This window comes from Elephas maximus, chromosome 12 (assembly GCF_024166365.1).
Source record: "Elephas maximus indicus isolate mEleMax1 chromosome 12, mEleMax1 primary haplotype, whole genome shotgun sequence".
NCBI classification, from domain to species: Eukaryota; Metazoa; Chordata; class Mammalia; order Proboscidea; family Elephantidae; genus Elephas; species Elephas maximus.
The window spans coordinates 47,474,668-47,742,963 of NC_064830.1; the positions used below are offsets into that span (position 1 = coordinate 47,474,668).

At 44.3% G+C, this 268,296-nt stretch overlaps 1 protein-coding gene across 1 annotated transcript; it reads left to right on the forward strand.

The window, feature by feature from the left end:
- Nucleotides 1-1,907: 1,907 nt before the first annotated feature.
- On the forward strand, nucleotides 1,908-150,860 carry PLB1 (phospholipase B1). Its single transcript, XM_049904022.1, has 55 exons — nucleotides 1,908-1,917; nucleotides 3,483-3,559; nucleotides 12,281-12,504; nucleotides 12,895-12,946; nucleotides 15,183-15,357; nucleotides 19,331-19,343; nucleotides 23,496-23,580; nucleotides 24,452-24,514; nucleotides 26,256-26,360; nucleotides 27,210-27,314; nucleotides 28,420-28,476; nucleotides 45,805-45,876; nucleotides 46,825-46,899; nucleotides 48,987-49,050; nucleotides 56,132-56,190; nucleotides 57,959-58,032; nucleotides 59,827-59,870; nucleotides 63,304-63,412; nucleotides 66,467-66,518; nucleotides 70,632-70,712; nucleotides 73,830-73,895; nucleotides 74,203-74,303; nucleotides 76,592-76,673; nucleotides 80,540-80,644; nucleotides 80,762-80,857; nucleotides 81,046-81,117; nucleotides 82,129-82,164; nucleotides 83,087-83,147; nucleotides 84,045-84,103; nucleotides 85,050-85,123; nucleotides 94,793-94,836; nucleotides 95,468-95,576; nucleotides 96,951-97,002; nucleotides 97,388-97,468; nucleotides 97,964-98,029; nucleotides 98,887-98,987; nucleotides 100,130-100,211; nucleotides 101,058-101,162; nucleotides 105,878-105,973; nucleotides 106,514-106,585; nucleotides 113,339-113,404; nucleotides 117,614-117,674; nucleotides 118,203-118,261; nucleotides 119,914-119,981; nucleotides 120,206-120,249; nucleotides 120,489-120,588; nucleotides 125,893-125,944; nucleotides 127,017-127,097; nucleotides 136,969-137,034; nucleotides 137,536-137,630; nucleotides 139,054-139,135; nucleotides 140,439-140,543; nucleotides 141,024-141,119; nucleotides 148,172-148,246; nucleotides 149,806-150,860. The coding sequence occupies exons 1-55, from the start codon at nucleotides 1,908-1,910 to the stop codon at nucleotides 150,007-150,009; spliced, it is 4,410 nt and encodes a 1,469-aa protein (XP_049759979.1). The 3' UTR covers nucleotides 150,010-150,860.
- Nucleotides 150,861-268,296: the final 117,436 nt, after the last annotated feature.

Consider the following 268,296-nt stretch of genomic DNA (forward strand, 5'->3'; position numbering starts at 1 on the left):
AGGACTCACTATTTAGGGGATACTGAGCTTCTGTTAAGGGTGATGTAAAAATTTGGAAACAGGTAATAGCAACCATTGAACAACATAATCAATATAACTCATGTTACTGAATTGTACACGTGAGGAATGTTAAAAGGCAAATGATTTGTTACATATATATTTGTCATATACACACAAAGTGAAGCTCTCCCCCATGTCAGGCTCCCATTGGCATTGCCTAATACTGATTGGGGGCTCTTACAAGGCACACTCTTACTAGGAATACATGCTCTGGGCAGAGAACTGGGTGGGCAAAATTCAGAAGAAGCAAGGGACCTGGATCTCTGGTTAAACATCAGTATCACAAATGTATCATGCAGCCATTAAAATCAACACCAGTGTGAAAAATGGTCACAATACAGCATTTTGGAAGCACACAGGATACGAAATTGTTTCCACATTGACTACAATGAGATGAAAAGTAGGTCTAAATGTGGACATGAGAATGTGAATGAGTGAAATCACTTTTGACTGTAGGAGTAGTAGCATTGTAGGTGATGTTATCTTTCCCTTATTCAGAATGCTGTTAACTTTTTTTTTTTAACTTTACCACAGTATCTGTGGAATTGAAAAATTAAGTGTTTTATTCAAAAACATGTCAACTTGCACACTTAAATGTATTTTATCATATGTAAATTAGACTCTTAAAAAGTAAAAAAAAAGCTAAATGTTTTCAAATACTGGTCAGAGGTAAGCTGAGATGAGGATGGAGCATCTTTGGGTCTCCCCATCTGCCTTTTCTTCCCTTTTACCCAGCAATCAGCAAAACCCTGTAACTTCAGTTATCTAGTGCTGCTATAACAGAAATACTGCAAGTGAATGGCTTTAACAAACAGAAGTTTATTGTCTCACAGTTTAGGAGGTTAGAAGTCCAAATTCAGGGCACCAGCTCAAGGGGAAGGCTTTCTTTCTCTGTCAGTTCTGTCAGTCCTTGTTAATCTTCCCCTGGTCTAGGAGCTTCTCAGCACAGAAGCCCTGGGTCCAAAAGATGTGTTCCACTCCCTGTACTCCTTTCGTGATGGTACCTATCTCTCTGCTAGCTATTTGCTCCTTTTATCTCTGTTAGAATAAAAGGTGATGCAGGCCACACCCCAGGGAACCTCCCTTTATATCAGATCAGGACTATGACCTGAGTAAGGGTGTTCACCCCAGCCTGATCCTCTTTAATATAACCTAATCTTGCCTCATTAACCACTGGCAGAGAATAGGATTTACAATGAATAGCAAAATTTCACCAGATCACAAAATGGAAGACAGTCACACAATACTGGGAATCATGGCCTAGTCAAGCTGACACATATTTTTTTTTGGGGGGGGGGGGTGGCATAATTAAACTCATGACACCGCTCATCACAGTGAGTGTTAGGAACCCCAGGAATTGCTCTTCTCTTAAACTCACATCATCTTCAGTCTGTCCTTGAATGTCCTTTGCCTTCCCTTCTTTGTCCTGGATCCCCAAACAATCATAGCTATTCATCCAACATTATCTTCCACTTTGCTAAGGACGGGGTAAAGGAATCTGTGATAATGCACCAATGCGTCATATGAGGTTATTGCTAACCCCTCCCAGATAATACTTTGCTCTTCAGCCTGGAGATTTCGCCCTAATTGGTTGCATTAATGAAAGCACAGTGTCCCAAATAATGGAGGAGGTAGTTGGTGGAATTGAATCTGGGCTTTCTTAGCACAAGGCAAATTCTTGAGCCGGGCATGTACGTGGGGGCTGGGAAGAAGAGGCCTAGCTGAGGAAAGACTGTAAATTGGGAAGTGGGTTAATTCTGGTCAAATAAACTGAGCAATTTTTGTGTTTTTTTAGTGACCACCCAGGCTGTCACTACTCCTGGAAGGAACACGTTGGAAGAGCAGCTATGGCCAGAGGTGAGGGCTTTGCACTGGTGAGGGGAGTTAAGGAGATTTTCCCTTCCTGGTGGCCCAGTGATTAAGAGTTCAGCTGCCAACCTAAAGGTCGGCAGTTCAAATCCACCAGGTGTTCCTTGGAAACTCTATGGGGCAGTTCTACTCTGTCCTATAGGGTTGCTATGAATCGAAATCAACTTGAGGGCAACAGGTAGTGGGCAATCCAAGTCTTAATGCAATTGGTAAGCCCTTCCCTGAGGCCTTAAAGGAATGGGCTGAATGAGTTTCTTCCACTAGCAATAGTTGGGCCACCTGACAGAGCAGAAAAAGCATAACCATACCTCCTGGAATTTGGAACTCATCTCCCTACAGACTGAGTGGGAGGTTCCCAGAAGTGTCCAGAAAGGGGTATAAATGGGTCTGTTATCTCTGTGAACCTTGAAGCAGATGTTGTGAGTTATCTGAAGGCATCTGGGTGAGGTCTTCTCAGAATATCCACAAGAGTTGAGAGTAAATGCTGTATCTCTTACTGTAATCAGTAATTCAAGAGAAACTAACCAGTGTCTTCTGACGAGAGCCAGCTGTGTCCAAGTACTACAATTCACTTGCACATTTATGATCCCCTTCCTAAAGGCATTCATGTTATCCACAGAAGCGAAAGTTACTCTGGGACCTTGGTACAGGCATCTGAGGAGGTCCAAGTGACCTTGAGGACCCAAGCACTGGTCACAGGTTCCTTCTCTGCTCTCAAAAAGACTCCTGAAGCCCCTCTGGGCTGGGGACACTCAGATCTGGTGGAGACACAAGATTCCTTCAGTTTTAAGTTTATCCACTTTACAGTGGCAAATAAACATAATGCCTCATTTGGTTGCTTTTGTGTAAATAATCAAATTAAAAAAGGGAGACTACATAATACAAATAAGTATAAAAAAACCAAACCAAACCTGTTGCAGCCAAGTCAATTTTGACTCATCGCGACCCTATAGGTCAGAGTAGAACTGCCCTATAGAGTTTCCAAGGAGCGCCTGGCAGATTTGAACTGCCAACTCTTTGGTTAGCAGCCGTAGCACTTAACCACTACGCCACCAGGGTTTCCACACAAGTAAGTATAATGGCATAGAATTGGTTTTTATTCTCCATCATTCTCCCTACCTCTCCATCCCACTGTTCCGAGATGTCATTAAGTGCCACCTACCAAGTCATTGTCAGTAGACTTATGTCCCCTTTTTCCATGGGGTTTGGAAAGCATGACTATGGACCATTGTTGCTTCTGGATTTTGAGGCTAGAGCAAGTACATGGTCATTTCTATACCAAGTTTTCAGGACCCGCAATATTTCCATATAAGGTAATCGATGTTTCTGATGTTTGGTGTCCATTGCAGCCCCTGAGTGATTTTCCATTTCCATGTAAGGCAGAGGAGCCAGGACCCAAAGTGCCTTCTGAGTCAGGTATGTGACCACTGACCACAAGTGACTGCTTTCTGATGTGGCCAGCACATCTTGCACTCTTTCCGAACCCTTGAGGAGTTCAAGTCCTCCATCTTTCCCATCCTAAGCCCCTCACACCACCTCTGTTTGCCCCTCAGTTATTTTCATGCAGGGCAGTAGCCCAACACACTGCTCAAAGGTAGAAACCAACAAGGCCCAGCAGTGGCTTGCGTGGGTGAGGGTGACTTTCAGGAACTCTCCTCCCTGTGGGTGGTCAGTGTCACAGAACCTTAGTCACTACATGGCATCCCCATTCCTGTAATGGAGCACAGTAGCTTCTCGAGGCTTTTTTTTTTTTCTCTCTATAATGGCTGAGTTTGTCTAATAACTGGATGCTGTGAATATCATTCTTGAGCTGGTCTTCTTCCCAGCTTTATCATATTAAATGGTTGTATTCTAGACTGTGTTTAATGGCTTTATTTATGATTTCATTACACTGACTTAATCAGTTAAACATGCTATTCTTGTTGTTGTGTGCCACTGAGTCAATTCAAACCCATAGTGACCCCACAGGACAGAATAGAACTGCCTCATCCGCTGTAATCTTTATGGTAGTAGATTGTGGGTCTTTTCTTCTGCGGAGCCACTGGTGGATTCACACCGACTTTTTGGTTAGCAGCCAAGTGCTTAACCATTGTGCCCCCAGGGCTCCTTATGCTATTCTTACTCTACTATCATATAAGGACTTTAGGTAGAAAAATAAATAGATGCATTTCTTAGGAAATGAGCTCTTTAAAAAGTTTTCTTCAAACTATCCCATAACATGAAAACGGATATGTCAGTGGTTTTTAGGGACATTAATTTCTAAAACATTAGTGACTCAGGTGGGTAAAAAAAACGTGGGTGGTACAAAAGGTTAATGCTCTCAGCTGCTAACCAAAAGGTTGGTGGTTTGAGTCAACCCAGAGGCACCTCAGAAGAAAGGCCTGATGATCTACTTCCAAAAAATCAGCCATTGAAATTCTGATGTAGCACAGTTTTATTCTGACATGCCCAGGGTCCCCACGAGTTGAAATCGGCTTCATAGCAACTGGTAAGGTAAAGGAAGGCAGGTGGGTAACAGAGGCTCTCAAGGGTATCCTTCGTATATGCCTTGCAGCTGATGTTTACGTGTGTTCACAGACTTTGAATGTTATTTTCTGACAATTTCAAGCTAAAGTTCTCCTTTTTTGCATCCAGGTGGTTTTCATTTTAATTTTTGCCTTCTTACTTATTTACGGCCCAGAAATGCAGAGCCATGGGTTAGAGGGAAGTGAGAGGCAGACAGAGGTCCAGGTGAGAGGGAAATGGGGCATGAGTTACCCTTCATGGGATACCTGTGGGGGAGCCTGAGTCAAGTTGAGAGTATGGCATCCAGAGAGGACTGAATCTCTTTTCAGTGGGATCCCCAGGCCTCCCAGTGACTGCCTGGCCTTCTGCCTTCCAGTCCCACATTTGTCAGAGTCAACCTCAGTGACTCAAGGGCTAGGGGTCGGGTGTGGGTCTGCCCCTCCCATGGCCTACATTTTGGAGACTGTAGATCTGACCTTCCTACACGGGTTCTTGTCTTTGTAGTTCACTCTCTGAGGCCTTCTGACATTAAAGTTGTGGCAGCCATTGGGAATCTGGAAACTGTGAGTATTTAAAGGGACTGGGGGTTAGGAGGTGGGGGTTGGCACTGGTGACCCTCTGCATGAGCTCCCGGTAACCAGGTGGAATGCCTTATTTTGGGAGAGAAGAACATTATGTGAGTTGGAGAAATCCTAAAAATGCAAGGGGTACTGAATCTTTCTTTGAAAATCATTTTTTACATCAAGGTGAGAAAACTTATTTTTCTTGGGGAGGTCACTACCCATTGATAAATGAACGCTGACACAAGATTTTTAAAAGTAATCATCTTAAAAATTTCTATTTCTGTGATAAAGAAAAAAAACGTTTCCCTGGTGGCATGATGGTTAAATGCTACGGCCGCTAACCAAAGGGTTGGCAGTTCAAATCCACCAGGCACTCCTTGGAAACTCTACGGGCAGTTCTATTCTGTCCTATAGGGTCACTATGAGTCAGAATTGACTCGATGGCAACAGGGTTGTTCGGGTTACTTGCTTTAATATGATGCCAAATCAATCTTTGTTAATAAATTTTAAGTGGCATATTTTATGTGATTGGTAAGGGAGAAAGATAAGAGGTAAAAAGGGAAAGATGGGAATGGAGGAAAAAGGAATGAGCAGAGAGAGGTATCTGGGGAGAAGAGAGCTAGAAGCAAAGAATGTCAGTGTGTTTCCCCAATCAGTCATTGCTTCCCACAATCCCACCTGCCCTGGTCTTAGTAAAGCTGTCACAGCCCTGCTGCCCCTCAGGGCCTAGCGACCCCAGCCTCAGGGAACACATCTTTGTCATGTCTCTGCTCTACCCAAAGCTGTACTTGTACCTCCACACTTGAACCTGGGACATTCCCCTGCCTCCCCTGGTGTCTTCTTCCCAACTCTGATGACCGCTTTTCTTTCCCAGCACCCCTCCCCTGTCCCCAGTGCAGCCTGTATCCCTGTGCCGCCCCCCCCACCCCCCAGACCCTGCCTGCTTACCTGAAAACTCCAACCCACTATTCCACGCACAGCGCCAGCAGACCTAATGCCCCCAGAGCACCTGGGCCCATTTCCCTTTTCTCCTCTTCACACATAACCAAGTCCCATCCCTCTGGAACGAGCCTGGGACACTGCCCAGCTGGTGTCCGCTCTCCCATGTTTATGAACGCCACCTCTGCTTGAATGCTGGGTGAAGATGCCCATGCCGAGATCTTTTATTTCTTGTAGGCCTAAACACAAATCTACTTTGTGTTAGTCGTCTGGTGCTGCTATAACAGAAATACCACAAGTGGATGGCTTTAACGAAGAGAAATTTATTCTCGCACAGTCTAGTAGGTTACAAGTCCAAATTCAGAGCGTCAGCTCCAGGGGAAGGTTTTCTCTCTCTGTCGGCTCTGGAGGAAGGTCCTTGTCCTCAATCTTCCCATGTCAAAGAGCTTCTCAGGCACAGGGACCCCATGTCCAAAGGATGCGCTCTGCTTCTGGTCCTGCTTTCTTGGTGGTATGAGGTCCCCAATTCTGTGCTTGCTTGCCTTTTCTTTTATCTCTTGAGAGATAAAAGGTAGTACAGGCCACACACTAGGGAAACGATCCCACCCTAATCTCTTAACAGAAAATTACAATCACAAAATGGAGGACAACCACACAATACTGGGAATCATGGCCTAACCAAGTTGATACACACATTTTTTGGGGGGACATAATTCAATCCATGACGTACTTGTTGACCACAGTCGTGAAAGCTGTGGGCAGGGGTGGTAGGTATAGTGGGAAGAAGGGTGTGAAGGTGCCGCTGTGTGGAGCACGAGGCTTAATATTAGAAAACTGACCACGGACCCCATGGAAACCTGGCAGGTCAAACTTCCCCTTCACCATCCTTGTTTCATTCTACTTGTGCTGGTGGATTTAAAATTGCAGGCATTGCTGTCTGTATGCATCAGTGGGGTGTTTGAAGTTTTGCTACTGGAGAAGATGTGAAAGGAGAGATGGAAATAAATGAGAAAAGCAGGCTACAGATAGGAGGCTGGCTTTGCTAAGCCTGTGTCTCTGCATACTGGTGCTTATTCCAGACCTGGAATTCCGAACACCTTCCTGCAGGACTCACGTACTCTTCCACCTGGGGCAGGGACACTCATTGCAGGGAAATCCTCACCCAAAAAAAAAAAAAAAAGTCAGGTTTTATTATTCCAGTGCAGTGACTTCCACCCTCTACTCCCATCTCGGGAAGTCTCTGTCATCACGAATTATTCAGGCTTGGCAGCACCTGTCACTCAGTCACCCTTTCTCCTTTTGGGAGCCAGAGGCAGACGCCGCTCAGTACAGCTTCAGTCCCAGATGGTCCCCACCACCAGAATCATTACCATCACCCCAAGGGTGTCACTGCCTCTAGGATCCAACCTGAAAGCACAGCTTCTCAGATGCCTCCCTCTTCTGTTTGGCTGGAGAGATGGCCATCGTAAAGTTAGCCTGGTTTGTTTAAAAAAAAAAAAAAATCAGGCCAGGGAAAAATAATGGAAGGCATTGAATTAAAAAAAAAAAAAAAAAAAGGTTCTTAATGCTGATGCTTCTGCTGTGGGTTCCTGGAGCTTTCTGTAACCAAGTCATACTCACTTATTCATGACTGTAACTAGCATTTATTTAATTGCTATGGGCCATATTTTCTTCTCAGAACTTTAAAGGTCAGATTTGTAGAAGTCATTTTCAAAATAACACTCGTGATACATGTTCAATAAAAGAAAACACTTTTAAAAACCCAGATGTATGTAGAATAAAAAACAGAAGTCCCCATTCACAGGCCCTACCTCTCTGCCTCAGCACGTGCTCACACTGGTGCTGATGCTCAGCACTTGCGCTTTCTTGCACTCTCTCGTTTATAGGGTTTATACTTAAAAAAAAAAAAATCCTACATAGGATCATATTGCAATATACTGTCTGTGACTTATTTTTTTCACTTAATAAAGAGTCATAGACATTTTACAACCCACTCTACCAACATCCTTGAGGGCAAGGCCCGTGTCTTATTTAGCTTTGTGTCTCCAGTGCCTGAGTACTTGCCACAGGTGTACATTCAGCAAATGAGCAGTGAGAAAAAATGGATGGCAGCAGGCCAAATTGAGAAGTAGGAGCTTGCAGTGTTGTCCAAGCTTTCCATTTCTTCACAGGTCACTCAACTCTTCCCAGTTCCACCATGGTTCCTCTTGTTTGCTCCTTCTCTCCCTCCCCGCCTCTCTTTACCATTTTCCATCAAGCTTGTTCTGAGAAATGTATCTTCTATCAATCATTGTAGGAAGTAAATTGGTAGTGCCAAGTCGTGCCATGAGCAGGAATCAACTCCACAACAGTGGTTTTTTTTTTTTTTTTTGGATTGTTTAAATGCTGGGTAGTTAAGTGTAAACCATGGTGACTCCATGGGCATCAGAGTATAACTGTGCTCCACAGGGTTTTCAATGGTTGATTTTTCAGAAGTAGATCATCAGGCCTTTCTTCTGAGGTGCCTCTGGGTGGACTTCAACCTCCAAACTTTTGGTTAGCAGCTGAATGTGTTAACCGTTTACACTACCCAGGGTCACGAGTTAAGGATAGATGAGCTTTTTAGCATGAAGCCAAAGCAGTTTGGGTGTAGGCCATATGGGTGAAGCTGTCTACCTGTCACCATCATACCGTAAGACACTACCTTCTAGGAATTTCAAGAGAGATGATTTACATCAGAAACTGAAGATAATACTATAACAACAACCAATATTTACTGAGCACTTTCTATATACTAGGCATTATCCTAAGCATCCCCATGGGCTTGCAAAGGACAGAAGCCCCAGGTGGGGTTACCATTGTCTTACCACCTCCAGCCCCCAATTGACCAATTTCCCACCAGAGACTCCTGTGTTGTTCAGCATGTTACCAAGGGGCGGGGAGGGGGGATCAGAGACTTGCTTGGTTCATCCAAAACATATTAATTGGACAAATATATATTGAGGACTTATGATGTGTCAGGCTCTATTCTAGGCCTAAGGAATAGAGTGGAAAGCAAAACAGACAAAAACCCCTGCCCTCGTGGTGCTTACATTCTATTCAGGGGAGATAGACAAGAAACAAAATAAATTTTAAGTTGTGGGTAGACAATAAATAAAATAAATTTTAGACTGTGAAAGGTCACAATAAAACAATCTCTTTTGTTTCTATGTAGAATGTTAAAATTTTATGATTCATTTGATCTAAGCTCTCCTGCCTCTGTTTTCTGTTCTGAGGAAAACATGCATACCTTCAATTGCTCTAAAGTCTGACAATTATGCTGCTGAGGAAAGCCTAACATTCTTCCCTCGCTATACAACTACCATGGGGTGGATGTGGTCTTTCTCTGAGTCCACAGGTTCCCCTTTCATTGTGGGAGGGGTATTCTGATAGGCAGCTTAGGGTCTCATAAGGAAAGATTCCACCACCTTCCTTGGCTGGGCTATTAACATCTCATGTCTTTTCCAGCCTCCAGACTTGGGGATGGTTGACCTGAAGAAGCAAAAATGGTAACTGTTCTGGAATCCCAGAATAATAGAGCAGAAAGGAGACTTAGAGTCTCTCTGATCTAGTCACCTTGCTTTACTGAGGAAAACCGAGGGCCAGAGAAGCTAGATGCTGTGCTCAAGGCTACCATAGGAGCAGGTGGCAAACTGGGACCAGACCCAGCCTCCCAGGCCAATAATCCCAGTACCAGTGAACCATCATGGCCCCTCTGAGTAAATAAGGAGGAGATGTGGGAGGGGCAAAATACTGGAATTCTTGCTTCCCACCACCTGGTCTCCTTACTCTACTCTTGGAGAACAGGGCAGGGTTTGGGTCAGGGTCAGTCAGTCATTCTACACCGGCGTCAACAGCACCTTCCAGTGTTGGGGTCAGCAGTGGGAAGGAGGAGGAGGGTCCAGAGGGTGCTGTTACCTCCTTTCTGGTGACTCCAACATCATTCAAGCTGTGTCTCTGATTCCAGGAAGGAGAACCCCAGAACCAAAGCCAGGCTGACCCAAAGCTTATTAGGAAATAGAGCATAGCAGTCAGGGGAAAGAGTTGTTGGTAGGGAACAAATACAGCCTAACACTTGTGTGGTTGCTACTACTTATAGGACTGAAGATATGCCACAGCAGGTGTGCATGCTAGCAACAGGTGAGTCCTGTGTTTCCACATCTGGATTCCGGATTGTCCCGCCCTTCCCACCTAGCAGTATTTTGGTTAATGAGGATGCACCATATTGGCCGCTTCATTACTAGAGCCTGAGGGGAAAGGGGAAGGCAGTCCTAGAGGCCAGGTCAGATAAGGGGGCCAGGGCACGAAAGTCACAAAATCTCAATGGAAGGCATGAGAACTGTGTCCAAGGGTCTCTGGGCAAAGAGAAGTGAGTAGGCATTGGGTTGACCTTAGGGAACATGGGAGAGGGGTTAGGTGCTGGTGTGAGGGCTGGACTGGGGTGCTGACACAACCCTGAGGCTTTTTCCCACATGCCTGGACTTGTAGCACTGTAGCTGAAAAACTGTCAATGGTTCACTCCTCAGGGAGAGGACCCGGGCCTAATTTTCAGTCTATTTCATTTTGTAATAACTCCTTGGCTTATAAGTACATCAAGTGGGTTCAGGAAAGTGAAACTGAGAAAATAAAAATCGATTACAATCTCACTATCCAGTGACAATCATTAACATGCTGACCTTTTTATATATGAATGTGCTCATGAAGATATTATGTGTAACCTGGTGTTTTTCATTCATATCAGAGGTCCCTCATGACTCTCTGCATTAAGTCATCTCGAAGCCCCTAAATCCCTTAGCTCCAACTGAGTTAGCCTAGTGGGACATTACAGTCTCCTATCCTTGGGGCTCATAAATCAGGAACAAGGAAAACCACGGCTCACTCCATAATTAGAGTGAGAAGATGCAGACCGCAACACAAATGCTCAGAGGAGCTGACCCCCCAGGGGAGTGTAATCAGCAAGGGAGGGAGGAAGCCAGTGTTGTCCATTCAACCGGTGAATTTACATAGAGGGCCAGGGGTTCATTAGACACCCCAGGGAGAGGAGGAGGGATGAAGATGCTGGCCCTGCCCTCAGGTTCTCATCGCAGTTCAGCAGGAGAGGTTGAAGCCTGGTGTTCTGTCCCTTTGTGATCTGATTGACAGGTGAGGGGTTTTTGATGGTCAAACTGGTAGGAAGGTCCCCATGCAGAAAGTCAAGGACTCTGAAAGAATAAGCCCTACATTGTCATTGTGGTCTTCACTCCCGTGTCTAGTGCCTAGGCCTGGCCCTGTTCAGCTTTAAATGGTAGTGAGCGAGAAATGAAAGTGTGGCGTATTGGGGGTGTCTGGGAAGCCACAGATGCAACTGCTGCTTTGTCTGATTTTAATTTCTCGTCATCCATCCTGTAAGAAAGTCCTCTCCTTCCCTCCCTCCCTCTCTCTCCCACTATCTCTCTCTCCCTCTACCTCTCTCTCACTCACACAGGCACGCATGCACGCACACAGCATCCCTACGGTCTTGAACTGGGCTCAAAGCTCTCAGTTTTCTCCCCATGTGTGGGAATTGGCTACTTCTGCAAACCTTGTCAGCAGATAGAAAGCAAAATTCATTAGTTTAAGGATGAAGAAACCCAGTCACAAATGAGTGAGATGGCTGCTTAAGATCACAAAGCCAAGTGATGAAGTCTCCTGCCTCCAGCCCAGTTCTCTTGCCCCAGCCCCATCTGATGCTTGGGATGCCCCCAACAGCCTGGGTTCCACATTGAAGGGAGCCCCTCTAAAGCTGCCTTCTGCTCCCAGAGAGCCCCCAGGCCCTGCTGGATGGGAGCAAAGAGAAAAGGGGACTGTGATGGGGGTGGAGGTATCTTCCTCCCCTTCCTCTCTCCCTGCTCTGCCCTCTTCTCTCTTGGGAGCAAGACATAAGCTCTCCTGACAGCATTATTTTTAGCTCTCTTCTGGCTGTCAGCACTGGGATATGTTCTCTGTGTGTTCCCTGGAGCTTTCCCGCCCCACTGTCACTCTTGGGAGGAGGGAGGGGGCCGGGAGTCAGCCTGTGCCCTGGCCCTGCATCGCTTTCTCTAATGAGGCAGTAGCTCATGGCAGTTAAAAGCTTTGGTGCCCTGAAGCACTGGCTTAAGGCACAGTAAAGCCAGTTGTCTAAGTTGCTTACCTTCTCTAAGCCTCAGTTTCCCCTAACTAAATTGGAGCTAATTTGCCCTGGGTTTGTGGAGAAGATAGAACACAGAATACTTGTAAAGTGCTTAGCACCATGCTGGGCCTGGCACTTGACAGGTGTCAATTTTCACTCCATTCACTTCCAGGGGCCTGCAATGAGGCTGACCTCATAGCTCAAGGCAGGGTGTGAAGGCTATGCCTTGGGACGGGAGCAGCAACCCCACTCCCTCACCCTTGAAGGGTCAGTCCTTAAAGATGGCCTCCGGGGCTCAAGGCCAGGACCTCAAACCAGCCCTCTCTCTCTAGTCCTCTCAGATATCATCAGACACTTCAATTCCTCTGTTCTGAGGTCCATGTGCTTTCCTGGGAAGAGTCTTGTGCCCCTCGATGACGATAAGTAAGTTCCCTGTCTCCTCCCTCCAGGTTTGCGTATTTCTGCTGGTCTCTGGCACATAGGCCAGAGGATCTGGGCTGGACTGGCAAAGTCAAAGAGGCTTAAAAATAGAGGTCTTTATCAAGCCAAGCTAAAATGTCTCTCTCTTGCTGATTTCAGTCTGGCTCATGGGCCTAATTTTAACCATCAGGTCAATGTCTGCCCTTCAGAAACCAAAACTGGTCCCATATGGCCTCAGATCACACACCGGCAGCTGGGTAGGGGCAAAAGGCAATCTTCCAGCCTGAAGCCGTGGCTGTGCCCACATCCCAGAAGTGCCAGGCTTCAGGGTTAAGTAATCCTGCAGAATAATATTTAACTGTTTTTTCTCTCTGCATCCCTCCCTCTGCCCAGAGACCTGTGGATTCAGGCCAGAGAACTGGTGAGAAGCATGAAAGAGAACTTGGTAAGAATCCATGGGACTTCCAGCATGGTTGGGGCTACCCACACTTGCTGTGAGGCAGGTGGACAAAATATACCAAGCAATGAGGGCCTGGTACCATCTTACCCTGTGCTCAGCTACTGGGGTGGCCCGAGCTCTTCAAAAATGTCCTTTCCAGGTGACTCTCTAGAGGTTATTCAACATAGGACTAGTTCTTTCCTTCGGAATAGTTTTCTGTGAGGTCCTGCCAAAAGTAGCTGAGGGACAAATGACCTCTACTGAGGTAGCTGAGAACTTGGATTCTAGAGAAGGGCCAGTTTGAGTTTGAACCCTGAATTCTCCACCTATTGAGTTTGAACCCTGAATTCTCCACCTAATAGCTGTATGATATTGAGTAGGGGACTTAACCTCTCTAAATTTCAGTTTTCTCATTTATGAAATGGATATAATAAAAGAACCTGAATCACAGTCCTTAAAAACCCAAACCAAACCCGTTGCCATGGAGTCACTTCTGACTCATGGTGACCCTATAGGACAGAGTAGAACTGCCCCCATAGGGTTTCCAAGGCTGTAAATCTTTATGGAAGCAGACTGCCACATCTTTCTCCTGTGGAGCAGCTAGTAGGTTTGAACCACTGACCTTTCGGTGAGCAGCCAAGCACTTAACAACTGTGCCACTAGGGTAGTAGTTGTATACTCTTTAACATGGCACCTGGCACAAAGTCAGTGCTTGATAAATGACTGTAGCTGTCATTATAGTGGGGATTATCATTGTTCTTAACTACCATATTCATCGTAGGTCTTAGATGGAGGCCTCTAGTATGTTTATATGGCCTGGGACCACCTCTCCTAACAGTTTAGATACTCTTTACCTAATAACTCATATAAATTTGTAATAAGCATCCTCAGATATTTTGTGCTGTCCTTAGGGGCAAGTATCAAATCAAGGCAAACCTTGCTACCAAGCCAGCTCTAACTAAGCATTGAGCCTGGATGGCTAGAACCAAGGGAAACTTCTATCTCAACCAGCCATGCATGCATTAAAGAGTTCAGGCATTACCAAGGAACTCATTCCAGGTCATATAGGGGCAGTAACAAATGCAAGAAATAGGCCATAAAGAGTTTGTTTCACCCTAGCAGGAGGATTCCAGAACTTCTAGCCAAGTCATAAAACCATGTGATTATTCTCAAAGCCAGTTTGGAGATCCCTAATCCACACCCTTAATTTCACAGATGAGGAGACTGAAGTTCCAAGCATTCACGTGACCTGTCCAAGGCCACACAACTAATTCATAGTCCAATGTTCCTCAACTCTATGCCTCTTAAAGCACAAATAAAACATTTATTTCACAAGTATTAACATTCATAGTAGAAAAACCAGAAAACAGATAAGCACAAAGAATATTAATGTGACCAGATCAACTGCAGAAACTCAAAAGGTTAGATAGGAAGCTTAGGGGGCAGGGAGCTCAGGTGAACGGGGAAATTCGGAAAAGGAGGGAGAATGGTTGCACAACTTGAAGAATTTAATCAATGTCACCAAATTGTATGCATAGAAACTATTAAATTGGTCTATATTCTTCCGTGTGTATTTTCAACAGCAACAAAATTAAAGTAAATTATCAAAAAAAGATTATTAAAATCATCCTTAAACCTAATACCCAGAAATAATTACTGTCAACATCTTGGTGTGTACTCCCTCGGTGGGTTTTTTTCTTAGCACATATATCTGTATGTGTTTTATAAAAAAGGGATGCTGCTGTATATAGATACTTTTTATAACCTGCTTTTCTTACTCAGTGTATTAACATTCCCATGACAATAATTACCGTTCCGAGCATTGTTTTAATAGCTACGTAGCAGTTCCTATTACGAGTATTCCACAGTTTACACAGCCAGTTTTCTATTTTAGAAATTTATGTTTCCAGTTTTCACTCTTATGAACAATGCTCTAATGAATCTAATTGTAGCTAAATGTTTGCACGTATCTTTAATTGTTTCCTTAAGATACATTTTGGGAAATGAAATTGTTGGATCAAAGGGCATGCCCCTCAAAAAAAAAAAAGTTTTTTGATATATTTTGCCAAATTGCCTTCTAGAGCAGTTGTACCAGATTCCTACCATATACTTCATCTTTTGGAAAAAAAAAAAAACTCATAAATATGATTTTATGGAGGTGGGTGTATGAACTTGAAAGACATGCAGGAAGGACATCTTTGGGTGCAAAGTCTTACCTCTGTTTCTCTCTGACGCTGCTCAGGAACTCAGTTTTCAGAATGACTGGAAGCTCATCAATGTGTTCTTCAGCAACGCAAGCCAGTGCCACCTGTGTTCCTCCAACCAACAGGTAAACCACAGGCTAGGCAGCCCAGGACTTGTAAATGCTGGGGCGGGGAGCCAAGGGAACGTGAACTTAACCTGCCTGATCTCCACCTGTAGGAACCCAAGGAACCATATATAGGAATAGGTGTTCTTAATGTACTATCCTGCAGATCATGATCAGGTAGCTAAGCTGAGCCAAGGTCATCCTGCAGCTGAGAAAAATCAGCTTCCCAGCTAGTGAAAAATTATTTTGCTGGTTTTAATTTTGGTTTCATATGAGTACTGAGTTTAGGAGAAAGCAGGATGTGTACTCTGTCATCACCCCTTGATGCCACGAGCTCCAGCTGTTGTTTAATTTGGGAAAGCTGCTGCCTATTATCCAGGTAGAGTGTTTCTTCTAGGTGAGTGAAACACATGGCTTCACTTATTCTTTATGTAGGTGACTTTCTATAACTTAAGTCCTTACTTAAAAACCTCCAGGTTCAAAAAGTATAAGAGGTGGCTCAGAAGCCAAGGCCATGGTGGCATAAATGTTCCTCGGGACCCTCCAGCCTGGCTGCCACCAAGCTTCCCTGCCACCTAAGACAGTCCAATTGCCTGCCCGCTGTCCTCCCAGCCCTTCTTGCAGACCTCTGCTAGGCCATGACACAGGCATGGGTAAAATTAATGAGGTGCTGCCTCTCTCCCACAATATATACTCTTGCCCTCCTCATAATGCCCCATGACCCCATTGACTCCTGGCCCTCCATCAAAATTCCCCTTTTTAAAACAATCTTGGACCCTGGGGTATGCTAATGGAAACCAGCTTTCCCCAACCAGCTCTTGGTAGTTCCATGTTCCTACAGATCTCCTGGGCTTGTAGCATATAGATAACGGAGTTTAATGTTCTAGTTCACCTCTTTTGGTTGACTGTTTTCTCCAATGCCAAGAGAAATTTACATGCCCTACTTATTTTCTGCCCCCACTCTCTTTTTTGTCATTATGCATACCAGCATTTATTCATGAATTTATACATTCATGCATTCAAGTATTCAAACAAGCATTTAGGCATTGCTGTATTCCTCTATATATCCACTGGACCATGCACCCATGCACCAATCCATCCATACATTATGATATTCATGCATAACCAGAGGCATAGAGAGGGTAACGAGTGCCAGGGGCAATCTCTAAATTGCGCTTCCCCCCCGTGCCCCTCCGTGCCCCAGTTTCAAGATGAATAGATGTTGATAGCAGCAATGTGCCAGCAGAAGCGCCTTCTCCCCTCTTGACCAGCTGCCTTGGTTAGGTGCCTTTCATATTTGAGGCACCTTGGAATGTCATTCCTTGCCTCATCTGGTGCCCCTTTGAACTTGTGCCTGGGGGCAGGTGCCCCTCTGCCCTCCCCCCCCCGCTACACCTCTGTGTCTACCATGCTTGAGGAAGGGCATGGAGCCACACCAGGTTAACAGAAACCACTTGGTGGCACCTCCTCCCCGTCAAGTGGCACCCAGGGTACTAGCCATACCTACCATATCTTAGATACACCTCTGTTATATCAGCTAATTTTCTCTTCTTGCATGCAGACATATGCCGTTGTATTTATGATGAATTTGTTCATGCTATGAGTATGAGTTTGTTCATACTTTTCACGTGTGAATGCATTCATAGATGCTTCTACTCATTAATGATTTCTTCTGTACATTTTATCTTGCACTCAAGTATTCTTACGTGAATTCTTGCATTCTTCATGTATTTGTGTCCTCAAGTATTCTAAAATATATGAAGTTCCTGTGTGCGTGTATTCACATATTCAGTGTTTACTTTTTTTATTGTTTTTGTTTATAATTTTTATTGTGCTTTAAGTAAACGTTTACAAATCAAGTCAGTCTCTTACACAAAAACCCATATACACTTTGCTACACACTCCCAGTTACTCTCTCCCTCCACTCTCTCTTTTTTGTGTCCCTTTCGCCAGCTTCTAACCTCCTCCACCCTCTCATCTCCCCTCCAGGCAGGAGATGCCAACATAGTCTCAAGTGTCCACCTAATCCAAGAAGCTCACTCCTCACCAGCATCCCTCTCCAACCCATTATCCAGTCCAATCCATGTCTGAAGAGTTGGCTTCAGGAATGGTTCCTGTCCTGGGCCAACAGAAGGTCTGGGGGCCATGACCACCGGGTCCTTCTAGTCTCAGTAAGACCATTAAGTCTGGTCTTATGAGAATTTGGGGTCTGCATCCCACTGCTCTCCTGCTCCCTCAGGGGTTCTCTGTTGTGTTCCCTGTCAGGGCAGTCATCAGTTGTAGCCGGGCACCGTCTAGTTCTTCTGATCTCAGGATGATGTAGTCTCTGGTTCATGTGGCCCTTTCTATCTCTTGGGCTCGTAATTACCTTGTGCCCTTGGTGTTCTTCATTCTTCTTTGATCTAGGTGCGTTGAGACCAATTGATGCATCTTAGATGGCTGCTTGCTAGCGTTTAAGACCCCAGACGCCACTCTTCAAAGTGGGATGTAGAATGTTTTCTTAATAGATTTTATTATGCCAATTGACTTAGAAGTCCTCTGAAACCATGTTCCCCAGACCCCTGCCCCTGCTACGCTGGCCTTTGAAGCATTCAGTTTATTCAGAAAACTTCTTTGCTTTTGGTTTAGTCCAATTGTGCTGACCTCCCCTGTATTGTGTGCTGTCTTTCCCTTCACCTAAAGTAGTTTTTATCTACTATCTAATTAGCAAAAGCCCCTCTCCTACCCTCCCTCCCTTCCCCCTCTCGTAACCACAAAAAAATGTTTTCTTCTCAGTTTAAACTATTTCTCAAGTTCTTATAATAGTGGTCTTATACAATATTTGTCCTTTTGCAACTGACTGATTTCACTCAGCATAATGCCTTCCAGGTTCCTCCATGTTATGAAATGTTTCACAGATTCTTCACTGTTCTTTATTGATGCGTAGTATTCCATTGTGTGAATACACCAAACTTTATTTATCCATTCATCCCTTGATGGGCACCTTGGTTGCTTCCATCTTTTTGCTATTGTAAACAGAGCTGCAATAAACATGAGTGTGCATATATCTGTTTGTGTAAAGGCTCTTATTTCTCTAGGATATATTCCAAGGAGTGGGATTGCTGGATTGTATGGTAGTTCTATTTCTAGCTTTTTAAGGAAGTACCAAATCAATTTCCAAAGTGGTTGTACCATTTTATATTCCCACCAGCAGTGTATAAGTGTTCCAATCTCTCCACAGCCTCTCCAACATTTATTATTTTGTGTTTTTTGGATTAATGCCAGCCTTGTTGGAGTGAGATGAAGTCTCATTGTAGTTTTGATCTGCATTTCTCTAATGGCTAATGATCGTGAACATTTCCTCATGTATCTGTTAGCTACCTGAATGTCTTCTTTAGTGAAGTGTCTATTCATATCTTTTGTCTGTTTTTTAATAGGGTTATTTGTCTTCTTGAAGTGGAGTTTTTGCAGTATCATGTAGACTTTAGAGATCAGGGGCTGATCAGAAATGTCATAGTTAAAAACTTTTTCCCAGTCTGTAGGTGGTCTTTTTACTCTTTTGGTGAAGTCTTTGGATGAGCATAGGTGTTTCATTTTTAGGAGCTTCCAGTTACCTAGTTTTTCTTCTGCATTCTTAATGGTGTTTTGTACACTGTTTACGCCATGTATTAGGGCTCCTAACACTGTCCCTATTTTTTCTTTCATGATCTTTAGCGCTCTAGATTTTATATTTAGGTCTTTGATCCATTTTGAGTTAGTTTTTGTGCATGGAGTGAGGTATGGGTCTTGTTTCATTTTTTTGCAGATGGATATCCAGTTACACCAGCACCATTTGTTTAAAAGACTGTCTTTTCCCCATTTAACTGTTTTGAGGTCTTTGTCAAGGATCAGCTGCTCATATGTGGATGCATTTATGTCTGGATTCTCAATTCTGTTCCATTGGTCTATGTACCTGTTGTTGTACAAGTTCGGTATTTACTTTCATTAAATTTTAGTTACACAAGCAATACACAAATCTTTTCTCCTTTTATAAAATGAAAATATTACACTCAAAGCTAGAACACCCTTTGGCCACCACCCTCAATCCTGTTTCTCCCCCTCAGTTTCTAAAGATAGGTAATTCTATGAATTTCCATGTATCTTTAGATCTGTGAGCCTCACTATTTTATGTGTGTGTAAAAGAGAAAAAAAAATTAACATAAATAGTATTACACTGTATGTATCATTGAGCAGGTTTTTTTCACTCACCGATTTTTTTTTTTTTTTATATCTAGTCACACAACGGACTAGTGTAAATTTACTGCATTTTATTTTGCCATTTCCCTTTTGATGGCCATTTGGATATTTCTACTTTTTCACCATTATAAGCAATGCTACAGTAAACAATCTTGTTCACTTGAACATGTACAAATGTTTTTCAAACTGTGGATTCAAATTAGTGAGTAAAAAAATAAGTTTGAAGGATCACAACCAAAATTGTAACAAATAGAAACAGAATAAACTATAAAATATTAGAGTTCACTACATGTAGTAAGGTAAATGTTGATTCCTGAAACTTTTGACTTATTTCTACATGGACACCTGTACTGGCTTGCAATGTGAAACTTAGACTCTGGATCATGTTCAAAATCACTTAAAGAAAAGTGCCTAGAGTCGATTCTTAGACATAGAACTGCTGGTCGTCAGATGTGTGCAGTTTTAGTTTTAATAAGACACCAAATAAGAGAATAATTTTGAAAATCAGTTGCTGTTGAGTTGATTCTGACTCATAGTGAGGGTTTTCCATGGCTAGTTTTTTGTAGATCACCAGGCCTTTCTTTTGAGGGACCTCTGGGTAGACTCAAACCTTCAACCTTTTGGTTAGCAGCGGAACATGGTAACCATTTGCACCACCCAGGGACTCCTTAGGGACTGCCTAATTGCCCTCCAGAGTAGCTGAACCATTCACATTTCCATCAGTGTCTGAGAGCTCCTGTTCCCTATAGTCTTTCTAATTCTTGTTTTTTGTCAACATGTGGAATTCCCTCGAGATGAAGGCATGTTGATACACCGGGACTGAGTTTACTCACACAAAGCACCTCATAGTTTTAATTGGCTAAACATATGACAAGAGTAATCCTGCTTCACTCTAGCTTCTAAATGGCAGGAAACCAGTGACTTGACCACCATAAATTCAGTTCGTTGTAGCAATGCTCACTAGCATCTGCTCAAATCCACTTGTCGTTGCTTTTTTTTTTCTTCCATCTTGATTTTTCCTTTTGCACAAAGACCACCAAATCTTTGAGCCAAGAATAAATCTCGCCTCCATTTTTATTTCCTTTGAAGGGCCTTGTGGTGCCTAGGTCTGCCTCACTTGGCTCCCCTGGCCTAGGCCTGCCTGCTCTTCCCTTCACCTCCCTGAGCTTCTGTAGCTCAGACCCACCACTCACCCCCTAGTCTTCCGGGCTTGCCTCTGGCCATAGCACAGCTCCATCTTCAGACTAACCCTGTGGCATAGCTCAACATCCCCTTTTGGAATAGTCCTTACACAGCCTTTTTTACATTCCTCAAAACACACCCTAGGCACAATCTCTCCCTCAGTGGTTGTCAAAATGTGCTGTACAGAGTCCCGGGGCCACTGGAGGTGTCTCTGAGGACAAAAGTCAAGTCAGAGAAGGTGGCCCCCAGGCTGCTCCCTGACTTCACAGAGCAGCTTTGTTTGCCTTTGTCATGTGTTGAGGGTTTCCCAAAATAGTTCACATGGGGGATAAAGTGTTTTAGTGTTAAAAAGGAATGTTAAAATACTGTCCTGCCCTATATTAGGACTTGGAATTCGCCTCCCTATAGTGTTGCTATGAGTCGAAATTGACTTGACAGCAATGGTTTGTTTTTTGGTGTTTTGCAGGGGGAGGCCTTGGAAACTGTTGTGGTGTAGTGGTTAAGAGCTACGGCTGCTAATCAAAAGACCAGCAGTTCAAATCCACCAGGCACCCCTTGGAAACTCTATGGGGCAATTCTGGTCTATCCTACAGGGTTGCTATGAGTCAGAATCGACTCAACGGCAATAGGTTGGTTTTTTTAGGGAAGCCTTAATTTTTTTAAGGAGCCCTGGTGGAATAGTGGTTAAGCACTTGGCTGCTACCTGAAAGAGCAGAGGTTCAAACCCTTCAGCCACTCCACAGGAGAAAGATATGGCAGCCTGCTTACAACATAAAGATACCAAACCAAACTTGTCATCAAGTTGACTCAGACACATAGCGACCTTATAGGATAGAGCAGAACTGCCCCATAGGGTTTTCTAGGTTGAAATCTTAACAGAAGCTGACTGCCACATCTTTCTCCCACGGAGCAGCTGGTGGGTTCCAACCGCTCACCTTTTAGTTTACAGCTGTGTGCTAAACAACTATGCCACCAGGGCTCTTTCCATAACGATTATAGCCTTGGAAACCCTATGCGACAGTTTTGCTTTGTCCTCTAGGGTTGCTATGAGTTGAAACTGACTCAATGGCAGTTTTTTTTTTTTTAGGGAGAAAACATTGGAAAGAGCCTTGGTGGCGCAATGGTTTAAGTACTTGGCTGCTAACCAAAAGGTTGGCGGTTGGGACCCACCAGTGGCTCCATGAGAGAGAAAAGACCTGGCGATCTGTTCCTGTAAAGATTACAGCCTAGGAAACCCTAAGGGGCAGTTCTACTCTATCCTATAGGGTCTCTATAAGTCAGAATCGACTTGAGGGCACACAACAACAACAACAGGGGGGTCTTGGAGTCCCTGAGTGGTGCAAACAATTAAGTGCTCAGCCACTAACTGAAAGGTTGGTGGTTCAAACCCACCCAGAGGCACCTCAGAAGAAAGGCCGGTGATCTACTTCTGAAAGGTCATAGCCATTGAAAACCCTACGGCGCAATTCTACTCTGTACACATGGGGTTGCCATGTGTCAGAACTGACTCGATGGCTACTAACAGCAACAAGAAATTGGGCTCCTTTAGAGGGAAATAGATAAGGGCTCTTTTTGGATTTCTTAAGACCAAAACCATAAGGAAGTAGATCAGGACCTATTGGCTGGGCAGTGACGACTATGCTCCAGGCCTTCCCTGGTGGGTCGTTATTCCAAGCACAGGTACTTCATGAGCAAGTGGTAGCTTGGGTCACAGCAGTGACATGTGGTACTTTTAGAATCTGGACTCTTTTTTGCTGGTCTGTACTTACAGTCTAGTTTTGTTAATGAGTAATATCAGAAATCAGAAGAAGAGAAAGCAAAATGAAGGAAAAAGACCTCAAAGCTGCTGATACCGCAAGAAAACATACACATTTACTCACTGCAGCTGTGTTAGGAACAGATGTGAGCATCTGGGAGGACACACTGGCGGTGTGGCTCAGGAAACCTGAAAAGGTTCCCACCTTCTGACTAAGCACCCTAACTCTTTGGAACAAATCCCAAGGAAACAAACGTGTTTGATACTAGAGCATTCTTTGAGATCTAGGGACCAAAAAATCTACGTAGAAAGGTACAAGTTCATTTGGAAAAATAAACTTTTTCCTGACATTGGGGTCAAGACGGACTATATGATGTGCAACCTTATAGAGGAGAGACATTACATGTGAGTGTAATGTCTTCCACTGAGGAACAAGGACAGTTGGTGCCCCAAGTGACAACCATTCAGGCCTGAAAGGGCTGGGTGGCCCCATTCAGTCAGCAGCTGGGAACAAGCACCTCCGCCGAGAAGGATCTGAAGCAGGGTTCCCACTGGGGGGCCGGGCAGGAGTCCCCTGCTACACCACTGGTTGCGTCGAGTCAGCTCTGACTCACAGTGACCCCATGTGTGTCGGAGTAGAGCTGTGCTCCACAGGTTCTCAGTGACTGGTGTTCAAGAATAGATCACCTGGTCTTTCTTCGGGGGCACCTCCGGTGGACATAAGCCTCCAACCTTTTGGTTAGCAGCCAAGCACATTAACCGTCTGCACTGGGGTTAGCCCTGCTGCCTTAAGGAAGCAGAATGCCCTGAATGCCGGACAGATGGGCAACAAGGATGTTTCTAGACAGAGTTCTCAAGGGTCTTCAGAAAGGAAAGTGTGATGCTTAATGCCTTGCTCAGAGACAGACTCGCTTGGACAGGAGAAAACTAGTACAAGCTTTATCATGGTTCTCGAAACTGAGCTGCCTCCCAAAGGAAGTCTCCCTGAAACACGAACATTCCATTTCTCAAAGGAATGTTGCATTGTTTTCTCCAGCACTGTGGGTCCAGGAGATTGGCAGCTGTCTCCAGAGTCACTGCCTGTGTCCCCTCAGGAAACAGAACAGCACCTGGGCCTTCCTTGTCTCCTATCTGAGCCAAGTCACCTCAGGGGACAGTCAGTGTGCAGGTAGCTTAACAGTTAGTCTGGTTGTCAACTTTATTTTTATTTGGTTATTTTTACACTGAAAAGACAAGCCAGGGCTGAAATTGGAGGTGCTCTCGTTTGTTTATTTATTTTTATTACCTGCAGGGAAGGAACAGGTGTGTGTGTGTGTGTGTGTGTGTGTATGTTGGATGTGTAGAGGAAAAAAAAAAAAAACACCATTGCTGTCAAGTCAATTGACTTATAGTGACTCTATAGGACAGAGAACTGTCCCATAGGGTTTCCAAGGAGCACCTGGTAGATTCGAGCTGCTGACCTTTTGGTTAGTAGCCGAGCTCTTAATTGCTAGGGGACATACCCAGGTGGCAGAAGCCTACTCGGTCTCTTCCTCTGGGAATCCTTTTCTTACTCAGGGCAAATGTGGCAGGGATGGGGTCTGAGAAAATAGCACCAAGTGGAAGTCTGAGGCCTCAAATCCTGGAGTCTTAAAACCAGGATTAATTGAGTTCTCCCTTTGGATCTGATTTTCCTCAGATAAAAGTGATCCCAGCAGCCTTTATGAACAAGTCCAGTCTTCCGCCCCTCAACATGAGTGTCACGATTGTATCAGGGGTGTTTTACCTTGCCCTGACCTTCAGTGTGCCCTTTCCTAATATGGGACACCTACCTAGATGGGGTTGGTTTTTCTCCAGGTGGATGATGGCTTGGGAACCCAGAGACTGGAGGAAATCCAGGAAGTACTGGGAGTGTTACACTTATTGGTGGGAAACCAGGGTCTAAATTTGTCCTTGCCACTGCCATCTCAGCCAGGGAAGGGGCTCAGGCCCACTGGAGTCTGGGCTTCCTCAGCCTTGTGGGCATGGTTCTCCCTGTCCCACCCTCACTGGGCACATTTCTTTCTCACAGAACAGCCACGTGAAGTATAGCATGGACAAGCTGACCCGAACCCTGGACTACCTGCATCAGGAGGTGAGGCTTACAGCTTCCACAGCTCCATAGCACAGAAGACCTGGGGCCTTTGCAGCTGGGAGACAGCTGCCTGTCCAAGGATGGGAGGGCGAGTTCTGGGTTTTATTCCCAAATGGCCTCCCATGGGAAGGAGGAAATGAACTCCTTTAAGGGAGATCATTCTCTAGGGAAAGGGAAAGCTCTGGAGAAGCTGTCTTTTCACCCTTTTAAATTAAAACATGGATCAGGCATAGAGTTGTCTACTCTTGCAAGGATATTTCTGAGACCCCTGAGGAGAAAGAAATAAAGCACAGTTCCTTACGGAAGAGTTGATGGACCTACTCTTTCTTGAGGCCACTGTCTGACTGAATCTGGGGTGATGACAGACTGGAGGGGCCCTGACAGCCATCAAGGTTTCCCTCCTGGAGTGACCATGATGAATACTGAAGGTTCTGGGGATCCTAGGGGGAACTCTATGGCTCTCACTTTCCCATCTCCTCCCCCTGGGTGGCAGCTCTTCTGTTGGAGAGGGTCTACAGATCTTGCCACTGTGGGCTTGCTCCCTGTTGGCACCATGGTGGGGAGGCACTCTGCTTCCGTGAGGGATGGTGAGTAATACCTTTCTGGAATGGCATTGCTGGAAGCTTTGGACAGAGTCCAACTGAACACCTCCCAAAAGAGTGTGCCTATTTAACAAAGGAGAGGCCTAACATGTTCGACCAGAGCCCAGGGTTCCAGAGAGGCTTCTGAGCAGTAATGGTGACTTGATGAATGCTCATTTTCTTCTCTGTTGTGTACTCCTAGGTCCCCAAAGTATTTGTGAACCTGGTGGATCTCTCTGAGGCTATGGGCTTCTCTCACTGGCATCAGGACACTCAGCTCAGGTAAAAACGGAATGGAAGGCAACCAACATCTGTTGAGTGGCTACCATGTGCAGGCACTGAGTAGGGCACTTGTGTGCATTAATCCTATGAGGGAATTTACACAAGTGGAGAGTGACAGTGGTAAGTAATGTGTACGGACCACACAGCTAGTCAGTGGCAGTCAGGGGAAATCCCCTGCCGAGTATGCTTTGGGGACTGAGTTTGAAGGATGAAATCTTTGGTCTGGCTGATGTGTTGCCAGATGACCTACCCCTGCCAGAATGATTTGAGAATTAAACAATGGGTTTGACAAATCATCTCTAAACCAAGAATCGTTGCTTCTGGAAATTGGAAAGAAAACAATTTAGCCTAAATGTATTTCATCTTCACAGAGCATGATTTCCATACATTTCTAAAAATTTTCATCAAATTTAAGTTATTTGGACCCAAACCCTACAATTTTTGGTTTTGCACCCAGAAAAGAAGTTCACAGGTAAAAGTCAGGGTAGAGACAACTAGAGATGGTGGCAACAGGAAAAAGGAGAGAAAGACAGTACTAAGCGGGAGAGGAGGCATTTGAGAAGGAAGAAAGGCAAAAGGAATACAGAGTCGGGGAGGGGAGGATAGGACGCAGGTTTCACATGTGAGGAGCAAAGGAGGGGAGGGTATACCAGGAGATGGAGCCCATCTCCACATCCCACCCCTACAGAAGGGGTAGGTGGGGAACAAGAGGTTCACAATGTACCTTCTCACCCTATATTCTCCCCAACATTTGCTTCCTTCCTTCTCATGCCACTTCTAAGACTTCCAAATTCTTCCCCACTCCCTAAGCAACTTCCAGTTTCCGTCACCCCTTCTTCCCCCAAGGGGCAGGCTGATGGCACCTAGCACTGCACCAGTTCTCTCTTTCTTCTCGTTCCACCTGCAGCCCCCCAGCAGAGCCCTGCAGATGCTCCATGGAGACTTCAAAGCTGTCCAGGGTTGTGATGCAGTGGTCCTATCAGGTGAGCCCGCCCTGGGAGACTGGGTTGCTGGCTCACAGGGGATGAGGTGGCCATGGAGAAGAACAGAATTAGGGCACAGCTCAACCAATGCTAAGTTTGCTAACATGGGACTGCGTCAACTGGATTTGGGACTGAGAGTCAGGAACCAAAGAGAGCTTCCTAATGACTATTGAATATTCCTCCTATGGGACAGGGCAGAGGGGGAAGGGTGGAGGAGCTTCAGGTAAAATATAGTGAAGAACTTTGCAAATTCCTTCTGAAAGGCTCTTGGTAATTTACCACGTGTACTACTGCATGTGGCCAGGGAGCTGGTTTTGCTCAGGCTGTGCCTGTACCCCAGGCCATAGCTCCAGTGGGAGAGTCAGGGCTCCTGAAGATATGCTTTCTAGTTTACAGAAGAGACCCCAAGAGAGTGTGGTGGCTCATGAAAACCATCGTCGCAAACAGCTCAAAGCGCAGTTTCTACTGCCATGTTTAACATGATGGTTTTGTTTAAAAAAGTTATGTTTGGAGTTGTGAGGTGCTTCTCACTCCGGAAATGACCACTTTTTTTTTTAACATGGTTAACAGCACACCCCTCTAAAGAACTTAGCCCTTGAGGAGATGGTGGGGTGTCTAGCCAGATGCTGGGCAGGCTTATATTTCCTGAGCTTCCAGATAATATATTTCAGGTCTACCTGTGCTATTGCCTGACTGCTGGGGCTTCAGAGGAGAACAAAACCCCAGCTTGGTTCCTCAGAGAGCTGGGAAGCATGAGATAAAGAGGGAGTTTTGGAATTGTTCCAGGGTGGGGCAGGCTCTACCTTGCTCATGCTTCTGACTGTTTGCCTCTCTGCTCCCTTCCTTCAGAAAACCTGGGAGGAGCTCCTGGCCTCCAGCAAGTACAGTGAGCAGGAGTCATTCACGGTTGTTTTCCAGCCTCTCTTCTCTGAGACAGCCCTGTTGCCCCTCTTGGTGAGTGAGAGCTATAGTTGAGGCACAGGGGCGCAGACTGGAGAGGGGGCCTGGGCCACAGTTCTACCCTGACTCCCCTCTCCGACCCATCACCTCTGCAGAAGACCCAACCCAATCAGCTTCACTGAACCCAGGATATGTTGTCTCAGGGACAAATGCTGCGATGTTCTTATACTTTCTTGTGTCATTCCCCACAAGGTTGGATAGCCCCGAGAGGCAGGTTCTTAAAGGCAGGGCAGCCCAGAGCTCAAATGCATGGGCTCTTCAGATTCATGTCTTCTAATCCTCGCCTTGGAATGGGTCAGCTGTATGACCTTGGGCAAGTTGTTTGAACTCTCTGTGCCTCAGTTCCTCATTTGTAAAATCAGGATTGTTATGAGTACCCCTACCTCTAGAGTTGTTGTAAGGGTCACACGAAGTAATAAATACACAGAACCGGGGCTGGCCTGGCACTTAGGAAGCACTTAGTACCTCTTAGCTATGTTGTAATCACTCAGGGCAGAATTTCCAGGAGCACCAGTCATGCTCCCCCCCTCTGCACTCTCTTCTGCACCCATCCCTACAAGGGACAACAGGTTCAAGTGGTCCCCTGGGTAGATGGGCAAATGCCCCTTGCTCCAGTGCAGCCACCTAGACCATGTAGCACTCTGGGTGGGCTCACACATGAAGCCTTGGAGCCTCAAGGAGCCTGGCTCTTGACTGCTAGAGTCATCATTCGTGCTCCAGGACTAAGATGTTTAAAGTAATGCTTTAAGAGGAGGAGGAGATTATCACCTTCCCATCCCCTCCATTCATCTCCCACTCAGACCACACCTGAACCACTTCCTTGTCACTGGCTCCTTCTGTTCAGTTCAGTTGTGTAGAAGCCCATGAACACTGAGCAATCAAAGGCTTGACCTGCTTCTGTAAGCCCCTATCTCTGAGCCCTGACCCTAGACAGCAATCCTATAAATGCTTACCATTGCTGATGGTGTACTGAGGGGAGAGTATGGAAGGTTCAGGAACCCCTATCTCTACACCAGGGAAAAGCATGTGTTGGAGGCAGGCCTATTGCATCCCTTTTGGGGGCACAGAGGGGTTCTTTTCTTACTTGGGTCTCTTTCAGGGGGAGCCACCACTCCAGGATCTCATCGGACTTGCCTTGAATCTCTGGAACAGCATGGTGAGTGGGCCCGAGGCCATGAGTCAGGACATGGGCCTCCAGGAGGGGCAGGGTCTCTACTGCCACTCCCACTATTCACACTGCTCTGAGGAGAGGAGCTGTAAGACGCCCACAGGGTCCTAGGACAATGTGTCTGGGCCACTAGGGAAACTTCTCACACCCTGGGGACAGCCAGTTCTGACCACTGGGGGGTTTGACCTCCTTGTCCCAGAGGCTGGGCCACAGACATCTGGGGAGGGGACTTTTGGTGGGGCCTCAGGTCTGCTCTTCCCAGGGGTGGGGCAGTTTCCTCACAGTCTGTGTGGAAATCTTTACTTGGGTGTGGAGCTGGCTCACATCCCAACTCCTATCCAGCTTTCTATCATTTTACAGTTGTATTGCATCTGCAGTTTTAAGGGCCTAGGGTGGTACCTGGGACAAGCAGGGTCTTTAGAGTCACGAAGACCTGGGCTCAAATCCTGGCTTCACTCTTCATAAGCTATGTGAGTTCAGGGCCTCAACTCCCTTTCGGCAAAACCCAGATCATAAGTCCTGACACAACACTTGTCAAGTGTGTACCATGTTCCTGGCCCACAGTAAATACTCAATGTGAGTTGGCCAGTTTTACCAGAACTATGACAGACTTCCCCAGGCTCCAAAGGTCCCCTAGGGCCATCTGGAATGAGTCAGCAACCAGAATGCAATGTCAAGGGTTCTCTGTTATTGCTTTAGCTTTTCCCAGGCCACCAGACAGAGATCTGATTTTCCCATTTACTTTTTCTCCATCCAAGTTGCCCTCTTGTTAGAATTCCAATGACAGCATCTTGTTTTTTCTTCTTCTTTGCATTAGAAAGATTTCTCTCCATGTCCCCAGTGGATGTGTCTGCTGGGTACAATAAGCCCCTATACTTCAGCTGTATTAGCCATTGCAAGACAGAGAGCAGGGAGTGGAAGGGCAGGGAGCAGCCCCCAGCCAGCCCACACCAATGGAAGCACACTGTCCTTTGGATCAGGCATTTGATTTCTTTGAACAGGGACCCTGGTTAGTAGACCTAGCCCTTAGGTGGGGTATTCCCTCAGAACACCACTTTGCTTCTTATCTTTTATGAGGGGCAAAGGAAGTAAAACAGGACCCCCAGTGGGGGTTGCCCTCCCCCCACCCCCTCTCTGAGGGAGAAAAATCCATTATTTCAGTTCACCCAAACCTCTCTCCCCCTTTCTCCCAACTAATTAAAGGGCATGTACTGAGCACCCTGCCCTATGCTGGGTGCCAAGGAGGGTACATGAGAAAACCAAACATGGCCACTGTCCTCAATGAGCTTAAGAAGTAGCTGGGCAGGGTGGGGAACCCAGATGAAAAAAAGAGTCAACAGGAACTCAGTCAGTAGTGTTGTACTGGGCTGTGCCAAAAGTGATATGGACAATGTGGTCAGGGCAACCCTGTGAAGGCAGGACTTGAATTAGCTTTGTCGGATGTATCAGAAGGGATAAGGAAGGTATTCCCAGGCAAGAGGGCCTTTGTGAGAAAATGGTGGCATGGAAAAAAAAAAAAACCGAATACACCAGATGCATTAGCAAGAGACGGTAAGAACTTGGTCTGATAAGCGCTGAAATGTGGAGATAATGAGGCCCAGAGAATGAATGAAGTGCCTGGGACATCGGAAAGAGAGAAGCTGATGACAGCAGATCCAGGGTGAGAGGGCTGGATTTCCTCCTCTTTCTCCTTTTATCTTGTTATTTATTGTCATTGGTGGCAGTGGCAGCAGTGATGATAATCACCATTTATTGGGCCTTCTGGGTGCTGTCCCCTGTGCACACAGATAGGCACGTAGCATGCACAGTGCCTTACAACCTAGTTGAGGGACAGATGAGAAGGCACACAGAAAGAAATACAGGTCTCACGCTAACAGCCAAAGGACTGGGCCACAGTAAGTGTCACAGGGGTTCAGAGGAGGAGGAGGCTTTCAAAGGTGGAATTTTACCCTTACTCTTTCCAGTCCTGCCCAATCAGCAACAAGGTCCACAGCTTCCCAATAAGAGTTCCTTAAGGCCCGTGCGTCCCAGGTCAGTGAGGAGGGAGGGAATGAGATATGTATGGGTTTCCCCAAGCATGCCTGTTCCCTACCTTCCCCATGGGTGAAATACCAAGCCATTCCACAGCTTGCACAGCAAGAACAGCTTTTAGAACCAGGGCTTCGCATCATTCATTCTGGTTTGAAGCAGTCGAAGCCCTGTTTAGAATACACTTGCAACTCCAGAAAAAAAAAAGAAAAAATCTTTTTTTTTTTGGTAGGAATAAATCCATAAGAAATTAAGAATTTCACAAAAAAGACCAGACTTACTGGTCTGACAGAGACTGGAGGAACTCCTGAGACTATGGCCCCCAGACACCCTTCTAACTCAGAACTGAAACCATTGTCCGAAGTTCACCTACCACTCAAAGATTAGATAGGCCTATAAAACAAACAATAACACAGGGGAGGAACGTGCTTCTTAGATCCATAAAGTATATGAGACCAAATAGGCAATACCTGCCCAAAAGCAAAGACAAGAAGGCAGGAAGGGAAAGGAAAACTGGATGAATGGAAACAGGGGAACCAGTGTGGAAAGAGGGAGAGTGCTGACACATTGTAGAGATTACAACCAATGTCACAAAACAATTTGTGTATAAATTTTTGAATGAGAAACTAATTGGCTCTGTAAACTTTCACCTAAACACATACACACACACAAAAACCAAAGAAGAGTTTAGCTGAACTAGTAAAGAATATCTGCCTTGACGATCGTGCTCTTTTAAGAACAATCTATATGGGATCAAACTGATAACAGCAACTTGATAGATTAGATAGGGAGGCGGAGCCAAGATAGCAAACTAGTCAGACTCACTAAGACATCCTTCTGTAACAAAGACCCAAAAAAACCAAGTAGAACGGATACAGACATCAATCCTGGAACCCTGAACCTTAAATAAAGGGATAAAGTATTAGACTAGAAGCCACTGAAAAGAAAAAACTGATCAGAAACAGCAAGCAACTAGAGATACAGAGTGGAGGTTCCCTGCCAACTGGCATGACACAGCATGGCCACCTTGGGATAAACCAAAAACCCCACATGAAGAGCACAGAAAGGTGCCTTCGTGGAATTCCCTATAGGAGATAGAGAATTGGAAGGACATACCCGGAGCAAAGTAAGACCCAATTTGCTGGCTGCAGCTCAAGGAAGTGCCCAGACACTCTCATATGGTAACCAGAGGAGCATGCTCCTACAACCACCACCCTTCTGGTGAATAGCAGCACGAACCACCCCAACCTGGCTACCCCAACTGCCAGGGATCACAGTAGGAACACCCCTATTCCTCTCCCCCATCTAGCCCCATCCACACCCTCCCTTCTCCCCCTACTCCATTTCTCCCCTCTGCCTTGCTGTGCTGTGGCCCTGAACAGAACTGACCTCTCGTCACCTTCTTCCCCACTGGCTCTGCCTCACTGTGCAATGGCCCAAAGTGGAACTGGCCCTGCACCATTTCCCTCCCCGCCAGCACTGCCCCACCACACTCTTGGTCCTGAGCTAAACTGGCCATGCATCATCTCCCTCCCTGCCATCTCTGTCCCACCACACCAAGGCCCAAAGTGGAACTGACCCCGTGCCACCTCCCTCCCCACTGGCTCTGCCTGCTGCACCACAGATGAAGGACCCAACCCACCCCCCCACCCCCCACCCCCCCACCCCCCCACCGCTGGACCTGCCCCGTTGCATCATAGCTGAGCAACGAGCCCTGCCTGTCCAGACAAGGTGATTAAAACTATCATGTCCATAGACAAGCAAGCAACAAAGCACGCCAGCATGCCTGCCCAGACATATCAAAACAAAAAAGCAAGACTAAACAAACTTAGTCAATAAACAAAGAAAATAATACTTGAATGTCCCAGAAACAGCAGACAATACTGAAGGATATAAAAAAGCAGGACAAGATGGCTCCAGCAAGTGACTAAAATAATCAGATGACCTTCCAGTAGAAGGAAAGGCAGTGGAACTACCTGGTACAGGATTCAAAAGACTAATAATTAGGGCTCGATAAGAGATTAGGAAAGACATCAAGAAAAACTAAGAAAAAATAGACAAAATAATGGAAAACACAGACAAAATCAACCAGAACATAGCCAAAATAAAGACAAATACAGGCAAAGCAATAGAAGAATTCAGGAAAATAACACGAGAACAAAACATCAAAATAAATAATTAGAAATTATACAAAAACAGAAACTAGAAATCCAAAAGATAAACAACAAAATTTTAGAAATGGACAACTCAGTAGAAGGTTTTAGGAGCAAATTTGAAAAAAGGAAGACAGAATCAGCAAAATTAAAGAGAAATCCATTGATGCTACTTTGAGAAATAATCAGAGAAAAGACTGAAGAAAATCTAAGAATTATGTGGGAAACAATCAAGAGCAAAAATTTGCTAGTCATCAGAGTTCCAGAACAGGGGTAGAAAATGGAAAACACAGAGAGGATTGTTGATTTCCCAGCAGAAAACTTCCCTAATATTTTGAAAGACAAGAAGCTGACTATTTAAGCTCAACAAACCCTGTATAGAATAGACTCCAAAAGAAAGTCATCAAGATATGTAATCATACTGGCCAAAACCAGAGAAAAAGAAAGAATCCTGAGAACAGCTCAAGAAAAATGAGAAGTCACTTACAAAGGGGAAAAAATAAGACTAAACTCTGATTACTTGGCAGAAACTATGCAGGCAAGAAGGCAAGGGGATGGCATATATAAAAACCTCAAAGAAAGAAAGTGCCAACCAAGAATAATCTATCCTGGAAAACTCTCTCTCAAATATGATGGTAAAATTAGGACATTTCCAGATAAACAAAAATTAAGGGGATTTGTAAAAACCAAACCAAACTTACAAGATATATTAAAGGGAGTCCTTCAGTTAGAGGACCAAAAGCATCAGACAACAACCTGAATGAATCCAGGACACAGGACAGCATCAGCCAGATAAGAACCTAGGTAATGAACTGTCAGTGTTAAAATAAAACTAAAAGATTTAAAACAAGGTACCAGAGATGTCAATCTGTAAATGACAACAACATCAAAATAATAAAAGGTGGAATAAGCAATGTAGGTATAGAACTTTCAAATGGAGAGGAAGTCAAGGCAATATCAAGTAATAAAAGACTGGTTCAAACTTACGAAGATAAGGGTAAATTTCAAGTTAACTGCAAAGAAAGTTAATATACCTACTCATCAAAATAATAATAATAATAAAAAGACTCAATAAACACAAAATCTATAATACTGAAAGAAATGAAAAGAAATTCACGAACAAAAGAAACTCAGCATAGGAAATAAGAGAAACAAAGAAAATGTCAGCACCACAGAAAAAAAGCACAACAAAATGACAGCAATGAACTCGCAGCTATCAATAATCGCACTGAATGTAAATAGCTTAAATATACCTGTAAGGAGACAGAGAGTGACATAATGGATAAAAAAGCTTGACCCATCAATAAGCTGTCTACAAGAGACACACCTTAGACATAAAGACACAAATTTGTTTAAAATAAAAAAATATCAAGCAAACAGCAATCAAAAAAGAGCAGGAGTGGCAATACTAGCCTCAGATAAAATAGAATTTAAGGCAAAATCAACCATAAAAGACAAGGAAGGACATTATGTAAGAATTTAAGGGACAAAACACCAAGAAAACATGACCTTAATAAGCATCTACACAACCAAGAACAGGGCTCCAAAATACATAAAACAAACTCTAACAGCACTAAAAAGAGAAAATAACAGTTCCACAGTAATAGTACGAGACTTCAACACATCACTCTTGGTAAAGGACAGAACACCTAGAAAGAAACTCAACAAAGGTACAGAAGACCTAAGGCCACAATCAACCAACTTGACATCGTAGGCATACATAGAACACTCTATGCAACAACAGCAAAGCACACAGTCTTTTATAATGCACACGGACCATTCTCCAGAATAGGCCACATAGCAACCCTCAACAGAATCAAAAACACTGAGATAATAGAAACTATCTCCTATGATCGCAATGCATAAAAGCGAAAATTCATAGCAGGAAGAGCAGGGGGAAAAATAATAAACATGGAAACTGAATAACACTTTGCTTAAAAACCACCAGGAAATAGAAGGAATCAAAGATGGAATAAAAAAAAAAAATTCCTAGAACCAAATGAGAATGAAGACACATCGTACCAAAACCTTTGGAACACAGCAAAGGCAGTGCTCAATTTATAGGTCAATTTATAGCAAAAGATGCACACATTAAAAAAAAGAAGAAAGGGCCAAAATCAAAACATTAGCCCCATAACTCAAACGAATAGAAAAAGAACAGCAAAAGAAGCCCCCAGGCACCAGAAGAAAGGAAATAATAATAATAAAATAAATGAAATGGCACCCAGAAAAACAATAGAAAGAATCAAAAAGACGAATAGTTGGTTCTTGGAAAAGATCAACAAAATCAACAAACCACTGGCCAAACTGACAAAAGAAAAACAGAAGAGAAAGCAAATAACCCAAAGAAGAAATGAGAAGGGGGGCATAACAACAGATCCACCCGAGTAAAAAAGGTTCATAACAGAGTGCTATGAAAAACTATGCTCCAACAAGTTCGAAAACCTAGAGGAAATGAACGAATTTCTAGAAACACACTACAAACTGAGATAGAAAATTTGAACAGTCCCATAACAAGGGAAGAGACTGAAAAAGTAATAATAAAAAAAAAAAAATTAAAAACTTCCAACAAAAATAAGTCCTGGCACAGATGGCTTCACTGGAGATTTCTACCAAACATTCAGAGAAGAGCTCACTTGAGTACTACTCAAACTATTTCAGAGCATAGAAAAGGGATACTCTCGAAATCATCCCATGAAGCCAGCATAACCCTGATAACAAAACCAGGCAAAGACACCACAAAAGAAAGAAAGAAAATTCAGACCAATATCTCTCATGAACATAGATGTAAAAATTCCCAACAAAATTCTAGCCAATAGAACCCAGCATCATATCAAAAAAACAATACACCACAACCAAGTAGGATTCATACTAGGTATGCAAGGGTGGTTAGACATTAGTAAAGCAATCAATGTAATCCACCACATAAAGAGAAGAAAAGAATCACACGATCATTTCAATTGATGCAGAAAAGGCATTTGATAAAGTCCAACACCCATTCCTGATAAAAACTCTCAATAAAATAGGAATAGAAGAGAAATACCTCAACATAATGAAGGGCATCTATACAAAACCAACAGCCAGCATCATTCTGAGTGGAGAGAGGCTGAAAACACTCCCCTTGTGAACAGGAACAAGACAAGAATGCCCTTTATCATCACTCCTATTTAACATTGTGCTGGAAGTCCTAGCCTGAGCAATAAGGCAAGATTCAGAAATAAAAGGCATCCAGATTGGTAAGGAAGAAGTAAAACTACCCCTATTTTCAGATGATGCGATACTGTACATAGAGAATCCTAAAGATTCCACAAGAAAACTATTGGATCTAATAGAAAGACAAGATCAACATACAAAAATCAGCTGGATTCCTATACACCAAAAAAGAGAACTACAAAAAGAAAATCAGGAGAACATACCATATTTATAATAGCCCCTAAAAAATAAAGTACTTAGGAATAAATCTAACCATGAACATAAAAGACCTATGTAAAAAAATCTACAAATCACTGTTGCAAGAAACCAAAAGAGCCCTACATAAATGGAAAAATATACCATTCTCAGGGATAGGAAGGCTCAGCATTGTGAAAACATCAATCCTACCTAAAGCGATCTACAGATATAATGCAGCCCCTATACAAATACCAACAACATTTTTTAATGAGATGGAAAAACTAATCACCAACTTTATATGGAAAGGAAAGAGGCCTCAGACAAGCAAAGCATTAGTGAAGAAGAACAAAGTAGGAGGAGGCCTCACACTACCTGATCTTAAAAACCCTACCTGATCTTAGAGCCTACTATACACTTAGGTAGTCAAAACATCCTGGTACTGGTACAACAACAGACACATTGACCAATGGAATAGAATTGACAGTCCAGATGTAAATCCATCCACATATGGTCAACTGATCTTTGACAAAGGCATAAAGTCCATTAAATGGGGGAAAGGACGGTCTTTTCAACAAATGCTGCGGGCAAAACTGGATATGTTCCCTGTAAAAAAAAAGAAATAGGATCCATACCTCACACTGTACACAAAAACTAATTCAAAATTGATCAGAGTCCTAAATATAAAATAAAAAACTATACAGATCATGGAAGAAAAAAATAGGGTCAACACTACCAAAACCTGTTGCCATCGAGTCAATTCTGACTCATAGCGACCCTATAGGACATAGTAGAACTGCCCCATAGAGTTTCCAAGGAGCGCCTGGTAGATATGAACTGCTGACCTTTTGGTTAGCAGCGTAGCTCTTAACCACTACACCATCAGGATTTCCAGATCAACACTAGGGGACCTAATATATGGGCACAAATAGGATACAAATCATAACTAACAACACACAAACACTAGAAGATAAACTAAATAACTGGGGTCTTCTAAAAATGAAACACTCATGCTCTTCAAAAGACTTCACCAAAAGAGCAAAAAGAGAACCTACAGACTGGGAAAAAAATTTTGACTACGACACATCTGACAAAGGTATACTCTCTAAAATGTATGAAATATGCCAACACCTCAACAACAAAAAGACAAATAATCCAATTTAAAAATGGGCCAAGGATATGAAGAGACACTTCACCAAAGAAGACATTCAGACAGCTAACAGACATTTGAGGAAATGCTCGCGACCATTAGCCATTAGAGAAATGCAAATCGAAACTATGGTGAGATACCTTCTGACCCCAACATTACCGGCACTAAAAAAGAAGGAAAAAAACAGAAAATAACAAATGTTGGAGAGGTTGCAGGGAGATTGGAACTCTTATGCACTGCTAGTGGGAACATAAATCGTGCAACCACTTTGGAAAACAACATGGCGCTTCCTTAAAAAACTAGAGATAGATATACCATATGATCCAGCAATCCCACTCCTAGAAATATATCCTTGAGAAATAAACGATGTCACACAAATAGACATTTGCATATCCATGTTCATTGCATCATTATTCACAATAGTAATAAAAATGGAAATAGCCTAAACGGCCATCAACAAATGAAAGGATAAGCAAATTATAGTACATACACACAGTGGAACATATGAAACGATAAAGAACAATAATGGATTTGCAAAACGTCTTATGACATGGATGAATTTGGAGGGCATTATGCTGAGTGAAATAAATCAATCACAAAAGAACAAATACTGTATGAGACCACTATTATAAAACTTATGAAAAGGTTTACACACAGAGAGAAACAATCTTTGATGGTTATGAGGGAGGGGAGGAGTGGGGAGTGAAAATCACTAACTAGATAGTAGTTAAGTGGTAACTTTGGTGAAGGGAAAGACAGTACACAATATAGGGGAAGTTAGCACAGTTTGACCAAGGCAAAGTCGTAGAAGCTTCATAGACACATCCAAACTCCCTGAGGGACCAAGTTACTGGGGCTGAGGTCTGGGGACCATGGTCTTGGGGGACATCTAGGTCAACTAGCATGACATAGTTCATTAAAAAAAAAAAGTCCTATATTCGACTTTGGTGAGTAGTGTCTGGGGTCCCATCACTTCCAGAGCAAAGGAGAATGAAGAAAACCAAAGACACAAAGCAAATATTAGTGCAAAGGGCTAATGGACCACATGAACCACAGCCTCCACCAGCCTGAGCCCAGAAGAACCAGGTGTTGCCTGGCTACTACCACCAACCACTTTGAAAGGGATCACAATAGAGAGTCCTGGACAGAGCGGGAGAAAAATGTAGAATAAAATTCAAATTAAAAAAAAAAAAGACCAGACTTACTGGTCTGACAGACACTGAAGGAACACTGAGAATATGGCCCTCAGACAACATTTTAACTCAGAACTGAAGTCACTCCCAAATTTTACCCTTCAGCCAAAGATTAGATGGGGTGGGCCTATAAAACAAACAATAACAGAGAAGAGGAACGTGTATAGTTCAATCATGTGTAGGAGACTAAATGGGCAATACCTGCCCAAAAGCAAAGATGAGAAGGCAGGAAGGGAGAGGAACACTGGATGAATGAAACCAGGAACCTGGGGTGGAGAAGGGGAGTGTTGACACATAGCAGGGTTTGCAGCCAATGTCACAAAATAATTTGTGTGTTAATTGTTGAATGAGAAACTAATTTGCTCTGTAAACTTTCACATAAAGCACAATTAAAAAAAAATTAGGGGATTTATGTTAGTGAGGGAGGAACAATTCGGAAAAGGAGAGTGAGAATAGTTGCACAACTGGAAGAATGTAGTCGATCGATGTCACTTAATTGCATGTATAGAAACTGTTGAATTGGTGATGTGTTCTGTTGTGTATATTCTCAACAACAACAAAAATAAATATTTTTTTAGAAAAATTTTTAAAGAAATTAAGTATTTAACAGGCTAGTGCACTGGGCAAGGAAACAGAAACTCTGGGTTCTGGCTCCAATACTGCTTTTGGTTGACTTTTGAGGCAAGTAACTTATCTTTCTGGGCCTCCATGTTCTCTACCTCCCAAAATGGTATAATGTTCCTCAGCCAGCCTCTGAGGGCCTTTACACCCTTGGACCCTCTCATAGACACAGGGAAGGTAGGAGAATCTCTGCCTCCATCTCCTTGGTTCTCTCTGGTGTGTTGGTTGGCTATAACCACAAGCACAGAGAACAAAAGCAGGTATGCTGCTAACCAAAAGATTGGAGGTTCAAGTTCATCCATAGAAGTCTTGGAAGAAAGTCTTGGCAATTTGTTTCAAAAAATTGACCATCGAAAACCATATAAAGGACAGGTCCATTCTGATACACATGGGGTTACAGCGAGTTGGAATAGATGGCAACTGGTAAAATGCCTATCTATGTCCACATTCATAGATACACAGAGGTTCAAATAAGGGCTACCCACGATGGGGAGCAGGGAGAGGCAGCGGAATTGCTGTGATCACGGGGGCCCAGACTCCACCCACTTCCCTCCCCCAGCCAGGGCCAGGACCCAGGAGGGCTCTCTGCTGTGCAGCTCAGAGAGTCATGTGTGACTGGGTACAGGCCACGTCAGTGTCTGTCCTCCCTGATCAAGCCTCCAGATGTGGGCGAACTCTGGGGCTAGTGAAGAAAAAGCTTCATGCACCTGCAGTGGTTGTGAGCAGCACTGTTCCTGGAATACTTCTGGAGTTGTCCCAGCTGAATGAGCTCTCTATGCTGAAGCCTGAGTTCAAAATTGAGGAGTTCTTTGTCTGGAATGTGATCTACTCACTAGCCCCTTTTGGCTACCACCTCAAAAATTTTGGATAATTCTTGGACAGCGGTAGTTTTGAAGGGTTGCAGTTTTGGGGAACTTTGCTCCCAGATCCTTTCAGCAATCAATGACCCCCCACCTTATGCCAAGCCCTCTGCAAGGTGCTGGAGCCACAAGGTAGGGTAAGTAAGACTGTGTCTGCTCAGGAATTGCTTCTAGCCAAGTGGGAAGCCTCCTCTGGAGGGAATTTTTAAGAACATTCTCTACTCCTCCCACATTCCCATTAATTTTGTGATGAGAGAGGCTGTGCAGAGAAGATGCAAGTAATTAAAGGATTGAAGAGTGAAAGCATAAAGACCAAAACCAGTTGCCTCTAGAGTAAAGAGCACATATATTTGTGTGTAGCACAGGGTGGCAGGACAAAGAGGGCCACACAAGAAATTATTTCAAGTACCATGTTGTTCTCAATTCTCACTGAGGATACAGGAGGACAGAGGGTCAGAGCAGGAACAAAGGGGATTAAGTGGAAGCAGGAAGGATGTGTTGTTGTTAGCTGCTGTTGAGTCAGTCCCAACACATGGTGATCCCATGCACAATGGAATGATTCACTGTCTGGTCCTACACCATCCCTATGATAAGTTTTAGATCATACCATTGTGATCCATAGGATTTTCACTAGCTGAGTTGGGGGAGTAGATTGGCAGGCCTTTCTTCCTAGTCCATCTTAGTCTAGAAACTCTGCTGAAACCTGTTCAGCATCATAGCAATTTGCAAGACTCCACTGACATGGGAGGTGGCTGTGCATGAGGTGCATTGGCTGGGAATGGAACCTGGGTCTCCTGCATGGAAGGTGGGAATTCTACACCTGAAGAGACATTTAGGATAAGGCTCCAAAAGGAAATGGATTTGTTGGGAAAATCTATGAAATTTCTTTCCCTAAGGTCCTTTAAAAATAGGCTCTGTTACTGCAGTGTGATGGATTGATTTTGTGTGGCCTTTCTCACCATGGTCTTGTGACTCCCACCCAGGTGATTGGGTGAGATTGTGCAGGTAGAGTAATTGTGGCCCACCAAAGGGATTGGTAAGTTTTTACCATCCTCCTTGGATGGAGGTGAGCCATCCCAGAGGCAAGAAAGAAGAGGATCCCACCACTACCAAGGAAGAAGAGCTAGCACGTCCTTTGGACCCAGGATTCCTACTCTGAGAAGCTCCTGGAACTGGAAGACTGAGAGAGAGAACTGTAACATTGAAGACAGAAAGAAGTGGTGGCAGGAGGACAGACCAGCAGGAGGCACCACAATGGACATCTTGGCCCATGGAACAAGAAAGCTAAGTGCTGGGGTGCCTCTGGGGACTTGTTGGCAGGGGGTAAAAGCGCTTTGTAACACTTGCCCCTGAGCAGAGAAGAGGACGAGAGGCCAGGGAGAGGTGTGCCTATGGCACGGCTAGGAAGAGGCTGTCCTGATGGAAGAACTATATCCTGAGTGTTCCTAAGCCTTAGCTATAAACTGTTACTTCTCTAAAAAACCCTATAATCATGAGTATTGTTTGTGAGTTCTGTGTGGCCCTTGCAATGAATTATCAACCCAGCAGAGGAGTAGAGAGTGCCTCAGGAGGTACAGTTGGTGTAAGAATTGGTAAAGATTATAGAGAAAGGAGGCATGTCTGACCTCCACCTCATAGGAATCAGCCTTGAGCTGTTGATCTTGATTCTCCCTCCCCCTTGGGAAGTTAAAGGAGGTCAGATGCTGCCCGCATGCTGTTTTTATAGTTGGTGCCAGAAGTGGGATTCTTTGCAATGGCTCCAGACTCCTGAAAGCATGGGACTTTGTAAGAGAAAGAACAAAGGGGCTTGGGAAGTGAAACTTTTGATTCTTAGATGCTCACCTTGGTTGTTGTTACCTGTAATGGCTGAAAAGCCACAGCTGAAGAGGCCTGGGGCAAAGGCCAGGTCAGATAAGCAGCATGATTCAGAGGGGGCCTACTGGTTCCAACCACCCAGAGGCCCAAGGCCATATGTATATGAATGGGAAGATAGTTAAGGGGTGGAGAAGAGAAAATGCAACTGGAATGTTTTTTAAAAAGTTATGTGTTTAGGATTATGTGTTTATTTGAATGTACTACGGATATTGAATCTTTCTCCTCCCAGTGTTGTAAAACAGACCTAAATTTATGATAGAAATGAATATTGGGTATTACAGATTACAGATAGCATGTAACTTTGCCTTCAGCCAATACTTGATTGGATATGCTAAAAAGGGAACTAGGATTTGCCTGGGAGAAACATAGACTTTTTGGTTCAGGCCAGTAGCACTATGTATAGAGTGGGAACTTAGGTTGAAAACCCAAGCCCAGATTTTGCATTTGAAAAGGCATGCTGAACCACCTAGAACTGCTGAGAGAATAGAAGATTTGCATTTGAAGCAAGGACCTGTGGGGTCGGGGGCGGGGGGGGCTGTTTTGCTTTTTTTAAGTTCAAGCAAGCAAGTGTGCCTTTGGATGCATCAAGTCAGGAAAAGTCAGTGCCCATCAGAAGGAACTCCCTTCCAGGACTGGAAGTTAGAGGGAGCTGGCAAGTAGACACTTTAGTATGCTCTCTTGTAACCACCCGTGTCCACTCAATGAGTGGAAGTTGGGGAAGTGCAGCAATGAAGAGACAGGCTAAGTTTGGACATGTTCCATTGGCACCCATTGGCCTAGCCCAGGAGGTCTAGGGAGAGAGATGGAGGGAGGGCTGGCTGGTCGGAAGTAAAGGAAGTTGTGTGGACTCCTTAAGTTTATGAGTGGAACCTATTGACCTAGCCCAAAACGAGGCTAGGGATGAGAGAGGGTGAAGCGGCTGTCTGAAGTGTCGGGGGCGGGGGGGGGTGTGTGTGAACTCTTGAGCTTTAAGGCTGCTACCCATTGTGACCTAGTTGGATGGCCAGGGATGAACTAGCCAGAAACCAATCAAATAGAGAGAAATATATTTGACATCATGAGCTGGTGTAGATTGCTGCAATTTGATGGCTTACTCTGGACTGGACTTTGCTTATGGATGCAGATGTTCAAGGTTCCAATCAGAATAGAAGATTCTTCAAGACCAAGGAACATGCTTGTCTCCTCAGAGTACTTATTTGATAGGGATGGGCATTTTAAACATTGGCTATCTAAAATGGAAGGAGATAAAGGCATGAAGTGGCTGTCTTACTTGCTTTTGTTGGTGTGCTTACACTCAAAATGAGGGAGACAAGGGAGGATCTCCGTTGAATAGATTCCTTTTTTCCTAATAGAAAGGTGTGTGTCAGGGTTGTATCCTTTCACCAAACTTACTCAATCTGTATGCCGAGCAAATAACCCCAGAAGCTGGACTATATGAACAAGAACAGGACATCAGGATTGGAGGAAGACTCATTAACAGCCTGAGATATGCAGATGACACTCTGCTGAAAGTGAAGAGGACTTGAAGTACTTACTGATGAAGATTGAAGACTATAGCCTTCAGTATGGATTACACCTTAACATAAAGAAAACAAAAATCTTTACAACTGAACCAATAAGCAACATCATGATAAATGGAGAAAAGATTGAAGTTGTCAAGGATTTCATTTTGCTTGGATCAATGACCATGGAAGCAGCAGGCAAGAAACCAAATGACACATTGCATTAGGCAAATCTGCTACAAAAGATCTCTTTAAAGTGTTAAAAAGCAAATGTGTCACTTTAAAGACTAAGGTGCACCTGACCCAAGCCATGGTGTTTTTAGTCACTTCATATGCATGCGAAAGCTGGACAGTGAGTAAAGAAGAGTGAAGAAGAATCGATGCCTTTGATTTGTGGTGTGGGCAAAGAATATTTAATATACCACGGATTGACAGAAGAATGAACAAATCCATCTTGAAAGAAGTACAGCCAGAATGGTCCTTGGAAGCAAGGATGGGGAGACTCCATTTCACATACTTTGGAGATATTATCAGGAGGGAGTAGTCCCTGGAGAAGGACAAGATGCTTGGTAAAGTAGAGGGTCAGAGAAAAAGAGGAAGACCTTCAAGGAGATGAGGGTCTTCCTGACACAGTGGCTGAAACAATGGGCTCAAGTATAACAACGATTGTGGGTATATCACAGGACCGGACATCATTTCATTGTGTTATAGATAGGGGCGCTATGAGTCAGAACAAACTCGAGGGCACCTAACAGCAACAACATGTTATTGAGGCAGGACTCAAGCTACAAGATTAGATTTTATCTTGAATAAATCTCTTTTGAGATATAAAAGAGAGACTCAGCAGAGCAGAGAGGATAGGGACCAAGAAAGAAGAGCCAGGAAAAGAGCACGTCTTTTGGATTCAGGATCCCTGTGTTGAGAAACTCCAAGACTCAAGGGAAGATTGATGACAAGGACCTTCCCCTAGAGCCGACAGAGAGAGAAAGGCTTCCTCTGGAGCCAGCACCCTGAATTCCGACTTCTAGCCTCCTAGGCTGGGAGAGAATAAATCTCTGTTTGTTAAAGCCATCCACTTGTGGTATTTCTGTTATAGCAGCACTAGATAACTAAGACAGATTGCCACTCATTTTCCAAAAGGTTAAGCTAATTACACCCTCTTATCTGACTTCCATTTGGGTTAAGAGCTAATCTTGAAAAGGCTAAAGTTCTTTCCTTGGCTTCTTGTTTACTGGGGCACAGATACTGGGATAAGATATTGCTGAAGAACCTTGAAATCCTCACAGAGGATGGCAGAGTCAGTGACTGAGCTGGACAGCATGCCCTATCCTGTAGCTTCCTGCTTCTGTGTCCCCGTCAGTGTCCTTGGAAGGGGAGGTGAGGGACAAAGGTGGCATCTGAGCACAGCCCCTGTGGGCAGCCGGGCTGACAGCAGACCATGAGGGTCCCAAACAGTAGATAATAGCACATGAAAAAGAAAATATATAATATCTGAAAGCCACTGTCTTTTTAGAAATATTTATGTATTTATAATGAACATTTAAAAATAACAAAAGGATCCCTCCCACATCTAATTCTTCAACCCCTTTATATTCCGATCTTCCAGTTAATGCTTTTTACCTCATCTTATAATCTGCTAGTTTCCCCTGCTGGCATATCAAACTTTTTTTCTATGTTGTTAATAGCCTTCATGGTTATCATTTAAGTAGCTGCCTATATCAGAGCTGATACCACCATCCTCATTCCTGAATTGCTACCATTCTAGTTGCTGGGGAGTGTGTGGGCTGTGCTGGGTTCCATGTCACTGTACCTCTGTGTCCTAAGTAAAGACAGGTCCTGGGGACCTGACCCAGGACCCATACATAACTTGCCTCACTCATAGCTTGTATAAGCAGTTCTCAGGTAATAAGGTTTCCATTGTCTACTATCACAGATATGTGTCCACAAGAGGAAGGGAGCCCTGGGGAAACAGCTGCATGCCTTACATGACTTCTAATACCTGCTCTCTTCTCTCAGGGAATCACAAATACTGAACTGGCCAGAAGATGGGCAACAGGGAGAGGGAAGAGGAGCTAAGATGGATAGTTAGCCTGAATGCTCAGAAAACTGCATGACCCACTGAGAGACACTTTGTTTGGACATTGGTGTCCTAGTCCCAGCTCTGCGCTAGCTAACTGGGCCCCACCTTGACCCCACTAATGCTCAATTTCCTCTCCTGTAATATTATGATGGGTGGACTAGGAAGTCCCTTCACAGTGATTGCTTTCATATGGTGGTTACCCAATATTAGCCTCATCAGAATAACCTGGCAGCCTTGCTAAGCACAGATTGCTTGGCACCACCTCCGGAGTTTCTAGAGATTCCATACACCTGGAGTAGGGCCTGGAACCTTGCATTTCTAATTAGTTCCCAGGTGCTGATGCTCCTGGTCCAGGATTTAAACTGATAACCAGTGGTCTAATGAGTCTAGCTCAATTGTACCCTAGAGTGCTGCTACCTGTACAAGACTTTTCTGTTCTAAGGATGTCTCATCACCTTCTCTTCTAGATGGAGCCAGCAGGACAGAAGGATGAGCCATTCAGTGCAAAAGAGAGGAGGCCAATGAAATGTCCCACTCAGGTGGGCAGGGACTGGGCAGGGAGGCTGTCTCAAACTGAATTGGGATGGGGAGAGATGGGGTTACCAAGTGGGGCTTTCTACCTGGCTGGGACATCAGGCCCATCAGTCTTGGGCCTGTTCTTCCAGACCCGGGCACAGCTTTGCTCACTTTGTTTATACTTCTGGGCCATGAGAGCAGTTTTAGTAGAACTGAGGCCCCTCCACATCTGGGGGCGGGGTGGTGGTGGTATAGAAACAAAGCCACAGCTCTCCAGGACCCAAATGCTGCTCTTCCCATCTTCTCTATGTCCCAAGCCCCTGACCCAGATGCCTTTCCCAGACCATCCTCTGTCTCTGTGTGGAGAAGGAGGCAGGGTGTCTGAGGATCTAAGTAGCCTTAAAGGTAGGCCATTTTGCTGAGTCTTAAATAACTGTAACATGTAGTATATATATATAATCGATGTTTCTCAATAAACAGATGAGAAAATCAAACAAAAACCCATTGCCATCGTGTTGATTCCCACTCATAGTGACCCTATAGGACAGAGTAGAACTGCCCTAACTAGACATAAATGAATACAATTCCTTTCATCATTTAGTGCTAGTTAAATTCTTAGCTTTCTTGTTGAATTGGTGAGTTTTTTGCTACTAGACAACAAGAACTATATAATCTATCCTGTTTCTTTGTTTTGACTGCCAAGAATCTTAAAATTAAGCGCTCTGCTCATTGAAATATGTACACTTAGCCAAGTCATGAACCTCCAGGATAGACACCAAGAGATAAGTATTGCAAAGGGGAAATTTCAAAGCATTAATGAGCTCCTTCAGGGAACAAATCGGCAGCACAGAGAAGAGCCAGAGAATGGTTTGGTCATCATATAAAGTATGATGAGATTTTTCCAAACTGGCCAGTGGTATTGCTCTATAATAAAGCCTGATAATTAAGGGATATATTATCTTCTTCTGCAGGAGAATCCCTATCTGTTTACCTACAGAAACAGCAACTACCTGCCTAGCTCATCAAAAACCCAAAAGATGCCTGAGGTATGGAAAGACTTTTCTGTAATTAAAAAACATGCAAATAAACATCTTGCAGAGTCTTTGGAACCTTTGCACATGGTTTCTTATGTCCTGGAACCCCACTGTCTCTGGGGGTGCTGTGGGCTGCAGAGGTAATGGAAGCTATGATGAATATCTGAAATCCAGGCTGGGCAAGGACGGAGAATCACAAGTGTGCCTGTTCCTTGGCACCTAGAAGCAGGTTTACCCTAAAGGTCTTATCTTTAGAACAGCTTACAACAGCATCCTGTGGCTTCATAGGCGATATTAGGGTAGCTCAGCACTGCCTGTTCCCTATCTGTTGTGATGTCAGACACCAGACCTTTCTCAAATCTCTGTCAGGTCCTTTTAAACTCATTATAGGCATTAATCTGAAGAGAAGTTTAAGAAAAGGAAGAGCAACGTGGTGAAGTCTGAAACCAGATGGTATGGAGACAAAAAGGCCTCAGCAGTTTGTCCACACCCATAGGAGCACCTCACAGTTACTCACATCTTGCTTGTTGTTTATCTCGTGAGCCTCTTTCTGATACGTCCTGTCCATATCAGATAGGGTACCCCGCACTCCTCTGAGGAACCGAGGACTGCCTGAAGGTGGATGTCTTTGTTTTCAGAGAACTGGGCAACCATGTGGGTCAAGACAAATTCAGTCCTAGTGAAGGCCCTGCCTCCCTGTGGTGTAAAAGAGGGTGAGATTTACTCCAAGTGGTGGATACAAAGTTGATAGCCTGAGCCTCCACCATGAAGCCAAAGAGCTACAGTGTGAAAGACTCCTTGCCCCACACTTTCTAACAATATCATAGCAATGAGAATACATCTGAGAGGCAGTATGGCGCAGTGAGTTAAGAGAACTGGCAAAATTCCTAGCCTTTCTGTGCCTTGGTTTTTTTCCTCTGGGAAATGGTGATAGTAATAAACCTACCTCATAGAATTGTTATTAAATTAGAATAAGTTAATAAGTATTAAGCACTGAGAATAATATCTGACATACCATGAGCTATATGTAAGTGTGGCTATTATTGTCATCCTTCAGGATGTATTTATTGAATATCGACGGCAATGGGGAAAAAAAATCACTAGAATATAAGTTCAGTGAAAGCAAGGACTCAGAGTAGTTACCTAATAACTATTGGATGGATGGATGATTACCAGGCATAGGAGATAAAAACATAGATAAAATATATTCCTTGTCCTAAGGAACTCAGTCTGGTAGAGAAATATAAACGTTAATCAGCAATTACAACATAATGTAATAAGTACTATAATTAAAGTTTTAATGGGGTATTCTGGGAAAGCAGGGGAAAATAGACTAACTTAGACCAGAGACAGTTGAAGAAGGCTTCCCAAAGAGTACTCATGACCTCAGCCTTGAAGGATGACTAAGTTTGAGCCAGGTGGACGGAAGTGTGAGAAAACTGAAAGTAGAGCTAACCGCTTGAGCAAAGGCATGGAGGTGTGGGACAGCACAGTGAGTTTGGCCAGGGCTGGTAGCTTAAAATGTCCAGAGGCCTTCTGGGGCACTCCAGGGAGAATGCACTGATGTTAACACGGAGTAGTAATTTATTTGTTCAACCAACAAATAGTTATTAACCATCTGCTGTGTGCCAGGCACTGTGCTAGGCTTTGGGAATACAACAATGAACGAAACAGACAAAACTCCCTGCCCTCACTGAGAACACGGACAGGGGAGTGACATATTTATGATGATTAAAGAAACCCATTCTGGATGGATTCAGAGGGCCAGGGAAGAAGTACACAGGACTTAAGACGATGATCCTGGTGAATACTGCAGCATTCCAGGCGAGAAATAACAAAAGACTAAACTTAGGCTGAGGTTGAGGGACTGGAGAGGAGGAGATGGGCTTGGGGAGCCTTTGGAAAGGACTTTGTGGAAAATTGGATGTGAGTGTTGAAGGAGAGGGAGAAATCGAAAGAGATAAGTGAGTTTTTATGTTACCTTAGGTGATATTTTCCAAAATAGAGGCCCTACTTCTCACTCAGTTTCCTAGACTGCAAGCTCCATTTCATGCTGCCACCTGGAAATTCATCTTATTTCTGTGTGTATCCCATTGCAGGTGAGAGAAGGAACGGAAGTCAACTGTCCTGACAAGGATCCGTCTGACTCGATTCCCACCTCAGGTACACAGCTCGAGTCCAGTGACTTTTAAACTCATTTGAGACCTGAAATCATTAAAGTAAGATCCATTTTAGTATGAGAAGGACTTTCCACACACTCTGAAATACTCTTGAGAGGTTTTATAAAGACAACAGGAATTGCTTTGTGTGTATACTTGTAAATTCAAGCCTGCGTTTGAGTTATTCTTTAACTAAAATTTGATAGCAGCATCATTATCAGAAAGCATTTATTGAGCACTAACCACATGCCAGGCCATGTTCTACAAAAAGTCCAATTTAGTTGAGTGAGATGATGTTCTTGTCCCTGCATTTAAGCCTTGGGAAGGATAATTTGCTCTCCAATAAGCAAAACCACCTTTCGTCAGAAAGCAAAAGTAGCCATTCCACAACCCCTGACAGCCTCATTTGCAGAATGCACTCGAACACCACACAGAAAAGGAAAGCAACCATACTATAGCATGCCGTCTTCACTGTTTCTCAGGGTTTCTAAAATGACTAATATGGGCACTGAAAGGGACTCGTGGCTTATTCTAGGCAGAGGTCAGCAACTTTCCCAAGAGGAGCTGCTGAAGGGCTAAGCCTTTCTGAGCCAGCAAGGTCACACAGGGGCATGCGACCTGGGGAAGTCACAGGAAGGCCACATGGTGACCTACATGACTCAAACACCAGTTCAGGAGCATTTTTTTTGCAATAGCCCTACAGGTTCCCATGCTTAGTCCTGGAGGGTGACTCATTTGTCTGTTTAATTATTAGCTAACCGTTCAGTTTCCACTATGTGCCTTCCAGGAGTTTATAATCTAGTTGATCTATTGCTGCTCATAGAGAATTAAGTTTGGCGACATCACAGTGAGTAGAAGAAATCTTGCAGGAATGGGATCTTTCCAGCCAGATTGTCTGAGAAAAATATTTCCTTTTTCTTTGCTGCATATTAGTAGAGCAAGTAAATGCCCTGGCTTGGCTTTCCCTTCCCATCTTCGCTCTACATACTCAAATTAAGTCAAATGACTGGGAGGTAAGTTAAAAATCTTCTCACTAAAACTTTGGTATATAACTGACTCTTGTTCTACCTTGTAGAATAATGGAATAGGTGATATAGATCTTACACTACACACATATCTATAACCAAAAAAAAAAAAATCTGTTGTTGACCCGATACTGACTCATAGCGACCCTATAGGACCCTTGGAAACCCCATAGGGTTTCCAAGGAGCAGCTGGTATACATTCGAACTGCCAACCTTTTGGTTAGCAGCCATAGCTCTTATCCACTGTGCTGCCAGGGCTATACATATCTATACTTCTATAGATATATACGTACAGATATACTGCATATATTTATATATATATATGGTATATATAACCAGATGATACACACACACACACACATATACATATGTAAAGTCTTTAGACTTTTTTTCATGCTTGTTGACAACTCGTTTTATTGGTTAGTTTACTGGCAGAACCTTAGCAGCAGAAATAAATTATCAGCTTCATATCTAGGTCCTCCTACAGCAAAACCCCTTACTCAGAGTTATATACAAAACATCTGAGTATGTTTTAATAGCTGTACTCTTTGCAGTGAAATAATATCCATCATCTTTTTAACCTTATCACTCTGAAAAGATGATCTGCAAAGCATTTTGCAATCTTTGTGGATTACGTTCCTATGCAGTGATAACCAACCAGGCCATTACAGCATATCTCAACATCTTAAAAGCCAGATAAAATGTGAAATTCTTTCTTATACCCTGATGCTGAAGGTTATTTTGTTTATTGGCACTTCAAGATATAACAGCAAGAAATCTGAAGACCTTGAGATCTGAGATATTCTAGTGATAGGAGCTGTTTGAATACACAGATGAACAGGTTTAGGCCTCTAATCAAGTGGGCATGGGATCAAAACATTCACTCTTGCCAATGGGGTGGGCACAGTCCTCAGAGAAAAATGATGCGCCTGCACTTGGGAGTCCTGCTTCACCTGAAAAGTCTCACTTAGAAAAATGGCCACAAACAGCTGGACAATAATGAAAAACAGTTATTTTCCCAAAACCTTTATACTCCCTCTGTCTAGTTTTTCTGACAGACTAATCCACAGATAACATAGGTCCAGCCAAAAATGATGTTTCAAAGTAAAACATCATCTGCCATAAGCAGGCCATGGCCCTGGCAACCTGGTTCCATCCCCCTCATTCCACTCCAGAGCCCGCAGACAGTGAACCTCTTCACTGACCTGTGGAGCCTTTGGGATGAGATCTAGACAGTACATAGTTGGAAGCAATTTTTATGACCATGTGACATTTCATAGCCAAAGAATAAAGTTTCTAAGCTTCTTCTACAATCAGTGCGCACGTGCATTTTGCTGAGTGCTACATACTGTGGGCTTTATAATTCGTAAATACTTGTATTATTTTATATTACTCGATGGCCCTCTCCTTAACATGGTCGGAACGGCTAAGAAAAATATATTGGACCTAGTAACTGACGTAAAGTTTTCACAGTGAGAAAAGGAGTAGTTTTTGTACTTAAAGGAGTGGCAATAAGGAGCCAGAGGGGCCGTGGCCCCACTGGTTTTTATACCTCTCCTGAAGCCAAGCTGTCAATTTCATGCAAAAAGGCAAAATTCATGGTATTTGAAAATAGAGATCCACAAGGCTAACTATATGCTGCGGTCACCAATAGTATAAAACAGAACCGTGACTTCATTTATTGTAGTCCATTGACTCCTTTCTAAGCCCCTGATATCATTTCTTTGACCCATTTGGTGAAAATTAGTTATTCAAAAGCTGATATGAAAAATGCACAGGTTACAGAACTAGGTGGTCATCATGCGTGAGGGGTTTCACTTTGCTCTGAGACAGCAATGTCACTTCCAGCCCAGGCCCTGGAGCTGTTTCTATGGTCATTGCCTGTTCAAGGGTCTGTGACCTGACCTAGCCTTTGATCAGAGAAGAATGATGCCCCACAGGAAATAACAGCCGGGTGGTCTCTAGGAGGAAACCCGGGTTGGCAGTGTGGTTAAGAGCTACGGCTGCTAACCAAAAGGTCAGCAGTTTGAATCCACCAGGCGCTCCTTGGAAACTGTATAGGACAGCTGTACTCTGTCCTGTAGGGTCTCTATAGGGTTGCTATGAGTCGGAATTGAAATGGCAACCAGTTTTTTTTTTTTTTTGGTTTCTAGGAGCGACAAGCCTACTAAATAAATTCAAACTCACCCTCAAGACACATGGATAAATGTGTTTCCCTGCCCTGAGGGCGCCATCATTTAAAACTGTGAGAGCTGGAAAGTTCCTGTCACAGAGCCACCTATTTAACTTTTAATTCAATTTAGCGCATTTATTGAGCTATGTACAAGGCACATGTTTCTTCAGAAAAACTCATACCAAAGCATTCCAGAGGCAGAAACAAGGTTCTAACCTGTGTTAGCAGTACATGATGGTTGTGGAAGTCTTAATACAGGTTCCTAAAGTCAGAGGACAAATGGGTTCGGTAACCCTAGCTGGCAATTGAGAGAAAGTTGTTTTTTCAGATTACAGGCCCACGTGGTTTAAGTTGTTGGGTCACATGAAAAGAAAATAGCAGCGTGCCAAGTCTTCCGCCTGGGTGTAACTTTTCATGTGGTGGGCAGTTTCCCCATCCTACACTCTGCTGTACAGTCTCCTTGCTATTCGTAATATTTTACCGTAGTTTGGATGGCCTTCTGATAAAAGGCCTCCTCTGTAGAAATCTTGATGAGTTAATGATGTGTTTATCAACCTTCTTTCAAGGTGGTGGACAGTTTGTACCAGATAATGTTCAGCTAATCAGCCCACACAAATTTAATCTTATCACGAAATTTTTTCTTTTCCTTCAAGGAGAGCAATTGCTAAAGTGCTTTGCTCTGTTTCCAGGCTGTGTCTTTTGTCATGTATGATAACATTAACAAACCTCAACTCAAGGTCTACAGGATATTAAACCAATGAGTTGTGTCACAGTCTATCTTGACAATAAAATCCCAGATAAGTCAAATCTTTCCCCCCTCCATTTAGTTCATTCAGTTTATTACCTTTTGCAGGAACCACCCCCCCCCCCGCAAAAATCAACCAATCAGTCTATCTGCACGTACATACATACACATACATACATATACACATAGACATTGACATATGTATGTGTGTGTGTGTTTCCTTTCATCTGATACAAATTTAGGGGACAGGGATGGCCAGTTTCAGCTGCCTCTTTAACAAACTGCAGCGCTCTTTTGAGGTAAAGCTATCCATCCATCCACATTTTACCAGTCCCGAAAATTTCCCCTAACCTTTGCATACTACCTAGTGCTCACAGAAGTCATTGTGTTATGTATTATGGCAATGATAGCAGAGTGGTGGACTGTCACCACCAGCCGCTATGATAAACCACGCCAGAGTTGAGGGGAGTGAATCCTGGTTTTCATTCTGTTGCCTTTTTTGCCCATAGCCCAGTTTCTTGGAGAAGAGGCCATTTTAAAGTTTTCAGGCTCAGGCCTGGGGACATGTGCTAATGTGTGCAGCTGTCTTTGTGATTTGATATTATTCTCCTGACAACATCCTGTAGCTGTGGAAAGCTGGGGCAGGGCCAAGCAGGCTGTAATCACGTGTAAGGAAGTGTGTGTGGGGGTGGGGGTGGATGCAGGTGGAGTTTGGAAAGGAGGGAGGACTCTGAAGAAAGAGCCCCAGTGGCTGTCAAATCTAAGAGGCAAAGGTGCAAATCTGCCTCCAAGCATTGCAATGGCAGCTGCAACTGCAGAAACTGACCACTGCCAACAGCTTCAAAAATAAAGAAGTGTCTCTATCGGTGGTTCTCAAAATATGGTACCCAGACCAGCAGCATCAGCATCACCTGGGAGCCTGTTAGAAATACCCCACACCTGCTCCTCTGGGGGTGGGGCCAGCAATCTGTTTTAACAAGCCCTCCAGATACTCAAGTTTGAGGCCCACTAATCTATACATTTTACACACACACGACTATGTACATATCCCTTTACATCCTGTGAGGCAGCACAAGGGGCATTTGTTTTCCATTGACAGCACAGCCACAGTGGGAGGGAGTGGCAGTTCCACATTTGCAGGCAGCATGGAAGTCAGGTAGACAAGATGTCTCCGAGGAAGGGGCCAAGACCTGGAGATCCCTTCGAACATCATTTTCACTGAGTGTTAATAAAGCTTACTGAGTAGATATAATTATTCAACTATGATTTGGATTTTGGTGGGTGACGTGGGTTATATGCATTCCAGTTGTGTTGAGAGCATCTTGTTCTGTGTTTTACTGCATATTTTATTGAGTCTCTTGGCAAAGAAGGGCTGCCAAGAAAGCCTTCTTGCAGACAAGTTTTAGTTCATCCATCTTAAGCAACGGCCTACTGAAATGATGAGCTCCTTCCCCTGGGGGCTGGGCCATTCCCTGGTACAAGCTCTATATTAGGCTTCTTCAAAGTCACAGACGTTATTATGACAATTTCGCACAGCATTGCACCACCAGAGACCACGGAAGGGGCATCTGAGAGGGAAGATTGCACCATGGGAAAGTCAGGGTGGCTATGGGAGTGAGGTATTGCGAGTACAAGGGAGCCTGTGATTTGAGTGGAACATGCTACTTATGATAAAGGAATTGTAGATGTGGTCCCCAAAACGTGCTGGGATCTGTAAGGTGAAGGGGTATAGTAGAGATGTATTTATTCAAGTATTTGCATAAATATCAATATTCATGTTAATCTCCTAACTTTTCAGCTGGATATAAAAGGCCTGAGGCCCTAACCTACCTTTCTAATATTTTTTGTTAGTCTCCTTATATATGTGCCACTTAAACCAAGCTGTATGACTATCTCTTCTATATAGACTTTACTATATACCCCAGCTTGCCCTTATGTTTTTTTTCCCATCATTTCCTGCTCAGCAGTAACCCTATTTCGCTTTCCTTCATCCTCATCTCCTGAGACCTAGTTCAAATGCTACCTTCTCCTTGAAGCCTGCTCTGAACCACTTCTGCCCATTCCCCAGGGGGAGGGCATCTCCCCAGCTCCAGAACTTCATGTCACTTTCCACTTCTCAGAGTATGTATCATTCTATACTTCGTATTTTAACTATTATCTGTTGCCATTCAGTCGATTCCGACTCATAGAGACCCTATAGGACCGACTAGAACTATCCCATAGAGTTTCCAAGGAGCGGCTGGTGGATTTGAACTGCTGACCTTTGGTTGGCAGCCATAGCTCTTAACCACTGTGCCAGCAGGGCTCCATTTTAACTACGCATGTTTCTTATTTTCCCATTAGCCTGTGAGTTTCTTGAGTGCGTTCTTCATTTCTGATCACTGTGTATTTCCCAGAATCCCCAGCCCACTGTTTGGTGTTCAGTGTTTGTCATATGGGTAAATAGCCTTCATCCACATCATAGTAGACACCTAAAAGCAAGGATACAAAATAGAGTCAGCAAATGGATGCAGAGAGCCCAGGGTGAGAAGGGAAAGGGGAGAGTGCTTACACATTGCAGGGATTACCCAATTTCACACAACAACCCATGTACAAATTTTTGAATGAAAAACTAATTGGCACTGTAAACTTCCACCTAAAACATGATTAAAAAAAAAAATCAGTGGTACAAAACCGTTCCCCTTTTTACTTTAAAACAACTGTGCTGATTGATATAATGTTCTATCCCAAACATCATCGGATCCTGGGATAGATTAAGTATTGGCTCCTTACTCACAAATCACAGTGGCAAGGGCTAGTTCATGCCCTGAGAGTGACTGCTGCTCTGATGCCTGTCAGGTCTCACCCTGTACCAGCACACACAGCCACTCTTAAAGCTGGGCCCACCTTTCAGCCCTGGCCCTACGTCAATGACAACCTCCAGTTGCCTGAGGGTGGAGACCAGCAACCAGGTGCCATGACTGGCATTGCTGAGCCTGATTGGTAAAGGTGGACTTTTAACCTCTTTTGTCCACGCTGAATTGCTATTAAAAACTGACTTCCCCTCAGTTTGTCTGGAAGGTCTTCATTTGTTTTCAGAGGAGATGGGCCAAGTGCTTTCCTGGAATCCCAATCTTCCATTCACTCCTGCTTGTATTCTCAGTTCATAGGTTGAGGCCGGCTGACATCAAGGTAATTGGAGCCATGGGTGACTCTCTTACGGTAAGTTACCCTGCATGTAGAAGGGGAGCTGGGAGGGGAGAAGCTTTTGATTGATACGAGAACCTGGAGAGAAAAATCTCACTCCCTGCTTGTAAACATTTCTATCCCTCTTTCTGATCTCCATCTCCCTCAATCCACTTGCCCGTGCTGGAATCCAGTAGCATTTCTTGCCCACCTCCATTCTAACTTCCTCATTCCTCTTCTAATACGGGGATGAAGGGGAGAGTAGGCCACGCCTGCTAGAAGTGGAGGGACCCCAGAGGGAGCGCCCCAAATTACACAGCCTGTCAGCAGTGGAGGCAGGATTAGACTAGGTCTCATAACCACAGTATAGGGTCCTTCAGAGTTCTGGTGTTTAGTTTGTCCATGTAGGAATCAAATGAAAGGTACCAAGGAGAGGAGCAAAGATGATGATATAGGGACAAGTGCTAATGCGGTGGCGAGGGGACACAGTGAGCAAAAGGGGTCAGTGGAAGAGCTGGAGGTACTGAAGAGATACAAGTCCACCTCTGCAGCCCCCTACATGGATACCCAAGGCTCCACAAGGAGCCTGGATGTCGGGTTCTAGAGGTCCCCAGTCACACGCATCCCTTAGCAACTCATTACTGACTAGTCCAGCTGTTGTTCTCTGGGTGAGTAGAACGCAGGGTCTACAGCTAAATCCCCTAGCCACCTGACACCTGTGGCCTGTTCACATTTATATTACCTCACTCAATATCCTCACAACAAATTCCTGCAAAGTATGACTTTGCCTAGATTTATGGGCCACACACCTTATAAGTCCTGGACGCAGGACCAGAACTCGGAGATCCTGACGCTAAGTCCAGAATTCTATCCCTACAAGGTAGCCCCCTCCTCCATGACCCCTCAGTGTCTCCTGACCCCAAAGGCCCTATTGCTCACAACCTTCAGGGGAGGAAGGACAAGCAGCCTGGTTGCTAGGACCTTCCATACGGCTTCTCCCAACCAGTTATTGCTGGGTGTAGCTGATACCACCTCCCGCCAGCTTCATGGTCTCCTTAAAGATGCTCTTGGGATGAGGACCGTCAAGGATCATCATGGCTGCTTAGGCCTGCCTGGGGAGGCAGCACTCTGAGTGTGACACACCTGGCAAGTGGCAAAGAAACTGGGCACAGAGAGTAGGGATCACTTCCTGGGTGCCCTCTCCCTGTAGCCAGTCTTCACCTGCAGTCCGCCTGCGAGGCCAGTGTTCAGCATGACCTTTGGAACAGCCCTGCTATTTATTGGTCATAAACCTGTAAAGTGGTCAATACACTGCAGTTTAAAAAGACACTATTTCTGAGCTGAGTGGAGGGTACATGGGATTTCATTCCATTACTATTTTTTAATGTGTACATATGTGAGGTGTGTTTATGTGAAAGGATTATGATGTGCTTTCTTTTATGAAATGTCTCACAACTTTAAAAAATGAGGAAACCAGGACCCTGAAATGTGTCCGTTTGAAAATACACACCATGGTATAACTGTCAGAGCACTTTTGCTAGCCTGGTTTCCCTTGATCTTGGTCCGGGCATGGTGTCTTAGAATGCGACAGAGCTGTGAACAGCGCCAGCATCCCTGGTGACAGCTCTCACTCGCCTCTGAAGAGGCAGGAGGCATGGAAGACTTGGTGTGGTCTGGACTCCAGATTCTGCAGAACGCCCATGTGTCCCTGGCCAGGACCAGAGCCCAGCCTTCTGGCAGGCGGGCAGAGGAAGGGCCACCGGGAAAAGCCAAGGAAACTTACTCCCTTGTCGCTTCCTCTCAGGCAGGTAATGGAGCCGGGTCCAAGCCTTGGAACCTCTTGGATGTCCTTACTGAGTACCGAGGCCTGTCCTGGAGGTGGGTGAGGGCATGGCAAGGCCCTGAAGAACCTTCCTTCACTGCAGGGGAGAGGAAGCCCTCTGAGCATTTTAGAAAACTATTCCTCTAGTAGCGGAATGAGCCAATGCCTAGTTAGTGCTTTTCTACAACAAACTCCTAGGTTTAACTTGAAGCAGGTGTGTATTAGCTTCCCCAGGCCACTATAGTCCCCAAAACAGGAACTGAGGCTGAGCAGGAGTTTGGGGGAGAAACCACAGAAGTGTTAGAGTTGGAAAAGCATGTCTAGCTTCCCTCCCTCCCTCTGTGACGTGGAATCCCAGAAAGAGGCAGTGGCCTGGGTGATGGACAGATTACGGCATGTGGAACCAGAGCTGAGCTGTGTCTGAGCCCCAGCTGCCCAGCTTTATGTGACCTTGGGCAAGGTCTCTCTGAGCTTGTCTCCTCAGATGCAGGGATAATAGTCCTCCCTGACATCACTGTAATTGCCATGGAGTCAATTCTGACTCATGGCGACCCCTTGTGTATCAGAGTAGAACAGTGCTCCACAGGGTTTTCAATGGCTGATTTTTCAGAAGCAGATCACCAGGCTTTTCTTCTGAGGCACCTCTGGGTAGACTCAAACCTCCAGCCTTTCAGTTAGCAGATAAGCACACTAACCATTTGTACTACCCCTGGATTCCATTGTGAGGACTAGAGAGAATTTAAGTACGCAGCACAGGGCCTGACACAAAGTAGGTATGAAGAGTAGCTGGCCTCATTATTTAAGAGCCTTCACTTCACAGATGAGGAAACAAGTCCCAGAGAGGGGAAATAACCTGTCCAAGGTCACACAGCCAGATGATAAAAGAGCAAGAAGTAGAACAGGGGGTTCGTCACTCCTAATTCCGTACTTGCCCTCATCATGACTTGCTTCGTGCAGGCTTGTTTTCTATGGCTGTGGTCAAACTCAGGCTGTCACAGCTGCGTGAGCAGGACTTGCATTACCTCTGTGCTCTGAAAGCCTGGCTCGTGCCGGTCATGGCCAGACAGGCGTGGTGTTTCCTCGGCCAGGAATTTGGCATCTCCATCTGGCACCAGCTTGAACCTGGGTACTGAAGCTCTGGCATCCTCTCCACGTTGCTGCATGGAGCTAAACCCCAAATATTGTGAAAGCCTTTTAAATGTTCCCAGACGTGCTTGGCACAGATGGAGGGGAGATGGAAAACTCGGAATCCTATCAACTCTGGAATGCTGCATATTTTCACGCCTAGAAACCCATGGAGTTTGATCTCCTTTGCATTTTAGAAGTACTGTTTTTTGTCCTGGAAGATGGCTTGCTATCTAGAAGACCCTTTAAAAACGGGCTTCGCCAAGGCAAGCGGAAGAGAAAGACCAGAGCAAACCTTGAACTGTGTTTGCCATAATAACGATGATGACGCAGAGCTGCAGTGGATGGTCAGGCTAGGGCAGGGCCCTGTATCCAAAGAGGGCCCACCTTCTCTCTGGAAGACAGGTGAACGGACCCCCTTGGTTTCCCTGCCCCAATGCCAGAGCTCGAAGTTTTTTTTTTAATTCTTTTTTTTTTTTATTTTACATCAGCCGTTACAGTTTAAATCAGGATTTCAGATTTGTGGGGGGAGGAGTTACTGTATTCTGGCTTGTTTTTCCATTTTTCTACTGGAATAATGAGGAAAAGGCAAGTTTCAAGCCTACAGGGTTTGGGGTTTTTGTTTGTTTTTTCAGAAAAAGAAATGTCTTTCTTCTTGGCAGTGTCTGAAGTGTTTCGGCCTCTCTGGCATTTTAACCTTCACCGTTTTTCTTTCCAAAAAACAGTGTCGGCGGAGATCAGAACATAAGCGCAGTCACTACCTTGGCAAGTGAGTCCTTGCTCCCTGGATGGTTTAGGGGCAGACTGAGGGAGCTTAACCTTCGCATTTCAGCCGCTCCCCTTGGAGGCAGACGCGGATTTGGAATGGGACCACGGACGGCAGGGACCGCCAGGCTCAGTAGGGGGCGCTGCTTCCCGAGGCTGTCGCCCTTGCTCTGCTTCTTGAGAGAGATTAAAGCCTTGGAGAGTTTTTTTTGTTTTTGTTTTTGTTTTAAGAAGAATTATATTTGTCTAAGGAAGGAAGAGAGTAAGAAAGAGGGAGAGGAAGAGAGAGCTCAGATCAAATTTTAATACAAATCATTAAGAAATGGTTTGAGAAAGAAGGAAAGGAAAGCTTTTCTGCTTTGCCTATGGTCCTGAGCAGAGCAGCTCTCTGGTACCGGAGGCACTGACCTAGGGTGGGCTGAGCTGAGTATCACATTGTACAAAGATGTTAAATTCTTGTGTGTCGCTTTATGAAGCCCTGCTATTGCAGCAGTAAGAGATGAGGTGACCTTGTTCACGCTGTGCAAGCACAGCCATGTCTGGGGTTGAACATTTTCCTTAAATTACTTCACCCACAACCTGTTTGGAATGATTTTTTAAAAGCCTGGCTACGTTCTCTGAAGAGTCTTGTTCTATTCATCTTTCTCTTCTCCTAAATGCTTGTTCTTAAAGTACACATGCAATAAATGTTTAAATTTAATTATGTTCCCTTAAAATCTTCTGGGTAATAATTTTGCCTCAGAGGAATTTAATTGGTTCTGTTCTCAGTTACTTGTCTTGTTAGGTCCCTTTGTAATACGTCTTTAGAAGCAAAGAAATTATTTAAATAAGTCACCAAGGTGTGATGGTCCAAAAATCAAACCCGTTGCCACTGAGTCAATTTCAACTCATGGCAATCCCATGTGTTACAGACCAGAACTGCTCCATAAGGTTTTCTTGGCTGTAATCTTTATGGCAGCAGATTGCCAGGCCTTTCTTCTGTGGTACCATGGGGTGAGTTTGAACTGCCAACCTTTAGGTTAGTAGCTGAGTGACAGGGCCGGCTGAATCTTCACACAAGCAGAGTTGATCAGACTTGACAGTTGTAACCGCATTTGCTCTGTTTTTGCTATTTGAAAATTCTGTTGAATTGAAGCAGGTACAGTTCTGTGCCACACGTACTCCCTGTCTTCTTTATTTCTAGGTCTACACACAAGAGCTATAAATAAGCTCCTCTATTGCTAGGAGATGGCTTGGGATGCTTGTAAATGTGATTCACTGGGATGTGAGGCAGCCCAGCGTATACAACAGTTTGCTGCGCTAATTCCCCTGCTTTTATCAAGGACAAGATGATTGGAAATCATTTGGCACAAGCTCTTTCACCAAAGAGATCTGCAGAGGACTGAAATAATATCACTCCTCGGGGACAGTGTTGTTCCTCAGGTGGACTTCCCTGGCACATTAGCCTAGCAATGAAGATAGCCCATGTGGGATTCTCCTTGCTAAAGAGATGTGAAGACAGCTCTGGCTGTAGAGGTTGGATAAACTAAGGGACAGTAACTATATGGAGATGTGTTAGAAAAACCACAAGGCCAAGGAGCTGGAACAGAGCCTCAGCTCCACCCCCTACTTAATTTAACCCAGCAAATACTCCAGTGCTGGGTGCTGGGGAAATAGAGGAGTGAGGCAAAGACTCTGCCCTGATGACTTCTCCAGAGTCTCTTTGGGGATATGTCTCTCCAAAGACAGACACATGAACCAATAATCACAGCCATGTACAATGTTTAGGGAAAAATAAAAAGGCTGCTGTGTCTTCTGAAAAGGGGCTTGATGAGCTAGAATTCACCAGGTAAGGAAAGGGGATGGGGCATTCCTGGCACAGATAACTGCACGCACCAGCAAGTTGTTGCCCTGTGTGATGTGTAGTCCTGTTCTATGACATGCCTGGTGAGTAGCTAGCTAGCTGGATTCCTCTAGTAGTGGGGAGCCTACTATTCCTAGGGCCACCCACTCCATTATCAGATAGCTTGGTGATTTCAGTTCTTCCTTTTATTAAGTAGAAATCAGAGGAATTTCCATCCAGTAGTACAATGTCCCCCAAAGCCACAAGGAATATGTTCAATCCATCTGTGTTGTGTGGTCCTGCAGCAGTGCCTGGTTCTAGAGAACAAACAGATGGATGTCATGGGGCCCTGAAGCTCTGGTCAAAGCCTGATGCCTGGCCAGTTCCTCTCCCATATCCCAGCAGACAGTGGGATAGGGGGATGTGCCCTGTGTCGGAAGTGAGCTAGGGTTCTACTCTGGGATGCCATTCTTAGCAGCTGTGTGACTTTGAACAATCCTCCTAGCCTGTCTGGACTTTGGTTTATTCCTAATTCAGTCTATAAATTTTTACTGAGCATTATGTGAAGATCTCAGCCTAGTTTGGGAGATAGAAAAGTAAACATTCAAATGTAAATTGAAAGGTCAACAAAATTGACAAACCAGTAGCTAGACTAACTAAGAAAAAAAAAAGAGAGAGAGAGAAAGAAGACTCAGATTACTAAAATCAGGAGTGAGAGAGAGGGTGCATTTCTACCTACCAGAAGAAGTGAATCTATAAAGATAGAAAGTAGATTTCTGGTTGCCAGGGGCTGGGAGGGTTGAGAGAAAATGAGGAGTGACTACTAACAAAAACATGTCTTTTTTTGGCTGGGGGGGGGTGGTGATGAAAGTGTACAACTTTGAATATATTAATAATCACTGAACTGTACGCTTTAAAGTGGTGAATTTTATGGTACGTGAATTATATCTCAATAAAGTTATTATACATTTAGAAAAAAAGAAAAATTTGTGAGAGAAGTACCTCACTCAGTCTCACATTTATTCAACAATAATTTAGTAAGCACCTTGTGCTTCACTATTAACCTAAGGTTGGTGATTTGAACCCACCCAGCCATGCCATGAAAGAAAGGCCTGGCGATCTGCTCCATAGAGATTACAGCCAAGAAAACCAAATGGTGTAGTTCTTCTTTGTTACATGGGGTCACCGTGAGTCGGAATAGACTCAGTGGCAATGGATTTCGTGTGCTGCTGAGAGTGGTGCAAATGGTTAAGCACTCAGCTACTAACTGAAAAATTGGCGGTTCAAACCCACCCAGATATACTTTGGAAGACACGCCTGGTAATCTACTTCCAAAAGGTCACAGCCATGGAAACCCTACAGAGTTCAGTTCTACTCTGAAGCACATGGGGTTGCCATGATTCAGAATCAACTCAAACGCAACTGGTCGTGTGCGGCTGACGTGGTTAAGCATCTACCTGCTCAACATCTTTTTTCAGTGTTGAGTGACACTTCTGAGGTGAGGGCTGTGGACTGGGGGCTCCGCTTTGTCCCCAGCACCCACTGGAGCATATCAAAGGAACTTGAAGGTTGCTTTGGGGGAGTTTCCAAGCATGTCTCTTTCTGGCATTTGCAGACATCCTCCGGGAGTTCAACCCTTCCCTGACGGGCTTCTCTGTTGGCACTGGGAAAGAAAGCAGTGCAGGAGCCTTCCTCAACCAGGCTGTGGCAGGAGACCGAGCTGAGTGAGTAGGGGAGCCTTGGGGGTAGACAGCACAGGGCCTCTGGGGCCTGGAGGGGCTTGGCCTAGGTGGGGTGCATGGCTGCAGGACTAGTAGGGCTTGGTCTAGGGGAGGGGTCTGAGGGTCCAAGGTGGTCAGGGCTCTCCAGGGACATCCCTTGCTGTCAGACACAGAAACCTGCTACCCCCCAGCCCTTCCCCCAGGGAACTAGTCACAACTGACTCAGACACCAGCATAAGGTGTGACTTTGTAGATCACAGCTGACTCTGAGTCCCAGTTGTCACCACCATGATTGTTAGTCCTCCCGTCTTTGAGTCATGTTCTCCCTCCCTTTCTCAGACATGCTTTTTTGGGCAGCCTTTTCAGGCTCCAGGTTTTGCCTCCTTCCTTTGCCATGGGAAGAGCACCAGACCTGGAAGGGGTAGCCCCAGTTTTGCATCCTGCCCTTTCCACCCCCTATGCGCTCTAAGCCTCAGCCTGGAAAACGGGGCTAGCTGAGAAGCTCAGCTGTCATATTGGATGTGAACATTCTGGTGAGCTATAGAGGGGATGCACATGCTGGGTCAGCAATATGCATATGTTGGGGTCACAGCAATAATCCAGCTGGGCTGCAGAACTTCCCCCTCCACCTGCGGAAAGCTTTTAGTAAGCTCAGGGACAAGTATGCCTTGTTACATGGGCCCTGAACCACTGGTACCTGAGAGTAGGCTGGTCAGCTCCATTTCTCTCCAAGATCCCAAAGCCTTGAGTGCTGCTTTGGGTCTGCAGCACAGTCAGAGAACATGTGAATTCCATACCCAGTCTAGGAAGAATAAATGAAAAGACCCTTTCTGTCCCTTGATTCTATTTTTCTTTTAGAATAATTACAAACCTCATTTTACTGCCAGAAAATATGGGACACCTCCACCAGCTGGCCAGATGTAAAGCCACGTACATTTCCTAGGGATTCCTAGTGTGGCCCCTAGATTCCCTGACGTGATTCTCCTAGCTCTCAAGGCCGTCCTAAGGCTACAAGCCACCTGAACAGATTCCTCATTTACCCACGACAGGGAAGATGACACAGATTACCCAAAGAAGAAATCATACAGAATCTAATCATGGGGTTTAAAATGAATTCTGTGGGTTGCTTTTTTTTTTCTTTATTTCTCCTTATGGCAGGGGTGGGATTGGAAGTTTACCAGTTTATGGCTTGAAATTTTTGACTTACTTTAATATGACCGTAATTTTGTTTTCTCCAAGCATATATCAGCCGATGGTATAAGAGGGAGGTAGTTCTAAGCATGATTAGTTCAGGAAGGCATCCAAGAACAGAATCTTAGAGTGTACACACAAAAGCAACCAAAGCTGAGTGCAATTCATATGTCCCTGCTTTCCCTGAGGCCTTGGAGCCCTTCCATCCAAATAATCCATTTGTCTAAGCACACCCCTGGGTGGCAGGGGAGAGTTGGGATTATTATTCCCATGTTCCAGATTTGGATTTCGACATGTTGTCAGGAAGGATCAGTCGGAGAAGGACATCATGCTTGGTAAAGTAGAGGGTCGACAAAAAAGAGTAAGACCCTCCATGAGATGGATTGACACAGTGGCTGCAACAATGGGCTCAAGCATAACAACAATTGTGAGCATGGCCCAGGACCCGGCAGTGTTTCACTCTGTGGTACATAGGGTTGCTGTGAGTTGGAACTGACTCAATGACACCTAACAACAACAACAACGTTCCAGATGAAGAAACTGTAGCACAAAGAAGCTAAATGTCCTGAACAAACACACAGATTTGACCACATGGTTTATTCTTGTGCACTGCAGGTTTTATTTCAGGTCAGATGGTGACTCTTATACATGCACAGTAGTGTATGATTTATACAGGACCTTTGTGTTTTCATCCCATGTGTTTCGTGCAATAACTCCAAGATGGACAGAGCAGAGGGTCGCATTCTCATTTCTTATTAATGATGAAGTTAAGATTTACAGGGGTTGCATAATCATCACAAAACTCTAGTTCGTAGAAAGAGCAGCTGCCCTGATAATTCCAGATTTACAGATGAGGAAACTGAGGCTCAAAGATATTCGGTGACTTACCCAAATTCCACACCCAGGTTACCTGATTCCTAGTCTGACCATGACCAGGCCAGCTGGACTAACAGTTAAAAGGGGAAAGGATGACAACAAATGCCTCCTGCTAGGCACTGTGCCAGGGACTTGATGATGATGATGGTGCTGGTGGTGGTGATAGAACTAATTCAATGGATGCTTACACGGGCCAGGTACTGTTCTAAATTCTTTATGCGGTACCTCATTTAATCCTTCCAACAACTCTATGATGAAACTATGTTTACCATCCCCATTTTACAAAGGAGAAAAGAGGTTTGCAAGCTGAAGTCCTTTGCCAAGGTCTCAGAGCTGTCCAGTGGTGGGATCAGGACTCAAACCCATGCTGTCTGCAACCAGTAGTGACTCTTGCCGGGTGTGCCGGGCTGTTTTACCCATCTCATGTAGTCTTCCGATGACCCTCTAAGATGGCGGGGAGGGGGGAGGAATACCTCCATTTTTGCAGTCTTTTTAAACTAAGAATTTAAGCCACTTTCCTAGTTAACAAGAGGCAACTAAGCACCAAATCCAGGTGTGTCTGACTCAACCAGGCCACCTTGAGGATGAGGGGGCTGAAGTCATGGCACCAATGGAAATGGCCACATTCCAAGCCATGCATGATATGAAACATGAAGTACTTACACGCAGACCTTCTGTTTGCCCTGAACAAGCCTGACTCCAAAGAGAAAGTATACAATCACATACGCCAGCCAGAAAGTAATGACACAGTCAGCCCCTCATGTGTGCAGAGCTCTGCCCTTTCCAAAGCACCTTCATGTGCCCCACCCTGGGGGAGCCAAGGGGAGGAAGCTCTTTGGGGCATGGCCTTCAGTCCAATTTCCCTGCCAGAGGCCTACCTGGACCCTCCTGCTACATACTTGATTCCTCCTCTGTCTGCTAGGCTCCCTTTCGTGCCCCAGCCCCATAATCCCCACTCCTCACGTGACCTCTTCCTGTGTGTGTCTGCAGGCATTTATCCACCCAGGCCAGGAAGCTGGTGGACCTGATGAAGAATGACTCGGTAAGTGTGGGAGGTGCCGCCTAGGACCACGCAGGGTGAGACTCCCTGGAGAAGGGGAGCAGGCAGGAGAGATCTGTAGAGGCAGGGAGTCAGCTATAGGGGAGGGGGATACTGGGAGCCAGGCCAGACTTCTAGCAGACATATCTGAAGTCTGAAACTCCGCTCCTCTGAAAAAGGGATTCTCATTCATTTGTTCAGTCAGTCAGCGATCTACATTGAACATTTATCATTCCTCAGGCATTGGGCAGGGTGGTGGAGATATACAGAAAATATTACAGTCCCTGCCCTCAAGGAGTTCATAGCCGGAGGCCAACATGAAGAATGCAAGTTATAAAACTGTTGCCATGTGCTATAAAGAGGGCTATGTGTAAGGTAGGTTGATAGCACAGAGGAAGGGACAGGCCTATCTGCTTGTGAAGGCCAGGGAGTTTTGAGCTGGGTTCTGAAAAATGAATATGAGGTTCTACCTCAAATGATTCATTTTGAATCGGACAATCATATAGTCTACTATACTGGGAATGACAACTTGAAGCGCAATGGTGTTGCATTCATCGTCAAAAAGAACGCTTCAAGATCTATCCTGAAGTACAGCACTGTCAGTGATAGGATAATATCCATACAGCTACAAGGAAGACCAGTTAGTACAACTATTATTCATATTTACACACCAACCAGTAGGGCCAAAGATGAAGAAACAGAAGATTATTATCAGCCGCTGCAGTCTGAAATCAATTGAACATGCAATCAAGATGCATTGATAATTACTGGCGATTGGAATGCGAAAGTTGGAAACAAAGAAGAAGGATCAATAGTTGGAAAATATGGCCTTGGTGATAGAAACAATGCTGGAGATCGAATGATAGAATTTTGCAAGACCAACAACTTGTTCATTGCAAATACCTTCTTTCACCAACATAAACGGTGACTTTTTTTTTTTTTTTTTTAATATACACATGGACCTTGCCATTGGGAACACGCAGAAATCAAATTGACTACATCTGTGGAAAGAGACGATGGAAAAGCTCAATATCATCAGTCAGAACAAGGCCAGGGGCCGACTGTGGAACAGACCATCAATTGCTCGTATGCAAATTCAAGCTGAAACAGAAGAAAATCAGAGCAAGTCCACGAGAGCCAAAATATGGCCTTGAGTATATCCCACCTGAATTTAGAGACCATATGAAGAATAGATTTGACTCATCGAACACTCGTGACTGAAGACTGGACGAGTTGTGGAAGGACATCATCCATGAAGAAAGCAAGAGGTCACTGAAAAGACAGGAAAGAAAGAAAAGACCCAGATGGATGTCAGAGGAGACTCTGAAACTTGCTCTTGAGCATCAAGCAGCTCAAGCAAAAGGAAGAATCGATGAAGTAAAAGAACTGAACAGAAGATTTCAAAGGGCGGCTTGAGAAGACAAAGTAAAGTACTATAATGACATGTGCAAAGAGCTGGAGATGGAAAACCAAAAGGGAAGAACACGCTCAGCGTTTCTCAAGCTGAAAGAACTGAAGAAAAAATTCAAGCTTCAAGTTGCAATAGTGAAGGATTCCATGGGGAAAATATTAAATGATGCAGGAAGCATCAAAAGAAGATGGAAGGAATACACAGAGTCATTACATCAAAAAGAGTTAGTCGATATTCAACCATTTCAAGACGTGGCATATGATCAGGAACTGATGGTACTGAAGGAAGAAGTCCAAGCTGCTCTGAAGGCAGTGGCGAAAAACAAGGCTCCAGGAATTGATGGAATATCAATTGAGATGTTTCAACAAACAGATGCAGCGCTGGAGGTGCTCACTCATCTATCCAAGAAATATGGAAGACAGCTTCCTGGCCAGCTGACTGGAAGAGATCCACATTTATGGCTATTCCCAAGAAAGGTGATCCAACCGAATGTGGAAATTATAGGACAATATCATTACTATCATACGCAAGCAAAATTTTGCTGAAGATCATTCAAAAAGGGCTGCAGCAGTATATCAACAGGGAACTGCCAGAAATTCAGGTCGGTTTCAGGAGAGGACGTGGAACCAGGGATATCATTGCTGATGTCAGATGGATCCTGGCTGAAAGCAGAGAATACCAGAAGGATGTTTGCTGTGTTTTATTGACTATGCAAAGGCATTCAACTGTGTGGATCATAAATTATGGATAACATTTCGAAGACTGAGAATTCCAGAACACTTAATTGTGCTCATGAAGAACCTTTACATAGATCAAGAGGCAGTTGTTTGGACAGAACAAGGGGATACTGATTGGTTTAAAGTCAGGAAAGGTGTGTGCCAGGGTTGTATTCTTTTACCATACCAATTCAATCTGTACGTTGAGGAAATAATCCAAGAAGCTGGGCTATATGATGAAGAACGGGGCATCAGGATTAGAGGAAAACTCATTAACAACCTGCGTTATGCAGATGACACAACCTTGCTTACTGAAAGTGAAGGGGACTTGAAGCACTTACTGATGAAGATCAAAGACCACAGCCTTCAGTGTGGATTGTACCTCAACATAAAGAAAACAAAAATCCTGACAACTGGACCAATAAGCAACATCACGATAAACAGAGAAAAGATTGAAGCTGTCAAGGATTTCATTTTACTTGGATCCACAATCAACAGCCATGGAAGCAGCAGTCAAGAAATCAAAAGACGCATTGCATTGGGTAAATCTGCTGCAAAGGACCTCTTTAAAGTGTTGAAGAGCAAAGATGTCACCTTGAAGACTAAGGTGCGCCTGACCCAAGCCATGGTATTTTCAATCGCATCATATACATGTGAAAGCTGGACGATGAATAAGGATGGCAGAAGAAGAATTGATGCCTTTGGCGAAGGATGTTGAATATACCATGGATTGCCAAAAGAACAAACAAATCTGTCTTAGAAGAAGTGCGACCAGAATGCTCCTTAGAGGCAAGGATGGCGAGACTGCGTCTTACATACTTTGGACATGTTGTCAGGAGGGATCAGTCCCTGGAGAAGGACATCATGCTTGGCAGAGTACAGGGTCAGCGGAAAAGAGGAAGACCCTCAACGAGGTGGATTGACACAGTGGCTGCAACAATGAGCTCAAGCATAACGATTGTAAGGATGGCGCAGGACCCGGCAGTGTTTCGTTCTGTTGTGCATAGGGTCGCTATGAGTAGGAACCGACTCGACAGCACCTAACAACAACAACACCTCAAATGAAAGCAGTTTTCTCAATTCAGACATTTCTTGGAGCTGCAAAGTGGATAAAATAACTAAAGGGGTGTGTAGAGGGCAAGAGATGGGATTACTTATCTTTCACGTAGTTGAATGGACTCTTTCTACCCTTAATGTCAGAGATTTCTGGATTTTTTTTTCTTTCATCTTTCTCCTGCTATCCTTTTTGGGAGTGTAGGTCAAAGAAGACCAAGCCATGCAGTGTAAGAGGCTATGAGGGCCACAGCTGCCCTTGGGCCACAGTATAGTTCATGGGTATGGCTACTCCCCCTTCCACCCAGCCTGGTGCCTTCAAGTACTTCTATAAGTCCCTCTTGGAGTAGGCAGATAAAAAGGCAAAATCCTTTCAGAGCACACGGTTGGAGCTTCTGCCTTCCTCTTCCCAGCCTCTCAGGCTTGATTTGCTCATGAGCAGTTTGAGGTAACTGAGTTAGGAGAGCATCCTCTTAAGGGATGATTGTTCCTTCTCCCATATGGCAAAATTAGTATAGAAGATTTCTAGAGGATCGCAGAATAAATGGCCTCCTTTCCCATAGCCAGAACCAGCCTTCCCTATCCCGCCCCCTTTTCCTTCCTATGCTGGAGGCGAGAGGGGTGAAGCTTGGTGGGCATCAGTACCCACTTCCAAGAGGACATTTGAGAACTGACCTACATACTACCTATGTGTGGGTAAAGCCACATGGAAGTCCAGTGATTCCACTGGGGGAAAAAAGTTGAACAATTTAAATGAACAATTTAGCACCGACCAAATCCCTATGGCCCTGGGACCCCAAAACTAGAGAGAGAAAATATGAATGTCTACTAAATCCTCCAGTGGGAACCAATCTCTCCTAGTGCTCAGCACTTTGTATTTTCATTTACTTGACTCTGGGACAAGGTGCTTACTTGTTTGTTTTCTATTTATTTCAGAGGATAAATTTTCAGGAAGATTGGAAGATAATAACCCTGTTTATAGGCTGCAATGACCTCTGTGGTTTCTGCGATGACCCGGTGAGTCTGCAAGGCCCTTAACTCAAGACTCACTCCCAGGAAAGGATCTCCAACAGCCCCAGGAGCAGGGCAGCTGGGCTGGGCCTAGGGTTCATGGTTTGGCCTGAACCCAGCCTGGGATGAATCCTGAGACTGAGAGGGCTTTCACCTCCAGGGAGAGAGTCAATAGGGTAAGCAGGACTGGTTCTGAGACTGAACCTGATTAGGTTTCCTAACAAGGGAGTTTGATATCATTCTAGAAACCAAGATAACAGTCCAATGATCTAGAAAAATATTGTGTAGCTTCAAACAAACAAATAAGCCTGTTGCCCTTATAGGACAGAGTACAACTGCCCCACAGGGTTTCCAAGGAGTGGCTGGTAGATTCAAGCTGCCGATCTTTTGGTTAGCAGCCAAATACTTAACCACTGCACCACCAATGATAAGTCAGCTCCACTCTCCAGCATTCAACAGCCTCTACATCTCCACCTTTGTGCTGTCTCTTACTTGTAGGCACAAGCATCAGGCAAGGTTCTAAACCAGGTCATGCTGGGCTGATGGGAAGCCCATGATGGAGGCTGCTGCTGTGGCTGTGGCTCTTCTTCCTGGAGCCCCAGAATCTCTGAGCTGGAAGACACCCCACAAGCCATTCTAACCAGTCTCCCACCACGGAAGGGATTCCTTACGTAGAATCCACCTGCTTAATATCCCCAGTGATGGGCAAATCTTTAGTTTGCCCTTTTAGTGTTTCTTTGTGTTGAGCCCAAATCTGCCTCCCAAATTCCACCTCTTCAACCTGTGCTGGGCAAGCCCGTACCCTCTTTTACACTCAATTCAATTGACTTAAAAAAAAAATTTTATTATTTTTAATAAAACAAACAATAGATGTATTATAATTTTAAGTTAAAATATATTTCATGTAATATATATAAGAAACGTATCAAAGAATAGAGAAAAAAATCTTTGTAATAGCCATTGTTAACATTTTGATAAACATCTGTTTAACATTTTCTGTGGCTACAGAAAAATTGTTTTAGTTTCTAAAAATAGTATCATTCTGAAAATATTGTTTGGTAACCTGCATTTTCTTCAATTAGTAATACATTGAGAAGATATCCCCATGATCAATATATATTTTTCTATAAAATAATTTTTAAAGACTGTATCATAGTCCCTAACATAACCAAAAACCAAACCCCATAATATAGATGGGCCATAATTTACTTAGCTATTATTGGGTATTTAGCTCACAGTACTTCAAATTTTGCCTATTTTAAATAACACTATGATTAACATACATCTTTGGGCACATCCATAATTGTTTCTTTAGAATATATTCTAAGAAGTAAGATTTTTAGGCAAAAAGATATGCCCATTTACCCTGACATTTTATCATGAAAATTTCTAAGCATGTGGAGAAATGGAAACAATTATATAGTAAATACCTATATACCTACTACCTAGATCCTACAATTGTTAACATTTTGCTAACACATATCTATCTATTCATCCATCTTATGTTTTTGTGAGTATGCACATTTTTAATGCTTTGGATATATTTTTTCAAAGTGTTCCCCAAAAGTTTGTACCCGTATGCCTATTTCCCCACACCCCAACTGACAATGTATGCTTTCTTTTTAGCAGTTGCCAATCTTGGCTGCTAACCAAAAAGGTCATAGCTCAAAGCCACCAGCCACACCTTGGAAATCCCATGGGGCAGTTCTACTCTGTCCTATAGGGTCGCTATGAGTCAGAATTGACTCGATGGCAATGGGTTTGGTTTTGGTTTTGGATTTAATCTGTTAGATGAAAAACTGCATCTCATTTTTAAAATTCACGTTTATTTGATTACTAGATAGGAATAAACTTTGATCTCCCTCTGCTCAATACTCATTGAATTTCTTCTTTTGTTAAATTCTCTGTCATGGCTATTGGCCAGTTTCCTTTGAAATAGTCATCTTTTTCCTACTGCTTTTTTAAAACCTCTATCTTAAGCATACAAACCCTTTATCAAATATGTTGCCTATTTTGTTGTTTGCTTTTTAAGTTTGTTTTTAGATAAACAGAACATTTTTCATTTCTAGTACCTTTTGCTGAGTGTGAATATATGCCAGGCACTGTGCTAGGTGCCAAGCAGTGACAAGTGAAACATAGGCCCTATTCTCAAGGACCTCACACTGTCAGTGGAGGAAGACACAGACAGTTCACCATAACACAGTGGGAAAAACATCACAATGTGATTCTAGTGATGCACACAGAAAAGAGATCAAAAGTTAAAATTGCCATGGAAATTTTGGGACAGTGGCGGGGATGGGGAGGGCGGTCATCATACAGCATGAGGCTTTCCAACTAGAACTTGAAAATGAATACATTTGTCATGCAGAAAGGGAACCAGCAGAGCCAAATCTGGGAAGTAGTGAGTCTTGCTGTGGCCTTTGGGCAACTGCCTAGAGGGGTGACCCTGTCCCCCAGCCCTCTTGTGGCCCACTTTCCCAGCCTCAGAGTCACCAGGGTCAGGAGTTTTCAAGTTGTAAGTGGTGCAGCTTTGATCAGTTTAGTATATCAGGGTCTGGGTTAGATTTCTTTCAGAGAAAGAACATTTAAAAACAAGTGTTGAGATCAGGAGAAACAATGGTTAAAATGTGTTTATGCTACTTGGGTAGTACGGGGTGTCACAGGACCCCACTTCCCTTCCTGTTATCTCTGTAGGTGATTTGGTTACAGTGTGTATCCCCAGACACTTGAGGCCCTAAGGAAAAGAGGTCAGGCCATAGGGCCAGAGACTGCTCAAGCTGCAAGCGATTTTAGAGGTCATTTGGTCCAATACCCCATTTTAGAGAGGCTCAGAGAGGTGATGTGACTTACCCAAGGCTCTACAGATAGTTGTCATGATGTGGACCCAGAGCTTTCTGTAACTCTGTACAGAAGAAGGGGTGGATCCCTGAGGATCACAACCATGACAAGCCCCGGCCTGTGGGGGTGACATGGAGGCTGGGGCCCCCAAAGACACCCCTGTGTCTCACTGTTGCCCACTCTGGCTGAAATACAGGAAGTTGGGGACCCAAGAAAGGATGTGGCCCTGGTCTGTAGGGAGATCTGGTGATAAACATGTTAAAGAGACCCCTCCTCTTCCTACAGGTTCGCTATTCTCCCCAGAACTTCACCGGCAACATTGGGAAGGCTCTGGACATCCTCCACGCTGAGGTACACAGCCTAGGCTGCACAGCCTCTGAGCAGCTCAGCTACAGCTTCCTTCGTCTTGGGCCCCAGATCCAGCCTGGAGGCAGCTCTGACTTCCTGCTGAGACCTCCTGCCAGGGTACCCTTACCTGAAGACCAGCACAGACCAGCACTGCCTGTCATAGAATCAATGGAGGGACGGGGTGTGGGTGGAGCCAGGCTGAAGGCCATAGACCTGTTAGACCAGTAGGAGGAGCAGGCCCCAGACCCAGGTAAGAGACTGGAGCTGTGCAGCCTGGGTCCTCCTGGGGACTCATTTTCCCTTTCCTCAGGTTCCTCGGGCTTTTGTGAACCTGGTGTTGGTGCTAGAGATCATTGGCCTGAGGGAGCTGTTCCAGGAGGAGAAAGTCAGCTGCCCAAGACTGATCCTCAGGTGAGACGGGAGCTTCTTTACCTGATTCCCAAATGGCTGTGGGGTCCTTAGCAGAAACTTACTCTGATTAGTGAGAAAACCCTAGGGTAGAGTGTGAGAAGTGCTAAAACCACCTCATTTTCTAACCTGAGAAGGCCTAATGGAGTAGGCATCCCACGGCTTTTGTGACCCCAGGATGGACCTCAGCTACCTGCCCTCAGGGTGTGCATTTAGAACCCCAGCCCTGCTTCTGTTGTCCTAGCAGCCTCCTAAAACCTTTGAGTCTCAGAGAGAAAGGAATGTAGTCATCCAACGCGGACAGGCCTCAGGGAGTGCCCAGACCTCTGCTTGGACATGCTTTTGAGTGTGTCTGGAACTTCTTTCCCCTCTGGGCAGCCACCTCCTGGACAGAGGGACCTCTGACTGGTGTGGGTGCTCATGCTGGGCATTCACAAAGCTAGAGTCACAGCCACCTACTAGAGGAGTGGGTGGTCAAATTAGAATCAGCAGGGCCCAGAGGACAGTGTCTTCCCCAGAGAAGAGAGAGCTCTGGTCCTGGGAAGACCTCTGAGAGGCCTTCTTCATCCCTCAGGCTTCAGAGCCAAACAAAGATGGCTTCCTCCAATGTTACACATCTGTCACCCTCAGAAAAAAGATATCCTTCTAACCTAAGAGTGAAAATTTCCCACATGCCTTCCTGCAGGTCCTCCTCTAGACCTTTAGCCCAGGTCCTGGTCCTGTGTCCCTGAGTTAATGGTGCCCTGCCCCATGCCGCCACCTGGCTCTGTAGCTCCATAGGGGCCTTCACTATAGCCCTGAGCACATCTCATGGTCATTCTTGAGCTTCTCTCCCCCACAGGCTGTGAACTCGGGGTCTGAGTCACTGCTAGCACAGTGTAGGCATTCAGAAGCTGGTTACTGAACGACTGAATGAATAATTCACAAAGGCCAGGCTTGCTCTTGGAAATTAAGCAGTATCTTGGCTGCTCGCCTGAAGATACATGCCAAAGCTCACCTGGGGGCCCAGGCTGCACAGGGAAGGCCTCGGGAGGCCGGAGCAGAGGGAAGACGTCCTGGATGACATGTGCCCATTGCCACAGCTGGTGTCAGGTGCACTGTTTTCAACTACTGACTCACACCCTGGCTCCCACTGTCTCCAGTCGTTGGGCCACACAGGGAGCTCAGCATATTCATTCAGATTCAGAGCTGTACTGAAGGAGTCTGTCACCACCGAGCACTGCAGGACTTTTTAGACTATTAAAACTAAAGGTTTAGGGTAAGCGTTTGCCAGGTTTGTTCTTAGAACTGCAATGGCCAAACCGCTAAATGTCAGGGTGAGGTGGACTCAGGGTCACCCTGGCGTGCCACCTGTCCTGTGCCTGCCCTCCCCTACCCTTCCAGTGTTCTGTGTCTCAGGGGCTGTGCTTCCCTCCGCAGTGCTAAGTCTACAGCGAGCCATGCACACCGTTACCTTGTCCCCCAGGATCAAAAGCCCAGATTTGTAAAATGGCCTGCAGTCAGAGTTGCAGACAGGACCAAAGTTTCATACAGAGGTTAAGAACTCAGAAAGGCCCATAAGCAGCACAAACGGTTTACGCTCAACTGTGAATCTAAAGGGTATTGTGGAAGAAAAGCCCTGACATCCTACTTCCATAAAGATCACAGCCATGAAAACCCCATGAAGTAGTTCTACTCCGTAACACATGAGGTTGCCATGAGTTAGAACGGACTCGACAGCAACTGACAACAACAACTCAGGTGCAGAGCTAGACGGACTTGAGTTCAAGTCCTAGCTTCCACACTCAGCATTCATGTGGCCTTGAGAAAGTTGCTTAACCACTAGGAGCCTCAGTTTTCTCATCTATAAAATGGGAGAATGGCTGTGAGAACTGAACAGGTTAATGCCTATAAAGCTCTTAGCACAGTGCTTGGCGTAGTAAACATTAAATATGTGTTAGCCTTTATTATTGTTATTATTGTCATCACGACTGTTATTTAAAAGGAGGTGTACCTCATCTGCACAGCATTGTCCTTGCACAGCCGTAAGGTAACTCAATTCCATGAAAGTCACTTCTGTAGATGTCGAAAGACCTAACTACTACATTTTCAAGAGCAAATCCAGGTCCAGGAAATTTCTTTAGCTTTATTGGTACAGTCTACAGGTTAGCCAGCCAGATCCCCCATTAGCACAGATTTCTGATTCCTCCAAGCAAAAAGAAGAATATTCTGAGTCTCAAGCCAGCGCTTCTGTGTCATGCATTTGGAGCTATGATTTTGGTGGGCTGGGGCATCTCTGGTTTGGTCTGCAGGTCTCTGTGCCCCTGTGTCCTGAAGTTTGATGACAACTCAACAGAACTTGCCAGCCTCATCGAAATGAATAAAAAGTATCAGGTAAGCTGAGGCTTACACAGGAGCTACGATGTGATTTGATTGCTCTATTTAGAAAATGAGTAAATGCTCAGGTAATTTTGACTGGCTGGGTGTGCAACTACCACTGACTACTGTGCTGATATAGACACCCATGAGGCAGCAGGGGCTGTGGTCAAATATTCAAACACGGAGACAAGTGACCGAACAACTCACTGAACTCAGTGCCCTGGCCGCTGCGTGAAAACAAGTGTTTCCAGTTGCCTGTGGAGGAATGTGGTGTCCTGGGAAGGAATTTCAGACTGGGTCTGACCAGATCCAAACCCTGACTGATGGTGTGACTTAGACAAGTAAGCTAAGAAAGCTCTCTGGGCTTCAGACTCCTGGATGTGAGACTAAGGCTGAGACAGCGCCCTCCCGAGGGCATCGCCAGGATGCACAAAGCAGCTGGCACACAGAGGATGCCCTCCCCTTCATGGGAATGGGTGTCACAGGAAGCACAGGGGGAGGATCAGCAGATGGTCTCCAGACATCTCACAGTGATCCATTTTAGTCTCATCAAGTCATTTACCAGAATAGCTGACTCCCTTAACTATCTTGACTTTGCCCTCAAGTGATCATCCAGTCACTTGAGAGGACAGTGGTAGGTCTCCCAACCTTTCCGGAGTATACTGAAAACAGCTTCCAGAGTTGGACCCATCCTTCAAGCCCATGGACTCCTGGGACTAGAACCACTTCCCTGCAAACTCTTTTGGTGGCAGCCACACCTGCCAGGTAGATCAGGGGCTCAGAGAAATGAACTTCTGTATATCATTCTCTGACACCATTGCCCGGCCCTCTGGCTGCCTCCCCAACTGTACTTCCTTCTTCTGTGAGCAGCCACCTGTGTCTCCGTTAACCACACCTGCACCAGGAGAGAGAAGGCAGCTGAGGTTATAGCCATGAGAGTACCCATTTCAGCTGGGGCTCTTAGGTGTAAGCACTAAAAGCTTATGCAATTTCAAGCTAACTTAAGTAGGTTTGTTTATTAGGTAGCCCATAGAATCTCTGGAAAAGCTAGAGAACTAGGGTCAGAGGCCAAGTTACCAGGAATCGTGGAATTCTAGTGGGCAGTCCACTAGGAATCAAAATCATGCCAAAGAACTAGTCCAGTGAAGACATCACAGACACTTCAGATTGCTGGCACTGGCTACCCAGGCCTTCACTGTCACTGCTGCTTCTAGGAATTGGAGGTAGCTGCCACCTCAGCAAAATGGATTCTGTGCTGCCCCTCCATCTTTCTGTCACTAGCTTCCAGCCCCAAAGACTGAGACTGGGGCTGCCATTTGGGAAAGCCTTGGCCGTGTGCCCATACCTTAGGTGCAAGCAGGCCGGGAAAGCAAACATTTGTCTTTTTCAGCTTTTATAGTGGGAAGGGAAACCCTGGTTGCATAGTGGTTAAGTGCCATGGCTGCTAACAAAAAGGTCAGCAGTTCAAATCCACCAGGTGCTCCTTGAAAACTCTACGGGGTGGTTCTACTCTGTTCTATGGGGTCATTATGAGTTGGAATTGGCAATGGGCTTTTTGGGGTTTCTTTAGTGGGAATCAAGGAGCCCTGATGGTGCAATGGTTAAACACATGGCTGCTAACCAAAAGGTTGGCAGTTCAAACCCACCCAGAAGATTTGCAGGAGAAAAGACCCAGCAATCTGCTCCTGTAAAGATTGCAACCTGGAAAACTCTATGGGGCAGCTTTACTTTGCCATATGGGGTTGCTATGAGTCAGAATTGACTCTGGCACCTAATATCAACAATGTGGTGGGAAGCAGGCTCTTCCTCTCATACAGTGGGGTTTACAAACATAGGAAGTGGGTTCAGGTGCTAGTCAGTCAAAGAGAATGAGAAATAGTCACCAAAACTGCCTTCACGGCCTTTCTAAATTGGCCAGCTGTTGGCAGGTCCCCATGGAGACCCTTGGTCTAGTGTCCTGGAAATGCTCACAGCTCAGCCATGTTTGGTCACCGTGCCCTCTCTCAGGATCATCTCACTTCTTACCTCCTGCAAGCACTATTGTTCTCATCGCTCTCCCTGGTGATGAGCATCGCTATTAATAACCACGGTCATTTACTGAGTACTTACTGTGTGCCAGGCACTCACACACTATTTCTTTTAATTCTCAAAAGGTGTATGGTTCCACTCACTGTGAGCTATGGCTGATCCCCAAAGTAACCGCTAGCATTGGAAGGGGCTCAAGAGATGGTCCTGGCATTGTCCAACATCCTCACTTACAGATGAGGGAACAAGGGTCAGAGAGGGAACGTGGCTTTTGCTAGAAGTCACTCAGCTAGTTAGTGGTATCGTAGCTTTCTCCCTCCTGAGATCACTCCCTCTCCTTCCCCTATCAAGCTTTATGCCTTACTCAGACTCTGCCTGTACCTGGAGGAGACTGCCCAAAGGCTTAGAGGTGAGAGGTCTCTGGCATAGGGGCTTTCTTGCTGCGTGGCCTCGGGAAAAGAGTGTGGTGTTCCCTGAAGTGACCACACTGATGTTCTAGGGTGCATGAGCCTGACTTTCTTCTCCAGCCAGGCTCCTGGCCCCAAATGGTGGAAACCCTGGTGAGTCATGAAATGGCAGAGCCTGGCAGGAGCCAGAGCCAGAACTGGGGTAACTGGTCTTCCTGGAACTGAGCCCAAGGGGAAGCTATGGTGATAACAGCTCTATTACCTCCTGGAGAGATCTGAGAGGCTCAAATCTCTCCAGGCACATACACATGCATACATGTGAGCTCACAGACGCACACACGCACGCACACAGGAGCGCAGGCACACGTACCATGCACAAGCAATATAAATATGCATTCAGTGTTGTTGATTCACCTTTGATTAATCAATTGGAGGACAGAAATAAATGTGAGGATTATTGTCTTAGTTATCTAGTGCATCGATAACAGAAATGCCACCAGTGGACGGCTTGAATGAACAGAAATTTATTTACTATTTCTGTTGAGTTGATTCTGACTCATAGCGATGCTACACCATGGGGTGGAACTGCCCCATAGTGTTTCCAAGGAGTGGCTGGTGGATTCAAACTGTCAAACTTTTGGTTAGCAGCCATAGCTCTTAACCACTACGCCACCAGCGCTCCCTCACAGCCCAGGAGGCTAGAAATCTGAGTTTAGAGTGCTGGCTGTACGGGAAGGGCTCTCTCTGTGGGCTCTGGGGAAAGGTCCTTGTCTTTTTTCAGCTTCTGTCCCTTGGTAGTCATGGTGATGTTCATGTGGCATGGCATCTGTCTTCCCCCATCTCTGCTTGCTTACTGCCTTGTTTAATCTGCTCTTTTATATTTTAAAAGAGATTAATTTAAGACACATTAACAAAGCAAACTCATTCCCACATGGGATTATAACCACAGGTATAGGGGTTAGGATTTACAACACATACTTTGGGAGGACACAATTCAATCCATAACTATTATCTGTAATGTCATTTAACCAAATAATCTCCCTCCCCAAGTCTTTAATCAGAATAGTTTTAAAAGAGAGCAAGCTGTTAGATTTAGGCTCTTCCTTACTTTCCTGTTTACACAAAAAACCCGTTTACACAGCTGGTGTTAAATATATGCAATTGAAGCCGGTGCCAAGGGGCAGAAGTCGATCTAGGATCTGAGAAAATAATTAGTTGGCTCCTGATCAGTTGAGGTGTTGCTGAAGATTAACCTCACCAAAGGTCAGACTCTGGAATTCTGTGGTTGAGAAAGAGAGTACACAAAGGTGAAGCAGACACAAGACCCCATTTTCACTCACAAATCTTCAGAGTCTTGGGGCTCTGCAGCTGCTGCACTCGCCTCTGTAAATTCCTCTGTCTTCCCATCTTTGTATCTGTTCCCTGACCCTGTCTCTTTTCTTCCCCCAGGAGGGAACCTACCAACTGGTTGAGAGTGGGAGATACGACACCAGGGAAGATTTTACAGTGGTTGTGCAGCCATTCTTTGAAAAAGTGGACATACCAAAGACCCTGGTAAAGAAAGAAAACACCATGGATAAGGGGGATTCACAGAGTCCACAGTTGTTTCTGAACGTCATTTGTGTTGAATGATGCCTCCGTAACACCACCCCTTTTCTGCCCTGTGACTAGGAGGGGTTGCCTGACAGCTCTTTCTTCGCTCCTGACTGCTTCCATTTCAGCAGCAAGTCTCACGCCCGTGCAGCCAGTGCCCTGTGGCACAACATGGTAAGATGGCTGAGGCTGGAAAGCCCTGGGGGACCTAGGACCTGTGAGCCTGAAGGTGCCCCCCACGGCAGTGGCAGCAAGCCCCACTTCCTTTGTCCCTCCCTCCGTGCCCCACCCTGGCCTGCACCCTGACCTTTCAGTTCCTGCCACCTCTTTCTCACTCCCCACCTTCCTGCTTCTTGGTTTAGCTGGAACCCGTTGGCCAGAAGACAACAGAGCATAATTTTGAAAACAACATCCATATCACATGTCCAGACCAGGTAGAGTGAAAAGCATGCCCTCACGGTGCATCTATCTGAAGCAGCTTCTCCAGGTTTTGGCTGTCTTTAAGGCTCCTCAGTTCATTTCCTCCCAGGTTCTCACCCCCAGCCCAGCTCTGACCACCCACCTACACCGTCTCGTTGGTCTGCAAGGGATAACAGCCCCAGTGACCAAGAGGCCCTGGAGCACTCCTCATTCTCTCCACATGGCAGGGAGCCCTGGCACATGTCCGAGCTGGACGCAGCTCTTTCAGGCCAGGGAGGGGAACGTGGCAGCAACATCCAGCTCAGGATGTTGACAGGGTACCCTGTCTTCATATAGCCTCTGCCTCCCTAGCAGTATGGAAGAGTGAGAAACAGAGACCTAGAATAATATCTTGTTGGGTGGGGGGCAGTAAGGGAGAGGAGGAGTTAGGGGTTATAAGTTGGAAGCCAGAGCTAGGAATGTAGACATTAACCAGGAAGGCGAAGCAGAACAAGACCCTATTTTCACTCACAAATTGTCAGATTCTTGGAGCTCGGAAGCTGCTGCCCTCACCTCTATAATTTCCTCCGTAGTCCCAGAGGATCCCCAGGCCCAACACTGCTAACCACTGTGCTGGGGCTTGCGTGGGGCAAGGGCAGTGAGAGACCAGGCTGGGGAGCGGGGCCATGGGCTTCATCAGCAGAAAGTGTTGTACTGGTTGGATGGTGGGATGGGGCTGGGTGGAGAACTGGAGGTGACACACCTGTCCCCAGTCAGCAGGATGAGGGAAAAGGGAAGACATACATGCTCCTGGGGAGCCCCCAATAGGCTCCGGTTGCCAAGGGAGTCCAGAGTGCATCCTGGAGGGAGCCCACAGCAGTAAGCTTGAGCAGCCTGGCAGGAGGCACCAAGCTTGGGGATGCGGGGCAGGGGAGGCTGAGAGTGTTCAGGCCAAGGTCAGCACTTATTGAAGGCTGAAAAGCAGGAGAGCAGTGCAGGAAGCAAGCTAGATTTGCTGCCATTGGCTCACCTCCCTCTTTTCACAGGTCTGGCCGTTTCTGAGCACATACAAGAATGTACAGGTATTGTATGTGGCTTCCTTTAGGCTCACCAGAGAATGTGGTGGCCAGCCCTGGGCAGGAATGGCCCAGTAGGGTGGGAATGGCCCAGTTGGGCAGGAATGGCCCAACAGGGCAGGGTGGGAGAGTGGGCAAGAGTTCCTGATGGACCAGCCGAAGGGGGCTTCCTGCTCTTCTGTAAAGGCCTATCATGGCTTGGACACCCTGGTTGCATAGTGGTTAACTGCTAATCAAAAGGTCGGCAGTTCAAATCCACCAAGCACCCCTTGGAAACCCTGTAGTGCAGTTCTACTCTATCCTATAAGGTTGCTATGAGTCGGAATCAACTAGATGACAATGGGTTTTGTTTTTTGTTTTTGTTTTTTTATCATGGCTTGGGCTACTGGAGACAGTGTGGAGTAAACCCCATTGATAGAGCCTGGATAGGAGTCCAGCCAATCAAATCACAGCTTCATCAAAGACATAAGTGAAGATAACTCTCCTCTTTATAAAGCTGGGAGTGTTGGTGAAGAAGCAGGGGCTGATACTGTCAAAGTCCTGCTTCTTGCACTGGATGATGGATGGGTCTGAACTAGATCCAACTTCAACCTGGCTGATATCCAAAATCACCCAGGGAACTTTCTGAAAATGCCCTTCTAGTTCCTTCCCCAGGGATAAAACCAAAAAACCCATTACATTGGGTCGATTCTGACTCATAGTGACCCTATAGGACAGAGTAGAACCGGCCCATAGGTTTCCAAGGAGTGCCTGGTGGATTTGAACTGCCGACCTTTGGTTAGCACTTAACCACTAAGCCACCAGGGTTTTCCCAGGGGTAGGGCCCAGGAATCTGTATTTTTCAAGCTGCCTGGGTGAGTCTGTTGCTCAGTCAGCCTCTCTGGTTCCTTTCAACCCTGAGGTTCTGGGTTTGATTCTATGCCCTTAGGGTCATGGAAGCTGGCTTCTGTGCAGGGACAGAGCTCCTTCTGCCTCACCCCCCACCTCAGGTAAGCTGCCTATGACACACCAGGACCCAGGGGCCATTTCACGAGGGTTTAGACGCCAACAAGTTCTTTGACAAGACTTTTAATATGCAAATTATATGTTACATTTATGACTTGTACTTGCTTCCTGTCTGGGGTGGTTGCCTGGGACAAACTCCGCTCTGCCCTGTGGTCGTATCATGCCTGTAGGCCCCCAGATGGTCAGAGCCAGGAGCTGTGTGCTACCCTCCTACTTCCTCCTGTTAGAGGCAGCACAAGCTGGAGGCACCACAGGAGCCCCCCCTTCATTTGTGGCAGAGCCCTGCAGTGTGGCCTCTCTGAACCGCAGAGGTCCCAAGACGAAGCTAGCTCAGCGAGCTGCTTTTGTGGCCCAGGCTCTGCAATCACAGTTCTGAACCATGCCTGCCAGCAGGGCCTAGAAATCCCCTTGACTCTTCAGAGGAGACTTGGGGTTGGGAGAAGGTACGACATGATTATCCCTCAGATTCTTGGTGGAAATCCAGAACCCAGCTCTGACCAGCTACACACCAGGCCCTGTACTTCACCTCAGCCAGTTCTGTACCCACCTGGCTCCTACACTCAGCCCCAGCTGGCAACCAGCGTGACTACTAGGCACCAAAGTGGTGGGACCCCATTCTGCCCTCTCTACTGAGGGGAAGCCCCCTCTTCTTTCTCTCTAGTTATCTTTTCTCCCCAGGCCCCTCCTCCTTTTCATGAAGGCCTGGATCAGTTGATTGGGAAACTGTCTTCATACAACCACTGGCTCCCAGCACCATGGATGCTCACTCCTGCATGACCCAAAAACACATGCAGGCCGTGTTTCTGTTCTTGCACCAACAAGAAGTACTCGACTCTGCATCTTCCTTCCCACAACTCAAGAGTGTCCTCTTGTCTTTCCAGTACATGCCCTGAGACCCGCAGATATTCAAGTTGTGGCTGCTCTGGGGGATTCTCTGACTGTAAGGACTCTTGGGCTCTGGTCTGTATGGGTGGCTGGGCTGGGTCCCCTAGTCTGCCTGTTCTGATGGGAGGAATAAACAAGGTGTCGGTGGACAAGCAGCCCCGTCTAAATGGCCTCTGAGGCCTTGACCCCTCCCCTAGAGTTTACGAGCAGATAGGTCTTCTAGATTGCCTTCTGCCACTAAGAAAGGATGATCTCTCCTGTCATCTTTAAAATAATAATGTTTTGGTCAGACATATAAAATGGGGAGAAGCTAAAGCTAAGTAACTTCCCTACCATAATTAGTCCTTTGTAGTTATTGATGAATTCTTAAGGGGCAAGTGCCTAAGGATGCTCTCTCTCCAGCATAGCTTTTTTTTTTTTTTTTAAGTGTAGTATTAAGTGATTTTTCAAAGTTGATAGCAAACAATTTTTTCTGGGGGGCCCTGCTAAGGTGCTGGGAACTGTGCTAAGAAATGTGCATGCATTATCTCTCCTAAAAACCAAAAAAAAAAAAAACACACACACACACATTGCCATCCCGTTGATTCTGACTCATAACGACCCTATAGGACAAAGTAGAACTGCCCCACAGGGTCTCTTCTAACTGCTGACCTTTTGGTTAGCAGCCAAACACTTCTCTCTCTCCTAAAAAAACCTACTCAAAAACCCAAAAAGCGCTCTAACGTAGATACCGCTAGCCCCATTTTGCAGGTGAGGAAATTGATGATTAGGCAGGCCTGGGCTGTCCTGCATTGAGTAAGGAGGCAGCTGAGACTCAGGCAAGTGAAGGGACTGACCTGAAGGCACATAGCTGGGGAGGGGTATCCACAGAAGGCAAACCCGGCCCTCAGACTCTGGACCAGGGCTTGGTCATGCCAGCGATGAGTGCATCCTCTTGGGAAGACACAGTCTCCCTCTTCTGACTTGCTGATTTTCCCATGGATCTTGGTATATTTTTAAAGGCTGGCAATGGAATTGGCTCCAAACCAGAAGACCTTCCTGATGTCGCCACACAGTATCGGGGACTGTCCTATAGGTAATGTTAACCTTTGACGTTCCACTGCATCCTCCTCTGCCATGCTTATCCACAGAGTTTGAGGGGGAGGGTGTGCCCTCTGTAAAAGCCTGAATACCAAAGAGCAAGGACTAGGTCTGGAAGGGGCTTCCAGACGAAAAACATGTATTTCTGCCAGACACGAAATTTAGTTGGGGAAGGGGGGATATTTTACTCCTGATAATCTTTTTTTTTTTTTTTTTTTAATTATGCAGGGAAAGTAAACCAGGGTTCTTATCAGACTCCTGGGTCAACAAATCCAACACAAAATGCACCCAAAAAGCACCAAATCTCTGAGCCTTCAGCTGCCTGCTGCATGTGTATGTTCACATGTGGATGTCCTTACTGCTATTTACTGTCTAGCTGTACTTATTCATGTCATTCTGTGCTCACAACTCTGTCTTTACACACACATGCCCACCTGTCCAGAGAACCTCTGAAATCTACCACATACTTCAGGAGGAAGTAAAGTCACAGTCAATCAGCATTGCTGAGCCCATCCTGCCTGCAGCCACAATGCTAGGTATTGAGGCGGGTGGGAGAGGGGAATATGTGGAAAGAACAGGCAAATCCTGGTGCTCAGTTGGCAAGTGCTGTTTAAAAACAAAAGATACCCCAGTGCTGCAGGAATATAGAAGAGGGAGTAGCCACCCGTACCAGCAGAGATGGAAGGCTTCACAAAGAAGGTGGTACCTCAGTCATGTCTCGAAAGACTAGCAATTAGGTGGAAAGAATGAGAGGACATTCCAGACAGAAGTGGAAAATTTCAGGATGTGTGAGGTGAGGGGGTTGGGTGTAGGTATTCTTGAGTTTCTTTCTTTCCTAATAAAGATCATGTTTATGTGTGCCTCAAAGTAATTGGTGGTTGGCTCTGAATCCATGTTACTTAGGAAAACAACTAGAAGAAAGCTAACCACAAGAGGGCACAGCGCTAATGGGAGGTTGAGTGCTTGCCTCTTCCCTTTTCTTTAAAGTTAATTCAAATAAAATACTATCCCCACAAGAAGTGAGAGGAAGCAACATGGGGCTGTTCAGGACTGTGATAATTCTCGGGCCAAACCCAAGGAGAGTTACATAGATGAGGGTTTGCTGGGTGGGAAAGAGGTGACATCACTCAGCCTGTAGTAATCAGAGGGTCCAGGGGGTCCTTGGCATGAGGTCATCACCCTGCTGAGAGCTGAGGTAAATGGCTCCTCCATCCTCCATGATCTCCCAAATTGCTGGCTATCCTCAGCCAGGTAGGTGGTCTCTAAAAGGCTGCCTTGGAACAAAACAGAGCCTTGCTCCAGACCACTCTGGCCCAAACATTACTGAGGCTGTAAGGAAAAAGAAAAATCAGAGGAAGAGAAAGAAACTAGAGCTTATTACAATTTAAAAAAAAAAAAAACACAAGGTTGCACGGCAGCTGCATTTAGTCTCAGCAACAAAAGCAATGACCTCACAGTATAGTGTGGGAAAATAGAAAAGAAAGTAGACGAGCCACACAGCAGATGACTGATAAGCTACAAATGGTGGAGCCTTCTGGGGAAGTAAGATGTGCCCAGCTCTGCACACAGTACAAGTAGATGGGTTCCTGGGACCCAGGTGTAAACAGGCAGTCTTCTGCTACAAGTTTCTCTCTGTAGCAACTGCAAACTTCAATTGCTGTTTCCTTCTGCAAATAAGGTCTATGTTTGAACCTTCTGGTTCTAACCCCAAACCCTAATGTTCAATAGCTGCTGTCCCTTTAAACGTTTTATTTGTCCTCTGTGTTACAAATACCTGTCCCAAGATCTGCACGTATTATAGATGAAGCTCCAAATCAGTATCTGAGAGGCCTTTTGACATTTGATAGAACATGTAGATTAACATTTCTCAAAGTGTGTTCCATGGAACACTAGCCCCATCCATGTTCCTAAACAAAAAAAACCAAACCCAGTGCCGTCAAGTCAATTCCGACTCATAGCAACCCTATAGGACAGAGTAGAACTGCCCCATGTTCCTGAGGAGGGGAAAATCCTTTGTATTTGTTTGAGAAACACCATCAATTAAATTCCACTTCTGGGGAATTCGCAATGCATATTAGCACTACAAAGGCTCTGAGAAGCCCTGCAATGAAGAAATCTATTTAAATTCATTTAATCCAGTATTCCCTTCAATTCCAGAACTCTTTCTTTTTGCATAATACCTATTAATATTCCCTGGGAATAGTGACGTAGTAGACTTATCTGAGAACAGAAATTTTCTGAAGCTGTTAAATCTTCTAGATTGGAAATACCAGGTAATTAATGACTCCAAGTAAAAGAATGGTGTGAAGAATGGTATTTGAGCCTTTTCCCCCAAGGAAAGTAGAGGGAGTGGACCTCAAGGAGTTGGACAGGGGAGAATTCTTGGGGGAGTGGGGAAGCTTGTGGGCAGGACCTGCAGAGGGAGGCTTGGTTGTGAATATTTCCAAGGCCCCTTGCTCTGTGAGAATCCTAAACCACTGAAAGGTCACAGCTTTGGCTAACTTAACACTGTGGCAGTTCTTTAGACCATTGTGTTTCCTTCCATTGAAATACCTTTTCTTGTTTGAGGCCATTCAAAGGACCAAAATAAAATTTACTTACCAAAAAATACCTTTCTTTGTTTTTTTGTTTTTTGAACAGTTTCTACATGTACAATTTAGTGACATTGGTTATATTCTTTGAGTCGAGCAACCATCTTCACCCTCCTTTGAGTCAGAATTGACTCGATGCCACCGGCTTTGTTTTGGGTATTTTTTTTTTCTGAGTTGTTCCTCCTCATTAACATAAACTCACTGCCCCCCTGCAAGCTTCCCACCCAATCCTTCAAGTTGTTGCTGTCAATTTATCACATGTAGATAGTTCTTAAAAGAGCATAATGCTTAAGGCAGACCTTTTTCACTGATCCAAAAAAAACCAACCCAGTGCGGTCAAGTCAATTCCGACTCATAGCTACCCTATAGGACAGAGTAGAACTGCCCCATAGAGTTTCCAAGGAGCGCCTGGCGGATTTGAACTGCCGACCCTTTGGTTAGCAGCTGTAGCACTTAACCACTACGCCACCAAAGGTTTGGAAACCTTTTTCACTAGTTAATCTAAACTATTCTTTGGTTTTAAGATGACATCAGGGGATATTTTTGGTCCAAGGTTTAAAGATTATCTCAGGGCAATAATTTCAGGAATTCATCTGCTCTCCATGGCTCCAGAAAGTCTACAGTCCATGAGAATTTGTAATTCTATTCTGCATTTTCCCTCTTTTGGTCAGGATTCTTCTGTGGAATCTTTGATCAAAATGTTCAGTAATGGTAGCCAGGCACCATCCAGTTCTTCTGGTCTCATGGCAAAGGAGGCAGTTGTTCATGGAGGTAATTAGCCACACATTCCATGTGCTCCTTCTATTCCTGACTCTCCTTCTTTCTCTATTACTCCAAATGAATAGGGACCAATTTTTGTGCCTTGGATGTCCACTAGCAAGCTTTTAAAACCCCAGACACTAAATAACAAACTAGAAGGTAGAACAGAAGCACTAAACATGAAATTAGGTCAATTAACCGGAATGTCTAATGAAACCATGACTCTAAACCTCCAAACCAAGGAACCATGAATGTTTGGTTGTAAATAAGCAGCATTAGCAGCTATTCTTTTTGTTGTTGTTGTTGTAAGTATACCCATCAAACAACTTTTGACAGTTCAGCTTTTTATAGGTATACAACTTATTGACAGCAATTACAATAAAAGGCTGTGAAACCCTACCTTTAATCAATGTGATTTTTCTGTCACCATTAACTCCCCTTTTTCCCCTCCCTCCTGCCCCTACTAACCACTAATAAACTTTGGTCTCTGTACATTTGCCTTTTCTTGTCTTTTTATATAAGTGAGGTCATACAATATTTGTCCTGTGTGGTTAGCTAGTTTCACTCAGCATAATGTCTTCAAGTTCCATCCATACTGTAGTATGTCTTAAGACTTCATTTCTCCTACTGGCTAAGTAGTATTCCACTGTATATATGTATCACATTTTGTTTATCACCTGTTGAGGGGCTTTTGGTTGTTTCCACCTTTTGGCTATTGTAAATGCTGTTTCCACAATGGCTATACCATTTTGCATTCTCAACAGCAATGGTTAAGTTTTCCAATTTCCCCACATTCTTACCAACGTTTATTATTTTCTTTTTTTTTTTAGTCTTAGCCACCACATGTTTGTCAGTTTGTTGTACTGTGGTGGCTGGCATGTTGCTGTGATACTGGAAGCTTTGACACCAGTATTTCAAATACTAGCAGTGTCACTGTTGGTGGACACGTTTCAGCTGAGCTTCCAGACTAAGACAAACTAGGAAGAAGGACATGACAGTCTACTTCTCAAAAAACTGGTTGTGAAAACCTTATAAATAGCAGTGGAACATTGTCTGATATAGTGCCAAAAGATGAGCCCCTCAGGTTGAAAAGCACTCAAAATTCAACTGGGGAAGAGCTGTCTTCTCAAAGTGGGGTTGACCTTAATGATATGGATGGAGTCAAGCTTTCGGGACCTTCATTTGCTGATGTGGCACTCCTCATAATGAGAAGAAACAGCTGCAAACATCCATTAATAATTGGAATGTGGAATGTACAACATATGAATCTATGAAAATTATAAGTTGTAAAAAATGAGATGGAATGAATAAACATCGATATACTAGGCATTAGTGAGCTGAAATGGACTGGTATTGGCCATTTTGAATCAGAAAATCATATAGTCTACTATGCTGGGAATGACAAAGAAGAATCATGTGGCATTCATCGTCAAAAAGAACATTCCAAGATCTATCCTGAATTACAACACTGTCAGTGATAGAATAATATCCATACACCTACAAGGAAGACCAGTTAATACGACAATTATTCAAATAAACACACCAACCACTAAGGCCAAAGATGAAGAAATTGAAAATTTTTACCAAATTCTGCAGTATGAAATTGATCAAACACGCAGTCAGGATGCATTGACAATTACTGGTGATTGGAATCCAAAAGCTGGAAACAAAGAAGAAGGATTGGTAGTTGGAAAGCATGGCCTTGGTGATAGAAACAACACTGGAGATGGCATGATAGAATTTTACAAGACCAATGACTTCTTCATCACAAATACCTTTTTTCACCAACATAAATGATGACTATACACATGAACCTCACCAGACACAGTAATCAAATTGACTACATCTGTGGAAAGAGACAATGGAAAAGCTCAATATCATCAGTCAGAACAAGGCCAGGGGACAAATTTTGCTCAAGATCACTCAAAAGCAGTTGCAGCAGTACAGGGAACTGCCAGAAATTTGAACCAGATTCAGAAGAGGACATGGAATAAGGGATATCACTACCAATGTCAGGTGGGTCCTGGCTGAAAGCAGAAAATACCAGAAATATGTTTACCTGTGTTTTATTGACTATGCAAAGGCATTTGACTATGTGAATCATAACAAATTATGAATAACATTGCAAAGAATGGAGATTCCAGAACACTTGATTGTGTTCATGAGGAACCTGTACTTAGACCAAGAGGCAGTTGTTTGAACAGAGCAAGGGGATACTGCTGATTTACAGTCAAGAAAGGTGTGTGTCAGGGTTGTATCCTCTCATCATACTTATTCAATCTGTATGCTGAGCAAATAATCCAAGAAGCTGGACTGTATACAGAAGAACATGGCATCAGGATTGAAGGAAGATTCATTAACAATGTGTGATATGCAGATGACACAACCCTGCTTGATGAAAGTGAAAACTTGAAGCACTTACTGATGAAGATTAAAGACCACAGCCTTCAGTATGGATTATACCTCAACATAAAGAAATCAAAAATTCTCACAAGGGGACCAATAAGCAACATCATGATAAATGGAGAAAAGATTGACATTGTCAAGGATTTCATTTTACTTGGATCCACAATCAACACCAATGAAAGCAGCAGTCAAGAAATCAAAAGATGCATTGCATTAGGCAAATCTGCTGCAAAAGATCTCTTCAAAGTGTTAAAAAGCAAAGATGTCACCTTGAAAACTAAGGTGCGCCTGACCCAAGCCATGGTATTTTCTATCGCCTCATATGCATGTGAAAGCTGGACAGTGAATAAGGAAGACCATTGAAGAATTGATGCCTTTGAATTATAATGTTGGCAAAGAATATTAAATATACTATGGATTGCCAGAAGAACGAACAAATCTGTCTTGGAAGAAGTATAGCAAAATGCTCCTTGGAAGCAAAGATGGTGAGATTTCGTCTCACATACTTTGGACATGTTGTCAGGAGGTACCAGTCCCTGGAGAAGGACATCATGCTTGATAAAGTACAGGGTCAGTGAAAAAGAGGAATACCCTCAAGGAGATGAGAGTGTTCAAGTATAACAATGATTGTGAGAATGGCACAGAACTGGGCAGTGTTTCCTTCTGTTGTACACAGGGTCACTATGAGTAGGAACCGACTTGATGGCACCTAACAACAACAATCCCAGTGGGAGTGAAATGATATCTCATTGTGGTTTTGATTTACATCTCTCTGATGGCTAATGATGTAGGGCATTTTTCATGTGTTTGGTGGTCATTCGAACATTCTCTTTGGTGAAATCTCAGTTCAAGTCCTTTGTCCACTTTACGATTGGGTTATTTGTCTTCTTGTTGTCAATGTTTTATATATATTTTGATTGTTAGATTCTTGTCAGGTATATGGTTTGCAAAGATGTTCCCCCTGTCGGTAGCTTGTCTTCACTTTTTTGATTAAGTCTTTTGGTGAACAAACATTTTTAATTTTTATGAGGTCCCATTTACTTAATTTGTCTTTTTCTGTTTCGGCTTTTGTTATTAGATAGATAATCCATCGTTGAAAGCTAAGCCTGACAGCATTGTCCCTGCTTGTTCATCTAAGGATTTTATGGTTTTAGTTTGCACATTTAGGCCCTTAATCCATTTTGAATTTGTTTTTGTGTGTGGTGTGAAGCATGAATCCTGTTTCATTTTTCTGCATGTGGAAATCCAATTTTCCCAGCACCATTCATTGAAGAGATTCTTCTTTCCCCATCGAATGGACTTAGCACCCTTGTCAAAAATCATTTGACCATAGATGTGTGAGTTTATTTCTAGACTGTCAATTCTAGTCCATTGGTCTATGTGTCTATTGTTATGCCAGTACCAGGCTGTTTTGATTACTCTAGATGTATGGTATGTTTAAAAATTAGGAAGTGTGAGTCCTACTTTGTTATTCTCTTTCAACATTACTTTAGTTATTTGGGGACTCTTGCCATTCCATATAATTTGAGGATTGGTTTTTCTATTTCTGTAAAGAAGGCTGTTGGAATTTTTATTGGGATTGCTTTGAATCTATGGATCGTTTTGGGTAATATTGACATATTAACAATATTAAGTTTTCCAATCCATGAACTTGGAATATCTTTCCATTTATTTCAGTCTTCTTTAATCTCTTTAGCAGTGGTTTGTAGTTTTCATTGTATAAGTCCTTCACATCCCTGGTTAGATTTATTCCTAGGTATTTTATTCTCTTAAATGCTATTGTAAATGGATTTGTTTCCCTAATTTCCCTTTCAGATTTCTCATTGCTGGTGTATAGAAACTCAACTGATTTTTGTTTGTTGACCTTGTACCCTGCAACTTTGCTAAATTCTTTCTTTGTCTTTAATTGGGAGTTCAATCTCACATTACTGAAACTCCTTCAACAAATGCTTGTTGTGCATCTATTGAGAAGTGTGTCTTTGTGCACTGTGGGTGACAACAAATAAACAAAGCCCAGCCATTGAGCTCATTGAGCTCATAGAGTAATATAAATTGCGTTAATCTGAAGGGCCTAGTGTAGACTAGCTGTTTGGTATGATTTTCTTTCATGTTTCAACATAGTTCTCTGATCAAAATGGAGGCTTAAATGTTTTTGCTCCTCCATTTTTTTTTTTTTTTTTTTTTGTATAACCCTCTTATTTCTCCCCAAAATTTCCACTTTAAATGGAATTAGTGAGAGATTTGGATAATAGCATGTTGATTTTGATCAGCCACCACCCTTGTTTTCAAACAAAAATGCCTTTAGACAAGAAATTACAAGAGAATAGAAAGTACTTGATGTGTATGTGTTTATATATGTCTCTATGTTTATTGAAGAAAAGCGGGTAGAGTTAGAATACAGCAATTGGAGAAGGAATATGGATTTATAATTTCCTCTCAAGTATAAATTGTTCTAAGTAAGTGCCTGTTATGGTTAAAATTCTGTGTCAACTTGCTGAGCCATGATTCTCAGTCGTTTGGCAGCTATGTAATGATATAGTTTGACAGTTTTATAATGATGTAATTTGGTAGTTGTGTAATGCTGTAGTCATCCTCCATGATGCAATCTGATGTGATCAGCTAATCAGTTGTAAGGGGAATTTCCTCAGGGGTGTGGCCTGCATCCAATACAGATATAGACGTTCTGGCAAAGATTACTTGCTTGCTCTGGATCCTGCATCCTCAGGGGTGTGGCCTGCATCCAATACATATATGGATGTTCTGGCAAAGATCATTTGTTTGCTCTGGATCCTGCATCTGGCTCATCATCATCTGACCTCCAGTTCTTGGGACTTGAGCCAGCTGCCTGCCATATAGCCTGACAATCTTTGGATTTGTCAGTCTCTGCAGTGTGTGAGCCAGTGGCCTGCCATCTGGCCTGCTAATCTTGGGTTCATCAGCCCCTGCAGCTACGTGAGTCAGAAGCCTTCAGCCTGACGCCTGAACCCAGACTTGGGACTTAGAAGCCTCTACAACTGCATGAGTCATTTCCTTGAAATAAATCTGTGTGTGTGTGTGTGTGTGTGTGTGTGTGTGTGTATTGCCTCTGGTTGATGGCCTGCCCTTTGAGCAGTCTGTGCTGGTGGGCTGGATACCAAGACTCTGTTCTCAAAATCTGGGGGCCTGGAAGAATATGCTTGGATTGAGGAGGGAAGGGCAGAAGAAAAATATGAATAAACACAGTATGTCCCGAATATTGGAACTCGCTAAAATAGAAATATTTCTTTCCCTACCTTCTGCATGGCATACAATTTCAATGCATGAAAGGAAATGAAATCTTTAGAGCGTATCTTGAGGTTAGATAGAGGACCATAAAACTCGATTAGATTAGATGAAATCAGATTGGGCAGTAAGAGGCCATTTCCTGAAATTTCTATGGAATTGTACCTGACTGCTGGGCAGAGGAGAGCTTACCCATTTTCCAAAGGTTCCAAGCTCTAGCACTGTGATTTTAGTGTCCTTTAGCAAGGTAATTGGCCCCTGTGCACCTCGGTTTCCTACTCTGTAGGTGGAGATAGTCATGTGGTTGGGGGACATGAGATAACTGGTGAGGAGCATCTAGTTCAGGGATGGGCACCAAAATACATATTCAGCTAGGGGCTCTCTCTCCTGATTCAGTGGACAAGGAAATGGCTCCCTTTTGTTTTCAAATCCTGGATTTGTAAGGGGACCCAATCCATGGGGGAATGTACATTTTTCTGAGAAGTCCTCAAAAGACAAAGAGATGAACCTGGCACATCTTCTTGTCATGGACAGTAAGATGGGGCTGCTTTTTGTAAAGGGAATGTATTCATTCAATCTCTCTTATTCTCTCTCCTCCACCCCCCATCTCATTCTCTCTCTTTCCCTGGCTTGCTCACTCACTACAGTTCAGGAGGAGACGGCTCCCTGAAGAATGTGACCACGTTACCTAGTAAGTAACCACAGGGGCTTGAGTCTGCCCACTAGCTTCATCCAATCCCTTGACTTCCTGAGAGTCCCTCCCTGCTAAGAAATGAGCAAGTAGCATCTCTCTTATGAGCTGCCACTGAAGTAGGAAGAGAGACCTACGGACAAGGTGGGGCGGGTGGGAGGGGGAGGGACAGAATAAATACTGGATTTTGAACCAGGAAACCCAGGTTTAAGCCCTGGCCCTCCTACATGCTTACCAGGTGACTAGGACAAGTTACCTAACGTTCTTAGCCTCAGGTTTCCTCAACTGTAAAATGTTTCCTCAGCTGGCCCAAGGAATTGCTGAGACAATCAAATAAGGTAGTATTCACTGCACTGTGAATTGTAAAGTGTGAAAAAAAGATAAAAGCAAGGAACCAGGTAGGGGGCTGTGGGGCTCTTGCTGCCTTAACCCAAGCCACTCTTGGGCGGCCCATCCTCAACTCAGAGAGGGCCCCATCTCCTCTCCATGCCTCTCCTGTCCGGCCCCTTCTCAGGCTGCATAAAGATGAACACACAGCTCACTTTGGGGACCCTGAACGCCACAGGACCAGAGAAGATATCCTGGCCTCTGGCCTGAACTCTTTGTGGTCTCCTCATCCCTTCTTTTCCAGATATCTTTCGGGAGTTTAACGGAAATCTCACAGGCTATGCGGTGGGCACAGGGAGTGCCAATGACACAAATGCATTCCTCAATCAGGCTGTTCCTGGAGCAAAGGCTGAGTATGGCATTTGGGGAGGGAGCTCTGGGATGGGGAGGAGGAGGCACATAGCCCACTTTACAATCGTTAAACTGACCTCGGTGTGCAAAGGGGATGTTTACCTAGTAGCAGAAAGGATTTGAGAGGATCTCAGTCCCTACTGTTACCTGGCCGCCCCTGGGACTGGAGCTAGAAAGAAAGACTATGGCCGTAGGAAGGAACACTGCCTCTAGAGGCTGAACTCCTGGCCTTGTTTTCATGTGCGGCATGATCTAATAATTGGGCTTACTGACCAACCTTATCTAATTTTTAAAACTTACCATGGCATAACAATGCTAGAGAGATCCACTCTCCCCAGAGCCTCGCAAGTAACAATTTTCCAAAAAGATCAAAGAGGCAAGCCAAATGGATGGCAGCCCAGAATCTCCAGCCTTAGAGGACTCGGGGGCAACATGTCCTGTCCCTCACCCTTTGATGGAACTAACAATGAATGAAGTAGAGAAGCCCAGAACTACCCAGCCTCCCTGAACGAGCTCCAGTGGGAGCCCCTTACCCTGCTTCGAGAGGTTCTCCAGCCTGGGTCTCCTTGCTCTGTCATGTGCCATCTTCTTGCTCAGATCCACACCCTTGTAGTCGATAGGCATGCCCCCCAGGCCTGTTCTCTCAGCCTGGGAAGACAGATGATCCCACTAACGTCTCCCTGAGATCACCGTGCTGGAGATACATTGCACCCCAGGTCTATAACAGGGCCTGGGCTAGTGGGGAGTCAGGGTGCCCAAGATCTGTTCCTCTCATGGGTTATAAACACAGGCACCTGTACCGTGTATATCTATTTCCAATCTCTTTCTAAAAGAAGCATTTAGATAAGTTCATAAAAATTAACATATACGTAAGAGAGAAAAACCACAGCCACTGGGGGGAAAAAAGGAGGAAACAACTATGTCAATACGAGTGCTTTTCAGTTACTGTGCTTGAGCATCAGACTCAGCTTCCTGGCAGCCAAGGTAAAAAAAAAAAAACCACGCTAAAACTTTCATAGATCCGATTTGGGAATATATGCAAGTGCTTCAAAAGAGACTAAGTGTTTCCTGGCATGGGATCCTAAAAGTGAACAAGTCGAGTCCTAGAAAGGAGACCACAACAGCAAGCCTAAGTGCAGCACCCTGACTGCAGCTTTAGAACAAACACAACTGGCTTTTCAAATGGTTATTTGTTGCACTAACTCCCCAGAGGAGGCAAGCACCAGCATGTGGCTCCTCCTCGCCTCTGAGCCTCGGGGTCTCTGCCAGCTCACGCAGCAGAGATGGTGCCAGGAAGCCTCCAGTCCAGATCTGTGAGAGGAAAAGTCTGGGCACGGCCGTTCCTCAACAAAGCCATGATTTCCTCTCCTTCTCAGGGAACTTGTACACCAAGTCCAGACTCTGGTGCAGAGGATGAAAACGGACCAAGTGAGTCAGATTTATGTTTGTTTATAAAAATCCATTTTCTCACCCATTAGGCTTGTCTTGCAATGAAATGGTCTGCCCCAAGAAGCAATAAGCTCCCTGTCTCTAGAGGCAGTCTAGCAGAGACAGACAGCCCTCTGTGGGAGGCTCTACGCAGGAGATGATGTCACTGGGGGTAGGGTTGCTGCTGGTCACAGTGAACTTGAAAGTTCCTCCTGATGCTAAGATTCTATGGTCTGTAAATAAACCTCTAAAATTCCTTCAACTCTGAGGTTCTGATGCTAGTATTCCAAACAGGCAAGGAAGTTGTAGGGGGTTGAATGGACTAGAGACGTGAGGTTTTGTTTATTGGTGGAAATTCATCAAGCATTCTCCTCCCACTGTGTAGAGAGTAAATTTCCATGAAGACTGGAAGGTCATCACAGTGCTGATTGGTGGCAGTGATCTCTGTGACTACTGCGCGGATTCGGTAAAGGGGGCGGGGCCGTGCCTGCTCCTTGCTCCTGACTTCACATGGTAGGCCTTGGAGGTTCTCTCTGAAAATAGTTCCTAGATCAGCCCTAGGATTGTCCAACTGCACCTATGTGTGCTACAATTCTCAGGTTTTTGGCTCCCCCTTGGTGACCCAGATGGTAGGAGGTGGCAACTATATGGTGCTTCTACACCCCACTCTCACAACTCCTGAGAACCCAGAAAGAAAAGAAACTGTAGACCCCAATCAGTTGGAAGGAGGACCCTCCACTTTCTCTCCCGAACTAAAGCTCTGGCTGAAGGGTCTTGCCTTCTGGTTGGCCCAGTTTTGACAACATGGAGTAGTCGATGGTTCACCTCAGATACTGACAGTTGTTCACAGTTTGAGGCCAGAGGGAGAAGAAGTCCTCAGGGCTGGAGTCAGAAGAGAAGGCTGCAACTGCCTGCCCCACTGCCCACCCAGCTTCTCTCCTCTCCCTCCTGTCTCTTCCAGAATCTGTATTCAGCAGCCAACTTTTTTGACCATCTCCGCAATGCCTTGGACATCTTACATAGAGAGGTGGGTGGAAGGCTTCCACAACCTGACATAACTCAAGTATGGCAAGGGGTGGGAGAACAATGGTAGAAGTACCTCCTTCCCTGAAGGAGAGAGCCAAGGGCATGGGCTCCTTCCCCTTCCAGAGGTTTGGGCCTGCCCTGAGGAGTTACAGCCCAGAGGGATCTCAGGCTTGAAGAAGGGAGGCAGTGTGCACTCTAATAGGCACCCCACCCTCACCCAGGACATTCCCCGGTGGTGGCAGCTGGTTGAGAGTTCCTCTCTATCAGCCCCCAGGCTAGGAACTGCATTCCAAGCCACAGGGTATGTCTATAGCAAGGCCCTCTCTGGTCCTGCACCCAGCAGCACGTCCTCACCCCATCCCCTGGCAAGGACACACTGCTTTGGCTGTCCAGGAGGGAGCACTGACTGAAGGGGGCTCCTCTAGTGTCTGAGTCCCCGCACCTACTCAATGGACTTAGGCCAGATTGGACTGGAGGGAGATGGTCAAGGGCTAATGTCCAGGCTAATGAGAAAGTAACCCATCTCACCAAATTTAAAGTGAACATGTTGGGGCTCACTAAATGATGGCTGAACTGAGCTGAACTCTCAGCATTTAGACTGGGTCAGCCACATTCTCACTCCAGGAGATGCCATTTGTACTGCAGCCCGTGTAGGTGGAACCTGTGGAGTTGTGCAGTACATGACCTGCAGGGCCCTCCATGGGAGCCCCATGTAGATCCCTTCCCACAATGCCACTCAGAGGCACTGAACTGGAGTTCCAAAGGGGTCCTCCAGCCAGTTTCCACATCTCAGGGCACTAAGGCAGCTTGAGGAAGTGGCCCTTGGAGCCCCTCTCTCATCTGCGCCCTTGCTCTTAGGTGCCCAGGGCCCTGGTCAACCTCGTGGACTTCATGAGCCCCAGTGTCATACGGCAGGTGTTCCTGGGAAACCCAGACAAGTGCCCAGTGCAGCAGGCCAGGTAGGCAGGTGCTGGCTGCCTCAGTGGGACAGATGCTTACCCCTGGTCTAGTTTATGTGCAGCGATGACTCCTCAGGGTCTTCTTGTCTTGTCCATCCATGTGTCCAAATCTGTAAAGGGGGACCTGTGCCAGAACCACCCCCTTCCTGGAAGTCGGTGTCATGACCCCTCCCACCTCCCTCTTCCCTTACCCAACCTCAAGGTTGCAGGCAAGAACATCTGTAGTCCTAGGAGAGGCACAGGGGTGAGGTCAGGCTGGGACAAAGGCTGGTGTCTGAGAAAGAATGTAGCCCAGACTGTGACAAGGAGCAACATAAAGGGTATACACACGTGTGGTCAAAATTTATCAGAAAGCAAGAAAACGTGCCTGGAAATGAAATATACAATTCAAAATAGTACCAGTAGTTGCCTTTATAAGGAAGGAGAGAATGGCAGGGGTGGGGGGCTAGGGGTGGCCACAAGGGAACTTCAAATAGAGAATGTCCTGTTTCTTCAGCAGGGCGGCAGGTGCCTGGGTATGTGTTTTATTATTCTTTATACCTCATACATACATCTATTTAACAAATACTTTCACAGCACATGCTGTACACCAGGCACTGCTCTGAATGCTTTAACTCCCTTTTATCTCTTTAATATATGAAGTATATTTCATAGGTAGGAAATATCTCATAATAAAAACAAAACAGTACGCAGATGTTCAGGAGGAAGGAGGACACTGGTGTGAACTTAGGAAGTATCTGAGGACATGAGTATCAAAGGCACCGAAATACCAGCTCCAATGCCAGAGAAGGCATTTTTATTTTAATTAAAAGTTGAACTTTCACTGGCTGGATTCATTAGCTCACTGTTAAGTTGTGGCAGGCCTAGCACCTGTGGCCTACTGCTTGTGCCATGTTCATATGAGGGAGTGCTCACTCATATCCCAGGTTCCTCCTAGGGGACTTTATCCTGTACCAGTGACAGGCCGAAAACCCGTTCTTGGCATTGTGTCCAACCTCACAGCACACATGCTCCTAAGCCAGGCTGGGCCAGGGCTGGGGAGCTGCCATCCACGCAACAAAAGCCAGTTCCCTAACCAGAGACCAGTACTCAAGATGTTAGGGGCTTCAGCTCTGGGTTCTCCTGCCTCCCGCCTTGTGCAGTGTTCTGTGTAACTGTGTCCTGAGCCCGCGAGAGAACTCCCAAGAGCTGGCCAGGTTGGAGGTCGTCGCCCAAGCTTACCAGGTGAGACCACGAAAGGACCTCTCCCCACCACTCAGCACACAGCCCCGAGCTCCCCTGGAGGAGCCCCACAGGGGAGGGGAGGCACCCACCAACCAACCCTGGACCCTTTCTACTGCTGCACACAGCTAAGGTGCCTCAGAGTCCAGGCTGGAGTCATCCTAATAGAATCCAGGTGGCAAAGCCCACAAGGCCCAGCTGCCTTTGGCGGCTTAACCCAACATTTGACCTGAAGAGGGCAGTAGCACTGGCCTACACCCTGGAAGTCTAGCCACCACCCCTGCCCCAACCCACTCCCTCCACCCCCCACTCTGGCCTCATGCCTGCACAGGCAGGCGACCAGGAAGGAGGGTACAGGACTGCTTGCTGGGGCCCCTCTGGAGACTGTGCCAGGTTTTTGTTCCTTGCCAGACTTCCTGCCTGGCCCTTCACAGCTTGCAGTCCACTAAAAACCAAAACAGAAAAGTAACCCAACCTGCTTCCAAACTCTCTGGAAAGAGATTTGCAGTCAAATGTGTTTGTGTTAGAGTCCTGGTGGCACAGCCATAAAGAGCTTGGCTGCTAACCAAAAGGCTGGCAGTTCAAATCCACCAACTGCTCCTTGGAAACCCTATGGGGCAGTTCTACTCTGTCCTATAGGGTTGATATGAATCGGAATAGACTTGACGGCAACGGATTTGGGGTTTTTTGGTTTGGTATTTCTGTTCTCAAGGGAAGGGCAGAGTCGGCCCAGCCCTGTCCAGGGAAATGGGGGCAGAGCTGTCACCATGCTGCCCGCCACCCCTGTCCCTGCCCCTGGGAGCTCAGCCTACCCAGGACCTGTGTTGAAGGTGCCATGTGTGTCTCCAGAACAGCATGCGTGAGCTGGTCGAGTCGGGCCGTTATGACACACGGGAGGACTTCTCCGTGGTTCTACAGCCCTTCTTCTACAACATCCGGCTCCCAGTCCTGGAGGTACACCCATGGGGCTCCCGGGGGAAAGCCTGCCATGGTGCCCTTGGAGGAGGAAATCCAAAGCAGAAATGCCAAGCGCTTCCATAAGGGTGGGGACAAAATGGGAAAGACACAGACAGGAGAGAGCTGCTCTCCAGATGCTGTTCTGGTGGGGGAGAGGTACAGCCTCCTTGAACAACTGAGCTGCATCTCCAGAGACAGCCTGATGTGGGAAGTTCCATTATGACTGAGGACCTACTACATGATTCCCACACACTAAAACTTCGAAACCACCTCCTGTAACAGAGGCTCAGAGATGTGAATTATCTTTCTTAAAGTCATATAAGTAATAAGGGATGGCGAGGCAGCATATTTGGTAAAGTAGAGGGTCAAGGAAAATGAGGGAACCCCTCAATGAAATGGGTTGACACAATAGCCATGACAATGGACTCAAACATACTAACAATCATGAAGATGATGAAGGACCAGGCAACATTTTGTTCTGTTATATGTAAAGTCACCAAGAGCAGCTTATAACATAATAATATAACTCCATATGATCAGCTTTCTACCCCATACACTCTCTTCGCACATGACTCTACAGTTATAAAGGAGAGTTCTGTGCATTATCTGTTTGCAACCTGGCCGTGCTTTTTGCCTGATGCGTCCACTCTGAACAGAAGAGACCAGGATGAGTGCTTGATTCTGTCTACCAGATCCTCTGTCCTAAGGGCCTCTCCTAACTGGAGGTAGTTGGAAGGAGAGAAGCTTTGTGCACCTAAGTATCTCAGGAGAGAAGATGCTGGGGTCAGGTGGCATGCTGCCCTGGTATCGGCTGTGCCCAGGTGTACCCCAAGGCTCAGCCAGATTCTCACCCCGGCCCTCAAGACCACAAGGACCAACTGGCTGAGCACTGTGAAGTGGCTTTTCCCAGCAGGCTGTTCAGATTTCCTGAGACAATGGTCTCATTCCCTCACCTATGGCATGTTGTTGTTGTTGTTGTTGTTGTTGTTGTTGTTAGGTGCAATCGAGTTGGTTCTGACTCATAGCAACCCTATGCACAACAGAATGAACACTGCCCGGTCCTGCCCCATCCTTACAATCGTTGTCATGCTTGAGCTCGTTGTTGCAGCCACTGTGTCAGTCCACCTCCTTGAGGGTCTTCCTTTTTTCTGCTGACCCTGTACTTTGCCAAGCATGATGTCCTTCTCCAGAGACTGATCCCTCCTGACAACATGTCCAAAGTATGTAAGACGCAGTCTCGCCATTCTTGCTTCTAAAGAGCATTCTGGTTGTACTTCTTCCAAAACAGATTTATTCATTCTTCTGGCAATCCATGGTATATTCAATATCCTTCTCCAAAGGCATCAATTCTTCTTCTGCCGTCCTTATTCATCGTCCAGCTTTCACATGTATATGATGCGATTGAAAATACCATGGCTTGGGTCAGGCGCACCTTAGTCTTCAAGGTGACATCTTTGCTCTTCAACACTTTAAAGAGGTCCTTTGCAGCAGATTTACCCAATGCAATGCGTCTTTTGATTTCTTGACTGCTGCTTCCATGGCTGTTGATTGTGGATCCAAGTAAAATGAAATCCTTGACAGCTTCAATCTTTTCTCTGTTTATCGTGATGTTGCTTATTGGTCCAGTTGTCAGGATTTTTGTTTTCTTTATGTTGAGGTACAATCCACACTGAAGGCTGTGGTCTTTGATCTTCATCAGTAAGTGCTTCAAGTCCCCTTCACTTTCAGTAAGCAAGGTTGTGTCATCTGCATAACGCAGGTTGTTAATGAGTTTTCCTCTAATCCTGATGCCCCGTTCTTCATCATATAGCCCAGCTTCTTGGATTATTTCCTCAACGTACAGATTGAATTGGTATGGTAAAAGAATACAACCCTGGCACACACCTTTCCTGACTTTAAACCAATCAGTATCCCCTTGTTCTGTCCAAACAACTGCCTCTTGATCTATGTAAAGGTTCTTCATGAGCACAATTAAGTGTTCTGGAATTCTCAGTCTTCGAAATGTTATCCATAATTTATGATCCACACAGTTGAATGCCTTTGCATAGTCAATAAAACACAGCAAACATCCTTCTGGTATTCTCTGCTTTCAGCCAGGATCCATCTGACATCAGCAATGATATCCCTGGTTCCACGTCCTCTCCTGAAACCGACCTGAATTTCTGGCAGTTCCCTGTTGATATACTGCTGCAGCCCTTTTTGAATGATCTTCAGCAAAATTTTGCTTGCGTATGATATTAATGATATTGTCCTATAATTTCCACATTCGACTGGATCACCTTTCTTGGAAATAGCCGTAATATGGATCTCTTCCAGTCAGTTGGCCGGGAAGCTGTCTTCCATATTTCTTGGCATAGATGAGTGAGCACCTCCAGCGCTGCATCTGTTTGTTGAAACATCTCAATTGATATTCCATCAATTCCTGAAGCCTTGTTTTTCACCAATGCTTTCAGAGCAGCTTGGACTTCTTCCTTCAGTACCTTCGGTTCCTGATTATATGCTACCTCTCTAAATGGTTGGACACCGACTAATTCTTTTTGGTATAACGACTGTATATTCTTTCCACCTTCTTTTGATGCTTCCTGCATCATTTAATATTTTCCCCATGGAATCCTTCACTATTGCAACTCGAGGCTTGAATTTTTTCTTCAGTTCTGTCAGCTTGAGAAACACCAAGCATATTCTTCCCTTTTGGTTTTCCATTTCCAGCTCTTTGCACATGTCATTATAACACTTTATTTTGTCTTCTCAAGCTGCCCTTTGAAATCTTCTGTTCAGTTCTTTTACTTCATCAATTCTTCCTTTTGCTTTAGCTGCTCGATGTTCGAGAGCAAGTTTCAGAGTCTCCTCCGACATCCACCTTGGTCTTTTCTTTCTTTCCTGTCTTTTCAGTGACCTCTTGCTTTCTTCATGGATGATGTCCTTGATGTCTTTCCACAACTCGTCCGGTCTTCAGTCACGAGTGTTCGATGAGTCAAATCTCTTCTTCATATGGTCTCTAAATTCAGGTGGGATATACTCAAGGCCATATTTTGGCTCTTGTGGACTTGCTCTGATTTTCTTCAGTTTCAGCTTGAATTTGCATACGAGCAATTGATGGTCTGTTCCACAGTCGGCTCCTGGCCTTGTTCTGACTGATGATATTGAGCTTTTCCATCGTCTCTTTGCACATATGTAGTCAATTTGATTTCTGTGTATTCCCTCTGGTGAGGTCCATGTGTATAGTCACCGTTTATGTTGGTGAAAGAAGGTATTTGCAATGAAGAAGTCATTGGTCTTGCAAAATTCTATTATTCGATCTCCAGCATTGTTTCTATCACCAAGGCCATATTTTCCAACTACTGATCCTTCTTCTTCATTTCCAACTTTTGCATTAAAATCAAGAGTAATTATCAATGCATCTTGATTGCATGTTCAATTGATTTCAGACTGTAGCAGCTGATAAAAATCTTCTATTTCTTCGTTTTTGGCCCTAGTGGCTGGTGTGTATATTTGAATAATAGTCGTATTAACTGGTCTTCCTTGTAGGCGTATGAATATTATCCTATCACTGACAGCGTTGTACTTTAGGACAGATCTTGAAATGTTCTTTTTGATGATGAACGCAACACTATTCCTCTTCAAGTTGTCATTTCCAGCATAGTAGACTATATGATTGTCCGATTCAAAATGGTAAATACCAGTCCATTTCAGCTCACTAATGCCTAGGATATCGATGTTTATGCGTTCCATTTCACTTTTGATGATTTACAATTTTCCTAGATTCATACTTCGTATGTTCTAGGTTCTGATTATTAATGGATGTTTGCAGCTGTTTCTTCTTATTTTGAGTCATGCCACAGAAGCAAACGAAGGTCCCGAAAGCTTTACTCCATCCACGTCATTAAGGTTGACTCTACTTTGAGGAGGCAGCTCTTCCCCAGTCATCTTTTGAGTGCCTTCCAACCTGGGAGGCTCATCTTCCCACACTATATCAGACAATGTTCTGCTGCTATTCATAAGGTTTTCACTAGCTAATAGTTTTCAGAAGTAGACTGCCGGGTCCTTCTTCCTAATCTGTCTTAGTCTGGAAGCTCAGCTGAAACCTGTCCTCCATGGGTGACCCTGCTGGTATCTGAATACCGGTGGCCTAGCTTCCAGCATCACAGCAACATGCAAGCCCCCAGAGTACGACAAACTGACAGACACATGGGAGACCTATGGCATAAGCTAGGGCAATAGGTCCTGGTTGGTGCAAATGGTTTATACTTGACTACTAACCTAAAGGTTGGCAGTTCGAACCCACCCAGTGGCACCACAGAAGAAAGGCCTGGTGATCTGCTTACATAAAGATTACAGCCAAGAAAACCCTATGGAGCTATTCTACTCTATAATGTATATGGTGTCTCATGAGTTGGAATCAGCTTAATGGCAATGGGTTTGTTTGTTTTTTAGGGCATTGTATGAATGTGTCTAAATATAAATATGGTGCTTTTTGATTAAATAAGGGGAAATTATAGAACCAGTAAGAGGGCAGGGGTTTTAGGCCACCTGAGGCTATCTGCTATGGGATTGCTCTGATCTCCGGAGTAAGGTAAGTAGGCCATGCAGAGGGCCAATGACTGTAAGCACTCTCAGGGGGAGGAGGGCATTGAATGGTTAGTTCCAGGGATCGGCCCATCTGGGCCCTCTAGACCAACAAGACCTTGAGGAAGTATGTTTCTCTCTTTCAGGATGGGCGCCCGGATACATCCTTCTTCGCCCCAGACTGCATCCACCCAAATCAGAAATTCCACTCCCAGCTCTCCAGGGCCCTTTGGGTCAATATGGTAAAATAAGCAGGTGTCTCTGATTCACTGGGTTCTCATCTAGGACACCTGAAGAATGGAGCCTGGTTCTGGGCCTGCTTTTATGAGCAAGGCTGGCCGATCTGTGTGAAGTCAGTAGAATTTTAAATAAGGAGTCCTTCAGATTTTGCTCAGCCCAGATCCACCTCCTCCCTCTCCTCTGAATTTTTGGAACTGTGACAAGGGGCCCTTTCCACATGCATTCGAGGCAGAAACCTCACATTTACTTCACATTTCCTATGTCCCAATAACTGTGCAAGGCAGTTTAAGCCATGTTATCTCATTTAAGCCTCTCAACAGGCCTGCAAGGGAAGTATTTAGAGTTCGTGAGGAAGCTGAATACTAGAGAAGCTAAGAGAACTTCCCAGTGTCCCACAGCTGGCAACTGGCAGAGCCAGGAGTGGAAGCGAGACTCCCTAAAATCAAGTTCCCAACTCTCCCCACTGCACTAGGCTGCCAGAGGATGTTCATTTCAGCAGAAACAAATTACTACACTTGTCTCTTTCTTTTCTTCTCCACCAGCTTCAGCCACTAGGAAGGAAAACAAACACCCTGGATCTGGCAGCAGCCATACCCCTCTCCTGCCCCACTCAGGTAATGAGGGAGGACCTTTTGTTGCCTCTCTCCAGAAACCAGAGTGCAGACCTCCCCTCATCCTCTACTGGGCTTCTGCGTTGCCCACCTTTTCCCCTACACTGGAAGCCAATGTCAGCGTCAGAGGTGTGGGAGTTGGCCTCCGAGGTGGGAAGAAGGCACAGAAGAAGTTATTTCTTTGGGAATGGGAGAAGCAGCTAGGAAAGGAGGCCTGCACCCAAGGAGAGGGAAAGGATGGGGGGAGAGAGGTGGATTCTTTAGAAGGGGGATCGAGAAGCCAGAAGAATGGCAAGAAGGCTCATTTTAGCGGCAGCATTTGGGGCAGGTGGGAACAGGCTGACTGCAGGTTGGAGGGTAACAAGGATACAGCTGGGCTCAGAAGTGGTGGTTAGAGACTGAAAGCCTGGCTTGGGGATTTTCCAGCAGGGAAAGGGTCAAAGATGGGAGCAACAAACAGGAGAGCCCAAGAGCTTCATGGAGGAGGAGCCAGTAGGGTTGGCATGGTGGAAACTGGGATGAGGACTCAGATCAGGCTCCTTTTAAGGAGGAATATGTGAGTGGATGTTAAACTTGAATTCAGGCCTAGGAGTGGGGGCAGGTTCATGTTCCCATTGCCTTGAGTTTCCTTTTCTCGGCCCTATCTGTGGCTTTTTAACCAAATAAGGCAGAGACCAGAGAGCACTGTGCAGCGATAAAAGCAGAGGGACCTGATCCAGTCCAGGAGGCTGGGTTTCCCTCCTACAGCTGGCTGCATCACCTCTCCCTTCAGGCTGGCCAGTGGCCAGCTCCCCTGTGTGTCTACAGGGCTCCTGAAAGAGTGGGCACCCCTTCCCCTGGCCCATGCTCCTGTCTACTGCCTTCCCTACCTCAGTCTTAGGTCCAGTCTTATGTATCATCAGCCTCACCAGGGAGCAAGAGCGGCAGGAAAAGTATACTGGAGGTATGGGAAGTTCGTGGTGGCAGTGGGCTCAGTTGCTGGTGTAGTGCTTTAAGTAGAGAGATATTTAAATTGTGTTACAACCAGGGTATCATGCTCTCCTGTCCAAATGGTCAGATGCTGGCCAAAGGGCTGGGGCAAGGTCCTAGAAGCCCCTACTGTGCTAGGTGTAAACCCTTTAATTGCTAGATTCTAGGGATGTTCAGGAAGTCCTGGGTGAGGAATTGGGGCTTCTAGGTAGTGAGGACATTTGGGGACTCAGAACAGTGGCTACAAACCAAACTGTAGGTAAGTATTTCAGTATGTCAACAACCTATATGGCCATACTGAGTATCAGCCATGGAAGACCCTGTCCAAACAACTGACATCCCTTTTATTAAATAGTGGAAGTAATAACTACCCATACCAGGGAGCTATCATTTATTCTTTCTCTTAACAAGCATTTATTAAGCACCAAGCTGGAGCCTAGGCACTGGCTCGGGGAAAGCCCTGTCACCATGGGCTTCAAGGTGGCCTCTGTCACTCTCTGTCCCAGACCAGGTGGGAAGTCCAGAAAGGGTGATCCTCCATCCAACATCTCAAGGCCAATGGGCTCAGCTCCTCCCTCCTGGACAGAGCCTGATGGAGTCATTGATGAGCATAGGAGAGCACATCCAGCCTCCTGGAATTGGTAGAAGAGCCTGGGAGTGTGGTTGCTAGGCAACCCTGGAGCCCATTCCAAAAGGGTCCATCTGTTGGCCAGCCCATCTTCACTGCACCAGGAATTCTGCGTTCCACAGATTCCATCTGCTCCCTCCCATGTGCCTTGGAGCTATATAAAAGCCACCAGCATCTCAGTGTGAACTAACAGGGCCTGGGCAGCATGTATTTTAGTCCTAGCTCTGTCTAAACATAGAGGCAAGAAGCAACAGGCAGGACCCAGTGGGGGAGGAGGAGGCCAAGGTGGGTGTGAAGCAGTGAGGGGCTTTCTCAGCCTCCTCCCTTCTCCTCCTCCACCCCAGTGAAATTACAATTATATTCTGCTGTGCCAGGTGGGGCCACATAACATCACTCCAGAGATTTCTGTTGTCCTTGAAGTTTGGGCAAAATATTTTACAGCTAGTGTTTGCCTAGCCACCCTGTGGACTGTGTTCCCCCTCACTGCCTTAATCACCTCTCTGCCCACTCCTTCTCTACCCTGGGGCATCCGGCTGTGACTCCTGAGGCTTTGAAGAAACTGTTGCCCCTTCTTTTAATGACCCTTCTCCTTCCTTCTCCCATACTCTAAAATGTGGACATTTTCCAGCATTCATGTCTTAGCCATCTTCTCTTTTCTCTCTCTCCACATCCCTTCACTCTGAGATTTATCCATTTCCAGGGTTTCCTGCTAAACTTCTTTGCACAAGACTCCTCAATCTGTGTATTAGTTTCTTCTTTCCCAAACTCCAGACCATACACAGATTAAATGTATGGTCAGAGAGTATCAACAAGGAGGGAAACTAGAGAGATAGAGACAAAGATGAAAGAGAGAGAGACTGAGATAATTTCATATAATATTTCATCCAGTCTTTTATCGTTAGAAAAAGCAAAAGGGGAAGCCAAACCCCATGAAATCAAGTTCCGAGCTTTCCCCACTGCACTTTCCCCTCTTAAACTTTCTTGCTGTCATGGATTGAATTATGTCCCCCCAAAATATGTGTCAACTTGGTTAGGCCATGCTTCCCAGTATTGTGTGGTTGCCCTCCATTTTGTTTTTCCTATGTGTTTGTAAATCATAATCTCTACCTGTGGTTAAAGAGGATTAGGGTGGGACGTAACACCCTTGCTCAGGTCACATCCCTGATCCCATGTAAAGGGAGTTTCCCTGGGGTGTGGCGGGCACCACCTTTTATCTTACAAGAGGTGAAAGGGAAGCAAGCAGAGAGTGGGGGACCTCATACCACCAAAAAAGCAGTGCGGGGAGCACAGTGTGTCCTTTGTACCCGGGGTTCCTGAGCAGAGAAACTCCTAGTCCAGGGGAAGATTGATGACAAGGACTTTTCCAGAGCTGACACAGAGAGAGAGAAAGACTTCCCCGGGAGCTGTTGCCCTGTATTTGGACTTCTAGCCTACTAGACTGTGAGAAAACAAATTTCTCTTTGTTAAAGCCATCCACTTGTGGTATTTCTGTTATAGCAGCACTAGCTGACTAAGACGACTGGATGACTAAGACAATTGTTTCTACTTTGAATTACTTGTGATGGAGACACTATATGGCATAGGGTTAAGAGCTATGGCTGCTAACCAAAAGATCAACAGTTTTAATCCACCAGACACTCCTTGGAAAAACTCTGTGGGGCAGTTCTACTCTGTCTATAGGGTTGCTATAAGTCGGAATTGACTCAACGGTAATGGGTTTTAATGCTTAGGGCCTCTAAATCTCCTAATACTGCCCTGACTCCATCATTACCTCAAACTCAACTTTCATTCAAAAAGTTATGTTTCTAGCAGCGAATGTCTAAATGGCAACTAAATATTTGTCTTCCCAAATTCTCTTCCCCTTAGGACTTCCTTTTTCTGTCTATGTTATTGGGGTTTTCATGGTTACACAGGCATGAAACTTCAGGTACCCCATCTGATAGAATTCTTCCTAATGCTCCTCCCACCTGCCTGCTTTTCCATTTCCACCACCACCACCCTGTTCAGATCCTCAGTACCTTGCATGTTAAAGGCTACCTAGTTTTACTTTCCCATCATAAGACAACAAAGAATTGTTTAACCATAGACTCTCAGACAGGAGAGGCTTTGGATTTCTGTCGATGCAATACACATTGCCATTAAGTCAGTCCTAACTCATGTGACCCCATGTGTTACAGAGTAGAACTGAGCTCCATAGGGCTCTCTTGGCTATAATCTTCACAGAAGCAGATTGCCAAGCCTTTTTCCATGGCACCACCTTTCAGTTAGTAGTCAAGCACAAATTATTTGTGCCACCCAGAGATCTCGTTATAACTGAATCTCTTACCCCTTCTCTCCCAAGCATCACTTTAGCCTCTGCCTAAGCTTCCGCTCTCTCTTAAGGTTGTACTTTTCAACTGCCAAGTGGCTACCCATTAACAGGCTGTGAAATCAAAGTAACAGGTCATGAACCCTAAGTTTTTAATGGAATAGAAAAGAATCAGAAAATATCAGAGGGCAGCTATGTAGTGACTATCATGTACTCCTTCCTTCTACCATTGATGCCCCACCCAGAGCTGACTCTCTCCAGACCAAATGGCTGCTGTCCCCTCAGCCACGCATCACAGTCAGGGCTTCCAATGTCTCGTGTAGGTATCTCTCTGTGAACATGGCCCCCTTTTCATTGGTGCCCAGGCCTGGCTGGTTTGGTCTGGCCAGCACAGAAGAAAATTACCACTCCTTCATTGTGGAACTTTACATCTGACAATGCCACCAAGATTTACGTGACCTTTTCCCAACAGCCTGACTCACATTAGGTGGTGGTCCAGGCTCTACCTCCCAAGGTGAGCCACACCGCCTTTGCACAGCTGTGGCTGTTAGAACACTGTCCTGTGCTAGCATTCATCCTGTATCCATTTCTACTCACTGATACAAGCCTAACCCTCCAGAGCCAGTCAGACTTGAATCAACCCCTCTTCCACATAATCTGCTTGACTCCAGGCCTTCAAACCACTCTGACTCATGCATTCACCATGCAGTCAGTGGTCACTAAAAACAAGCGCTGGGCACCCCAGTCTGCCTCCCTGTCACTGTCCTGATCCTGTTCTCATTGTTCTTGTCTCACTCCCCATGGCATTCCAGCATCTATTGATCTCTGACCCATCTGGCTCTGTGTCCCCTTGCCAGCCCCTCCACAGCCTTGGGATCTATAACCAAACAGACTCTCCAGTGTGACTCTCAGCACTCCCAGAAGGACAGGGGTTGTCTTTGCATGCTGGTTCTTCCTGTGCAGGTCACTCTGGGTAATCACTGGACTACCCCAGCCTAATCTCAGTCAGGCTCCCTTAAAATGGGAGGAGAACAATAATTAGTGTATACACACACATACCCCATTGAGCCTGGTCTTTGAGGGATCTTGCAGCCATTCCTCAGCAATTACTGCACTTACTGTATACACTATTCTTTGGTGCTTCACTGTCTTCTAGCTGCTCACGTCTATCTATCTGCCTGACTAGGTTGTAAGCCTCTTTGTATCATCCCCTCTTCCTAGCACCCAGAAAAATGCTCTGGACACATGAGATGCTCAACAAATATTAGTCACTTATTTATAAAATATAGGAATATGAATGTTCAGGGGACGCTAGGTGACACTAACCTCAGACAAGCCTAATTAGATAAGCAGACATGCTACTGTCAGCCCTCTTCTGCCTTGCACTATTGAGGACAGTCTAGGATAGACTTTCTTCCCTTGGCCTTGAGTGCTTCTCAGTGAAAGAATGTTCTCCTGACCATGTTTCAGATAGGAACACTGACACTCAGAAAGAAGAAGAGAGACTTTGCCTGGTGCCCTAGGGAGCCAAGGTCTGTGTTGGGGGCTGAGAGCTTTGCATACATAGACTTTGTTTTTCAAGGTGACTGCTGAGTCCCACTCTTCCTCTCCCTCTTTGTGTCCCCAACAGGGCCTTTTGTTGGCCTGACTCCAGTGTGAGGAGCGAAAATAGGCAAGAGACTTGTTGGGTCAGGTCGTGGCCCAGCTCTGTACTCACTGCTTGCTCTCAGGAATAGGTCCCTGTCCCACTCTGGTCCCCAGTCATTTCTCATCTATAAAATGGAGGCAGGCATGGACTGCAAAGCCAGAAGGTTCCAGTGCCAGGCAAGAACGTGTCTGTATGAATGGGTCAGTGTAAGACAAGAGGAGATGGTAGGGCCAGAATTGAAGGGGGCTCCCCCCTTCTGAATGTATCAGGGTTCTTCTTTTTTAAACACCATCCTGACTAAAGCAAAACAAAAGAAAACACCTCCTGGCCAGGTTCAGCCTGGAGCAGTCAGTTTTCAACCCCTGGAATTGATCTCTAAGGACCCCTCCTCCAACATTCTGGTTCTTCCTTCATATTTCCATTTTATCCCCAAATTTTCAGCTCATAGCCCTTCTACTCCACTGAAAACGTTTTGTGAAAGTGTTCACAGCCCTGGGCCCGCTTTGGCATTTCCTAATCTCAGTCTTATTAACTTGGTCTTCTTTTGCTATCATTCTTACATTTTCTCATTAGCTTGTTTCCTCCCCCCACCCCGCCTTCTCCTTTGTCTACTTCTTTCTTCCTTTTTGATTAACCCCTTCACCTGAAACTGGATGGTCATGGGTTCTTGACAAGGCTTGTGTGAAAAGCCAATTGTGAAATAGGTGAGTAGGAAATGAAGAGGATGTTTCCTGAGAAAAAAAAGGCCAAAATGTGTGAAGCCAACTGAAGGGGTCAGATGTACAGCTCAAAGGAGGCAAAAAGAAGACATAACAGATGTTATATATATTAATAATCATAATAATTTTTGGAAAAGAGAGAAATGCTGAAACATGAATCCCTTGCCAGAGAAGTTACAAAGGAAAGAAAATCAATAATTCTGAGAATTAGGGAGGTGGCCAATTGCTCAGGCAAAAATGAAAGAATGGAGACCTGCTGAGAATATGTACTGAATCCTTTTCAGGGTCTTTTCTTGTGCAGCCCTAGCCAAAGCTCTTATGTAAAACCCTCTAGGGAATAATGAAATGATGTTTATACAGTTATTTCTATTTAAATACAGAAGAATCATGTTAAATGAACCTAGAGGATAGAATTTTCGCTGTTACCTTCTCTAAGCCATCTTCCATGCCATTAGATAACCCTGTGGTTTCTTTTCTCTCTTAGAATGATCCTTTCCTGAGAACCTACCAGAACAGCAACTACACGTACCCTGCCAAGCCGGCCATTGAGGTAATAACCTCCAGCTACATTGGCCTCTCTCAGGCACAAACCATTTCCACCTGCTGATGACTTAGGCAGTGGTGCAGGTTTCAGAGTGTCAGCTTAAGCAGAAATGTACCCTTCTTACATACTTGACTTGGAATGTACAAAAATTAAGCCCCAGGATTGTCTTAACATGTCCACAAATGCTTACCTGATGCCACCAGTCAACCAGAGGAAATGCCTACGGATCAGTTTTCTTTGACCTTTGCAGTCATGTGCTCATCATTTCTGATTAGGTAGCCCAGCCTTTTGAGAAGGGGTGAGGGGGAGGCAGTGAATATGATACACCACTGACTTCCTGTAAGGCAGAATCCTAGTGGGAAGGAACTCAATTCCAGGGGCTGGGGCCAATGGGAAACTGACACATATCTGGGTGAGCCCCAGGGCTTGTTTGGTTCAAATCAATCATTCTAGCTTTGGAAAACCCCAAATGTTTCAGGGTTCGCGGTTTTAGGGGCTTCAGGAGACTCTTGACTACTCCCAAATGGCCTGGAGGATGCTGGACCACACCAGGCCTTGCAGAATGGGCCTGGTCCTGACCAGATCTGCCGGCCACCAGGACAGGAGCTTAATTGCTAGTGTCTGCTGCGCACCTATGGTGTGTCCAGCCTTGTACTAGGGGCTGGAGGGGTTAGTTGAGCACTTATGGTGTGTCCAGTCTTGTGCTAGAGGGAATTCAGAGAAGTATCAGGCATGGGCCTTCCCTCGGGGAGTTAGAGGTCATTACTTATTGAGCACCAACTATATGCCAGGTATTGTTCCAGGGGGATAGAAGAGTAAACCATACATATGGGTCCTAGCTCTCATGCCACTTCCAATCTAGTGGGGAGAGACATGAATAGTTAAATAAAGAAACAAGATCACTTCAGATAGTGAGGATAGCTCTGAGGAGAGTGAAAAGAGAAAGAGTGACAATGGAGGGGGTGGTGAGTTCACATTCGTTGTATAAGCCAGGTCTCTTGGAGGAGGTTAGCTTTGAGCTGAGACATGCATGATGAAAAGGACAGGCTACCTACAGAGCCTGAAGGCAGAGTTCCAGACAGAAGGGTCAGGGAGCACAAAGGCCCAGAAGTGGGGCTGAGTTATGTATATCTGAGGAAGAGAAAGAAGGTCAGATTGGTTAGGCATGTGAAAGAGGGGGTGAGCAGAGTAGATGAGATCAGAGAGGTGCACAGGGGCCAAATCACTCGGAGCCTGAATCCCACAATGAGAAGGTTGGATTTCACGTCAGGAGAGGTAGGAAACTATCGGAGTGGGTGACATGATCTGGGTCAAATTTTAAAAAGGCCTCCCTGACTGCTGTGTGGCAAATGGATTGGAGGGCAGCAGGAGTGGTTGAGGAAAGGCCTTTTATAATCCAGCTCAAGAGCTGAGACTAACCTGTATGAAATTAATGAAGAACTGACGCTGAGCTGTGGGGTGTGAGTAATAACAGGAGTTTGGTGAGGGGAGAAGTGAGAGCACACAGATGTAGTCAGAAAGGACCGGAGCTAGGACTATAGAATTAGAGGATATAAATGAATGGAAAGGAGGGGAGAACCAGCATGAGTATAGATACAGAGGCAGGAAAAAGTCATGGCTCTGAGGATGGCAGAGGAGACTAGAAGAAAGCCAATTGCATGAGAGAATGAAAAGTGCTTGTTGGGAAATGGAGTGGGGGTGAAGCTGGGTGGGTAGTGAAGGGCCAGATGGTGAAGGGCCTCAAAACCTAACAGAGGTGTGTGGACTTCTAGCACTGGGGAGTCATGGTGTCTTCTTCTTAATCAATGAAAGGAAAGTCATGGAGTCTCTGGGTGGCACAAATGGTTAAGCACGCAACTATTAGCTGAAAGATTGGTGGTTCAAACCCTCGGGAGACAAGCCTGAAGATCTGCTTCTGAAAGGTTACAGCCTTGAAAATCCTATAGAGCAGTTCTACTCTGCACACATGGGGCTGCCATGAATTGATTCAACAGCAACTAACAACAATATAGATAAAGAGAAATTCAAACAAACGAAGGAAAGTTCTGATGAAAACCACATTTGGGGCAGACCGGGCTAGGGGCAGTGTTCAGGAGAGTTGGTGAGAAGAAAGCTTTATAGCTGGGGGTTGTGCCATCACTCAGCCTCTCTGGACTCTCTCAAAAAGCCGTTATAATTGAAATGTCAGATATGTTCTCTCAATCATATTCAAGTGGCAATCTTTAGGTTAGTAGCTCCACGTTAACCATATGCACTACCAGGGACTCCTATGTGTGTATGTATGCATATATGTAGTTCACAATTATTTATTGGACACCTAAATGAAGCAGGTGCTGTGCTAAGTGCTGGGTATACAATGATGAGCAAAATGGGTCTGGGTCTGCTCTTTTGCTTCTTAGAGTCTCAAGTATCTCTGCTTCTGCTGTTAGGTGAATTAAAAACCCAGACCTAGGAAGTTTTTTGGAGTCCCTAGGTAGCTATGAGTCAGAATCGACTTGATGGCAACAGGTTTGGTTTTGGTTTTTGGGTGGTGCGAACAGCTAATGCACTTGGCTACTAAATGAAAAGTTGGAGGCTCAAGTCCACTCAGAGAGGCCTAGGAAGACAGGCTTAGCAATTTACTTCAGGGGAAAAAATCAGCCATTGGAAACCCTATAGAACAGAGTTCTACTCTGATACATGTGGGGTCACTATGAGTCAGTGTTGGCTCAGTGGCAGCTGGTTAGGAGGTTTTTTAATACCTTGCTACTTAAAGAAGACAAAGACGGGAGCTTGTTACATACGCAGAGTCCTGGGCACCACCCCAGCACTACTGAATCAGAATCTGCAATTTAACAAGATCCCCAGGGGATTCGGATACATTCATTCCCTTATGACAGATGACACGGTCAAGTTCCCACCTGCGTATGTTAATCTGTGTAGAAAGTGCTTGCCCCTGCTCGCCAACTACCTGTGCTATTTCTAAAGCATTCAGGGCTATATAACTTGTTTAAAAAGCACATTTCCCCTGGATATTTGTCATCTGTGCGCAAGCGTGTTCTTGATTTCAGTAGGCCTTCCAAACAGAAGAAGGAATCCATCTGTGTGATAAATTGAATAATCCCTTGGAATAAACTGAATTAGATTGAACAAGCAAATTATATTTAAAATGAATTTCATTTTTGGTTTCTTGTGATATGGATACTTTAACAAAGCTTGTCTTAAGGTCATCTGACGGAGCAAATGAGATGAACTTTCAAAGGCTTCTGGCAATTTAAGCCCTGGAGGATCAGACAGCCAGTCAACACCTATTTGTGGGGTCCTACTGTGAAAAAAAAAAATTTTATTTATTTTTTTTTTACTGTGTGCTCAAAGCCCTGGTGGTTCAGTGGTTAAAACATTTGTCTGCTAAGTGAAAGGTCAGTGGTTTGAACCCACCAGCCACTCCACAGGAGAAAGATGTGGCAGTCTGCTTCCATAAAGATGGAAACCCTTTGGAGCAGTTCTACTCTGTCCTATAGGGTTGCTATGAGCTGGAATCGACTGGATGGCAATGGGTTTGATTTGACTCTGTGCTCTGCCATAGGCTTTGTCCCTCAGGCCCTCCTGGGGACATGCACATATTTGGGACTTTGGGGAAGAGATTCTCTTCCCCTCGGCTTTCTGGTACTAGCCATTTCTGTGCTGCATATCACAGACACTAGAAAATTTGACTGAAGGTATCCAGTGTTGCAGACATTACATAATTTATGAACACCCGAGGAATTGGTACCTCTGAAGTTAAATATGCAATAGATATACACGTGTAGAGAAAAGATATGCAGAAACCAGGAGCCTTGCAGTTGTAAAAATTTCATGTTGCTTTCCTAAAAAGATTGTAACTAATTATGGTTTGGGCCCTAACATTGTAATAAGTGTCAATTAGCTTACTGTTAAACACCACCACCAAACCACCTAGAATCTCCAAACCCTGTGCTCCTTCAGGAGAGCGCTGTAGTATGACCTCACTGACTTCTCTCCTGCTTTGGGGAAGCTCCTGGTTCCATTTAGAGTGCAGATAACTTGGGAACTGGAAAGGCTCTTAGTCCACATACAACTAACAGTTCTTAGCCTCACATGCACCCCTAAGTAATATATTCTAGATTCTACCAGAAAATTCCTTAGATAGTTCTCAGGCTGAAACTTATCTCCCTACACACTGACTGTTGGGTGTTGTATCTTTTCTCCCTGATTTAGAACTGGGGCAGTGACTTCCTGTGCATGGATTGGAGCCCTTCCAACAGTGTTCCTACCTCGGGTGAGTGAAAACATCATCACCCCCTTCAATCAAGGGCAGTGCTGAGTGTTGGGTCAAAGGGAGACCCTACAAACACACCCCAGAGCTTCAAACAGACCTTACTGATTCCCATGATCCTGGACAGCCCACGAGAAGGTAGCCTACAGCAGTGGCTGGCCTCCCATGCCAAGGCGCCCAGGTCTGTTCACCAAATCACACTTCCCATCCATAATCCTGTCCCTGAGACCTCCTTACCCAGTGAGTACAGTCAGTGATTAGGGTCCTAGCTCCCCTCTTACATGACCCCTGCAGCTAGACCTTTTTCTGAACTACTCTTAGGCTCCTCTCAGGATGGACACTGGTGACTGAGCCCATTACTTTCATTGCCTTGGTTGTCCAGATGAATTTGGAAGAGGCCAGCTTGCTAAAGCCTTAGGCAGAAAATAAGTGGAATGGGGACCTGGAGACTATAGCAAAGTCAGAGACTCTTGGTAAAGTTTGTGCTTTAAAAGGAAGACCCCTGACCATCTATCTTCTTGTCTCCTCTAGTTCACAAGCTCCAACCAGCAGACATCAAAGTGGTAGCTGCCTTGGGTGACTCGCTAACTGTGAGTACTGAGTCATGAGCCAAGGATGACGCCTCAGAACACAGCTAGGCCCCGTGCAGAATTAGTTTTTCTGGAGTGTTGGCCCCACATTCAACATTTAGCCAACATTTATGGAGGGCTTACTAGTGTTAGGCACTAAAATACAGCCAGGCAGCCACGAAACATCACCAGGCAACCTAGAACACCCTGTTACTCCATCCTTCCACCACCCAGCTCGAACACTGCCTCTTCCATGAGGCTCCTCAATCCCCAGATAGAAACAATTCCACCTTCTTCACTGTTCCCAGGCATTCCATGTATGTGTTATACCACCTACCCAAGTCTGCCTGCCTTTTTCTGGGAGCTCATCTCCATCTACCCAGACTCACAGAGCGTAGGTCTTACTCACACACTGCCAACGCCCTCCTTCCATTTAAGGATGCATTCTTTGGGGCAGAGGTAGCCCAGTTCCTGGCATATAGCACAATCTCCCTAAATGAATTGAATTAGCCAACAATTCAGCTGTTGCTTTGTGCAAGATGCCTTGTGAGCAGTTCTGAGGGAAAGGAAGTATGAGACACAGTCATGGCCCACAAAAAGCATGTCCAGCTGGGAAAACAAAAAGCTCGCACAGAGAGAGATACATCATCATACAGGTGACCTACAGGACTTTCAAAATAGGGTATTCATTTTTGTGAAAACAAACAACACCCTCATATGTGTGTGAATGTGTTTTTCTTTTGGAATGAGCATGAAGAAAGCTGTGGCAAGATACACACCAGGCTGGTAGCCTTTGATTAGCTCTGGTGGTATGTGTCTGTGTGAGACGCAAGGCGGGGATATAGAATCAGTGGTGCAGGCGAGATTTTTAAGATGAATAGATTATCGATTTTTTTGAAAATCTTTGTATTGCTTCACTGGTTATGGTGATCATACTACATTTGTAAGTGTCTAAGAAGAATTTCTCTCTCTTTTTATGGCAGTCATTTAGAGAAAATTTTATAGCAGAAGTAAGAACTGACAAGAGTCTTAGAGAATGAATCAGAGATCCGAGGGACTGGAAAAGAGGGCACTCAGCATCACAGAAAGGGATGGAGTGGGTGGTAGTGGAGACAGGCCAGCCCAAGGCCTTTGTGCTTTAGAAATGGTGATCAGCGCCATCTGCTTGGACCTGAGGGTTTGTGTGGACAGGGAAGGAGGAAGGAAATGTGGGGAAGGAAAGTGGAAGCCAGATTCTGGCACTACCAAACATTGGTGAAGGGGCTTAGCTTTGACCTTGTAGGCAAGGGAGACCCATTGAAGGTCAGAATAGTGGGGAGGCATAAATAAAGAGGTGTGCTCAGAAGAGCAGGTTGGTTGCCCTGTTGTTGCGAATGGAACAGGGACTGGAGACCCTGAGGTCAGGAAGGAGGCCAGAGTGTCCTCAATGGCAAAGGGAGAAAAAGAAAGTGGTGGCTGTTAGGAAGGAAGGATCAACAGGGCTTGACTACTGGTTGTGTGTAGGGAACTGAGGGAAAGAGTGTGTCAAGATGACTCAGATTTTAAGGGTCTGACGGCCTGGAGAAAAGCCGGTGCAAAAGGCAAACCCAGACCCTACCTCAGGGCAAGAGGGGCCTTTCCTAGCACCCTCAGCCTGTACCTCAGGCCCAGAGCCTTCTCTTTGCCTTTCACAGACAGCTCTGGGAGCCCAACCAAGCAACTCCAGTGACCTACTCACACGCTGGAGGGGACTCTCCTGGAGGTGAGGACGTTCCTGACTCCTTTTCTATTGATGATACTCCCTAAAGAGGCATGGTATTTTTTCCCCTCTTGCCCCTCCAGAGAGGAGGTTGGGTTCCCACAGGCCAGTACCCAGACACAGGGAAACACCTCGGTGCTCGTGTTAGTCCTAAGGGTGACAGGAAGGATGTGCCAAGGCTGCAGCAGGTAGGGGTGTTTTTAACAAATGTGCTTTCTCTTCCCCAGCATTGGAGGGGATGGGGTGTTGGAGATCCACAGCACACTGCCCAGTAAGTAGCAACACTAATGAGAACCATCGTTATAGCCGTAACAGCCCCTTAGTGAGGCCAGGCCTTTACCCTGGAGGAAAGGACAAGAGGGTTATCTCCAAGGAGGCAGGTCAGCCAGGCCTGGAAAAGATCCAGAATCCTCATGCCCACACCTGTGTCCCAACACTGCATACCCCCTCAATTCCCATGGGGCTCCTGCTGCCTTTCACCTGTGCTCTCTGTTTCTTCCCTCTTTAAAGACATCCTGAAGAAGTTCAACCCTCACATCCTTGGGTTCTCTACTGGTACCCAGGAGGAGACAATGGGGCTGAATGCAGCAGTGGATGGGGCCAGAGCTCGGTGAGTAGGTGTGGGCACAGGAGGGAGAGAAAGGAGGGAAACAGGAGGGCACAACTGGGAAGTCAGGGCGGGAAACAGGAGTAGGAGAGAGGGTGTCTGAGAGCCTGGTTCTGTGTGGAGCACTTCCTGTGTGCCAGGCGGGTGCTGAAACTTCCACATGGATTATCTTGTTGCAGCATACACAACCTATGTCTGTGATGCACTCACCCACAGGTTAAACAATGCAAATTTATCATCATGGTGCACACACAGGTTGTTCACTAGCAATATCGCGTTCATCCGCTCAGAGCTAGAGCACACAAGACACTCCCAGAGCATTAGCACAAGGAAAGTAAACAGCAAATGACAGAGGAATCTGTGTTCACTCCGCATAACAGCTTCATGGTGAGAAATCGACGCTTACTCACTGGGCTGGCACATCTGTGGGCTGTCTCTGCTACCTTCGCTGCTGCTGGTCCAGCTTTCAACCAGCAGCCTCGGGACAGTCATGGGCCAGCGTCTCTCAAAGCAGAACTGCTCTGAGGGCAACCCCTACACAGGGTGTACCCGGGCTTGGTAGACAGGCCCTGTGTACCTTTGGTTGGGGTTTTTGCCGCTGTCTGGGCCTGCTCATGGCTGCTGTCGCAGTCCAAAGCATTTGCTAGTTCTCAGCCCACTGCTCTCAGACCTATCTGCTGCCACTTCTCTGCTCAGCAGACACTGGCCTCAGCTTCTCCTGGCCTCTGCTGCTGTTTCCCCCAGCTCTGCCGTCTACCAGGTCCAGGGTTTCTGCGGCTTCTGGTGCCAGTGCCTTCTGATGGATTTTCGGGCTCTTATCCCCCAGGCTGATTCGGGGTGGGGGAGGTGTGTTCTTCAGCACAGAGCTTCCATGGACATTCACCTCCCAGAGCCAGATGTTTGCACTCTCCAGCCTGAGAGCTCCATTGAGTCCCCAGCTTCTTAGGCCTTTACTGGTCTCACGACATGGCCTCCTGAGGCTTAGGCAGCATCGGCCCCAGGTGGTCCCTCATAGTTGGGTCAGCCCCCACTCACTGGCCTCAGGTGTGGCCCTGGTCTCAGAACCAGGACCAAAAGGCCCAACTACCCACTGCAAACCCACTGCTCCATACCTGCACTCATGTAGTCCCCACTCCCTTCCAGGCAGGCACGATGTTGATGACACTGAGCCTTAGAAAGTGTCCTTAATGGCCCAAGGTCACTCAAGGAGTTCTATATCAGAGGAGCCAGGATCTGGGCAGCCTGAATCCAGACCTTCCCTCTGACCACTATGCTGTCGCGGCCTGCTTAGGAGACAGTGCTCGGAGGTGGCTTGAGCTGACAAATGTCCTGCTAGGCCCCAGGCACTGTCTCTGAGCAATCACGGAGGCTGATTCGGCTTGCCCTCCCTGCCCCACAGAGGCACAGGTCAGGTGGGCGGGGTGACTCTCAGCACCTCCCCATGGACGTCTGCCCTCCCTCCTTCATGCCCAGGCCTCAGAACCTCAGAGTCTTTGATCTGAAAAAGATTCTGTGTTTTGACACAAGACGGTTAGATGTTAGGGCCCCCAAAACAACATGGTGGCTGTTTGTTTTCTCTCGGATTTCTGTTGTCGACAACAACCCAGATAATTAAAGCTAAAATGCTTGACAGAGTTCATTGATTTTCTGCATGGAACATGCTGCGTATTTGCTTTGTAGAAGGATTGCTACACTCAGATCACCAGGGAAACGGCACCAGCCTGAGTCACTCTGTTTACAGGGAGCGTTCCTTTCAGAAGCGGTAATGTGGGCCCCACGCTCGGTTTGCGCCTTCCAGCCACAGGAAGCGATGTCAGTTCCTCAACATCATAAGCAGGAGGAACTTACTTTTCTGCAAAATACTGGGCTTTGTGGAGCCATTATATCAACATCTAATTACTGTTATGATTATTATCATTGACATCATTTGATTATTATTATAGAGCCCAAGCATCCTTAACCAGGGGTTGAGTCCTCAATCTGTTGACATTCAAGTCCCTTTCCCTTTTCTCTTTTCACTTCTCTTGCCGCCTTTTCTTTTTACTGCTCCTCAGCCTCCGCCAGAGTGGAGTCAGTGGCAGGAGGAGAAACTGAAACCCACAGCTTCTCTCCAGTGTCTCTGTGTCTCAGTGCCTCCATGTCTCTAGTGTTAGGGGAAAGGAGAGGGAAGCGTCGACTTAAGTAAGATTGGAGAGTCACTCTATGACTTTCCTTTCTCTGAACTCTGTGGTTTATTAGTGTAGATAAGAATTAGTTCACCTAAGGAGAAAGATAAATACCATAGCAAGCAACTAAAAATTCTGTTTCCAAGTCTCAACTCTGAGACTTCATAGCTGTGTGACTTTAAGCAAGTCACTCAGCATCTCTGAGTCTTAGCTTTCTCATCTAGGTTGTTGTTACTTGCCATTCAGTCAGCTCCAACTCATGGCGACCTTATGTATAACAGAACAAAATGTTGCCCAGTCCTCTGCTATCTTCATGATCATTGCTATGTTTGAGTCCATTGTTTCTGCCACTATGTCAATCCGTCTCACGGAGGGCGTCTCTTTCCTTTGTTACTATCCATGAGGTTTTGTTTGGGTAATTTTTGGAAGTAGATCGCCAGGTCTTTCTTCCTAGTTTGTCTTAGTCTGGAAGCTCCTTTGAAACCTGTCCATCATGGCTGACCCCACTGGATTTGGAATACCAGTGGTATAGTTCTCATATCACAGCAACACGCAAGCCACCGCAGTATGGCAAACTGACAGACATGTGGTGGCCCTCATCCATAAATGGGGATAGTAATAATACCTACCTCTCAATGTTATCAGAAGGTTTAAAGGAGACATATAATCCAAGGAAAACACTTAGTAACAGTACATAATACATAATAAACATACCAAAAAGTTTGCCATTATTAAGATATTTAGTTCAAAGTTTTATTCAACACCTAATCTTCTTTGATCAATCAATAAGCAAGAACTTATCTGAATACCTGCCAAGGACTCAGCCCCATGGTGGTTCCTAAAAAGTACAAAAGAATCAAAAGGCGAACTCCCTCCCCACAAAGAGCTTGCAGTCCAGTTAAGGAGACTAGACCAACAGGAAATAACTTTGGGGAAAAATCAGCATTGTGTGTGGCAACACTGCAGACTGAAATAATCTGGCACTTAGTCATTGAGTACAATTAAAAGAACAGAAAAGTTTAAAGCGTGAACTGGGCAGTCTAAATACAGATGCAGACCTGGAAGGGACCCCGGATATCATCTAGTCCAACTTTTTCATTTAGAAGATGAAAAAAATCAGGTCTAGCAGGATACAGTAACTTGTGGAAGGCCACACAGCAACTTTGCAGCAGAGCTGAACGTAGAAGCCAGGTGCCACGATTCTCCTCCAGGGCTCTTCCTGCCAGGAGTAAAGAAAAAGGAAATACAGGAGGCATGGATAACCAGGCCAGCAGAGAAGGTCTCAGAGAGGAGACATGACTTGAGCTGAGCCTGAGGGACGAGAAGAACATAGCTAGGAAGAGGGGAAGAAAAAAACATTCCTAACTTCCCCTAGGACCCATGAAGGCTCATCACCCGTGAATACCCCTGATCACGTACTGAACCTATTAAAAGGTTATAGGCACTTCCATGGTCATCTTTAACTAGGGCAGGCTTTCTTTGGGGCTCTCTGATGTAACCATCACTAACAATAGTGTATAGGATATAATCCTACTTGTATGACTTTTTCTTAATGAGAAGCAAGAACAGGGATGGTACCATGTGTGCTGGGCTCCGTCCTAGCTCACTGTGGGCATGCAGAGCTGTAAAATGCCCATCTTTCACCTGTTGCTGCTTTTATGGCTTCTACAGCAGTTTCCATTGGCTGTATCCCTTTGCTGACATAACTTCATACGTACATATCTTAAAAAAGAAAAACAACTTTATTGAGGTATAATTGGCATGCAATAACTGTACCATTTAAAAGCGTACAACTTGATAAGTTTTGATATATTACACACTTGTGAAACCCTCACTACAATCAAGATAATAAACATATCCATCACCCCTAAAAGTTTCCTCATGGCCCTTTGTAATTCTCCCTCCTGCCCCTCCCTGTCCCTATCTCACCCACCCCTCACCTCTGGGCCCTAGACAACCACTGCTCTGTCACTATAGATTAAAAGCTTGCATTTTCCAGAATTATATATAAATGAAACCACAGAGTATGTATTCTTTTTTGTCTGGCTTCTTTCACCCAGCAAAATTATTTAGAATTTTATCCATTTTGTTGTGTGTATTAATAGTTCATTCTTCTTTGTTGCTGAGTAGTATTCCATTGACATAAAATATCTCTTATCCAGAATGCCAAATGGCACTGTTTTACTTATGGAGGACATCTGGGGGATGAAGGAAGAACTTTGTTCTTAGCTGCTGTTGGGTCTGCCCCCGACTCCTGGTGACCCCAGACACATGAAACCCAGAAACACTGCTCTGTCCTGTGCCATCCCCATGTTTGGTTGTAGATTGTCCATTGTGATCCAAAGGGTTTCCATTGGCTTATTATCAGAAGTAGATCTCCAGGCCTTTCTTCCTAGTTCATCTTAGTCTGGAAGCTCTGCTGAAACCTGTCCAGCATCATAGCAACATGCAGTCCTCCACTGATAAGTGGGTGGTGGTGGTGCATGAGATGCAGTGGCTGGGTCTCCAACATGGCTGGCAAGAATTCTAGCATTGAACTAATCCTCCCCATATTTCTCGTCTCCATCCTGTTTTGTTGGGAGGACAAAAAACAGTGAAACAATGGAGAAGAGTGGGGAAATCTGGGGTAACTGAAGAGAAGAATAACCCAATGGCTTAAGGAACAGAGAGTGGGGCCTAGAAGTGAAGGTTAAACAAGTCATCAAGCCTGAGAGAGAGAGAGAGAGCTGAGGGATAATTCAGGGCTGTGACTTTTTTCAAATACACAAAAGGTTATTTTTAAAACAGGCAAAAGAATAAGAAACGAACAGGCTCAGCTTGCAAGAAAAGAGCCTGATAAAATATACGGAAAAATCTCTGATGGGAAGATTGACAAGATCCCAACCCAAGTGGTCAAAGAGAACAGGGCGCCCCTGCAGAAAGCCTGTGACAGGGCTGCATTGGTGTGGCTCCAAGGCCCCCGGCAGCTCTTTCATTATTGCTAGGCTGAGATTTCTTGAGATCAAAAGCCTTTCAGTACATTCTTTACAACTTTTTTTTTTTTTTTTTTCCTGAAGCGCCTCTCTTCCCAGGCCAAAATTCCACAGCATGAGCCCTTGCTCCAGGGCCATCTCTGACCTCCGTTTCTCTTCCCCCTGTGTAGAGACATGCCAGCCCAGGCCTGGGACCTGGTGGAGCGAATGAAGAGGAGTCCAGTAAGTACAGGGCCCCAGGCCATCCCTACAAAGGGCTGGGCCTCCAGTTGACTGGGAAGGGTATCACTGCTCTAAAAGAGCCCCTCTGTACCACAGCCCTCCTATTCTAGGCTTGTCTTTTTGAGAGGCCAGCTACACCCATGAGAAGTAGGTCTTACCCCAAAGGCTCCCACTTTGCCTGCCTTTCCTGATCCAGGCTCCCCACCACCACTCCCAAGGGCTGGCTGAGGGGGAAGAAGTGCAGCGGAGGGTTGGCAGAGATTGTGGCCTTGGCTTCTGGCCACTTCCCACTTTACCTGAGAGTTGGCTTGCAGAGCCCTATTCTGTAAATGCTGAATCCTAAAAATGGGCTGTTCGTTCCAATCCTTCCTCCTTCCCACTCTGCTCACCCAGCTCCTTGAAACTTCTCACCAGCACTTTTTGTTAATGCTCTTTGTTTATGTCTCGGAATTCCACTCCTGGCGGGACTCCTATTATGGTGCTGTCTGGGAGGAAAGTAGGCTCCTTGCTTGACCAGACTGCTCCAGGCCCTCCCTACCACCTCTCCGTCCATGCACAGCTCTCACTTCATCTCCTCCTCCCCAGACCCAGACCCAAAGAACTCTTCCAAGAAGCAACTCTGGTCTTTTGCTTCTGGAGGCATTTTTGCCCTTTTTTTCCTTTGAAGGCCTTGAGATCACGTTTCGGGGATGTATTAATCCACTTGGCCTTTCGTGGGCTCAAGGAAGTATGGAATGCACGCCTGCACCATGGACTGCAGCTTTCTGAAGAGAATTTCAAAGTTAAAAGAGCTCTTTATTACTGTGTGAGCAGGCACACACACATGCACACATGCAAGCGCACATACACATGTACTCACACACTTGTGTGCACACGCGCACGCACATGCTGCCCAGTTTTGTCTGTGGAGCTCCTTATCCAGGCACCGAGCTGGGGTTGGGAAGGCCTCATTGCATCCTCTCTCCACTGTGATCTAAGGAGGATAGAAACACTCAGGGGCTGTCTCGCATGGTAAGCACTACCTACATGTGGCTCTTCCAAGGCCTAAACTCAGGATTTTCTGTCCATTCAGGAAATGAACCTGGAGAAAGACTGGAAGTTGATCACACTCTTCATCGGGGTCAACGACTTGTGTCATTATTGTGAAAATCCGGTATGCTCTGACTAACATCATAGGGGGCCTGAGGAGTAGAGCTGTTGACCTCTGTTGCTGTCCTTGCCCAGGGCCCTGGCCTTTCCCACAGTCCTCTCTCATGAGAATCACCCTTGCCTAATCTCCAGGCACCTGAGTCTGCCAAGGCCAGCCTCTGGCTCACGAGTGTCAGGTGAGGCCTGGCCTTTTCCACTGCCTGAGTGGTCCCTGGGAAAGCCACTGTGCTGGTGCCCCAATTCCAGAAGAAGCATCTAGCCAAGCTCTTTGAACATGTCTGAGCAGGCAGCCTTTCTATGACACAAATACTATTCCATGGTATCCAGACAGATAGACAGCTAGAGATTCCCCACCCCCTGCCCACTTGCAGTCCCTGCCCCCATTTTGTTTTGTTCTTCAGGGAGCAGGTCATGGGGAGGGGAAGACTAACACAGTGTTATAAAAAAAAGGTTGGATAAGTTGAACCAGTCCTGGTAGTGTGGCTTGCTGCCCTTCAGGGACATCATGAGTTAACCAACTTCAGTAGGCTGGCTTGGGAACCCAATCCCACTCCAAATGTAGTTTCTATGGGAAGATATATCCAGACTTAAAAACTTTTGGAAGCTGCAACTTTAGGAATACATCTTGTTCTAACCTGGAGACAGCCTGTATTTTATGTGACCGGAAAAATTCAGCTGCCCTGACTCAAAGGTTGCAGTGAACTGCTTGACAGTCACAGGTGGGAGGGAAGGCTTGAGGAGGCCAAGTACCAAAGGTTTGATAAGAATTTCCTCCCATGCACAGGTTTAGCTCTTGCAAGCTCCTTCACTTCTGTTCTCGCCTTTACAACCCAAACTCTACCAAACCCACTGCCGTCAAGTCAATTCTGACTCAAAGCGACCCTACAGCAACCCTATACTCTACAGGCAGAAGTAATTCAACCCCATAGGGACTTAAATGTCGTTATGTCCTGGACTCCAGGAGTTCCTGGAAGCCAAAAATGATGCCGGAGCCATGTGATGATTAAGGTTGTGAGTCAACTTGGCTGAGCCATGATTCTTTGTGGTTTGACAGTTGTGTAAAGATGTAGTTTGGCAGCTATGTAATAGTATAGTTTGGCAGTTATGTAGTAATATTGTCATCCTTCATGATGTGATCTGATATGAGCGGTCAATCAGCTGTAAGGGGAGCTTCCTCGGGGGTGGGTCTGTATCCAATACATATATGGATATTCTGGCAAAACTCACTTGCTTGCTATGGATCCTGCATCTGGCTCATCATCATTTGACCTCTGGTTTTGGGGACTTGAGCCAGCTACCTGCAATATTGCCTACCAATCCTGGATTAATCAGCCTCCACAGCCTGTGAGCTAGCAACCTGACCTGCTGATCTTGGGTTCATCAGCCCCTGCAGCTATGTGAGTCATGAGAAGCCTCCAGCCTGACACCTGACACATGGATTTGGAACTGTCCAACCTCTACAACTGTGTGAGCCATTTCCATGAGATAAATCTCTCTCTCTCTCTGTATATATATATGTATATGTATATATATATGTATATGTATATGTATATGTATATGTATATGTATATGTATATGTATATGTATATGTATATGTATATGTATATGTATATGTATATGTATATGTATATGTATATGTATATGTATATGTATATGTATATGTATATGTATATGTATATGTATATGTATATGTATATGTATATGTATATGTATATGTATATGTATATGTATATGTATATGTATATGTATATGTATATGTATATGTATATGTATATGTATATGTATGCACATTTCACTGGTTTTGCTTCTTTAGGGAACCCAGCCTACGACATTTGGTACCAAGAGTGGTTCTAGAGAAACAAAATCTTAGGGATGAGTTTTCTAAATTGGTTCTCAAGTGTGACTAGTCTTTAAGGCAATGATGACTTGCCTCCAGTAATAGAAAGGGTGCTGCTAATCCATGGTATAAGGTAGCAAAATTAATACACAAAGTATCTCCACAAATAGATCAAGTATTGGTGAGAAGTGAGGCTCTGGGTAATCACATGTTTGATACTTTTCTATAATTTTGTCAGAATGAGCAGTATAGGGAAGCTGGTTGGTTGGCCCTACTTTTGCTAGACAAAGTGGAGAAAGGAAGAAATTAGTTCAGGGCTTCACACTCACAGCTCAAGTACCACATAAATGACCTGAAAGTTGCCACTCGTGCCCTGAAATAAAGCCTCATTTCTTGTAGTAACAGAGCTGATATTGCCAAAAACCAAACCCAGAATCTTATAAGAGTGGCTGAATTACAACACCAATCAAACTCCCAACCTTGAATGGTGCCTAAAGTTAAAGTGAGGGCATTGAAAATTGGGAAGAAATGGGATCCTGAAACTTGGGATGGGGACATATGGATGGATAATCAGGAAGCTGGGAACACTGAGTCCCTAAATTCCATTGAATCACTCCTACCAACAGAACTAGCCCACTTACTCCCATTTGAAAAGATCACTCCATCTTCAGGTGCTAAGTCGCCCTCCCAGTAAAACTATTATCCCTTCTACCCCCATCTGATGAGATCATCTGTGCGGGAGTCTTTGTCTGAGATATCAATTGGAGCAGCACCTTGGGTGTTGCCTGGGGCTTCGCCTGAGGTAAATGCCTTATAAGACAATCCTGAATGTTCCCAGGACCCATCCCCACCACCAATTTTTGCTTCTAGACCTGTAACTAGACTTAAGTCCCAGCAAGCCCCAAAAGGTGAAGTACAAAGTGTGACCCAGGAAGAGGCATGCTATACTCCAAAATAACTACTTGACTTTTCTAATATGTACAAACAGAAACCTGGGGAATGTGTGTGGAAATGGCTATTAAGGGTATGGTATAATGGTGCAACCCACCCAGTCACCCAACCCTCTGCCATCAAGCAAGGAACATAAAATTGGATCAGCCTGAGTTTATTGACATGGGCCCACTAAGCGGTTTCTTCTTTCAGTCTTTCAGCTCGAGAAATTAGGAAAGAATCCAATAGTTTATTTAGTTGGTTCACTGAAGCAGGGATTATGCGATGGCCTACGCTAAATCCAGATGAAGTACCAGACCTGCCTTGGTATACCCTGGAAGAAGTTATCCAAAGGCTTAGGGAAATTGGCGTGTTAGAGTGGATGTATCAGGTTAGACCCACAGACCCACATATGGAGTGCTCAGAGGACACAACTTTTACCACAACAGTGAAGAAAAAAATTGCGAAGGGGGAGGCCCAGGATCCTTGAAGACTGCTGTGATTGCTATTTTATGTAAGTCAGATTTGGCAGTGAGAACTGCCCTAAGACACCTAACTACAATGGGGCTAATTGAACCCTGTAGTGGTAGGGGCCAAGTGGTGGCACTCAAATTGACAGAGACAAGGTGGGCATGGTCATTGTAATGGACAGCAAAATCAAATTAGAACTGAAAATAGTCTGACTCATATGGACTTATGGCATTGGCTACTTAGTAATGGTGTCCCTAGGAGTGAAATAGACAGGAAAGCTGCTAAATATTTACTGATATGTACAAGCAGAAGAATTCTGGGTCAAGTGAACATCAGTCTAACTTGAATCACTTGAATAGAGAGTCACAGCCCCTCAATTAATTCCCAGACTTGACCCAGTTTACAGACCCACAACCCCTTGAATGCAGAAGAGGCCGGGTGCCTTTGAGGGATGACTCCAGTGCACTGTCAAAAATTTTTACTGTTAATCTTTCTCCCAGCCTTCTCCAAAGTGTTCTATGGCTTTTTACGAGAGTGACTATTCATTGGGGCAAAGGAAATAATCAGACTTTTTAGGGATTACTGGATGCTGACTCTGAGCTGACACTAATTCCAGGAGACCCAAAACATCAGTGTGGCTTACCAGTCAGAGTGAGGGCATATGTAGGTTGGTTATTGATGGACTTTTAGCTCAAGTTTCTCTCACAGTAGGTCCTGTGTGTCTCCAAACCAATCTTGTAGTGATTTCCCTGGTTCCAGAATACATAATTGGAATATGTATACTCAGCAACTGGAAAAGCCACCACAACGGATCCCAGACAAGTGGAATAAGGGCTATTTCAGTAGAAAAGGCCAAGGTGAAGCCATTATAACTGCCCCTACTTAGGATATTAGTAAACCAAAAGCAATACTGGATTCCCGGAGTGATTGCAGAGGTTAATGCCACCACTAAGGACTTGAAGGATGCAGTGGTGGTAATTCCACAACACCCCCATTCAACTCACCTATTTGGCCTGTGCAAAAAACAGATGGATCTTGGAAAATGACAGTGGGTTATTGTAAATTAAACAAGTGGTGACTCCAATTGCAGCTGCTGTTCCAGATGTGGTTTTATTGCTTGGGAAAATTAATACATCTCCTGGTACCTTTATACATCTATTGATCAAGCCAATGCCTTTTTCTCCATACCTGTTTCAAAGAAACACCACAAACAGTTTGCCTACCTCAGCAAGGGCAGCAATACACCTTCACTGTATATCACCCCTCCAGTCCTATGTCATAATTTAGTCCGCAGGGAACTTGATCACCTTTCCCTTCCACAAGATGTCACACTGGTCCATTGCATTGATGACATCATGCTCATTGGACCTAGTTAAGAAGAAGTGTCAATGATTCTGGGCTTATTAGCAAAACATTTGTGTGCTAGATGGTGGGAAATTAATCCCACAAAAGTTCAGGCTCCTTTTACTTCAGTAAAATTTCTAGGGGTCCAGTGATGTGGAGCATGATGAGATATTTCTTCTAAAGTGAAGGATAAGTTGTTACGTCTGGCCCCTCCTACAACTAAAAAGGAGGCACAACACCTGGTGGGCCTCTTTGGATTTTGAAGGCAACATATCCCTCATTTGGGTGTGCTACTCTGGCCTATTTTTCAAATGACTTGAAAAGCTGCTAGTTTTGAGTGGGGCCCAGACCAAGAAAAGGCTCTGCAATAGATTCAGGCTACTGTGCAACCTGCTCTGTCACTTGAGCCATATGATCCAGCTAATTAAATGGTGTTTGAAGTGTCAGTGGCAGATGGAGATGCTGTTTGGAGCCTTTTTGAGGCTCCTATTGGTGAATCACAGCACAGGCCCTTAGGATTTTGGAGTAAAGTTCCGCCACACTCTGCAGATATGTATTGTCCTTTTGAGAAACAGCTTTTGGCTTGTTACTGGGCCTTAGTAGACGCTGAACACTTAGCCACGGGCCACCAACTCACCATGCAGCCTGAGCTGCCCATCATGAACTGGATATTGTATGACACGGAGCCGTAAAGTCAGATGTGCACAGCAGCATTCCGTTATTAAATGGAAGTGGTATATACAAGATAAGGCTCAAGCTGTACCTGAAGGCACAAGTAAGTTGCATGAGGAAGTTGCCCAAAATTCCATGGTCACCACTCCTGTCACATTACCTACCTTCTCCCAGTCTTCATGTATGGTCTCATAGAGAGTTCCTTATGATCAGTTGACTGAGGAAGATAAAACTCGTGCCTGGCTTACCGGTGGTTCTGCATGATATTCAGGTACCACTTAATAGTAGACAGCAGCAGCACTGCAGCCCATTTCTAGGATCTCCCTGAAAGACAGCGGTAAAGGAAACTCCTTCCAGTGGGCAGAACTCCCAACAGTGCATCGAGTTGTTCACTTTGCTTGGAAGGAGAAATGGCCATACGTGTGATTGTGTGATTGTGGGCTGTGGCCAATGGTTTCGCTGGATGGTCAGAGACTTGGAAGGAACATGGTTGGAAAATTGATGAAAAGGAGGTATAGGAACAGGTATGTGGATAGACTTCTCTGAATGGGCCAAAGAAGTGAAGATATTTGTGTCTCACTAAATGCGCTCCAAAGGGTGTCCTAAGCAGAGGAGAATTTCAACAATCAAGTGGATAGGATGACATATTCTGTGGAAACCAGTCATCCTCTTTCCCCAGACACTCTTGTCATTGCCCAATGGGATCATGAACAAAGTGGCCATGGTGGCAGGGATGGGGGTTATGCATGGGCTCAGCAACATGGACTTCCACTCATCAAGGCTGACTTGGCTACAGCCACTGCTGAATACCCAATCTGCCAGCAGGAGAGACCAACAATGAGTCCCTGATATGGCACCATTCCCTAAAGATATCGCCCAGCAACATGGTGGCAGGTTGATTACATTGGACTGCTTCCATCATGGAAAGGGCAGCATTTCGTTCTTTCTGGGTTAGATACTTTCTGTGAATGCACATTTGCCTTTACTGTGTGCAATGCCTCTGCTAAAATTACCATCCATGGATTCATGGAGTGCCTTACCCTCCATCATGGTATCTCACACAGCATTGCCTCAGACCAAGAAACTCACTTCACAGTAAATGAAGTATGGCAAAGGGCCCATGCTCATGGAATTCACTGGTTTTATCATGTTCCCCATCATCCTGAAGCAGCCAGCTTGATAGAGCAATGGAATGACCTTCTAAAGACACAACTACAGTGCTAGCGAGGTGGCAACACTTCGCAGGGTTAGGGCAATGTTCTCCAGGAGGCTCTATATGCTCTAAATCAGTATCCAGTACATGGTGCTGTTTCTCCTGTAGCCAGGATTCATGGTTCCAGGAATCAAGGGTGGAGATGAGAGTGGCGCCACTCACTATTACCCTAGTGACCCTCTCACAAATTTGTTTCCTGTTCCCACAACCCTATGCTCTGTGGGTCTAGAGGTCTTAGTTCCTAAAGGAGGAATTCTCCCACCTGGAGACACAACACAGATTCCATTGAACTGGAAGTTAAGAATGCCACCCAGCCACTTTGGGCTCCTCATGCCTCTGGATCAACAGCCAAAGAAGGGAGGTTCCATATTGCCTGGTGTGATTGACCCTGACTTCCAAGGGGAAATTGGATTGATGTTGCATACTGGAGGTAAAAAAACAGTATATCTGGAGTATAGAAGATCCCTTAGGGTGTCTCTTAGCACTACCATGCCCTGTGATTAAAGTCAATGGAAAACTATAGCAACCCAATTTCAACATGACTAACGGCCTAGACCCTTCAAGAATGAAAGTGTGGGCTACCTCACCAGGCAAAGAACCATGGCCAGCTGAGGTGCTTGCTGAGGATAAAGGGAATACAGAATGGGTGGTAGAAGGAGGTAATTCTAAATACCAGTTACAACCACATGACCAGTGGCAGAAGCAAGGACTGTAATTGTTATGAGTATTTCTTCTTTGTATGTGTGCATCGAAAGTTTTTGTTTTCTTCACTTATAAAAGAAAAGATGTAAACAGGGCTAGTGCATTTTCGGTTGTACGCATGTTAGTTGCATCATGTTAGGCACAAGTATGACTTTGTAATTGTTTTTATTTAGAGATTGAGTATTGCTTAAGGAAACATGTACAGGGTGAACTGTGGTTGTTAAGGTTGTGTGTCAGCTTGGCTGGGTTGTAATTCTCAGTGCTTTGGCAGTTATGTAATGATGTAATCACCCTCCAAGATATGATCCGATGTGATTAGCCCAGCAGTTGTAAGGGGAGCTTCCTCAGGGATGTGGCCTCCATTCAATGTATATGGATGTTTTGGCAAAGCTTGCTTGCTTGGTCTCGATCCCGCATACCACTTGTCATCATCTAACCTCCAGTTCTTGGGACTTGAGCCAGATGCCTGCCTTATTGTCTGCTAATCTTGAGATTTATCAGCCTTCGCAGCCCATGAGCCAGCAGCCGCTGCCTGACCTGCTGATCTTGGGTTCATCAGCCCCTGTAGCCATATGAGTCAGGAGAATCCTACAACCTGATGCCTGACCCAAGGACTTGAAACTTGCTAGCCTCTACAGCCACATGAGCCTCTCTCATGAGAGCGAGAGATTTATCTCAAGGAAATGGCTCGTGTATATATATATATATATATTTATATATGAAACACTTCATGTAGGGGAATGTCCTCTACTAGCCCCCAAATTCACCACCCATCTGTCAGTTTGTCATACTGTGGTGGTTTGCATGTTACTTTGATGCTGGAAGCTATGCCACCAGTATTTCAAATACCAGTAGGGTCACCCATGGCTTTAGGCTTCCAGACTAAAGCAGACTAGGAAGAAAAGCCTGGCAACCTGCTTTCAAAAATTAACCAATACAAACCCTATAGACCACAACAGAACATTATTTGATAATAGTGCTGGACGATGAGCTCCTACATTGGTAGGCAACAAGGGACTCAAGCATGCCAGCAGTCACGAGGATGGCACTGGAACGGGCAGTGTTTCATTCTGTTGTACATACATGGGGTCACCATGAGTCAGAGCCAACTCGGCGGCAGCCAACAACGACAACAATATCACACAAATATATATCCTTCAGGCAAATAGGTTTATATTCCTGAGAGCATTTTTCTGTGAAAAGCACCTGAAGGCCATGACCAGGTTTAACTCAGCCAAGTTTGTGGTGAGGTCCACATCTATCACGCTATATAAACACAGACTGGAGCCAGGGCTTGGTCCTCAGAGGCTCTTCAAGCTCGAGTTTGTCTCTCCAGCCCCTCTCCTTGGCTGGGCCCACATATGGCTGCGGGGGTTATGGGGTAGCTTGGCTGTGCTCTCTAAACAACTAGGTGAGGGAGAGGCCACACACAGCAGCTGAGCATTGGGTCCAACATCAGATGAAGAGCTAACCTGGTTGAATCAGCAATTGCTTAGACTCCTAGAGTTTACACACTGGGAGAGGCCAGAATAATGGGAAGGAATCATTAATAAGGAGTCTATAAAATCTTTACATCTGTCTACAAGAGAAAGATACTCTCTTCCATCCAACTTTTCCCTGCTTTCTCTCCACCCATGACTGATGTGTTCACATCCTTTACACTAGGGCCAAGAAGGGTTTTAAAGCTGGTGCCCAGGTCCTAATTGCCCTGGCAAGGAAGAGGGGCAGAAACAGGTGGAGGCACAAAGTGCCTCTCCTCCTGAGAGCTTCACTAAACTTCTCAGCATGGACTGTCTTCTTGCCCATTCCTCCCTCACCCTCTGAACACCCAACACCCCTTTTGGTGGCTGGGGACAGGTATCCACGGAGCACATTTTCTGTGTTCTGAAGCAAGTAGCCTTATCTCAACAATCTGTCTTAAAAAAAATAATGGACCATCTGAGCTCTCACCTCCTGTGGCTCCTCTACTCCCACCTCCTACAGCAGACATGCATTCTCCATTTGCACAGGAAAGCTTTAAGTCATCACACACCCTCTGGTGTGAGTCTCCGTCTGACACTCTCTAAGGAGCCCAGGACCATATCCAAAAACATATGACTGTCTTTCTCGTGCTACAAAGCAAAGCCCAAGATTAGCCAGCAAGCATTACTGAGCACCTGCTGTGTACCCACACAGTACCTAGGACACTATGGGAGCACATCTAAATCAGCCTCCAGTGGGGAGATGGGCCAGAGGAGGAGACACTGGAGCTGAGTGAGGCACAAGGGATAGCTGAAGTTAGGGGTATGTGGAGAGCTAAGGGTTCCAGGCAGTGGGACCAGCATGTTCCAAAGCCCAGAGAAAAGAAGACTTTGGGCCCACACATGCAGTTGGAGAAGGCTGAGGTAGGATGATGGGTGGGGACTGCTGAGAGATATTCTGCAGAGCTGGCAGGGCCCAGCACCCTCAAAGAGTCTGCTTTTGGGCTTGAAACAATGTACAGTGTGGTGGGGGTGGGGATTGTCCGTGGGGTCAAGAGATGACCCTGTGTCCAACCAGGAACAAGGACTGTGCTTCCCAGCCTGACCAGTGCCACAGAAGCCCCTCAGCACCCACTCTGCCAGCAGCCCAGGCCCCTAGGGCACTCCTGTGCTGGGTGCTGACTGTTCTTGTCCTCCCCTCAGAGTGGAATCCAGGGGTTAAGGAGAGCCCCTTCTTTCTCCACAGGAGGCCCACTCAGCTGAGGAGTATGTTCGGCACCTACAACAAACCCTGGATATCCTCTATGAAGAGGTAGGAAATAGTTGCTGCACTTTTATGGGTCCCCTTACTGCCACAAACTGCCAGTCTGTTCCTCACTGAGTGCATCCAGGCAAGTTGCATTCAACAAGATGCACATTGGGCAAAGGCCCACCATCAGTGTGCACCTGGAAGGTCTGGGAGGGAGGGAGCTGTGAGCTCCTCTGCTGAGGATCAGAGGCTGTATTTTATAGTGGCAAAGAACTTGCACCTGGAGCCAAGTGGCCTGAGTTTGCAGCCAGGAGCTGTGACTTACTAGCAATGTGATCTTGAGCAAGCTAATCCTGTCTCAGCTTCCCAATCTACAAAGTGTGGATAATAAAGGAGATTCTGTGAGATCAAACAAGTCACATTCCCTCTCTCGTCCTCAGTTTCCTCATTGTTAAATTGGGAAGGGGGAAGTTGGATTGTAAGGGAGGCTCCCTCCTGTAGTAACAATGTTCCCTCCCCCGCAACTACCTGGTGACTAATGAAGCCTCCCTCTGCTCCCTGTAGCTTCCAAGAGCTTTCATCAATGTGGTGGAGGTCATGGAGCTGGCCGTCCTGCACCAGGGCCAGAACGGGAAATGTGCCATGCCACTGGCAGCTCAGTAAGTGGTCAGGTCCTGGTCCCAGGGCGAGAGCATCTGGAGATAGCAGAGCCAGACAGCCCTGTCCAGAGGGCTGGCATTACATTTAGCAGGCACTTGGAAAATCATCTGAAAAGGCCTCTGCATTATTGAGTGCCTACTGTATGCAAGTCACTTCATTTCTCTGGACTCCGGTATGCTTTTCTGTAAAGTGAGTGAGACAGACTGAATGATCCTTAAGGTCCCTTAATGTTGTAATTCCAAAGTCCATCCTTGGTGAGTTGCTCCTTGTTGAGAAGCAGAATAGGGCAATGGGCTTTCAAGACAGCTACATCTGGTCTCAAATTCTGGCTCTGACATTAGAAACTGTGGGGCCTTGAACAAACCATGTAATCTTTCTGGGCCTCTTACTACTCGCCTGTAAAATGGGGGTGATAATGCCTTCCTTGCAAGGCAGATGCGAGGTCTAGAGAAAATGCATATAAAGTAGCTGGCATATGTGGGGCCAGCTCTCGATAAATAGTAGCTTTTATTACACACTTGATAGGACCGTGCTTGGAATCCACGCTTGGAATTAAGTATCAATGCACGCGATAAGCATTCCCATTGGAGGCTGGAATTCATTAGAGCTCAACTGTACCATGGCAGGAGGTTGTCATCTTCTGAGGCCAAAGGGTCACCCAGAGTTCTTGTGACTGTTGGTAGAGATAGGAGTTTCTGCATGGGGCTAAAGAGTCCTCTCTGGGGTGGAATGGATTTGCTGTAAAGGTGAGCAGTTGGTTCCCATTCTTGCTGGAGTCTGCCCCCAGGGAGAGTGGCCAATGGACTCAGAGGTCCCAATGACTCTTCCAGGGTCTATGGCTATTGTGTTCCACCTTGTCCATGTGTCTCAAGCTGCTTGACCCCTCCCAGATTCCCAACAGACTCTCCAAATCTGGAGCGCTGAAAGAAAGCCTTAAGCAAGTAGAGGAATGTGATCAATAATTCCATACCAAAAGACAGGGCCATCATAGTTGTCTTCCCACAACTCCAGAACTGCCCCTACCCGGTTCTTTCTGGAGAAACCCCAGGAGCCAAAGCTTGAGAAGGAGCCAAGTCAGGGGCAAGGGGAATGTGCACCCTCTTCCACCAGAGATTGGAGCCTCTCCAAAAGGAGACGTGCGTATCAGATGCCAACTCTTCTACCTTCTCTCTAACCAAGCACCTGCTGGTTCTCGTGCCCCTTGAGTTACGGTCCTATGATCTGGGCCTGAGAGTCAGTAAGGGTGTATTGTGGAGGTACTTGTACGTCACCCTCTCTAACCCTTCACCCCCAACTTGAAGTAGTGCAGGATTCAGGCCCCTGTGGGTAGCAGCATCCTTTGTGCGTCAGAGTCAGCTTCCTGGACTGACAGAGCCAGGTTTCCCCAGAGAAGCCTCTGACTCAAGAATCTTTGCCTCACAGGAGCAACTGCACTTGCCTCAGACGCTCCCAGGAGGACTCCCCAGAGATGCAGAAACTGAAGCAAGTGAACTGGAACTTCCAGGTGAGCCCCCACATCCATCTTCCTCCTGCTCCAGGTGGGTGCTTCCCTTGACTTCTGGAGCAAGGACTCAGAAATTGAATGAGTGTTCAACCAGGGTTTGCTGACAACAAGGCCCTCCCTAAAGGCAGATCACAGCCCCTGAAATATTTATCCAGGCGAATCAGACACCAAGGCCAGGGAGGGGAGAGGTACAAGAAAACCCAAGGGGAAGCTGGGAGAATCCCCTCCCTCAAGCCCTGGGTCAGTCCAGAGCAGGTAAGCAACACTTGGCTCACAGAATAGACTCCTTGGGGTGGGGTCCATTCCCTACCCAGAACCATGGGTCACAAGTGCCATCTCTCACCAAGAGGAGAGGAGGGGTAGCGTTCAATGCCCTCTTGGTCTCCTTGCCTCTCATCTCTCCACTTTCTCTCCCTCCTCCCATTCCTCTCTTAGGAACATAAGGCTTAGCCCCACCCTACTTACTACCTAATCTCCAGCCCAAATTCTTCTCACCCTCTTCCCACCCTCCTCCTGTCTGCTCCTCCACCACACTCCTTGCCATGGCCCCCTCTGCTCTTGCCCTTCACATCCCGAGCCTTTCTGAAAATGTATCCATCTTCATGAACCTCATCTAAGAAGCTTCCTGTCACTAAACTTCACCCTCCAGTATCTCCTCATATCAAATTCAGTTTGCACGCAACTGACCCTAAAGCCCTATCTGGTTCTCTAGTGTTTTTACATCTTATCTTCCCAGCTAGATGATAAGCTCCTTGAGGATAAGTACATCTAGTCTATCCCTTTTATATTCCACATTTTGGCACTTAATAAATCCGATGACCATGGACACTCATCCCCCAAAGTTCACAAGCACTTTGGGGAGCTAGTGTTAAGACAGTCCCTGCTTGAGCTGGATCTGAACTGGAGATACATGCTCTAATTTTTATGCAGTGAGAGCAGGGGAGGCGACTGGCCCAGGTAGTCTGGTCAGTGGCTAAGACCCTCCTTGCAGAGGCTTCAGAATGAAACTGGGCGGGCCAATCAAGATGGTGAGTTTCTCTGAGCAGGGGCTCCAACTCATCTCCAATCCTAATAGCCCAGCACAGGGCCTTGTGACATAAAAAAAAAAAAAAAATAGGTGCTGGAAAATGGTACAGACTAAAGGAATCCTTGCATGGTTACTAGAGTAGCCTCTTTGAGACCTTTGCTTAGGGTGGCTTGACCTGTGTCTTAACCAACCCAAAGCAGGAGGAATAGGGTGTTTGCGTCCAGCCCTGCTAGAAGGGTTGAGCAGCCTCTTCCCCGCCCCCCCCTCCCCCGCCAGAGTGGAGTCTCCAAGTTCTCCTACTGGCACCAGTACATGCAGCGGGAGGACTTTGCAGTTGTCGTGCAGCCCTTCTTCCAAAACACTCTTGTCCCACTGAATGACGTAAGTTGCGGGTATTGCTGGGATGCTTGTGTGTAGAGGCCTTATCTTGCAAGGTATTTCCTTCTCTAAGTGGGCTTTTTCTGACTGTAACACTCCAAGATGGCCCCCAAGGTGTTGCTTTTTCTGCCTTTTTTTTTCCTGTGTGATTGAAACTTGGGTGTACTTGGGAAGAAAAGGAGAAAAAAATCAACAGGGACCAAGCTCCCCAGGCACAGGGATTGCTGGATTGGGATAGAATGGAAAGCTTCCTAAAAATATTTGTTTTCTTTTTCAACTATTAGAGCAGAAGAGCTGAAGATTCGTATCTATTTTTTTTTTTTTTTCTAATCTGGGAGTTTCTCTACCAGTATCTGAGCCACTTGGCAGCAGAGTTGAAAAAGTGAAGGAGAAATGCTTAGGGTGCCTGTTGGAGGGTTAAGAGGTGGAAAAGAGAGCACTCTTCCCAGGAAATAATTCATTCCCTCTTGCCTTTGGTCATAGAGAGGGGATGCTGATCTCACCTTCTTTGCGGAGGACTGTTTCCACTTCTCAGAACGTGGTCATGCCGAGATGGCCATCGCACTCTGGAATAACATGGTGAGTGACTGAGGGCCTGGTGGGCTTGTGTCACAGGGCAACCAATTGATGTTGACTCTGATTTGCACAATGACAAACCTACTAGCTGGCATACCTCCTTTCTCCTCAAAATGGCAGATGGTTTTCACCAGAAGGCATACACATATACCCATCCTATTTTTTCGGCAATGCCTAGGTTCTGTGGGGGTATAACTCTGTAATCAAAGAGACTGGATAAAATATCAAGCCCTTGCTATAGACCTTGGGCAAATGATCTCTCTGGCCATCTATAAAACAATGAAATTGATGCAGATCTCATAGAAAATGAATGGAGATAATGTGTGCACAGCACCATAATTAGCATTCAACAAAAGTCAGCCCCATTACCCTTCTCGCACTCTAGTCTCAACTATTCCCAACTATTGTTTCTTTAAGCATCAAAAACTAAAGAGCCACCATAGCCTCATTTCCCAGCCTACCATCTAGTCCAGGGCCCTTTCTGATGGGGAAGAAGGGGACCTTATGGTATGGACATACAGCCCAGGGACCACAATGACACCTGGCCTTGTGCCTTACCTCTGCCCTTTGCAGCTGTCCACTTACTATTGGACAATCAGCTGGTTTGCACAGAGTTTCCCTGGTAACCCTGACACTGTATCCTCTTGCGCAGAGCAAATGAAATGTCTTCCCATTCCAAAGGCTTCTTTCGATCTAGGCTCAGTGGGTAACCCAATCCCCACCCAACCTGCATGTTCTCTCATTTCCCCCCGGTGACTAAACAGTCTACACTCCAGCTCCTTTTATTGCAGTTTCAGGCCCTCGGTGTCTCTGCCAACCACTGCTATGCAAATATTCCCACACCTGTCAACTCATCCAAATGTCCAGTAACTTCCTCGGCTGACTCACAATATTGACTTTCTCCTTAGTTACACCACCTCCTCCTCTCTGGCAACCTCTTCTTTTCAGAATAGCGTGTAAGTAGGCTTTATCTTGGCCTATTTAATTGCGGACTCAGCCTTCCTGTACTTTTGTTTTCCTAGTGTTTTCCTCCTGTTGACATCACATATCTGCCCACTCCTGAAACTTGCATCATACTTCTTCAGCTCAGGACTCTAAATTGCAATCACAATGTCTCTGAGTTTCCTCCCACCCATCCAAGCCCCACAGTAATTTTTTTGAATCAAAGTTTATACAATATAATTGCTGACAGCAGCTTTGTCTCTGTGGTAGATTTTATTTTGCGGGTCAGTTGTCCTTCAGTGGTTCAGTCATGGGACTAAAATCCTTTTAAAATCCCCCTGAAGAATGGATATCTATTCCCTGAACCATTTCTCCCTCAAGACCTCAGGGGAATCCACAAATTCCAAGAAGGGCCAGGAACACTTTTAGCCTTTCTTCTTTCCCTCTCAGCTTTTCCATCAAGGAACAGCCTGCCTGCCCTAGGTGGTATCCTAAGACTTTTTAAACCCAAGATGTTCCCAGAGTTTCCTGGGGCTCAATGGCCTTTGATGACTCAGACATGACAGTGTCCATGGGTCTGTTTCTATGTGAATTTACAATGTAGTTCTGACCTTCTCTTCCAAAAAGCTTGGTGGGTCTTTCCCGTTCATCCAGGTGAGAGGCTTTTATTTCATCAAAGCCAGTGGGAGGGGTCAAGATATGGAAACAAAAGGTGAGCACTGCCATGGAGCCACATTGATGACAATAAAGACTGTCCCTAACCCCCCAGCCATTATTTCCCCAGCCATACCCTGTATTTAAAAAAAGACAACAAAGCAAAACAAAACGAAAATCATCTAAGAGTGCCTTATCCTATGCTATGTAATTTGGGGAAATAATTATATAGTCCAGTGTTTTCATCCAAAGCCATCTCAGATTCAAAACTAGCATCATGCCACTTTTCAGAATATCTTACCGAACTTTCACCCCAGAGTGACATAAAATAAATAATAGGCCATTAGAGCTGGAAAGGGTTTGAAGGTCACCAAGCCAGTACTGTCTGTGACTAAAATGCAGAAAGGCGAGACACACAGCCAGTTGGTGGCCAAGCTGGCATTAGAACTCAGGTTTCCACATCCTCCCCTAGTGCCCTGGCCACAGCAGCGCACGGACTCCTCGCTCCCACCTCAATCAGCACATGTATGACCAGTGAATTCATATCTCATAATTAGAGTCCCATGACATAGTGTCTGCAGGCTTGGCTGCCATGCCCGGGGTATCCCACTGTGGCAACAAAAACACTTTAAGCTGTTTCATCTCTTGCTTCTCCTCTCTTAATAGCTCACACATCCTTCTCCTGAGGCCTTTGCAAAGCCTAAGCCAGAAACACCAGCAGCTCCAGGGAACGTTTTCCTCTTCCTTTTTCTCCTTGCCTTCTATAAAGAGTGTCTCCTTTTTTCTGATGCCTATTCCTCCATTGCTGCCTGCTCCCTTTTCTGTCTAAATCCCACTCTCAGCTAACATTTGTTGGACAGCTCCAGCCTCCTAAACTGCCTCCCTGTTTTCCAGGCTTACCACCTTTAGAACAGCCTTTCTCAGGTCTGTCTGCATAAAAAAATCATCTGGACACTTAATTGCCTAGAACCACTTTGGAAAACTATTTGGCATTATCTACTACAGCCGAACGTGTATATTCCCTATGAGCTGACAATCCTGCTTTTAGGTATATCCCCAACGGAAAGATACACGTGTGTTCACCAAGAGATATACAAGCACTTTCATAGCAGCACTGTTCATAAGAGCCCCAAACTGGAAACTTCCCGAATGTCCCTCAACAGAAGAATGGATAAATAAATTGTGGTACAATCAGACAACGGAATACTTTACAACAACGAGAATAAACTTCAGTAACATGCAACAATATATATAAATTTCAAAAATAAGCAAAATTAACATATGGTGTTAGAAGTCAGTATGATGGTTACTCTTACAGGATGGGCGGAGCATATAGTACTTGCAGAGGGCAGGGAGGGGCCTTCTGGGTGCTGGCAGTGTTCTGTTTCTTGATCTGGATGCTGGGTGTGCCCACTTTATGGAGATTTATAGACTACTCACTTAGGATCCGTGCTTGTTTTTGTATGCAAACTAACTTCAATAAAAGGTTTACTTAGAAAAAAAAAAAAAACAGTGACTGGGCCCAGAGGTTATGATTTAATTGGTTAATTGGTCTGGGGTGGGAGCTGGGCTCAGTAGCTTTTAAAAGCTTACCAGGTAATTTTAATGTGCAGGGTCTGTGAACCACTGCCTTAGATCTATTCTCCACAGGGCAACTTCAGTGGTCTGTATAAATGAAAATCTGGCCAAGTCACGCCCCTGCTTTCCCCCACCAGAGGAGGAAGCCAGGTCTCAAAGCACATAAGACCTTCTGGGACTTGGCCACAGTTAACCTCTCCAGTTGCCACTCCTGTCACCCTCTGCCTTGCTCTGCAATCTGGTAACACTGAACCTCAGGAAGTTTCCTGCACCACCCATGCTGTTCACACCTCTGGGTGTTTGCTCTTGCCTGTTCCATTCTCTTGGATCGACCTTTCCGGCTTTTTCTCCCGGCTAACAGTTGCCTGCCTCTACACTCAACTCAGCTGCCAGCTCTTGCAGGAACCTTCTCTGAATCCCCGGGGCAGGCTATTGGCCTGCCCAGCTCCATCTTGCCCTCCCAGTCCTGGTCCTGTCATTTACCATGTTGTTGGTATCAGCAGTGCCTGGCTTAGGCAAGGTTGAGTCTAGGAAAAACAACTCCACTTCTGGCGGTCAGCCCCAGGCCTTCTCCCCTTGAGCTTCTCTACTCAGGTATTCAAGACTTCAGCTCATCCATTCATTCATTATTGAGCACCACTATGTGGCAGCTACTGTCCCAGGTGCTGGGGATACAGCAGAGAAAAGGAAAAGAACAACCCTGTTCTCATGGAGCTTACAGTCTTGTGGGGGAAAGAAAGATAATAAGCAAGTAACAAATAATCAGTAAGGTCATATCTGACCACATTCAAAGCTTAAATATAAGCAAAAAAGCAGGGGAATGTCACAGAATACAACAGTTGCAGGGAGGGAGGCCTCACTGAAGAAGTGACATATGAACTGAATGTCAAGAGGCTGCCAGACATGCAAAGGTCTGGGCCAGAGTGTTCCAGGCAGAAGAAACAGGGCCTGCACAGCCCTGGAGTCGGGAATGAGCTTGAAGTATTTGAGGAACATAAAGGCCAGTGTGGTCAGAGGAAAGCGAGCAAGGACAGAGGGGTAAGAAGGGGACAGGTCATTGGATGATCTTAAGCAGGGGAGTGAGATATGATCTGGCTTACTCTGGCTGCTATTTACAGAGCGATATGTAAGGAAGCAAATGTGGAATTGGGAAGGCCTTTAGGAGGATGCTGTAGCCCAGGCGAGAGAAGAAGGTGGCTGGAACCACGGTAATGGCAGTGAAGAGAGAAGTGGTTAGATTTAGGATATGTTTTGGATTGGTTGATGGGTGAAGGAAAAGAAGAACATAGGATGACTCCTTGGTTTGGGGTCTAAGAAATTGGGTCACTGGTTGATGTGGTGGGGAGAAATAGGCTTGGAAGAGAAAACAGAGTTCTATTTTGGACATGGTGTGAGTTATGGAGCCCTGGTGGTGCAGGGGTTAAGTGCTCTGCTCCTAACTGAAAGGTTGGTGGTTCAAATCCACCAGCTGCTCTGCAGGAAAAAGATGTGGGAGTCTGGTTCCATAAAGATTTACAGCCTTGGAAATGCTATGGGGTGGTTCTACCCTGTCCTAAAGGGTTACTATTGGTCAGAATCAACTCAACAGCAAAGGGTATAAGTGTAAGTTATCTTCTAGACATTCAAGCACAGTTAAACTGTTAAATATACAAGTCTGGAGCTCAGAAAGGAGACAAGGACTACAGATAAAACGGGGCGGGGGCGGTTATTAACATAGAGGTGGCATTCAAAAGGATGCAGTTAACTAATAGCTTCTAGGTAGAAAAGAGCCAGCCTATACCAAGTACCAAACCCTAGGGCATTCATTGTAACCTTTGACACCAGCAAAAGATGAGAAGGAGAGGGAGTGGTGAGGAGGAGGGTAATGAGAAGAGTTCCATGTTTAGGAAGCCCAGGCAAGTGAGTGCTTCAACAGGGAGGCATCAACTTTGGGAAATGCTGCTGAGAACTCAAGCAAGATGAAAACAAAAAAAAGCAACCATTGGATTTGGCAATATGGAGGTCACTGGTGACCTAAACCAGTTTCAGTCAAGTGACAGAGAGTGAAGGCTACTTGGAAGGGGTAGTAAAAAAAAAAAAGTAGGAGGTTGGAAAGTCAGTGACTACAGAAAACTCTTTCAAGGAGTTATGAAGGGTAATGGCGAAGGTAATGGGAACGAGAACCAAAACCAAATCAAATCATTGTTATTGAATAGATGTCAACTCATAGCAACCCTGTAGGACAGAGTAAAACTGCCCCTAGGGTTTCTAAGGTTATAATCTTTATGGAAGCACACTGCCACATCTTTCTCCCGTGGAGTGGCTGGTGGGTTCGAATTGCGGACCTTTTTGTTAGTTGAGCCCTTTAACCACTGTGTCACCAGGGCTCCTTTGGGATTAAGGAGATGGAGTTAAAAGATAGGCGATATCAAAGCAGGTTTGTGTGCTGATGGGAAAGAATGAGTAGAAAGGGAGAAATTGATGCTATCATCAAAGCCATGTTATCATTATCTTTCTCTGCCCCAATTAGTTCCTGGGTTTCTGGAATATCATTGGGAATCAGGCAACTTGACCTTTAGCATCCATTCTGTCACTAGCTGTCAGGATTACCTAGTCACACTAGGTTTGCATTTCCTCAGCTCTGAGAAAGTGGAAATAATATTATCTTACATGTGTAAGGCTCCTCCCTTCACACGTGCTTTCATTTTGTCTTCTCATTTGACGCTTACACAACCCTATGTGGAGTACTTGGGACAAGATTGAGTGCACTGCCCCTTGGACCTTAGAGAGGTAAAGCAGTCTGCCAAGCACCACACAGCTCATGTTGGCAGAGCCAGGACCACTGATAACTGCCCTGCCTCCATACTCACTGTGTTCAAGCCATCATGATGCCACCTCCCCCAGGACCAGACCAGCCCACGAGTGTCTTGTGTTACGAAGGAACAGGTATAAAAGGCTTTAAGACAAAAAAAAAAAAAAAAAAAAGATCATGGGTCAGGTGTGAACTTTGCTCTGATAGAGTACTTTCATTTCCCTCATTGGCAGTACCTGGAGGTCAGGAGTGGATGAGGTCAGAACAGGTAGGGAAGCAGATTATAGAGTGGATGGAGGCTAGAAGTTCTGGACAGTCTGTGAGTAGGTGGGAGTGTGAGGGTCCATTCTTCTCAATGTTGTCCATGCATCAGGGGGCAGGCTTGCTGGCTTAAGATGTTGGGTCAAACATCAGCCCCGGAGAGGGTGCAATAGCTTCAGGCTTACTCTCAGAATGTCCCCGGATAAAAAATATTAAGCAGAACTCCTCCAAACCACAGTTACTCCAAGGGGTGTTTCAAGCAAACTTTTTCATCTACGTGGAAAACACAAAGTAGTTCACGTGAGTAAACTCCAATTTCTTAAGGTTGATGAGCAAGTGTAGCAATGATGTCATGGCAACCAATGTGTTTTTCAAAGTTTTCCTGAAAGTGACTAGCCCCACGCATTTCAAAAAGTTGGTAAATTTGAATATCATCATTTAATAAAATTGAAAATACAGAGTGTCTGCCATCACAGTCACCCATGAGGGGGCCAAGAGGTGGAGGTTCTGGTTCCAGCCCTTCCACAAACTGGCTGTGGACTTAGAACTGGGCAACCCTCTCTCTGGGCCTTAATTTCTTCATTGGTAAACCCAGGGGACAGATTCAGGGTCCCGCCCTGCTCTGATGAACTCTCACCTGGGGCTCTGTGGGTCAGAAGTCAGCTCTGGCTCCAAACCCAGGGCTGCTGGTCTCTACCATGGATACTGCTAATCTGCTGGCTTCAACCTATTCTTCCAAAGGGAGGGAATCTGGCGTGAGATACCTCCCATGTCAGGAAAGTCTCCGCCAGCTTTGGAGAAAATCATGCGCTTCATTTTCTTTCTTCAGCTGGAACCAGTGGGCCATAAGACAACCTCCAACAACTTCACCCACAGCCGAACCAAGCTCAAGTGCCCCTCTCCTGTGAGTAAACGGCCCTCTCTGTTTGCTGGGAGTGCCTCTACATGGATACACAGAGGAGTCCTCTGGGAGGCTTTGTCCATGGGCACCTTCATTCTCTGCCACCATTTTCAAACCTCGCCTCTCTTCCCTGCCACAAAACATCACCATTCCTCAGGATGTGGGCAGCCATGGAGTGACAGGAGGGAGAATCCAATAGCTCCCACTGAAGACAGAAGAGTCCCTCAGGGTTTGCTGACTAATAAAAAGCACTAGTCAAATACCTTGAGTCACTATCACTTCTTAGGGATCTGACACATTCTCTGCCTTAAACATCCATGGAGTAGCTTATCCATGCCAGGCACTATGCTAGGAGATAAGGGTTGAGAATCAAAGATAAATAAGACATGGTGTCTGTTCTCAGAGCTTACAGTCCTCTTCCTCCCTTCCTACCCCACTGCCATGCCCCTGATCTGGGCCCTGACTACCCTTACCTGGATCACTGACATGGCCCTAAATCATCTCCCCAACCTGTTCTCTTCTCTCCCTTCTCCATGCATCCTATACTTGCTGCTAGAAAGTAACTCCACTCTTGTCACAGCTGCTTAGAATTCTTCCCTAGTCACCACTGGCTATTGAGTATATTCCAGAGGGGAGGCCCCTCACCCCCTAGTGCCTTTCTCACACACTATGCTCCTGGCAAATAGGCCAGTTTTCCAGACAAACCCCACAACTGTCTGTTCTTTGACTGCTGCCATTTTCTCCTCTTGGAGGATCATCACTTGTCTCTGCCTATGGAAAATATTCACATTTTCCAAGACCTGATGTGTCCCTCTCTGGGATCCACCTTATCTTACCTTACCATTCCCACTCCCAGACATGCACCTGTGTTGATTTCTCTTTTCTGTTTGTACCTCTCATAAGACACTGACTCATTTGCCTTTATGATGTGATTGTCTCTGCACATGTCTTATTTCTCTACTGGACAATGAAAGAAGATGTCCCATCTTGGCCTTCAGATACTTATCATTGCTCCTTGCACAGGACTCAATGTAGCAGGCACTCGATGAATGTTCACCAAGAGTAAGAAAAGCAGGGAAGTGTGAGGAAGAAAAGAATCCAGGGAGGGAAGCCTACATGCCTCCTTGCCCAGCCCTTCTCACTTTTGGTCCTTTACTCTACTCCAAAACCAACTGTCCTTCCACATCTACCTTGCCTGATCCCTGAATACTCCTGGGATGGGAGTAGGTGTCCAGGGCTGACTGAGAGGAAAGAGAGGTGGGGGCACCATCTGGCTGCCCAGGGCCTTCTTCCGTGGGTCACCTATCAGTCCCCCAGTGCGGAATTCAATCTTTCAAAATTGGGTGGACAGGAAAGGAGATGCTGGCAAGAAACAAAAAGAAGGGTGTTGCCCCCTCAGGATACCCATCCTCACTCAGAGGTTTGGGCACAGTATAAATGAAGGAGCCTTACACAGGAGAAGAACTACAAAAACGTGCAAGGGGTAGGGACTAAACAAGCCTCAGGTGCGCAATGGATGATTTTCAGGGAATTTAACCTCTGACTGTCCCTCTTCTCCACAGGAGCACCCCTACTTCTACACCCTGAGGAATAGTCAGCTACTTCCAGACCAGGCTGAAGAACCCTCCAACGTGCTCAGCTGGGCCGTGCCAGTGGCAGCAGGACTCGGCCTTGTGGTTGGAGTCGGTGTGGTGATGGTGTGGAAAGCCATGAGAGGTCCCTACAGGAAAGGGCCTCCAATGAGCCTGACCACTGCGAGCTTCTAGGCAGGCAAGTTCTCATCCTAAATTCCCCAGCCATACTCCTCACCAGCCCTGCTAACTCGGCCACCCCTGGCCACCATGGAGATCACTGCCTTCAACACCTGCTGACCATGGGAAGTCGAGGGGGATAGACATGGCTCACTGGGGCCTGGGAACTATACTCCTGAAATTGGCAAATTTAAGTAAAGGCCAAAAGCTGTTCTATTCTTGGTTTACCCTGCTCGAAGCACTTGCTTTCTGTCTGTTGTGCAGCTCAGGTATGGGATCTGGGCACCTTTCATGCCCTGTCTCAGCCAGTGCTGCCTGAGTGATGGCAAGCCAGAGAAGGGACTGTACCCATCAGGCTCCTTCTAAGCAGCATAACAAGCACATCCTCAGTTACCAAACAAACTATTTCAAAGGTAGGAAAAGCGCTGGTCACCAGGTGGTGACTGAATTTCAGAGATGGCTGGTCATCTTTCAATTTCATCCAAAAAATACTTGTCAAGCACCTGTTTCATACCCAGGATAATGAAGGGCATAGTGCTAGCTCAAAGGCGGTGTCTATCGTGACCTGGCTGGGAAGACAAATACCTGTAAAACATGAAGAGCTTCATGACAATTTATAATTAAGCACCAGGACTTTGGTAGTAAATGTGTCTGATAGCTTTAGAGAATAGGACAGGTTCTTGAGAAAAGTTTCCTGGAAGAAAGCAATTTTGAAACAACATTTTAAAAAAACGAAAGGGTTGCTCATGAACGCCTCACATATCCTCCACCTGATTTTTCCAAGATGCTAACCTGAGGAAAGAATTCCTATTTCTACATTCCTAGATTTCTGAGAGAAAGCTAGAGAGTCTGATGTCATAATACAGGCTGCCATTCATTTAGCACCTATTAGAGGCAAGGCTCTGAGCTGGATGCCTTATGCAGGTTAGCTCTTTTTATTCCTCTCAAAAACTGAGGGAGGAAGGCATTATCATCTGTGTTGTAAGTGAATCTCTAATCCCCAAGCCCGTGGTGAGTGTCAAAGAATCTGAGTTAGAACCCCAGATGTTGTTGTGTACCATCAAATCAGTTCTGACTTATAGCTACCCTACAAGAAAGAGTAGAACTGCCTCATAGGGTTTCCTAGGCTGTAATCTTTACAGGAGCATGTGCTAAGTCCCTTATCCCATGGAGTGGCTGGTGGGTTCAAACTGCCAATCTTTGGGTTAGCTGTTAAGCCATTGTGCCAGAATCCCAGATAGACCATTTAAATTGTGTGACCTTTGAATCTGCAAAAACCAAACCAAAAACAACAGAAAGAAACAATGCCCGGTCCTGTGTCATCCTCACAATCTTTGCTATGCTTGAGCCCATTGTTGCAGCCACTGTGTCAATCCATCTTGTTGAGGGTCTTCCTCTTTTTCACTGACTCTCTGCTTTACCAAGCATGATGTCCTCCTCCAGGGACTGGTCCCTTCTGATAACATGTCCAAAGTACATGAGACAAAATCTCACCATCCTTGCTTCTAAGGAGTATTCTGGCTGTACTTCTTCCAAGACAGATTTGTTCATTCTTCAGAAGCTCCATAGTATATTGAATATTCTTTGCCAACACCATAATTCAAAGACATAAATTCTTCTTTGGTCTTCCTTACTCATTGCCATCTTTCTCACGCATATGAGGCAATTGAAAATACCTTGGATTGGCTCAGGTGTACTTTAGTTCTCAAAGTGACATCTTTGCTTTTCAACACTTTAAAGAGGTCTTATGCAGCAGATTTGCCCAATGCAAAACATCATGTGATTTCTTGAATGCTGCTTCCCTAGGCATTGACTGTGGATCCAAGTAAAATGAAATCCTTGACAACTTGAACCTTTTCTCCGTTTATCATGATGTTGCTTGTTGGTCCAGTTGTGAGGATTTTTGTTTTCTCTGTGTTGATGTGTAAGCCATACTGAAGTCTGTAGTCTTTGATCTTCATTAATAAGTCCTTCAGGCAGTCTTTGCTTTCAGCAAGCAAGGTTGTATAATCTGCGTATTGCAGGTTGTTAATGAGTCTTCCTTCAATGCTGATGTCACGTTCTTCTTCATGTAGTCCAGCTTCTCAGGTTATTTTTTCAGTATACAGATTGAATAAGTATGGTGAATAGATACAACCCTGACACACACCTCTCCTGATTTTAAACCATGCAGCATCCCCTCGTTCTGTTTGGATGACTTGGTGTACTTACAGTTTCCTCATGAGCACAATTAAGTGTTCTGGAATTCCCATTCTTTGCAATGTTATCCATAGTTTGTTACGCTCCACACAGTCGGATGCCTTTGCATAAAACGCTGGTATTCTCTGCTTCACCGAAGTTCCTCTGGCACATCTTCTTCTGAATCCGGCTTGAATTTCTGGTAGTTCCCTGTCAATGTACTGTTGCAACTGCTTTTGAAATATCTTCACAAAATTTTATTTGAGTATGATACTAATAATATTGTTCGATAGTTTCCACATTGTATTGGTTCACCTTTCTTTGGAATGGACACAAATATGAATCTCTTCCAGTCTGTTGGCCAGGTAGCTGTCGTCCAAATTTCTTGGTACAGACAAGTTAGCACCTCCAGCTTTGCATCCATTTGTTAAAACATCTCAATTGGTATTCCATGAATTCCTGAAGCCTTGTTTTTTGCCAATGCCGTTAGTGCAGCTTGGACTTCTTCCTTCAGTACCATAGGTTCCTGATCACATGCTGCCTCCTGAAATGGTTGAACATCAACCATTTCTTTCTGGTACAGTGACTCTGTGTATTCCTTCCACCATCTTATGATGCTTCATCATTCAATATCTTGCCTATAGAATCCTTCAATATTGCAACTTGAGGCTTGAATTTTTTCTTCAGTTCTTTCTGCCGGAGAAATGCAGAGCGTGTTCTTCCGTTTTGGTTTTCTAGCTCTAGCTCTTTGCACAGTTCATTATGATACTTTGTCTTCTCGAGCCACCCTTCAAAATCTTCTGTTCAGCTCTTTTACTTTCTCATTTCTGCCATTAGTTTTTTTTTTTTTTTTTTTAGCTTTAGCTACTCTATATTCAAGAACAAGTTTAAGAGCCTCTTCTGATATCCATTTTGGTCTTTTCTTTCTGTCCTGTCTTTTTTTAATGACCTTTCGCTTTCTTCATGTATGATGTTCTTGATGTTATTCTGTTTTCAATCATTAGTGTTCAGTGCGTCAAAGCTATCCTTGAGATGGTCTCCCAATTCAGGTATATTTTGGTTCTCACGGACTTGTTTTAATTTTCTTCAGCTTCAACTTAAACTTCCATATGAGCGATTGATCGTCTGTTCCAGTCAGCCCCTGGCCTTGTTCTGACTGAAGATATTGAGTTTTTCCATCATCTCTTTCCACAGATGAAGTCGATTTGATTCCTATGTTTTCCATCTGGTTAGATGCATGTGTATAATCACCATTTATGTTGTTGAAAAAAAAGTATCTGGAAGTCAGTGGTCTTGCAAAATTCTGTCATGTCATCTCTGGCCTTGTATCTATTGCCAAAGCCATATTTTCCAACTACAGGTCCTTTTCCTTGGTTCCAATTTTCACATTCCAAACACCAGTGATTATCAATGCATCTTGATTGCATGTCTGATCAATTTCAGACTGCAGAAGTTGGTAAAAATCTTCTGTTTCCTCATATTTGCCATTAGTGATTGGTACATAATTTGAATAATAATCACAGTAACTGGTCTTCCTTGTAGGAGTATGGATACTATCCTAATTGCTGACAGTGGTGTACCTCAGGATAGATTTTGAAATGTTCTTTTTGACAGTGAAAAAGAAAATCAAGATAATAATTATCATAAAAATCAGGATAGGTACCCTTGAGAGGAGGGGGTTGTGATACAGGAGGGATACATGGAAGGCTTCTCTGATATTAAAATTGTGATTTCTTAACCTGGTTACCCAAGATTTTGCTTGATAACTATTCTTGAAATTAAATGAAATATGTTTTAGGCTTTTTTTCTGTATGTCTATTTCATCATATTTTTTAAGATAAAAGAATTGAGGAAGGTGTTTTATACAAGGCATTTATACCAGCTAAGTCAAATTGCTTATTTACTTATTTAAAAAACTATGAGGAAGTGCCCTGTCAGCTTCAGTGGCCAGTTGGAGGGGCTTCTTTTAGGCTCCAAGGCCTGAGGACAACACCCAGGAAAACCTCCACTTCACTAGAAATATGGCAAAGCTGTTCCCAAGAACCATGGTAAATTGCATTACAAAGTCACTCTCATGGATTGAATTGTGTCCCCCTAAATGTGTTTTTTTTTTTTTTTTGAATTCTAACCTCTATACCTGTGGGTACAATCCCAGTTGGGAATAGGGTTTTCTTTGTTATGCTAATGAGGCCAATTAGCATAGGGAGTGTCCTAAACCTAATTCGTCCTGAAAAGAGATTAGACAAAGAAGCAAGCACACAAACTGGGGAAGACAGATACCCTGTGCAGATCATCTATAAGCCAAGGAACTAAGAAACGCCCATAGCTAGCAACAAGGAAGCAACCCAGGTGGCTGAGATCCCTCTTTGGGCTTTCAGCCTCTAAAATTGTGAGAAAATAAATTTCTGTTCTTTGAAGTAACCCACTGGTGGTATTTGTGTTAATAGCAGCACTAGGTAACTAAGACAGTCACCAATCAAAATACATGTAAGTCAAAGTAGACTTGGACAAAGAAACAGGGAATCTGCATCAGGGCAGGCCCCAGATCCAGCTGGCCCCAGTACTCAGCCTTCCAGGAGCAGACCAGTGTGAGTCTAGCTCCTTAGCAACAAGGGGCTGCTGAGTAGCAGGAAGGGCTCACCAGGGTTCAGCAAAAGGAAGCCACCCAGGTGCAGCCCCTGTATCTCTGTGCAATGTTCTGAAGACTTGTCACTATAAGCTTGTCCTCAAGTCCTTCCAGCTCTACCCCCACTGCTTCTTGACTATTCTGGCAGCTGGCACCATGACACACCAAGGGTCTCTTTGCCTCCTAGAGAGCCCCAGAGTCCACCTCTATTGGCCCATACTTGTCTCTGGCTGGCACAGCCAGGGCTGGATAGGAAGGGAGGAAATGAGATGGAGGCTTCCCTAAGTGTATCCCAAATGGGTGGAATATATTCAGGTTTCATTCTTCCTGATCGATTAAAGCCTTCAGCACAATCAGTCTCAATGACTGGGGAGTTCACACAGACAAAGGAATAGGGAGTCGGGATCAGACATGAGTGAAAAGGAATTCTAATCCAGAATTATTTGGAATGACTCTGTTTCTTCAACTATAATAAAATGGGGATACTGTCTACCTAAAAACGCTCTCTGTGGATTAGAGGAGAAAACCTGTGAAAGGGCCTGTCATAGAGTAGGTGCTTGAGAAAAGAGAGCTGTAATATAATCACCCCTTGTGCAAGCCTGACTGAAAGCTGCAGAGGATTGCCTAACCTGGTTTTCTGTAAGTTTTCCACGTAAGCCTCAAATAAAATTGTCAGCCTTCTACATTACCAGAAAAGGCTAAAGGCCTCTACCTAGGGTGAAACAACTGACGCAGCAGCCCTGGCCCCCACACTCAGGACTGGGCAGGGCAGCCGCAGGGCACGCCTCTGACACTTCTTTTCCGAGTATTCTTAAAATTCGATTTGGAATTATCCATCTTTAATGGTATCCAAAAAAAACCTCTGAAAGAAGTTGGTGGTATACCTCATTTCAGGTGCCTTTTTTTTTTAAGCTTGGTGGGCCCTAAACTTGGGAATGACCTCAGGGCCCAGGATGTGAGGGAGAACAGGCTGTTACCACCTAGCCCCCCAAATTTCCCAAGGAGGCAGCTGCCTTCTCCACCCACTCTGCCAGGGCACGGAACACATCCCCGTAGGGCCTGGGGCTCCATGGTCCATTGCAGCTGCAGCAAAAGCAAGGCTAGGATGTCTCCAAGTCCCCCAAGCAGCCCTAGCATATGCTGCCTTCCCGGGACCACCTTCCCTGGCTTGGACCCAGGACTGGCTACATAATTTGTGGGCCAGGTGCAAAAATGAAAACATGGGGTCCCTAGTTCAACAATTATTAAAAATGGTGACAGCAGAGCATCCCAACGAGCATGGGGCCCAACTGCACAGGTCATATGGCCATGAAGCCAGAGTATCAGGCCGGCCACCCACTCCTGCCTGTCTCTGGGGAGAGGGAAAGGAGGAGGTCAAGAGGTGTCAATCATTTGGGGAAGGAGATGCCCCAGGTCACAGCGCAGAGCCTAGGACGCCCTACCCTGAGGGGAGGAGTACAGGCAGCTTGGTTTTTTCCACTTGCTAGAAAAACAGCTCAGAGTAATACCTCCTGTGACCAGCGGATCAATGCTAATGTCGTTACATATGGAGGCTCAATTACCACCTTTCTTTTCCGGTTCTATTTTTGTCACGCAATTTACACAGCAGGGCACACGATGGGCAACTCTTTGGGTCCGAAATCCCCTGGCGAGACAAGTGAACACAGCTTCCTGACTTGTTCCCAGGGCAGGCCTCCTTCTTTCAGGCGTCACCGGGTGCCTGGGGCGGGCATCCTGACCTGACTTGTATCTCATAAGGCTGTTGTGAGAACTCAGGAAGATCCTGTGTAAAGCACAGAGCACTGCCTATGAGCACTCAGTACATCTATCACTAGTTCTATTCATACCAGGTTCCTGGGTTTTCATATTTTGTTTGATTGCTTTTGTTACTCTAACCAAAAAAAAAAAAAAATCATGCTTATTTATTTATCCAGTCCTTGCTTTTCTGAGGTGATATTTATGACATTCCTCTGACAAAAACACCTTTGCCAATATGTGCCTTCATTCCTTCATACATTCATTCTTCATTCAATCAGTCAGCCAATGTAACTGACCCTTTATCACGCGCCCTGGGCTGTGCTCAGCCCTGAGTAAACATCAATAACCTGTCTTCAAGGAATTCATAGTCTGCTGCTGGGGTCTATACACTTTTTGATAACGTACCAGCATCAGGGGAATCCCTGGATAGCGCAAATGGGTAACAACCTGGGCTGCTAACCAAAAGGTTGGCAGTTCGAGTCCACCCAGAGATGTCTCAGAAGAAAGACATGGTGATATGCTTCCAAAACATCAGCCATTGAAAAGCCTATGGGGCACAGTTCTACTCTGACACACATGGGGTGGCCATGAGTTGGATTGGATTCAACAGCAACTGGTTTACTAAAATCAGAAGAAAAAAAAATTAGCAAAATTTGCAAAAATAGAAATGTTTAAAGACTAATATAAAGGCAAAATAAACTATTTTACTCTGGCCAAAATAGTATTAATATTTTGGGGAAGAGCATTTTGATCGAATATGTTTCACTACTTTTTAAAATCTTGATTTAAATCTTTGAAATACATTAGTCGAAGGTCTGGTCTTAAGTTCGTTTGAAACTTGATCTTGAAGGTGTCACAAATGAAAAAAGACCCCTCAGAGAGATGGGCAGCTCCACGTGAAAGACAGGCCTTGTTGGCTGTGTTAACTGAATCACGGCTCTCCTTCAATTATACAGAGATTTTTGTGGCAATGTCACTGACAAGCTACCCTTCTCCCTGGTGTTAATCGGTTGTTTTTTTTTTTTTTTTTTGCCAAGCTAATTGGAAGCTATTCTGTTTTTTTATCTTCATTTTTAGCAAATGGGTTCAAGGCCCGCTGATACTCTCCATGCTGAAAATTTCTAAACAAGTTAGAAAAGTCTACTGCCAGGTGTTTTTATTTTTAATGTGTACAGATATGAGAATTTTTATAGATGAAGCTCATCATTTTCGGCTACAGAATCACATAACAGTAGCAGCATTTCCAAATATCTATTTACAAAATCAACCCCCGTACCCTTGTTTTAAAGAGCACCTTCACACCCCTCACTGCACATGTTACTGTCAGAAGGCAATTACTTCCTCTCCATTGAAGGTCCCTGGGTGGTTTAAACAGCTTACTCTCAGTTACTAATCGAAAGGTTGGAGGTTCGAACCCTCCCAGCCACGCCAAGGAAGAAAGTCCCAGTGATCTGCTTCCATTATAGCCAAGAATAACTACGGAGTTCAGTTCTACTCTGTTACACATGGGGTCGCCGTAAGTCGGAATCAACTTGATGGCAATGGGTTTGTTTTTGTTTGTCGTTTTTTGATTTTTGGTTTCTCTCCTTTACTATGAAGTGCATTTCTTTTTTCTAAAATATCTGCTAGGTAGCATATTACTGACAACTAGTTGTCATCACAGAAAAGGCCAGCAAGTTTGAAACAGTTGTCTATTGATAAAACAAATGCATAATTCACCTTTAAGTCTGACAGATCTTACAAGCACTTTTGCCAAAATACGGTCATGGTGACTTCCCATCTCATTACAAAACACTGTCAGGATTCCATTATACTTAAAAGTCTTGCTTTCTAAAACAAGTACTACATTGGTGAGATGCGATCACATTTTGTACATTTCGCTGTGCTGTAATCGCTCACCAATAAGTGATATGGTGAAAGAATTTCATTTGTGATGCTGTATTTGTATTCTTGCATGGGAATCTTTTTATTTTAGTTGACGTAGTAACTCTACTGCTTCCACAGTTTTCCACAAAAAAACACTTGCATGGCTTTTCCAAAGCACAGCTTTTATTAAAGAAGTAATTTTCTGTTGAGAAGATATCTTCACTGGTACATTTTTCTTTAATGATACACACACACACACATACATGCAAAGCAGCTTTATGTGTATTTCATAAGTGAAAAAATCCAACAAATGCCCTAAGCTGCGACACGGAATTTTTTTTTAATAATTTATTTTATTTTATTAACATAATAAAAACCTTTCTTCTCGGTAAAAAGTGTTAATAATCCAAACCATGAATTATGCAAGCTTGTTATTAACATTTGGCTATCAGTATTCTAGGAGTCCCTAGGTGGTAGAAATGGTTAAGTGCTCGGCTACTAACTGAAAGGTTGGCAGTTCAAATCCACCCAGAGGTGGTTGGAAGAAAGGCCTGGAGATCTACTTCTGAAAAAAATCAGCCATTGAAAACCTTATGAAGCACGGTTCTACTCTGACACGCATGGGGTCACCATGAGTCAGGGCTAACTCAACAGTAACAACAGCATTATTCTATTACCAACATGGGGTTTGTTTAAACTGATATTTTATCCAGCTGCCCAATGCTTCGTAATATGTTCTAATACTTGGCGGTGTTTCTATGCATCTTCCAACAGCATACGCACAGAAGCATATATTCCTTTGTCCACGTGTGGTTTTCCTTGTTTTATTTTAGTCATGATGGCATGTGGCTCTTTGCCTTTGCTAGTAAGAAACCTAAAAAAGGCCTCCAAACATCTATCACTAAATTTAGTGAAATTCTGTGATGTATTGAATTCAGCACCCTATGACTTCACACATTGCTTTTAAAAAGTGTGATGGTTTGTTGACATGTACAGAATGCTTAGTTTTTAAATGTCTTGTTAATCCTATGCCTTCAAATCATTCGTTTATATCTGAACGCACCATAGGCATTTAGGGAGGGGTTTATTATTATGAGGGAAGGATGCATATAAAAACATATTTAATATAGACTTCTTGATAATTTCCTTTTTTTCTTCTTGTCAGATCTGATTAGGTCATCTTTGTTTTTATTTCATGATGTGTTCGTGAAGAGTTCTTAATGTCAGAGGACTGTCAGCTCTGCCATTTCTCTTACTGCTGTAATTTGTCCAACAGCTTGTCAGACAGAGTTCAAATTCTGGTTCCACTACTCTCCAGTGCAATCATCCTGGTGCATTAAAAGTGAACAAGTGTTTCAAATTCTCAGTGGAACCTTCTGAAGCCATTGAGGCTGGATGAGTCCCTGAAACTACCACCCTGAGATAATCTTTAAACTTTAAACCTTAAATCAGAACTGTCCCCTGAAGTCTTTTTTGAACCAAAAAAAAAATTTTATTTTAATTAGTAAAGTGCATCTGCTTTGGGCATTGTGCTCTTTTAAAGAATGATCTAGGTGAGATCTAATTGACAATGGCAACTCGAGAGGCTGGATGGGAGACTTAGGGGGCAGTGAGTTTAAGATAATGATGGTGGAATAATTTGGAAAAGGATAGCGAGAATGGTAGCACAACTTGAAGACTGTAACCAGTGTTACTAAATTGTACATGTAGAAATTGTTGAAGTGATATATCTTCGGATGTGTATATTTTCACGAAATTTTTTTAAAAATTAAAAAAAAAAAGTGAATGAGTGAGCCAAGGGCCACTTTCAGCCCTCTGTGCTGGGTCCACCTTGTCCTCCCTCAGGAAACAGCCCATATGGTCTGTGACATGTGACACCTAAGTGAGAATGCCAGGGTCAATTCAAACAAAATATTAGGAAGGCTAATTTCTTCCATAGTTTTAGATTAAAAAATACATATAAGTCAAAAATCTAATATTTTCCTCCCACATCCAAATACTCAAGTTTGGAGATGGGTTGTCAACAGAAGTATATTATGAGCTGTGTCCCAGGGAGTGACGTATCAAAGTCCTACAGTCGTCACTGCAACCAAGTCATCCTAACACTGTTGCGTCCGGTGTGCTTTCTTGGGTGGGAGAGAATAGTCTGAAGTTAAAGCTGGTCTCTGGACTCCTGCTGAACCTCAGGCATGACTGTGGGAGTGTGTCCAGGGTATGACATCTGTCCGGGGTTGTGGCCACAAACAGTTCAGAGCTACTGGAGTAGACAGAGAGGTAGACACGTAAACAACTGTTGTAAATGCTGTAATAAAGGTACATTCAAGGACCTGCGTGAGACAGAGTAGAGAGAAATTCAAACTTCACAACAGAGGGGATGGGAGGTGATAGGAGATTTGAGAGAAGGTGGGATTTCAACAGGAGGGACAAAGACCAGCCGGGCAGAAGGTAACAGCATCCGTCACACAGAGAGCTTTGAGATAAAGGGTGAAAAGTTCAGGGAACGTTAAAACATTCAGACCTGATCAGAAGGAGAAGGATGTGAAATTGATTTCTAAAAAAGACCTAGTATGTGCCATCTCAGGAGTCCCTGGGTAGTGCAAAATGTTAACACACCAGCTGCTAATCGAAAGGTTGGAGGCTGAAGTCCACCCAGAGGCACCTCAAAAGAAAGACCTGGAGATCTACTTCTGAAAAATCACCCACTGAAAGGTCTATGAGGCCTGATCAATGTTACAACATGAATGAACCTTGAAAATCTTGTGCTCAGTGAAATCAGTTAATCACAAAAGGACAAACACCATATGATCCCACTTATATGGAATAGCAAGATGAGGCAAATGTATACAGACCAAAGTTTATTGGTAGTTGCCAGGAGTGGGAGGGAGGAGGAATGGGGGAGCCCTTGTTTAGGAAGCAGTTAGTGTCTGTTTAGGGTGATGGGGAATTCGTCAACAATTATGGGTGATGGTTGCACAACATGTATTAATGTAATTGACATCACTAAATTACACACCTGCAAAATGTTGAATAGGCAGATGTTGTCTTATATATATATTTACAACAATAAAAAAAAAAAAAAGAAGGGAGGGAGGAAGGAAGGTAGGAAAAGTCTATGGGGCATAGTTCTACTCTGACACACATGGAGTCACCATGAGTCAGATCGACTCCATGGCAACTAGGTTTTAGATATGCAATCTCACATTAATGTTGTGCAGTTCTTTCTTCAAAGAAAATAGAGATTTTTTTTTTATTTCCTTGAGAGAATGTCTGTCCTACTTCATTATATTCCTCAGTGCCTGAGTCTGGGAAATTATGAAGAAACATGAATGCCATGCTCAGGAGTTGGATTTAGTCCAGGATGAGTTTGACAGTATCTTATAGGCAATAGGGATTTGTTTTAAGCAGAGGCGTGGCGAGGTTAGACACCCTCCACAGCACTATTGAAGATATACTCAAATACAGTCCAAGTTCCACCAAGATTACAATCACTTGGAGAGCTTGTTACAAATGCAGATTACTGGGCTCCACCCTAGACCTTCAGAATTAGAATTTCTGGGAGTGTGTACAGAGTAATGCATATTTTAACAAACTCTCCAGCTAAATTTTTTCCTGCATTCGTCTGTCACCCCCACAACTCAATCCCACCTCAAATGACACATTAAAGTTTGAGAACAACTGCATTATTGGTTTTATGAAACAACTATGTGCTTGGTTTGAGAGGCAGAATGTATCAGCAAATCATATTTCTATCTCCACATTCCTGAGTTACATAAACTAGTCTTAGGTTCAAATTTTAAATTTCTGTGTTCACCACGGCCTCCACCAAACTGAGTCCAGTACAGCTAGATGGTGCCCAGCTACCACCACTGACTGCTCTGACAGGGATCACAACAGAGGGTACCAGACAGAGCTACAGAAAAATTTGGAACAAAATTCTAACTCACAAAAAAAGACCAGACTTATTGGCCTGACAGAGACTGGACAAACCCCGAGAATATGGCCCCTGGACACCGTTTTAGCTCAGTACTGAAGTCACTTCTGCGATTCACCCTTCAGCCAAGATTAGACAGGCCCATAAAACAAAATGAGACTGAAGGGGCACAACAGCCCGGGGGCAAGAACTAGAAGGCAGGAGGGGACAGGAAAGCTGGTACTAGGGAACCTAAGGTGGAGAAGAGAGAGTGTTAACATGTCATGGGATTGTTCACCAATGCTATAAAACATTAAGTGTACTAACTCTTTAACGAGAAAGTACTTTGCTCTGTAAACCCTTCATCTAAAGTACAACAATAAAAATAAAATAAAGGCAATACGGATGCAGAGCATTCTGACCAAATGAGTCAGCCAAGCACAGGAAATACCTAGCACCGAAAACTACAAGTTCTCATTCTGCAAAGGGTCAAAGCCACACACACACACACACACACACACACACCCTCACACATGTACACACACACATACGTGCACATGCACATTCTGTGTACAGAGGCAAGACTATGAAACAAAGGTCCAGGAGTACATAATCAAGTCACTCAGCACCAGACGTTACAGGGAAGTTGCCTCGGAAGACAGAATAATGGCCACAGAAGTCATACACAATGTGGAAGACGATTCTGTTTACAGAATATCTCAAAATGGTGTGCTTTTCACAGAGGCTTTTATCAAGTGTTGCTTGACAAGTTGATTAAATTCTACTGTGTTGTTCAAGGTAAGAGTGCCATAGAAGATGTTTTTGGACGCTGGGTTATGGAGCACTGGTATGGCTCATCCACGTGAAAAGTGTTTTCTACCTTTAACTCAAGGAGGTAGTACAAAGGGATTCTTGGGAGAGCATTTTACTCCACCGAGAATTTGTGAGAACCGCTTCAGTCATTAGAACATTTCAGCTTCATGCAAGTTTTAACAGATTTCCTAAAATCTCTTCTAAGAAAATAAAAGTACTCCTAAAACTACGGCCCTCCGGACACTCTGTTAACCCAGAACTGAAACTATTCCTGAAGCCCACTCTCCAGACAAAGATTACACATGACTATAAAACAAAAAATAATATGTATGAGGAACATGCTTCTTAGTTCAATCAGACATACAAGACCAAAATGGGCAGCTCCTGTCCAAAAGCAGGATGGGAAGCCAGGAAGGGACAGGAATGGGACAAATGCACACAGGGCACCCAGGGCAAAAAGGGGGATGGTATTGTCACATTGTGGGGTTTGCAACCCATTGTCACAAAACAGTATATGTATAAGTTTTTGAAGAAGAAATTAACTCGAACTGTAAACTTCCACGTAAAGCACAATTAAAAAAATAAAGAAAAGTAAAAAAAATTCTATGTTCATTCTTTTTTCAACTTTAATCCTATTGTTGCTAATAAAGGGTCTAGCTCAAGATCCAACCATATTATTTCTTCCCTTCTTCTAAACATTCACCGCTTCCCTTTACCTGGTTCCCAGATTTTGCATAAATCATGTAGCCAAGGCCAAGTGCTGTACCTGTTAATGTTTACATTCTCAAAAGAACCTCATGAAGAAAGTATTATTCTCATTTTTAAAATGAGACTGAAAACTGAACTCAATAAGACCAGATAACTTATCCAAAGTTATGGAGTTTGCAAGTGGCAGAACTAGAATTTTAAATCTACCTGATTTCAAAACATATGCTCTTGAAACTAAGAAGTCTAGTAATAGCAAGTGTTGGCAAGTATCTGGAAGAATCAGAACCCTGATATACAGCTGGTGGGCATGCAAAATGGAACAACCAATTTGGAAAAGAGTTTGGCAGTTTTTCCTAAAGTTAAATATACTCTTCTCATATGACCTAGCAATTCCATTCCTAGGTATTTACCTGTCTTAGTCATCTAGTGCTGCTGTAACAGAAATACCACAAGTGGATGGCTTTAACAAAGAGAAATTTATTCTTTCACTGTCTAGTAGGCTACAAGTCCAAATTCAGGTTGTCAGCTCCAGGGGAAGGCTTTCTCTCTCTGTCGGCTCTGAAGGAAAGTCCTTGTCATGAATCTTCCCTTGGTCTGGGAGCATCTCATTGCAGGGACCTCAGGGCCAAAGGACAGGCTTTGCTTCTGGTGCTGCTTTCTTGGTGGTATGAGGTCCCCATGTCTCTCTGCTCACTTCTCTTTTTTATGTCTCAAAAGAGATTGGAGTAAAAATCTTGTAGACCTCATCGATATAACCACTGTTAATCTGTTTTATTACACCATAGTGATAGGATTTACAACATAATCACATAAAATGATGGACAATCACACAATTCTGAGAATCATGGCTCAGCTAAATTGACAGATATTTTGGGGAAACACAATTCAATCCATGACATTGCTCAAAAGAAAGAAAACATACTTCTACAAAAAGACTTGTACACAGATGTCAATAGCAAACTTGTTCATCATAATCCAACACTGAAAACTATCAAAATGTCCAACAAGACGTGAATGGAATAAACAATTTGCAGTATATCCATATAATGGAATTGTTGTTAGGTGCTGTCGAGTCGGTTCCAACTCATAGTGACCCTATGCACACCAGAATGTAACACTGCCTCTTGATCTATGTAAAGGTTCCCCACGAGCACAATTAAGTGTTCTGGAATTCACGTTCTTCCCAATGTTATCCATAATTTTATGATCCACACAGTCAAATGTCTTTGCAGAGTCAATAAAACATAGGTAAACATCCTTCTGGTAATCTCTGCTTTCAGCCAGGATCCATCTGACATCAGCAATGATATCCCCGGTTCCACGTCCTCTTCTGAAACCGACTTGAATTTCTGACAGTTCCCTGTCGATATACTGCTGCAGCCCTTTTCGAATGATCTTCAGTAGAATTTTGCTTGTGTATGATATTAATGATATTGTCCTATAATTTCCACATTCGGTTGGATCACCTTTCTTGGTAATAGGCATAAATATGGATCTCTTCCAATCAGTTGGCCAGGAAGCTGTCTTCCATATTTCTTGGCATAGATGAGTGAGCACCTCCAGCGCTGCATCTGTTTGTTGAAACACTCCATTGATATTCCATCAATTCCTGGAGCCTTGTTTTTTGCCAACGCCTTCAGAGCAGCTTGGACTTCTTCCTTCAGTACCATCAGTTCCTGATCATATGCCACCCCTTGAAATGGTTGAACATTGACTAATTCTTTTTGGTATAATGACTCTGTGTATTCCTTCCAACTTCTTTTGATGCTTCCTGCATCGTTTAATATTTTCCGCATAGAATCCTTCACTATTGCAACTCGAGGCTTGAATTTTTTCTTCAGTTCTTTCAGCTTGAGAAACACCAAGCATGTTCTTCCCTTTTGGTTTTCCATCTCCAGCTCTTGCAGATGTCATTATAATACTTTATTTTGTCTTCTCAAGAGGCCCTTTGAAATCTTCTGTTCAGTTCTTTTACTTCATCAATTCTTCCTTTTATTTTAGCTGCTCGACATTCGAGAGCAAGTTTGAGAGTCTCCTCTGACATCCACCTTGGTCTTTTCTTTCTTTCCTGTCTTTTCAATGACCTCTTGCTTTCTTCATGGATGATGTGCTTGATGTCATTCCACAAATTGTCTGGTCTTCAGTCACTAGTGTTCAATGCATTAAGTCTATTCTTTGGATGGTCTCTAAATTCTGATGGGATGTACTCAAGGTCATATTTTGGCTCTCATGGACTTGCTCTGATTTTCTTCAGTTTTAGCTTGAACTTGCATATGAGCAATTGATGGTCTGTTCCACAGTTGGCCCCTGGCCTTGTTCTGACTGATGATATTGAGCTTTTCCATCGTCTCTTTCCACAGATGTAGTCAATTTGATTTCTGTGTGTTCCCTCTGGTGAGGTCCATAACACCATTTCTGTTATTTGCAATGAAGAAGTTGTTGGTCTTGCAAAATTCTATCACTCGATCTCCGGCATTGTTTCTATCACCAAGGCCATATTTTCCAACTACTGATCCTTCTTCTTTGTTTCCAACTTTTGCATTCCAATTGCCAGTAATTATCAATGCATCTTGATTACATGTTCGATCAATTTCAGACTGCAGCAGCTGATAAAAATCTTCTATTTCTTCATCTTTGGCCCTAGGGGTTGGTGGGTATATTTGAATAATAGTCGTATTAACTGGTCTTCCTTGTAGGCATATGGATATTATCCTATCACTGACAGCATTGTACTTCAGGACAGATCTTGAAACATATGTTTTGACGATGAATGCAACACCATTCCTCTTCAAGTTGTCATTCCTGGCATAGTAGACTATATGATTGTCCAATTCAAAATGGCCAATAGCAGTCCATTTCAGCTCACTAATGCCTAGGATATTGATGTTTATGTGTTCCAGTTCATTTTTGACAATTTGCAATTTTCCTAGATTCATACTTCGTACATTCCAGGTTCTGATTATTAATGGATGTTTGCAGCTCTTTCTTCTCATTTTAGTCATGCCACATCAGCAAACGAAGGTCCCAAAAGCTTTACTCCATCCACATCATTAAGGTTGACTCTACTTTGAGGAGGCGGCTCTTCCCCAGTCATCTTTTGAATGCCTTCCAACTTGGGGGGCTCATCTTCCAGCACTATATCAGACAATGTTCTGCTGCTATTCATAAGGTTTTCACTAGCTAGTAGTTTTCAGAAGTAGACTGCCGGGTCCTTCTTCCTAGTCTGTCTTAGTCTGGAAGCTCAGCTGAAACCTGTCCTCCATGGGTGACCCTGCTGGTATCTGAATACCAGTGGCATAGCTTCCAGCATCACAGCAACACGCAAGCCCCCACAGTACGACAAACTGACAAACACTTGGGGGATACAATGGAATATTACTCAGCAAAGAATAAACTACAGATCCTCACAATAACATGAATGAATCTCAAAAACATTTTAAAAACAGACCTAAGAGTACATATTTTGTGATCCATTTATATGAAATTCTAGAAAAGATAAAACAAATCTATAGTGACAGAAAGCTGATCAGTGGATTGCCTGGGGTGGGAGGGTAGGTTATTGACTGCAAAGGGGCATGAGGGGACTGCTGAGGTGATGGAACTCTTCTATATCTTGATTGTGGTGATAGCTACATCTATCAAAACTCATTAAACTGCACACTGAAAATGGGGACATTTTATCATATTTGTTTTACCTCAATAAAGTTGATTTAAATAAAAAACGGTTCTCTTTCCACTAAACCACCTTGCCTCCCTTTCCCCAGCCGTACCCTAAATCATACATTCTGCTCACATTCAGGCAGGTAAATGGGGTGGTGTGTTGTGGCATCAACAATGGGGCCTGAGTAGGGTTCCCTCCTGCACCTGGGACCTGGCATCACCGTCACGCTTGGCCAGACCCAAGTTTCTTTCCTTTCCAAAAAGCCCATTGCTGTCAAGCTGATCCTGACTCACAGCGACCCTATAGGACAGGATAGAAATGCCCCCATAGGGCTTTCAAGGCTGTATTCCTTACAGAAGCAGACTGCCACAAATTCCTCCTGAGGAGAGCCTGCTGGGTTCAAACCACCTACCTTTCTGTTAGCAACCTAGCACTTCACCACTGCACCACCAGGGCTCCTTTTCATTCCCTTACTGTGCTCAAATTATACTTTGGCCCTCTCCTCTCCTCTCCTCTTCCCCCTACACTGCTTCAGTTTCCTTGGCTTTCTCTTCTTCTGTAGCCACATCTCCTCCACAGCCCCCTAGGGGAGGAAGCTTCCAGTGGGAACTTAAGCCAGGAACAATGACAAACCGGCCCAACCCACCTTGGCCTCCTCCTAAGCACCTTCCAGAGTGGAGAGGGGCATCTGAATCCAAGGTTTGGGGCCTTGAGAAGAACCCTTTTGGGGAAACACAAGCCATTTTCTTTCTGGCTGGGCTTGAGATGATTGCTCTGGGATCCAGTGACCCCCCCCGCCCAGGGCCTCGGGCAGCTTCAGGATGGCAAAGCTGCAAACTATAGGTGGGAGCAGCCCCAGCCTACCTTTTAGTGGGGAAACACAATACCCAAACAGGGAAGAGGGTGGTTGAAGGAGTGAGAAAAGGCCAGTGGTAGGGAAGTGGTAAAGCGGTAGGTGTCTGCAAGGGACTGAGGGAAAGGGAACCTTCTGGGAAAGAAGGGCTGAGATGAGGCCCAGGGCCAGGCCTCCCCATGTTAGGGCTTTGAGTGAGGGGGTCTAGAATGAAGCAACTTCATTGGCTAAGAAGTGTCACTTTCCAGCTCGTAGAAAGTTCCTTTGGACTAATACAGGCCTGACATGTTATGCAGTTATGCAGCCTGATAACCTCCCTCCTGTTCATTCCTTTGCTCTCCTCCCCCTCACCCTGCCGCTTGCCCCTCCCATCCACACAGCCCCTCTTCCTCTCCCCTTTCAGGAAGCCTGTACACAGCAGTAATCCATGGATTCCTTTTCCATCAAAAACCACAGGTATGAAACCAGTGGAATTATAGGCTTTCCCAAAAGGCTCTGCTCCAGTCAGGTTTTAGGATTTGGGCTCACACCTACATACCCTTCTTATGCCTAGGAGCAGATTAACCAGTAAGCAAGGTATGCATGAGCTTCCTTGTGTTTACCTACTAATCCATAGTGCACAATTTTTCAAGGGTTTCACTAAAATACATGAAATTGTGCACTACAGGTTTGTAAGTAAACAAATAAACCCATGTGTACCTTGCTTATTAGGTGATGCGTCCGTGCATATGTCCCACACCTGCCCGCTTCCTCTGCACCCACACCCCACCCCCAACACTCAGCCATCTAGATCCCATTTCAAGTAGCACCTTTTCCATGAAACTTTTTCCAACTTCTCCAACCAAGGCCACTTCTCCCTTTCCAGCATCTGAATTCGCTCATCACCCTGACCACACATGAGCAGTTTAATTACACTGCATATGATCTCATCTTGTTCCCTGAGTTTTGTGGGTCTTCCCTAATGTCCCTGACTAGATAATTCTCTACTGTTATTCTCACAGGGCAGTGGTGCTATATTGATGGACTGGCTGACTGATTGATCCCACCTTGACTTCAGGCCCAATGTCCAAAATAAACTTGCATGCTTTGCCACCTCTAAAATGATGTAGTCATAAACTAACCAGCTGCTCCCACAGAAGACTTCTCACTTAGCTTTCCAAAGACCAAATAGTTTACGTGTATTTTGTGCCTACAAAACAAAAGCAATAGAAAGAATTCCAAAATACCTTACCAAAACCAAAAAACCAAACCCATTATCGTCCAGTCGATTCTGACTCATAGTGACCCTATAGGACAGGGTAGAACAGTCCCATAGAGTTTCCAAGGAGTGTCTAGTGGATTTGAACTGCCAGCCTTTGGGTTAGCAGCCATAGCACTTAACCACTACACCACCAGGGTTTAAGATTTCCTTTGTTCCTTGCCTGGGACAGTCACCAGAATTTTATTGATATACCCTAAGTGTAGACTTTTTGTTTTTTTTTTTCATTTGCTAACTGAGGATATATTTCTAAGTCCTTTAAAAAAAAAATTTTTTTTTTTCTTTTTTCTGTCCAGGAACAACTTGAAAAACCCTAGTGGATGAGAGACCTTCCCAGTTTTAATGGGCAGTGAATTTGAGTCTGCTCATGTAATTCACATAAAGTGGGTAGAGACAGACAGAAGAGTCAAGACTCTGAGTTATTGCATGGCTGTTACCCCCGTTGGGGTCTTAAATGCTTTGTGACTTTGATCCTTGCATTTGCTCAGACACAGGCTGTCTGCGTACCCTGGGGTAGAGTTCCTGGGGCCTGGCCACAGGATGAGGACCCAGAGCAAAGGCAAGTTGGAGTTGAGAAGAGACAACAAATGTAAGGCTGGAGAAACTGGGTCAAGCAACATGGCAAGGAGCAGCAGTGACTGGGTAAGCAGGAGATGAGGAAGGAATCTAGAGGTAAGGAGATGAAGGACAGGGCAGAGGCAGAGAGCAAGGGCGACCAAGAGGAAACACTTTAGGATGGAAATTTTAACAAGAAAACCGTGGGTGGTAGACATATGAGTGAAGAAACCTGAAAGGCCAGTCCTATTTTGTTTCTCAGGGAGACTGTCTTCTTGGAGGTTCTGCCAAAACTCCATCCTTTCTTACTTAAATGAAGGTATGTTGGGAGGGGTTAGAGTTGCCAAATGTAAGATGCTCAGTTAAATTTTAATTTCAGATAAGCAATGAATTTTTTTTTTTTTTAGTGTAAGTATATCCCATGTAATATTTAGAACATAGTAATACTAAGAAAATTTTTTCTTTCCAAATCTTAAATTCAGATTTAGCTGGGCATCCTATATTTTTATTTGCTGTATCTGACAATCTTAGGAGGGGCAGAAAAATAAGTTTTCTCACCAAGGAAAATGTTTGTGTGAGAATCACACCCTGACAGAAAGCTCCCACCAAAGCAGTGAAGTGTGGACATAGACAAAGTGGGATGAGAAGGAAACAAGTGGAGAAAGTTTAAGGATAGTAAGCAGGACCATTAGGATATTGGAGAGAGAACAGCAGAATTGGGAAAAGAAAGAAAATAAAGTGAGAGTAAAGATTAGAGCAAGGGCAGAAAAATACACATGACACTGACCTTAAAAGGGATTAAGTTCTCTGCAGATGGAATCAGTAAACCCAGGCTTAACACTGAGCAAAGTGGACATTCTCCCAGAGAGAAGAGGGGCACTAGCAAAACGAATAAGGTCAAACAGGACAGCCGAGATCAAGAACAGGGATGAGCTCCAGACTCGGTAGACCTTGGAGATTACATGCACAGGCTCGGAATCAGCTGCCAGTTCCTAGCCCCAGATGTCACTGCTTACTAGCTGCATGATCTTGGGCAAATATTTAACCTTCCTGAGGGTCCATTTCTCAGTTGTAAAATTGGGATTAAAAACCAGAGCCTGTTTTATACCCTAACTCTTGCACAAATGTCACTATAGATTTGTTTTGCCTTTTCTAGAATTTATAAATGGAATCATGGAGCATACACACTTTTATGTCTGGCTTCTTTAATTTTTTTTTTTTTTTAATTCATCCGTGTTGATGTGAGGATCGGTGGTTACATCTTTTTCATTCCTGGGTAGTATTCCATTGGAGGGATACACCACTATTTCTTTAACCCACTTACCACTTGTTGGACATGATGATGTGCTTCCTGTAGCAATGGAGAGCTGTGGAAAAGGGGAAACAGGCCAGCAGAGCCAGGCCAGGGAGAGGCTGATAGGAGATTGACCCCTGGCAATTTGGATTCATTTCTGATTCACCCTGAGGTGAGGTAAGCCTCCAGAATCTACATTTTTACCAAGCTTCCAAGCTAATTCTGATACACAGTCAGATTTGGGAACTAGCAGACCAGTAGTTCGCAAGTGTGGTCCTTGAACCAACAGTGTCAGCATCATGTAAGAACTTGTTAGAAATTCAAACTCTCAGACCCCATCCCAGACCTATTCAATCAGAAATTCTGGGAACGAGGCCCAGCAATCTATGTTGCAACAAGACCTCCAGGTAATTCTGATGCATGCTCAACTTGAGAACTACTGGAGTCTACCAACGGCCTTTCCAATACAGAAGGGCTGAGATCAAAGTGAGGAGAACAGACCCCAATCAGGGTGTGTGGCCAGGTCCAGCCCAGATGGGTGTGGCCACACAGAGAATGATGACTGATCCCAAGGGACAGTAGGGCCTGGCTGCCCCCCACACTGCCCCCTGCTCATTTGATAAAAGTGTGAATGTGATGTTATATGCTGGCACTCAGAGAAATGTTGAGATCCCAGGCTTTCTTGCCCTTTTATTCTGAATTTCAGTATAGTTTGGCATGTTGGTTGGAAAAAGTTGCCAACTCCAGATATAAACCACCAAAACACTGTTCTAAAATGTATTAGACTGTGATAAAAACTAAGTTTTAAAAAGACATGGGGGGAAAAAAAAAGACTGGAAGGAAACACACCAAAATTAGAGATTAGATTAGAAACAAAAGGTTGGCTAACTTTAACATCACAATGTTATTTTCAGTTTTCTAATCCTGACCACCCCTCCTTGCAGCCTAGACAGGCTGAGAGGAAACGCCAGGGCCCAGAAAATGGTTTAGGCATGGCCTGGGCTCATCTGGTTTGCACTCGACTACCAACCTGAAGGTTGGCAGTCCAAACCCAGCCAGCAGTGCCGTAAAAGAAAGTTCTGGTAATCTGCTTCCATAAAGATTATAGCCAAGAAGACCCTATGGAGCAGTTCTACTCTGCAACACATGGGATCACCAGGAGTCAGAATCAACTCAATGGCAATGGATTTGGCTTGGGTTTTGGCCCAGCTGAAGGAGGGTGAACTGTGTTCCACCCAACTGCTCAAGGAGATGTTAACATGTGTGCTAAGGCAAAAGAAAAATGGGAGAGCAGGAGTGTGGTCAAGAAGATTTGGAAAACTCTGCTTTCTATAGATCTTACATGGAAATTCATATTGCATATTTGCATATTAAGGGTGCTAAGGCCCTGAGTTATCTTTAAAACTTAAACCAAAAATATCTCCTAAAGCCTTCTTAAAACCAAACAATAGTTTAGCTTAACTAGTGAAGGATGGCTGCCTTGGGCATTATGCTCTTTTAAGAACTATCTGTATGGGATCAAACTGACAACAGCAACTTGAAAGATTAGATAGGAAATTTAGGGGGCAGTGAGTTTATGTTAATGGGTGTGATGGTTAAGATAGTGTGTCAGTTTGACTGAGCCATGATTCTCAGTGGTTTGGCAGTTATAATGTAGTTTGGCAGCTACATAATGATGTAATCACCTCCATAATGTGATCTGATATAATGTAATCACTTCTATGATAAGATCTGCTATGAGCAGCCAATCGTTTGAAAAGGAGTTTTCTTAGAGGTGTGGCCTGAATCCAATATATGTGGACTTTCTGACAAACCTCATGGGCTTTTGCTGACTCTGAATCCCATAACTGGCTCTTGTTCATATGACCTCTGTTCTTGGGACTTGAGCTAGCAGCTTACCTGCCAATCTTGGGATTCATCAGCCTCCACAGCCTGTGAGCCAGCAGCCTGCCAGAATTTACCTGCCGATCGTGGGTTCATCAGCCTCTGCAGCTACGTGAGTCAGGAGAAGCTTCTAGCCTGACCCACGGACTTCGGACTTTCCGGTGTCTACAACCATGTGAGCCATTTCCTTGATATAAATCTCTCTCTCTATATATATATGCATATATGTGTGTGTGTGCAGTTCTACTTCACCGGTTTTGCTGCTCTAGAGAACCCAGCCTAAGACAGTGGGGGAGGAACAATTTGGAAAAGGAGGGTGAGAATGGTTGTACAACTTGAAGAATGTAATCAATGTCACTGAATTGCACATGTAGAAATTGTTGAACTGGTGTATGTTCTCCTGTGTATATTCCAACAACGACAAGAAATAAAATATAAAAAAAAAAGTGCTGAGAAATCCTGTAATAAAGGAACCCGTTCAACTTCATTCAATTCAGTATTTCCCATGTTTATTGGGCATAGATACTTTCTTCTTGACACACTAAGGCACATAGAAAAGTGTCCTGTGGAATGTCAATATGGGAAACACAACTGTATAAATAGTGTCTTTTGGGAACTTCCTTGCTGTCTGGCTCCTTGTTTTCGCACTACAACCCACTCACCTGCTTGCCCTCTGCTGTGGACTCAGACCACCTAAGCACTTGAGCCTAGTTCTGTCTTGGACAGGAGTCTAAACACTGTCTCTGCTTTAGCAACCCTTAGTAAAGTTGCATTCTTGGTACTGATGTCTCTTGCCTAGACCCCTTCATTTTTTGGTCCAGATTTTGTTTGTTGCCAAATATGGATGGCAAATATGCCAACTCTGGGCCTGACCTGCTTCCTCCCTGTTAGTGACCTGACCCTTGCCTGCCAGGTGGCACACCTCTGCAGACTTCTCCCTGCATCAGCTCTCTCTGGGAGCAACCTCTGATTGCCGATTTCCAGTACCTGTGCCCTTCACATTTCTGCTTCCCCTCCCCTTGCCCGCACCCTCCCGCCATGCACCGTGTCCTGTTCTCACGCGAATGTCAACTCAGCTCTCTAAGCACTTTGTTGGTTAATTTTCAGATGTTTTTCTAAAGAGTCACATTTTTTGGTAATAAAATAAGCAATGACAAATTGCTGGTAATAAATCTGTCAGGGCTTGGGCAGACCACCCTATTTGAAATCCCTGTGGGACATGACCCTAGGTGTCCAAGGCAGACTGCCAGTCCAGTGTATACAGTGTGATCCAAAGGGCCTGGACTTGGGGCAGACAATTTGCAGGCTGGACTAGATCTGCAACCTTGAGCAAGTTTCTTAACCTCTTTGAGCCTCAGTTTTCCCATCTATATAATGAGAATAGTATCTGTCCTGCCTACCTTCAAAGGAGGTATTTGGATGACTAAGATGCAATACGATGTTATGGGCTCTTTGAACGTGCACATTGACATAACAATGTCAGGCATTTATTGTCAGTACTTTACGACAGCGTCTTTCTACCCACATCACAGGCTCAGGATGGGGGCATAGTGAGGAGATTGCTGCTTTATTTTTTTTATTTGTTTATTTTGAGATACAAATAAATGTTTTTTAATGGTTGACTCTACAAGCTTAAATTATGAAGTGAAAATGTCATCACTGACCAACCTCTTATCCCCCCACTGAACTAAAAGTTTGAGTGATGGACCCATTCAGCCTGTGGTTTTGGCACAGAAGCATGGCCATAAACCAGATACGCTTAGCCACTCGGCCCAGGGAGTTTTCAGCTGCCCCCTTTGACTGAGATAAGCACTGTGTCCAGGGTAGGACATTTCTGCACCTCCCCATGGACCAAGCCCTACCTGCCAGGATAAAAGCCACAAACATAACGATGAGACTAGAGTGGAAAAAGGGTTTAGGACATCTTGGAGGGGACAGTAGATGACAACACTGGCTCCGGAATCAGATGATACTTGTTTGCATCCTAGCCCCGCTATTCACTAGCTGTGAGACCATAGACATAGGACTCTCTAGCTCTTACACTTCTTTAAAATGGAGACCATGATGCCTCCTATATAGAGCTAATATGAAAGCATTGTAAAAACTACCAAAGTGCAAGTTGGAGGCAATGTAGTTGGTGGAGATGATGGAGGTAGGACCAGTGGTGCTGGTGGTGGATAGGCCGCGGCAGTATTGGTAGAGACAATACCTACTGCCATCAAGTCGATTCCGATTCATAGAGATCTCATAGGACAGAGTAGAACTGCCTCATAGGGTTTCCAAGGCTGTAAATCTTTACAGAAGCAGACTGTCACATCTTTATCCCACGGAGCAGCTGATGAGTTCAAATCGCTGACCTTTTGGTTAGCTGCTGAGCCCTTTAACCACTGCACCACCAGTGCAGTGGTTAAATAGTAGCAGTGAAAGGTTGATGGAGATGGAGGTGATGGTAGTTTTGTATGGTTGAGGCTAGATTTCAGGGGAGAATAATTGGGCTTTGCCCAAAATCACTAGGCTAAAAAAGAGTACCTTGAACCTCAAAGAACCCAGGCCTCAGTAAAGACCACTAACAAAACAGTCCTTGGCCTCCCATGTCCATGGGATCCTGCTGACCACGTCCCTGGAGTCTAGGAAGGCTACCAGAGGGAAGGGAAAAATGCTGGCTTTCTCTTCTATCTGGTCCTGGGTCACTGAGCCATACAGCTCAACCCACTCCAGACAAGGCTGTGAACTAACTCTTCTTCTTTTTTTTTTTCTTTCTTTCTTCCTTTATCTTGCTTTAGGTGAAAGCTTACAAATCAAGTCAGTCTCTCATACAAAATGTTATACACACCTTGCTACTACTCCTAGCTACTCTCCTAATGAGTCAGCACATTCCTCCTCTCCACCCTGTATTCCCTGTTTCCATTCAACCAGTTCCTCTCCCCCCGCCTTCTCATCTCGCCACCAGACAGGAGGTGCTCATATGGTCTCATGTGTCTGCTTGAGCTAAGAAGCTCACTCCTCACCAGTACCACTGTCTATCTTATAGTCCAGTCCAATCCCTGTCTGGAGAGTTGGTTTCAGGAATGGTTCCAATCTTGGGCTAACAAAGGGTCTGGGGACCATGACCGTCAGGATCCCTCTAGTCTCAGTCAGACCATTGTTGTCGTTGTTTTTAGATGCCGTCGAGTAGGTTCCGACTCGTAGCAACCCTATGCACAACAGAATGAAACACTGCCTGGTCCTGCACCATCCTTACAATCGTTGTTATGCTTGAGCTCATTGTTGCAGCCACTGCGTCAATCCACCTCGTTGAGGGTCTTCCTCTTTTCCACTGACCATGTACTCTGCCAAGCATGATGTCTTTCTCCAGGGACTCATCCCTCCTGACAACATGTCCAAAGTATGTAAGACGCAGTCTCGCCATCCTTGCTTCTAAGGAGCATTCTGGTTGTACTTCTTCTAAGACAGATTTGTTCGTTCTTTTGGCATTCCATGGTATATTCAATATTCTTCATGAACACCACAATTCAAAGGCGTCAACTCTTCTTCCGTCTTCCTTATTCATTGTCCAGCTTTCACAGGCATATGATGCGATTGAAAATACCATGGCTTGGGTCAGGCGCACCCTAGTCTTCAGGTTGACATCTTTGCTCTTCAACACTTTGAAGAGGCCCTTTGCAGCAGATTTGCCCAATGCAATGCGTCTCTTGATTTCTTGACTGCTGCTTCCATGGCTGTTGATTGTGAATCCAAGTAAAATGAAATCCTTGACTACTTCAATCTTTTCTCCATTTATCATGATGTTGCTCATTGGTCCAGTTGTGAGGATTTTGTTTTCTTTATGTTGAGGTGTAATCCATACTGAAGGCTGTGGTCTTTGATCTTCAAGTCCTCTTCACTTTCAGCAAGCAAGGTTGTGTCATCTGCATAAAGCAGGTTGTTAATGAGTCTTCCTCCAATCTTGATGTCCCGTTCTTCCTCATATAGTCCAGCTTCTCGGATTATTTGTTCAGCATACAGATTGAACAGGTATGGTGAAAGAATACAACCCTGACGCACACCTTTCGTGACTTTAAACCAATCAGTATCCCCTTGTTCTGTCTGAACAACTGCCTCTTGATCTATGTAAAGGTTCCCCATGAGCACAATGAAGTGTTCTGGAATTCACGTTCTTCCCAATGTTATCCATAATTTGTTATGATCCACACAGTAGAATGTTTTTGCAGAGTCAATAAAACACAGGTAAACATCCTTCTGGTAATCTCTGCTTTCAGCCAGGATCCATCTGACATCAGCAATGATATCCCCGGTTCCATGTCCTCTTCTGAAACCGACCTGACTTTCTGGCAGTTCCCTGTCGATATACTGCCGCAGCCCTTTTTGAATGATCTTCAGCAGAATTTTGCTTGCGTGTGATATTAATGATATTATTCTATAATTTCCACATTCGGTTGGATCACCTTTCTTGGGAATAGGCATAAATATGGATCTCTTCCAATCAGTTGGCCAGGAAGCTGTCTTCCATATTTCTTGGCATAGATGAGTGAGCACCTCCAGCACTGCATCTGTTTGTTGAAACACTCCATTGATATTCCATCAATTCCTGGAGCCTTGTTTTTTGCCAATGCCTTCAGAGCAGCTTGGACTTCTTCCTTCAGTACCATCGGTTCCTGATCATATGCCACCTCTTGAAATGGTTGAATATTGACTAATTCTTTTTGGTATAATGGCTCTGTGTATTCCTTCCATCTTCCTTTGATGCTTCCTGAATCATTTAATATTTTCCCCATGGAATCCTTCACTATTCCAACTCGAGGCTTGAATTTTTTCTTCATTTCTTTCAGCTTGAGAAACACCGATCGTGTTCTTCCCTTTTGGTTTTCCATCTCCAGCTCTTGCACATGTCATTATAATACTTTATTTTGTCTTTACAAGAGGCCCTTTGAAATCTTCTGTTCAGTTCTTTTACTTCATGAATTCTTCCTTTTGCTTTAGCTGATCGACGCTCAAGAGCAAGTTTCAGAGTCTCCTCTGGCATCTATCTTGGTCTTTTCTTTCTTTCTTGTCTTTTCAATGACCTCTTCCTTTCTTCATGGATGATGTCCTTGATGTCATTCCACAACTCATTTGGTCTTCGGTCACCAGTGTTCAATGCGTCAAATCTATTCTCGAGACGGTCTCTAAATTCAGGTGGGATATACTCAAGGTCATATTTTGGCTCTCATGGACTTGCTCTGATTTTCTTCAGTTTCACCTTGAACTTGCATATGAGCAATTGATGGTCTGTTCCACAGTTGGCCCCTGGCCTTGTTCTGACTGATGATATTGAGCTTTTCCATCGTCTCTTTCCACAGATGTAGTCAATTTGATTTCTGTGTGTTCCATCTGGCGAGGTCCATGTGTATAGTCGCCATTTATGTTAGTGAAAGGAGGTATTTGCAATGAAGAAGTTGTTGGTCTTGCAAAATTCTATCATTCGATCTCCAGCATTGTTTCTATCACCAAGGCCATATTTTCCAACTACTGATCCTTCTTCTTTGTTTCCAACTTTCCCGTTCCAATCGCCAGTAATTAGCAATGCATCTTGATTGCATGTTCGATCAATTTCAGGCTGCAGCAGCTGATAAAAATCTTCTATTTCTTCACCTTTGGCCCTACTGCTTGGTGGGTATATTTGAATAATAGTCGTATTAACTGGCCTTCCTTGTAGGCATATGGATATTATCCTATCATTGACAGCGTCGTACTTCAGGATAGATCTTGAAATGTTCTTTTTGACGATGAATGCAACACCATTCCTCTTCAAGTTGTCATTCCCAGTATAGTAGACTATATGATTGTCTGATTCAAAATGGCCAATGTCAGTCCATTTCAGCTCACTAATGCCTAGGATATCGATGTTTATGCATTCCATTTCATTTTTGACTGTTTCCAATTTTCCTAGATTCATACTCCGTACATTCCAGGTTCCGATTATTAATGGATGTTTGCAGCTCTTCTTATTTTGAGTCGTGCCACATCAGCAAATGAAGGTCCCCAAAGCTTTACTCCATCCACGTCATTAAAGTCAACTCTACTTTGAGGAGGCAGCTCTTCCCCAGTCATCTTTTGAGTGCCTTCCAACCTGGGGGGCTCATCTTCCAGCACTATATCAGACAATGTTCCACTGCTATTCATAAGGTTTTCACTGGTTAATGCTTTTCAGAAGTAGACTGCCGGGTCCTTCTTCCTAGTCTGTCTTAGTCTGGAAGCTCAGCTGAAACCTGTCCTCCATGGGTGACCCTGCTGGTATCTAAATACCGGTGGCATAGCTTCCAGCATCACAGCAACACACAAGCCCCCACAGTACAACAAACTGACAGACATGTGGGGGTCAGACTTTATGAGAATTTGAGATCTGCATCCCACTGTTCTCCTGCTTCAACAGGGATTCTCTGTTGTGTTCCCTGTCAGGGCAGTGATCAGTGGTAGTCAGACACCATCTAGTTCTTCTGGTCTCAGGCTGATGGAGCCTCTTGTTTATGTGGCCCTTTCTGTCCTTTGGGCTCATCTTTGCTGTATATCTTTGGTGTTCTTCATTTTCCTTTGCTCCAGGTAGGTTGAGACCAATTGATGCATCTTAGATGCCCACTTCATAGCGTTGAAGACCCCAGACACTTCTCGCCAAAGCAGGATGCAGAACATTTTCTTAATACATTTTCTTATGCCAATTGATCTAGATATCCCCTGAAACCATGATCCCCAGACTCCTGTTCCTGCTACTCTGGCCTTCGAAGTGTTTATTTGTACTCAGGACACTTCTTCACTTTTGATTTAGTCCAGTCGTGCTGACTTCCCCTGCATTGTGTGTTGCCTTTCCTTCACCTAAATTAATTCTTATCTACTGTCTAGCAAGTGATTATCCCTCTCCCTTGCTCCCCAGCCTCATCACCATCAAAGAATATTTTCTTCTGTGTTTAAACTTTATCTAGAGTTCTTGTAATAGTGGTCTCATACAATATTTTTCCTTTTGCAACTAATTTCACTCAGCATAATCTTCCAGATTCCTCCATGTTATGAGATGTTTCACAGATTCATTGTTGTTCTTAATCTTTGCATAGTATTCCCTTGTGTGAATATACCATGATTTATTTATCCATCCATTGATGGGCACCTTGGTTGCATCCAACTTTTTGCTATTGTAAACAGTGCTGCAATGAACATGGGTGTGCATGTATCTGTTCGTGTGAAGGCTCTTATTTCTCTAGGATATATTCCAAGGAATGGATTATGGTAGATTTTTTTACCATAGCCATCCACCATAGGATTTTTTGGTTTTTGGGTTTTATGGTAGTTCTACTTCTAGCTTTTTAAGGAAGCACCAAATCAATTTCTGAAGCGGTTATGCCATTTTACATTCCCACCAGCAGTGTATAAATGTTTCAGTCTTTCCACAACCTCTCCAACATTTATTATTTTGTGTTTTTTCGGTTAATGCCAACCTTGTTGGGGTGAGATGGAATCTCATTGTAGTTTTGATTTGTATTTCTCTAATGGCTAATGCTCATGAGCATTTCCTCATGTATCTGTTAGCTGCCTGAATGTCTTCTTTGGTGAAGTGCCTGTTCCTATCGTTTGCCCATTTTTTAATTGGGCTATTTGTCTTTTTGTTGTTGAGTTTTTGCAGAATCATGTAGATTTTAGAAATCAGATGCTGACCAGAAATGTCATAGCTAAAAACTTTTACCCCGTCTGTAGGTAATCTTTTTACTCTTCCGGCGAGTCTTCAGATGAGCATAGGTATTTGACTTTTAGGAGCTCCCAGTTGTCTAGTTTCTCATCTGGTGTTTGTGCATTGTTAGTGATGTTTTATATACTGTTTATGTCATGTATTAGGGCTCCTGGCATTGTCCCTATTTCTTCTACCATGATCTTTATCATTTTAGATTTTATATTTAGGTCTTTGATCCATTTTGAGTTAGTTTTTGTGCATGGTGTGAAGTATGGGTCTTGTTTCTTTCTTTTTTTTTTTTTTTGCAGATGGATATTCAGTTATGCCAGCACCGTTTCTTAAAGAGACTATTTTTTCCCCATTTAAATGACTTCAGGCCTTTTTCAAATACCAGCTGTTTATATGTGGATGAATTTATGTCTGGATTCTCAACTCTGTTCCGTTAGTCTATGTATCTGTTTTTGTACCATCGCCAGTCTGTTTTGACTACTGTGGTGGTATAATATGTTCTAAAATCAGGTAGTGTGAGGCCTCTCACTTTGTTCTTTTTCAGTAATGCTTTACTTATCCAGGGCCACTTTCCCTTCCATATGAAGTTGGCGATTTGTTTCTCCATCTCATTAAAAAATGTCACTGGTATTTGGATTGGGATTGCATAGTATCTACAGATTGCTTTGGGTAGAACAGACATTTTACAATGTTGAGACTTCCTATCCACAAGCAAGGTATGTTCTTCCACTCACATAAGTCTCTTTTGTTTTCTTGCAGTAGTGTCTTATAGTTTTCTTTGTATAGGTATTTTACATCTCTGGTTAGATTTATTCCTAAATATTTTATCTTCTTGGGGGCTATTGTAAATGGTATTGATTTGGTGATTTCCTCTTCAACATTCTCTTTGTTGGTGTAGAGGAATCTGATACTCTGGTGAACTCTTCCATTAGGTTCAGTAGTTTTCTTGAGGATTCTTTAGGGTTTTCTTTGTATAAGATCGTGTCATCTGCAAATAGAGATACTTCTACTTCTCTTTGCCAATTTGGAGGTCCTTTATTTCTTTGTCTATCCTAAATGCTCTGGCTAGGACCTCCAGCACAATGTTGAATAAGAGTGGTGATAAAGGCATCCTCGTGAGGTTCCTGATCTCTAGGGGAATGCTTTCAGACTCTCTCCATTTAGGACGATGTTGGCTGTTGGCTCTGTATAAATGCCCTTTATTATGTTGAGGAATTTTTCTTCTATTCCTATTTTGCTGAGAATTTTTATCATGAATGGGTGTTGGACTTTTTCAAATGCCTTTTCTGCATCAATTGATAAGATCATGTGGTTCTTGTCTTTTGTTTTATTTATGTGACAGATTACATTGATTGTTTTTCTAATGTTGAACCATCCCTGCATTTTGGTATGAATCCACTTGGTCGTGGAGAATCTTTTTTTTTTTTTTTTTTGATATGTTGTTGAATTCCATTGGCTTGAATTTTGCTGAGGATTTTTGCACCTAAGTTCATGATGGATATAGGTCTGTAATTTTCTTTTTTTGTGGTATCTTTATCTGGTTGAAAACCCTGGTGGCATAATGGTTACATGCTACGACTGGTAACCAGAAGGTCAGCAGTTCAAATCCACCAGGTGCTCCTTGGAAACCCTATGGGGAAGTTCTACTCTGTCCTATAGGGTCGCTATGAGTCGGAATTGACTCAACAGCAGCGGATTTAGTTTTTGGGTTTTTTTTTTACCTGGTTTTGGGATCAGGGTTATGCTGGCTTCATAGAATGAATTTGGGAGTATTCCAGCCTTTTCTGTGCTCTGAAGTACCTTTAGTAGTAGTGGTGTTAACTCTTCTATGAAAGTTTGGTAGAGTTCACCAGTGAAGCCATCAGGGTCAGGGCTTTTTTTGTTGTTGCTGGGAGTTTTTTAATTACCTTTTCAATCTCTTCTTTTATTATAGGCTTATTTAGTTGTTCTACCTCTCTTTGTGTTAGTTTAGGTAGGTAGTGTTTTTCTAGAAATTTGTCCATTTCATCCAGGTTTTCAAATTTGTTACAGTACAGATTTTCATAGTATTCTCTTATGATTCTTTTAATTTCAGTTGGGTCTGTTGTGATATCACCCATCTCATTTCTTATTTGGGTTATTTGCTTCCTCTCCTGTTTTTCTTCTGTCAGTCTGGCCAATGGTTTATCGATTTTGTTAATCTTTTCAAGGAACCAGCTTTTGGTCTTGTTAGCTCTTTCAGTTCTTTTTCTGCTGCCTATTTCATTTAATTCTGCTCTAATTTTTATTATTTGCTTTCTTTTTGTGCTTCAGGGTTTCTTTTGTTGCTCTCTTTTTTTCTATTTGTTCAAGTTGTAGGGACAATTCTTTGATTTTGGCCCTTTCTTCTTTTTGGATGTTTGGATTGACCTCTGAGCACTGCTTTAGCTGTATCCCAAAGGTTTTGATAGGAAGTGTTTTCATTCTCACTGGATTCTATGAATTTCTTCATTCTGTCTATAATTTCTTCTATAATCCAATCATTTTTTAGCGAGTGTCATTCAGTTTACATATGCTTGATTTCTTTTCCCTGGGCTTCTTCTGTTATTGATTTCTACTTTTATGGTCAGAGAAGATGCTTTGTAATATTTTGATGCTTTGGATTCTGCTAAGGCTTGCTTTATAGACTAATATGTGGTCTATTCTAGGAAATGTTCCATGTTCATTGGAAAAGAAAGTATACTTGTCTGCTGTTGGGTGGAGCGTTCCGTATATGTCTATGAGGTCGAGTTGGTTGATTGTGGCATTTAGATCTTCCATGTCTTTATTAAGCTTCTTTCTGTACATTCTGTCCTTCACTGAAAGTGGTATGTTGAAGTCTCCTACTATTATTGTGGAGCTATCTCTCTTTTCAGTGCTGTTAGAGTTTGTTTTATGTATCTTGAAGCCCTGTCTTTGATGCATAAATATTTTATATGGTTATATCCTGCTGGTACATTGTCCCTTTAATCATTATATAGTGTCCTTCCTTATCCTTTGTTGTGGATTTAACTTTGAAGTCTGTTTTGTCAGAAATTAGTATTGCCACTCCTGGTATTTTTTGATTGTTGTTTGCTTCATATATATTTTTTCCACCCTTTGAGTTTTAGTTTGTTTTTGTCTTTAAGTCTAAGATGTGTCTCTGTAGGCAGCATATAGACAGATTGTGATTTTTTATGCATTCTGCCACTCTCTGTCTCTTTATTGGTGCATTTAGTCCATTTACATTCAGTGTGATTATGGATAGGTATGAGTTTAGTGCTGTCATTTTGATATATTTTTTGGCATGTTGTTCACAGTTTCTTTTTTCCTTTAATTTTTTGTGCTGAGTAGTGTTTCTTTGTAAATTGTCCTTTCCTCTTTTTCATTGTTGTTGATTTTGTTTTTGCCGAGTCTTTATGTTTTTCTTGTGTTTTATTTTGGTGTGTAGGATTGTTAGCCTCCTTTGTGGTTATCTTATTATTTAACCCTATTTTCTAAGTTTAAACCAAACTTTTATCTCCCTATGTTGCCTTGACTTCCTCCCCATGTGAAAGATCTACGACTACTTTATTTAGTCCCTCTTTACTGATTTAATGTTGTCATCATTTACATAAATGACATCGCTGTTTTCCTCTTTTAAGCATTTTTTATCTTGATTTATTTTAGTGATTTCTCTATCTGAGTTGATATCTGGTTGCTCTGTCCTGTGTTCTCGTCTTGGGTTGATATCTGATATTATTGATTTTCTTACCAGAGAATTCCCTTTAGTATTTCTAGTAGTTTCAGTTTGGTTTTTGCAAATTCCCTAAACTTCTGTTTATCTGGAAATGCCGTAATTTCGCCTTCATATTTGAGAGACAGTTTTGCTGGATATATGATTCTTGGCTGGCAATTTTTTTCCTTCAATGTTTTATATATGTCATCCCATTGCCTTCTTGCCTACATGGTTTCTGCTGAGTAGTCCAAGCTTATTCTTACTGACTCTTCTCTGTAGGTGACTTTTCATTTAACCCTAGCTGCTCTTAAAGTTCTCTCTTTATCCTTGTTTTTGGCAAGTTTGATTATAATATGTCTTGGTGACTTTCTTTTGGGATCTACCTTGTATGGGGTTCAATGAGCATCTTGGAAAGATATCTTCTCATCCTTCACGACATCAGGGAAGTTTTCTGCCAACAAACCTTCAACAATTCTCTCTGTATTTTCTGTTATCCCTCTCTGTTCTGGTACTCCAATCACTCATTGGTTATTTCTCTTGAAAGGGTCCCACATGATTCTTAGGGTTTCTTCATCTTTCAGAATTCTTTTATCTGATTTTTCTTCGAATATATTGTTGCCAGGTGTTTTATCTTCAATCTTACCAATTCTGACTTTCAGTTCCTCACTTCTGCTCTGCTGAGTTTCTACTGAGTTGTCTAATTCTGAAATTTTATTGTTAATCTTCTGAATTTCTGATTGCTGTCTCTGTATGGATTCTTGCAGCCTATTAAATTTTTCATTATGTTCTTGAATAACCTTAATTTCCTTGACTGCTTTATCTGTGTGTTCCTTGGTTTGTTCTGCATATTGCCTGATCTTCTTCCTGATGTCTCAAAGAATTCTGTGTATTAATCTTTTGTATTCTCTATCTGGTAATTCGAGAAATATGTCTTCACCTGGAAGATTCCTTGATTCTTTGTTTTGGGAGTTTGTTAAAGCAATCATGATCTACTTCTTCATGATCTACTTCTTTATGTGATTTGATATCGACCATTGTCTCTGAACCATCTATAAGTTATTATATTAATTTATTTTATGTTTGCTCACTGTCTCCTAGCTTCTCACTTTTTTGTTTTGTTTTGATATACCCAAATAGTCTACTACAGTGAGCTAACTTAATTATTGGAGCCTTTGAAGCACTAAAGTCCTGTCACCAGGTGATTGGAACTGTTATCAGGTGTACAAGCCTAGGAGTCCATTCACTATTCTTGTATAGATTCAGCTCAGGTGTACAGGTAGTCAGTCACCCAGTGTGTGGTGCAGGTTCTCACCTACAATCTTAGAGGAGCAGCAGTGATTGATGTGTGCACAGGTTTCTGGTTTCAGCAGGGGGTCACACTCTTGAGTAAGGCATGGGGCTGACAACCTTCCCCTGAGTGTCTGTGAGGAAGGCTCATCCCTGTTCTCTAGAGCACACTGGTGGGTGGGCTCTTTAGCTGTACTGTAGGAACCCAATGTTTTTAAGTGTAAGGACTGGGAGGCACCATTTATCCTTGGACCCCTGTCACGGGTGCCTAGGTGACATGGGTGGAGCCACCAGTCCTCAGGTTCCTGATATGGGTAGATGAGGACCCTGTTTGATAGGCAGAGTGTTATCAAATGTCAAAAACCTGCCTCTCTACCACACAGCTGAAACGGTTACAGTCAGACCTCAAGCACATTCACCCTTGCAAAGTAACAGCAAGATCCTGCTGAAATGGGGCCACCTAGGTCCATGCAGGGGTGAAAGACATTCATAGTCTGTGGACCTCTTGTGCCTGGACACGAGCTGCATCTACTCTAGGTTTCCAGATTAGGGGAGCCAGAAAACTACTTTTCCCCCGTTTGTTAATTTGTTCCTTCTCCAAGGCCAGGAGAATGGCTCAGGGAGTGCAGCAGAACCTATCTCAGGCCTAGGGAAACCAACTGTCACTGAAGCTGGCTGGGGAAGAGGGAAGAGGGATCAGATAGATGGGAGAGAGTTCTTTCAAAGGAGGGGCTATTAGATCCACGCAGTAAATTAGAAGAAATCACTTATCTTGTGCCAAGAGTACTGTTTTTTCTGGGGGTGTGCATAGATTCTGTGCACTGGCTTGACCCCGCCACAGTCGCATCAGGGGGATCAGGGCTGCACCACTTCACTTGCCTTCTTTCACTGAAGTAACCACGGTCACGCCAGGAGATGGGGCTGAGGGGTGCCGATTCCCACCAAATCAGGTCCAGCAACCCCTCACTGCATCTGCACTGTCTCTCCCTCCCCTGTCCTTCAGTCTGATTTCTTAACTTAGCCTTTGATGTTCAGGGTTCCTAGTTTGTCATATTGATTTGTTTGTTTGTTTGTTTTTGGTCTTTGTTGTAAGAGGGACCACTGGAAGCGTCTGACTACTCCACCATCTTGGCCTCGCCTCCTAAACTCTTCTTGAGTTCAACATACAATCCCACACTTTGGGGCAAAGTAACCTCCAGCGTTTCTAATAACCTCTCAGGTAAGGGCCATGTGGGATGCATTACTACCGATCTCACGTAGATGTGAGGTCAAATCAGTAGATGTCGTCTGACCAGCTCTTAGGGAAGATGAGGAGCCTTGCTTCTCAAAGTGTGGCCTGAGGAGAAGCAGGGTGGACATCATCTGGGAGCTTGTTAGTAATGCAGAATTTCAGGCCCCACCTTGAACATACTGAATCAGAATCTGCATTTTAACAAGATCCTCAGAAGACGAATGTGCACATTAAAATTCAATAGGTCATGAAATTACCATATGATCCAGTAATTCCACTCCTAGGTAGTATATGCACCCAAAAGAATTGAAAACAAAACCGCATACAGATACTTTACACCAATGTGCACTGCAGCACTATTCACAATAGCCAAAAGGTGGAAACAGCATAAGTGTCTATCTACAGATGAATGGGTAAATAAAATCTGGTGCATACATACAGTGTGATATTATTCAGCCGTAAAGAGAAATGAAGTCCTGATGCATGCTGCAACATGGATGAACCTTGAAAACATTATGCTGAGTGGTCGGCAAGTGTGTAGAGACAAAGTTTATTAATGGTTAAAAGGGTGGGAGGGAGAAAGAAGGAAAGGAGGACTCAGTTCTTAGGAGACACTGAGCCCCTGTTAAGAGAGATGGGAAAATTTGGAAATGGATAATGAAATGACTGAACAACACGATAAACATAACAAATGTCACTGAACTGTGTGTGTGAAGAATGTTGTAAAGGCAAACAATTTGTTACAAATATACTTACCACAATAAAAATTTAAAAAGTGTTTAAATATGAGGCACTAATATAAATTAATATGTGTCTGGACTTAAAGACCCTCCTCAGTCTCCGGTGTCCCTTGTCACAGTATTTAGTTAAATGTTCATTCCTGTTCATTCAACAGACATTTACTGTGCTCCTCCTGCCTTGTGCCAGGCTCTGTGTTTGACACTGGAGGTAGGGCAGTAAACTCCGCCACAGTCCAGGCCCTGGCAGAGCTTACAGTGACGACTTCAGACATAATGGTAAGCAAGGCTATAGTCTTAGCCAAACCTCTGGGGCAGACACCTCCCTGGCTGCATGCAGGGAGCTGCCCAGCACACTGGGCATTCTCTGTGACGTCTGCTCCTATAGACACCTCACCCTGCCCTAGAGCAGCAGAGCATAGTGAGTGGTCAGGACTGCTGGTGCTAGAATCAGACAGAGCTGAGTTCAAATCCCCATTTAGCTGGAATTTGGGTCACTGTGTGACCTTGAGCAAGTTACTTACACTCTAAGCCTCAAGTTCCTTGACTGCAAAATGTAGTAGATGATCACCGTTCCTCCCCCCTGGGTTGTTGCAGAGATTAAATGAGATAACATGTGAAAAGTGCTTGGCACAGGACCTGGGAGCAGAATAAGCATGCAATAAGCATGAGCTGTTTATTAGGTTTAACATCATCTGGGGAGGCAATTCCTCAGGTAGTGCTGTCTGGTCCACAGGTGCCACAGCTGGCTCCTAGGTCTAAGTCCCAGGCAAGAAAGTACCAAGGGAGTCAGTCCTGGCTTCTCATCCTGCCTTCCAACTTGTCCTTTTGCAGGGAATCTCTGATAGAGAACCAGGGCTGCCCTTGAGTCTTAGTGATGACTGGGTCTTTGAGTCAGAGGGCTTAAGTCCCAGCTCAAGATTGGTCACTGTGTAACCTTACTTCCCTCATTCGTAAAATAGGTGATAATGGTACCTTCTTTACAGGACCGTGGCGGGGCAGGGGGGCAGTTAGATTGAGTCGGATCATCTATTCAACTGTACTTACCTAAGTGAGGGGTTGTTATTACTGAGGAAGTGGTTGGTGTCAGCCAGGAGAAGCAGCTGAAGAGCAGTGAACTAGCCCAAGGAGGCTTTTAGAAGGAAAAAGGCCTTGAAGATGAGCAGCCAGGCAGGCAAAGTGATGGTGGTAAGAAGTGTAGTGAATTCAGATGAAATGGAGTTGCCACTGGCCTGATGCAGGGTTCAGGAAATGAGGGTAATCAAAACACTGAGCAGTAGGTTTCCAAACCTCCAGCTGCTAACACAGAAAACACTGGAAGTTGGCTTGACGTGGAAGGGAAAGCTCTGCCTTAAGTTAAAATTTTAGAGTACAACAGAAACCATTTCGTAGAAGTATGGAATCTCAAAATCAGTAATTTATTCTTTCATTCATCGGGTATTTTGGGTAACCTATTGTGTTGCTAAGGAGCCCTGGTGGCGCAGTAGTTAAGAGGCCGGATGCTAACCAAAAGGTCAGTGGTTCGAACCCACTAGGCGCTCTGCGGGAAAAAGATGTGGCAGTCTGCTTCCATAAAGATTACAGCCTTAGAAACCTTATGGAACAGTTCTACTCTGCCCTATAGAGTAGCTGTGAGTCGGAAGTGACTCAACAGCAATGGGTTTGGTTTGGTTTATTGTTCTACTAGGAGCCCTGGTGGCACAGTGGTTAAAGCATTGAGCTGCTAACCAAAAGGTCAACGGTTTGAACCCACCAGCCACTCCACGGGAGAAAGATGATAGTCTAATTCTATTAAGATTACAGCCTTGGGAACCCTATGGGGCAGCTCTACTCTGTCCTATAGTGTCACTATGTGTTGAAGTTGGAATCCAAGACATTGGTTTTGGTTTTTATTGTTTCTTTAGTTCCTGGATGGTGTAAACAGTTAAGCACTCAGCTGCTAACTGAAAGGTTGAAGGTTTGAATCCACCCAGAGGCGCCTTGGAAGAAAGACCTGGTAATCTACTTCCAAAAGATCAACCATTGAAAACCCTATGAATCACAGCTCTGCTTTGACACATGGGGTCACATTGAGTCAGAATCGATTCAATAGCAACTGGTTTTATGTTTTTTTTTTTTTTTTTGGCTAGTATGGGATAGAGGCTCCAGTATAGAAATGAAAAGACATCACACCTAATTCAAAGGATTTTAAGTCCTCATATGGGAGCCAGACATCTAAATATAATCTATTTACAGAGCACATGCTAAATCCAACCATAGAAATCTTGTTCTTCTCTGTATCTTCAGTACCTGGCATACAGCAGGGTCACACTGTATGTAGAATTGAATTGCTCAGCTGTGGTTAACTGCTTCTCCTTCCTCATGTCCTCCTCCTCCTCCCCTTCTCCCATCTTCCTCTTTCTCCTCCTCTAGGATTATCCTACCCCAAAGAGACCTCCTTTATTCTTTCCTAACATTTTCTTTTCACTATTTCTTCCAAAAATCTCCATGTGCATTCATTGTACCACTCTGCGTGGCAAAAACAGCTGGGAATACAACAGCTCTGAAGAGTTTCTGTTGTAGGCTAGGATGGCACACACATAACACATACTACTTACGCACAGCATTTATGAACATCTATAGCTTGTAACATGACTCTTCCTTTTGAATATTCTTGAGCCCAAATGAATGCATCATTGGGGCCATCCAATCATTTTTTATAGCTTGTAACATGACTCTTTCTTTTGAATATTCTTGAGCCCAAATGAATGCATCATTGGGGCCATCCAATCATCTGCCCACAGGCGCCAGGATGCTGGGACACCTCCAGCCTCGCCGGGAAGATTAAACACAGCTGTAAGACTCTGATGTGCCAGGCAGCCTCGCAGCTGGATTATATTTCAAGGGTCCAAGGGACCTCCCCTTCCTGTGGCAGATCATGTTAACAGCAAACACAGCTCAAACTCCAGAAGGACAGGGAGGCAGGGCTGTTTGAAGCTGTGTGATCCAAACTCATGTCCTGGCTGTGAAGCAGGACGTTTAGAAATTCATTCCTACAGAGGGAAACAAAACACTGGGCGGTGCAAAACCGTGGCACGGCATGGATGGCCAGGTCCAGGCCTGAGCCATGCCCACCATGGTTCTTCCCAACACGGAACCAGCGCTAGCCGCCTTTTCCACGATGAGTGCGGAGGATGCCAGGCCCCAAACCTCCCCGTAACTCTGATGGATATTGTGTGACTGTATCTGCGCCTGGAGGACTGAACTTGATCTCTAGGATAGAATATCCGGCATGGATTCTCTCCCTGCTAAAAGGAAATAAGAGGAAAGAAAGACTCTCTCCCCTGAAGCCCCTGTTTACAACAAAGCTGACACAGATGGGCTGATGCACCTTCACCCAGGCACTTGGGTTTTCAAACTACAAAAGGGGCTCAGGTCCTCTGTAATGAACATGAAGTGGGAGAAGGGGGCAGGGGAAGAACAAGAGGGAAAGGGAGCCACCCCGGATTCCGCATTTTCTATGTGATGGTGTAGGTACTCAACCTGCTTCATCCTTAGGACTGCAATAGTATTTGTGAGGAAGGTATGATGAATGTCATTTCATCATGAGGAAAGAGAGGCTCAGAAAGGTGAAGAGAAATTCCCTTAAACTTCACAGGGCAAGGCCAGGATTCAGACCCTGGTTGGCCAGATTCCAAAGCACTTTCCTCTACATCCTCTACACACCATTGTATTCAGGAAGCCAATGAAGCCTCAGAAAACTCATGAAGGGACATGGGGCAGGGCCGTACAGGTGGAAGACAGACTTGTAATTAAAGTCTGGAAAATCCATGACATCCCTGGAAACTATCTGACAGCTTGCTCATCCCACGGTGTTTCCCAGTAGTGGAACTGGGGCTCTGGCATTGACAGTCCTGCCTCCTGCAGGCCCAAACGCCTTTGTTCCACCTGACCCAACTCCAGGTAGCGGTGCTGTGGGCACTGGAGTGATCCTTCCAGCCATACATCTGTTGCAACAGACACCCACATGTCCACCAACCTTCTTTCAACCATCCCCAGTTCCTATCCTAGTTCCTGGGTAGCTCCTGTTCCTGGGCCTGGAGCCCCACCTATTTGAGTGGGCCTTGATATGAGCCTTTGCCTTTGCCCTTGCCTCACCCAGCTCGGAATCTGATGGACTTACAGGTGTTTACCCACCTACCCCTACTTCCTGCGAATGCTAAGAGACTCCCCTTTCTGTGTCACACACCTGGGCGCCTGCAAACCCAGATCATTTTCTGGCACGGACCTGCTAATTTTTTCAGCCATTTCCCTCAAAGTCCAACTCCATGAGTGAGTCCTCAGTGCAAATGACTTTTTGGAAGTAGATTGCCAAGGCTTTCTCCTGAGGTGCCTCTGGGTAGACTCAAACCACCAACCTTTTGGTTAGCACCCAAGCACACTAACCGTTTTAATCATTTGCACCACCCAGGGACTCCCAGGCCTACTTCTTCCCCTTCTATTTCTAACCTCATGCCCCCTCCGCTGCTAAGATCCTGGCTCACCTTAAAACCCAGCCTATGTAAGCCATGACTGTTCCCAAGTACAGACATGGTGACTATCTTGGATGCAATGGGCTGATGAATGACTTAGCATAAACATGCAAAAAGGACACATAGAATATAACTTCCTCTTTCCAACCGTAAAAACAGAGCTACAGTATTTAATCACAGCACTGGGACAATTAATGATTTCTCACCACCAATAACTTCTCATAGAATGATTTATTGACTTTTAACATGACACACCTGACTTAGTCACTCCAGTCCCTGAACACATGTAATATTGATATCTCATTCATCTTCCTGTCACTGGAATGACAAAGCACTGGGAGGTAGAGAGATGGAATGAAAGCTTGAAAGCCAAATCAAGGTGACAGGGCCTGCAGCACAACACCCAACTGCACCCCCTTTGAGGGATGTGATCCATGGGAAGTGCATAATGGGAAGTATAAGAGGTGCCAAGTATAGTGTGAAATATGGAGAGCCCAACCAAACTGCTCATTGGCAGTGTTTGCTCACAAAAGGCAGCTGGGAAGAGCATTACCAAATAATAGGCAGGAATCAATAACTCGCTGGCAGCTGGGCCTTCTGGAATCTTTGGCGGGTATTCAAAACCATAAGAAAAGGCTGGTCAGGAGACTAGCATCTGCTCTGGCCTAGCCTGCACACTAGGCTTGCTGTGCCGAACCCTGCTTGCCTGCCCCAGCAGCTGGCCACATCTCCTCAGTGGGGCCCCAGCTTCCCCACTTGTCGTCCCTTGCTGTACAGGGCACCCCCTCATGGATAGGATTTCTCCTCCTAGGAAGTAGGGTGCAGTGGAAAGGTGCCTTAGTGCCTCTTCAAAGCTAATGCCCCAGGAAGGCCGAGACACACCTCACCAGCCTCCCCCAAGATCCCATCCCTATCCAGAAAGGCTGCCATCTTCTGCTTATTACTCTTTTCAACCTTCACCTGGGCACCTCCTAGAGCACTGGTTCTCAGAGTCATCTGGAGAACTTGTCAAAACACAGATTTCCAATTTAGTAGATCTGGAATGAACCTAGGAAGTCCCTAGGGAGTGCAAAGAGTTAGTACACTTGGCTGCTAACCAAAATTTTCCTGGTTTGAGGCTACCTATAGGTGCCTCAGAAGAAAGACCTGGCAATCTACTTCCCAAAATTTCAGCCATGAAAACCCTACGGAGCACAGTTCTACTCTGACACACATGAGGTTGCCATGAGTCAGAATCAACTCAATGGCAACTAGGGAAAGTGAGCCTAACAATTTGCTTTTCATACAAATACCCGGGCGATGGTGATGCTGTGGTCCCAGGACCTTGCTTTGAGAACAACCAGGCTAGAGAAAGCCTGAGTGTTTTGAATCAGTGTACGGTACTGCCTGCACTTCATTATCCTAACTTGACCATCATGAACTCAAGAAGGAGCTTCACAGGAAAACACATAAACAGCCCTAGCCCTACTCTCTCATCTAATATAGACATGTTCACCCTGAGCATAGGCCTGGCTATACTATTGCCCTTGAGTTCCTGTTTTGGGACATTAACAATTAAATGAGACCTTAATGGCCCTTTTAACAACACATCATATGAGCCAGGCCCCAGGATAATCTCCTTACTGAAATTCATGTAGCTACAAATCCGCGGATTTCAGGTTCTTGGCCTCCCTTGTATTTACCAGGCTGGTGGTTGACAGGGGCTTGATGGTCAAACCAGACACATGAGGGAAAACACAGCCCAACCTGGGGAAAATATGCTCTGAAGTTCTTTTCTGAGCCTCCTCAGAGTTGCCACTTCCTCCAGGCCTGCTTTCGTTCACAACGCAAGAAGAATGTAGAGCTTCACGCACTGGACGCAGAGTAATTCAGCAGCCTGCTCTGGCCTCCCACTTTCTAGGCAAGAGAACACTGGGCGTGGAATGAAGGTATACAAGTTATAGGTCTGCTCATAACTAATTGGAGGTATGACCTCAAATCATCTCTCTGTACCACAGAATCTGCTGCCTCTTCTGTCAAGGAAAAACATTGGTCCTGTCTGATTCACAGACAAATATGCAAATGGCGTAATGGATGCTGTTGTTGTTAGCTGCCATTAAGTCAGCTCGCCTCATGGCTACCCCACATACAACAGAGTAAAATATTGTTACCCAGGCCTTTGCCATCTTCACAATCATTGGTATGCTCCATCTTTGTGGCCACTGTGTATTTGGAGTGCCTTCTAAGCCAGGGTGTTCATCTTCCAGCACTGTATTGGACAATGTTGTACTCCGTAGGGTTTTCACTGGCTAATTTCTGAAAGTAAATCTCCAAGCTTTTCTTTCTAGTCTGTTTCAGTCTGTAAGTTCCACTCGAACCTGTCCGCCACGGATGACCCTGCAAGTATTTGAAATACTGATGGCATATCTTCTAGCATCATAGTAATAAGCAAGCTACCACAGTGAGAGAGTTTGCTATATGACATTATTTATTTTCATCAGTATTATTTTTATTTTTCCTAGGACAGGATTATTTATCTAAAAGTAGCTTCCCACCTGTTCTGGGACACTGTCCTGAGCCCTCTTCTTCCTCCCCTGTTTTTCCCCCTATGGTATGTGTTTATTCATCAAACATTTGTTGAGCCCTTCTCCATGCCAAGCACTGAACCAAATATTCTTGTTAAAAAATGAAGCAGACAAGATTGTCAGCCTTAAAGAGCTCTCAGCCTAGTGGGAGTGATAGTGAGTGCCAACGATCCCATTCCAACAGGGTGTATTGATATGAGGGTGTGCAGAGAGCACTTAGAAGCAAGGTGAGGCCTGTGGTGAGACGGCTAGCTCCTACGCAATATCTACTCTCCCCTTCTTCCTTAATAACACAACTCCCAAGTTTTAGTTTGATATAGGGCCACCCAGAATAAAAATTATTTTTCCTATCCTCCCTAGCAGCTAGATGTGACCGCGTGCCTGAATTCTAGTCAATGAGATGTAACTGCAAGTGGTGTGAGGCTACTTCAAGGAAATCTCCTTAAAAGATAATCAGCAGGGGCCCATCTCATGTGGTGTGCGATCAAAATGTGCCATTTCCTCCTGATGGAGCAAGAGAAAAGTGGGGTGAAAAACTCAAATTCTAATAAAAACACCAGACTTAATGGTCTGACTGAGACTGGAGGAAACACAGAAGACATGGTGCCTGGACTCTCTGTAAACCCAGAACTAAAACCATTCCCAAAGGCAACTCTTCAGACAAAGATTAGACTGGACTATAAGACATAAAATGATACTTGTGAAGAATGTGCTTCCTAGTTCAAGTGGATAACGAGACTAAATGGCCAGCTCCTCTCCAGAGGTGAGATGAGAAGGCAGAAACAGACAGAAGCCAACTGAATGGACATCAGAAATCCGGGGTGGAAAGGAAGAGTGTGCTGACATATTATACGGATAGCAACTAGGGTCACGTAACAATGTGTGTATAAATTTTTGTATGAGAAACTAACTTGAGCTGTAAGCTTTTACTTAAAGCACAATTTAAAAAATGTTTTTTTAAATGTGGCATTTCCGCTTACTTACCTCTTCCTCCATCCCTTTGCCTGGAATGCAGATGTGATGGCTGGAGCTCCAACTTAATATTAAACCATGAGGATAAAGGATGTTCTTGTGATGATACAGCAGTGAACTGGAAGAGATCTGGATCCCTAACAGCTTTGTTGGTGCCTCAGTAGCAGCCCTGAGTTGCCTATAATTAAGAATTAATTTACACAAGAGAAAAATAAACTTGTATCTCATCTAAGCCACTACTATTTTGGGCTTTCTGACACATGCAACTGAACCTAATCCCAACTAATTCAAAGCCAAATTGTGCATGGTCTAAGAATTTTGGACTTCATTCTGTAGGCAATAAGGAGCCATGGACAGTTCATAGGCTATGAGATAACTTGATGTGGAGAGAAAGGAGAAGAGGAATGGGAATGACCCAAGATTTAAAGAGGTGCTGTGATTGTTGTGTGTCAACTTGGCTGGGCCATGATTCTCAGTGTTTGGTAGTTTTGATGTAGTTTGGCAGTTATATGGTGATGTGATCACTTCTGTGTTGAAATTTGATATAATGTGATCACCTCAGTGCTGGGATCCTCTGTGAGTAGCCAATCAGTTGAAAGGGAGTTTTCTTGGGCATATGGCCTGCATCAAATATAAGTGGACTTTCTGGTGGGGCTCACAGGCTTTTGCTTCCTCTGGGTCCTGCAGCTGGCTCTTGTTCATCTGACCTCCAGTTCTTGGAACTTGAGCTAGCAGCTCACCTTGCCTGCTGATTTTGGGATTCGTAGGTCTTCACAGCCTGTGAGCAAGAGCCCTGCTCTCTCACCTGCCGATCGTGGATTCGTCAGCCCCTGTGACTATGTGAATCAGGAGAAGGACCCAGCCTGGCCCACAGACGTGGGACATTCCAGCCTCTACAACCACATGAGCCATTCCCTTGATATAAACCTATGTAAATATTCAGAAACCCTGGTGGCATAGTGGTTGAGTGCTACGGCTGCTAACCTAAAGGTCGGCAGTTCAGATCTGCCAGGCGCTCCTTGGAAACTCTATGGGGCAGTTCTACTCTGTCCTATAGGGTCGCTATGAGTAGGAATCAACTCGACGGCAATGGGCTTGGTTTGGGTTTTGGTATATAGATATTCGGAGCCCTGGTGGCACAGTGGTTAAGAGCTACGGCTGCTAATCAAAAGGTCAGCAGTTCAAATCCACCAGCCGCTTCTTGGAAACCTTATAGGACAGTTCTACTCTGTCCTATGGGGTCACTATGAGTCAGTTTATATAGATATTTATACATTTTATTGGTTTTCCTGCTCTAGAGAACCCTCCCTAAGACAGATGCATAACTTTATTTCTATGGATAGAAATGAGGAAGTCTGATTTGGAGGGAAGGGTGATGAGCATGGTTTTCGGCCTGTGGACTTTGCCATGACTGCAATGCAAGTTAAAGAATCCAACCGGAGCTGAAAGTGTGGAAGTGAATCTTAATAGAGAAATAAGGACTGGAGCTATAGATTTGGAATCACTCACATAAAGAAGTAATAGCTGAAAGCCCAAGAGTAGATGAGGTATCCTGGAAGAGAGGAGGAGTGAGTCAGAAGGGTTCACATCTGAGGGACAGAATGAGGGAGCTGATCCAAACAGAGAGTGCAGTGGTTTGAGAGGTAGGGAGGAAAGATCCTACTTATGTCACAAAAGCCAAAGAAGGAGACCATTTTTTTAAAGATGAACATTATTTTATATTGATACGCATATACATAGGGATTTTGATACAAATCAAAGTTTAAAACCATTGTAACATTTGATAAACAAAACTGTGTACCTTAAGACAGTTTTAAACATTCAGCAAAATCATTAATTGATTTCTGCCTCCTAATTCCAGAGAAATTTTTCCTAATCCACTAATCCAATGGTTCAATTGGTCTTTGCCCAATTTGAGACCTTTTCTTTTTCACTCCCTCTCTTTTCTTTTTTAGTAATATTTTATTGTGTATTTTGGTGAAAGCTTACACAGCAAATTAAGTTCCCATTTAACAATTACTACACATATTGTTCAGAGACGTTGGTTACATTTTTCACAATGGGTTAACATTCTCTTTAACTCCCTTCTGGATGTTTCACTTCCAGTAATCTGGTTTCTCTGTCCCCTTACCCTTTCATCTATGCTTTAGAGTAATTATCGACCATTTGGTCTCATAGAGATGATTCTGTAAAGGTGAGCAATACTCACCGGTAATATTTTTTTATTTTATGAGCCAATCTGCCATTTAGCTAGCAGGAGAGAATTTGACATGATTAGAAAACTTTTTAAAATTAGCAGCAAGAGAGAAAGAGAAAGATTGTTTAACAAATTCTAGATAAGTTGTTTTGATAATAACAAAAACCCTCTGAGCTAGCACTGAGTGCAAGACTGAAACTGCAGGTGGTGACCATCTAAACTGGATTTTTCAAAGCCGGTCAAAGAAAATGTCACGTACAGCAAGACTGGGCCTGCATGAAGAACAGCCCAGGCATCCCTTCCATTGTAAGCATTTTCAAAGTAAAAGCCTGCCTGCCTGAAGAACAATGAAGAGTCCCTCAGATCAGAAGGCAGTCTCCGGGTTATGTTAGAAACGCAGCAATGCAGAATAAAGAGGTGCCTGTGGCTCGCTAGGAAAAATGCCAAACAAGAGGGAATTAAAAGATGGTTCCAGAGAGAAGGGATTCTAGAAAACGAAGCTTCACTATCTTAAAACTGCTCACTCAGAGGTCCAAATTCTGTTAAATGGGGAAAAGACAGTCTGGTCAACAAATGGTGCTGGTATAACTAGATATCCATCTGCAAAAAAATGAAACTAGACCCATACCTGACACCATGTACAAAAACTAACTCAAAATGGATCAAAGACCTAAATATAAAATCTAAAACGATAAAGATCCTAGAAGAAAAAATAGCGACAATGCTAGGAGCCTAATACATGGCATAAAGAGAATATAAAACATTACTAACAGTGCACAAACACCAGAAGAGAAACTAGGTAACTGGGAGCTCCTAAAAATCAAACACTGATGCTCATCAAAAGACTTCATCAAAAGAGTAAAAAGACAACCTACAGACTGGGAATAAATTTTTGGCTGTCACAAATCCAATCAGCATCTAATCTCTAAAATCTACAAGATACTGCAAAACCTCAGCAACAAAAAGACAAATAACTTAATTAAAAAATGGGCAAAGGATATGAACAGGTACTTCACCGAAGGAGACATTCAGGCAGCTAACAGATACATGAGGAAATGCTCACAATCATTAGCCATTAGAAAAATGCAAATCAAAACTACAATGAGACACCATCTCACCCAACAAGGCTGGCATTAATCCAAAAAAACACAAAATAATAAAGGTTGGAGAGGTTGTGGAGAGACTGAAACACTTATACGCTGCTGGTGGGAATGTAAATTGGTACAACCACTTTGGAAATCAATTTGGTGCTTCTTTAAAAAGCTAGAAATAGAAATACCATACAATCCAGCAATCCCACTTCTTGGAATATGTCCTAGAGAAATAAGAGCCTTCGCACAAATAGATATATGCGCACCCATGTTCATTGCAGCGCTGTTCACAATAGCAAAAAAGATAGAAACAACCTAGATGCCCATCAAGAGATGAATGGATAAACAAAGTATGGTATATTCACACAATGGAATATTACGCAACAACAAAGAACAATGATTAATCCAGGAAACATCTCACGACATGGATGAATCTGGAAGGCACTGTGCTAAGTGAAATTAGTCAGTAGCAAAAGGACAAATATTATATGAGACCACTATTATAAGAATCCAAGAAAAGGTTTAGGCAGAGCAGAAAACATTCTTTTATGGTTACGACGGTGGGCAGGGAGGGAGAGGGGAATTCACTAACTAGATAGTAGACAAGAATTATCTTAGGTGAAAGGAAGGGCAACACACAATACAGAGGAAGTCAGCACCACTGAACTAAACCAAAAGCTAAGAAGTTTCCTGAACCACAACCAAACACTTCGAGAGACAGAGTAGCAGGGGTGGGGGTCTGGGGACCATGGTTTTGGTGGACATCTAAGTCAATTGGCATAAAAAAAGTTTATTAAGAAAATGTTCTGCATCTCACTTTGGTGAATGATGTCTGGGGTCTTAAAAGCTTGCAAGCTGCCATCTAAGATGCATCAGTTGGTCCCAACCCACCTGGAGCAAAGGAGAATGAAGAACACCAAAGACACAAGGAAAATATTAGCAATAAGAGACATAAAGGGCCACATAAACCAGGGACTCCATCAGCCTGAGACCAGAAGAACTAGATGGCGCCTGGCTACCACCAATGACTGCCCTGACAGGGAACACAACAGAGTCCCTGATGGAGTGGGAAAAAAGCGTGGTGCAGAGCTCAAATTCACATAAAAAGGCCAGACTTAATGGTCTGACTAAGACTAGAGGAACCCCAGAAGACATGGTCCCTGGACTCTCTGTTAACCCAGAACTAAAACCATTTCTGAAGCCAACTCTTCAGACAAAGATTAGACTGGACTATAAAACATAAAATAATACTCGTGAAGAGTGTGCTTCTTAGTTCAAGCAGCTACATGAGACTAAATGGGCAGCGCCTGTCCGGAGGCAGGATGAGAAGGCATAAAGGGGTAGGAGTTGGGTGAATGGACACAGGAAATGCGGAGTGGAAAGGGGGAGTGTGATGTCACATTATGGGGATTGCAACTAGGGTCACATAACAACATGTGTCTAAATTTTTGTATGAGAAATTAACTTGAGCTGAAACTTTCACTTAAAGGACAATTAAAAAAAAAACACTGCTCACTCCACTTAAGTTAGCCTGGGGAGGTGACCTTTAACACTTGATCCATCTGGGGTCCGTAGGAGAACTAACTGAGGCATGTGGAAAAAAATGCCTTAGCTTGATGCCTGGGGACAGAATTCCTCTTAGGGAGAGAATTGTTTTCCCAGAGGAAAATATCTTTATAAACCTTGAAATGAAAGACAATACTGAAAGCAGAAGTTAACAGGAGACAAGCTAACAAAACAGAACCTGAAACTGAGCTGCATCAGCGTAGGGTAGAGCGGAGCAGAAAAGGGAGGACAAGCCATACTGCAGAGCCACCAAAGAATCTCCAAGAAAGGAGGGCTCTAATATTCAATGCTACCACCCATCTGGGGTTTTGTTGTACTGTGGTAGCTTGCATGTTGCAGGGATGCTGGAAGCTATGCCACCGGTGTTTGAAATACCAGCAGGGTCACCCATAGTAGACAGGTTTAAGCAAATCTTCCAGACTAAGACAGACTAGGAAGAAAGACCTGGAGATCTACTTCCAGAAATTAGCCAATGAAAACCCTAGGGATATAGTGCTGGAAGATGAGCCCCCTAGGCTGGAAGGCACTACACAATAGCCTCAACAATGAACTCAAACATACAAGTGATTGTGAAGATAGTACAGGACCGGGCAACATTTTTCTCTTATACATAAGGTCATCATGAGTCAGAGCCAACTCGATGGCAACTAACAATAGCAAGAATATTCAATTGTTTGTAGCTTTGTAATGAAAATACACTCCTCTGTCTCTTCAAATTTTATTAAAGGCGGTTTGGGTAAAAATTAAGGAACAATTATGAATACCATGTGGGCACAACATCAGGACAGGGATAATGGAAGAGGCCCAAGGCAAGAGCAGAGAACAGGAACTCCTTGGAGACAGGAAGTTGGAACCAGAGATGACCACGAGAATGAGAGCAGGAAGACCCCAGGCAACATCTGGGGTAGATTACCATAAAGAACTGCCTTCTCAAACAGCTGTGCTGGGGCTTGGGTTTGTTGTAATAGTCAATGAATCTTTTCAGCAATATACCACTTGTGTCCTTATTCTCTGTCTCCTTCAAGCCTCCATAACAAGTAGGATTCTTAGGATGAAGCAATGGTCCACAGTGTCAAATGAAGCTGAGAAATCAAAGAAAAGGAGAACTAAGGAAAGGTCATCAGACTTCCCAAACAGCAGGACACTGATGACATGGGAAAGCGAGTGCTCAGTAGGCGTGGGGCCGGGTCTCTGCCCACCATGTGCAGACTGTGCACTGCACAGGGGCAGCCAACCTGCAGGCGCCACCCCCTTCCCAGTCATCACAGATTACATGTTTGTTACAATTTCCGGTCAAAGGGAGAGAAGTGTTTTCAGGAATGGGCCCCTTTTCTTAATTGGCACAAAGGCTCCTCTGGGGCTAGAAGCAACATTGGTGTGGAGATAGGGCAGATGGCGAGCAGCTTAAGAATGAGTGGCAACTAGGTGGTGCCCGGCTACTGACACCGACTGCTCTGACAGGGATCACAATAGAGGGTCCTGGACAGAGCAGGAAAAAAATGCATAACAAAATTCTAATTTACAAAAAAGACCACACTTACTGGTCTGACAGAGACTGGAGAAACCCTAAGAGTACGGCCCCCGGACATATTTTTAGCTCAGTAATGAAGTCACCCCTGAGGTTCACCCTTCGGCCAAAGATTAGACAGGCCCATAAAACAAAATGAGACTAAATGGGCACACCAGCCCAGGGACAAGGACAAGAAGGCAGAAGGGGACAGGAAAGCTGGTAACAGGGAATCCAAGGTCAAGAAGGGGAGAGGGGAGAGCGTTGACATGTTGTGGGGTTGGCAACCAATGTCACAAAACAATATGAGTACTAATTGTTAATGAGAAGCTAGTTTATTCTGTAAACCTTCATCTAAAGTACAAAAAAATTAAAAAAAAAATGAGTGGTCAATGAAGAAATGAAAACTATGTACATGGAACTTCCATATGGGAATACAAATTAGCCATCTATTGCTGCCTAACAAATTACTCCAAAATTTAGCAGCTTACAATAACAAACATTTATTATCTCACAGTCGTATGGGTCAGAGATCAGGAGGAGTTTAGCTGAGTGATCAGGGCTCAATGTCTTTCATAACGCTGCAGTCTGGCTGCTGGCTAGGGTTGCATCATCTCAAGGTTAGACTGGGAGTGGGCGAAGGACCCACTTCCAAGCTTACTCATATGGTTGTTGGCAGGCTTCAGTTCCTTCATGGTTGTTAGACTGGATCTCAGTTCCTCACCACACCATGTGGGTCTCTCCAAGAGTTGCTTACAAAATGGCAGCTTGCTTCCCTCGTGCAAGTGATCAGAGAGATAGAAAGAAAAGGAGAAGAAAAGAAAGGGGAGGGAAAGGAAGAAAGGGGAGGGTAGAGATGATGCCCAAATACAGAAGCCACAGTCTTTTTATAACCTAATCTCAGAAGTGACATCCCATCCCTTTTGTTGCATTCTATTCCTTTTTTTTTTTATTATTCCTTAGAACAGGTCAGTAAATCCAGACCACACAGAAGGGGAGGAGATTACACAAGAATGTAAATACCAGGAGGTGAGGATCACCGGGCCCAGTGGCTTCTCTAGGGAGGTGCAGGGATGTGGGCCACACCGGGTGACACTGTCAGAGAGGATGACACCAAAATGACTGTCTATAAAAATATGCCTATAGTTAATTACAATAACAAAAACATTTTTGATAAGCCCAGCTTACATGTATCAATATACCCACAAAGCTAAAACTCTATGCTAACTTACTTTATGAACCTTCTAATATGTCCCAGTCGGAGCTGTCATTATTACCCAATTACAATGACACTTTGAATCACATTGGCTTCGCCTGTACGCACTACAAGTACATGCAGTTGTTTTCGTTGCTGCCAGTGTTTTTATAGCTGCCGATTTTGTCAAGTTTTCTGGTGTTATAGCTACAATATTGTGGTAATTAGTATTTGTGAACCTATATCATTAACTTTTTTCAGAATGAAGTAGTAATTGAAGGAAAAGAGGAGTGACATACGGGAATTACAATTTATGAGTAATGTTAGTACAAAATCATTACTAAGGATTCTGTATGGTCTGGTACAGAAGGTTCATGGGGGGGTGACACTATGAGCTACTACACTGGGTGACACCAACTTTAGTCTGCCACTGCCTACCACAGGATATGAAGGTTCAACCACTCTCAGGAGACAAAATCTTTCTCTCACCCTGAGGGTGAAATCACCAAAATACAAACAGAATTTGGGAGAACATCTAAAGCCACTTTAAGCAGGGACCAGAGTACATTCCAGCTAGTGGTCTGGGCTGAGCAAGATGACAGAGATAAGGGCCATTGGCAGCTCCTCAGCAGGGGCCTGATCATTTAATTCACAAGGCTCTAGCTTTGGGGCCCCCAAACAAGTTTTCTGTATCTACTTACATGGGTACGAAGAAAGTCCATGGCAGTAAGTTTATGTTAATGGAGGAGGGACAACTCAGAAAAGAGAGTAAGAGTGGTTGTACAACTTGAAGAATTAATCAATGTCACTGAATTTTGCCTGTAGAAATTGTTGAATTGGTATACGTTGTGCTGTGTACATTCTCAACAATAACAAAATTAATTTAATTTAAAAAAGCAAGTTCATGAATATCAAGAAAAAGTTTCTACTCCAGAGTGAACAGCCCAAGCAAAACCATTCAAAGAAAACAAAGGGCCTCACAGGCAGGCTCTGCTGCTGCTGTCTGTGTGGACAGAGCCTGTCATGCAGAGGTGTGGAGGTAAGAAAACACTCCACAGATCTGCCAATGACAGGCAGGGCCTGTTTCCAGCACCTCCAATGTCTGGGGCTGCCAAGGCCCCCCACGTGGCTGGGATCAAGGCTGCCAACTACCCCTAGGTTTTCAAGTTGTCTACAGAGGGTTGTCTCTTGCCCCTCTCCCTCACACACTATGAGACTCTATGCTCTCTTTTAAACTTCTGGAGCACAGGGATGCACAGGATGAAAGGAGTGGTGTTTTCAACTTAGAACACACCATTAGACAACAGCCAACTCTTCTGTGCATTTTGGAGGCTCCTGGAATTTCTGAACCACTCCTGAGTTGATTTAACTTCATAAATATTTATCGAGGGCTTGTTATGATGATGGGTCAGCTCCAGGCCGTGGGGTGCCTCAGAAGAAGTGGCCAGGAAAGGGCAGCACTAGGAGGTTGACCAAGCTGGTAGGCATAAGGGTAGGAAGTTGCCATGCCAAAGATTGCAGTTGGGGCCAGTTCATCAGGGAGGGAGATGTGCAGTTACCAAGAACCCAAAGGCAAAGCCAAAGGCAGAAACTGACATGAGATCTAAGCAAAAACACACATAAAGCTCAGAATCTGAGTAAGAGAGCCAGGGCTAACGCTCAGCAGTTCCAAGGAAACAGAGAAAACATGCAGACCCCTGGCCAGGGAGTGCAGGCGGGAGCCAGCATCCATTTCTGAAAGCAGGCTACGTCTGGGTTGTCTGCCATCAGTGATAAATTCGGGTGCTCAAGCCAGGCAGGAGAACACAGACGTATGCTCATCCACGAAAACCAAAAAAAACCAAACCTGCTGCCATGGAGTCGATTCCTACTCAGCAACCCTACAGGACAGAGGAGAACTACCCCATGCGGTTTCCAAGGAGCGCCTAGTGGATTCCAACTGCCGACCTTTTGGTTAGCAGCCGTAGCTCTTAACTACTACACCACCAGAGAAGACACCCAGAAATCAAGGTTTGGGGTTCAAGGTGGGTCTCAGGAAATAAGCAGAGAATGGTGCTCAGGCCCGGAACAGCAGCTCAGGATCTGGAACAAGAGGGTGCAACCTCCTAACAGCCTAACCAAGTTGTGCATGCTGATTCCAGGTCATTCTGAGGGTTAATCATAGCATTAATTAACTCCAGGATTTATCATTGTAAGCAGTCTTCCTGCTTCTGCTAGACTAAGGACAGGAACCTCATCTGTCTTGCTTACTGGGAATACCCACCCTAACACAGGGCCTGGCTTGAAATAGGAGCTCAGAAAATATGTGTCAAGGGAGCAACTTCTCCCAGAGAAAGGTGGGAATCTGCAGGGGGCGGACCACAGGCGTAGGACCTCCAGAGAGGCCTCACAGGCCAACCAGAAGTCGAATTTTCTTCTCCCGATTATAGGAAACCAGGGTGAGCCAGCAAAGCCCAGATTTCACGCTGAGAGCAGGCATGATGATCCGACTTCCCATCCTACACACCTCATTCTGCCACCCTCTTGGGTCCCCTTTGGAGTATGGAAGAGGGTGAGATGACAACAGCCATCCAGCTCTCCCAGGGCCTGAGCTCCAGATTTGGAATATATGTAGGCAGAAACCATTCCAACAACTTCAGCCTAAGACCGTAGAATATTCCCTCTGCCCCTAACTAGGTGGGTGGCCTTGGGCAAGTCTTTTACTCTCTCTGTATATATATTATTAAAAAAAAAAAAAAGTTGCTGTCATGTCTATTTTGACTCATGGCAACCCATGTGTGTCAGAGTAGAACTGTGCTACATAGGGTTTTCAATGGCTGATTTTTCAGAAGTAGATCACCAAGTCCTTTCTTCCAAGGTACCTCTGAGTGGACTCGAACCTTCAACCTTTTTGTTAGCAGCAAAGCAATTTAACCATTTATAGCACCCAAGGACTCTCTTTCTATTATAGCCTCAAACGATTTCCTCATCTGTAAAACGAGGACATTAGGCTAGAAATTATACTCTGTGGTTCCCTTTCTTTTCTAATGTTCTGTGATTCCATTATTCTGGTCATCTTTTAAGAGGATGTGAATTATGACTTACCCACCATGAAAATATGCAGTGGCTCATTAGCTCCTAATGAGAACTGGAGGGGACCTAGAAGAAATACTCTCTCCTTTCTGTTTCCATGGAGTCTGGTTTTCCTGGAACTCTGTGTCTGTGGAGGAAGGTGAAGCATATTTGCTGTAGGAAGTTGCTTATGTTTCCCAAGCCCTCTGGGGAAGAGGCAGCCTGACAAACCCAAAAGCTCACTGGACTTAAAAATGAGAAGATCTGGATGCTAGCCCCAAACCAGGCTTGTGAGCTTGGCGATTCACCCACCCTCTATGGGTCTCCTTAGAACCGAGGGTGGTGAGACTTCAACTCACTTACGTTGGATGTGTCATCAGGGAAGACCAATCAGTAGAAAAGGACATCGTGTTTGGTAAAGCAGAGGGCGGACAAAACCAAGAGAAACCCTCGATGAGATGAACTGACACAACAGCCACAACAATGGTCTCAAACATACCAATGATTGTGAAAGTGGCACAGGACCAGGCAACGTTTCATTCTGATATACGTGAGGTCTCCGTGAGTTGGAGCCAACTCAAAGGCAACAAACAACTATGAGTCTCCATTCATTCGTTTGTAACGGCCATAATACCTGCCCTGCCAATCCACAAGACTGCTGGAAAAACAAAAGACCTCTCCAAAACGTTAAGTGCTAAACAGATGTGTAATATTGCTAGATGAATCCAGCCACAATGGCTGGTAGGACAACAGAGAACGTGTGGGGCAAATGGACCAGAATCTGAAGGCACAAAGGACTTCTTAAAGATTTGCATGTTCTAGAAAATTAAATTTAAAGCTGGACTTTGAGAGTCTGCCTGGTAAGAGGCAACAAGGCATAGCTGTTGAACCAGTGAAACTGGAGTTGGAAAACCTGGATCACATTTCCAACTCTGCCATTTAAGAGCTGGGTGACCACAAGCATACCACTTCAACTCTCTGAGTCTGTTTCCTCATCTATAAAATGGCAATAAGCTCCTTGCCCTGCCTTCTTCCCAAGTTGTCACCAGGATCAAATGAAGTCATATTTATAAAACTGTGGTCCACACAAATACTGGGCATCAGTGCTTCTTAAAGTGGGGGGCACATAGCAGTGACCATAGCAATTAATCCTCCTGAGTCAGTGAGGCACAGTCCAGCCCACCCACCAGCTCTCAGAGCAGAGGAAATAGACAGGACACCTACACGAGAGTGATTTGTAGGCAACTACAGGCTTTTTTTTTTTACAGGCTTTATCAGCCCCCAGACTTTCTCCTGCTCTCCAGCCTAGAATCCTTCCTGTTAAAGTCATTCGTCTGGAGCAGCTTCACTTGGGCAATAGCTCAAGGCACAAGGGTGTCCAGCCAAGGGGGCAAGTAGGGGCTGGAATCCAACTCAAACTCCACCCACCAACGCCTGTGCCTGCCCAGAGGGAGAGGTGTCTTTCTCTAATTCTTAGGGAGGGCCTGCCACACAGACTAGTCCACCCCTGGCCTAGCAATTAGGAAACAAGTGAACAGAGTTGCAATGAATAAATGTTACCTGGAATGGGCGGCTCTTTACCCCCATCTCCAGCTTGTAAATGGAACCTGGTTCTGGGGGAAATGAAATGCCAGCCAGTGAAATTGTGCGTGTGTGTAAGAGAGAGGTGTGTGTGTGTGTAAAAGAGAGAGATGTGTGGTGTGGGTGTGGGTGTGTATAAGCCTTAGTCCTCGAGGCTGTGGCAGGGGAGGGTAGCATGGTGGACCCCACCCAGGAAGCCCAGGGTTAACCCTGGGGAGCTGGGAGACATGGGCAAATGCTGGATAAGAAACCAGGGCAGCAAAGCACTCATCTAGGTCCTGTAGGGAAGAGGTTCGGAGCATGGTTTAACCAACACAAACTTGTCTGACCTCATAGTTTTGCTGAGGGTCATTCCTTCCAGTTTAGGCTAGGGGAATTGTGGGATTGTACTACAATAGGGCATGGATCATACTACATGAGGAGTCACAGAACGAATCACAGTCCCTACCCTCTGACCTGTAAAATGAGCCCTCAGCCATCCCCAAAGCACTTGTCAGAGAACTACCCTCCATATCCTCATTTTGGTGACATGGTCAGGACCCCAAGTAGTGCTGCCTGGCTTCAGTCAAATATGAACCAGCAGCCAGGCCACTTCAAGGTCACTTGTGGAATTGTGTCCACGTGGATGCTGGTGATGCCCCTGCTCCTCCATTTACTCCAGAAGAGATACCTCATTGTTTGAGGCTTCAGAATCCTCCAGGGAGTTCTGGGAACTGAATGCTGAGCAGGTGGTTTAACTAAAGACAATAAATAGAAACTGCGGAACGGTGCCATTCGTGGGAAGGGAAGGAGGCTTCCCTTCAGTGAGGGCAGCACAATAGCTCATGGGTGTAGCTTCCTAATAAGCTTGGCAGTGCAGACACAGCACCGACGACACAGTTTACTTGCAGCAAAAGGGCGGGTCTGTGGCCAAACAGTTCGGCCAGCTTTCTAGACAAGCAGAAGGACCACAGCTGACTGCCACAGAAATGAAGGCACTAAGCTAGAGTCTATCCCACCAGCTTTGGAGTCTGTGGAGCTTGTCCATGGGAAGAAAGGGAAGAAGACATCTGGAGCAAACTGCTTACCTTCCCTGAACCTCCCGTTTGGGGGAGTGGGGAATCAAAGCTACTTATTATTGATTTGGAGGAAATCCTAGACGTGAACCCTCCAAAGCATTTTCAAATGGTTCCTTCAATTTTAATGTAAAATTGATCTGAAGGCCAAAGATTCTTTCCCAGAATGGATATTGTGTTATCACGATAGTATAGTTGATCCTTTTAGTCCTCCTTTACTGCCCATTCACATTTTTCATAATATTCTGTTTGATATTTTCGAACATTCACCGGACATCGAGAAAAAGAAAAAGAACCACTCAGCTATGCTCACCATCGTCTCAAAAGGCAATTCTCTGTCTTTACGATCATACTTTCTCACGGGGCTCTCCTAACAGATTCACGATGTGGCCCTTCCCTAACATTTGTGGGCCCAGGGCAAGAGTGCAAACGGAGGCCAGCTCGTACATCAAGCTAACAAACTCAAATCTGTTCTACCACCCTATCTTGACAAATAAATATGCACAATGACCCAAAAGCAAGTTTCAAATTTAGAATTCTCACTCTCCTTGGAATTGTGCTACACAGGGAGGGCCATCCCCAGACCCTCAGGCCCGGGCTCCTGGCCTTCTCCTACCATCCCACTCTACCACATACATCACAGCCCACATGCCCAGGCTCCATCCACACACCCTACTAACAGCCACTCCTCAGCCACCTCTTGAGCCCAGAGGAACACAGGCTAGCCATCCTGGCTGTAACCTCAGCCCTTGGGAGGATGGGCCTTCAGAAGAGGTCCAGAGAGGCTGGAGGCAGTCTTGGAGTCATTCGGGCAGGAAAGTCCAGGATCAAAGTTACCCAGAGAATGTTCTACAAAAGGCATATGGGCTCCAGGTGGTCACATCACCTTGGCCCTGCAGACTCCTTATCCATAGCAAGAGGTGTAGCTCCAGGAAGACCAGAGTTGGGTCCTCTAAAGCCCAAGACCCAGGGTGAGAGCAGACCTAAAGGCAATCTTCTATGAAGTCATGAAGACAGGAGCTCACAGTGTTCCCCAAGATATCACCCCATGGGACTTTGGGTAAGCAACTTCAACCCTCTGGAGCCTAGTTTGTTCATTTGTAAAATGTGGGGACTAAGCCAAGAATTTACAGAGCTAAAATCCTATGTTTCCATCTAAATTAAATTGAAATAACATATACCACAGGCAAGTCACTGTGGTGAGTGCTTTCACACACAATCTTACTTAATCCATGATTCTATCACACCACACTCCTTACCCAGCCAGAAAGTTTAGGGTGCTAGGCCCAGCCCAAAGACAGGGATGGGCACACAAAAACACAATGCAATGCTACTAAGTTCAGGGGGATCCAGGGTTCAGCCACGACCATAGTCCACTTGAAGCAGCAGTCATGAGTGGCTGGGCAGAGAGGTGAACACCATGTAATAGGCCCCAGGGGAGAACTGGGTGCCTCCCAACCTGGTCTATGGGTGGGGAGGGAGCCATTTAGGGTAGCAGTTCAAACCCTATCCTATGCTCCTATGCACACACACACACACAAAGATGATTCAAAGCTCTCCAGTTGTTATATTTGCTCTTAAAGTGAGAGACTTGAGCTAGGGAAAGCGTGCAATAATGGGAAAAGATAAACTTGCAGGAGTAGTGAAGGTTAACTCCACAATTCTTGTGTATTAAGACAGAGGACTATAGGAGTTTGGAAATGGTATGGATTAAATTGTGTCCTCCAAAAATGTGTGTCGACTTGGCTAGACCATGATTCCCCAGTATTGTGTGGCTGTCCACCATTTTGAGATCTGATGTGACGTCTGTATGTGTTGGAAATCCTAACCTCTATGAAGTTAATGAAGTAGGATTAGAGGCAGTTATACTAATGAGGCAGGACTCAATCAACAGGATTAGGTTGTATCTTGAGTCAGTCTCTTTTGAGATACAAAAGAGATCAAGCAGAAAGGAACCAGACCTCATACCATCAGGAAAGAAGCACCAGGAGCAGAATGCGTCCTTTGGACTTGGGGTACCTGCATTGAGGAGCTCCTGGACCAGGGAAAGATTGATGACAAGGACCTTCCCTCAGAGCTGACAGAGACAGAAATCCTTCCCCTGTAGTTGGTGCCCTGAATTCAGACTTCTAGCCTCCTAGACTATGAGAGGATAAATTTCTGTTTGTTAAAGCCATCCGCTTCTGATATTTCTGTTACAGCAGTACTGGATAAGTAAGACAGGGAATAACGGCTCTTAGACGTTTTTTCTGTTTCTCTGAGATTCTCCTGAGCTTCACAGTCCCAGTTTGTGGAAACATTGCTCCTGAAGGTCCTCAAGATCCAGCTGACTCGTGTCCTACTTCTCCTTGGTTAGCTGGCCCTCCATGGATGCAGTACAACCCAGGACAGCGACTCACGATTTGACCTCGGGTGACTTTCTTCATGCTCCAGGCCACAGTTTTCTGAACTGTAAAATGAGCCTTCTGAGGACTAAATGAGGTAGCATCTGTTAAGTGCCTGGCACAGAAAAAGCTTTCAGGAATTGGTAGGTATTCGTATTATTTTCCTCTCACATGGGAGAGCAAGGAAAAGAGAACGACCAGTTGAGGGCCAGATCAACGCTGCTGCCTTCCCTAAAGGACAAATCCGCCACCCTTCCCTGCGCACGTCCACCTTGGGCATGTCATGTCAGCCACAGGACAGCTTGCAGTCACTCAGCACAGAGTTGACTGCCAACCATCCCACACCCCTGGGGGCTCGTCAAATATTGATGCAGTGTATCAGGTCTTCCGAACATGATACCGCTGCTTCTCAGACAAGATCCTGTTCTCTGACCCCAGAGGAGGGTGAGGGCTTTTCACATCCCTTAGATGGCTGCAGACCTAGCAAATCTTGCACCTGGTTTCGGGGCCAACTTCCCCTTAATGACAAGATGAAAGATCCAGCTGTCTGTGTTTAGATTTATCCTCACTAACTCAGCTCTTCAAGAAGGGAAGTGTCTTAGTTTGCTAGCCACAAGTGGGTGGCTTTACAAAACAGAAATTTTTTTCTCACAGTTCAGAAGGCTAGAAGTCTGAATTCAGGGTACCAGCTATAGGGCAATTCTAGGGGAAGGGTCTCTGTCGGCTCTGGGGGAAGATCCCTGTCTCAGCTTCCACAGCCCCATCGCTCCTCGGTGCCTTGGCCATCCACACATGTGCTTCTATCTTCCCCTGTTTGTGCTTCTCATCTCTGTGTCTGTCTGCTCCTTATAACTCAGAAGTGACTAGGTTCAGGGCATACCCTACCCTGCTATGGCGTCATTAACATAACAAAGAAAACCCTATTTGCAAATGGGATTTCATCCACAGGTATACTTGGTTAGGATTCCAACACATATTTGGGGGGAACGTAATTTAACCCATAACATTCCACCATTTGCCCCCCCCAAAACTCACGTACTTCCCACGTGCAAAACACATTGACCCTGTCAGTAAGGAAAGGAGACAAAAAGTAACACATGAAGCACCTCCTCATGCCAAGCATTAGACAAAGCTCTGTGCTCTCAAGATCCAACTTAATCCCCTCAGGGGCCACATAAAGTGGGTGGTGCTGGCCACCATCTATAGATGAGGGGACTGAGACTTAAGGGAAATAGCTGGGTGACCTAAGCAAGATCACACCATTTGTACAGGCTGAGACTTAGGTTCTGCATCTGAAATTGGTGTGCTTCGGCTGACACTCCTTGGGAAATGAGGACTAGGGCTGTTTGTACCCTGGGCCACTGCCAGGATCAGGCCCACCTCACTCCCACACTCCCCTTGAAGGTTAGTTATAGAGTTGAGTGAAGTCAGATCTGTACGTTCTCTTGGCCTTGCCGAGCAATCCCTGACCTGACCACTTATCCTGGCCCTCGGCACCAAATAAACGTGTTTTCAGCTTCTTTGTAAATAAAATCCCATCTGTTCTTAAGAATCCTCATTAATGGTAGACATTTATGGGGTTCTCCCTGTGGTGGGGCTCTAGCTAGATGGGGCCAGGATGGGACGCAGCCAGAGGTGTGGCACACGCCATTTCTCAGCACAGTTTAAAATCAGTCTTGCCCTCGAGTTCTTTACAATCTAATCACAAGTCACGGGAATCATCACGATCATCAGTGTCATTTATAACACGCACTAGAATTGAGAAATTAATTCCAATCTAGGTGCTACCGAAGGAAGACCATACATCTGGTATGATCTTCACAATGACCCTGTGAGGTCAGTAGGGCTTATCATGAGGTCACAAAGTAGTGAAGTGAGTGCTCCATAGTCACACGGCTAGTTAGCGGCTGAGTCAGGATTCAAACCTGGGTCTTACAACTACAAGTAACGTGAACTACTTTAGAGCCAGCACATGATGACTGTGTTTCTTAGGAGAAACACTGTTTTCCTTATTATTGTTAATCAAACACCTACAGGTGTTATTATGTCCCTGCATTGCTGTAGCACTTTAAAATATTAACTTATTTGATATTTATAACATCTCTATATAGTAGTTAGAGCCCTGGTGGCACGGTGGTTAAGAGCTCAGCTGCTAACCAAGTCTGGCAGTTCGAATCCATCACCCGCTCCTTAGAAACCCTATGGGGCAGCTCTACCCTGTCCTATAGGGTTGCTGAGTTGGAACTGACTCAACAGCAACGGGTTTGGTTGGCTTGGTTGTGTGGTAGTTACTATTATTATCAGCATCTTAGAGAGGAAAAAAACTGAGACACAGAGAAATGAAGTGGCTTACCCGGGGTCACACAGCTGGCAAGTGACAAAGACAGGTTTTGGACCCAGAATCTGGGCGCTTAAACACTACACTCTTCCTCTGTAACAACTTAATTTCTATACCAAGCCCCCTTTCCCTTTCCACTGGAGAGGCAGAAACCAATGTTCTGTCACGTCACGATTCGTCTTCCTTTTTCTCTGAGGTTGTGTCCACCTTTGGGGATTAGGAGGAGGGATTGCAAAGTGCAAGTGGTATCTCATCCTCAACTCTGCATTAGGGCTCTTTGACCAACCTTGGCCTAGGTCAGATGCCCCACACAGGTTGTCTCAGCTATTCTTTGTTCCTGTCCTCCAGCCTGGGTGCTCCATGCTCAAGGCAGGAGACTCACTCCCCTATTCTGTGCCATGCTGAGCCTAGAAAATTCTGTGAGACTGTCTAAGAGGCCTTATTATGAGGAAATGTGGTCACAAAGCAGTGAAGTAAGTGTTTCAAATTCACACAACTTGTTTGTGGATGAGTCAGGACTTGAACTCCCAGGCTTACCACACAGCCATCCCTGTTGGAAGTCTTGCTACTTCCTCGGGGCTCAGCTCCAGGAAAAGGAATGCAGACGTTGAAGATGTGCTGTAGGTCCAGGACTGGTGAGAGGCCAAGAAATGAGAAGGTGCAGGAATAGGACACTGTGGTTGTCTCCCCAGTATCCATTCCTGGTAAACCTAGCTTCCTGTGCAGCTTAGGCCTGTGGGAGAAGCCAGCCCCACCCTCCTCACTCTAAGGATGGGGCTCAGGCTAAGACAATTAGCCCCTGACAACAGGTCCTAGTTTAAGGATGGTCACACAAGCCAACTCAGGACCATGAAATCGCAAGTTAGGTTTGCTAGGTACCCCAGGGAAAGCACTTCCTGCCCTTCTGAAAGTATTCTCTAAGGCCCCATCTCTCTCTCCTGAGCGGGGCTGGGTGTGTTTTGAGTGGCTGAGGCCATTTTGCCACTTTGAGGGAAACCAGGCTTAAGGTGAAGCAGGTACCCCAGAAGCCAGTGGCAGAGACACAGAGATTTTAAAAGGGAGCTGTGTCTGTGTCAAATATTCCTGAGAAATTGATTAGATTAAGAAAGGAAACAGGGTCAGTGACTCTGGCACTGGATGAGGAGGAGGTTCACACCCTGGATAACATCAGGGTCCTTGTAGGACACTCTTCCGAAGTTTAAAAAAAAAACATTGCTGTCGAGTCAATTCCAACTTATACCGACCCTATAGGCCAGAGTAGAATTGCCCCACAGGGTTTCCAAGGAGCACCTGGTGGATTCGAACTGCCAACCTTTTGCCTAGCAGCCATAGCTCTTAACCACAATGCCAGCAGGGTTTCCAATGTTAGGGTTTCTTCCCACCTTAGGGGACCCCAAAGAAAGGCAAACTGGGCTCCTCGTAAATGGAGCCCAAGGACCAGAGTGTTGTAGGTCACACAGGATACCTAAGAGTTTGGCGTCCGTGGCTTGGGCTTGAGTCCCAGCTCCACCACTAACAACTTCTGTAATCTTAGCAAATTACTTAACCTCCTACAGTCTCCATTTCCAAGATTTCAAAATGGAGACAAATATAAAACTAAACCAGTTGCCAATGAATTGATTCCTACTCTTTCAGAAGTAGATCGCCAGGCCTTCCTTCTGAGGCACCACTGGGTGGGTTCAAACTGCCAACCTTTCAGCTAATAGCTGAGCTCTTCACATTTGCACCACCAGAGGAGACAAATAACCTAAAGGTGGTTACAAGATTCAATGAGGGGAAGCCCTCCTGGCCCTGGTGCACAGGAAGCCACCCTCGCCAGTGTTAGTCCTGCCTCTGCCCTCATGTGTAAGGCCCGGCATTCCAAGTGGAGGTCGTTGCCAAGTGTCCCCAAGAGCCAGTGTCTCCCAGGATGAGGGTGGACCTGAGGTCACGTATGGAAAGCTCTTGGCAGAGTGCCTGCTCACAGTTAGTACTCAGCAAGCAGCAGCTGCTGTCATGATTATCACTATTTTGAGTTTTCCCTGCTCCCGTAAGCACTTCCACTAAAGACACAGCCCAGGCAGAGGAACCCAAGGCACCCTGCATCACACTCCAGGCCCCAGACCTTAGCCTTGGCTCAATGAACCCTAGGCCAGAGCCTGAAGAGAAACTAACTTCCCAGCAGGACTCCCACATTCCTTCTGGGTGGAATGTCTTTATATGGCAAAGTCTGTGGGCTGGGATTTAACTCTTTACATGCCTTTCATGGGAGAACAATTCCTCCTCTATCCCTGGAGGTGCTGGAGGCGAGGGAAGGTTTTTTTGGCCGCTCTCTCCTTTCTCCTCTGGGTGAATCCTGTAGGGCCAGTTAGCTACAATGAGGGTTGGTCTGAGCACCCGGGGACAGGGTGGAGTAGTTCCTGGGGGAGGAGGGAGAGTTTGATTTGTTGGGCTTGCGGTTGACCAAAATATCACGTGCCTACGAGGTACAGAGCATGGTGTGGGGTATCCAAAGCTGAATAAGATGCAGTTCTTGATTCTGAAATAGACTTTAAGACGAAAATAAACCAACGGTGGTGAATAAAAAGGAACAGGTAGTCTGAAAGAAGAGTGAACCCCTAGACCTTCAGGCTCTCATAAAAGCCTTAGTTTTTGGAGCAAAGGCCAGGCCAGGAAGGGAAGGAGCCAGGGGCTGCCATCTGATCCCCACCCACCCCCACAAACCCCTGGATAAGGCCAAGGCATGTGAGAGGATCTGGTTTATCTGTAGCACAGCCTCCCCCTTACTGACTGGCTTGTGTAATCCTTCTGCCTTATCAGGAGCCCTGCCTGCCCAGCAAGGAAGGGTCAGCACAGCAAGGGGCCTGAGAGGGGAGTTTAAGGGCCCCAGCAGGAGGGCAGCCGCTCAGGTTGGCACTAGACTGTGGCTACGGCCTTCTAGGGGATTTCCCTAGTGCCAGGTGCTCCTACTTCATTACCCACTGTGTAGGCCTTCCATTTGTTGTTGTTAGGTGCCGTCAAGTCGATTCTGACTCACCGCAGCCCCATGTGACAGAGTTGAACTGCCGCATAGGGTTCTCTGGGCTGTAATCTTTATGGGCACAGATTGCCAGATCTTTCTCCCATGGAGCTGGAGCCTCTGGGTGGGTTCAAACTGCCAACCTTTCAGTTAGTAGCTGAGCGCTTAACTGTCGCATCACCAGGGCTCCTTAGGCCTTCCATCTAGACCTCTTTAAAAGCCAGTTTGAATCATGCCTGTGTCATCCTGTCCCCTGCCCTAAAACCTTTTGTGGCTCCCCACTGCCAGGCTCCAACAACCCTCTTCATTCCAGTTTCACCCCTGTACTCATGCTGGGTCCGCCACCTAGAACACCCCCTTTTCACTCCCTGGCTGAATCCTGCACACTCCTTCAAGTCAGCCCTCATGGAGCCTTCCCTGACCCACCCACAGCCTCCCCTTCCTGCCCACCCCACCTACCTCCTGAAACAACCTCTGCCTCTTCCTACTCCCCAAAGTTTAGACCTGTCTGGTGTCGCTTGTCACACTCCACCTAGGACTGGGCCCCTCTTCTTCCATTACCTTGGAAGCCCCTGAGTCCATCTTCTTCCTCTCTAGCTTCCTTCACCTGAGTCTCACACACGAAAGTGCTCGCTGTGCCTTATTCCCTCTGTGCCTCTCACTGTCTACCTCCCCCCCATCAGCACCCCTCCCTCTCACAAGTACCAAGTGGCCAGGACCACTTGATGCCTCTGGGAAGATTCTTTTTCACTGGTGCTACTGTTATGCTTCAGTGATCACAGAAAATTACATTGCTCTGGAGGCCTAACTGGCCCCTTCCCTCTTTGTCTTGAAATTTTTCCTTATCATTTGGTGCAAAGTGAATCGGCTACAGACCTGCGTAGGCATTCCTTCCATACTGACTTTTTACACAGAAGTTTCCACAGGAAATAGCCCCACTCCTGCCTCACCCTGGATTTTCTCGAGAGACATCTCCTCCAGTTCCCCTCCTACCTCTCTTACTGTGCTTCTCTGACTCCCTGCCAGCACCTGCTTCTCCGGCCCCCAGGCCCTTTGATCTTCAGCCCTCTTCCCCTGTGGTGGTCTCTCCCTTAGAGGTCAGCCTCACTGGCACAGCTTCTACTGTCTCTTCAAAGTCAGTGAGCCCAAAATCTCTAAAACTCAAACTCTTACCTCCGAACAGCCCTCTGGGCATGGGCCCTTGTACGTGCAGTTAGTATGTCAGGGTCAGCATACTACTGTCTCCGAAATACTTCAATTCCCCTGCAAATCTAAACCTCCAAATGAAAGCTCCTTCCTCCTCCTCCTCTTGGAATTCCCTCTTTCTACCAATGACACTGCCCACTGCAAGTTGGGCCATTGAAACCCTATTCCTACCCCCCAAAATGCTCAGAATCACCCTTGAAATGGGCATTCTCAGAATTCACTCCCAAACTGCCCTTTCATCCAACCCATGCCTCTGTCCCCTCTGGCCTGGCCACTGCTGCCCATCCTTCTTTTTCAGGCCACCCCCTACAGCACCATGCACAGATAGAACTTCTTCTCTGGCTTACAGTCTTCTTGCTGCATCCCAGCCTCAGACTTGGGTTCCCTTCTTTAGCAATCAAGTCAGCAGGCTGAAGGTGGAGTGCAGACCCTCTTGCAGACCCACCACCTACATGCCTGTGTCCCCTCTCTTCTCCCTGCTCATGGCATCCCTGTCGGGCTCAGGCACATCTCAGACAGATGCCATCTGTTTTCCAGGCTTGAAAGCTCAGAGTCAGCACCATTTTCCCTCTCCTTCGGTGCCCAGATCCATCCACTCTTCTGGAATTGTGACTTCGGGATCTTTCTCTTTGGTTCCATTGCCCTGGTTTGTCATCACCTTGAACAGTTGTCATACACCAGTTACTAACTCCCTCCACAGGGATCTCCTTAGCTGCCCTCTTATTTCCATTCTAGTGCTGAACATTTGGCTTGTGAGTCTGTCTCTCCCACTCACTGTCTCCCACCACACTGTGGGGATGGAGATGGTGTTCATCACTCCTGTAGCCCTGTTGCTGTTGTTGAGTGCCATCAAGGCAGTTCTGACTCATAGCGACCCTGTGTATAACAGAACAAACCATTGCCCAGTCCTGCACCATCCTCACAATCCTTGCTATGCATAAGCCCACTGCTACAGCCACTGTGTCAATCCATCTCACGGAGGGTCTTCCTCTCCTTCACTGACCCTCTACCCTACCAAGCATGACGTCCTTCTCCAGGGACTGGAGCCTCTTGATAACACGTCCAAAGTATGTGAGATGTAGTTTTGCCTTCTTTGCCTCTAAGAAGTATTCTGGTTGTACTTCTTCCAAGACAGATTTGTTCGTTCTTTTGGCAGTTCATGGTATATTCACCAAAAAAAAAAAATAGCACAGTTCAAAGGTGTCGATTGATTGATCTTCCTTATTCATCATCCAACTTTTGCATGCATATGAGGTGGTTGAAAACACAATGGCTTGGGCCAGGTGCACCTTAGTCTTCAAGGTGATATCTTTGCTTTTCAACACTCTAAAGAGGTCTTTTGCAGCAGATTTCTCCATGCAATGCATCATTTGGTTTCTTGACTGCTGCTTCCACGGGTATTGATTGTGGATACAAGTAAAATGAAATCCTCGACAACGTTAATCTTTTCTCCATTTATCATGATGTTGCTCATCGGTCCAGTTGTGAGGATTTTTGTTTTCTTTCTGTTGAGGTGTAATCCATAGACTGTGGTCTTTGAACTTCATCAGTAAGTGCTTCAAGCCCTGTTCACTTTCAGCAAGCAAGATTGTGTCACCTGCATAATGCAGGTGGTTAATGAGTCTTCCTCCAGTCCTGATGCCTCATTCTTCTTCATATAGTCCATCCTGTCATATTATTTGCTGATAAAACACTTTGAATGTTGTTGTTGTTGTTGTTAGGTGCCGTCAGTCAGCTCCAACTCATAGCAACCCAGTGAAAAACAGAACGAAACACTGCCCGGTCCAGCGCCATCCTTACAATCGCTGTTATGCTTGAGCTCATTGTTGCAGCCACTGTGTCAATCCACCTCTTTAAGGGTCTTCCTCTTTTCCACTGACCCTGTACTTTGCCAGGATTAATGTCCTTCTCCAGGGACTGATCCCTCCTGACAATATGTCCAAAGTATGTAAGACGCAGTCTCATCATCCTTGCTCCTAAGGAGCAGTCTGGTTGTATTTCTTCTAAGACAGATTTGTTCGTTCTTTTGGCAGTCCATGGTATATTCAATACTCTTCACCAACACCACAATTCAAAGGCATCAATTCTTCTTCGGTCTTCCTTATTCATTGTCCAGCTTTCACATGCATATGATGCAACTGAAAATACCATGGCTTGGGTCAGGTGCACCTTAGTCTTCAAGGTGACATCTTTGTTCTTCAACACTTTAAAGAGGTCCCTTGCAGCAGATTTACCCAATGCAACACATATTTTGATTTCTTGACTGCTGCTTCCACGGCTGTTGATTGTGGCTCCAAGTAAAATGAAATCCTTAAAAACTTCAATCTTTTCTCTGTTTATCATGATGTTGCTCATTGGTCCAGTTGTGAGGATTTTTGTTTTCTTCATGTTGAGGTGCAATCCATACTGAAGGGTGTGGTCTTTGATCTTCTTTAGTAAGTGCTCAAGACATTGAATAGGTATAGTGAAAGGATACAACCCTGATGCACACTTTTCCTGACTTTAAACCACACAGTATCCCCTTGTTCTGTTCGAACAACTCCCTCTTGATCTATGTACATGTTCTGCATGAGCACAATTAAGTGTTCCGGAATTCCCATTCTTCAAAATGTTATCCATAATTTGTTATGATCCACACAGTAGAATGCCTTTGCATAGTCAATAAGACACAGGTAAACATCTTTCTGGTATTCTCTGCTTTCAGCCAGGTTCCGACTGACGTCAGCAATGATATCCCCTGTTCCACATCCTCTTCTGAATCAGGCTTGAATTTCTGGCAGTTCTCTGTTGATACATTGTTGCAGCCACTTTTGAATGATCTTCAGCAAAATTTTACTTGCATGTGATGTTGATGATATTTTTCAATAATTTCTGCATTCAGTTGGCTCACCTTTCTTGGGAATAGGCATAAATATGGAACTCTTCCAGTCAGTTGGCCAGGTAGCTGTCTTCCAAATATCTTGGCATAGACAAGTGAGCACTATCAGGACTACATTCATTTGTTGAAACATCTCAATTGATAGTCTGTCCATTCCTGGACCCTTGTTTTTTGCCAATACCTTCAGTACCTTCCGTTCCTGATCATATGTTACCTCCTGAAATGGTTGAACGTTGACCAGTTCTTTTTGGTATAGTTACTGTGTGTATTCCTTCCATCTTCTTTTGATGCTTCTTGTGTCGTTTAGTATTTTCTCTGTAGAATCCTTCAGTATTGCAACTCGAGGCTTGAATTTTTTTCTTTAGTTCTTTTAGCTTAAGAAATGCGGAGCGTGTTCTTCCCTTTTGGTTTTCTATCTCCAGGTCTTTGCACGTGTCATTATAATACTTTACTTTGTCTTCTCGAGCTGCCCTTTGAAATCTTCTGTTCATCTCTTTTACTCTATCATTTCTTCCTTTTGCTTTAGCTACTCTAAGTTCAAGAGCAAGTTTCAGTCTCTTCTGACATACATTTTGGTCTTTGCTTTCTTTCCTGCTTTTTAGTGAGCTCTTACTTTCTTCATGTATGATGTCCTTGATGTCATTCCACAGCTTGTCTGGTTCGGTCATTAGTGTTCAATGCGTCAAATCTATTCTTGAGATGATCTCTAAACTCAGGTGGGATATACTTAAGGTCGTACTTTGGCTCTTGTCATACTTTGAACTTGTACTGATTTTCTTCAGTTTCAACTTGAATTTCATATGAGCAATTCATGGTCTGTTCCAAAGTTGGCCCCTGGCCTTGTTCTGACTGATGATATTGAGCTTTTCCATCGTCTCTTTCCACAGATGTAGTCGATTTGATTCTTGTGTATTTCCTCTGGTGATGTCCACATGTATAGTCGCCGTTTACATTGGTGAAAAAACGTATTTGCAATGAAGAAGTAATTGGTCTTGCAAAATTCTATCATGCGATTTCCAGCATTGTTCTTATCACTAAGGCCATATTTTCCAACAATGGTTCCTTCTTCCTTGTTTCCAGTTTTCACATTCCAATCACCAGTAATTATCAATGCATTCTGATTGCATGTTAAATCAATTTCAGACTGCAGAAGTTGGTAAAAATCTTCAGTTTCTTCATCTTTGGCCTTAGTGGTTGGTGTGTAAATTTGAATAATAGCCTTATTAACTGGTCTTCTTTGTAGATGTATGGATATTATCCTATCACTGCCAGTGATGTGCTTCAGGATAGATCTTGTAACCCTAGTGTCTATCAAAGGGCCCTTTATATGTAGGTGCTCAATAAATGAAGACATAGTAGATAAGTGCCTGCCTGCCTACCTGCCCTGTGAAAAATTTGATAGCGAGTGAACCCAGAGCCCCTGCTCCTTTGGAAATGGTTGGATATGGGCATACAAGATGTGCCATGGCAGCAGGATGCTAAGGGAGAGGTCCAAACTGTGAGTGCTGCAGGACTTCTGAGAAAGAAGAGGTGCCCCCAGAGAATGGGGCTTCAACAGCACCCATAAAACAGGTAGACTTAGATAAGTAGAAAGGATGTGAGGTCAACTCAGGGAAGAGAAGGGGAACAGAGAGGAGAGTTCAAGAGGCAGAAAGTGGTGCATGGCTATTAAGATACAGTCAGCACGTGGAGGCTGGGTTGGAGAAATGGGATGGAAGTCCAATTGCAGAGGTGGGCGAATAGAGTATCAGACTAATAGTAACAATTTATTGTTGTTGTTGTTACTACCATCAAATCAGCCCCAACTCATGGCAACCCCGTGTACTATAGGACACACCACTGCCCAATCCTGCACCATCCCCATGATCAGTTGTAGACTGGACTGTTGTGATCCACAGTGTTTTCACTGGATGATTTTCAATGGGCCCTTCTTCCCAGTTTGTGTTAGTCTGCAAGTTCCACTGAAATCTGTTCAGTATCATAAGCCTCCACTGACAGAGGTAGTGGCTGCACTCGAAGCACATTGGCTGGGAATGGAATCTGGATCTCCCCTATGGAAGGTGACAGTTTTACCACTGAGCTACGACATCCCCGGTAGTGATGTACCCCACTGCCGTCAAGTCAATTCTGACTCATAGTGACCCTATAGGACAGAGTAGAACTGCCCTACAGGGTTTCCAAGGAACAGCTGGTAGATTTGAACTGCCAACCGTTTTGTTTAACAGCCGTAGCTCATAACCGCTACACCACCAGGGCTCCCCATAAAGATTACAGCCATTAGTTGTAATTGACTTGAGGTCAATGGGTTTGGTTTGGTTTTCAGTCTTTAAGGAAGCAGGCTGCCACATCTTTCTCCCATGGAGCAGTTGGTGGGTTTGAACTGCCAATCTTCCAGTTAGCAGCCGAGTGCTTAAACACTGCACCACCAGGGCTCCTACTAGATACCAGACACTAGCCTATGTTTTGTTCGTGGATTACCTCATTTATTCCTTACAACCTCATGAGGCAATTGCTATCTTTATACTCATTTTACAGATGAGGAAACTGAGGCACACAAAGGTGACATTGCTTTCCCCAGGTCACACAGTGACCAAGTGCTAGAGCAGGGATTCAAACCCAGAGAGTTTGATGCCAGAGTGTGCACTCTTAGGCATCACCCCCTACATCTGCTCAGGCTAATAATACTAGGCCTTTATCCTGAAGGAAGCAAGGAGATATTAAAAATTAGGGGGTAGTGAGAGGAAGGCAAGAAGAGTGATGTGAATCTACTGGAAGTTTTTGGAGTATTCATCTAACAGCACCCTATGGGGGGGGCATTAAAGGGAAAACAGATCTAGAGGGTTAATTCAGAGGAAAGGGACAAAATAATGCTATAGAAAGAGACCTGTACTTCAAAGGGAACCCTGGGTTTCCACATCAGCACTCATTAGGTAACTCAGTCTTTCCTTGAGGTCTCAGTTTTCCCACCTGAAAGTTGATAGGAAGGGCTAGGGTCCCTTCCAGCTCTGAGGTTCTATGGTTTTATAAGGATTTGGTAAAGTTGGGGAGTGAGGAGATGGCCACCTGAATTAATCCATGCCACAGAGTCAGCTAAACCCCAGCTCCTGCCCCACACCCTCTATGGAGCCTTCCTGATTACAGCCTCCAACTCCTGCGGCCTCGTTGTCTGCACCACACATCGGTCACTTGGCATACACTGCATCATACCATTATGAGACTTTGAAGATTACGACCTCAACTAAACCCTCAGCCCCTGGAGGCAGGAATGGCCCGGGCTTATGCTTCTCTGGGTTTTTCTCCCAGCATCTAGCTGTGCACATACACAACAGACCTTCGTGAAAAACACACTAAATTTACAATAACCCACGGGGTGTGCAGGCCTGTGGCCACCCTGCCTGTGTTTTGGGGCTTGTCATTTATGTCATGCACCAGGTAACCAGGACATATTCCTGTGAGCTTGGAACCACGAGGGCTTTGCAGCTGTGCCAGGGGCACAGATCTCTTCCCTGGATTCAAGGACTGCAAATGCCACTTCTTGGCTAAGTGATACTTAATCTCTTTAAGTGGCATTTATCTGTAAAATAAGACTGGTAGTGCATATCTATCAGACTAATCATGAGGATTAAATAATACACTATATGTTAATGTGTTTTGTGTTTTATGAAATGCCATATATCAATATAAAAAAAAAAACAAAAAAACCAAACCCATTGCCATTGAGTCGGTCACATAAATTCCACACGGGACTGAGCCAGGTCCAGGTTGTGGCTCTAAAGTTGGGTGACTTTGGATTGGCCATTTGATCTGTAGTCTCTTCCATCCTCGTATGCATTATATCCCTTTAAAACTCTACCATCCAACTCAACATGCCCATCCACACCCCTTCCCTAGGCTAATTTTTTTCTCAGCCTGCTATCCCGGCTTAAAAACCTCCTCAGTGTACTTCCCTGTTGCCGACTTAAGTCAGCATTGACTCTCTCCTCTTCTGGGCCATCATTTTAGGTGATTGACACCTCATCTGCAACTGGTTTCATCCTGATTGTATCCATATTCTCTTCTAGACGAAGCGATCAGCAAACTATACATAAAGGTCTAGGTAATAAATCTTTTGGGCCCCAAATTTTGTGGGTCATATGATCTGTTGCAACTACTCAATTCCACTGTTGCAGCACGAAAAAAGCCATAAATAATATGTAAATGAATAGGCATGGCTGTGTTCTAATAAAACTTTATTTATAAAAAGGCACTGGGCCAGATTTGACCCATGAATTGTCATTTGCTCACCCCTGCTTTAGGCTGTAAGCTCCCCAGTGGCACTGACAATATCTCATTTATCTCTGTGCCCCTACTCAGCTATCCGAGGCCTGCCACAGAGTTTAGCCTCGAGAGATCTCCAATAATAAATAAATAAATGTAACAATAACGTTGTTGTTGTTTGGTGCTGTCAGGTTGATTCTGACTCATAGCGACCCCATGTAACAGAGTAGAACTGCCCTGTAGGTTTTTCTAGGCTGTAGGAATAAAATATCCTTTTTTTGAAGCCCTGTCATGTGCAAAATACTTAGAAAATAAAATGGGCATCTATTATTCCATTTTACAGATGAGAAAAATGAGAGGTTAAGAATTTGCCCAAGTCTGCATAGCTAGTAGGTAGCAGAGCAGGGATTCAGACCCACCATGCCATGCTACGTGTACTTGTAAATGTTCATTGGATTGAATCTGAGTGACAAGGTTGAACTAGGTGACTTCTAGCTCTCCCAGCAAAGTCAGCAAAAGAATCTTAAAGTCCCAGCCAGGCTTCCAGGATAGTTGTGGGCTATTCCGCTGGAAAGTGGGAAAAGCACAGTGTGACAGTCTCATTTATCTTCTCTCCACTTTCTCAGAGCACACAGCTCAGCAGCAGGTATTGTGCGACCTCTCTGACTGTGAACAAAGGCTTCCTGGGGGACTGGGCCTACAGCTGCCCACCTGGCATTGCCCAGCCAGCCCCTGGCAGTAAGAGCCTGGCTCCCCCACCCATTCTCACTCAGAAGCCCAGAAAGTGAGAATGGCTGTGGGTGACCTCCAGGCTGAGGGAGTGGGGCCATCATTCCAGCCCCTGCAGGAGCCAAAGGGAATTTATGGGAGGAAGGATAGTGGGAGCTGGGTTGGGGGGGAGGGCCAGATCTGCATTTGGCAGTGGGGACTAATTACCCAATTTCCTGTTCCTCACCCACTATCTCAAATCACCATAGGATCCCAGGCCTTAAAGGTGTGAAGATGGGGAGGAGGGACGGGGAGGGAAGGGAACAATATAAAAAGTCCAAGGTGAGGCTCAGAAATACACAATAGAATTTAATCCCTACACATCTAGGAGCCACTAAAGCATTTTGGCTCAAGCAACTGAGAATGCAATTTTGAAAAAGTCACCTGATGTGGTGGTCAGGTAGACTGGAGACCAGAAAGCCAGTTAGGATGCTGTTGTCATCAGTGAGCCCCTGGGAAGCCCTGATTCAGGGGGACAGCAAAGGGGACAGGGACAAAGTTTCACTTGATCTTTGCTAATACCATGAACTCACTCCATCAGCTCCTCCTACTTCCTCTATTCTTTCATTCATTCAACAAGTATCGATTGAGCTCCTACTGTGTACAGACACTATACTAAACATGGGCACACCCATTCCATCCTCTTTCTTCCTTTCCTCAGCCTCTTTTCCTTTCACCATTTCCCTGCTTTCCAGACCTCCTCCCTTATGCTGCTATGTTCCAGTAGGGTGCAGAGGGAACTGCCAGAGTCCGGCAGAGTCCGTGAAGCCCAGAGGGCACGTTACCTATACAGAACTCACAAGTGGGCCCTAGGAGCTCAAACTGAGTCGCAATGTGGTCTAGCTGACCAAACAAATGCACTCAGCTCTCCCCATCAGGTTTAAAACATGCACACCACACAACCTCACCCCATAATAACCTAGCAAAAAGACAAAAAGAAATGCAACACCCCCTCCAAGTAAAAAATAAGTGGATTTCTCCTTTAGTTTAGGGTCACTAAACTGGTATACTTAGTCAGGGTCCAACCAGGAAAACAAACCACTCTAAATATTTACGACAGAGGAGATTTAACGCAGGGAGTTGCTTACACTGGTGATGGAAGAACTAGGAAATCAACCGGAGGATGGTGAAGGAACCCTGAGCAGCCGAAAGCAGCTGCCACCAGCAAAGGCTGGAGAGACAAAGAGAGGGAGAAGCGGTGTTAGCTGAGCCCAAGGGCCAGGGTGACATGCCAAAAGCTCGAATCACAGGGGTCTATCCAGCAGGAGCCAGAACCCCAAAAAGAGACACAGTCACTCCCAAAATGACTGAGAGACAAGGAGAAATACTCTAGTTTCTCTCTTCCTCTTGTCCTCCAGTTGCCCACCAGCAACTCCCATTGGCCAAACCCAGCCAGAAGCCACTGATTCAGAGCCAGCAGAGGTCAGCCTCCCTTTTGATTCAGAGCAGAGCAAGAGACAGTCAAGGGACAGGTCCGGGAGCAAACAGGCTCAGCTGGCTTGGCTTTGTACTTTCTTTTACCATGTACCTGTGCCAGACTTCCAGAAGCCCACCTTGCTTTGCCTTTGATCCACAAGGTTGAGGCCTGGGAATTAAAGAGAGACCATTTTCATCCTGGTGATCAGCTGTCACTCCAGACTTTCCCCTTGAATTTTGGGTTCTGGATGTTCAAACTTGCTTGTTTCTGTCACATATTCCCTCCCTCATTTCTTTCTTCCTTTCTCCTCCCCTCCCTCCCTCCATTCCTTGGAATATTCACTTATTCACTCACTTGCTCATTTATGGATCACCCTGCCCTCGAGGAGTTCACAGTCTAGTGACAGCGTCACACAGATAGACACTTGCAGTGCAGGTCCATATGGACAACCACAGAAGTAGGTACTGGGCATATGTTGGCACAAAGGGAGGAATGGTCAGTTCTGCCTGAAGAGTGGTCAAGGAAGGCCCCACACAGGAGACCACATTTAAACCAAATCTGGAAGAACGCTTCACAGCTATGTCAGCAGAAGTAGGGCATTCCAGGAGGAGGGAATAGCATATGCAAAGACATTGTAGCAAGTAAGAGAATTATAATCCCGTGGGGCAGAGGGTACGAAGATGTGGGAACCAACAGGGTGGCATTAGATAGCTAGGCAGGGCTAGTCGTTGGATGGTCAGGCAAGGATATTTATCCTGTGAGCTAGTGAAGGGTTTTAAAGCAAGAGGAGGAGCTTATCAGAAGTGAGCTTTAGAAAGATGATTCTGGTCACAGTATGGAGGAAGGACCGGAAGGTGAGAAGGATTGAAAATGAGAAAGTCTGAGGCTGGAAAACCAGGAAGAAAGCTATTCCAAGAGTCCATTTGAGCGAAGGTAAATTAACGTCCTTGGGAGGAATTCACAGGGACCTTGTTATAGTCAAGGTTTGATTATTTGTAGAAAAGGGAAGGAGGAAGGAAAGAAGGCAGGGAGAGATGAAGAGAGGGAAGGAGGAAAGAAGAAAGGGCAAAAGGAAAGGAATAAAGCCTGCTTGGAAAAAAGTTGAGCCTTTTTCCAATAAATCAGTTGTCAGGGGCTTGGGTTGCTAGGCTACAGGGAAAGTGGAACAGCCCGCGCTGAAAGGAGCTTTGGGGGAGGTGAGTGTAATCAGTCAAAAAGCGCCCTCCTCCAGCCACAGAGGCCTCTCCCTCAGGGGCTGACGCAGGCTGCTCCACCTCCACGGAGGGCCCACATGGGGTTCAAACCAGGAAGCAGCTCAATGGGGAGCAGAGGCTTCAGGGCTAAGGCTGTGTCTGAGGCACAGGCTAAAACACTCAAGTGGTAAGCCAGGATGGAATGCAGAGCTTACTCAGCAAGCTTTGTGTCCACCTTGTCTATCTGGACCATGGCGGCCTGTGAGGCTGCCTGCAGCTCGGCACCTGGCTTTCAGGCTGAGGCCAGCTAGCGCAGCGGTCTTCTGCTCAGGGGGGCAAGTTCCAATCACTCTTGTAATGCATTTATAGGACATGAAGGTGTGGGTTTTCTGAATCTCTACTAGTCTAGGTTTGTCCTGTGTGACCAGTGTTTTTTGTTTTGTTTTATTTTGTTTAATTTCAATCAAATGACTTGACTACCACCACCTATGTTGTTCTTGTTCCCCTCCTTCTCCTTCTTCTGTGCCGTCAAGTCTATCTAGACTCATAGCGACCCCATGTGACAGAGTAGAACTGCCCCATAGGGTTTCCTAGGAGGTAATCTTTATGAAAGGACCCCTGGTGGTGCAGTGGTTAAGTGCTCACCTGCTAGCCGAAAGGTCCGCGATTTGAACTTACCAGCTGCTCCACAAGAGAAAGATGTGGCAGTTTGCTTCTTTAAAGATTGCAGCCTTGGAAACACTATAGGGCAGTTCTACTCTGTCCTATAGTCAGAATCACTATGAGTCGCTATGAGTCAGAATCCACTAATCTTTAAGGTCTTTTTCTCATGGAGCCGCCTACTTCAATGCCTGGTACTTAGAGCACTCAGTAAAAGCTGGTTCCCTTCTCGCTTCCTCCCCCACATCCCCACTCCTTTGCTACATAGCACTGCAGAGAAATAAACAGAAAGACACATCGGAGTCCAGTACTCTATGTTTCGGAGTCCAGTACTCTATGTTCTAAAAGGAGATACATGTGATTTTTAAAAGCCACTGGCACAGTACCTTTTGTTTAAAGTCTTTTCAAATGTTCAATTTCACCCTTTTCTACTCTTTGCTGGGAAAAACAAAAAAGAGTAACAGTAAAAGACGAGCAGAAGAGAAAGAAGTGATGAGATGTGCGTGAGGATAATTGTGTTAGACACACCAAAATAATCAGACTGCTTGGAACAAAAAGATTATTTACAGTCTACAAAGTGCAATTATTAACCTGACCCAAGCTGCAATGTATAAGAAAGAAACCAGCAAAGTGCACTGCGGCAATTTAACTGTCGGTTGGTGTGGCTGGCATTCATCTTAAGATGACAATCACATAGAAATCTTGTGGAGCTTATTATAATGCCCCTCTTTAACCTGTTATGGGTGATCTCGTTGTCCTAGAGCCCGGTAGGTGGGGCAGATCAATAACTGCAAATCACCAATGGCCCATGGGACTCAGAATCAGAACCAGAATAGAAAAACCCATTGCCATCCAGTCAATTCCAATTCATAGCAACTCTATAGGACTATATTCACCATAGGGCTTCCAAGGCTATAATCTTTATGGAAGTAGACTGCCACCAACCACGAACCTTTCAGTTAGCAGCTGAGCACTGAATCACTGTGCCACCAGGGCTCCTTGGGTTACGGGTAAAAAAAAAAAAAAACTGAAAATGAAGTGGCTTATATCCTCTCCAAAGAACCAATCTGGAGCTACATTCAGGAGAAGCAGGATGCTAGGAGACCAGGTCAGAAAATAGAACTGCAAATCGTTGATAGGTTTCCACTGTAGGGTGCTGGCTGAATGGAGTGGTCAGTGTCAGGCTGGGCCAGGCATAGGCAGGAGCCAAGAGCCAAACCTGGAAAGGAAGGGGAGCCAAGGGCAGGGGCAGGGGCCAGGAAATAACTGGAGCTGAAAACAAGTGGAAGAAGAACCAGTTAAGGCCAGAGCTCTAAGTCTGCAACCCACAGAGTCTGAGAGGCAGCCCTAGGGGGTGGTCCAGCTCCACCAGAAGGGAAACACCATGAGGGCAGGGCTCCATGGGCCTTGCTCCCTGCAGAGTGCTCAGACCTGAAAGCAGTGTTTGGATGCACACAATAGGGACTACATAGATACCAGTTGTCCTTGGCAGTTTACATACATAACCAGTTGTCCTTGGCAGTTGTCAAAACTGACAGAAGCCAATGAATGAACAGGGTGAGGGAAACTGGTGGGCAGACTAAATTGTGTGTGTAACATCCAAAAAACAGGCCTTCTTCAGTGAGTGCCCCTACCTGTCTTGAAACGCTGGTACTCAGTATTTTTAATCTGATGTACCTCAGACCTTCCCTTCTCTCCCTCCTTACTGCCTTTATTAGTTTCCTGTGCTTGCTATAACAAACACCTACAAATTTGGTGACTCAAAATAATAGAAATTTATTCTCTCACAGTTCTGGAGGCTAGAAGTCTGAAATCAGTACCACTGGACGAAACCAAGGTACCAGAAGAGCACCTTGCCTCTTCCACCTTCTAGTGGGTCTAGACATTTCGTGGCTTGTGGCTGGATAACTTCAATCTCTAGCTCCGTCTTGACAGAGGTCTTCTGTCTGTCTTCTCCTCTTCTCCATGTCTCTTTCCTTTTCCGTCTCTTCCAAGGACACTTATCATTGGATTTAGGGTTCACCTGGATGATCCAGGATGACCTCATCTCAAGCTCCGTAATTATGTCTGCAAAGACCGTTTTTCCAGATAAAGTCAATTCACAGGATCTGAGATGCAAATATATCCTTTGGGGGTCACCATTCAACTCACTATACCTCCTCTGTCAAAATTTACCTGTCCTATGCTTCATTCCTTCAGGTCTCAGTAAGATCATGAAATATTTTGTGTAAAGATGTTAATGATTATATGTGTTACATCTATTGTATCAGAGAACTCCTAGAGACACACGCCTTTGCCAAAAAGATGGCTCTCTACATGTTGCAGTCAATTCTGACTCATAGCAACCCTATAGGACAGAACAGAACTATACCCCGCAGCTTTCCAAGGAGGTAGTCTTTACTGAAGCAGACTGCCACATCTTCCTCCTGAGAAGTGGCTGATAGTTTCAAACCAATGACCTTTCAGTTAGCAGTCAAACACTTAAACACTGTGCTACCAGGGCTCCTACAGATGGCTATATAGGGGCTGGAACTTCAAGCCCCACCCAGGTATGTGAAAAAGACAACTTTGGGAAGAGGCCCTTTTTCAGCAGCCCTCACATCAGACCACAGACCCAATCACAGAATATCATGAGCAAGCTGGGAGTGCTATTTGACCATTTCATCTCCTCCTGGTTTTCTAAATAACTTTCATGTCTTTCTTTTCCAAATCCTTTCCTTTCAAACTAGTTCATAACAGTCCTGCACTGTACTAAATAATTTACAAGCATCTTATTGAATCCTCGGAACATTCCTGATGAGACGAGTACTATCATTATTGCACTTGGCAAAGAAAGAAATTGAAGCTTAGAGGTTAAGTGGCAGAGCTAAGCCTTGAATCCTGGTTCTCTCTTGTCCCAAGCCCCATGCTTTCAGGACTGGGCTATGAGAAGCATAATGGGAGTGGTCAATGGAGAATCACAGGAGCAGATGAGCAGCAACGGAAGGCCTCTGACCTTGTTTCCACAAAGCCAAAGATGAGGGGATGCAATGGTTCATGTTTGGCATCTTTGTTAGTGCCCACCGTGACAGAGAGACCCCCTTCTTTTTAGCAGGGCACAGACTCAAATCGACAGATTTAGAGGTGCAAACAATGCAAAAACACAGAGCAGAATCCCTCCCAGTGTTTTCCTGTAAGCACAAGGAGAAGAAAGAATGAAGAAGAAAATACAATTGAAAAAGTAAACAAGTCCAGCCATTTCTGGTAAGGCTGGGATGTCTTTCACATCCATAAAAGTGTTAGGTCTTATAAGAACACAAGAAATAGTTTAAACACAGAAGAAAATACTCTTTGGTGCTTACAAGGGTTGGGAGAGAAGGAGGGAGAGGGGTATTCACTAATTAGATAGTAGACAACTATTTTAGGTGAAGGGAAAGACAGCACACAATACAGGAAAGGTCAGCACAACTGGACTAAACCAAAAGCAAGGAAGTTTCCTGAATAAACCAAATGCTTCAAAGGCCAGAGTAGCAGGGGCAGGGGTCTGGCGACCACGGTTTCAGAGGATATCTAGGTCAATTGGCATAATAAAATCTTTTAAGGAAACATTCTGCATCCCACTTTTGGTGAGTGGCATCTGGGGTCTTAAAGGCTAGCAAGCGGCCATTTAAGATGCATCAACTGGTCTCAACCCACCTGGAGCAAAGGAGAATGAAGGACACCAAAGACACAAAGTAATTATGAGCCCAAGAGAAAGAAAGAGCCACATAAATCAGAGACTACATCAGCCTGAGACCAGAGGAGCTACATAGTGCCTGGCTACAACTGATGACTGCCCTGAAAGGGAACGCAATACAGAATCTCTGATGGAGCAGGAGCACAGTGGGAGGCAGACCTCAAATTCTCATAAAAAGACCAGACTTAATGGTCTGACTGAGACTGGAAGGACTCCAGAGGTCATGGTCCTCAACCTTCTGATGACCCAAGACTGAAACCATTCCCAAAGCCAATGCTTTAGACAGGGATTGGACTAGAAAACGATACTGGTGAGGAGTGAGCTTCTTGGCTCAAGTAGACGCATGAGACTATGTGGGCAGCTCCTGCCTGGAGGGGAGATGAGAAGGCAGAGGGGGCAGAAGCTAGCTGAACAGACACAGGGAATACAGGGTGGAGAGAAGGAGTGTGCTGTCTCATTAGGGAAAAAGCAACTAGGAGTACATAGCAAGGTGTGTATAAATTTTTTTATGAGAGACTGACTTGATTTGTAAACTGTCACTTAAAGCACAATTAAAAAAAAAATACAGGAACCAAAACAAAAAAAAAAACGTTTTAGGTAATACTATTGCTCCAGCCCTAACAGGCACAGCATTTGTCCTAGTACTGGTCACTTGTGTCAGACTAAACCATCTAACCTTTCAGGAAGGAAGAAAGCTAACATTTATTTGAGCATGTAGATTTTCGGACTTTATCCCTTGCATTATTTTATCTAATCTCAAAATAATTCTTAAAGGAAGGTGTTACTACCCTCATTTTACAGATAGGGCAATGGGGCTGAGAGAACTCATGTGATTTGCCCAGGATCACTCACTAGGAAGCCATAATTTGAGTTTGTGTCTCCTAACTCCAATTCCAGGGTTCTATTTTATGTTGCAGTTCCACATTTACCATAAAAATGCTATTCAGATGCCTCATAGCAAGGCAAAATTGAGAAACATGCAAAGTTCATGGCTAGTTTCCCTGAACCCCACATGACTCCTTATCTCCATGTCTTTGTCCATCTTTGCCTAGAAAACTCCTTTTGGATCTTGAAGACCCATCTTAAATGTCATCTCAGTGAAACTTTCTAGATCCACCACCTCCTGGCTCCAAAGAGAACAGCTATTCTTTTCTATTTGTTCCCTCAGACCCATGTACATATGTGTATTACTGATAAAGTACTTCTGATATGCCTGTCACCCCATTAGGATGTGAACTCCTCAAAAACAGGGACCATGGCCTATACTTCATGGCCTACCTGGGCCCAGCTTAGGGAGGTTGGACAAGAGATATCCAGTCTGAGGCTCTCGTACAATCCTCCTGGGCTCTGAACCCCACCAGTACAATCAGGCAGGACTTGGTCTCTTCCTTCCCCTGGCCAGTGTCCAAGCTGTTCTTGCTGCCTCCTGAAGGCTATTACCATCCCCTTGCCCAGATGCTGGTGCTGAGCCCCCCACTTCCCAAGGCCTCACTGATATCACCCATGTGTTCCCTGCCAACCTCTCCCACACCCTTGCTATCCCCTGCTTTGTCCCTAACCACATGGCTGGCCATGGCTTGGCTTTGCCACTGCCCTGGTGAATGACTCCTCTGCTATCATCGCACTCTTGTCCCTGCCACATCACTCTAGGAAAGGCAAATGGCATCCTCTCCCAACCAGTGGTACATTAGGCTCTGCAGTAGGCAAAATAATGTCCCCCAAGGGTATCAGGTACTAATCCCTGGAACCTGCAAATATTACTTTATAAGGAAAAAGAGTCTTTGCAGATGTGATTGCATTAAGGATCTGTCAATGGGGGAATTATTCTTAATTATTTGGGTGGGCCTTAAATGCAATCACAAGTGCCCTTACAAGAGAGGGATGGAGAGATTTTCTCTCACACACACACACACACACGAGAAGACAATGTAAAGATGGAGGCAAAGCTGGTAGTGATGCAGCCACAAGCCAAGGAATGCCGACAGCCACCAGAAGCTAGAAGAACCAAGGAAAGGATTCTCCCCTAGAGACTCTGGAGGGAGCGTGGCTTGATTCCCCTCTAGGGATACTGACCTTGGGCTTCTCGCCATCAGAACCGCAAGAGAATACATTTCTATTCTTTTAAGTCAAGTGTTACAGCAGCCACAAGAAACTAATGCAGGACCCAAGGGGCTGATCATGCTCTCCTAGCTTCTTTCAACACTCCTAGTTTATGACTGTCTTCTCTGCCTCACTCTTTCAGTTTCTTACAGCCCCTTTCTTCTACTACATGCCAGGCACTGAGCCAGGGGCTTCACATGTCCTATATCACTAAGCCATACAATGACCTATGAGATGGGTATTGAGGCTGAAAGGGGTTAAGTAACTAGAAACCCAGCTACAGGTCTGACTAACTTTGAAGCCTGTACCCATAATCCCCATGCCTCACTGCCCACTGACAGCCTTCTCTATTTGACTGTCAATTTCCACATGTCTCTCTCCAGAAGCCTATTGGCATCTTACACAAATCATAAGTGCTTACTATGTGCCAGGCATTGTGCTTGGCACATTACTTACACTATTTTATTTTTATCTGCACAACAACTCCATGAGGTGGGAGCTATTATTATCCCTTTACTGAGATGAGGAAACTACCGCTAGCGGTAGAAACGGGGTCCCCTGGTACTGGACCAGTGTCATTTCCTCTGATCCACTCAGCCTCTCATTTGCACTAGCACATTGGGCCATAATTTGACTTGGACTCAGTTCAGGCTTCTGAAAGGCCCTGTGTTGTCTGAAGTTTGGAAGACTTCCATCAGGTTTATATGTGGAGCTTGCTTGTTAGCGTCCAGAGTGCTCAAAACACCCACCGCTCCGCCAAAATATTCCTCTGCCCAGACATTCACAAACACCCTGCCCACATTTTCAAAAGTCTCTCCACCTAATTCTATCTGTACCTTCCTCCTCCTCATTAGGAAACTTGAGAGTTACACTGTGAAATTAATATAATAAAAAAATATCTGCAAAACAAATTATTATCACATTGATCATTACAATAACGATAATGTAAAACTGGGAAAGAAGAAAAATGTTAAAAATTCCCCCAAAATAGGTATCCTAAGTAAAGTCTTAATGGAGGTGGGTAGAACGAAGAAAGCCAGGGAGGAGAGGGAATGAAAGGGAACACAAGCTTCTCTATATTTATAAACCGCCTCCCCCCAATACCTAGAATCAGTAGTAATTTTCAGGCTTTCATATGAAACAATGAAAATTTTAATGAAAAATAGCATGGCCAACACACAACAAACTGTCTTTGGAAGTGAATTAAGATTTTCTGGATTATCTTTGGGAAGGAAGAAGAGTCCAGCTAGAGAGAAAAAGAACTCTCCCTGCTTGTCCACAGAAGTAGAATAATGAAAAGAACAAATGAGACCAGGAGCTGAGAAACCTGGGTTTCAGACCTAGCTCTTCCACTCATCTGCTGTGTGACTTTGGACAAGGCGCTTTCCTTCTCTGTGCTTTGGTTTTTTCCATCTGCCGATGATTTCTATGGCACCTTTAATACTAAAGTGATGTTTTTAACTAGAATAGTACCACAACCATGTTTTTCATTTTGTTTTTGCTTTTCTTCTCATAATCAAATAAGAGAATGAGGCAAAGAGATCAAGGCTACTGCTGAACGCACGCATTTATTCAAAGGGCAAAACCACATAGACGGTTAAAAATGTCCAACAAAAGCTGTGTCTCAGGGGGGATGGGAGGATAGAGAGAGTTGGAGGCTGCCAAAGTTTTCACGAAAGGAGAGACTGGAAGGGCTGACTCATTAGGGGGAGAGCAAGTGGGAGTAAGGAGTAAGATGTATATTAACTTATGTGACAGACTGACTTGATTTGTAAATGTTCACTTGAAGCTCAATAAAAGTTAATTAAAAAAAAAAAAGCTGTGTCTCATCTCACACCCAAATCCCAAGCTCAGTAGAACTGCCCGTGCAATGCTGGCTGCAGCAGCCCTGCTGGGGAGGAAGGCCATGACGACCTCTGTCTGAATCTCTTTTATTCCAGCACTCCCAGAAAGCCGGGCCTGTCATTAAGCCTGCAAAGTAAACACTGTTCTCAGCAAAAGCCTGAGTTAACCGTTACCAAATGTCAACCGTGTTCTTTTAAAAGTAAAGCTTCCATCATCCGTTATTATACCATTCCCTACTTTAAAGTATGAAAACAAGTACGTGGATCCCCTAGAAAATCACTCTGGCCTTTCATCCAAAATCACCGAAGGCTATGGCAGGATTCAGAACTCTATTTCACTGGTCAGGAGAGAAGCCAGACATGGGAGACAGAGAGGCAGGGTTCTAGGGGTAAGAAGAAGACCTCTCTGCTGTGATTGCCACATAGTAACACATACAGGAAATTTTATCCGGAAGTCCAGAATTTGGACTTATCTTCAAGCATTTCTTTCCCTAAACATTTATCATAATTACGCTGAGTTTTTACCATACCATTTTGTTCTTGTTAATGAATATGCTGCTTCATTATTATGTTAAAGCTGCATCTTGTGACTATATCTTGAATTCCCAACTAGCTAGCAAATTCCTCAAAGGCAGAGGAAGTCCTAGTTATCTTGTTTCCAAGCCCAACATAGTCCCAGTGCAGAACTGAGCCAAGACAGGCAGACTGCCTTCTCCAGGAAGTCACCAGTGTCTCCTCAAGGTGTCCTCAAAGCCCACCTTCTTCTACCCGTCCACTCCAGACCCATAAAGCGGTCCTTCCTCCCCAAGGTCTGAGAAGACTAGGAAGGATTTGAGGGAAGTGTTATTAGGTTCCTACACAGTCCAGACTTTCCTGGGAGTCATCATCATCGACATCATCATAATAGATAACATCTATTGAGCACTTACTATGTGCCAGGCATTGCTAAGTGATTTATCTTGTACCACAATCCTCATAGCAACCCTATGAGATAGCTATTTTTATCATTTCCATTTTACAGATGAAAAAACTGAGATCAAAGTACACAGCTAAGAAACTGTAGTCTTGGGATTCAGATCAGAGCTGGATGACTTGAATTCTGCATTTTAATGCCTAGGACATACTCAGGCCCAGATAAAGGCATGTGAGGGCCCTAAACACTGATAATCTGTGGTGCCCCTCGCCTCTGCTTACTCACGCATTCGAATCGAAGGTGTGAGTTTTATGTATATATATATATATATATATCTGGCTCTCCTGGCTGCACCAGCAGATGTGGATGTATAAGACGGCTCTCAAAATGGATCAGAGGCCTGTTTTGTATTAATATAATCTGTCCTGTCCTTGCCCAGTACACTCATGTTGGATCCAGTTGCATACTGGGTAAATGTAGCAAGAGTTAGACTCGACAGGCCACCCCCACCTCCCGTTTATTAGAAAAAAATGGTATACTCCCAAGAGACCTGCTGAGATAAGGAATTTCAATTACATGAGAGGTGACTGTAGAAGACAGAAGTCAGTGAAGGTGTTGAAGTGGTAGGGGCCTCATAGCTTAAACAACTTGCGCATGGGCACCCTCATGACCCTGTGTGAATTTTATTTCCAGCCGACACATTCCGATGCACTGGAGCTGGTGTCGATTTCATTTAGTGCCCTGCCAGTTCCTTTCCACTGCAGAACTCACTTTTCCTTGTGTCCTGTCTGCTTGGCATCTATGGGTCTTTGCTTTGGACAACTGGTGTCCCTGTTTTGTTGATGCCCTAACCACATGCTTACCTTGCTTGTTGGGTAATCCACGCCTGCACATACTGCTTCCAAAACTACTTTGTAAATTTCTTGAAAGCCAATATCCTGTCTTCTTCTTTTCTGCACTCTCACAGAGCCTAAAGAATCCTGAGCAACAGAAAGTTCTTGGTATCCACCTGTTAACTCACTGGTTAATGTGAGATCCATGCCCATGGCAGTAAAGCACCAGAGTTGAGGATGACTGAAGTTATAGCAGGAGCTGTAAAAGAGAATTTGGAGAGCTACTTAAAGCCAGGCTGATATATGGTGAGGGAGTGTGGGCACAGAGGCCCCCTCTAGGCAACATTCAGGAGCTTTCAGGAAGCAGGGCAGGAAGGTGACATTTTGCCCTTTAAGGAAGCCTTTCTGAGGAATAATGAGGCATCCAAGCACAGCAAAGTTACAGAGGTGGCTTTGAGGCCACACTTAAATCAATGTCCCTATCACTGGTGGTCACTAAGGAGCCAGTGTTGCTCCTTGAGAGAGATTGCTGATTTGTTGTCCTGGCTAGCCTCCATTTAGAAAAATGCACAGTGCTCACCTCTTCCTGCTCTTTGGGTGGTCTGCAGAATTTTCCTCCCTCTTCCTGCACTAAAGATATGAGACATTGCAGTCCCATTTTCCGAATGGCTTACTCTTCAATTTTTTATTTGTAAATCAATTATTTGGAACTGAGAACACATTCTCCCATAAGAAAACATGCTATTTAAAGGGTTGTAATGGCTTTATTTTACCCATTGTTAATGATACTGAGTCTGACGATACATGTCACCTACAAATAATCGCATGCTTGTTTAGGAAAATGCATCCCCAATTCTGACTTAACATGCCAAAATAGGTTTGTCCCTAGCCTTTGGAATATGATGAAATGGAGGTTTAGCATAATTAAGTTAGCTGAGATCACACAGCTAGTATATGGAAGAATCAGGATTCAAATCTCCTGTCTGTCTGAAACCACAGATCCCAGGCTACTAGCTATTATTCTATGCTGGTTCTTCCATAAAATAATCATCCAAGAAAGAAACCGCAAAGCAAAGTTCTCCATAAGTATGTTAAAATTGTGTACTTTTATTTAAGTGATAATCTCATGAACTGATATAAGCATATCGTGGACCATCAGGCAGTCCGATATACAACTGAGTCCTGCCACACAATTTAATGGTTCCCTTTTCGGTTTACTTATGATTATTTATTTCTAGCTGAGAGGAGGCCAAATATCATCATGGCACACTGAATGAGCAAGAATTCTGCAGTGGTTTGAACAGAGCCAAATCATGGGGGAATGCCTTCATAATGCAGCCACACAGCACAAGGTAGTACAGGCATGCCAACTTCAAAAGAACCTGCTCCTTAGGCACCACCTTCACACTGGGAGTAGACACATTACGCAGATCCTGTCTTCTGTGTGCAGCATTACACAGCATGTTGACTCATCATTTGAGAACTAGCTCCTTGGCTATGAATCTGCCTTAGTCCTCAATGAGAATTGTTAAGAAATAAAGCTTCTCTCAAAGTCTCCCCTTAGCTTTACTTCTTTCTTATAGCCTCTAGAATCTTCTCATTTGCCTAGTTAAAAGAAGAAACTTGAAGAAATAAGAAGACTGAAACCTGCTAGTTTAATCATCCCATCTGAGTAGCATGTCAAACTTATTTATGAGAAAAAATCAGAACCACGAAGTTTAGGTTGATAACATCAGAGAAAGTGGGGAAAGGGAAGCATAGAAAAGGCAGTACAAATAGGAAGCATAAAGGAAATTATAGAAGTAAATCCAAATATCAGTAATCACAGTAAATATAAATGAAGAAAACTGACCTATTAAATGACAGAATATTAGATTGAAAAAAAATTAGAAATTCAGACATGTGCTTTTTATAAGAGACTTTCTAATCTGTAAGGACCCAGAAGGACAGAAAAGAGAACAAAAAAAGACCCAGAAAATACTAAACAAAAGAAAGCAAAAGTAGCTAGTATCATTACTAATTTTTAGCTATTAATCAAACAAATGAGTTTAAGACCTATGTGTTTAAGAGAAAAGGCATTATTTTGGATAAAATGAGTCACTACATTTTGATAAAAATTTTTAATTAATCAGGGAGACATATAAGAATTTTAAACTTACAGGACATATAAGGACATAAAAGAATTTTAAACTTATATGTACTTAATGTCATACCTTCGAAGTATATAACTCTGTAATTAATAAAACTTCAATCATGCTTCAAATTCAAATGCCTGCATGGAGGTGAGGTAAACAACTGAAGAAGGAAGGGGAAGGGAACTAATATACTCGGAGGCTCACTATTTGCCAAGACTGTGTCAGATGATGGAGAAACAAAGGTGCAAAGACACAGTTACTGCTGTCACAAAACTTCATATAAAAAGAACATGTATTATGTGGCAAAGGTGATAATAGTGGGATATACAAGATATAGTGGTAGAAGACAGGAGGGAGTAATTATTGGAATCGGGGCAGGGGGGTGGTTGAGGAAAATTCACTTAGGCGAAGTCATTTGCAATGAGCTTAAAGATGAGTGGGAGTTACCAGCTAGGCAAGAGGTAGAGGGGAGAAGGCCAGGGAGAAGAGAATGTCAGACAGATAGAACATCACACACCAAAAGCCAGAGACGAGAGAAAGCATAGCACAGACAGAGGTCGACGGCATTGGATAATTATACTGAGAAAGAAAAATTGAAACAGCTTTAATAATAACAATTTCATATCCATGAAGCCTTGGTTTTCATGGCACTTTCATGTACCAAGAGAACTGGATTAGGTTCCTTTTCAGCATAAAACCAAAGCCACTAGAAAAATACCACTAGTCACATGGAGCAGTAAAAAGAGCAAATCATTTAATTTTCTTTAGCAAACTCTGCATTCCAGATTTGCAAAGTCCTGGAGTAATTCACTCTGGTGATATCACTCGGATGATTGCACCTTCCAAGCAATCATGTGACTAATACCCTTTGATTGTTCCAAAGAGTTCTGAACAACCCGAGCAGTGCTGCTCAGCCTCAGGGAGCTAGCAAGCTGCCTTAATTCCACACTTTCATAATTACAACTTGACTTGTTACATGTAATAAAACAGGGGTAAGAAAGAAGAAAGAAAAACAAGTGTGGAAACTACTTCATATCAGTGCCGTGACCTAACACACCCATTTGATTTCAGTTGGCAAAGGAAGCAGAAGATCCAGTTGGACAAAAGAAACCAAGAATAGTTGCACAATGGGTTCTGGAGTTGGGAAGGTCCTTTATGTATTGTTGGTTTCTACCACCATAACAGGTACTGGCTCAGTTGTGAACAAAACATCTTAAAAAAAAAAAAAAAAAGAGAGTAGCCAAAAAGTCTTAGGAAATACATGCGTACTTTAAAAGGGGCTGCATTTTTTTTTCTTTCAGACAAAATTGTGTCCCTTGAATTTGGAACCCTTTATGCTGATTTTTTTTTAACTAAGGAGTTGTCTAATATGGACCAGAAATTGACACCTATCTACCCATATTTCATTTTGGTGATGAAAACTGGAAAATGAGAAGGGGAGGCAGGAGAACATGAGGAAACAGCCTGGAGGGATGTGGGAGTGGAAGGAGAGGAGTCTGGGAGATTGTTCCCTCTCTGGTTTCTTCAAAAATACCCTTTTCTGCAAATTAAGCCTGAGTTTTGCTTTAGTCACAACAGAATATATTTTCCACAACACCTGTCCTGTTTTCTCCCCAGCTACCCATCTCTGTCCTCTGCCCGACAAGAACCTCCTGTCTTCCCTTTTCTTGTTTGTTCCTCCTTGGTCCTTTGTTCATTCCTTGGTTCCTTTCTTGCCCAACACAAAAATGGCAGAAACTCTGCAATCTAGTGCTTTTTACAGAAGCTGCTCTATTACAATAGTTCAGCAAATACATATTGAGTTCCTGCCATGTGCCAGCACTGTCCTAGGTGCTAGGAATACTACAGTGAACAAAACAGAGATCACTGTTATCACTGAGCTTGCCTTCAAGGTCAGAGAAGGCCTCACAGGGGAAATGATCTCTGAGCTGGGATCTGAATAACGAAAAGGAGGGAGCCCAGGGAGAGCAGCTGGGAAAGCGTTCCAATAAGCGGGAATAGCCCAAAGTGAACGCTTTGAGAGGGGTATCAGCTCAGTGCATTCCAGGAACAGGAACAAATCTGGTGAGCCATTCCTGGTGTCCAGCCATTCACATGTAGAGGTCACTAGCAGCCACTAGGTCACTCAGCTGGAGTCACGCCAGGAGAAAGAGAAGTGCCCCATGCCAAAGCTGAGAAGTCCAGGTTGTGAAGGGCCTGCAATTCCATTCCAAGCTATGGAGATGGTTGTACTAAGTTACACTAGCATTTGGGGGCACTCTATATTTTTGGAGGGCAGAGTCCCTGTGCTTTCAGAAAATCAGTCTGGCAGCCATGTGGGCAATGGCACAGAGTAGAGAAAGACTGGAGCCTGAGGCACAGAGGGAAGGCCAATGTAGTATTCCAGGTGCAAGCTAAAGCTGTGACAGAGAACAAAAGAAAGATGAGGTCTCTTTAAGAAAGGGAGAATGGGGTACAGTGTCCTCAGGAGAAAATTATCACTTTTGATGAGAAGGATGGGTGGTTGGAAATACGAAATAGGAGAAATGAGTATAGGATAAAAGGCATTTTACCTACAATACGAGAGGGATTCCTCTAGATCCACCAAAAGGAGGAAGATCTGTGAGAACACAGGTGAAGCCAGCAGGGGGAAGGAGATAGTTCCAGGGTTTGAGCGGGAGAGAGAATCCTCTTCAGAAGTCTGAAGGGGGAGAACTAGGTGAGCCAGAAAGAGAAGACCAGGTCCACTGAAAGGCCAGGGAGGCAATGGGCTGGAGCTATCACTGAAACAAGTCTTTACACAGTCACACACTCATCCAGCGATAGCAGGCGCCTTTGCAAATGTGTGCCACACACGTGTGCCAGGTTGAAGGAAATGAATTCAATGTCTTTTTTATACAGTAAGCATGGGGACAGAAGCTCTGTTTTATGGCCAAGTTCTCAACATCTTTTTAACCTTTGTTCTTTCTAGTAAACATAAAAATCACATACTCCCTTTTAAAGTTATTTGAAATTTCAAAATAAACATAGTGACTAAAGCCTAATCAAATTAGGGTGGTTTCAGACTATGTTTCTTCAAGTTACTCATGTGCCCTCTGTCCAGACTATGATCTGTATTAGCCTGCTAAATTAGCTTGCACAGCCTGAAAGTGTGGCCAGATCTGCATGCTAGCCTCTGGCTAGGTTCGTTAACTCAAAAGAGAAAGGAAAAATTTAACAACCCAACGGGCTGCCAAAGATTGCCTTTATAAACATATAAACAAATTTAGCTGACTGACGAGAAAGCTTTGCGGTGCTTCAGAGAGCAAAACTAGACCCAGTAACTAAAAGTTTCAGAAAAAAAAGATTTTAAGTCAGATTTTTTTTTTTTTTTTTTAATCTCCCAAAAGATCTCTCCCTTTCTCTCTTAACCTCTGCCTTTACCTCCACCTCTAATTGTACCTCTATCTCTCCGGGACTAGCCAGTTGAAAAAAAGAACTATCAACATCATTAGCCATTAGGCAAATGAAAATCAAAACCACAATGAGGTACCACTATTAGGATGGCTATTAAAGAAAAAAAAAAAAAAGCAGACAATAACAAGTGCTGACAAGGATAGAACTATAAACTGGTGCAGCTGCTTTGGAAAACAGTCTGTCAGTTCCCCATAAGGTTAAACATAGAGGTACCATATGTTGCAGGGATTTTACTTCTAGGTATATACCCAAGAGAAGGGAAAACGTATGTCCAGACAAAAACCTGTACATGAATGTTCACAGCAGCATTATTCATGACAGCCAAAAAATGGGAACAATCCGAATGTCCATTGACAGAAGAATGGCTAAATAAAATGTGATTTATCCTTACAATTGAAAAATTACCCAGCCATAGAAAAAAACAAAATAGTGATATATGTTACCACATGTGTGAACCTTGAAAGAAAGTGAAAGAAGCCACTCACAAAGGACCATATATTGCATGATTTCATTTGTACATACTGTCCAGAAGAGAAAACTCTATGGAGACAAAAAGTAGATTAGTGGTTGCCTAGGGCAGGAAGAACGTAAGAAGTTTGGGAGGAAATATTGAATGACTGCAAATAGGTACTGGGTTTCTTTTTGGAGTGACAAAAATTGTGGTGATGGCTGCACAACTCTGTGAATATACTAAAAATCATTAGGTCGTACAGTTTAAATAGGTGAACTGTATGGCATGTGAATTATATCTCAATAAAAGTGCTACCAAAAAACAAAAGGAGTCTAGCAGCAAGGCCAGAACACAACCTGAGGATTCCAGACCCATTAAAGTCAGGGCAGCAATGCGTGTGGCAAGGGGAAAGAGAGGCTTGGGCCCTCAAGACCCAGCACTGCATGCAGACATAGTGCAGTACTTACCTTAAACATTCCTTCTTAACACAGCCTCCTCCAGGACTCCGAGAAACACTTCTCCACATCTCTTGCCCTGTCTTCAAAACAAAACAAAATAAAAACTGCTTTGGAAAGATTTGGAAACCCTGGTGGCACAGTGGTTAAGTGCTACGGCTACTAACCAAAAGATCAGCAGTTTGAATTCACCAGGTGCTCCTTGGAAACTCTATGGGGCAGTTCTACTCTGTCCTATAGGGTTGCTATGAGTCGGAATCAACTTGACGGCGACGGGATTTTTTGGAAAGATTTGAGTGGTGGAAGCTCTTAGGTAAGAAAGGACAGGTTAAGTTGTTAAATCCTTCCTCTCAAAGAGTATGAATGCAATAGATTCCTGCTTAATAAAGCATCATTAGCCAAGAGTTCTGAGCATCCCTTTTCTTGCTTCTCTTTCATAGTCCTGGGGATACTACGGGAATTCAATGGCAGTTCATATTACTTTTAAAATATAAAACATGACACTGATTCTTTATATTGGTAACTATATGGATATTAAACACTAGGATTGCAATAATTTAATTTTTATAAATAGATTAAGATTTAATCATGTCTTCAAAAGTTTTAGATTTTAAAATTCAGCTTTATTTAAATATATTACTTTTTTGTTTTGCCTTTTAATTCTAATGTTGTTGTTAGGTGCTATTGAGTCGGTTCCAATTCATTAAACATATTTCCTTATGGGGGGATATGTTCTCAGTTCCAAATAATTGATTTACAAATAAAAAGTTGAAGTGAAAGCCATTAGGAGAATGAGAATGCAATCCCTCACATCTTTCATTAATGCAGGAAGAGGAAGGAAAACCTTGCAGACCACCCAAGGTGTAGGAACACTTGAGCACTGTGCAGTTTTCTAAATGGAGGTTAGCCAGGGCAAAAAATCAGCAGTCTCTTTCAAAGAGCAACACTAGCTTCGTCAGTGATCACCTTTGTTTCATCTGTCCCCCAAGGCCATATTTTCCAACTACCAATCTTTCTTCTTTGTTTCCAACCTTGGCATTCCAAGCACCAATAATTATCAATGCATCTTGTCAGTTTTGTCATACTGTGGTGGCTTGTATGTTGCTGTGAAGCTGGAAGCTCTACCACTGGTATTTCAAATACTAACAGGTTTCAGCTGAGCTTCCAGATTAAGACAGACTAGGAGGAAGGACCTGGCAGTCTCCTTCTGAAAAAACTGGCCAGTGAAAACCTTCTGAATAGCAGTGGAATATTGTTTGATAAAGTGCTGGAAAATAAGCCCCTCAAGTTGAAAGGCACTCAAGATATAACCGGGAAAGAGCTGCCTCCTTAAAGTAGAGTCGACCTAAATGAAGTGGATGGAGTCAAGCTTTCTGGGGCTTCATCTGTGAAGCATACAAACAATATTGTTTTTAACATCCGCGTATGAAACTATTCTAGCCATACCCCACTGCAAAGTACAGCCGGCAAAGCAACCATGACGTTCCCTCATTTTCCTGGCTAAATTTAGAGGCAAACATTTTCAGAATATGAAATTAAATACGGAAAGCCATAGGACAATGAATAGTATGTCATGTGTGTGGTTAATATACTTGGTTCTAGAAAAAAAAAAAAAGATGTGGCACAACTGAAAATGAGAAGAAACAGCTGCAAACATCCATTAATAATCGGAACGTGGAACGTGCGATGAACAAACCTAGGAAAAGTGGAAGTCCTCAAAAAGGAAATGGAACACATAAAGATCGATATCCTAGGCATTAGTGAGCTGAAATGGACTGGTATTGGCCATTTTGAATTAGATAATCATATGGTTTACCATGACAAGAATGACAAATTGAAAAGGAACGGCACTGCATTCATCATCAAAAGAACATTTCAAGGTCTATCCTGAAGTACAATGCTGTCAGTGATAGGACAATATCCATAAAAAAAAAATGCGCCTATAAAAATAAGGAAGACCAGTTAGCAGGACTATTCTTCAAATTTACACACCAACCACTAATGCCAAAAACGAAGAAATTGAAGATTTTTACCAACTTCTGCAGTCTAAAATTGATTTAATTCTAATAGATGATATATTTTAGAAAAATAAGTTTTTAAAAAATATACAAAGTAATTCTAATTTTCCATTTTTATATCCACATTAATTTATATTTAAAAATGAAAATATACTTACATTTTGAGCATTTTGAATACAGCTATGCTTTTTAAAAATTTACTAGATTATTACTGTCAGTCAAACACAAATTACATGGAAATCTTTATCGTAACAACAAAATTGGTGATTTTGCTGAAGCGAAGAAAATAAAATCAATGTTGTAGAATAAATATTCAAATAAATGAGTGAATAAATACAAATAAATTGTGAATGATTGATGTCTTTTATCACTTAAATAAAATATTGGATCAACAGAACATCCAAACATGTGCCATAATAATGAAATTCAGTCATCTTTGGTATTTTGCTACCTTTCATTGTATAAAAACTATGATTTTACAAATATTTTTTATTTTGTTATTGATTTGTCAAGATAAAAGGATACACATATTTTATTTAACAGTTTTCATCTTGATTATAACTTTTTAATGTGTAGACATAGGGTGCGGGAGCCTCCATTTGCGTTCATGTTGTAACACACTGCTATGTTGTGCAATGCAAGCAGCAGGCCTGCTTCTGAAGGAGTCCCAGGTCATGGAGGCAAAGTATAAGGGATGCGTTGAGGAGTTCTGGGAAGGCCCTTAACCCTTGCTCTTCCCTTCAAAAAACAAAAATTCCAGGAATTCCTTTGAACAGGCATTCTTTTCTTGTTGTTGTGTGCTGTCAAGTAGATTCTGACTCATAGCTACCCAATAGGACAGAGCAGAACTGCCCCCATAGTGTTTCCTAGGCTGTAAATCCTTAAGGAAGCAGACTGCCTCACCTTTCTCCCACAGAGCGGCTGGTAGGTTTGAACTGCCAACCCGTTAGTTAGCAACCAAGTGTTTAACCATTGGGCCGCCAGGGCTCCTTAGTCTTCTTTTATGGCACTTAAAAGGCAAATTCACCTAAGGGAGAACATGAGTCAAGCCTCTAAGACCTTGGAGTTGGGGAAGTTTTACAAGAGTCTTTTCTTTCTGAGAGAAGGAGCTGAGCAGAGGTGGGAAAGGGGAAGAGCGAGCCAGCGACAAGCCCAGCCTACATCCCAGTTTTGCCCCCTGTACAAACCAAAGCCAAAAGTCCCCACAGCACTAACTTTCCAGTGTGAATGAAGGCAGCCATTCACAGCCTCTAACCCCACCCTACTGAGGCCCTAGATGCCAAGCTTCTGAGCTGAGAGACAGCCTCCCCCTCAGGACTAAACTCCTCAGTGCAGTGGGGAGGTGGCTGACCCTCACCCTCCCAAGAGCACTGCAAGACCAGCGGGCAAGGAAGATGCCGGCAGGGGAGAGCACAGAGGCTTTCCAGCAATATCCACAACCTTGGGCCTGGGCCTTACCAGATTCTAAGGCTTTTGCTGTAAGAAAACTACATCCCCTCTGGACAGACGAAACACAAAAGGTATCCCTTCCTCCTTCCAGAAGCAGCCCAGGGCCAGGGAGCTGGGCTTGGTAAAAGGAGCCAGGGCTGAATTTTAGCACTCAGTGGCCCTCTTGGCTGACACCAGCACAGGACACAACTTGGACTACCATACGTGAGGCCCTGATCACACCAGAGCAGAGGCCCGAGCGTCCCAGTCATGGCCCAGACAACCTAGAGCAGAGATTCCAAGATTCCATTTCAGGTAGCCCTAAGTTCCACTGAGGAGCCTCTGCCCCCATCCCCAACCACATATCAAACCCAGTTCCAGTTGCCATCAAGTTGATTCCAACTCATGGGGACTCGTGTTGCCGAGTAGAACTGCGCTCCATAGAGTTTTCATGGCTGTGACCTTTCAGGAACAGTTCACCAGGCCTTTCTTCCAAGGCACCTCTGGGTGGGTTCAAACTGCTGACCTTTCCGTTAGTAGCCACGTGCTTAACCATTTGTACCACTTGGGAACTCCACATCAACCACAGCAGCTCCCTTTTGCCTGATGTGTAGTGTAAGTTTTGTTTTGTTTGTTTTGAAGGTGGGATTGCACAGCATTAAAAAAAAAACCTTTTAAAACTCCTGATCTATAGCAGCCACATCATAATCTCTGGAGGTGACAGAAGAGTTGGAAATAGGGGCTGCATTCCCAGGACAGCGATGGTTACTGGCTTTCATCCCCATCCCAAGGGGTGTGCTTCTCCTCCTTTCCCCCACCAGGTGCTGTATTTTGCAGTTACTTTGAATTTTTCAGGACCTTCAATGAGGATCTCTCTGGTAAATCTAAGTTGCTGGGCCTTTATTAAACCTTTCACAAGTCAAAGCATACAAACAATACTGTTTTTAACATCTGCATTTGAAACTATTCTAGCCATACCCCACTGCAAAGTACAGCCAGCAAAGCAACCATGACATTCCCTCATATTCCTGGCTAAATTTAGAGGCAAACATTTTCAGAATATGAAATTAAATAAGAAAGGTCATAGGACAATGAATAATATGCCGTGTGTGGTTAATTATACTTGGTTCTAAAAAAAAAAAAAAAAGTCATCCTAGCCTCTATTTAAAAATTGTCTGTGTAGTTATTTCACTTTGAAATGTCATAGGGTTACTTGGTTTCAAAAAGAAAACGGAAAAGCACAAAGACATTTATGTAATACTGAAAGAAAATACTTCTCAAGAGAATGTAATGTTTAATTTTTTATTGCTTCCCTCCTTTGTCCTGTGGCTGGTTTATAAATATGCAACGTACAATTCTTTGCACTATTGAAATTGAGGGATCACAGTATTTTTAGTCTTTTCAGAGAAAAGAACCAAGTAATTTAGATGCAGGAAAGATATGATTGTTTCCCAACAGCTGCTAAATCTGATGTACCACTGCACTCACAAGGCAGGTGTGATCACGTTTAATCTCTTCCCATGATGAGATATCCCTTCTTTTAACTCCAAACAAGAAATGCTGTTTTTATGTACACTTAATACTTCAGACTTCAAAAGTAAAACCTTTCTGAAATACTTGAATGAAAATCATTTGCCTATCTAAGTTTTATTTCTGTTATAATTAAAGCAGGGAACTAAATTGTGAGTGAACTCATTCTAAAACTCCAATAAGCCAGGTTATTAATAGCAATGACAGAAGTTTTGTGCAGTCTAGCAAATGCTTACCTGTGACTTGGGATGTTCACCTGAAAAAAAAAAAAAAACTGAAGTTAAGCCACCTTTGGCTTTCTGGGTAATACTGCCAAAAACCAGTTGCCATGGAGTTGGTTTTGACTCATGGCAACCCCACACACATCAGAGTAGAACTGCACTCCATAGGCTTTCAATGGCTGATTTTTCGGAAGTGGATCATCAGGCCTTTTTTCAGTGACACTTTTTAGGTAGACTTGAACTTCCAACCTTTCAGTTAGCAGCTAAGCGCATTAACCGTTAGTACTACCCAGGTAGATCAGAGAAGGATATTTTCTCTAAAAAAAATTTTTTCCTGTTGTCCTAGGATTTACACTCTTGGTTCTTTTGATTGGTTTAACAAACATTATTGGACATCTTTCAAGTGCCAGGCACTATACTAAGAAAAAATGAAAAATCTGTTGCCATTGAGTCAATTCCAACACATAGCAACACTATACTAGATGTTAGGAATTCAGAGAGAAGTAATACAGTCTTTGTCATCAAAGAGCTAAGTCTCAAGGATTCAAACAATAGGAATATTGTGATATGTGCCATGCTTGAGGTATGCAAAAGATTCCCAATCCAGTTAAGCCCAGATTTTGAGTTCAGAGGAAGGGTTTGTATAGAAATGTGTATGATTCTAGTTGATGATAATGGGATTCATATTATTTCAGATGAGGTGTGTTCTAGCTACACCGTACGCAGCTACAGTCCTTCTATTATTCTGATGCCAGAATAAATTGATAGTCTCTTCCAGGCTTTTCTTAACATCTTCCTTATGCTATTAGCCATGAGTTGGAATTGATTTGAAGGCAATTAACAACAACATTAACCTACTTAAAGTCACACCTCAACATTTATCAATGTGGTATGGGGTGATGTGGATATTTTTTGAGAGTCAATTTCAATTCCCCCTCATTTGATGGAGAATAGTTTTGAATCATCATATCCAAGTCACTTGCTTGCCACAGATTCAAATCCTATAAAATGTACTTGTCTTTGATTCTTTTGAAATGAATACAATGAGTCTGAGACACACTCTTCTCTTCTACTACAGAAGAGAAGCTTTAAAATGGTTCTATCTTGTGGTTTATTGGGCGGCTTCTTTGCCAGGGAATGATGATGATCCCAGCCACAGCTTCTTTGTTTGCATCACTCAAGTCTGTGGGGTTTGATGACTCAGGAATCATGCTTTCCTTACAGCTTCTCTGTTGGCCACTCCTAAATGAGTAAAATCTTCCTCCAGCTTGAGTTGTAAAATAAGTGGGTTTGGTTTTGTTTTGCTTTTTTGAGGAGGTTTCAAGAAGAACCAGAGAAAATGAGATAAATTATAGATCACTGAATTTCAACTGGGGATGAAAGGAGGTAAGTGCTTTTTCTAATTACACAGGGTCTCCCTACTCCCACCCCTCTGCATTGCAGCATTTGAGAATCACTGCAATAGGGAGTAGTAAGAGTATTTATTACAGGAGGCTAGAACCTGGAGCCCGAGTCTCCATTTACATTTCTGTTACCAACTCACCCACTCCTCTGTGATCCTGGTTTACCTTGTGGTAAATTACACTAATCTTTTTTTTTTATTATTCATCTGCATATTTTGAATTTAAATAAACAAAAAATTGTAAATGATTTAAATTCCAATGAATGAAGCATGCAATGAAAATCTATCATGGAAAATAATATTTAGACTGTCAACTATACTAGCCAAAAAAAAAACAAACAGGAGGTTGGTATGTGATGCCTGTTCACTGGTGTGCAATTTGGGTGTATTATCCAAACTCCTGGGGCAGCTCCCTCTTACCTGGATGAATGGTAGCTGACAGGGCCACAGAAAAGCCAGGCAGTCACAGGCCCCCAGAGGGTGAGTGTGTAGCTTAAGGAAGCCTATGAGATGCCGCAGGAATCCCTTGGCTTTGGTGCTTTCCACCAATTACCCGAGCTCTTCTGTTCCTGGCCAAGGGCATTTCTCCTTAGCTTTCTCTAGGAAGTCTCATCTCGTCTCCACTCCCTACTTCAGTTCAGACAACGCCTCGTCTCTCAAGTGTTTGTGGAAGCATCAGCTCTTGTCCAGTTCCTCCAGTCCTTGTTCTCCACTTGGGCCCACCTGTCTCCTTAGCTAGCTCTCCAATCTGCCAGCACAAGGCATTCCTAGCCTCAGCTTCTGAGAGCTTCCCACCATAATTTGCTCCTCTTTATTTAGGTATTCAGCCTCACAAACTGACATAGTTTATAGTCATAAACCAGAAAAGGAATGAGGTGGATTATGGATTTACCATTTTCTTGTTGTTGTTGTTCATTTATATAGTTATGAAGAAACAAGTTAAAGTGGCTTGTCTGAGGTCCCCCAGCTAATGAGTGGCCAGACTGGGACTACAGCAGTGATCAACAAACTATAGCCCTTCAGCCAAATCTGGCCAGGAGCCTGTTTCGTACCAGGAGCTAAGGCGGTTTTTACTTTTTTAAAGGGTTGTAGGAAAAAAGAAGACGATGATGATGAAGACAAATCTGTAATAGAGACTGTACGCGGCCTGCAAAGCCTAATTGTATTTATTATATTTACCTTTACTGAAAAAGTTTGCTGACCCGTGGACTTCCTAAAACCAAACACACTGCCATCAAGTGGATTCCAATCCATACCAACCTGTGGACTAGTGTACCCACAACTGCTGTGTTGGGGCCTCATGGGTTTTATAGGGTAGATCCAGCCAGAGTCTTTCCCCTCATTCAATATCCCCTCAAGAGATCATGTGACTTCTATGATTGGTATACTTGAGAGAAGGAACTGAGCTTAGGTGTACCCTCAACAGAAGTTGTCTTTTCAGAGCCAGCCTGCCACAGGCTGTGTAAATCCTGGTCCACTCTGTGCTCTGCAGACTGGGGCCAACACACACACCACTCTGCTGTGGAAATGTGTCTCAGGGGGGCAGACTCACACTAACCCTAGCTCACAGAGATTGTGTGGAAGTCAGAATTCAAACTGATTTCATTTTAATAATAAATGCAACCAGCCAGCAGATGGGCCCTCGTGTCAGCAAATGAAGGAGTTTGCTCCGTGTGAACAGGTGAGACATACAGGGATCACGCTGTCTGAGAGCAGGAAATCTGAGTTAGGAGAGTTAGATAGAGGATTTATCAAACGAATACACTTGCCACAGAGACTTGAGAACTCAAGTCCTTGAACCAAGGCCCCTCTCCTGAACAGCGCTTGGGAGGGTGCTTCCAACTTTCGGCTTCTTAGACTTATGTGTTCCATGCTATAAGCTGGCAGCATGCCTACCCACTCCTCTGTTCACCCAGTCTTTCTCCAAACACTTGATGAGTTTTCCACTTGCTAAATTAACAGTCACATTCCAGTGCTTGCTTTCCTGAGATTACCTCTAGGCCACCTTGGCTGAATTACTGGTATTCCCGAAGTCTTCGGTAATTACTATCTTTTGGTTTACACCCTCCGTCAATTTATCACAATGTGTGTGTGTGTGTGTGTGTGTGTGTGTGTGTGTGTGTGTGTGTCTTATTGGTTTAATTCTCAGAAGATAACCTTATTTCTAAGTTTTTCAAAAATATTTTACTGTTATCCCATCTCCTGCCAACAAGGTATTTCTGAACTCTTTTGAAAGAAAATGTTTAATGTAACAGTTTTTATCATACTTTGAAACAGCAACATGAATTCAAGAACTAAGTAGTTCTTCCTGATTTCATATTGTAATACTTATGAGATTGAGTTAATGATAACAAATATATAGTAAAATCTCTTGAGTGCAACTCATCTGTTTTTTAACCACTGTTTACCCTTATGCATAAACCCAAAACATATTTAAGATCTCTGATTTGTTTCCAAAGGAGATAGACAAAAACATTTCATTGCAAAACAAAGAAATAATCAGTTGGATGCCTCGAAAAATTTTTAGTATCAGATCAGAAGCATCTTTCTCCACCCCCTTCCTGCCTTATCTTCTTTCCTCCCTTCCTCACTTCCTTTCTCCCTCCACAATATTGGAATCAACCCAATGGCAACAGGTTTGTTAGAGGAGGTAAAAACATATCCTACAGTTAAAAAAAAAACTTTAAAATAAATCTTCCACCAAGAGGATAAGATACGGAATGTGTGGTGTGACAAATACTTTTGATAATTTCCTCATTTAGAAACACCTTGGAAATTGTAACTGCTTTTTACCCTGCCTTACTCCTATGCTCTACTTTAAAAATATGTAATGAAGGAATTCAGGCTTGAAATATGGTTTGGTCCAATCTCCACACACAGCATTGTCTACAACCAAGTTCACTTATGTGTCCTTTCCAGATTTACCAGATTATACCACATCAGACAAATGGTATCTGAGAACAGCAAAAGGGCAAGGATGTTAAAAATTCACCACCATGCCTTTCAATATCTTAGCGGTTACAGATGCTGAAAGCTAAAGGTGGAAAGGCAGGGCCTAGGTGAGTGGCTTTTTATGAACTGTGATATTAAACTTGATAAACTTAACCTTTTAAAGGGATGGAAGTGCAGGATTCTGGGTCTCAAAATGTGCTTTCTAGCTCAGTGATTTGTGTATGGCAAGCGTCTTATGCTGGGTTCTCTAGAGAAACAAAACCAGTGAGGTGTATATAAATATATATACAGAGAGAGAGAGAGAGATTTATCTCAAAGAAATGGCTCATGCAGTTGCAGAGGCGGGCAAGTCCCAAGTCCATGGGTCAGGCATCAGGCTGGAGGCTTCTCCTGACTCTCACAGCTGAAGGGGCTGATGAACCCAAGATCAGCAGGTCAGATGGCAGGCTGCTGGTTCACAGGCTGTGGAGGCTGATGAATCCCAAGATCAGCAGGCAATACAGTATGCCATGGGCTCAAGCCCTGTCTTAGGGTGGGTTCTCTGGAGAAGCAAAACCAGTAAAGCATATAAATATACAGACAGAGAGAGAGATTTATATCAAGGAAATGGCTCACACAGCTTTTAGAGGCTGTAATGTTCCAAGTCCATGGGGCAGGAAAGAGGCTTCTCCATATTCATGTAGCCGCGAGGGTTGGCGAACCCGCGATCAGCAGGCTGGAGAGCAGGGCTATTGCTCACAGGTTGTTAATATCAACAAATCTCACAATCAGCAGGCAAGGCTGCAAGCAAGCTGCTAGCTCAAGTCCTAAGAACCGGAGGTCAGACAAACAGGAGCCAGCTGCAGGATCCAGAAGAAGCAAAAGGCCCAGCAAGGAGACCAAGAAGGACTAGGCGGCGAGGGCGGAGAGATGAAGGCTGAGGGGCTGATAAGCTGCCACAGGCCCCACCCCACCAGTACCATTCACAGCCAATCCCATCATGTATCAAATCTCAATAGGGAAGTGATCACAACCTTATACAACTGCCAAAACACTGAGAATCATGGCCCAGCCAAGTTACACACACTCTTAATCATCACGAGTCCCAAGAACTGGAGGCCATATGATGAGTTGGATGCAAGGTCCAGAGCAAGCAAAAGCCAGAGAGCTTAGCCAGAATGTCCATATACATTGGATGCAGCTCACACACATGAGAAAATTCCCCTTACAACTGATTGGCTGATCACATCAGGTCACATCATGGAGGTGATTATATGATATCACAAAATGGAGGATAATTACATCATTACATAACTATCAAATTACATCATTACATAACTGCCAAACTACATCATTACATAACTGCCAAACCACTGAGAATCACAGCCCAGCCAAACTGACACACAACCTTAACCATCGCAGTAAGGAAAATATAAACCAGGTCTCAAAACATTGGCCCTGAGGTTTACAGGCTCAGAAACTCATTGTTCTCAGTACACATGAGAGAGAGCAGCCTTTGGGGGAATTGATTCACATTAATCAGAGTTGTAAGAGACTGATTAATAAAATACAATGCCATTTATTCATTAACTGTGAGAGTCATAACTGCCAAGTTGAAATTCATGTGTGAGGGTCAGCACATGCTCTTCCCAGTAGAAAATCTATTTAAGAAACTTAATAAAAGTCAGAAGGTTGAATGTTAAATATGGAAGCTGAACAAATCAAGTTGGATATTTTGAAGGGCTATTTTCATTAAGCAATTGCAGCCTGATCCAGCATTTTTTCACTTCAAGGACACACAGTCCCAGCTGGGTAAATGGCCTACTATGACAGCTGAAAGGGAAGAAACTCTGGTAAATTCTTACTCCTAGTGTTCTCGTTTTTTCTCGGTCTGTAACACGGTTTCCCAAACGGCCACCTAGATTAGATTTACCTTGAGTGTTTATTAACAGTGCATTTTTCTAGGCCCCACATCAGATTTCTCAATCAGAATCTCTAGCCTTAGGCCTAGGAATCTGAATTTTAACCAGCTTTCTAAGTAACTGTATTAAACACTGAAGTTTCGAAAACCACTGACAGCTACATAACCTTATTTTTTTTATATATATAACCTATATTATATATAAGGTTATATATATATATATATATATATAAAGTTATAACTTTAAGTAAGATACTTAACTCATCCGAGCTTCAGTTTCTTTGTCTGTAAAACAAGGATAACAATAGTTCCAACCTTATTTTGGGGACCAAATGAGTCAAAAGAGCAATGTCTGGCCCCTAGAAGCGCTCCAATACGTGTTTGCCATTACTATATGATCAGGATTGTCAGCATCATCAGTATTCAGCCCATCGCATTCCTATTTGCTCACAGATTTTTTTTTTTTTTTTTTTTTTTTAACAAGCAAAGCCAAGTTTATCGGTTACTGCAATGAGGGAGACTACTCGGCAGAGTCTTAGTAGCATCTCCCAGGTTTTTTTTACTGATAATATTTTGGGGTTTCTTCTTAAGGATGGAAAAGATAGTATCCCAATCCATTTCCAAATCAAGCAACAGGACAGATTTATTTATAGGAAGGTAACTTGTAAACAGCTAATGTCATCCGTAGTGCTTGGCTTAAAGCTTACCTTTGATCTCATGTTCTTTCCCTGTCTTGAAAGTTGGGCTACATTGACTTTGGGGCTAAAAGTTGTCTGCTGACAATCGTAAAACACCAACTTGTTTAACGTCGCCTCCAAAAATAATAGTCGCTTGTTATGAATTACCCTCATATTTATACTTTCTTTTAAAACATAAACAAAATATAGAAATACAGTCCTCTCAACTAATATTGGTTGAGTGACAGCAATTCTAATGAAAATGAAGATGAATCTTCCCATGCTGGTTGGTTCGGAAGGGAGTACCACATACCATGCTTTGTACTTTGTCAGAGCTTCTAAGTAGAACTTACGACAGCACCATACCTATCAATCCTTCCTTCATTTGAATACTTCAAAGTGGGTTATGAACATTAATTAAACCTCCAAACATCCCTGTGATGTGGGTAATTACCACTAGTTATTCCTGCATTCTAGATCATCACACTAAAGGAAGAGGTTAAGTGAATTCCCCAGGTCAGTTGATTCAGCCACAAAACCACCCAGGGAACCTTTCATCATTGTTATCTGTATAGAATTCTGCCCATGGTTTCCCCAAACTCAAATATAACACTTAAAACTAAGGTGTTGGAAAATGAATTTTTTTTTACAAAAGCAAAAATTATGTCACCTAGCAAAGAGAAAAGGAAGAAGTGCCCTGGCAAGAGCTAGAGGCAAAGGAGTAACTAAGGTATGACAGGTAGGGTGTGTGCCCTGGGCCCTGCTTGAGGAGGGGCACTGTCATGGATTGAACTGTGTCCCCAAAAAATATGTCAACTTGGGTAGGCCATAATTCTCAGTATTGTGCGGTTGTCCTTCATTTTGTGATTTCCCCATGTGCTGTAAATCCTATCACTATGATGTCAATAAGATGGATTAGCGGCAGTTATATTGATGAGGCCTACAAGATTAGATAGTGTCTTAAGCCAGTCTCTTTTGAGATATAAAAGAAAGAAATGAGCAGAGAGACAGGGGGACCTTATACTACCAAGAAAGCAGCACCAGGAGCAGTGCGTATCCTTTGAACCTGGGGTTTCTGCTCAGAGAACTTCCTAGTCCAGGTGAAGATTGATGACAAGGACCTTCCTTCAGAGCCGACAGAGAGAGAAAGCCTTCCCCTGGAGCTGATGCCCTGAATTTGGACCTGTAGCCTACGAGACGGCAAGAAAATAAATTTCTCTTCGTTAAAGCCATCCACTTGTGGTATTTCTTTTATAGCACCACTGGATGACTAAGACAGAATTTGGTACCGAGAGACTGAGGTGCTGCTCTAACAGATAGCTAAAATGTGGAAGCAGTTTTGAAACTGCGAATAGGTAGGGGATTCAGAAGGAAGTGAGGAGAACTGACAGCGGAAGAGAACCGGCAATGGCAGAACAAAGAGACCAGCCCCAGACAGTGCTGGAGCTGACCTATGGAGTGAGAGAGCTGAGTGCCTTCCAGCTGAAGTTTACTGATGGAGTGGGGTGCCCCCAGGCACTTATCAGGGCAGCTGCAGAGTTCTGGAACATTTGCCCCAGCAGGGCAGATAAAGGCATGAGGAAGGAACCAGAAAGAACAAACTAGAGACAAGGAACACAGGAAGCCGAGCTACCTCAGTCTCAAAAGGTATGGCCATGACCTCTGGAGTTTCAAAGGGTGGAGCCATGGCCTCTGATATTTCTAAGGGTGGAGTTGCCACTCAGATGAACTAGGAGAATGATGCACCTAAAACTGAGGGAGCAGAGAGGCCATCCTAGTGGGCTTGGAAGGCGGAGCTGCAGCCCAGATCCGACGGGCCTCCACTCAGAATCTGGAGAGTATGGCCAATACCTAGAGCCTGGAGGGCAGAGCTATTGGGTAAATGGTCTCAGAGAACAGAGGATTATTTTCAAGCCTTGAGGGCTAATGTAATGTGTTCCGCTGACTTGCTTAGTGCCCGTTACACCTTCTTTTCCTCCAATTTCTCCCATTTGTAATGGAAATGTTTGGCTTGCGCCTGTGTGTTGCACCACTGTACTCTGGAAGCAGATAACTTGTATTCTAGATTTCACAAATGAAGAGGAATTTTTGGATTTTGGACTTGGAGATGAATTAAGACTTTTGGTATGATATGATGGGGTGAATATGTTTTACATGTGGCAAGGACATGAATTTGGGGGGGCCATAGGGTGGACTACAATGGATTGAATTTTGTCCCCCAAAGTATGTCAACTTGGGTAGGCCATGATTCTCAGTATTGTGTGGTTGTCCTTCATTTTGTGATTTGCCTATGTGTTATAAATCCTATCACTATGATGTCAGTGAGATGAATTAGCAGCAGTTATATTGATGAGGCCTACAGAATTAGGTAGTGTCTTAAGCCAATCTCTTTTGAGATATAAAAGAGAGAAGTGAGCAGAGAGACAGGGGAGCCTCATACCACCAAGAAAAAGCAGCACCGGGAGCTTCTTCTACATAAAGAAATTCCTAGTCCAGGAGAAGATTCATGACAAGGACCTTCCTCCAGAGCCAACAGAGAAAGCCTTTCCCTGGAGTTGACACCCTGAATTTGGACTACTAGCCTACTTTACCGTAAGGAAATAAATTTCTCTTTGTTAAAGCCATCCACTTGGGGTATTTCTGTCATAGCAGCACTAGATAGCACTAGATAACTAAGACAGGCACTAACAAACAGCTTCTACTAGCCGTGGCAGTTTCCACCACCAGCTGTAAGAGATCGTTTAGCAATTTAATTGCCATAGGCACTATTTTCTTTAGATAGGCCCCTGGCCAGTGGTTAACTACTCTGAGTTCCTTTATGACCAGTCTGCTTCCCAGAGCTGTACCTCTCCCCTTCTAATTAATATGAATTTTTGTCCCTCCCTTTCATTTCTACTTCCCAGTAAACTATGACCCTACTCTCTGCTGTTGGCCTGCAGTGGGGGAAATAGCTGGGTTACTGATGGTGAGTGTGACCTAGATGGCCTGGTGTGAGAGAATGACTACCAGACCCATCGTGGCCTGGTTGGCTCCACCCCATTTCACTATCGGTTTCTACTAAACATAGCCCAGCTCTGGGTCACCAACTGGCTAGGCTTTCAACTATTTTTAGCTAGGCCCAGGGCTCTGAGCAATAAATCTAGATAGATAGCTGAGATTCAGCTCCAGCTTTTTTTAAAAAATAATAACTTCTATTGTTTTTCTTTCGTTACAACTTATCATGTCTTTATTTTAGACTTTTTGGAAAACGTAGCCAATAAAATGGTGAAAACATTTAGAAAATAGAACAAAAAGAGGAAAATTAAAATTTCCTATGGGGCCTCAAAAATTAAATACTTTTGTACATCAAAGGTCTTTATCAACAAAGTGAAAAGACAACTCACGTATCGGAAGAAGATTTTCTAGAACCGTGTATCAGATAAGGGCCTAAGTAATATCTAACATACATATAAAACTTCTACAACTTAACAAGAAGATAAACAACCCAATCAAAAAGTGGACAAAGGATTTGAACAGATGATATCCTCACCAAAGAGGATATTGAAATGGCCAATAAGCACATAAAAAGATGTTCAACATCATTAGTCATTAGGAAGCTGCAAACCAAAACCACAATGAGATACCACCTCACCCCCATTAGAACGGCTATGATCAAAAAAATGAAAAATAAGTGTTGGTGAGGTTGTGGAGAAACTGGAACCCTCATCTACTGCTGGTCCAGCCACTATGGGAAACTGTTTGGTGGTTTCTCAAAAAGTTGAACACACAACTACCGTATGACTCAGCAATTCCAATCCTAGGTACATACCCAGAAGAAGTGAAAGCAGGAACACAAACAGAAAGCTGTACACCAACGTTCACTGCAGCACTTTTCACAACAGCCAAAATGTAGAAACAACCAAAATGTCCATCAACAGATGAACGGATAAACAAAATGTGGTACATACATACAACAAAATATTATGCCACCATAAACAGAAATGAAGTCCTGACGCATGCCATAACGTGGATGAACCTTGAAAACATGTTGAGTGAAATAAGTCTGTTGCAAAAGGACAAATACTATATGAACTCACTTACATGAAATAAGCAAATATATAGAAACCAAAGATTATTAATGGTTACCAAGGCTGTGAGGGAGGAGAAAAGGGGGAGTTTTTGTTTGGGGGGCATTGAGTTTATGTTAATAATGGTGGAATATTTAGCAAAAAGATAGTCATAATGGTAGTACAGCAAAAAAAATGTAATCAATGTCATTGAATTATATACATGGAAGTTGTGTTACCGAGTGCTTTGGTGTGTATATTTTCAGCACAATAAAAAGAAAAAAAATTCCTGTAACACTCTTTATTGAGGTATAGCTGTAAAGTATATTTATGTTAAGTGCACATTTTGATACACTTCTATACATGTATATAATTGTTTAACCACTACCTAGATCAACATAAAGAACACTCCAGCAATCCAGAAAACTCTCACTTGCCCCTTCCCCATCAATATCCCTATGGCCCAGAGATAAATGCTATTCTGATTTTAGTACTTTATTAACTTCACCTGTTTTTGAATTTCACATAAATGGAATCACACAATATATAGTCTTCTGTCTGCCTTCTTTCACTCATATAATGTCTGTAAGATTCACCCATGTTGTTACATGTAGTAGTAGATCGTTCTATTTATTTTACTGCGTAAAATTCTACCATATGAACGCACCATAATGTATTTATAAATTTCCCTGTTTAAGGATATTTAGCTTATTTCCCAATTTTGGTTATTAAAAATAAAATCTCAATAAATGTTTGTCCATGTCTTTTAGTGGTCATATGCTCTCCTTTGTCTTGTGCATATAGCTAGGAACGGAACTGTGAAGTCATAGGGAGGCTTAGATCTAGCTTTTGTAAATGCAGTTTTCCAACATGACTGTACGTTTTTACAGTTCTGTCAGCAATTTGTGGCTTTGAGTAAGTCAGTTTCTCAGACCTTCAGTTTCTTCATCTATAAAAAGGATAAGGATCATGACACTACAGTCCCTCCAATCTCTAACACTCTACCATTTTAATTAATGGAGGCCATTGGCAGAGACAGGACAGAGGAATTCAAATAAAGAAAAACAAAATGTTGCATACCAAAGCGAAATACACATCTAAAGGAAAAGACAGGATAAGAAAAAATACACATGCGAAATATAAACTATAGGAGCTTCCTGTTCAAAATATATTGATAGAAATTGATGAAAGTACATTGATTCAAACATGTAAGGTCAATATCCAATTATATTCTACAAGTTGTTGAGTAAAATGAATAGAATGTTTGGATATTTGATTAGCAATGTAGTAAATCAACATCTGAAAAATGAAGAGGATCATTAAAAGTGCAACTTAAAATGACATTAATTTAGCATTAACCACCTATTAAACTGGCAAAAATAAATGGAAATTATAAAAATCCAGTGTGGCTAAACTATGAAGAAACATGATATTTAATGGCTGCATAACATTCTGCTATACAAAAATAACATTTCTTAATTTAAGTACTTTTCTATTATTGGGCATTTAGGTTATCATTGGACAATATTACTGAAAAACAAAAAGTGTAAATATGTATAAAATATATAAAGTTGTTATATCATTCACTGATAAATCCACTTTGGGAAATACACTCTAAGGAAATAATGTAAATGAAAATAAAAAGTTAACAAATATACTGATTACAGTACTATTTTATTCCTGACTTTAAACCACACAGTATCCCCACATTCTGTTCCAACGACTGCCTCTTGATCTGTGTACAGGGTCCTCATGAGCACAATTCAGTGTTCTGGAATTCCCATTCTTTGCAATGTTATCCATAACTTGTTATGATCCACATAGTCGAATGCCTTTGCATAGTCAGTAAAACACAAGTAAACATCTTTCCGGTTTTCTCTGCTTTCAGCTAGGATCCATCTGACATCAGCAATGATGCCCCTCGTTCCACACCCTCTTCTGAATTCACCTTGAACTTCTGCCAGTTCCCTGTTGATGTACTGCTAGAGCCATCTTTGAACGATCTTCAGCAAAATTTTACTTACCTGTGATATTAATGATACTGTTCAATGATTTCCACATTCGGTTGGATCACCTTTCTTTGGAATAGGCATAAATATGGATCTTTTCCAGTCAGTTGGCCAGGCAGCTCTCTTCCAAATTTCTTGGCATAGACAAGTAAGCACTACCGGCACTGCATCCATTTGCTGAAACATCTCAGTTGGTATTCCACCAATTCCTGGAGCCTTGTTTTTCACCAATACCTTCAGTGCAGCTTCGACATTTTCCTTCAGTACCATCGGTTCTTGATCATATGCTACTTCCTGAAATGGGTGGACATCAACCAATTCTTTTTGGTACAGTGACTCTGTACATTCTTTCCATCTTCTTTTCATGCTTCCTGCATCTAATATTCTCCCCATAGAATCCTTCGATATTGCAAGTCGAGGATTGAATTTTTTCTTCAATTCTTTCAGCTTGAGAAACGCCAAGTGTGTTCTTCCCTTTTGGTTTTCTAACTCCAGGTCTTTGCACTTTTCATTATAATACTTTGTCTTCTCGAGCCATCCTTTGAAATCCTCTGTTCAGCTCTTTTACTTCATCATTTCTTCCATTAGCTTTAGCTACTCGGCATTGAAGAGCAAGTTTCAGGGTCACTTCTGACATCTATTTTGGCTTTTTCTTTTCTGTCTTTTGAATGACCTCTTGCTTTCTTCTGGTATGACATCCTTGATGTTATTCCACAGCTCATCTGGTCTTCAGTCATTCGTGCTCAACACATCAAATCTATCCTTGAGATGGTCTCTAAGTTCAGGTGGGATATACTTGAGGATGTACTTTGGCCCTCGTGGACTTGTCCCAATTTTCTTCAGCTTCAACCTGAACCTGCATATGAGCAATTGATGGTCTGTTCCAAAGTTGGCCCCTGGCCTCGTTCTGAATGATGACACTAAGCTTTTCCATCATCTCTTTCCACAAATGTAGTCAATCTGATTCCTGTGCATTTCATCAGGTGAGGTCTACATGCATAGTCCCTGGTTATGTTGTTGAAAAAAGGTATTTGCAATGAAGAAGTCATTGGTCTTGCAAAATTCTATCATGCGATCTCTGGCGTCGTTTCTATCACCAAGGCCATATTTCCCAACTACCATTCCTTCTTCTTTGTTTCCAACTTTGAAATTTCAATCACCAGTAATTATCAGTGTATCTTGATTTCATAGTCACTCAATTTCAGACTGCAGAAGCTGGTAAAAATCTTCAATTTCTTCATCTTTGGCCTTAGTAGTTGCTGTGTAAATTTGAATAATAGTCGTATTAGGCATATGGATATTATCCTATCACCGACAGCATTGTACTTCAGGATAGATCTTGAAACATTCTTTTTCACGATGAATACAATGCCATTTCTCTTCAATTTTTCATTCCCAGCATAGTAAACCATATGATTGTCTGATTCAAAATGGCCAATATCAGTCCATTTCAGCTCACTAATGCCTAGAATATCGATGTTTATGCATTTCATTTCACTTCTGATGATTTCCAATTTTCCTAGATTCATGCTTGGTATATTCCAGGTTCCAATTATTAATGGATGTTTGCAACTGTTTCTTCTCATTTTGAGTCATGCCACACCAGCAAATGAAGATCCTGAAAGCTGGACTCCATCCACATCATTACGGTTGACTCTACTTTGAGGAGGCAGCTCTTCCCTAGTCGTATTTTGAGTCCCTTCCAGCCTGAGTAGCTAATCTTCCAGCACTATATGAGATGATGTTCCACTGCTATTCATAAGGTTTTCACTGGCTAACTTTTTTTCAGAAGTAGAACGCCAGGTCCTTCTTCCTAGTCAATCTTAGTGTGGAAGCTCAGCTGAAACCTGTCCTGTATGGGTGACTCTGCTGGTATTTAAATACTGGTGGTATAGTTTTCAGCATCACAACAACATGCAACCCCCCACAGTACAACAAACTGACAGACATGTGTGTACCCTTTCAGCATACTTATTCAATCTGTATGCTAAGCAAATAATCCAAGAAGCTGGACTACACAAAGAAGAACAAAGCATCAGGATTGGAGGAAGGCTCATTAACAACCTTTGTTGTACAGGTGACACAACCTTGCTTGCTGAAAGTTAATAGGACCTAAAGCACTTACTGATGAAGATAAAAGACTACAGCCTTCAGTATGGATTACACCTCAACATAAAGAAAACAAAAATCCTCACAACTGGACCAATAAACAATATTACGATAAACAGAGAAAAGATTGAAGTTGTCAAGGACTTCATTTTACTTGGATCCACAATCAACACCCATGGAAGCAGCAGTCAAGAAATTAGACAACGCAGCATTGCATTGGGCAAATCTGCAGTAAAAGACCTCTTAAAAGAATTAAAAAGCGAAGACCTCATTTTAAGGGCTAAGGTGGTCCTGACCTAAGCCATGGTGTTTCAGTCGACTCATATGCATGAGAAAGCTGGACAATGAATAAGGAAGACTGATGAATTGATGTCTTTCAATTATGGTGCTGGTGAACAATATTGAATATGTCATGGACTGTCAAAAGAACGAACAAATATGCCTTGGAAGAACTACAGCCAGAATGCTCCTTAGAAGCCAGGATGATAAGACTTCGTCTCATATACTTTGGACATTTTATCAGGAGGGGTCAGTCCCTGGAGAAGGATGTCATGCTTGGTAGAGGGTCAGTGAAAAAGAGGAAGACCCTCAATAAGATGGATTGACACAGTGGGTGCAGCAATGGGCTCAAGCACAATAGGAATTGTGAGGATGGCGCAGGACGGGGCAGTGTTTCATTCTGTTGTACATATGGTTGCTGTGAGTCAGAAATGACTTAACAGCACCTAACAACATTATTTTATTAAATTTGGCTATACTACAAATGTCACAGCCAAGAAATGGCTACACAAATGTGGGAAATAAAGTCTCTAAAAGAAGATTTACTTGTCTTCGTTGAACAAACATTTGAGGGCCTATTAGGAAAAGACAGGGAATTTTTTTTTTTTTAATTAGGCATAGTCTCATCCTTCAAGGAACTCAGACTCAGGGAGATGGAAGTCTAACCCAGTAAACAGAAAAGGAAGGTGTACCCTGAGATTAGCCAGAATTTAGCTACTCTGAGTTCCTTTATGTCCAGGCTGCTTCCCAGCACTATACCTTTCCCTTCTAAAACGCAATATTTCTTGAGGACTTACTACGTACCAGGTATTAAATACTATTTAAGTACTTTACATGTATTAACTCTTAATACTCACAATACTGTAAAATGGGTATTGTTATTATTCCTGAAGAACAGTGATGAAATAAATACTATTTCAATACATGAAAGTACCATAGTTAATCTAATAACCCACAATCGTTAGGCCCAGCTGGTAAGTAGCAGGGCAGGAATTGGAACGGAGGTTGGGTAGTTTCAGAGCCTGAGCTCTGAACCCCTGCACCAAATACCTGGGTCATTTTATACAGACATAATGATGAGCTAAGTAGATACAAAGTACCACGGGAATGCTCAGAATAAAACTTAGAACTTGGCGCAGGTAGAGGATGGAGGGCAGGCCCAGAGAAAGGATAGAGACAATCGTCAAAGGCAACATGGATTGTGCAAGGCCTGTACACCAACTAGGGTGTTAAGAGTTTATCCTGAAGATGATATAGAGTGCCTGAAGGATTGTGAACAGGTAAATAGTGTAATCATGTTATTTTGGTGGAGCATGGGGTGGAAGGTGCGGAGATGAGCTGGGAGGTTTCTGTAGCTGCCAAGTGAAAGGAAAGGCAAGTGTGAACAGAGGCAGTACCAGTTAGGTTGAAGAAGAGACCAAATGTCAAGAGTGTGGGCCCCACCAATATCCAGAAATCTCCTTATGGAATAAGTGGGCAGAGGGCAAAGAACACAAATGACACATATAATACTGATCACTTCTAAAAACGTCCAGGCATACACACTGAGCTCCAAGTGTGGTCAATAGGGACAAGAATGAACCCTTAGGGAGGGCTCACTACATCCTGCACTAGGTTCTTTGTGAGCGTTACCTCTTTCAGTCCTCACAGCTCTGCCAGGCACGTATCATTATCCCTATTTTACAGACAAGAATACTGAGATCCCCGGGGTTGAAGTGAACTGTTGGAAGAACATGACTTGTAAGTGGTGGGGCTGGAATGTGAGCCTCAGTCTGTATGATAATATCTTGCCATGATATTATAGGACTTTCCTCATTCTAGTGAAAAAGTATATCTATGTGAAAAAGAGTATATTGCATAAAGTATACTCTTATGAAGAAGTACAACTTCTATGAAATTTGGATCATGATAATTGAGGGAGAAATTCATATAGGTAATGAATGTAGGGAAGATTAGCTTGAAATCATCTTTGACTCCCAGCTTCCTTCATCTTTCTCACCAACTCCTGTTAATCCCATCTCTAAGACAACTCGAGGAGCCCTGGTGGTGCAACAGTTAAGTACTTGACTGCTAACCAAAAGGCTGGCTGTTCAAACCCGCCCAGCCATTCTGTAGGAGAAAGATCTGGCGGCCTACTTCCATAAAGACTACAACCAAGAAAACCCTATGAGTCAGTTCCACTCTGCCACATGAAGTTGCTATGAGTTGGAATCAACTCGAGGGCACCCAACAACAACAACAGGACAACTCTAGATGCTTCTTTCTCTCCATTTCTAATGCCTCCAATGGAGTGTAGTCTTGGTTAGTCCAGTCCTGCCCACGCTGGTCTGATATCAGGCTAATTTACTTCAGTGGCATTGTATCCTGCCATTTCTCCTAATTCTCCTAATGTAATCGTTTCCTGAGTGGTCTCCCTTCTTCCACTCTTGTTTTCCCCACCTCT

Bases quoted from the DNA above. Each gene is read 5' to 3' on its own strand.
- PLB1 (XM_049904022.1), top strand. The intron at 49,051-56,131 runs GTACACAGCTCG...TTGTATTCTCAG, and splicing joins TGACTCGATTCCCACCTCAG to TTCATAGGTTGAGGCCGGCT. The intron at 76,674-80,539 runs GTAAGCTGAGGC...TTCTTCCCCCAG, and splicing joins AAATGAATAAAAAGTATCAG to GAGGGAACCTACCAACTGGT.